We start from the raw sequence: 260,666 nt of genomic DNA on the forward strand, positions 1-260,666 counted from the left end.
GATTGCTAAGCGGTCAAGTCGCATCTCGGCATTACCTTTTCTAACGTATCTCGAGATACGTTAAAGATGTTTACTTATATTTACTTTCATTATTCTAGCAGTTATGGTTATGGTGTGTGATCATATGTACTGAAATTAGAAATTTTGGAAATTTGAACAATGTTAAATAACGGAATGGGCGCCAAACAAACGTAAATTCCAACGCAAGAAAAGAAGTAGCAATAGCAACTGCTGAAATGAGCCTGTTCTTATCTTGATCATAATACACATGTTGTGGTTACGCAGATATTTTACTACCGAGCTGCTCTCGCATTTAACTGCAGGATGCATATACATTAGGGTGGGTCGAAATAAGCCTAAAAAATTTTTTTTTCGAAATCAATTTTTGGATAGCGCGCAAAAGTTGCGTAGTGAGCTAGTTAGCACTCACAGAAAATTTCTTGGATATTAAAAAATATCTAGCCGACGCTATTTGACACTGAAAAACCGAAAAAAAAAGAGAAAAATGAATTTTTGTCGAAATTTTTTTTAAAAAACTAAATTCCTAATATTTTGCTGAAATGCACCGAAAATGTTATATAATGAGCCAGTTCGAGCCCATAAAATGTTTCATTGATTTTAATGAGCATTTAACCGCTCCTTTCCGACACCAAAAATTGGAGAAAAATGAAAAAAATATTGAATTTCTTTAAAAACCAATGTGAAAATTATTTTTCAAAATTAAATCATAGACTAATCAATTAAATAGCGCCATTAATCATAGTAATTATTATCACGCAATAGTATCGTACATTTTCGAGAACTACGTATATAGATAATAAAATTTTAAAAAAGAAATCTTCAAATTTGATTTATAATACCTCATGCATAATTAATATTATTTTTTCGAATAATATTGTCCCTTGTTATCAAAGATGGAAGTTTTTTCCTAGCTTGAAGTTTAGCACGAATGTATGCATCTCGTGCAGTTTCACCACGAACTTTTATTGCAGCTTCGGTTATTAATTTCACACAACATTTCACAGTTTGCGTGTGACAGGGAAATTTCTCGAAAGTAAACTCTGTAGAATGTTCTTTGCACATTTCTTTCCATTGTTGGTCTGTTAGATGCATTGTAAGAGGTGGCTCTGTTACAATACAGTTTGCCCAATCAACTAAATCAACATAATCAACGGCTTCAAAATTGAGTTTAGGACGCTCAAAAAATCGTACACCATCCGAGCTCTTCGTCTTCTTATTTCTAGAGTTCAGAATGCGCCTAACAGCTAATTCCCGAATGTATTTTCTTGAGTCAAACAACATTGTCAACAGTAGCTGTTCAGGATGAGCGAAATATGCATTACTTGAGAGAACTTTGAAAATTATCTCCTTAACGTTGTCTGGAAACTGCCTTGCAAGAGAAATCATTTTCCAAAAATGTTGGGCGCGGTACTGGCAGTTCGGTTTCATTTTTATTTCAAACCACATTGGAGCATAAACTAAAATTACATACTTTACAAGCATTGTAAGGTTTTCTGATGGAGTTGGAGTGTCTATATACAAGCGTAACAAACGGTTTGTAGTTGTCAGTCATCGCGCATGACTGACTGAGTTTACCTGGGCTACTGTCAGCCACGCTTGAAGGGCAACTACCATCTTTTACGCCAAGACAGATTCTATACAAATATTGTTGTTCAGTACTTAAATTTTTTATATCTTCCATGTCCAAAACCAGAAGATTGCAGTCAATTTTATCAAATTTGACCACCGGATTTTTTTCACAATCTCTAAGAAGTTGTTCGATAGCTCCAGAATATGAATGTGGCCAATTTGTGCAACCGTCCAATTCCAGTATAAAATGCCTCAGTGGCAACTCATTGTGGACATTGGGCACAAGAGAGGACCCCTTTAATTGCTTAATTCCCAGCTGTGGAGGTGTAGAATTACAGCATTTCTCGTCGGGAAGTTTTGTCTCTTAAGTGGGTTATAAAGTCGAGAGGAAGAAATGGCTTGAGAAAAAGAAGAATACTTACGTTCAATTCATTAATCAGTTTAAAGGACTTCAGAGGATTCACATTTTTTTAATACTCAAGGGCTCTATTTGTCAAATATATATAAAATAGTTATAAAATAATCTTAGGAATAATAGAAGTAGTTGAACGCCGTTTATTATCCAGGAGAAACAATTGGAACCGAAGATTAAAAAATTAGCATCTTATGTAACTATTTTTTATTTGAGTGTGTGCATTTTTTAAAATTGGCGTACAAATGTCGCATAAAATTGATTGAATTTCCACTGTTTTTTCTAAGTAACGTATTGCGTAACATTTCAGTACTTACTTATTTTGAAACTACTTTTAATTTTTTTTTTCATTTTTCCAATGTTTCAGTCTTAAAGGAGCGTAGCTAAATATTCTACGAAATGTATAAAAGTCTTTGATGATTTCAACTAATTCACTGACAGATACTTCTAATGTTTGCTGAAAATAGCTTCAAACTTTTATTTTCCACCCCCCCCCCTTTTTTTTTTTTTTTTTTTGAAAAAAGTGCATTTTTGCCCTTTTTTTCAGTTTTTCGAGGTCAAATAGCGCCGGCTAAATATTAAACAAATTTAGCGAAATTTCTTCTGGGTAATAACGGGCCTATATAGCAACTTTTCCGCACTATCCAAAAACAGATTTCCAAAAAAAGTTTTTTCGGCCCACCCTAATATACATACAAATGTTGTTTCTGCGACGTTTCTACTCTAGTTATGCAGTTTTTTTGGGGGGGGGGGATCTTATTTTTTGAGATAAAAGGGTATCTTCAGGTTCTTATTCCAAGTATCATGTGTCCAGACAAAACTTAAGATACAAATGACTAACTGAATCAATCCAACTAAAAACTAACTGCAGTCAAGGTGAAAGTTATTCAGGCTTGGAATATTTGAAACACATGTAATTAGAAAATTTCATTTACAAGAGAAATATCGTCGGTTGAGTACCACAACTATCTACAAATTTGGAAAGTATCGAATTTTTCACTTTTGCTGAAAATGATTTTTCGAAAGAAGACATAAATACTTCTAGAGGCATTTCAATCAAGACTTCTTATTTCCCAGAAATCGCTAAAAAACATAAATTTTTAGAGTTTTCTTGGACGCAGTATGAAAAAAATTAAAAAAGAATTTTAGTTAAAGCTTGACCACGGATAGACGGCGGAAGACTTTGAAGCAAAACATCATCTGTATCATTCGTAATAGGTAGAATCTGCCAAAAAATACCGAACAGTAGGAGGTAAGGTCTCGCTAATCCTATCGATTCCAAATTAATTCCAAAAAAGCTATTACAAGTGATACAAACTTTTTTTTGCTTCAAAAGTCATCCGCCTTCTTTTCTTGGTCGAGCTATACCTGTTTGTAGCATTCCCTTTACGATATGTTATTACCAGTGACGCAGCCAGGGGAATATTTTGCGGTCAATCCAAAGAACTTTTGGTTTTAAAACATTTTGCCAATCCTTATATGGTAGTTTTTATACAGTACAATGGCGATATGACCAAAAACCCCAGGTCGGTTTTCGATGCGCTGCTGGTAATTAGAAACCTGTATTACTATTGTATCTATTGTTTCTTGATTATTATTTTTTTCTCTTTATCTTTTAGTATAGCGTCAACGGGAAGAAGTTGGAAGTTGTTGTGAAGAACATAATCAACAACAGAAAGTACAATCCAGAGACTGTTATTAATCCAGAGTGCTTGAAACATTTTTCAAACATTTCGGAATTATCAGGGTACTGATTCAGAAATAAAAATTGTAATTGGATCAACCGAGCTTCATCGTATTCCGAATTGATTAGTTTAACATAAATTTCTTCCGAATTCATCAATTATGTCCCTTTTCTGTCACTGGTTGGTGGTTTTTTCTTAAGTAAATTGTATTACCCACAATATAGCATGAATTACTTAGAGTGTGGAAGTAGTATACTCTCATTTTATAGTGAATTGATTGTATTTAAGCGAGGGTACTGTAAACAAATTTTTCCTAAAAAGTCCAAACATGCTTTATTTTTAGATCCTAGTGAACTGATATGAAATTTTAGCGCAATTATTCCAGCTAAATTACGTTACGTAAACAATAAAGAAAAAGTGTTAGATGTGTTACAAAAACAAGTTGTGGCACTTTATTTGTGGTGTTTCTAGAGCGGGTGTCGCTGGGGGGCGGTAGTTTGAACAGTACCCCCTACCCGCCTCTCAGCCAAAAAAAGTAGAATGCAAAGTTTAATGTTAAAATAAAGTTCCTACCTACAGAAACAACTCATTTTTGTGTTTGTGATTTAACGAAAGTTTAAACTAAAAGACAAGTACAAATTACAAATGCATTAAATGTAAAATTTTCCCTAGACACATATGTATCCGTCTTTTCTCCACAAGGTTTCACTATATTTTCGTCAAAATTGAACAGATTATGTAAAAACTAAGAAATATTGGGGAGTAAATTCAGATTCAAAGTATTTATACATGTTATAAACTCATGTTTCCCTTTTGAGTGTCACATCCCAGATGGGTGTCACCCGGAGGGACCACCTCCTCTACCCGCCTCCCTAGTGACGCTACTGACTTTATCACGTTCGACTGTTTGAGCAACCAGTTCAGCACACATTTGGTGATTTTTAAAACTGGATTACTTCAGTCAAATTAACATTGATTCTCAAAAATTTTAAAAATGAATGAAATTACAAGTAAATTAATTCATGAAACACAAAAAATGTTTTTTTTTTCTTTTCATAACAGATTCTAAAGTGAAGAAACTAATTAACGACTTTCTTTTGGCTTACAAGAGTAATGGGGAAAAAAATGAAAAACGTTTTGTTAACTCAAGTAAAATAAATCGCTTTCGATTCATCACGAAATAGTTTTCTCCCTTTACTTATCAACATTAGACATATTTTATCAATATATATTAACTTTCGTAGCTTGTCTTTCTTTTCATTCACGGCGATTGCTAAAAACCTTCATGCAATTGGAAGGTTAATACTACTGTCAGGCATTTGGAGTTACAATAATCAATTTATATATTGTACGATCGAAGCTTGTTTTTCTTTGAATTAAGTTCAATACCTAAAAACCTTTATTCATTTGGAGTGTCATTTTCTGAGGGTAGTGATTTATCCTCTCATTGGAAGTGAACTGTTTTATTTTGTAGAAAATGTTTTAAAAATAAAGCAACAAAGTTTGTAATAATTGCCAATATATTAAAACGTGAGTTTTGCTTGCTGTAACGTAAGTTTGGCACACTATTGCAAAGTTAGCAACTGATATAGATGAAGTAAAATTCCTATCCGAAGTCAAGTTTGGCGGATTTTTCAGAGAAATATTGATCATCTTGGCTCTAATCGGATAGACCAGAAACACCAACAGCATAATACTCTGCAACGAGAGGCTTTTCGCCTTTTTTTACTATTTTACAATATTAGGGTCAAAAGGTTTTTCTGCAGTGTTTTGCTTAAATTTGTGCTCCATAAATTAATATCATATGTTTGCAACTAAATGTATTTGGTTTGAGAAACATTGAAAAATATGAAAAACTTTCAGTGCAGAAGAATACCAGGAAAGAGCAATATCTTTCAAACTTTACGATTTTTTCTCCTACTTAACGGAATAGATACTTACGTAGAGTTGAACCCGTCACTGAAAAGAGTAAAAATTTTAATGCTGTTTATCTGGGGAGTCATAACAATTTCTACATTATTTATCTGCATGGGTACTGCAACCAACTTGCGGAATGGAATAACTCAGAGTACAGTTGCTCCCGTTTTCTCACTGGGGGTTAGTATTTATTTTAGGTGTACTATGTTTCGGAAGAGAAACGATCTAAGCAGTTTGCTCGATAAATTAAAGTTATTTGATACAACGCCTGAACTTGAACGCAAGTGCTTGGCATTTAAAAAGCGTATGAGTCACTTTTATATATTTTCTGTCGCATTAAACTTAATTGTCCTAAATCTATGTCTGATTTTTTCTACAAAAGAAGTTTTATTGGATCTGGTAAAGAACCCATTTTTGGAAGAAATTCTTAAATCGACGAACAGAAAAATTGATATTATTGTTAGTTTGGGTATAGCCAATACATTACTCTATAATGCAGCAGTGATGTCTTCTTTTGCTATGTTTGCAGCTTTGATTGTGTTTATTGGATGGTATTTAAGAGAATTATTGGAAATCTTCATACAATGTTTATCCTCAAGCCAATCTGCTGGAAAATTCTCAGAAAAACTTGTGTAGTATAGCAAAGTCACGGATATTATTTTTGAAACTGATAAATCTTTGAATATTCCGATTCTGCTTTTCATTGTTTACGTCTCCTCGAGCTTATACTTCACACTATTTTCCGTTCTTAATGGAGAAAATAATTACCTTGGGCTAACTATTACAGTCATATTTTCTGCGGCGTTTATGATGTATATACTCTTCGTACTGACGTCTGTCGCTGCGCAAATACCAGAAATGAACTCTCGGATCTACAACAAAGTTACTGTAATGCCATGCGAATACAGATTCTCAAATGATAAAGTTATTCTCTTGATGAAGATACAGCAAGGTGCTTCGTTAACTGTTGGTGGAATAGTTAATATTAGAAAAGGTTTATTCTTATCGTTAATAGGTACGATTGTTACCTACTGCTTACTTATTAAAACCTTTTCTACAAAGTAATACAGGGTCTTTATTAAATCTTGCACTAATAAAGATAATGTATTTAAAAAAAAGCGTTTAAGTTTTATACTTTTTTTTAATTTGAATTTAAATTGTCAAAATTTAAATTAATGTTGGGGGCTGGATGCTAGATCTTGTGTGCTAGATGCTAGATGTTATGTGCTGGATGCAGGATGTTGTGTGCTGGACGCTTGATGTTGAGTGCTGGATGCTTGATGTTGAGTGCTGGATGTTGTGTGCTGGATACTGGATGTTTTGTGTTGGATGCTGGATGTTGTGTGATGGATGCTGGATGTTTTGTGCAGTATACTGGATGTTTCGTGCTGTATACTGGATGTTTTGTACTGGATACTGGATGTTTTTTGCTGGATGCTCGATGTTCTGTGATTGATGCTGGATATTCTGTGCTGGATGCTGGATGTTGTGTGTTGGAAGCTGGATGTTATGACCTGGATGCTTTTCTACCTTTTTTTTAATAAAAAATCATTATCTCACCAAATCCCCCCCCCCCTTTAGTATTCTATAAGCTTAAGTCAGGTACGTGGCACAACACCGAAAACTGAAAATGATCTCTATGAAGGAAATGAACTCTCAGGGACACCGCCAGTGGGGTTTGGAGGATCAGCCCCGAGAGGGGTTTTGATGTTATCCTGTAATGATCCACCCCCTTCATCCCTCAAAAGGTAAATTTTGGCTCCCTTAGTGCCTAGAGCGAAATTAAAAATTGTCTAAACCTTTTTAGAACTATATGAAAGTAACACACGTAGAAGTTTGTTAATGTTGTGATAAAAACTTTCTGAGATAATGATCAAAATAAAGAAAAATAATTTTGTTTAGATTTAGAGTTTTTCTTTTCAATGAATTTTCCTTGTCGGTGCATGACTTTATAAACTTCCTATAAACACCATTATCTTTGTGCCAGACAAAAAGATTCTTAAGGGTCATTCTTGCGAAAACAATACAAATCATGTCTAAAACTTCGAAATTTATACATCAATTTTGTCGATTAGCAACCATTAATCAGGCTTGTGTTTAGTTGTGTATAATCAAAAAATCAATAATTTGCAAAATTGTAATTTAAAAAGGGATGAAAAATATATTGTTTTGAAACAAGAAGGAAAAGATGTAGAACTTAAAACATGATTGAAAATTACGCTGAAATGCAACAACAATAAAATATCAAATTTACATCGTTCACTTGAAAATAATTTTAGAAATATAGCTTGAAAAGAAAGAAAGAAAAATAATTCCATAGAAAAGTTGTTGTTTTTTCTTACACTGCTCGACATTGAAAATGCAACACCAAGAAGGAGTGTTCAGAAATTTATGGAAATTTTAGAGTAGAAGTACATCACTGAGTTATGTAAAGATGTGAAATGCGCAGCTCTCCGACGCACGTGAAGTAAGATATAAGGGAAGGAACTTGTAGAATGGGCAATATTCGTATCGTTATTTCTGACTGGAGAATTATCGAAGAAATTTTGTTTTTGTCTTGGAGGATACGTGTAACACGAGAGAATGCCAGGCCGACGTCAACGAAGGCACTCCCAGCAGATAGACGATTTTACCAGGGGTATGGTGATCGGACTGAGAAGGGGAGGTTGGTTCGTACGTCAAATCGCAGCTGATACCCACATGGATGCGAGCACGGTGCATCGGCTGTGCCGAAGATGGTTGGAACAACGAAATGTGGAAAGATTGAGGGGTGCATGGGCAGCCAGAGTGACGTCCGAACGCGTGGATTGACACATCCACCGACAAGCTGTAGCAGACCCACAAGTCACTTGTTCCTCGATTCTGCAGCAGGTGCAAGATACCCTGAATGTTCCCGTGTCAACCAGAACCATTTCCCGTCGTATGGTCGCACGTGGTCTGCAATCACGGCGTCCGCTAAGAAGACTGCCATTGACCCCACAACATAGACAGCAACGTTTAGTATGGTGCCGGACTAGAGCGACGTGGATGACAGAATGGCAAAATGTCGTGTTCTCAGATGAATCCCGCTTCTGTTTATCCAATGATAGTCGCCGCATACGTGTGTGGCGTCGACGTGGAGACAGATCTAATCCGGCAGTAACTGTGGAACGTCCCACCGCACGGCAACGGGGCATAATGGTTTGGTGCGCAATTGCGTACAATTCCATATCACCTCTAGTTCGTATTCAGAGCACTATGACGGCCCAACGATACTTGGATAGTGTGCTGCTGCCGGTGGCAATCCCTTACCTTCAAGGGCTTCTTAATGCAATTTTTCAGCAGGATAACGCCCGACCACACAGTGCTCGCATCTGCCAACATGCTCTCCAAGGCCCACAGATGCTTTCCTGGCCACCATACTCTCCTGACCTGTCACCAATCGGACATGTGTGGGATGTGATTGGACGCCGTTTGCAGACTCTGTCCCTGCCTCGTTCAGAATACGAACTGTGGCAAATGGTTGAAAGGGAATGGAGAGCCATCCCTCTGGACACCATCCGCAACCTTATTGACTCTATGCTAAGACGTGTTTCTTCGTGTATCGCTGTCCGCGGTGGTCCTACATCCTACTGAGCCGACGCCGTTCTCGCTCTGTATTCTGCCTATCATTTTGAAATTAAGATTATTTATTATTCCTCGCTGTCTCTGTCTTTTTTCCAAATTTCATCACTTTCTGACCACTCTTTCTTTTGGCATTGCATTTTCAATGTCGAACAGTGTATTTATATTATCCGCTCTGGTTATGTTCGAAAAGGCAGCGGTCTAAACTTCTTAGGCCACGAAACCCATAGTGCTTGCTTTTACTTCAAGGAACCCCATCATTGTTTATGACTCAAAGACAAAATGTCAACGATCTGGGAGTCAATAAAACTGATAAAAAATCATTAGAATGCATTCTTCTACATAAACTTATTAATCACGTGAAAATGCTCGTATTTTGACAAATTAACGCTTTTTAGGGTGTGCTGAACGCTGAACGTATTGTGATTATTTTTGAAAACTATCTAAGTGTTAGTGTTTGCATACATTTGACCGATTTTTTGTAGGTGTTCTAATTTCAAACTTAATACATAGAGTGGGACGAAACTTAGTATACACCTCCATGTGAACTGGTAATGATTAGTTTTGACACTACTTTTCTCAGCCCACCCGATCTAATTCCGTTATTAGCCTAATGGCTGTAATTGTTTTAAAAGTAATACAAGGAGTCGCATAATAATTAGTGCTTATATGCACTTCAATGGAGAGATGCTGTTGATAAAGTTTTGCCACCATTCATTTCAGGGGTGTCACAACAAAACGATTGCTTTATCGCGAAAAATAATGTAAGAGTTCAAACAATAACTAAAGTACAAGGGAACTTCAACTGAAACATTTAAGGTTTAGTCCTTGGGTTTGGCACCATTTACTCAAGAAAGGGAGGGTCATCGAGTGCATTTGTCATCCTGTGTAACTTATATTCTCTTTCATGATCAAGCCCCTGTACATAATCAGATCGAGAACTATGGGCACTTAATCTATCTATTTTGGTTCCGACAATGCATAAATTTGAAATCCCCCCAAGACAAAAACTTTCGCCTACCTCATTGATGTAACACGTAAAGTTAAAATGTCGCCGAAAATACAAATTTTGCTAAATCCGACCAGCTGGTTCCCCCCCTCCCCCTGTGGACGCCCCTGCGGGAAATTAGTGATTTGTGATGATTACCCATGTCTTCGTAAATCTTGCTCAATAGTGTTGACCAGAGGCAACAAAACATGAGTTAATGAACTAACTACTTCTGAAGTTTCATAAAAAACTTTCTTCAAATCAGATATATTTTTAAAAATTTTTGTATTTATGCTGGCGTGGAGATGACGCAATGACACCTAGTACTTACTTCAATTTTGAGCAGTATTTTTTATCCGTGATAGTTTCTTTTTCCTAAAATTACTGTGGAAACTAATAAATTTATGCATCGGCTAACTAGTGGTGGAACCCTTCTCATCCTTCCGTGGAAAGCAAGGGTTTCGCGGGACACACTTTGGGAATCGCTTGAATAGAGCAACTAGTTGGCACCGGTCAGTTGATTTGAAGATGTTAGACCAGACTCTGACCGCCGTCAGGGGTTCGTGAAATGTGTCTCCATAGGACGTTTCCATTAGTTTTCACTAACCGGTAGCTCTATTAGAGCACGCCTGGTTAGTCACCGGTTAACCGGTCGCTCTATTCGAACATAACCTTTGCTATTTGCAACCATTTCTAAAATAAAAATATACAGTTGCATTAAATCTGGCAGTGTTCTAAAAAGGCTAAGTAATACAACTTTTGCACTTGGGGCCGTGGTAGCCCGATCGGTAGAGTGTCGGATTCGGGGCCGGAGGGTCCCGAGTTCGAACCTCGATGGTCGAAGACTCACCGTCGTCATTAAAGGAGACTGGGCGACGTTAAATATGCTCGTGGTCTCAATGTCCTCCAAATGAAACGATACCTCTGGGGGTGCTAGCACCAGGTAGCTATTAGCTCCTGGTCTAGTTCTAAATTCTCATTAACTGTTCCATCCGGTGATGGTGCTGCCATCTATCGGTATAAAAAAAACAATGGAGTTAAGGCACTTAGTATGCAGTCCTCGACATAAATACAGTTGTAGTCAGTTGTGACTCGGAATCGAAGTAAATCGAACTTTTGCACTTAGTCAACACACTTGTATTTTTCAGTGAATCATCAAGGTGAGTCCCTTTCTTTTATAGTTAATTTTCATTATTGAATCTTCATTTTGTTACATTCGTACTATTGAAGAAAACAAGTTTTTTCTTCAAAATGATGACCGAATCCATACCTCACTTTATGTTTGTTTTGTAATTGCAACTTATGTTTACTGTAAGAACGATTTTTTAAAAATTTTAAGTATTTCCTCTATTACTCGGAGTGATCAATTCAAAATATTCTAAAATCATTTATAACTTAACTATGTACAAATTATTGGTACTTTATTACACACAAATAAATGGAGGCTAGATTTTAAAAATAATGATTAGTTCGTATGGCAATTATTAAAATTGATAAACAAAATTCAAACTGACTTGCACTGCTTTCGTGAGAAAATCCCTTAAACTTTATCACATTTTACTGCATCAGATGCAGTGGCGTAGCGAGAAATACGGGGGGGGGGGGGGGGGGGGTAAATGAAATTTTTTGAAAATCAAGGTCGAAAAGCGCAATTTTAGGTCCTATGCATATATGTTCATAGATTTAATTTTGTTGCTTCAGGGCGGGTAGAGTATGATCCTCAAACCTCTTGATCTCTTGGCTACACCACTGATTGATGGTAGTATAATAATCTCATTACAGCTCGTAGCTTAAACTTTCATATAATAATTTAAAGCATGATTTACTAAGCTATAATAGAAATAAACTTGACTGTTTCTCGCTTTTTAAAATTATTGCTCATAGATACTGCAGTAGCTTACAACTTTTCCTTGATTTTATAGAAGAAAATTTTTCTAAAAAATTAGCTCAATTGAATGTTGAAAGAAGCAATTACAGAATGAGGAAATATTTTCTTCAACTATATTCTTTTTCTGTGAATCCAGATAAAAGGAAATTCTTGAATAATGAAAATCTGGGAATAATTTCTATCACACAAAACGTCAGCTCTAATTGGAACAAAGATAGCTTTTTGCTTAATTATTGAACATTTTATCACTCAGTAATGGCATGGCTTTCAATATTCTTAACTCGTGATCCCTTGCAGGTAAAAAATAAACACTGTGAAGTAATTTCAGAAGTTCAAAACACACTATATTCTCTGAAATTTTGCACTTCATTACAGTATACTTGAGGGCAATTCCAAGCTCATGTTATTTTTTTTTCGACTGCACTGAAAAACTCGATATGCCGAAAGCATTCCATGTACCGCTGGTTGAGATTTGCTACTTTACAGTACATAAGCTATGTCCATTTTATTTCACGAAAGTTATTTGAAGTGCAAGAAATGTATGTGGAGTTTCTCTATCTGAACACTCTCTAATGTGAACACCCCGATATTCTGAACACATTTTGATGGTCCCGGCGAATCTCCATAGATTTAACATAGGCTGACCTCTCTGTACTCTGAACACCCCTTTTTTTAATGAAAACCCCAGTATTATGCACACTATTTTAAACCCCGTTCAATTACCTACCTCTCTAAATACTGGACATGTTCACAATCGGTACTCGGGAATTCCTATGGATCAAAAAGGAAAGCCAGAAATACATTCACAATTTTAGTCACAATGGCTGAAGGGCATTAAGAGTTCTATGGAGATAAGAAGAAAAATTTTTTCTGAATAAAATCATTCAGCTAAGCAATATGAGTCTAAAATTTCTGCCATTGAACTGTATTTCAAGAATTCAAAAACAAATTAAAAACTACCTTTTTTTTCTCCATATATTGTACCGATAGCTCTGTTGTAATATTTTATTGTTTAATGTTATTTTAAACTTTTTAAATTAAAAAATAAAGAAGTAAATGCAAGAGTTTAGGTCCTACTAAGTTGAATTGGACATTGTTCTAGCCAGAGCCACAAATACAAAATTCAACACCTCTATCTCAGTAACTGGTATAGCTCACTAGGCAAAGTACTGAACATAGTCCATAAACAGAATACATGCATTCTCCAGTCTCCCTCTATAATGAACACCCCCATAATCTGAACACTTTTGTTCGGTCCCATTAGTGTCCAGAATAGAGAGAGTCCACTGTATTTCAACTGGAAGATGAATTCGTTGTTTGTATATTATGGACCAAATGCTAGTCTATTATGCATGAAAGCAGCTTTTACGTTTATTTACAATTTTTAGCACGGAACAAATTTTGCGAAAGAATGACTTCTACACTCTGTTTGCATTAAATTTATCAACTATCTTGCATATAATAGTCATAAATTTAAATGTATTTAATTGGTTGATTTCAGTGGATTTAGTGTCACAAGAGCCTAAGTAGGTTATACTGTACAAAGCGATAGTTCAAATTCGACAAACGAGACAAAGAAGATAAAACATTTAAGTAGCAAAAGACACAAAACATCTAGAAAAAAGCTCTAGCCGAAAAAAGCACACAGAACGAAGTTTTAAATTTTGAAAAAGTTATTTAAAAACAATGGTAATTTGGGCTAGTCTATTACGTAACCTTTTATTGTTTTCAGTTATTGATGTCAATTATCTGTCAAACATTATTAGCTTTACAGTATTCCAGCCATTATATGTAATGGTTAATTTCTATTTAAATGAATGTTTAGAATATTTTAACCATTTTCACTTCTGTGGTTGTTACTCTGTTATAACGGAATTACCCTTGGGTAAATCTAACGTAAGTGATGTACAAAGGTCAAAACGGCATCATGTGCTTTGGGGCAACGAAACAAGAAAGTATTGCTAAATTTAAAAAAAAAAAAAACTGTAATTTGAATTCCGAAACTTTGAATTCAAATTATGTTTTTCGCAATCACGAGTTGCGACAAGACTCTACTGGTTAGAGTTATTGTTTCTAGAAATGGCTCCCCCGCCCAAGCATGTCCCTCCTCCTGGGTGCTTACGTGTATATAGTTGTGTGCGTGTGTGTGTAGGCTTATGTGTGTGCACGTAGGCGTGTGTATGTGTGTAAAGGCGTGCGCGCGTAGGTACTGTGTATGCGCATGCGTGTGTAGGACATGGACGCCACCGCCCAGCAAAAGTGCATTCCGGGGGACAGTGCTCAGGACCAGCCGCACTGCCGCCGGTGGACGGTGGTACTGCAGGCCTGGTCCAAGCTGAAAAAGGAACCGGAACATCAAGGACTGTCAAGTGAGAACAATAAGCAATCGTGATTGCTCAAAAATAACCCCTTTAGAATGAGTATATCCTGTACATTGATTCTATCTGGGAAAAATCATATTTCGGATGGATTTCATCGATTGAATATTAGTGCCTTTAACTCAATCTGAATTATTGTCAGTTTTCCACGAGATGACACTTCGGCCTGCCTTCTCGAATGCTGAGTTCCATTTTACGCAGCGGGTGACCGGTAAACATGTTCGCGCGCTTCTAAATGAGACAATCAGACAACCTTAACTTGGGCGTGCATTTTAATGTGCAAAAAGTCTTAGTGTTCTTTACATCACTTGCTTCACTTGTCTGTTGACATTTTAGATATTCTTACATTTTAAAATCTGCTGCTTTTACAACAATATGCTATGATCCGAATATACTTTCTGCTGAAAACAGCGAAATAGAATCATCGGATACCACGTGACGAAGGCGGAGTCAAGTGCCATTTCTTGGAAAGCTGACAATAGTTAAAATGCAAAATCAGCGTAAAGCTACACATATAAAACTCAACAAGTTTTACTTTTGTTAGTATCTTCGAAATTTTATTTTATTTGTGTTGTGAAATTCCGATCTCAAAGGATGGCGTCTGATTGTTAATAAACAACTGCATGTGATTGACAAAAGTTTATTTTGCTAAAAACACGTTTATCACATTTATTTTTTAGAAATCACCAAGATCTAAATTTCTGAAGAATTCCACAGATGATGGATTCAAAACAATTTCAGTGTTCGGCACAGCTTTCTTGTTGACAAGTTTCTTAACTAAACTGTTCAATTTCTTTCCATTCATATTGTACTACAAATAAAAAGAAGAAAACATTTAAATCAAAGAAGGTTTTTGAATTTAAAATAAAATGTTCAGTTAAATGTAGAAGAGAATCGGCTGGAATGGGTCAGCTACATTGACCCCGAAATACCGAAATACAGGGTGGGGCGCAGGAACTTTTTTTTTTTTTTTTTGAAAATGAAATGAAAAATTTTACATACACACTATATGACCAAAAGGATTGGGACACTTTCCGAATATTCACGTTTTTACGGATTTCTCGAGAAATAAAAGATCAATTTCTCTGTAATTTTTTTCACATAAAAAGTGTACTTCAGCCGCCATTTTGCAACAAAATTTAAGTCTGCGATTCATTTAAGGGACCAGCAACAAATTGAGGAATCAAAAAAAGGTTTTTGATAATTTTCCATTCTAAATAGCTGGGAACAAGCTATAAATTTCAGAAATAAGGTCAAAACCTATCTAAAACTTATTTTCAAAATTTCGTGAAAGTATCTCTAGTACTCAAGGAGATTTAAGCATTTCTGTCAAAAATGCAAATTTTTTGAAGGTTTTTGGCTCATATCACGCAGAGTTTTCCGTTAAACGTCACTAAACTTTCAGAATATTATTTGACAGCAGATTAGAGAAATATAATAATAAAAATTGAAGTTAAAATATTAAAAATTAAATGAAATATGTACGTTTAAAGCAATTAATTTTTCACTGCGCATGCGCGAAAAGTAGCAATTTATAACCTTTATAATTGGAAGCCCAGATATGTCCTACATCTCATAAAAAAATACCACCTTGATATCTTTAAAATTTAAAAAGTTATCCGCGATTTGATGAGCCGAATTTTAACAACTCTTGGCTAGACGAGGAATCGTGAGGGATCGTTCGCAAATAATCCGTTCATATCATGAATCACTCTGGAACGATAGCAGGAATGTGTTGCCAATTTGCGAACGACCCCTTATCATTCGTCGTCTAGCCAAGAGTTATTAAAATTCTGCTCATTAGATCTCTGATAACTTCTTAGATTTTAAAGATATCAAGATGGAATATTTTAATGAGAAGTGGGACATGTCTGGGCTTCCGATCATGAAGGTTATAAATTGTTATCTTTCGCGCATGCGCAGTGAAAAATTAATTGCTTTAAACGTTCATATTTCATTAAATGTTCAGTATTTTAACTTCAAATTTTATTATTATGTTTCTCTAATGTGCTGTGAAATATTCTGAAAGTTTATTAACGTTTTACGGAAAACTCTGCGTGATATGAGCCGAAAACCTTCAAAAAAAATTTGCACTTTTGAAAGAAATGATTAAATTTCCCTGAGTACAAGATATACTTTCACGAAAATTTGAAAATAAGTTTTAAATAGGTTTTGACCTTATTTCTGAAATTTATAGCTTGTTCCCAGCTATTTAGAATGGAAAATTATCAAAAACCTTTTTTTTTATTCCTCAATTTGTTGCTGGTCCCTTAAATAAATAGCAGACTTAATTTTTGTTGCAAAATGGCGGCTGGAGTACACTTTTATGTGAAAAAAATTACAGAGAAATCGGTATTTTATTTCTCGAGAAATCGTAAAAATGTGAATTTTTGGAAAGTGTCCCAATACTTTTGGTCATATAGTGTACCTAAAAATTCGTTAATGTTATATTTTTTTGTCACACAGAATGGGAGATCATGCTTTACACTGTTTTGAAAACAATATCGTGTAAGAGTTGCTCACCATTGTTCAGACGAAGCCGGAAGTTTTGGTCAGCTCTTTGGAGCATGTCGACCAGTTTCGGCAAGGATGGCGGTTCTTCAAGGGTTCGTGGATGATCGTTATAAACCCGCGACTTCAGATGATCCTACAGGAAATAGTCACAGGGAGCTAACTCAGGCGAGCGTTCAGGCCAGTTTATGTGCCCATTCCGATCGAGAGGCTGTTAGAAAAATACTCCTTCACAGTAAAAGCCCAGGGGGCTCTGTGGAAAAAGCTTAGTCTTCTTAGCCGGAGGTCGTGGGTTTGATTCCCGCCGATGCCCTGGGTGTTATTTCCTTCTCTTGTGTTGTAAATCTTTCTGTATGTGTTCGGCGGCAAGGCGCTTAGCACGCAGTCCTCTATGTATGTGAAGCTGTTTAGCTTATAAATAAATAAAAGCACAATGCTGTATCGACCAAAGCATGATAGCAACTAAAAGCATGATGTAACAATATTTCCCATTCAGATATTTCCATTGATTCTCTCCCCCCACCACTCTGTGACTCTCCACACTTTTTGCACGCCAAATTCAAAAGAAGTTCCCGCGCCCCACCCTGTATAATCTGAAAAAAAAAAAAAAAAAAAAATCAGCTTGTCCATTAGATATAGCAGATTAGAACAAAGCAATAGTCTAAAAAGCTGCTTAATCTACTGGACAAGCCTATGGAAAAATTAAACTTCGTTTTCGGCATGGAAGCTGCCGTTACATTCCTCACACCGTCCTATTTCCTTCCTTCTACTATAATACAGATATTAATCAATGGATAATTTTCAGGAATAACGAACTTTCTTCTATATCATATGAATTTATTGTTTTCATTACTGTGTACTAAGATCCTTCGAATTAAATAATTTATGTGAATTGTTTGATTTATTAGTATACAATGTTACGCTTTGATTTATTTTTTAAATTACTGACATAGCATATTTCGTGATGGTATTCTAATGCCAGTAATGTGCGTCAGCGATACAATTAAGTTAAATATGATCGTTGAATCAATTAGTATACAATTCTACGTTTTGATTATTTTTTAAAAATTATTCACATCTCATGTTTTGTGCATGTATTCCAATGCCAGTAATGTACATTAGCATTCGAATTTTAGAAAATATGTTAATTATTGAATCAATTAGTATACAATGCTACGTTTTGATTATTTTTTAAAAATTATTCACATCTCATGTTTTGTGCATGTATTCCAATGCCAGTAATGTACATTAGCATTCGAATTTTTAGAAAACATGTTAGTTATTGATTCAATTAGCATACAATGTTACTCTTTGATTTATTTTTTTAATTACTGACGTCACATGTTTCGTGCTGGTATTCTATAATGCCAGTAATGCACATTAACAATCGAATTAAGTAAATATGTTGATCAATGGCGCACACAAGGGGGTCCATGGGGTCCGAACCCCTCCCTTGAGCTCTTGCATTTTTTTTCGATTGATTATAATTCTATGTATTTTGTACGTACAATATAATTCCAAACAAAGGCAAGAAAAATTTCAGTACTAATAAATGAAAAAATAATATCCTTATATTTAAAGACTTTTTTAAAAAATTGCACCACGCACTGAGGAAGTTATAAATGAAATCGAAGCAAAAACTAGAAAACTGACTTTTATTCTATGATATTTTGTAAGCCTATAGAACCAGACTGGTGGCTATAAATTAATGCAGTCAACTCTCAATAACTCGAAGGCCCAAGAAATCGGCTAAAACGTTCGAGTTATTAGTAGTTCCATTTATAGGAAGTTTCCACAACTGTCGCCAGAGTTTGGGACCCAATGAAAACTTCGAGAGAAAGGAATATTCGAGTTATAAGCTTCAAGTTATCGAGATCCGTCTGCACACTGTAATAATCATGTTTTTAGTTTTGTATTTGCAGATTAAACTAGATTTTTCTTAATTATTAAGAAAATTATTTATTTAATGACTCTTTTTTACTGTTTTTAGTTCTCGCGAATCGATAAAATCAAGTGAATATGGTTGACGGCGTGTTGGGGTGAAATGTGAGAATGGGACTTTCGATCCTGGATCATCCCCTTGCAAAATTCCTGTGTGCGTCACTGATGTTAATTGTTGAATCAATCTAACGTTTTGATTTATTTTTTAAACTACTGGCGTCGCATGTTTCGTGCTGGTATTCTAATGCCAGTAATGTACATTAACATTCGAATTAAGTAAATATGTTGATTGTTGAATCAATGTTACGCTTTGATTTATTTTTTAAATTACTGACATCGCATGTTTCGTGCTAGTATATTCTAATGCCAGCAATCTGCATTAACATTCGGTACTTACTGGTACTCCTGGTACTTGTATAATGAGATCTGGTACGTGTTCATAAGAGAGGTCATCTTCAATTGTCTTCCGAATTTTATCTTCAACTTCGGGCGTGAGGGAATGTCCAGTTGCCATATTTACAAAGAGAACCACGCGTTCATCTAGCGTGGAGTTAAATTGAGAGACGCATACACTGTCCACGATGCCAGGAAATCCTTCCACTAAAAATAATTTTAAAAGTTGAATGTTCAATTCTCATTAGCTCATTTTGAACGTCCAAAGATACTCATAATGTACTTACAGGCAAAGTAAATTTCTGAGCAGTTGAAACGGGCGCCTTTAGGGTTCATGGTGTCATCGCTGCATAATGAGAAATCAAAGGAGAATATTAATACATCGCTCACACACACACACACACACACACACACACATATTTCTGTTGATACTTTATTCGGTCACTGATTGGTGTTTAAGTATTGATAAAAATAAATAATAAAATACTATGAAAGTTTTCTCGAATAGTTTTAGACAAGAATTTCGAATATTTCCGATTAAAAGTTTTTAATTTTAGAGTTTTTCTTTACTATAAACCACATTCGGTTGGTTAGTTCTATTCAAGGATGATGGATTTTTTGGCACAAGGTGCCTTAATGCTGCGTCAAACGATTGTCAGGGAGTCGAAGAAAGTGCCAAAAGAGTGGAAGTTTGAGGGAGTAAAGCACATAAAACCTCTAGAATTTTGAAAAGCTATGCCGAAATAAACACATCAAGTTTTAAACTTTTAATTGAAAAAAATCAAAAGAATAAACTGAGAAATAATTTTGAGTAATGTAAAAACTTTGATAACAAAATACCCACATTTACATTACAATGCACTATTATATTTACTAGCTAGTTAATAAAATTTTCAACATTATTCATGCAGATATGCCAATCTCTCCTCCCCAGCCAAGAGCAAAGGCTCCTTCTCTCACATATACCACAAAGCACTCCATGAGCGAGACTCACTGGCGAGACCCTCCAAAGAAAGAAATCTCCTAAAGCACTCTTCACTGCGCGTAAGTCCCCCCCCCCCCCAGTTGGGCACCCAAGATTCGTACAGATAAATATACAAAAACGCGTGGTGTACTTGACTATTCGTCAAAATATCTTTTATGTAAAACAGAAAACTTATAAAATAATATTACCTTCTACCATATACAATGAAACCTTTGGTTATTGGATTGATCCAAGTATCATCTCCTAAGTCCCAAGTTCCTAAAATTATCAAAATAATACGTGAGTTTGAAGAATGAAAGACACGAAGCAGTACATTATTTTTTCAAAACAGAATCTTGCTTGAAGAACTCTTATAAATATCGTGTCATTTGAATAGTCTGAGTGCAATTGGATGCAATTTTGTTTTGATGCTATCTGATCTATATCCTTTTACTTGATAGTTTTCTGATAGACCATTACATATTTCCGGCACTCGTTGAGATCAACTTAAATCGTAAATCTGTTACAAAATGCTTGCAAATTACACAGTTTTGTTGACGAAAACCAAATGAGCATATTCCAAAACTATATCAAAGAAGCAATATTTTATTTTCCATGACATGAAAGTAAAGTCTATTGTGAGTCAAATTTCTCGTAAAAAATGTAAGTAAATATACCTTTTTAGTTATACACTATTAGTTATATACTTTTAAGACAAGGCTGATTTACATATCAATTTTAAAAAAAAGGAGGGGGGGGGGGGTCCTGTGTTAAAAGAACAATTTAGACTGGAAAATGATGAGAATATATTCTCAAAAACAAAATATCGTATTTAACATACGTTTTATTCGATATTTTCAGTTATTTGACAAACTCCATTTTTACTTCCTTTTACAAAAAAGGAAGTATTGTATTCGCGAAAACATTTTCACTCAAAAATCGGCATTAATTTCCATTTTTCTCACGCCCGAATGAATGTTGAGTTTTTTTTCGACCCGACCACACGTGGATATATGCCTAGAAACGTACAGACATCAGAAATATCCATTTTGACGACCCTCGAGTTAATTACATACGAATTTTCTCGTGACGTCCGTATGTATGTGCGTATGTGTGTATTTATCTCGCATAACTCAAAAACAGTATGTCCTAGAAAGTTGAAATTTGGTACGTGGACTCCTAGTGAGGTCTAGTTGTGCACCTTTCCTTTTGGTTGCATTCGGATGTTCCTAAGGGGGTCTTTTGCTCATTTCTGGGGGGAAATCATAGTTAATTTCGATGTAAACTCAAGTTGTGTTATAATTTTTCCGACACTTGGCGATATATTGCCAGTCTTTTTGGTCGCCAAGTTTTGGTCGCCAACTTGGCGACAAATTTGGAGATTAAATTTTTTTTTCTGGTTTCAGTTTGGCCACTGTTGGTGATAATTTAGAGAGTAAACAATTGAATCACTTTAAAAATTGCCAATAATGGGGAAATGACATTAAATTTGAGTAAAAGGAAGTCATGTGATGCACGTTTCATCAGCTCGTTTGTTTTATAATCTTGTGATTCTGCTGTACCATTTTTTTTTTCCAAAGCAAAGAAAATATAAAGATTTCTCCTTATTATACTATTACCTGGATATTTTGTTAAATACATTTCTTTCAATTTCCTCTTTGGGTCATCACCGAGAGATGAAACCGGAGCTGTTGGAGCTGGGTTGAGCTGCACCATATCTCCTCTTTGGCCAACTATGTAATTCCCTGTATATGTAAAAAAAAAAGAGCATATTCATTCACACAGATAGCAATAACTTCTGCAAAAGCTGTTACAGACTTCATCTGTTTCAATAAAAAGTAGGTACTTAAGTTAGGGGAAAAAAAGCATCTTAAAATAACCTTTTTTCTATACCTTATTAGTAGAATTTGATGCCCTTTTACTTTTCCCTTTGTGTTGTTTCTCATCACGTCTTTTTTTTTTTTTTTTTTTTTTTTTTTTTTCTATTCAGAAAAGCTTTTTCAATTTGAAATTATTTTTTAAAACATGGAACGTTCTGCATTTGAGGAAATAAATTTATCTGTTTATTGTGCTTTTTTACATTAATTTAGACTTATGGGAAAAAAAAGGAGGAGATTCTCATTTACAACAGTTTCGTTCTTCTAGCCCTAATTTTTGAAAACGTTCAAGGCTTAAAATCTGTGCCTCAAAGCCAGAACGGCGTAAGTCACATTACGATAATTTTACAGTAGAGAGATAAAACTTTTTTCTCTGGCGCATGTAAAGGATGGGACGTGCTCTCTTTAAATCCTGGTAAAAAATTTAAAAGGATTTTTTTTTTTTTTTTGAAAATTACGTTTACATGGCTCGATGCGGAATAGAATTCTGCATACAATGCACTAATAAACAGAAAATCGCAATTTTTGGTGCAGAAATTAGGTTTATGTTTTTCAAGATTGCATAACTTTTGCACATTCGCTTTTTCTATTGAAACTTTGGATTCAAAGCACTTTTTAGTTTTTCCTTGATTTACACACACCTTGTTAGAGATCAGGCAAAAATTCGAAAACGGCTGATTGGCTACCACGATAAAGCGGTATCTACGTTCTTTGTAGCTTGTTTTGCATGCTCTCATTGCTGTTTCACGTCGAAACAAAATCTTATAAATATTATTTGAAGAGGTGGTGGGGGGGGGGGAAGAAAAACGTGAATTTAAAACTTCGAGGGACAAAACTAGTTCTCATGCGTTGAATGGGGAAAAAAACATAACAGACGCATTTGTTTAAGCTAACCAACCGGGAGTCCCAAAACTGTTACAAGGTCCCTAGCTAAGTAAAAGTTGCTTATATGCCACCCGCACTAGCTGTTAACGACCGACCATAGGACTACGGATTTAATGAACACGTACTATACTCGTATTAAGTGGATATTTTCCGGTGACAGAACTTGAAAGTCCACCTATTCCAATTTTAAGACACGAATCAGGCGACACGTGATCTACACCCTTTTTATCAAGAACATTAAGTTTTTTAGAAATACCTTTTCCATCCACCGTCCGCAGGTCATAACCCAGAGAAAAACATTGGATTTCGCCTTTGTAAACTGGAAGATTGGAGTCTAAACCACTTAGCATACCAAAGTATTCAGTTGTGCCTAGAAAGAAAATTTGAATGCACGCAGCAATTAAATAAAAAGCTAAAAGTGAAGGATACTCAAGAGATAACTTCATTCTGCTAACTATTTTTTATGTATCGGAATTATCAGATTAAAAAGTACACTTCGTATGACTTTGGTTAATGTCTCTAGGAGAGAAAAATGTAATTTAAAGAGCTAAGTATGTATAATTTTTAATGTAAGGAAATGTGACTCTGGGTGTTAGCTCAATGTTTTCCAAACTCTAACGAAATTGTTCACGTGAAACGTTTTTGTAGCTTCAATTTCATATGTTGTGCAAATAACTCGCTGTTGGAAGAAAATACTACGGCGTATACATCTATCTGCGTGTATATAAGTAAGGTCCCCCTTTGCCAGCCCAATATTTCTGAACTGCATGAGCTATCATCATAAAAGTATTTTCTAAGTGTCTAGGTATAGTAAAGTTGCCGTGCGCTAAAGAATAAAGCCACAAACATCGCTTCCTCATGGCAAAACGCGGAGTTAGCGTTTTATCTTGGAAACGGTGCAAAATTCGGGATACAAGTAAATGACAACGTTGTTCAGCATCATCAAATCCTCATATAAATAATAGCCGATGATCGAGTAACCCGCGTGTTTCAACAATGAAACTCGCGCCACGGCATGATAATTTTATAATATGTGTTGCTAATGTTTAACATGCAGGGAAAGGCTTCATCGTGACAAGACTGAACTCGATCCGGCAACTTAACCATTTTATTGGTAAGACCATAGACTAATAATAAGAGTAGACCGAGCTTTCCCAGACTTGCTGATGAAAAAATTGGTTCATGGATACATCATGTGACTAGTGGAAGGCTTGGCGAAAAATTTGGCAGCATGGTTGCTAGATGGCAACATTATCTATAGTTTGGCACCCGACATGTATTTTAAGACGTAATGTGTTTTCGTTATAATGCTTTTCCAGGTGCAGAGATTGAACTGTTTTTCTTTTAGTTATGCATTATTTTGACATTAGTAATTAGTTTTTGATCACAGTTTTCAGTAACATTTATTTCATTCGGAACTGCTACGTCAGCGTTGGGCGTGAACGTAATGGCGTTAACGTTTTGCGTTAACGCAAAAATGTACTAATCGGTATCTTAAATTGAAATTGTAGGTAAAAATCTTACCGTTTGTCGATTCTTTTTGGGGCACTTGCATCTTTAATTGCTTAGAGAGTTATTGAAATTGACTAAAGAAAATGCACAGTACTATCTAAACGGAAAACTCACTACATTAACAAAATATTTACAACTTAGAATAACAAATTTACAAATCGGACTCCATAAAAGATCATTCTTCCGTGTTCCATCAATTCTATTTATTTTATTTCCCGCTGGCGTTGATCGTCTGCTACGATCAACGCCCGTTGTTTCTAGGATATCCACCAGTCAAATGGTTTAGTTTATGAGCAGCAAAAGGGTTGCCATAGCTCGGTCTATTCTTATTATTAGTCTATGGGTAAGACTGTCATTTCAGGGGAATGAAGAAACGAAGAAAATAAACGCTATTTACTGGAGGTTAGGGTTAATCCACTTGTGTTAGGGTTAAAATTTCAACTATCAAAATATCACCTAACAGTCAGTTGCTTCGTTCAAATGCAGAAGAGCAAAAGCAATTTTCACCCATCACATACCTTGACGGGCGACTTTCTAGTCAAGAAAGAAAAGGCTTTTTCAGCACAGTATTGTTAAAAATAGTAGGCGTAAAATGCATTCCAGGTACAAGTCATCGGGTATGGTGGTTGCGTAGAATCGCATTCACACTCACCTAAACTAAACCCTTAGACATCTTTTGGTAAGAATACATCACACAATGTATGTATGCAACCTCTCCACCAACATTGTAAGAACTTTGAAACCGTATTACGCATTCTTATGCCAGCATGTCAGCCGCCATGTTATATGACGTGTAGCGGGATGTGCAGTCCCGTGTCCAGATGAGTGTGCTAAAATACACCATTATGTGCATTACAAATAGATGATGCTCATTTCTAGAAAGTGCAGTTTTGTTCAATGCGATCAAACAAAGATGCATTTTGCGCTTACTATTCTTAACATTGCTTTGCGAAAAATGTTTATTCTTACTGAATCGATGATTCTGAACTGTTTTGTAATTAACTTTTTCCCCAGAACCAACTTTTTTTGACGATATCTCTTGCCCTTCGGAAAATATTATTATATACAGGGTGTAACAGTACAGCGTTTACAGACATTCAGGGCAGATAGAGTACACCTAGATGATGGGATATCACGTAGCAATGCATGGTCGGAAACGCTTTCCTGACGCGGTAGTGACGACACAAATCACCAAAAAGGTGACACAAACAAGAGAAGAAATCATGTTTATTATCCTTAGTACAGCAAAAAAACTAAGAAAAAAGAAAATGAAGGAGCCAACGATCGCCATCAAAGTAAGTGTTCGAAATTACGACACCGGGCAGTGATGCCTGTCTCACATCTCCAGCGCATTGAAGATAGAACGTAAAAGCGAGTGCGACAACAAAAACCGTGTGGGCGCATGCACCGTCATCTAACGCTTTGGTTTACGTACCGACGTCTATCGTGTACACCAGAGAAAAGTTTATCAGCATTTTTGCTGCATTAGAAATAACAAACATGTGTTTTCCTCTTATTAGTGTCTTGACTTTCTTGTACTTTGTGTCATCACTATCGCGTCAGGAAAGCGTTTGGACCATGTATTGCTATGTGATTTCATATCATCTAGATGTACTCTATCTGTCCTGAAAGTTTGTAAACGCTGTATTGTTACTCCCTGTACATATTATATAGGGTCCGATGAATTCCAGGCAACTGAAAAAAACCTTGGCGACTAGTTCTTTTAGAGTAGGAAGCCATGTTACACTGAATTTTCCTAAAGAAATATGAAAAACAATCGTTCTAAAGCTCAAAATTGTTTCTTTGCTCCCAGAATTTTTCCATTCCAAAAACAATCTGTGTACAAACATATTCTACTCAAAGCACAAAAGTTATTTTTTGATCTCCACTCTTTTATATAGTCAAAAATATTGTGTTATGAATATTATTTAATTTTTTTAGTTACAAGAATACTGACCATAAGCAGAGCAGCAAAATAACCCAGGTTTGATGTCCTTCGTCAAAAACTCATAAGTCTGAGGCTTGCAGACGCTTCCCATAGGATAAAGTGCTTTTAAACTCTTCAAACTGTGTTTTTTCCGCTGAAAAAAATAAGACTAAATTAAATGGTTATTACTTCCAGAAATGAAATTATATAATTGGATAGTTTTAGTCTAAAAAAGGATATGTTCAGATGGTGAGAAAAATATTTAAGATTATTAACTTAACGAAAAGTGTTTGGTAATCTTTTCTGAAATGTAAAATTTAAATGAGTTTGTGTGTATAAAGCTAATCACATCAAAATAATTGAAAATAGCAACATTTCTTTTACTAACTCACCAGCATTGGCAGCTGCTTTAAACCTTCCACTTTTATACTGCTCTCTTAATTCATGCAGTATTTATTCTTAGAAAAATATCTGCATTCATAATAACTCCGAGAGGATTATTATGGCCATAAGTTTACTCTGTGCAGTTATTTTTCCTATTTTTAACGAAATATTGCTCAATTTTTAAGCTTTTCATTCTTTTCTTGCTTCGAAAACAAGTGTTTCTCAACACAACTGATCGTACGAACCAATAAAAGTTTTAAATGACGAATCAGTACTTCCTTTAGACTACCAGTTGAGAAACACTGTCCTAACTCCGCTACAGACCAGTTTTTGTTAGCCTACTTTCCCAGTAAAAGTCAGAAAAAGAAGAAAAAAGCATGAAAGAAGGCTTAATGCATCTTAAAAATATCGCGAAAAACAAAAAAAAAGTCAAAAATAACTAAAATAATTAAATAAATATTGAAAAATTTAAAATTGGAAAGTCGGGTATTGAGATGGGGGAAAATGTCTGTCGGTCTGTCTGTCTGTCTGTCCCCCCCTAATAACTTTTGAATGAATAGTCCGAGTAGAACAAACTTTTTTTTTGTTCGAAAGATCTCGGCGAGGACACCTCATTCCCATATTTCACTTTTTGATTTGAACTATTTTTTGTTCAATTTTGAACAGTTCAAATCCCTTTAACATTAGCGCCTACGGGGAAACTGAAAGTCAATGTAGATTCCGTACTTGAAGGCGGATTTTTTTCAAACAAATTTTGTTGGAAATAGCTCTTGACGCCAAACTACAGACCTCGACTCCGAGCATTTAGGGGCACTTGACTCCCACTCCGACTCCTATGCCCGACAATTAATCGAACTCCGACTCCCCGACTTCCACTCTGACTTCGTAGCTTTGGCAAAAATTTATACACGGAGGACAAATGACTGACTCCGATTTTTAGATATTCGACTCACACTCCTTTACCCCAAAATGAGATTGACTCCGACTCCACAGCTATGGTTTTGACTCTGAAATAATTATTATTGATCTGACTTGTCTTTATTTTTACGCAAAAGTTTTAATTTAGGTTTCCAGTTTTCGGCGAAAAAACTCGAAGTCATTTATGTTTCTACATAAAGATATGCGCAGACGATTTTTTTTTTTTTTTTTTTTTTTTTTTTGACAATGAAAATTATTTTTTTGAGTTGACATTTTATTGTTTTTATTTATTTTGGTAAGTGCATTAATTCATTTAAAAAATTGTTTTTGGCAACAGGGGAAAAAAGAAACGATTTTTTTTTTTTTTTTGATATGATGTATTTATTTTAACGAGCTTATTAATTTTAATTATTATTTTTTCGTTTTGAAAGCTGTCAAAGACTTTTTTAATGGAAAAAAGTGTATTAGCTGCTTTGTTTAAAAGTTGCTGCTTATCTTTTTTTTTCTTTTATTTTTTTTTACGCATCTAATTTTTTTAGATGACTGAGGAATATTTTATTCCTAGAAAGCAGCTTAAAGTATTTTAAAAATATGTTTGGAAAATTTGCGATTTTAGCTATTTTTGAGAATATTGATCAGGTACTAGAAAGTAGTATGGGTATACGGGAAAGTAGGCTTGTCTAGTTCTAGACAGAACTTCTTGTTTTCAAATAAAACTGGGTAAAAGTTTCATGTTTTAAAGTTTGAACTTAAAAAAGTATAGTATACTACTCAGATGAAAAAATGTTTGCCTTTTGTTATTTTGTCCATTGTTGATCAGCAACCTTTCATAATTAAAAGTTAAACATCCAACGTTATATTGCTCCGACAAAGTCGAATGACTTTATGCTCCTAAGCTCACACCGTTTCGAATTGATAAAAGACTTCATTGAAATACCGAAAAAGGTGTTTGCAATTTGTTTTGCAAATTTTTACAATTGCAATGTTGTTCATTGAAGTTTAGCTTGTTTGCATAAATTTATTTATTTATTTATTCCTTAACTTGAGAGTAATGTTTCAATACTTTTGTGTAGCTAAACATACCATCCTTTTCCTAAAGAAAAGATATTTTTATTTTTTAAAATTTATGTTTTATTATTATTATTAAAACTGAATGTTGTGGTTTCCTTCAGGCAAAAGTACCACTTTTAGTAACTGAAATTTATAGAATGAGTTAAAAAAATAACATGGACCTAGAAAATACTTTCATTTTCCCAACAGTTATTTTTTAATAAATTTTTTTAAATGTCCGATTTTGGAAACAAGGCGTGGTCTTAACGACGTCACAAATGATGCATTTTAGCGCACCTTTCTACCACCTTTCCACGTTATGATAATCAAGAAGCGAATTAAATATTGTGCTCTACGCTTGCTTTCAACCATATCGTTGCCAATACACGTGAGTAAAGATGCAAATTAAATACCTTGCTCCGTGATTGGCAACTCTGAATGGCGTTTCATCATTTGTGATGTCACACGACAAAAGCGTAAGCAATGAAAGCGCACCAATTTAAGTATTTTTTTTAAAAATAATAAACTTAAACAAATTATTTAAAAAATGGTCGGATCATATGTCTTTAAGCATGCTCTTTCAGAAAAAAATACTTTTAAAATTTTGGAAGCGACCCCATTTAAAAACGAGTTTGACCCTTAAAGCCATTAATGTTCTGTAATAAATGAATCATCGTTCGGATTAAAATTCAGGTCATCGTTTGAGCTCTTGTACATGTCATACATATTGTCGAGAAAAAATGACATAATCCTTCATAGAAATTCGCTGAGCCATCAGTAGTAGTAGTAAAATACCTACTAAGAGTTACATTTCAAAAAGTCCTTTAATTTTAAAATTGATGTTTCTGTAACTTTTAATTTTAAAATTACTGTTTCTGTTTCTTTTCACAACTTCTGGTAAAAGAAGCAGATAACTTCATCATTATACTCTCGTTAAAGAGCTGAACTCTCTTAGAATTTTCTTTGACATTACGAACTTCTTTCACACCTTTTTATTGACTTGACACTGGTTGCTGCTTTATGACTAGGAGGGAAAAAAAACTGACGTCTTCTTATGTATTTTTTAACATTGATTTTTATTTTTGTACTTTAAAGCAAAGTAAACGATTTGTATAACTTTCTAAATCGCAGTATGAAAAACGACCAAATAAAAAACGAAAATAATCACTTGGAATGTATTTTTTCTGCTCCATGCTTTCAGCTGCACTGCTCCAGATAAAAGTTGATGTGATTCCAAACCTGTCTACTATGTCCCAAAAGCGAGTTGGCGTCTCTTCAAATGGAAGACCGTCGTACATGACAAGCGTTAACCCAAGATATAACGTGCTTACATGCATATTCCACGACACCCAGCCAACCTTATAAAGAAAGAGAGAGAAAAGGTTAAACTTTCCAAAAAAAAAAAAAACATATGATTGAAAAAAGTAACGAATTATAAGTTTTTCATTTACTTATCTCTTTTAAAACAAGATACTAAATATAGTGTGCCTCCGCATTGTTGGCATTCGGCGAAAAAGTCAAAACGATCAAACTCGCAGGAAATAGGGAGGCAGTAAACGCGATCAACAATTTAAAATCTATAATGTGATCGTTAATACAGATTTTGGCGCGAGTTTTCAGTTAAAATGTATTTGTCATAACGAGACTTTACGAAAGAAACTTACTTCGTCAACGCTTGAGTATTGAAACCCTCACTTCTTCTGTTTCCAATCGATGTTCAAGTGGACGTCTAAGTACGAATGCTAACAATCCTCAGGGGCACTATACTCTTAACCATCCCCGTACTCTTGACCTATTACTTACTGTTAGTTGTATTGCAAAGGGTACCGTAAAGTGTGGCTACTTGGACCCGAAATTTCATACTTTTTGCGAGTTTTATCCTAATTGCTTTGTTAAACCCATAATGTGAACCGATAACCTTGTTTTTACCACCTTTCAAACGTTCTGCTACTACCTAAAGCATTTTTCAAACAACAATTTTAACTCTTTATATTTTTTCTATTTTAAAAAATTGGGTTCAAGTAGCCCCGCGCTGGAGTTAATTGGTCCCACTCAGCGAATCCATTAGAAAAAGCTGTAAAACAGGTGGTGGTATCAAAAAGGACCAATGATTTTGACAAATAAACTCAAAACTTACATTCTAGTGAGCAAACTATTTATAAAAATCGCAAATTATTTCCATAAATGAGTGTAAAATCAACATATACATAAAAACATATTTTTAGGCTAACATAATTTTTCAAATAGAAACATAATCTAACTACAGCTAAAACCAGTTGAAATGCTCGTTATTTAAACATTAAAAAGAATGAAAAACCCTTAATTTAATGTCTTGGGTGGATTTTTTTTCTCTAATATTATTTAATACCTGCTCTTCCTAGCTACTAAATATTACTACAGGATGCCCAGGCTTGTTTTGTGAACGATCTTTTAATTTCCTTTTTAGAGTTGATATACTTTGGTCAAAATGGGCTGATGCCACTCTCTAAGACATTTCTCCGGAATAAGTTGAATCTTTACACAACTGTAATTTTTCCTCTTAATAATCCGCATTATTTCCTACATCAAGGGGTTGTCTTTTACTTTCGGACCCTTTTCGTCCCCAGATTTGTAAAAGACAGGTATAAATAGTAATTAACTTCTTTAATTTAAAAGATTACAAACTTTACTTAACATAATTTAGTGATGAAATATGGTTTGGGGCTGTTTGAACATTGGGTTCAAGTAGCCCCATTTTAAGACAACCAGTGCACTTTTACTAACTTATATTAGTTACTGTGTTAATTATATAGCTGTAAACTTAATAAATAATTAAAACACTGTTATTTTATCAAGAAATAGAATGCAAACATAAAACTGTCTTGACCTTGATGATATCAGATGTTTCCATGAACTTACATGGGAAAGTTTGCAGACACAAAAACCAACTCTTTAGACAACTTGCAATCATAACCTCAATCAGAAAAATGCGGGAATAGCAGAAACTTCGTTTCATGCTCCAGCCTCTACCTAGTACTGTTACCTGTCATGGAGAAAGTCTATACATTGAGTAAGAAAAAAAGGAAAGTTTTTTAATTCCATACATTGAGTTAGATAGGACCTGGACGGATTTTAAACACTTTTTTCTCATGGGTTCAAGTAGCCCCACTTTACGATAGTGGGTGTTCGAAAATTTTAATAGCGATGTGATTAAATACGTAGAAAGAAATAGTTTTAACAGCAAAGCAATTTGAAAAGTAACTAGCGTTCCACGTAGTTTAATTAGATTCAATATTACTTCTTCAAACTTAAAATATTGTAAAAAATGTTCTTTAAAATGTTGTCGTTCTTTCTTCAAGCTAAAAACTGCAGAAGACTTATATTTTAATAATGATAGTTTATAAAACTTCCGAAGCTAAATTAAAAGCACTAGATAGAACGGCCGAAACTAGAAATTAATGTTAAACTAACAATTATCTCCTAAGCTCTTACATAGCAAAAGAAAAAATCCTTTCATGTCATTGTTATGCAATTTTAAGGAATATTTTACGATATTTACGCGCTCCAATAGCATTAAATTCTGTTACATTCTATTTTGTATTGACAACGGTTGCTTAATAAATTTATCAATTGAGTGTTTTCTGTGTAATGTAAATGAGAAAAAGAGAAAAAGTTAAGATAGTAACCGGTAATCTGCGATTACCTCTTATTATTTCAACTTTTCATTAAAAATGTGTTTTTTTTTAGATAGTTAAACATATTTTTTTTTTTTTTTTTGAAATGCAGTTTACTTTGATTCTACTGTGACAAAGTCAAGGTGTCAGTTTCTTTTAAAGAGTTGGGTTCTTAATGACTCGCGAAAAGCCCAGGGGGAGGGGCAGATAAGGAAGTTTCAACTATCCCAAAAATAATTTTATGATTATGTAAAGCAGCATAAGAAACTGTTAGATCACGAAAAAAAGACCTCAGCATTAACAAGCAAGTACATTGATACTTACGGGAGAATAGTTTAATAAAACATCAACATCTGTGCAGTCCCAAAGCAGACCGTAATCTTTTAATGGTGCTAACAGTGACTGAAAAAAAAATCAGTGAACTTTTGTAAATTGCACATTATTTCAAAAAATCAGCAAGTTATTAAATATTTTAATTATTTATACTCGTTCAAAGTGTTGGTTATAATTCAGATAATTATTAATTTCTTGTGGGAATATTTTCGGAAATTACATTTCATAACATTATGGTCAAAGCTTGACCACGAAAAGAAGGCGGATGACCTTGAAGCGAAACATCGTTTGTATCATTTGTAATAGGTAGCAGCTGCCAGAAAGCACCGAATAGTAAGAGGCATGGTTTCGCTAATCCTATCTATTCCAAAATAATTACAAACAACCTATTAAGGTCATCCGCCTTCTTTTCGTGGTCAAGCTATAATATGATCATTCAGATAATTTACAATACACTGAGGCTCGATTAAGCATTGAATGTCGATATACATATTACCGGATACACATGGATTAAAATCATTGTGAACCCACTTATAATCCGAATAAAAAATCCATGAGATTTTACAGAAGAGCTTTATTATTGATAATATTGATTATTAGTAATAAAATTTGATTTTGTTACCTTTTTAGTAAGATTTATAAATTAGAATTTTCCTTGGATATTAAGTTGTTAAATTGAGCAATTTCTAAATTTCTTCAAGTTTATATGACATTTAAGAATAAGAGTTATAAATGTTTTTTAAACACATGTGGTGCATGTACAATATAAAACTATAAGCGTAAAAAAAAATGTCAATAAAAAAACTTACATCTCAATGTATATTTGCAGAGCGATAAAATTGTTAGTTAAATTATAAATGCATCACTTGTCTGTTGCGTGCACCCCTTGTTTTTCCTTTTAAAGCTCACAAGTATTTCGATAGCTATTAAAAACTCATATTCACAACTTTTTCAGACAATCGGGTAAGAAATTCTGAAACTGTAAGGGGATTTAAATTTATATGAAGCCTAGAGAAATTAATTTATACTTTGTAGATCATTTTGAAAACATGGTACTTTAAAACTTTTTTATTTCATTAATTATTTAGCAGGAATGTTGAAAAAGATTGAACACAGAAAGTAAACTATTTTGTGAAATCTTTAGTTGATGTAGAGTTTTAACAGTGATAGATAATCAAAAGAATATTTATCTTCAGTTTGTAATTCGTCTTGAAAATGCATGCGTAGTAGATTTTTTTTTTTTTTTTTTTTTTTTTTTTTTTTTTTTTTGTGGGAAAGTGTGAGCTTTATCCTATTTTTCACATAGGGGAAACTAGGAAGACTGGACCCAATTTTTTTTTTTTTTTTTTTTTTTTGTAGAATAGTTAGAACGAAATAAAAAATATGTGTAAACAGTTCGTCATTTTGCACATTATTATGGCTAAAAATAATAACCTAAGTCTAAATAGAAATGGTACAAAACATTATATTCCTAAAGCCAGCACATGGGTCAAGTGTCCGTGGATCTAGGGAGACTTGACCCATCACTTAAGGAGACATGACCCACCTTCATGAATTTATTAAGACTCATACATACTGAAACCAAAAACGCAGGTTCGACGGTGTTTTTTGCTTAAATAAGTGATACTTGAAGTGACGGAACAAATGTTCACTCTTTAGGTGAAGTGTTACATATTTTTTTAAAAAAATTAAATTTACTGCACATAAGCAGAAAAGCAGAAATCTAATTCAAAATTTTATCAGCTCAGGCCTAAACAATATTTCATTTATTTTAATAAGTAACAAATCATTGGGCTTAAAGATCATTAACATTTTAGTTATTAGACAAATAAAAACAATTTATTAGACCAAAATATTTTAGATATTGTTACAAATCCTGTAAATAGTAATTATTGTAGTAACGTAACCTGTAAATAGTTTCCCGTAATGAATATACAACCCCTTTTCATTCGGCTAAAGTATACGACCCCTATTTTCTTTTCTTTTCATTGATAACGGTCTACGCATTTCAGGAAGCCGAAAGAATGTTGTGGAATATTTGAGAGATTTCTTTCGATGTTTATAAAGGCGTCCCACGTGATAAACAGGGGAGTTTCGATTGAGATTCCGAACTGAGAGCATATTTGCTCTGTTTATAGCGAGGCATTTCACTGTGTTGTTTTCGTATTTCGAAGTAAATACGTGTGTAAACGTTGAGTTTACGGTGTTGTGTGATAATTGCTTAATTGCTGATGAATAATTTAGCAAGTGTTGACGATCTTTCCTGTACATAGTGTAAATAAATTTCCTGTGCTTTTATCAAGAACTGTGTCTTCATTTCAAGAAAGTGGAAGTCGCACCGAATCCGTTACAATTTGGCGCCCAACGTGGGGCTTCTTCTGGACTTTCTTGGAGTAAGTGTGACTTCGGACATTTTTTCATAAAGACTGTTTGAATTTATAGACTTTGTTTTTATGGTGATTACTCGCGCAATGGATGACCAATTAAAACAACTTCTGGAAGCAATTAATGCTGCGAAAAGCGACTTGGCTGAAAGTTGGGCGGCTAATCAAGAAAAATTAAAAAATGATATGGCGGCTAATCAAGAACAATTAAAAAGTGATCTGACTACAAGTATGTTGGCAAATCAAGACCAGTTAAAAAGCGATTTAACGGTGGTGAAAAAGGACTTAGCGTCTAACCAAGAGGAAATTAAAAACGACCTTATTTCGGTAAAGACTGTGATGGAAAATAAATTTAATGACATAGAGCATCGAGTTGATGCTATTGAAGAAAAATTTGATACCGTTGAAAGCCGATTCAATGCTGTAGAAAATAAATTTGAAGAAAAAGATAGAAGATTTAATCTACTTAAAGAAGAGATCTTTAAGGACGTGGAAAGGAGATTGGCGACAGCGGAAAGCAGCTCTGTACAGTTTGGCACTCCCACATCGGTTGCTCGACCGTCCATTAAACTTGCCACATTTGATGGGAAAACTTCGTGGCAGGTTTACAAAACTCAATTCACGATAGTGGCGGAAGCGAACGGATGGGACTCTGCTACCACGGTCTGTCATCTTGCAGCATCCCTGAGAGGTGACGCAGCGGACATTCTCCAGACCCTTCCGGACAGCCAGCGCCTGGATTTCGCCGCCCTCACATCTGCGTTGGAGCTTCGCTTCGGTGAGAAGTGCCAGAAAGATTTCAGTCGACTCCAGTTGAAGTCCCGTTTCCAGAAAACCGGGGAAACCCTGCAAGAGCTAGCGGCGGACATCAAGAGACTGTCTCATCTTGCTTTTTGCGACTGTCCTGCGGATGTTCGAGACAACCTGGCACTCAACTATTACATCGACGGGGTTCGAGATCCGGAAATCCAGAAAGCTCTACGGATGGCGGATGTCAAAGACCTGAATTCTGCTGTTGTGTATGCGATGAAGTTGGAGACCGCCCAGCAAGCAACCCGTGTGGATCGCCATCCCATCCGAACTCTGGAAGCTGATGAGTCTGATTCCAGGTCGTCCCACCTCGCTGAACTCGAGAGACAACTCGGTGACTTGGCAAGACATCTGAGCAGCATAACATCCCAAAAGAAACAAGAGCAGAAGTGCTGGAAATGCGGTAGTGAAGGACACCTGCGAAGGAGTTGTCCGGCTCGCCAAGCTACGCGAGGGAAGGAAATCACCACCACCAGAGCTCTGCAGATTTCCTCTTCTAGTAGTGGCAGTGATGGACTTTTCATTTACGCCCATGTAAATGGGAATCCTTGCAAACTGATTGTCGACACTGGAGCCAATGTGACAATCGTTAGGACAGATGTGGCTCGTGAATTTGGATTGAAACTGCTGTGGACATCGCCACGCGTAAGTCTCCAGACTGTGACAGGTGACAAAATCGAGATTGACGGTAAAGTGGACTTGGAAATAGTGTTTGGGAATGCCACCTACCATCATACGGCATTCGTCGCTAATATCACGGACTCCTTCATTCTCGGATTGGACTTTTTGAAGAAATATAAATTCACTCTCGACTTCAAGACTAATGAGCTGCACTCGATGAGAGAAGACATAGCCGTTTTCCCTGCAGAAAGTGATGTAAAATCCGCTCATCAAATAATAACCCAAACAGATTTATCGATTCCCTCAAGGTCAGAATCATTAATACCTGGCTCCATTGAAGAAACCAATAGTTTTCGATTTGGACGCATTGAATACCCTAACCTAAGCAATAGCCTAGAAGGAGTGCTGGTAGCATCTACGCTTGTGGACCTTTCTAAGGATGTAATTCCCGTGAGAGTCGCCAACGTGAGTGAAAGGCCAAGGAATATCCGGAAAGGTGAAGTGTTAGCAACTTGTACTCCAGTAAACTGCATCATTAGAAGAATCAATTCCCGACTGTGTCTTCTGAGTCCTTGACATCGAAGTTAATTGGGAGTGCACCATGAACGAAAGATCAAAGAACTGCTGCGGAACAATTGGTGGACGACTTCAAGCATCTGTTTTCATCTACATTAGAGGATGTGGGCCGGACGAATTTAACGCAGCATAGGATCTACACTGGAGAACACCCCCCTATTAAACAGCATCCAAGACGACTACCGTTCGCCAAGAAGGAAGAGGTTGAGACCCTCCTGAAAGAGATGAAGAAGAATGATATAATCGAACCGTCATCCAGTCCTTGGGCCTCTCCCATCGTCTTGGTCCGAAAGAAAGATGGCTCCACCAGATTTTGTGTCGATTACCGACGGCTGAATGAAATCACCAAGAAAGACAGTTACCCTCTTCCACGGATAGACGACACCTTGGACACTCTTTCTGGACACAAGTGGTTTTCCACCCTGGACTTGAAGAGCGGCTACTGGCAGGTTGAGATACACCCTGAGGACCGAGAAAAGACAGCGTTTACAACTGGACAAGGCTTATGGCAGTTTAAAGTGATGCCCTTCGGCCTCTGCAATGCACCAGCTACGTTCGAGCGTCTTATGGAGACAGTGTTAAGAGGACTTTCTTACGAATCCTGTCTGGTCTACTTAGACGATATCATCATCGTGGGACGCAGCTTCGAAGAACATCTTGCAAATCTTAGGAAGGTGCTGCAAAAGCTTAAGGAAGCCAATCTGAAGTTAAGCCCGTCCAAATGTAATTTGTTCCGCCGGGAAGTGAACTACCTTGGTCACATCATCTCTTCTGAGGGTGTACAAACCGATCTAGAGAAGGTATCTGCGGTCAGGAGTTGGAGTCGTCCCGAAAACATCCATCAGTTGCAAAGTTTCCTGGGGCTCTACACGTACTACAGGAAGTTTGTGAGGGGGTTTTTCCAGCATTGCACGACCTTTGCATAAGCTGACGGAGAGCAAGCAAAAGTTTGAATGGTCCAAAGAATGCGAAGATGCATTTCTACGACTGAAGGAGGCTTTAACATCAACGCCTATCCTCGCCTATCCTCAGCCTAAAAAATCCTTCATCCTGGACACTGATGCGAGCAACGAGGGCATCGGAGCTGTTTTATCCCAGGAAATTGACGGAAATGAACATGTCATCGCTTACTGGAGCAAATGCTTATCAAAGTCGGAGAGAAATTACTACGTCACCAGAAAGGAGTTACTGGCCATAGTGAAAGCTGTAGAACACTTCCAGCATTACCTCTACGGCAGAAAATTTCTGCTTCGGACAGATCATGCCTCGTTAACTTGGCTTTTGAACTTCAGGAATCCAGAAGGCCAGATAGCCAGGTGGATACAGCGGCTCCAGGAATATGACATGGAGATCAAGCACCGAAAAGGGTTGTCTCAAGGTAATGCAGATGCTTTATCAAGGAGACCCTGTCCTGAGAAATGCAATTATTGTTCCCGAATCAAGAAACAGTATGGAAAGACTATCCCTACTGCCTATCAGGTGACAGTGACTCCAACATCATCAGAACCAGATTCATGGAGTGCCGACCAAGTTCGAAAAGATCAACTTGAAAACCCAGACATAAAACCAATTTTGGAGTTCATGGAGAGTGACAGTCGGCGACCTAGCTGGCAGGACGTTTCCATCTTTAGTCCTGCAACAAAAAGATACTGGGCTTTATGGAATTCACTCCATTTACGGAACGGCGTAGTGTACCGAAAATGGGAATCTGAGGACGGCAAAACGTCTAGGTGGCAGTTACTACTTCCCCGATCAAGGATTTCAGATGTTCTGAAAGAAATACATAGTAGTGCGACTGGAGGACATTTTGGTGTGTTGAAAACCCTCAATAAAGTTCGGGAGCGCTTCTTCTGGAGTAAGGCGAAGGATGACGTGGAGAAGTGGTGCCATTCTTGTGACGCCTGTGCTGCTCGTAAAGGACCGAAGAAAAGAAGCAGAGGGAAGCTACGTCTGTACAACGTTGGAGCTCCTTTCGAACGAATTGGGATCGACATCCTGGGTCCTCTACCAAGAACTGCTGATGGGAACAAATACATTCTTGTTTCCATCGACTATTTCACCAAATGGCCCGAAGCGTATCCCATTCCAGATCAAGAAGCTACCACCGTAGCAGAGCCTCTAGTCCAACATTGGATCTCGAGATATGGAATACCTTTGCAGATTCATTCCGATCAAGTTAGGAATTTCATCTCTAGTGTGTTTAAGGGCCTATGTCAAATTCTCGGAATTAAGAAAACTAGGACAACACCACTACACCCACAATTGGACGGCATGGTGGAGAGATTTAACCGCACAATTATGAATAATCTATCGCTTATGGTATCCAGAAATCAACAGGATTGGGACAAGAAGCTACCTTTGTTCCTGCTGGCCTACCGCAGTGCTGTACACGAGACTACCGGATATGCCCCATCTCAGATGCTCTTCGGACGAGAGCTTCGGCTACCTTGTGATCTCGTCTTCGGTCGTCCTCCGGATGCGTCTGCATCGCCTGAGGAGTACATCCAGGATCTCCAGGCCCGGTTGGAAGACGTTCATAACTTCGCATGAGAGCGAATTAACATCGCGGCGGAGAAGATGAAGACCCGATACGACACAAGGCCTACTGGACATGAATTCAACGAAGGCGACAAGGTTTGGTTATGGAATCCCATCCGACGGAAAGGTCTTTCACCCAAATTGCAGTCGCATTGGGATGGACCCTACAAAGTCCTTAACCGACTGAATGACGTCGTAATGAGGATCCAAAAATCACCTAATGCAAAACCTAGGGTTGTACATTATGATCGGTTAGCCCCATACTATGGCCATAGTTCATGAGTATTACGTAAGCAACCATGGTTGATAACATAAAAGTTGTAGATAATTTTTGCTTTTAATGTTTAGTAATATTTCTTGTTATTATTGTGTTTTCTGTATCTGTTAGTTATTAATTAATGTGTATATTTGTAAACTTGTGATAGAAGTTTCGCACCCTTTCTGGGGATTGTACTGCTCGGGACGTGCAGTCCTTAGGAAGGGGGCAATGTTACAAATCCTGTAAATAGTAATTATTGTAGTAACGTAACCTGTAAATAGTTTCCCGTAATGAATATACAACCCCTTTTCATTCGGCTAAAGTATACGACCCCTATTTTCTTTTCTTTTCATTGATAACGGTCTACTCATTTCGGGAAGCCGAAAGAGTGTTGTGGAATATTTGAGAGATTTTTTTCGATGTTTATAAAGGCGTCCCACGTGATAAACAGGGGAGTTTCGATTGAGATTCCGAACTGAGAGCATATTTGCTCTGTTTATAGCGAGGCATTTCGCTGTGTTGTTTTCGTATTTGGAAGTAAATACGTGTGTAAACGTTGAGTTTACGGTGTTGTGTGATAATTGCTTAATTGCTGATGAATAATTTAGCAAGTGTTGACGATCTTTCCTGTACATAGTGTAAATAAATTTCCTGTGCTTTTATCAAGAACTGTGTCTTCATTTCAAGAAAGTGGAAGTCGCACCGAATCCGTTACAATATTTATTAAGTAAAGAAACAAAACAGGTCTTCTTATTCACAATATTAGAATTATTGCTTGAATAAAATAAAATCTGCCCAAATCACGATAGTTTAGCTATTCACAAACAAAAAAGCATTGAAAAAATATCAAATCCAACATAACCATTCTATGGGTCAAATCTCTCTAGTTAGCTTGGGTCAAAGCTCCCTAGGTAGCTTTCTTTCGTTTACCTTAAACTTTTAGCAATTAGATTAAAGTTATATAAAAGTACTGCACATTAATATATAGCTAGAAAAGTGACTAAAATATACACTGGTGTGCAAAAATTAAGGACGAAGTCGAAAAATTAGCATATCAGCTGAACGATGAGGCAGAGCGGACAGAAAGATCAATCGGGAGATTAAATAAGGTGATGTACGGTAGCACATGCGCAGATATGCAGGCAGACGTAATGGGGGAGTGTCTGAGTAGTATAAAGCATGTTGTCGGTGTAAGATCAGTATTTCTGGCAAAGAGATTGCACGCCGTATAGCAGTTAAAATCACACCGAGTTGCTGCCTCAGCGAGAAATGCGAATAATCAATCTGTTCGACGACATCTGGATGCTTTTACCCGAGGTCGAATCATTGGGAAGTTGGAGGAAGGCCGCAGTGTGACAAGTGTGGCTGCAGAGTTCGGTATTGCTCACAGCATCGTTTCACGACTTTGGAGAAAATTTCAAACTACAGGAACAGCTATCCGGGGGTTCAGTAGTGGTCGTCCACGAGGAACCACACCCGCAGATGACCGGTATATTGTCTTACAGGCCAGAAGAAACAGGCAGCAGACAGCGGGAGAAATCGCTAGACACACGACACAGGCGACTGGACGACCGATATCGCGTTTTACCGTGGCCAGAAGACTGCACGGTGGTGGTCTGTTTGCACGACGCCCTATACGGTGTATACCTCTAACGCCTGCCTATCGGAGATGGCGTTCTCTGTAGTGCCGGGAACACCGGAATTGGAGAGACAATGAATGGGGACGAGTACTCTTTACAGATGAGAGCAGATTCAGTCTGAGTAGCGATTCTCATCGCATATTCATCTGGAGAGAGCGGGGAAGCCGCAATCATCCCTCGAGGCGCTATGGGTCCGCAGTTCCTTTTCATGGACGACAATGCACCATGTCATCGCACAGTAGCTGACACCCTCATTCTCAGCATGGGCAGATGCTGTGAAACCTGCCTAGCAGTCGGGGGAGATCATATCCCCTGCTAAAGACCGGATGTTTCGTGCTGGACACCCATCACAGGGATGTTTCGGCCTTCAGTCGCATTGCGCTCCATGCTACTTTTTCAATAAAGCTTCTTTTTATCCCTCTGATTTCTCTTTTAGTAAGTGTTGCTTACGTTACACATGTCCTTACGTATTGGGAATCTTACGGTATTAAGTGTGTTGATTTGGAAAGCTTTTGTACAAAGTCAATTGAAAAAACCGTCTCGTCCTTAATTTTTGCACACCAGTGAATATACGTTAAAAATTCATTTCTCTCAAAACTGGAGGTTAAAATTTAACAAATTCCAAAATCTTCCAAGTTTTACTTGAAAGGTGCAGCGTCATTTAACACTGAATTTATTGCAAACCACTGATAATTCTGAAAGGGCTTCACCCTGCAAATACTGTCGTGTGATTAGTCAGTAGGGTGGTTCGAAAAAATCGATTTTTTTTTTTTTTTTTGGAATCGCGTTACCTCTCAAAAGTGGCAGTTTAGTTCCTCATTTGTAGTCCAGTCAATAGATACATTTTACCTTGCAAAAAATGGGGTCAAAGATTTTATTTTTTTAATTTGTACATATTGGTGCCGACATGGAAAAACCAAGTTATCCAACACGAAAGACCCCGGGAGAACTTTTGGGGGCCGAAAAACCACAAAAATTTATGACTTTTTTTGTTTTTTCCAAAATATCTCCGAAATGGTTCAACTTAGAAAAAAGTTTTAAAGTAAAGTTTAAAGAACATAAAATTTCCTACAACTTTTGTATTTACAACTTTTTTGTAGCACAAATAACAAGCTTGCTATAGCTCTTTGAAAATAGGCAGTTTTCCTCCACTCCGAAAAAAAAAGCTTTCACGCTGAAAGCAAGGCGTCATAATTATTAGAACTTCAATAGAAACTTTAATTTCAGAGAGTTTATCGACAGTTAGAGTAGTTTGAGTTTCTTGCTCACCTCCCCCCCCCCCCCCCGCTGGACACAGTAGCAATTCTGGCTGACAGATTAGTTCCCACTAGACTCCAAAAACAAACAATGTATTACGAAACTGAAATACATATATACGCATTCATTTAAAGCACATACGACGATGCAATAATAATTTTAAAAAAAAACCTTCCCCACTGCTCACGAACTAACTTTTCTGATCTGACAGAGGTAGTCTTCATCAGACTCCAATAATAGATGATATATTGTTGTTTGTAACTGGATTACACAATATACATTCATTTGAGGGATATAATTCGTACATTCTAGTCTAATTATTGCAATTTAAATATTAATGTGAAGGAATGAATATTAGGCAGCTAATAAGCAAACAATCAAACAGTCATGCATCCTATGCTCTGATACAATAATAATAATAAACCCTCCCCCACCGCTCACGAACTAATATTTCTATTCTGACAGAGGTAGTCCTCAGTCCGACTCCAATAACATATGATTTATATGCAGTTTGTAATTGAATTACAAAATCTTCTCATTCATTTAAAGCACATAATTCGTACCATCTATTCTATTACAAGCGAAAATGCAATATTCGAATATTAATGTGAATGAATAAATATTAGGGTGATAATAAACAAACAATAAACATAAAAATGAATAAATAAAGGTACAATAGTAATACGTAATGAACACTTTGAAAAAATTCTGCAGAAACTGACTTTTTGAGGCATGAAAAACCCAAAAGAATTACCTTACAAAATGAAAATCCAATTGTAGAAGATTAATACATACATCTAAATTACAGAGAGATTCATTCGACCTTAAAGCAAATAGAGAAATAACAACAAAACACGCTGTTTATCTTCTTCGAAGACGTTTTGAAGTTCTCCCAGTTCAGAATCTGTAGGGGGTAGAAAGAAGCTGTAGTCCTTTAATTGTTCATCTCCTTGTTGCGGTAATTCCAAAAGCTCCTGGAACAAATTATCTTCTTCAGCAGTCTCATCCAAAGATGAAATTTCTGCAACATTTTCACAATTTGTACCACTGCAGTGTTTGTACGTGCTGGAGCATTTTAAACCTGCCTTGTGACAAGAACAGGATCCAGTACAATTTTTCATGCAGGTACAAAAGATTCTGAGTAACTGAATCTCTTTTCGTGTCAACATGCATTAGACCTTGCGTCCTGCGTTCCCAACCCCATTTCTCTGGATCAATTATGTTGCCCAACCAACTTTGAATTTTGTGGTAGAACCGATATGAGTGATAACGTCCAGCATGCCCCCTCTCCCCGCACGTTGGAGGTAGCCCAGCAAGATTTATCTTAGCCCTGTATACTAGTTTTATAAAAAGATTAAATTGCAAAGTATCCAAAGATATGTTCAAATACTTTACGTCACCTGTGTATAATATTTGCAAAATGTTTTCTCCAGCTGCAGCTAAGGAAGGCATCATGATGATAGATTGGGTGCATAAATACTTCAATAGCTTCCTTAATTTTTAGGAGTTTTTTTCTTTTTTTGACTATTTTGTACAACTTAATTTTGCCTTGGCCAAAGATTGCCGAAGTCGTATCACACCCACTAGACGCATGGATGAAAAGAATATTGCTGGGGTCAAACTTAAAAGATTTAGTGGGGAAAAAAACAAATCACAAGCATTCTCTCTTCCAGGTTTTAAAAAGAACAAGTTGCTGAAAGGCTGTCCTAAAGCTGTCATCAGTCCTCTCGCTCACTATAACAACCTTTTCAATTTCTTTTGCCTTTGAAAGAGCAGTAAGTGAGTGAGTCGGCATCATCTTGAGTCTGCCTGACTTCAATGTCACACTCTTCGAAATATGTCTCAAGAAGTAGAATAAGACAATTCTTTTTGTTATAATTTGCCAGAAATCTTTCTTAAGGAATTTAGTTAACATGTTAGGTTCAACCATTACTTCAAGGGAAGAGATTGATTGCTCATTGATATAGCATTTGTGACAGGCAGTGTGAATTGTCACTTCTTTTAAGAACTTCAAAAAACGCTGATGTTCTTCATTTTGCCGTTTTGCGCTGTATCTTTGAAGATTTTCTGTTCCCTTCTCCTTCACAATCTTTATTTCGCATTCATGCAAACTGATTTCGCAAATAATAATGATAATAATAATAATAAAAAAAAAAAACACCTTGGTCAGGCGTAATCATTTCTAGGAAAAAATTGTAATTCAGAACACACAAATTGATAAAACATACTCTCGCTCAAACCCTGAAGTGACCAACATGAGTAGCTATTGAGTCGATTCATCTCATTTGGAGAAAAAAAAAGGGGGTGGGATGGAATGGGGGTGTTTTGTTTAAATTAAAGGGAACGGAGGCATTTACCCTCAGCTGTGAAAGACAAATGATTTCCAAGGTCAGACTGCCGGCATTTCTCCTTTTTTCCTCCGTTATCCGATGCGCTTTCACGCACTTCGCTGAAGGGGTTCAGAAAAGTGTGACATTCAAGAAGCTGTAACTCGCTTGCTTTTCATGCTACAAAAATGTTGTAATGACAAAAGTTGAAGGAAATTTAATACTCTTTAACATTTGCATTGGAAGTTTTTTTGTAATTTTAACCATTTTTGAGATATTTTGAAAATACTACAAAAAGTCACAAATTTTTGGGGGTTTTCGGCCCCCAAAAGTTCTCCCGAGGTCTTTCATGTTGGATAACTTGGTTTTTTCATATTGGCACTAGTATACACAAATTTAAAAAATAAAATCTTTGACCCCATTTTTTGTAAGGCAAGCCCGTTTTTTTCTACCTATTGACTGGACTATTGGGGAAAAATCACAAAAAAATTCTAAGTTGACATCTTTAGTTCGCGCATGCGGCTGAAAGATTGAAAAAATATGCTAAAAATTGAATTTTTCAACACATAATAAATTAGTTTTTTCATATTTTTATAACGCAACAGCCATAAATTGTCAGTATATAGCGTAGTTTGAACCTTAAAAAATATTATGTAGCTTTTACATAAGATCTTTCGTTTGCGCATACGCCTTATTGGGCTGTAATCTCCGTGCCCAATCTAAGGCGTATGCGCGAACAAAAGATACGTAAACGTTATAAACTGTTTTTTTAGGCGCAAACTAAGCTATATACTGATAGTTTATGGCTGTTGCACTATAAAAACAATACAAAAAACTATTTTAATTTTTTTTTGAAAAATTCAATTTTTAGCATATTTTTTCAAAATTTCAGCCTCCTGCGCGAATTGAAGATGTCAACCTAGAATTTTTTTTATTATTTTTCTCCAATTGAGGATACTAAACTGCCAATTTTGAGAGGTAACACGATTCCGAAATTAAAAAATCGATTTTTTCGAACCACCCTATTAGTCAGCCAATAATATGTCTAAAAGTTATCCAAAGTATGCTTTCCATGGAACAAGTCCTTATGGGTCAAGTCTCCCTATTGATCAAACCTCCCTACTTTTCCGTACTGTTAAATCACTTATTTTCGTGAGGGTTCAATTTTCGCGAGCCCGATGTAATCACAAAAATTTAAGCCTCGCGAAATATTTAAACTTTATGTAAATAAACAACTTTCGGTTCTGTTCATATAAAATTCGTGAAAATTTCAGCTCGCAAAATCACCAATATCTTCATGTTCCCGAAAATTAAGACTTACGAAAATAAGTGGTTTTTCAGTAGTAAACCAAGTTAAAGAGCATTTCGCCACGTATTTCTCTATAAATATGAAAAAAAATTCTAGTTCCGAAAGTGTCTTCTTACTTTTGACTGCATAGTAAATATTGAAAACAAACAAGAAATGATTTTACTAACCCCGTGTGAATGTATTATAGCTTTGGGTGCGCCTGTAGTGCCAGAAGTGAAATTGATACATAAAGGATTGTTGAACGGAACTTGTTCGAAAACTATATCAGCTCCGCATTTATTTATCTTTTCTCTAGCTGGTTTGAGAAAATCTTCAATGGAAACGCTAGGAAGAAAGTTAAAAACAATCATTAAGTTACCGTTGGCATGACTCGGCTGTCGGTGCATTGCATAAAGCATATTTAGGCTTTTGCATTTTCATTTTCCGTTCAAAACACAAAACTTTGATTAATTATTGGTATTTTGAATTATTATCGATAGCTTTCTTTTAGCAAGATTTCTCGTTTACTGGTATAGATGCTTGTTAACATAGTACAAACGCATTAATTAATTTTCGTAATAATTTGGAAAAATGCAATAAATGTGCATTATTTGACAGGAATAAAACGCGCAGTGTTGGGGTTGGGTATGCATATGCATGCAAAATAATTTTTGTACCTGAAGTAAAATGCCAAGGGAAAGAAATGTATTTAAATAAACTAACGAAATAAAAGCATTTATTAGTATTTTAGATTTACTGTGTCTGCACTTAAAGTCAAAAATTATAGTAAATTTTCAGATGGAATAAGTTATTATTAACTTATTTATTTATCTCTCGAAATTTTTAATTTGGAAGCAAGTTTGTTTTATCTGAATCAAAATTGTTTCGCTTTATGATAGAATGCGCTGCTTGTTCATAAATTAAAATCCATACCAAATATAAAATGCTACTATAATGGGGTTGTTTCCTTCAGAAATAAAGTAATACTTTTTGTCACTGAAATTGATAGAATAAGAAGAAAAAAAAAAAAAAAAACATGGACCCAGAAAGTGCTTTCATTTCCCCAACAGTTATTTTTTAATTATTTTTTTAAATGTCCGATTTTTGAAACGAGGCGTGGTCTTGATGACGTCACAAATGATGCACTTTGCCGCATCTTTCTACCGCGATTCCACGTCATAATAATCAAGAAACGAATTAAAATTGCGCTCTACGCTTGTTATCAACCGTATCATAGCCAATACACGTGAGTAAAGATGCGAATTAAATATTTTGCTCTGTGAATGGCAACACAGAATGGCATTTCATCATTTGTGATGCCATCGGATAGAAGCATAAACATTGAAAGCGCGCCGAGTAAGTAATTTTTTTAAAATATTAAACTTGCACAAATTATTTAAAAAATGGTCAAATCCTATGTTTTTAAGCATGCTCTTTCAGAAAAAAGACTTTTAAAATTTTGGAAACGACTCCATTGCTTATTTTCCTATCGAATCGCGAAGCATAAATTACTACATTTTGCTTTAACGCATAAGATACTGCAAGAAGTGTAGTTAGGTTTCAGTCTGGTATAGATAAAGGAAAATCATTTAATTACGGAAGTAAAAACTAAATTAAGGCCTTTTGCTGAATTCATTTGCAAGGGTGAGACATTTTTACTCATATACTAGCCCTTTATTCTTGAAATTTTAAAATTTTGGCTATTAATTGATATATATATATACAAGTGTCCCTCGTATAACACTGTTAATTTGCACCGTGCTATATCGAAACCGTGTTATACGAAACTTTTGAAATAACTTAAATTTATGCAGTGTGTATCGTGTTATATAGAATCAAGTCGTGTGGTGTAAATTTTATGATAGAGGAAACTTCGTTCCAATTCGCAACTCCAGAGCTCGAATACGCTACCTTGCGGTGATTAACAATACTTTCGAAAAAGGTAAAACATTCCGTTCCACGTGTTTTCTTTGGGATAAATTACAGGCTTCAGACAGTTTGTTGTGTAATGTAATTTCAGAAGAATAGAAGAGAAAGCTTTCCACAAACACGATGAAAAATTATTGTCATTCACAAAGTATCAAAGCAAGTTATAAGTTACGGCATTTGTTTGTTTTACCTTTTTCATCTGCCATTAAACAAGGGCTGCAGCCCCCCTATAGTTTATTGGAATTGCGAATTTCAATAAAGTATACAAAACATGCTATTTGTTTCGATAGAAAAAACTAGAAAAAAAAAATAGATCAAGTTTTTTTTTTCGAACTATTGTTAAAACGAAAATCCGTGGTTTTTTGCAGCAATAAAGTTCACCTGAGAAACAACGGAAAAATGCGTATCTCTAAGAATAATAAAACTGAAAGTTTGTCTGTTTGTCTGACGTGGGTAGGGCCAAGACTTAGGTCGATTTTTATGAAATTTAGCACAAAATTAGCTTGAAGCAGGGTTGTGTGCTCCTCGAAACGTTTTTTCAAAAACTCGATTTTGATCTTTTTCTATTCCAAGTTTAATCTCACTTTCACATAAATGTGATAATAAGAAAAGAAATATTTCATGGACATTTTCATATTTTTGGTCATTCGCAAAGTTTAAATTTTTTCTGCAAAAGATGAAGTTTTTTTGAAGTTTCTACGAACATTAGGAGAGTAGTAGGAATTATTTAAGGGAAAAAAACGGAATCCAAGGGTTACCTTAAGCAAACCGAACAATCCTAAATTATTAAGCGACGTTGACGCAAAAAAAGAAAGAAAGAAGAGAAGGAAAGAAATAAGAAAGAAAAAGGATTTAAGAAAAAAAAAGGAGGACTCCAAATAAGAGAAAACGTAAAGATTTTAGTATTTACTGCTGTGGCCAACTTAAAATAGAGTTAAATGTTTTCTAGTAAGTAGTTTTGTTTGTTTTTTCCTCCTTTTTTTTACTCCCCCCCCCTTTTTTTATTTTCCCTCTTTTCTTTTCTTTTTTTTTGGGGGGGGGGGGGTGGAAGAGACCTAGCGGACATTAATGACAAGGGGCCCACCTTGGCTCTCTGCGGACTTGTTCTTAAGATGAAATTAATAGGAGAGCGAGCAAAGAGTGGCATAGATTTTGTACTTCTGAGAACTTTAGATCCTGCATTATAAAAAGTTATCATTTAGATAGCAAAACTGACTATTAGTTACGAATAATAAAGAACTGGACTTAACTCCTTACCATCCTGGAAGATTTTTTATTTCATTCACTTCTTGTTTTGATGGAACAAATACCACTTTTTTCAGAGATGGTAGACCTAAGCGAATAAATTTCTTATCAGCAACAAAATATACGCGTGCACATACTCACAAAAATTGAGACACATCAAGATACTGATTTTGATGAAAACATTGGGGAATCTAATAAAATATCTTAAAGCATTTTTCAACCTAGTTCATGCACATTTTGTACTAACTTAAGATGTACGGATATTTTTATTTTCGTCTAATCAGGAGGCTTTGAAGTTACTTAAATCAGAGAATTTAGCTTTCCCTCCAGAAACATTTAAAAGTCATATAACGAAAGTACTATAAGTAGTATATTTCAAACTAATAGAGGCTTCCGTTTCCGCCTGCAACCCGATTATTCGCTTTCCATATTATCGGTCTTCAAACTGTATGTATTTTTTAAATTGATTTTAATTTATCTTTTTTCAGATTTTTTAAACATTGCTAACTGTAGAATCATAACTCACTTTTTATGATATTCGGGAGTTTCTGAACCATGTCTATCTCCTTTCCGTCAAAATGAAAATTTCCTGCTGCGAAGAGGATCTTGGGATTCGTTTGCTCGAACCTGGAAACCACAGCCTGCGAACACATTCCAGATGGTTACATAAACCATAAGAAAAGAAATGAATAGATTGTGCTTTTTTTTCCCTTAACTTTTTATGGTATGGATCTGATAAGTTTGGTCATGACCTGGACAATGTTTATTTCTTTTTGGGGAGTTCGACGAAAAAGGAATGGGTTTTTTGGCTTGGATTTCAGTTGGAATACTTCCGCAAAACTGGTACGAAAATAACTTAACTCTGTCAAAATGACTTTCCCCTATTACCCTTTTTAGGGAGCACACATTGTCAAGGTCATGGCTCAACTTATAAGAGCCACACTATGACTCATCCGATAGCTGCATATTATGCCAGAACATTTGCTGGGAAAATTTCATTTTCGTCTCTTAAGGATTCCATTAATCAATTATTTTACGTTAACATGATGAGATTGAGAATTTGTTGCAGTTGACATTGGTTCAGTTTCTTTTCAATAATTCATTCATTCTTTTATTTACTCACTCTTTTGATCAAATATATCTTTAATAATCGAATAGAAAATATCTCATTAGAAAACTACTTTATTCTTCACCTTTCCCTATATAAAAAAAAGTATAAAATTGCTTACATTTTTGGTGGTACAAATTTCCTGCCAAAAAATAAATAAATATTACAATAATGCTTCAATGCATGTTTTTTTATAACATATATTGCTCTTTTTTATGTACCGAAATTTGAGAACAAATTTCTCTCTTGTTAATTTTGAAAAAGGTAAGTTATTTTAACTATTTCATTTTGCCCCGCATTCCCCTATAGTTAAATCGTTTGCTGCGTACACCAAGCACTTAAAAAATAGAATACCTTAACTCCTAGAAGAGGAAGAGCGCCACACCATATTGCACCTATGCTTGCAGTTGCAAAATATGCATAAATAGCTTCAACTTTGTTTGACATGTAACCTAAAAAAATAACAAATAAAAAAAAATGAAGCAAAAGTTTGTTGATACCATGGGCTTTCAACTTAAGATTGTTTCAGCGCATTCACTTGATTACCTACATGTAACGACATCGCCTTTCTTCACTCCCAAGTCTTTGAGTGCTTCTGCGTATACAGCGACTTCAGTATACATCTGCTCGTAAGATATGTGCTCTATATTGTCGTGTTCATCTGCATCAATGAAACAAGTTTATTAAATTCTATCAATAAAAAGGTGGGCGTACATACACATTCATAATGAGCCTAACTTAATAACTTCTCTAGAAAACCAATAAAAAAAACCTCATGCTTTCAAACTTTACAAGTACAAAATCAATAAACTATCGGTTTGTTTTAAAAACGAGTAATTTTTGTTGCACTTAATGTTCAGAAAAATATTGTGCGTGTGAAATAGTTTTAACGCCTTTTACTCCTTCAAAAAATAGAAAAATTAATAACCATGTATTTATATTTCTGCAGTTCCCCCCTCCCATCTTTTTTGCTCTTTGTGTTTTTAAAGGAACATTCAAAATAATTTCAGGTTGTTGGTTAGATTGGGTTTTTTGCCGCTAGAGCCTCAGTAGGGTATACTGCGCCAAACGATTGTTTTAATTCGAAAAAGGTACCAAAGAAGAGAAATTGTTCAAAGAGGAAGACATAAAACCTTCAGAATTTTCAAAACCCTTGCCGAAAAAAGCACAAAAACGAAGTTTTACCGTTTTAGTAACAAGCCAAAGGAGTAGACAGAAAAATAATTTTGAGTAAAATGAAAACATTTATAACAACACAAAGACAAGACGAAAACATGGACAAAAGGACGAATACTAAATTAAAGACAAAAATCCAATCTCCTGAAGGATGCGGGGCAATTTAGGATTAGGCAATCATTTCAGGATTCGAAGTTACGCTAATTATTGAAATCGCTAGTTCGTCTATCTTTATTGGGAATTTCTCAAAGAAAATTTAAATAAATTTTCTTCAGATCGCTCTGTCGTAATGAATTAACTGTTTGAATTGTTTAACCGCATGCAACTTCCCGTAGCTTAGAAAGGGTATTTAAGCAATTGACTGTGTGCATGTGTGTGGCAGATCGAATTGTTGACAATGTCAGTTTAACATGTTGTGTAAATACTTTTGTTTTACGTTTATTCTTGGGTGTAAGAATCAATACATGTTAAGTAATATGAAAGTTATCTCTCAGTCTCTAACTGCACCAGGAAATGGCACTGCGTGCATAAACTCTGCTTTTTATCGGAAAATTGTCCTTTTTTTGTCCATAAGGGAGCCTCAAACTCCACTATAGCGCAAAATCAGAGAATTAAGATTTATTTCATAGAGGGGCAACTGTGTGTGTAGTGGGGCTCTCGTAAGTTGAGCTATGGCCTAGACAATGTTCACCATCTTTTTGGAAAGTTTAGTAAAAAACGAGGGTGGTATTGGGGCGGATTTAAGTTAAAATACTTTAGCAAAACTACTAAGAAATAATCCCGACTCCAACGCAGCACGAATTACCCTTTCCTATACCCCCTAAAAAGAGGTGAACGTCATCAAGGTTATACTTGACTAATAGCTTGACTTGATTAAACAAAGTCGCACTATACGTAACACACTGATAGGGCAAATTTGTTAGTAAAATATTTGAGTGAAACTCATTGGAAATGTCTGAAAGTGCCATGGAGCTCTAATGGTGAGACAAATATGTTTTCTCGCATCTGGGGGGGAGAGGGGGTGTCTTTTTTACTTTCTTCTATATCGAATATTGTATAGTAGAAAGTATTGTTTTTTACTCTCTCTCTCTCTCTCTCTCTTTCTTGCATTGAAGAGTTGGTGTGGTGCTTGCAGCTACGAAGCCCGTGGAAATTAATTTACGAGCAATGGTACGTAATTCGATTTGGTTAAGATTTCTCTAGCAAGACTTTAGAACTAGTTAAAAGGAGTCTATTTTGATTCCATGTCAATGGATTTTATTCACATCACTGAGTAGTTAAACAATTTACTTCAAATTAATCCGCAAATTAATGCAATTTGCCCGTAGATAACTGAATATTGATTGTGCCGACTGAGTGGAGTTGTGATTGGACGTTGGTCTCTGACGCCCAAAGGTGCAGGTTCGAACCTGTCTCCAGTCTGCGTACTTTCAAGAAGCAGAAAATCGACAGTTCCCATGTCGTTTCATCACGTGGCATGCAAAATATCCCTTGAGTACTTGTTTGATTGCAAGGGGTCTTTTCAAAATTCATTTCAATCTGGCATTGAAGAGAGCTCAGGTGTCTTCTTGTGGGAAAACTGGTCTCATGGTAATGGCATCCGCCGGTATTGGTGTTACATGAAGGAATTGTTGCTATTTCGGGGATCTCACTAGGTCTGAAAAAAGTTGTGCCTATAACGCAACCTCATTAGAAAGGGAAACAGAACTGAATATTGAAAATGACTTGGTGTGTTTTAATGATAATATTCTGTATGAAAATTTTGCAACTGTTTATGAACAGTTCAAATTCATCTTTTCCTTCCCCTGTCAATTCAAATTTCCAACTTTTTCTCCAAATGCTGTTGCTTCATTAAGAGTTAAGAAAATTCTTACCTGCTACTATTATGGCAGTTTTAGAACTTCTAACTCGTAAAACATTTTCTGCATAGTTAAGCTTCGCTCCTTTGAACCAGTCTGTGTCTGCTAAACTTCCATTTTTATCAAAAACCTGCAATGAAACTGATTTAATATTTGGGAGATTTTGGTATTTCTATACAAAATATATAAGGTAATCCTATCAGTACACTTCGTATAATATTTGTAAAAATAATATTTAAAAAGTAGTTTTCCTACTTCATTGGCAGCAGTAAGTTTCTTCTATGAAATGCTACCGAGGAAACGTCTAGAAATTTTGCGTTCTTCTACTGGTTAGACGTGTTTACTTACTGAGTTGCCTATCGAAAAACCTGAAGCAGAACTAAAAATTATGTGTCTAGAAAATTGTATCTTCTTACACCGGTTTGACTGGTTAAATTTAATTAGTTGCTGCACCATTCTTCATTTAAAGCCCCAAAATTCTTGAAACAAAACTAAAAATTCTAGACTGGAAAATTTTGCGTTCATCCACAGGTAAGACGTGCTCAAGTTATTGAATTGCTGCACCGTTTTTCATTTAAACCTTCAAAGAACCTGAAGCAAATGCAGAATCGTACAAAAATCTTCCAATGATTTTTTTTTTAAATTATAAACAACATAAAAAAAGTTTTTAATGTCATACACCAAATGGTGTTACGTATAAAGACGTTATGAATTTTTGAAAGCAAATTGCTTTAGCGTTCTTCTCTGGTGTTTTAAATGGTAATATGTTTTGTTAAAAATATGCTCTTTCTCTCTAAGGATGAACGACGCATACTGTGCAGATTGTGCATTTAACCAAACTACTTCAGTTATAAGTAGAAGTGATGAAAGTGCTGTTTGTGAAAAATAGCGAGAGGAAGAATAACTCCTCTTATGCGGACACTAACGGGACAAATTTTTTTTGTCCTCAATAGAGGGGTGTCCGCAGGACAGGGGTTTAATAACGTTATTTGCCTTGGAATTGAGGAATTAAAAATTGTCCGCATAAGAGGGGTGCCTGCAGTTGAGGGGTGTCCGTTAGAAGGGGTTTTACTGTATTTGCTGAATTTTGATTGCTATCACCATAAATATATGGCTAGTTTCGTGAGTGACTCACGCTACAAGTGAAAATAATAAGGAATTTTAAAATAGATCTCAAGCAAGATAGCTGTTTTGAACCCGTAATTAATCGCTTTTGTATTGCATTTTAGTGGTTGAACTAACTAGTTTATACGATGTATAAACAACATTATTTATATCATTTCATGAATTTAGTCACAAATGTGACTCACACTACTTTGAAAACAAAACTTAATTTTATACTATATTCAGATTTGTGAATTTTTTCTTTTAGTTAATGCTTAAGCAATTTTTTAACATGGTTACGGTTCGAGACTCATCGAATTTTGGATAAAACGAAACAAATAATTCTGAGTAATTTTTTAATAAACCGGGGAACAATTATTAAAGTGACTCCCACTACAACCTCAAAATTATTCATACTTTGAGCCAAGATGGCTATTCGATACTGAATTTTCAAAATTGCGACTTTAGACGATCTTCGATGATGCTAGGAGAAGAGCTTCTCCACCAGAAATTTTTGGAAAGTGAAACTCCAAAAACGCAATTGTGGACGATCTTTTTTGACATAATGAAGGAGAGAGTTCCAAGTGCCTTCCAGTGGATTTTTTTGAAAATTGAAGTCTTAAATATGTGACTGCTGTAAACCATCCTTCGTAGCGTTTAGAGAAAGATTGGGGTTTTTGGAATTTTCTATGGTAGGTTTTAGAAACTGAAATTCGGAGAACGCAATTTTAACTGATCTTCAATAATGTTAGGGAGAAAAAGTTACGGGACTCCCCTCGAAAGTTTTTGAAATCGAAGTTCGGAAAAGGTTGTTATCAGCCATCTTTGATGATTTTACGGAATGAGATGGGATTTGAAACTGCCTCCGAAAATTTGTTAAAATTGTTGCTAAAACGTAATTTTATACGGTGTAAGGAGGAGGGGAAGTTCGTATTTCATATATTGTGTATTCGTGCTCGTGTGTACGTGCATTATTCAAAGAAATTTTTCTCCGTTCCTAATCCACAACAACGCAGTAAGGAAAAGCAAAAAAAGGTTCAAAGTGCGAAAGCTTTAAAAAGATTCATATAGTGCTTCGAAGATAACAAGAACTTTTTTATCAATGAAAAAAGAAGTGAGCTTATGGATGAAAAGATATTTGAAGGGTTTCTTCTAGTTTCTCAAAAAATTGTCTATGGTATACTTTTGCGTGGAAATAGAGTTATACAACATGTGTTTCGACAAAAAGTAGAAACACACAAAGTTTTACAGATTGCTCTGCATTATTTGACACCCCCCGCCCCTTATTTCCACTTGATATTGCTTGGCTTTCATATTAAAGATAAGAAATAAACCTTTTCATTACTTCAGTATACGGCTGAGAGCTTTTGATGTCGAAGAAGATCCACAAGCATTCCCAGAACTCTCGATAGTTTTGACGAGACCATTCATGAAGTTCCCAGTAATCATCTAAAAGAAAATTATAGTATATGAACTTAAACCAGTTTAAATATGTTCTACATCAGCTCTTTTATCTAATTGCTCGAATGACCTTCAGGCAGTGGCGGATACAAGGGGGATCATGGGGGTTATGACCCCCCCCCCCCCAAAAAAAAAAACCTCGCTACAATATATGAATGCTTGATTGAAAAAAAATGTTGAATTAAACTTTAGGGGCATTGTACGAATGGGTGGATTCAAGAAAGGGGAAGGGCCCCCCCCCCTTCATGGGGTTGTGACGTCTCCTCCCAATCTGCGACATTGCTTTGCAATATAAGGTTTATTGAATTTGAGTAGGTAAAATGACCGCTTGAAAAAAAAAGGAAAGAAAACCTGACCGAGATAAATACCGAGTAAATAAATTTTGAATTTTTTTTTTGGGGGGGGGGTTTACATGTCACTTTTCTATTTACATATACATAAGTATAAAAGGTGTCGACAGTAAAATAGTATATTTGCTTGAGTCATTCTTTGCTTTGAGCCGTCCTCAGGCGCCAGTCAAATGAAAAAAAGTAACAAAGAAGTGTCTGGCGTCCGCCGATTGCTTTTTATACAACAAATTTAACCGACGACCGCTGTTTGTAAAACTATTTCCTGTGCTGTAGGCATCGATTCAATTGATAAATATTTGAACGTATAAATATTTTATGTAATGTCTATGTAGATAACTACTCCCTTCTTTTGTGATTGTGATTTTTAGGTGTATCGTTTTTGTTCGTGCTGATTTTATTTTTTTAATGTCTTGTAAATAGTTATTTAGTTTTAATCCGTGTTTTGGAATCAGTGTCGTGCAAGTAATGTAAAATTTTAGTTTCGTGTCGCGAAACCTCGTTATACGAGAGTTCTCGTAAATTCAGACGGAAACTGTGCTGAAGAAAGCTGCGTTTGTCAAGAAAGGACCACCCAAAAAGCAATGAAGCGTTCGGGTGATAAAACTTTGCTGTCTTTTTTTGAAAATTTACAAAAAACAGATAAACACGAAACCGATGGATCGGGGTGCTGCGACGTCTTCGTCCACCTCCGATTTTTCTGCTATTGAAAAGAATCGGTCGGTGAGTATTTGTCAATGTTCGAATTATATTCATAAGATATTTAATTTTTAGTTTGATTTTCACCGCATTTTGTGTTATTAATTTGTATTTTTCTGCATACAAAATGGATGTGTCGATTATCTGCAAATTTAAAATCTAATATGGATGTGTGTCGAGTATTACGCAAATATTGAATCTATTTATCATGTTCATGAAACATTTAACTTTTATTAGATTTTCGCTGTGTTTATTTATTGTGTTGGTTGATGGTGCGAATACTGTTGCAATATGATATTTAAGTAAATAGAACGTATGTTTAATATTAACCTTCTTGACCTGCGTTTTAATGAAATGTGTCTTCCCTGGGTGTTTTGAAACCTTGAACTTTTTTACTGTAGTAAAATACAAGTTAATTGTTATAATCAGATATATGAATGAAATGAACCTTTTTTACGGAGGTATCAGTACATAAAATATTAAAAAGAGCTGTGACCAGACCGACGTAAGAAGATATTATCTTGGTTTTATTTATTATAACTAATATGCTTACCAGAAAGTCAAAAAACTAACCGTTTTTGATTAGTGTTTATCAACTCGTATCCGAGATGCCTATCATATTCAAAGTCGCTGTGTAAATTTAAACATGACTAAAACTTTGTTTCAGTAAAAGTTTTAAGTTCTCCGTCAGATCAGGAAATTTCAATTACTTTTCCTTCGCTGCTTTTCAAAGATTAATCCCAGAGGTCAAACCAAGTGATTTATTTCGACTATTTTTCTTGTTATTATTTATATTTTTGGAGATATTAAATCTATTTGTCTATTTCTTGCAGATGATCGACGAATACCGCGAAATTGAAAGTATTTTAAAAGATGCGGAGGGGGGAGGATAGGTAATCTGCTAATCTACAGAAAGCAATAAGCGATTGATTTGATAACCGTCTCCTTTGCCTTACTGGAAAAATTAACATTTATCAAATCTTTGACAATCTTGTGTGCTCTTTTGCAGGCAGATTCAGTTCCGGGGCCCATAACCTCTTCAAGTGAATCTTTGCAGCACTCCGTAACCCAAATTAGTTTGTCAAATGATATAGGAAATTATATTGGGCTGGCAAATATTAGTGATCACACCAAAGCAATGTTACTTGAAAAGCCGTGGTATCCTCCTTCAAATTACCAATTTCCTTGCAATGAGGTAATGAAAAAGGGAAAGCCAACGAAAAAATATGCCCAGAGAAGTCATTTAGAAAAGTTTCACTGGCTTGTACTTTCGGACAAAGAAAAGGGCCTTTATTGTAAATACTGTGTTCTTTTCACTTCTGGATCGGGATGCGGTTTTCAAAAAAACGCCCCTTTGAAGAGACTTGTTAAAGAACCGTTGAAAAAATTTGACAATCTGTTAGGGGAAAAAGGAGACTTGATTTTGCATGAGAAAAACCAATATCATGTTCATGCTATTGATTCTGGAAGGAACTTTCTTGCTACGTATCACAACCCTAGCTTAGAGGTAGCAAATCAAATGAATTTACAGCGAATTGTGCAAATAGAGAAAAATAAGCAGCGTTTGATACCGATTGTAAAAACAATCATATTATGTGGCAGCCAAAGTATTCCGTTGAGAGGTCACGGGGATGATAAAAATGTTGACGGTCTTCTTGCAAATGAAGGTAAACACAGTTTAGTAAATAATGAAGGGAATTTCTGAGAGTTACTTCGTTTTAGGATTGATGCTGAGGATAGTAGTTTACGTAAATACTTAGAAAGTGCTCCGTCCAATGCCACATATATTAGCAAGCATACTCAAAATGAGCTGATTAATTGTTCCAAAGAAGAAATTCAAACTGTTATATTCTCACGAGTTAAAGTAGCACAGTATTTTTCAATAATATTTGATGAGACTACAGATATATCTAGTACATGCCAGTTAAGTCTATCTTTGAGGTACATCTATAAAGATAGCCTGAGGGAAGATTTTATTACTTTTGTCAGTGCCTACGATATGATTCGAGAAGAAGATATTGAGTTATGGGGAGGAGAACGACGTTTAACGGGTGTTGCGTTAGGTCATATTGTAGAAGACACGACGAAAAACTTTGATTTGGACTTGAACTTTTGCGTTGGTTTCGGAGTCGACAGTTGTTCGGTTATGGCTTCAGAAACAAAAGGTGCTGTTCAAGAACTAAAGAAAGTTGCAAAACACGTCCATCGCTGTCCGTGTAGCAACCACATTTTAAATAATGCATTGGCCCGCTCTGCGAAAGTAGTTTCATGCAGAAATGCAACTGGGACTATTAAAAAAATTAGTTTTTGCCAACGCCTCTCCGAAACGGCATGAGGTTTTTAAGAGGAAAATGGGTTCCTCTGAGCAAACCATTTGCGATACCTGGTAGATCGAGTGCCATGAGGGTTATCTTCAGTTCCAAGGAGAATCTATCACCAAGATCCACGACGCTCTAGCGGAAATTTCTACATGGCAGGACCGAAAAATGTCGTCTGATGCATTTTCTCTTATGCAATAAGCTATCCAAAGCGTAGAATTTCTGATCTCAGTTGTGTGTCTTAGTGACATTTTAGGGGTTACTGTGTCCCTTAGCCGTCTCCTTCAAACATCTTCTCTTGATTTGAAAAGGGCTACAGATGCAATGCACGACACCATAAGTGTACTTGAAGAAAAGTGCCATAAAGCTGATTCCGTCTTCGGTGGGCTTTATTATGAAGTTTTTTAAGTAGCCGAAAAGTTAGATGTTGAAATGAAGATACCACGGCTTGTGGCCTCACAAACGAGTCGTGAAAACAATCCTCTTGTGTCTTGTGAAGAACATTTTAGGAGATCTGTATACATACCTCTTCTAGATAATGTGATTCAAGATCTGAAAGAGAGACTTTCTTCTGATGTTAAGAATCTATTTAAGCTTCGAGTTGTGTTGCCCAAACCAGAAGTAACATCAGAGGATGAAGCTACTGTAAAGGAAATCATCAATATGTACCAAGACCTCCTTGGATATTCTGCAGCATCCGCAACGCAAGAGCTAACGTTGTGGTTTCAGAAATGGAAGCGAGCCATTCTTAAGAAAGAAAAAATTCCAGATTCCGTTTCGGAAGTGCTGGAAAATTGTGACAGCGTAATGTACCCCACCATCCACAAAGTTCTAAGGATTCTGGTTACTCTTCCAGTTAGTGCAGCTACCGTGGAGCGTAGTTTTTCCACCCTCCGTCGGCTGAAGACTTGGCTTCGAGCGAATATGGGAGAAGAAAGACTCACTGGGCTTGCCCTTATGTCTGTCCATCGAGATGTTCTGCTGGACCCTGAAAGCATCATTCTAAGATTCGCCAAGACCAAAAGACGACAAGAATTTGTATTATAAACTGTACAATACTTTTGTTTACTTTTGTACCTATATTTTTTTTTGTACGAAGAGTATTGTTAAATTCACTTAGAGCAAAAGATATCAATAATTAGTATTGTAAACTGTAATATTTTCGCTAAATCATTATGATTTTTTTTTTTGTGAAAAAAAAAATCTATAGAGTTCAAAACAGTGCTTGATTTTTTTTAAATATATCTCTCTGTTAAGATTGCTAATATAACATGTTTACATATTTAATTTTAAAAAAAGGATATGGTTTCTGCAATTTCTCAGATTCTATTGTAATTCAATTTAACTAGCAATTTGAAATAACACTTCTTAACTATTTTCCTACGAAATTAATTAAGTTGTCATCCAGCTAATGGCTCATTTAGTGCTTTTTGTTGACACCTAAAGAAAAAATATAAGTTCTAGAAAATTATCGTACGAACATTCCCCCCTTGAGCATGACCCCCCCCCCCCCAAAAAAAAATGAAATCCTGTATCCGTCCTTGCCTTCAGGTTTGTTGTTGCGAAAAAGCTTCAAATGCATACATGTTGAATGACCTTTCCTGAAAACCTCAATTTATACTGAGCGGTTATAAAATAGTGTGCGGTGTTCAGAGTCCTCTAACAAGTGAAGTATTAAACGAGACTTTGCTGCCAGACTTCATGGGCGTACGTGGAAACCAAAAGTATTCCGATTTCTCCCATGAACTTGTACGTAGTGATCATCACGAAACTTCTACACCATATCTATTCTTGCATCTAACGTACTGTTACAAATTTTTCAAATGGTAATTATTTTTATGTTTATACATGCTTAATTTGGTGTAATCCGGCTAAATTTGGCTTTTATTAATTTTTTTCGCTTAAAACTAACGTAGTTCTTATAACTTTACCTGTATATTGACTTTGCCTGCTATGCACCTTAGAACAGGAATTAAAATGGAGGGAGCAAGTCCAATCATTGGCTTAGCAAAAGCTGACCCAAAGACCCCAAGTCACGTGACTCAAAAGCGACGAATGGTTGGCACGTTTTGCGTGAAACAAGCGGAAGAAACCTGATTTCTTCCAATGCTTTGCTTTTAAATATATCACGTGACTTGGGATACTGGTTTCAAGAATGAAAGTCTTCACTCCCTCCATTTTACCTCTTCACAATGCTATGCACCATTTTACATTATGCACATGGGATTAGCTAGAAGTTAAAGTTAGCGATAGAAGTTAAAGTTCTATCGCTAAGTTGGCCTCCTTTTTGGCGGCTAGTCTTCGGCGTCAAATTTGACGAGTAATCGCTAAATTTCCGTGTAAATAGTATTTCAATGCTAATAATGAATATATAAACCATGTAACCTCTAGAAAATACGAGAATCAGGTAAAGGAGATGGCATCCCATGCCCGTTTAAGCAAGGAAGCAATATTCCTAACAATAGGGCACCAAAATAAAGAATTACGCCATGAAAAACTTGACCGTCGTCCTAATTTCCGAATTATTGAAACAACCTAACGAAAGCAAAGAGCGAAAATTGAAAATAATTTTCAAAGTTTTGCATAAATTAGTCATAAACTTTTCATTTGTTAACAAACAGAAGATAGCAACAAATAAAAATTTAAATCATTGAGATTTTTCATGTAGTAGTTCACATTCATTCCAAATTTCATCCAAAACGTAGCAATTCATAAGATATAGCAATCGCATTAAACAAGAAATAATGTTGGACTGCACCATCCTCTTTTGAGCAATCGTTGCCAAAATAGAATCAACTCTTGTACCCTCACAGCGGTCCCAATCGTTGGTTTCAAGGGGTTCGCGAAAAAAAATTGTAATGGCGGAGTTTTAACATCCCTGTTTCTGATAAAGTTTTATGTTCAAGTGGTTTCAGGCAAATTTTGCTCCTTTTTTGTTCATTTGTCTCTCGCACATTCTATGCTCTTAGCATGAAACTTGTTGAAAGCATTACATGAATCATATGCGAACGTATCAAATATTTTAATGTTTAGTTCCTTCACTATTTCCTCACAAGAGAAGAGCTATCGCTCTTCCCTTGTGTTGAGTCCAAAATGCGTAGAAGTAAGATTCAGCTGTTGTTTGTTGCTATAATTTTCACACTGCATAGACTACAATTTACATCGAGCTTTACTGTCGAAAAAGAGAAAAAAATGGCTAGAAACCCAAAAATACCACAGGAAGTATGAAAAATTAATTACTTTTGAATAATTTCGTGGGTGTAGCAGTGTCAGGTTTAAGCAATAAAAAAAAATTAAAATAAAAAAAAACGGAATTTAACCATGCAACTTAGCTTGCGCTATATGTAAAAAAGGAATTTATGAAATTTGTGTAGAAAATTTCCTTTGTGGTAAATGAGCTTAAAAATATTTGTTTCGTTAAAAATTACCTTTTGTGTAAAAATTAGAGTAAATGCGTTTATTGAAAAATAGACTATTCTATTATTTTTTAATGTATGCATTTTACTCCGCACTTACAGCATAGTTACAAGAAAATTCTTCAGCAATCAAACGATTAATGTACGCAGTATATTCTTATCAAACAGCTAGGCTCGTAGTCCTTTCCAAGAAGACTTAAACCTAGAGATCTTTCTCATTTTACTGGAAGAAAAAGTTCATTTAGTTAGTCTGAGACAGTCCCTAAAAGATATTTTAAAGATCATTCGTCAATTGACTTCTGATTTAGTGATAGAGATAAATGTACCCTTGTGTCAAAAAAATTTCAGCCAAATTTTGTGTCTCTTTGTTCTTCAAATATCCCATTTTCAAATTTTTTTCAAAGTTCATTGAAGCTCAACACAGAATAATCAGTCTTTTCTTTCTTTCTTTTTTTTTTTTTTTTTTTGGTAAATTTGTTTTGCATTCATTTTTAGAGATAATTTTAGTTCGTAGCAATATTTATAATTCTACGTTTTGCATTTTCGTTCTTGTTATACACTATGGAGCAGTACCAAAAACAGTTCCCCAAATTTTTTTTCTGTGTGTGCATGTGCGGTTTTTTTTCCCTTGTTACTTATTACCTAGCATTCAAGGGGTTCGGAGTTTGGAAGGGGTTCGCAAGGGGTTAAAGGTTGGGAACCGCAGCTCTAAGAGATATCTGTCGATAAATTTGTGTTTGGTTTCGTTCTTTACTTCTCAAAATATAGCTGTCACAATCAACAAGAAAACACTTACGATTGTGCAACCCCCTTTTGAACTATTGCCACCAAAATTGAATCAGCACCTATACCCTTTAAGGTTAACATATAAATCAAATTTTGTTCGGATCTGCCTGTTATTTCCTGAGGTATAGCAGAAGAAACATTCGATTGCTCCACCCCCTTAGAAAAATCGGCACCAAAAACTATTCGATACCAGTTCACATGAGGGGTACATATGTGCACCAAATTTCGTTCAATTTCATGCAGTAGATTTTGATCTAGGGTGGTCACAAAAGACCACCTGTCACACACAAACAGACACACACTCACACACAGAGAGAGGCATTTTCTAAAAATGGGGGTCGAATTAGACTCAACACACCTCAAAACGTGAAAAATCCTTCAAAATTCAAAAACCAATACTTTTTTTTTAAATATTAGACACAGAAGAGAGTAAAAATGGTTGCTTAGTTTTTAAGGAATGAATTTGATACTATGTTTAACTTTGATGAGTTATATCGAGTATAAATCATCGTTTTTCAATGCACATGTATGTGAAAACTCCAAGATAAATTGACTACCTTTTCAGCTGAACCAATTGGAACTTGATTTTAGAAAAAAGCTATGCATACTGAATCAATGGGAAGCAGTTTTTCTTTTTGGAAATTTTGTTGAAGAAGCAACATTAATCACTAAGTCACTTCAGCAGTATTTCATACTTTCCCAATTTTTGAAAAATTGCTGAAGAAGAAAGCAATCATTTATTGCAATTCAGACCAATACTTTAAATTTGTGAATGTGTATTTTATAACCAATGAACACACACACAGCAAAAATCCTACATTAGTAGTGTAATTATTTAGGAAAGGTAAAATATTAATAATGAAAAAGGTAAACACGATTCAACTCAACTTACTCAGTTTTATTCCATATCTGTTTTCAACAAACTTTCTGAAACGCCATAATTGGTTTTCATTCACTTCGTTTGGCTGATACACAATTTTTGGATGAAGATCACCGCTCTCTTTTTTCGCTTCTTTATCCATTAAAAAATTAGTCTGCAAAAACCTGCAAATTTTTATTTAAAAACTCATTAAGTTGAAGGTACTACATATCTTTAGGCATAAGAACTGGGAGGAATGGGAAAAATGAGTTTACGTACCGATATAAAATGTGAAAATATATTTCTAGCTTCCCCAATATAGGCACTTTCTCTAATACAAAAAAAGCACAAATGTTGGACCTGATTTCATAAAATCATTCAGGCTGTGCTAAAAGTCTTTGATACATTTTAAATATTCATAGGAAAGCTTCAAATTGTCATAAGAATATGCGGTTAGCGCCACTGTACTTCACAGCTTCTGGAATTTTCGTATGATATCGTAAACAATGGGAAAAAAGAAAGAGGAAAAAATAACTACACTGTAAAAAAATTCCGAAACGTTACCGGTAATTTCCATGGGACACTTCGTGATTTCAGAGGTTTTTACCAATTTCCTGTGAAAATTAAGTATCTTAGTCAAAACATTTTCTGAATTACTCCATATTGCAAGAATGCAGGTTGAGAAAAATATTTTAAACTACCAGTTTAAAGATTACCTAAACGTATTTATTAAGTGTATCGGCTTATTAGCGATTACGGTCCACCCAGATAGACTAAGCTCCTAATGAGAGCGAAGATAAGTTTCTGATGAGATAAGTCTCTGAATTCCGCAGCTTTGCAAGAATCGCAAGCAAGTGCCATGCTTGGTACTTGTAATTCTGTCTTAGCGATGGCACTAGTTGCAGCTATGATTTTGGAGCCTTCTTTGGCAAATCAGGAAGGCGCCACGTTACTGCTTAAAACCTACTGACTTTTTTTCTGAAGGTTCCAGAAACTTGCTTGGTTTTAACCGGGGTATTTCTGTATTATTTATAAAGATTTAAGGGTGATTTCAGGAAGGTTACCGACTTTTAGCGGAAAACATTCCTGTTTTTTGCAAGATATGTTACTGGCTGAAATTAGGCATATCAGCTGCCCGTTATTTTCCAGGAACGTTTCTGAATCGTTTTCATAGTGTATAAGTAACTTACTGAGACGGCTGTATCGTAAGAAAAACAAACGTCATTTGATATTTTAATTCAATTTATTAAGCGGAAAGCGATATAACTATTATTTGAGAAGCTTCATAGAAAGCTATCATTTCAAGAGTACATGTGTGCATTGTATCTTGCTCGAAACACACCTAAACGGTAGGGGAAGCTGCTGTACCCACGGACAAAATTTACTTTTCAATTTTTGCTGGTCTCTCGGAATGGATAATCGATCGGAAAACATTTCTGGCAGAATCTACAACTTATCATCTAATTTGGAAATTTTTGTCAGATGAAAATTTAAAGCTTTCAACTTCAAAAAATTTTTTAAAACCATCTTTTTGTCAATTTTTTTGTCCATCTTTTGTGTTTGAGACAAAATTGCTGTCCGTGGGTACACATGGTTGTGTGTCCTTGGATACAAAGGTATGCCATTTTGGTTTTGCAAGGCAGTCACATCAACAGGACCACAATTTTACAACATTAAAAATCAGAAACAAAACCTTCAAAATAATGGGAATCATGATACCTATAACAAGAATGAGTAATACAATACACGGCGAAACGAAAAAAAAAAAGAAATTGCTCATTTTTTTAAACTTAGATCCTACTAAAACCGGAAAAATGTGATAGAATCTTAAATGTTCGTTTGATGGCATTGAAACTTTCTGGGGTAATGGAGACGACTGTGACACACGTTGAACCCTAATTAGGATCTCTCTCGACGATACCCGAAATTTCCCGACCAACGTCCGTAGATACAACCGTCAGTGGGTACATCAGCTTCCCCTACTCTGGTTCATCCTATGTCCGCAAACAATACACACATCGTTAATGAAAGGTATTGATATCTGTTTAATAACATAATTGAATATCTCACATGACGCATGTTTTTATTACTGTAACGATACAGCCAACACAGTAAGTTACTTATAATTACTCTATTTTTCTTTTTTATGATATCGTAAAAAAAATCTGACCCTGTTCTGAACAAAAACGCAAAATATTGCATATATTACAGTAATTGATACGAGAGTTTGAAGAGAAATGTAGCAGTTTTTTTTTTTTTTTTTTTTCTTTTTCAATAAAGTTCAATTACACAGGTGTGCAAGGTGTGAGCATATTGTGCAAAATGTTCAACACCAAATCCTCAATGTTGGAATCTTTTGTTACAGCACATCATCTAATCTGTCAAAATGCTCAGCCCCAGATGCTCAATGTTGGAGCCTTTTGTTGCAGGACATCATCTAGCCCGTAATCCAGTTAGTTTCACATATTTTGGAGTATCACACTGCCGATGGTTCGCAATGCTGCACAAATGCGTTGTTGAAGTTCTTGTGGCGTTTTTAACATCTGTAAGATGATTATCAGTGTCTTTGATGTAACCCAGCAAAAAGAATTGACATTGTGAAACCAACTGGATTACAGACCACACGTTTATAACGTAAAAAATGGCACACACATCGAACATTTATAGCTGAAAATTCCTTGTATAATTTTCATTTTATTCATGTATCACTTATTGAAGTATTTGCAGCAATTTCAAAAATACGGTTTTTAAAAATCTTGTGCTTATCCAGTACAAAGCAATTGATTTCATAGGTTATATTACATTTTGTGAAAAGTAAATTGAAATTCGTTTCACAAAGGCAAGTACGAACACAAATATTGAAACACAAAGAAAAAATCTTTAAAATCGAGTTTTTAAAACTTTTGTTTTTGTAAATAATTTGTTTTAAATGTGGAGGTACCCAACTTCCATGAGGTTTTCAATTGGTTTGACCGATGAAAATCAGCGCAGTAAGTAATAGGAAATTGAGCACCTTTAAGGATAAAAAAAGAAATAAAACATATCGGTGAAAAAAATAAGTCCTCCTGAATGAATTCATAACAGTTTGAAACTTATGCTTTATAATTAAAAACAAATGACTTCATTTGAACGCATATTTTTCTACCGCTTAATGCATTCTGATTTTCTGTTGCAATGAATTTTTAATCAACTTAATACAATTAATTCTTCGAACAAGGCGTAGCAATATTTGTTTCATCTAACCGTACTTAGGAAGTTTATGTGCAAAAGAAAATTCTAACTGAAAAAATCGAGTTTGTGTTTCAGCACTTTTAGTTCACGTTTGAAGTTGCTCAATAAAAATATTCGTAATGTTTTTCTTTCTTTTCCTGGAAGTTTGAGTTAACTAAAACTCCATGCACTTACTTGCAATCTTATTTCATGTAGATTAAATAAAGTTTTCTCACTCATTTAATGAAGATCAATCTTACATTTCTAAAGATAATAAATAAATAAATATTTTGAAACTAGTTAACTTCAACGTTACACATATATATTTTAATTATTAATTTACTTTTAAACTTAGAAATAAAAATTAGAAAATTAAATTTTTTTTAATAAAAATAATAAATCATTTTTGTCTTTAAATGATATATTTTTGGAGTATAAATTTGACCATCATATGATACAATATTAAAGTTCCTAAAACTTTCTACTAATAACTGATGAAATGCTTTTCAATTTAATTTAATTAAATATTCAGCATTTCTAAAATAAGAAAACTTTAGCAGTTGATACTAATATAAAAGTTAATTTCATAAGGGAAATTTAGTTCGTTACACAATGGAAGTGTATGCAAACAATATTAATTATGTTTTTAATACCACCTTGACATTACAATTTGTTAAAGGAAATAAACTTTCGAATTTAATATTTAACTAGTATGAACGTCAAACCACTAATTTATTCGCATAAAAAATAGAAAATGCTTAGCTACTTACTGTAAAGAAAAAAGTTTACTTAAAAGTGATACGTTTACGCTACGAATTTATCGACAAGTGATTTTGTGCTTGCAGTTAAACAAATGTTCTACACTGGATGATAAAGAATCCGCAAAGATAACCTATCTAAAAGTGAAATCTGGAGTTGCAATCGCGGTAAGAAAACTTTCAAGGTAATTTACGAAATATCTGCTTGTATTGCAAATCTTGCACCGACGCATCAATATATCTGAGTTCGAAATTATGAGCGTTTTCAGATTGAATTAATACGAATTACTCTGATTTTAGGAATGCCATTCTCTATATTCTTCTGTGCCATTTTTATAATAAATATATTTTGAGGAGTGAAAATCCTTTCCCAATACGAAATGAAGATTGTGTGCAAAGAACTTTGAAGTTTTAAGAAAAATTGTTTTTTTTTTTTTTTTTTTAATTTAAAGCCCGAAATTTTATTTATTTTTTAACAGTATGAACGTGGTGTACTCTAAAATGAGTACCCGATGTTGCTAGCTTTTCTGGAAAGCTGCAGCAAGCATACCACATCTAAAGAAGTACGTGCAACAGAAGTTGTACTTCTTAATTCATTAATCTGTATTACTTTTAATTATGTTGTACTGTTTCCATACAAGTTTTATTATAAAACTAGTGGTACCCGCACAGCTTTGCCCGTAATAGAAAAATTAAAAGGTCTTTTGGTTCGTCTGTATATTTACAAATAATGTATGGCGAATTTTCTCGCCAATCGGCTTGTACCCATGTTACGGTTCCACGTTCTGATAATTTCGTAATTTACTCGTCCATCTTATGATAGTTTTGTTCTTAAAATTGGAATAGAAAAAGAACCACATCGTATTTTCAAAAAATCGCTTCAAGGTGCACACCCCCATGCTGCAAACTAACTTTGTGCCACATTTCATGAAAATCGGCCGAACGGTCTAGGGAGGCGCTATGAGCGTCACAGAGATCCTGACATCCTCCTGACATCCTGTTGACATCCAGACATCCTACGGACATCCAGACAGAGAGACTTTCAACTTTATTATTGGTAAAGAAGAAACAGTGTCCTTTCTTTATGTAGGGTAGGTGAGGGTAAAGCCCCGCGATTTTCAGTTTTTAAACCACCACGATCAATGACGGGCATATTTTCCCATTTTTTAAAATTAGAGTCATTGCGTGGGTTGTTACCTATAATCCTTCCAAATTTTAGCTAAGTCTGATTAGTAATAATTGAGAAAATTACAATTTAGAGGGAAAACAAAATTGCGGGGTTTTGCCCCACAAAATGGGGTAAAACCCCGTAAAGCGGATCTTTACCCCACTCAAGATGAATGTGAATAAAAAGGGTGACTGCTTGATAAAAACACTTGAAAAACGTCCTTGAATCATTCGTTTATTGTTATTCAGAATTACCGCACTTAAATATCTCACACGTTTAATTTTTTTTTTTAACTTTGTCACGAAAATATTTTCTTCTCCACCAAAGGAGGACCCGGGAAAAAATGACAGCTGCATTATAAAAAATTATTTAAATGTCTGAAGCTATAATTTAATTGAATATCTAGTATCCAGTGCTTTAAGTTAACAATACGCTAGGTTGAGTTTTCTAAAAATGTTATTGCGTCGTGGATGGAATCGTGTCCTGCTGAGGTTACGACAATTTATTTATAACGTCTTCATTTCCAATGACTCTTCCAGTGTCTCAGTACATTTGCAGGCTTCTAGATGTTTTATGTAAAAAAAAAAAAAAAACTTTCTACATGACCTCTTTTTCCTTGTCATATTAAAGTTATCTTGGCCAAATTGTGGAGGGATAAGCTTTGAGTTATTCTCTACAGTTTCACTCAAAAATATAGGGAAATTTGTTTCTTCTTCGAAGTCCCAAGCTTTTGTTCCGTTTTTCAGAGATGTCTTCAATCGATATTTTTGAACCTAACTTTAATGTCTACCATACAGAACGAAGAGATGCCTGCAATTAAGTTACATGTTTCATTAAGCTCGACATTTATCATGGTTCTGAATTGTTTTTCTTCTGAAGGTACTTGAACAAAAAATTAAACGTACGTAAACGTTCAAAAAAAAAAAAAAGAAATTATTACATTAGTGAAAGCACATTTGAATTGAAATGAATGTAAGATTTTACCTAACAAATCTTATCCAAATTAAAACCTCATGAGTAAATGTCCACCAACAATTAATTTTTTAAGATGAATAAGCTGTACGAAATACATGCTAAACAAAAATATTAATAATATTTCAAAAAAGAGACAATTTTAAACCGAGTGGAGAGAATCCTTGACCTTTTGGAGATGCGGGGTTTTACCCCAAAACAACTGCGGGGATTTTCCCCATTTTGTCACTTTCTGAAAAACGCCCCATGTTGCTTTTAAGCAGCCATTAGAATAACTGTTTTCACGCGAAGGTGAAGCTTTAATGTACCAGTAGAAAACATATAATTCATTGATTCTTCTTTTCAAATTCTACATTTTACAATGTTCAAATAATATATTAGAAAAGTTAGATCAAAGTAATAGAAAACATATTTATCCCCCTTTCTTGTCTCTGGAGTGCCTGGTCAGGACAAAATTTCATTGATCAATAGGTTTCCATAGGACAAACCCACCACCTAGAGGTAAATTTCTTACTCCAAGGTGATCAAGTTAAAATGTCGGTGCGGGTTTTTACCCCACGCGGGGCTTTACCCCCACCTACTCTACTGTAATTTTCAAAACAAATTTATAAATTGCTCATTTTGAAAAACCTCATCTTAACTATTCCACTTTGCTCCACATTCCCCAACAAATGTTTCAGTATCAGGCGCTTAACAGATATCTTATAAAAATATTATAGGGGAAAGTGGGGTACAAACGCTCGGCGGGCAATCCTGCTCACCCAAATAACTCTAATCTTAATTGAATAGAAATTAAAACTGGTACTTAGATCTGCATTACGGCTAACATCATTGTAAATTTATAGAAAAGATGTAGTCAGTGTTAGAAGAACAATTGAATATGTTTAGGTTCTCACATAATTAGTTCATAATTGCCTTTTTATAAATCCTGCGACAATTAACTTGCAGGTAAGTGTACGTTCTTATTTTTGCATGTTAGTTCATTCATTACGGCTAATAAATAATATATATCTGACCACATATCCATGCTTATACTTTTAAGTGCTTTTTTTATACCAATTATAGTGCATCCAAGTGGCAATGATGGGTAATTGCGCTCACGTAAGCTAATGAGTATATGTCACTAGCTTAGTGATTAAAACTAGCTTGCATTGATGAATCTAGCTCTGTGGTGATTATGATGATAACACCGATGAGTTGCTTTCAATAGAACAGAATATGTAGGCAGAAATCTGCGGTTTTTACTGAAAATTAGGGATTGATATCGAAACGTGATTTAATTTTACTCTTTGTTATACAGTCGAGCCCGCTTATTGGAATATCGGATAAAAGAATATCCCGCTAAATATAATAAAATTTCAGTTTACTGCAACATTTATGCGTGTTAATTTTTATCCCGGATAGTGGAATAACCCGCTTATTAGAATAATTTTTCGTTGCAATTGCCTATTCCATTAAGCGGGCCCGATTGTATTTTGCAGAAAGTAGTCACATAAAGCTTCATATACCTGTAATACATATTATTGTTGAGGTGTTAGCAGTTCATACAAACACTAGTGTTTGAATTATTCGGGGCAAAGCTATTATTTGTCGGAATGATTACCAGCTAGCTCCATCAAGTACCACTAAGCTGTTCTATCAGCCTTAATGCGATCAAAGCGTCAGTTTTGATTGCTTAAAACTGGTTTGGATGAGAAGTTAAGGATGCTAAACAATTCTTCAGATTGTTTCTGTGAGTCGAGGAAGTTACATTTTGCATTCGTTCATTTCAGTATGCTGAAAAAGGATATAACTCCTAGAAAGTTAGCAAAGATAACAGTACTTAACAGTCACTCATCTATAGCTGTAAAAAATACAACGTCCGTGATAGGTATTAGAAAATCTAGCTTATCCGAGCTTCTGAAGAAATGATCAATGCAACTGAACTATTTTCTCTTCGAAATAAAGGCAAATGTGAAGGAAAAAAAACAAAACAAAATAGGCTCAGTTCCTACTCTGAAATAGCATTATTAGACCGTACAAGAACTAGCCAATACCTTGTTATGATGTATTTATTGTCTATTGATAATGATATTTATCGTTAGAGATTGCAGTAGAGACTTTTACTGTTGGTCAGAAGAGAAGTTGTCAAAAGTTCGATTTTCCAATATCAACCACAAGAAATATTTTTTACCCCTATGGATTTGTGCCAGTTACTTGTGTTAAACCTTGCAATAAGTTAATTTAAAGTTTATTTTAATCTCGTGTGCTGGCATCCCTGTTGTCAAGGCAACAATCGCTTTGGTTAAAAGTTTTTGTTTTGATGATTTGAAAAAGAGAGTTCGCAATGTTTTAAGAGCAAATAAAATAATTATCTTGTTGACATTATAACTATGGAGTGTAGTCTTTTGCGAGTATTTTAAAGATAGCTACAGGTTTTTTAAAGTAAAATTTTAAATAAGGCTTGAGAATGCAACAACTTGTAAGTCTGATTGTTTTTGGCGTGATCCTTCCTTTAACTCTCTAAGCGTTGTATTCCTTTTATGTGCACTATAATGAAAGAATAGAAAATGCTACTTTCTCCTCTAATAGAAACAAATTAAAGCATTTTTCAACGTTCGAAATTCCTCATCTAAACTTTAACTAATTAAGCAGTTAAAACTGACATCCAGAGGACATTAAGGCAGACAGAATTCCTTAGGGGAATGCACTGGAGTTAACTGGCAACCAAGTTGAAAGTCCCCGAAAAAATATCTTTGTCCCAATTAATTCGAACACTGCAGTTATACATTATAAGACTTTTGTCGTACTTAAATGTTAAATTTTGTATGCAAAATTTAAGCACAATTAATCGTGTCGGCATTACCGCTCACTGCACGTAGTCTTTACTAATAATAAAGCAGAAAGTCTCTCTGTCCGGAGGATGTCTGGATGTCTGTAGGATGTCTGTGACGCGCATAGCGCCTAATCCGTTCGACCGATTTTCATGAAATTTGGAACACAGTTAGTATGTAGCATGGGGGTGTGCACCTCGAAGCGATTTTTCGAAAATTCGATGTGGTTCTTTTTTTATTCCAATTTTAAGAAAAAAAACTATCATAAATGACGAAATTATCATAACGTGGAACCGTAACATGGGCACAAGCCAATTGGCGAGATACGAAATTATCATAACGTGGAACTGTAACGTCGGTACAAGCCAATTGGCGAGAAAATTCACCATACATTATTTGTAAATATACAAGCGAACCAAAAGACCTTTAATTTTTTCCATTACGGGCGAAGCCGTGCGGGTGCCACTAGTAGTTAAATAAACCATTAAAAACATTAATGAAAAATTCATGCAAATCTGTTGATTGTAAACTATTTTTTAAGCTCTGGAGTTTTACCTTGTTTAAAAAATATTGATTTTTTTGAGCAATCACGATTGTTTATTGTTCTCACTTGACTATTTTGATGTCCTATGATTTTATTTTCCTCCCGCCTCCCTCTGCAGCACCGCCGTCGACCGACCGCCTCACGATGCTGCTCCTCTAGCAAAAACCGTCTCCAGGTTGCGTCACTTACTTGCCTACACTTACACATACACTTACACATACACCTACACATACACATACACCTACACACACACATACACTTACACATACACCTACACATACACCTACACCTACACATACACCTACACACACATACACTTACACATACACCTACACACACATACACCTACACATACACCTACACATACACCTACACATACACCTACACACATACACCTATACACACATACACCTATACACACATACACATACACCTATACATACATACACCTACACACACACATACACCTACACATACACCTACACACACACCACCACATACACCTACACACATACACATACACACATACACATACACCTACACACATACACACACATGCACATACACCTACACACATACATCTACACACATACACAAACACCTACACACACATATACCTACACACATACACCTAAATACACATACACCTACACACACAAACACATACACACAAACTCATACATACAGACAAATACACATAAACATGTACACACACACAACTACCCACACAAACACACATGCCTACATACACATACCCCACACACACAAACATACTCCACCCCACACACAAACATACACGCCTACATACACACACACTCGTGATTGCGAAAAACATAATTTGAATTCAAGATGTCAAAGTTCAAATTATTATTATTATTTTTTTTTGTGTGTGTATGTAAATTTGACTAGTTATTCATGTTTTTCATTGAGTGAGTGTCATCATTCTACTTCCCCCACCCGTTGAAAAATATTGCAGAACTGTTTATTTTTGCTTGATTATTCTTGCGTGATCAGCAGGAGGATAAAATGAAAGAACACTGTATTTTAAAAGGCTTAGCCCACCATTTGCTTTCGTGTTGATGATGATTATGGCTATTGCAGCATATATCGTTATACTGTTTAGTTGCAAATTCAATTTTTTTCTGAATTTTGTTTTTTCCATTTACAGGCACAGTTGTTTGAAAAGTTCTGATACAATATTTACCTCTATTGTCATCTCTGACTGGATACATCAAGCATGATTTTGAAATGGAACTACTCATTTTAGGAGTTGTAATTAACTAGGAGTGCTTTATAACATATGACGGTTTTGATGTTCTATTTTACGTGTTGTCATGGAATAAAGAAACATCAGTCTCGAACAAGGGTTGAAATTATCAACTTTCAGTCTGCGTGTTCAAGGCTACAACAAAATACCTAACCTTATCTGGAAGTTGATAAAATAATGAACATTTTATCCTCCTTCCCTCGAGTCTTTATTCATGTGTATTTTGATATGTTTAACGCTTCTATATTTAATAAATTATCGGAATACACTTAGTTTCCTGCGTTAATGCAAATACAATAATTATATTTCTGAACCTGCTTGCAATGATTTAATTCACCACAGAAATACCAAAATGGGGCTCAGTTATCTTTTAGTAGAGAGAAACATAATATTTTTTCTACATTTAAGAAAAAAGAGAGAAAAATTTAAAGTCAAGTTTCGTGAAACAGGTTTTGATAAAATAATACAGATGGATAGCTAAAATAAGTGTTAAAGAGTAACACTACGTTTTTTCTTTGAATGTTAATTTTCGTTCAAAGATGCTAAGATTTTTATTTATGACCAATAAATACAATCTCCAATTAGATTTGTAGTAACTGTGACTCCTTTCCCAGAAACTTTGAGAATTACCCAAAGTTACATAAAGAGCTCAACGAAATGATTTTCATGACACTCAATCGTGAAACTTACAAAACTCAATTTTGTTCACGTTCACTAATCCTCCTTACTGAGGTTTATCAAAAAAGGGTGACAATTTTAGTAGATTTCTTTAGAAAACCCCTTCCTCCCCCCACCTTTATTTTTTTTCTAGTTACTAATGCCTCCTTCCCTAAACCGTAGGATTACTGCTTCATGTACTTCATCATCGAATTCTCTACGGACCTTACATAATCAAAAAATTCAACTCCGTTGCTCAATAGGTCACTGTTGGAAAGTCCTTACACTGCACAAAAAACAATTACTTCAGATTCCTTTTTCCTTTTAAGTTTCCATCTTTGAGGCTGTACATATAAAGGAGGTCTCGCTTTTTTCCAACACACTTACACCTCAACTTATCCCTTGTCTCGCTACATTTTTAAACATTGCTGAAAAGACATTTTTAATTCAATCAAAATATGGTCACACTTCTTATCCCCCCCCCCCCCCTCCATGCAATTTGTTACAAACTCAGTTTCTCTAGTTCCTGTTCCCTCTCAAAGTGTGATATCATTTGGGGACCACCCCTTTGTTCGCTGCTTACGTGCATATGTATTTTGTCTTCTTTTGCGTCTCCTTTCAAGTGTCTTCAAAGAAAGACCGCAGTTGCAATACCAACCTTGAATACCCTGTAATTACAGCTTTCCCTCCATCCCTCTTTGTAGAACGCGGCCAAGATTCAATGAAATACTATTGTTAGCAAATAAAAATCTTTTTTTTTTTTTTTTTGCAGTAAATGCATATTCTAGCAAAAGGGAGAGAAAAGTAATTTACGAAGAGTCTCCGAATGTACAGGCTTGAGGGCGCGGGGGATGCGAAGTAAGTTCTTTCATCAAAAATTGCTTGGCGATTTCAGTTAGAAACTGATATGCTCTCACTGACTTCCGTTATGACATCTACTCTATAAAAAGAGATATCGTTCTCCCAAAAAATTTTTTTCCCAGCTACAGCACTGGTTATATTGTATGTATGACTCATTTCATAAAATGTATTTTATCACTACAAAAGAAAAAAAAATAATACCATTGAAAAAAACACATAATTTTATTAGCATTACACATAACACATTTCTTTCTTAGAAATCACCTAGATTCAAATTTTTGTAGAATTCTATTGATGATGGATTTAGAACAACTTCAATGTTCGATACAGCTTTCTTGTTAACAAGTCTCTTTACCAAATTGTTTAATTTCTTCCCATTCAAATTATACTGAAAAGAGAAAAAAAAAACTTTAACATCAGCAGGCAAAGAAAAATAAAAACAAACTATCTATATATATAATTCTCTTACGTGCCGGCAAATGAAGGGGTGAATTTCTAAACCTCTGTTGGCAACACTTCGCCGATAAATCACGTAAACAAACTTCTACGTTGTTTTGAAATCTTGAATCACAGAATACTCAACGAACTTTTTTTTTTTTTGAGATGAGTTTGAGTCGGGCTGTGGCCCATTTCAACCTTAATCAGCAAAGAAAAGCTCAAAGAAGGCAGGAAACCGTTCTTGAATCCAATTTAAGACGAGCCATTTCCAGAGTTGTATTCTCTGATTCGCTGCCGATAATTTTTAGCGGCTGGGGAATTTTCAGTCAGCAGTTCCTTCAACAGATCAGGTGCGTCACACAATGCCGGTAACCGCACCTTTCCGTCATGGCAACATTTAGTATATTTATTTGCAGTATTACGCTCTTTCTGCCAATAAAGAGCACCACAAAATTCGCATTCTTCACACATTGCTCCACAATCATGTTCATCGGCAATGTTGTTTTGAACGCGTAGGCGCTTTGAGCGTCGTCTATTCTCTGCTTCAGTACGACAGTTCAGTTCAAAATGAATAACCGAGAAAGAATTTACTTTATTCCTTTTATTCTCAGCTGAAAGGTTTCGCCAAATTTGTTTAGGGTTATAGTAGTTTTAGTATTGTGCAAGCAAAGTAGCCTTGGCGAGTTTTCGCGTTTTTAGTTAAACCATTTTTTGTTCGTGACGTGGCAAGGATTCAGAATAACAACAAGAAGGACAAACGTTTGAGAAAATATGTTTGGTGCTCTCTGAGCCTGTTTTTAGTCATGGCCAGCTCTATGTGGCATTATCAAGAACAAGATCTTTTGAAGCAGTGTCAGTTGTGGCTCCCAAACGGGACATTTGTAATTGTGTATATGAGGAAGTTTTCTCAGATTAGAATATATAAGAGTGTAAATATGTAAATATATAAGAGTGTAAATAATGTAAATACATCCCTCGGGGGAGCCTGTAACCCCTAGAGGGCGCGTCCCCAGGTGGCGGATAGGGGAATGCCTTCATTGGTTTTCCAATGGGTGGTAGAAGGGAAATAAAATACCTTCCGCGGACCAACAGGTAGAAGTGCAATCTCTCCAAAGCAATGACAGACACTTTTGTATCTATAATGGTAAAGTTGTGCACATTGCCAAGGCAGTCATCTTACATACAGCAAAGTTAAACTGTCGAAAATCTGGCTAAAGCAGACAAATTAACATTATGAACGTAATTTTCATATTGGTTAAATGGATGGTGACCTAAATGCAATTACCAACTTTAATTTTTACGGAAAATTTTAGCTAGGCTAATGTATTGGCATACAGCGAGCGAGCGAAGCGAGCATGGATCGCGAAGCGATCCACAGGGAACTGCGTAAGCAGTTCCGGGGGTTGGCGAGCGATAGCGAGCAGGGGGCGATAGCCCCCTAGTTGAGAATAAAAGGTAAATTTTAATGTGCTTAAATTTGAATGATCAATCACAAATGGCTTCCGTGCAGCAAATTTGTTTTGGAATTCAAAGCTATAGAGGGCGCTACGAGCACAAGGTATAAATATTCACAATCGGATGGGAATAGTTATTATAGTATGGCTCTGATAAAAACAAACTTGACCTTATGCGCGCTCATTCAAGTCATGTTTTAGCATTTGAAATTGTTTAATCTTAACCACAGTGAGAGTCAACTCATCATATATAGATTATAGAAGAATGAAGTTATTTATGTGTATGTTGCTGTAATTGTATACCGAAATATTAACTTCTTTGCAGTTTCCCTTACTATAACTAGAGAATCTTGCAACTAAAGAGCAATGTTACATCGACAGACACATTATGCTTCAGTTAAAATTTTTAAATGTTTGCGTACGCAGCAGAGCTGTCAGAGCTCTTTTGTTTTCCCCCGAAATCTTGGGTTCTTGGGATTGTTAGTCTTTGAAATGCTTTGTTTTTTGTGCTTTATTGGTGAAAAAACACATCTTTGAAGTATTTTCATGCAGAAATATAACATTTTGACTAAAATACGATATACTAAGCGATCTAGAGTAGATATTTCATTCTCGCACTTTCTATAATTGTATCATAGTATTAATAAAATCCTTGTTTTTGAGCAGGTGATTTTTAAACCACTTTTTTTTAGATATTATTGTTGAGAGATTAATTTTAGTACCTAATGTGCTATCCTTTTTACTTTATCGTTTTTAAGATAAGTAACCGACCAGCTACAATAGTAAGTAGTTATCCCAGAAATGTGGATAAATTTTAAGAATAAGGGTTAAACGATCTTGAGCTTTATTACTTAGACTAGAGGGCTCCACCTCTCTGACCAACCCCTGTTCGCCACCCTGCGGCGGAGGACGATTGAAAAGGTTGTTGGAAGTTGCAAATTAAAAATTTTACAGGAAGAACTAAATATCAATGAAGATCAAGTGTAACATATGCCCTTCTTTTAGAGACCTACTGGATTCAATTGAGGATTTTTATGCTTTTTAGTGTGTCAGGACATCCTCAGGACTGGACGTCCGATCCCTTAAGATTTAGAGGTGTGAAACAGGGCGGAATCACTTCCTCTGGATGTCCTGTATCCAAGGGTACCAGTATAGACCTGGCAGATATTGCCAGTCCACAGGAGACAGGAGATACGGCTACAGACACACATACGGACAGATGCACACATGTTTTAATAGTACAGATATTGGGAATTTTTTAAGCCAAATATTGGGGTTTTGAGGAAAATCCCATTAGTTGGGGGGGGGGGGGGGGGGCTCATACGTAGTATGTCCATGCCCATTAAGAAGTGATAAAATGGAGGAAAAGAAGAATTTCATTCATGAACCCAAGTCACGTGATATATTTTATTTTAAAGCAAATCATTGGAAGAAATCAGGTTTCTTTCGCTTGTTTCGCGCAAAACGTGCCAACCACTCGTCGTTGTTGAGTAACGTGACTTGGAACCTTTGGGTCAGCTTTTGCTAAGTCAATGATTGGAGTTGCACCCTCCATTTTAATTCCTGCTCAACGAGTCAGTCTTGATGCGATTTAATATGTACTCTGATTAGAAAACTCTTGTTGCAAAATTTCGATACTTACTGGCACATCCGGCGCCTCGACGATGAGATCTGGCACATGTTCATAAGAGAGGTCCTCTTCGATCGTCTTCCGAATGCTATGTTCAACTTCGGGCGTGAGGGAATGTCCAAGTGCCATTTTTACAAACAGAACAACACGCTCGTCTAGATTGGAGTTAAAATGGGAGACGCATACGCTGTCTATGACGCCGGGAAATCCGTCCACTGAAATTTTTCAAAAAGTGAGAATTCAGTTTTTTAATGAAGCTTCAAATTAACTTATACGCATGCTGTACTTACGCGCAAAATAAATTTCTGAGCAGTTGAATCTGGCACCTTTAGGGTTCATGTTGTCATCGCTGTATAGTGAGAAAATAAATGAATAAATCAATACATTACTGAACGTTATGTTGATTTAGGTTTTTTTTAATTATTTTTTTTTCAGATTATTTTCCTGCAACTTTAATCAAAACTTTCTGTTTTAAAAGAGGTATATAATTTTTGTAAAACCCCTCTCTGTTCGAAGATTGACCAGGACCCCAATGGGAGGTCACTGTGACCTTCCAAAAAAAATTTTATTCGGCAAATTTTGTGTGCTGACTTGGCAAAATTGTCATCATTCGGCAAAATTTAGAGTTCTGTTCGGCAAATTAGGAATTTTCATCCTCTCAAAATGCTTAGTTCCGAGCGCATATGAGGTTAAAGCTATTGTTTTACAGCTTATTAATGATATTTTTACATCCTTTATTCGTTAGACTCAGTATTACTTGAAGTTAAAATTTCTATCGCGCTTTTAGATAATAGAAAACATATTGTAATTAAAAAATGTCATATGATAATACATTATGTACCAGTAGTATGGTATGTCTATTACATGAAAAGTATTAACTAGCTACTTACTATTGTAATAAAATTAAGAACATTTTTATGAATATTGCAAGTATTGAATAACATAAAAGTAAAGTAAAAATTCGTTGTTAACAAGTTAATTACAGTTCTAAGCATCCGCTTTTTCATTTGACAAGTGTGAAAAAAATTCTATTTTTGAACGAATATATTTTGATGATTTCTATATCAACAATGAATTGTATGAAGAACATGTAATATACTCTGAGCAGGGAGAGTAAAGTTATTTCTTTAACATTTTGAGCATAAGTTAAAAATAAAATAATGATAATAAAATGAGAGACAACATTTCCGTTATACCTCCTGACACTTGATTGAATCCCATCTCAATGTTGACGGTTTTTAAACATTTAAATATGGCAAAGTTAGACACGAAAGCTTATGGTTCAGTTAGATGGCAAAACTAAATTTCATACAACAACGGACAAACAAAATCAAGTTACCTTCTGCCGTAAACAATGTAACCCTTAGTCACTGGGTTGATCCAAACATCATCTCCTATGTACCAAGCACCTGAAATCACCATAATAACACTTGACTTTGCAGATCAAAGCACGGTATGATCAAAACGAATTTTGATTAAAAAAAACGTGGCTGTATTCAGACGAACAATATTTACTCGCAGGTCTGTTATTTGAGGGATTATGAGGAGCATGTGCTCCCCACCCCCCAACAGGCAGAAAATTATGTATTTTTCCGCAAATTTTTAAGTAGTAACTCTCGTCTGCCATTGTTTATGAATGTGAGCTTGGGAATCAAAGCTTGATGATTGTGAGCGCTTGTGAGCAAAACTATTACTTCGAAGATATTGATGATACGATACATTGAAATTGGGTTTTCAAAAGTTTTTAAGATACCATATGACACGCGCGTGTGTGTGTGTATATATATATATATATATATATATATATATATATATATATATATATATATATATATTCCACTATGAAAACTTTCCGTTGCATACATCCCCGTCTTCGCAACGAATTCGTTGATATATTACTTATTTTTAATCAAATATTATTTAAAAAAGCGATTAATTTCAAAATATGCTGAACTAAAGCGTACTAGTTTTTAAACGAGGTTTTTGAAACAATTAAAATAAATCATGAAAAAGGTGTCAAATTGCTTTGTGTCCTAACCGACAGACGATTGATTTATTTGTGTCGAATAACTCTAGGCCGGACAAAATAAAAATTTAGTTCCCCTCAAACTCTTCGCGTCGTGTTATTTTTTACCTGGATATTTTGATAAATAAATTTCTCTTAATATCTTCTTTGAATCATCACCAAGGCATGCAACTGGAGATGTTGGAGCTGGGTTGAGTTGTAGCATATCTCCTCTTTGACCAATAACATAATTTCCTGTGTATTGAAAATGAAGACATCAATAAGCACAAGAGTCAGCTTAAAGCAGTTAGTTACAAGAATTTATAGATTAAGACAGAGACTCTCAGTTTGCGAGGTGCACCCGTTCGTGGGACTTGGGAGAATATCGAGGTTGTCGTGAACGTAAAATGAAACATTAAAACTATAATTTGATGACTTTTGTTAACTATAATTTGCGAATGACTGAGAAAATCATAAAAATGCGATAAATAATTAATAGTCATAATAGAGTTGATATAAATATACGTATATTTAAATCAGGCAGCGTGAAGGTTAAGTTCAATTTTATTTCTCAGTTTCCCTATTTTTGGTTGTTGTTTTTTTCAGAAAACCAAACAGATCATAAAAGAACTATTAGTTACTAATAATGTGTACCATATTTATAAATTTTCATATATTTACGAATACCTTTATCATCAACGGTTCGCAAGTCATAGCCCAAAGCAAAGCACTGGATTTCTCCTCTGTAAACTGGAAGATTGAAGTCGTAAGCACCAAGCAATCCATAATATTCTGTAGTCCCTGGGAAAATATTTGGAGGGTAAAATGTACATATAGGTAAATAGCACTTTGAATTGATTTAAAGAAAATTTACTTATTATATTATAAATGTTTCTAAGGTTTAATGTAACGCAATGTCAAGCAAGACCACCAAAAAATTTCATGTATGGTTTTGGCATTTGTATGGTTCGACAGAGCACAGAGTCTACGCGAACATAAATACAATAATTGTGTTTAGAGTCATCGTAACAACCTTATAGTTGTTATGAGGTAAGATCTAATCTAAATTAACGCAAATCATATTTTAAAACAAGATACGCATAAATAGTTAAAAGACCAAGATAAAAATTCAATAAGTGGGTTTTGAACCTCGTTTTCTTTATGACTGTTCAATCAGATTTCGACACAGTAAAATGGCATTAAGTAATATTTCTGCTGAAAGTTTGACGACACTAGTGTTATACGAAATTCCTGTGTCATAAGGAAGTAGCATTTTCTGTTCAGTTCTGATGTCCTTGACGTGTCGTGGTAATTTTATTTAGGTCAAGAGTTCGAATCCGACATTGAGTCTAAAAGTATCGTTTATTTGTCCTATTGTTTTCAACAGAACTTCATCCGAATTTCCATGAATTTCAGTTTTCTTGCGCACGATTTTAGCTCATCGTGAGCAAGATTCTAAACACAGTTCTGTTGTGTAGTTGCATTGAAATAAGAAAAGAAAAAAAAAATATTTTAACATAATAAATCACAGTGTCATACACATTATTTATATTATTTCTTAAAAGTGTTTTTTGTAGGTACGCCATAACTTCCGTAAAACTTCAGCAAACTTCAAACGTAAGACATCCTTTTTAAGACTTTTTCAGCGAAAAATAAACAAAAAATCATATTTTTGTTGTGATTTCCCCATGGCGTGAATGCTCATTGCGCAACCGGCTAGTGTTCGAATACCGATGGGAAAAAATTTCCTGGATTGCTGAGAGAATTCTCTTCAACGTCAGGAAGTTTTAGGCCTCCAGTTCACGGGCTCTTCAAGCCAGGGAGGAACTGCATCCAGTACCTCGAGGAATATCGAAAACTGAAAATTATGAGATGCGATGAGTGCGGTTGATGTTACAGTTAGACCCCGATTTAACGAACCTCTATTTAGGGAATTTCGCGATTTAGCGAATTTTTCTTTTTTCCCCACTAAAATGAACGCAAAAATCCCTATTTAAAGAATAATAAATCCCGAAATAACGAAATATTTTATCAGCCGAAATTTTTTTTTGTTAATTTGGGTTAGGAAATACTGGATTGTTTTCCAAATGTTACATCCACATTATACGAAGAAAAAGTTCTTTCATGGAATCAGCAATTTTTGACGTGCGAGGGACAACCAACGAATAGTGATTCTGATGCAGAAAGCGATAGTGAAACTTCCATTAAAACTATTACTTTTTCAAATGCTTTTCATGGTCTGGAAGCTGTAAAAACATATCATATCTCATGCAACAGGCTGCAAAAGACACAATATTTTCTTCGCTCTATAAAGTTGAAAGACAACTATTTTGATACAAGTATCAAGGAAATTGTCAAACATCTATTACTCAGTAGTTTAAAATTTCAAATTAACTAGCGTGTAATAAGTCGTGGAACATGCTGAAAAAAGTATAAACTTTCTAACTATGGATATTTTTGCGCATTTGTTTATTAGGAGGTTTTAGGTAAGGTAAGTGCTTTTTTTTTTTTAATTTTTCACTCCAAGATGTTACGAATAACCCCAATTTAACGTAAAATGTTTCGGTCCCGGTGAATTCGTTAAATTGGGGTCAGACTGTATTATTATGGTACTGCTGAACGGAAGTTGGTTAAGTGTGTTGCAGACTGTATTAGGTGTTTCCATGGGCACCCCAAACTTATTTTTTTGGGGGGAGGGTGGAAATTATCAATTTGCCGAATGGAAGTCCAAAACTTGCCGAAAGATAATTTTGCTGAATAGAAATTCTAATTTTGCCAAATTGTGCTCCAAATTTTGCCGGATGATGACAATTTTGCCGAATAGAACTCAAAATTTAGCTGAATGATGATAATTTTGGCGAATATTCGAACATAATTTGCCAAATGAAGGACATTTTTGGGAGGTCTTGGTGACCTCCCGTGACCTTCCATCCGGGCGGGGCCACTGGGTGCTTCGTGAAGCTTGTGAAGAAAATGGCAATCAAAATATTATTGCAGGCAAAATTATTTTATTGTGAAAGAATTGGGAAGGAAAGGGGAGAGGCTAATATTGTATTCTTACTGCGTGTATAGTCCAAAATCTGCTAGTGTAGATAATGCTTTCTTTAACTTCACCGAAAAATATAGACATTTTGAAAAAATATTTCAGAAATAATGAAAGAAAATTTAGAGTGGCTATCCAAAAGTTGTCGTATTGAACTGTTTTCGAAGGATTTTAGATCAATGTTGCTTAAAATTAATAAGTAAAATGAAGAATAAACTAATTTCGCCAAAGATTGAAGCTTTAACAATAAAAACATCAATAAATTGTTCACGAAGTATTAGTAAGATCTGATAAATTTTCGTGATTACATTTTCCATTTCTATAATGATGAAAACACTCTTCATGATTGATTCGAACTTTGTTACTCCCCTGTTCAACTCGATGCATTTTTTGAAGTAATGGCAGCTTTAGGGTAGCATTATCTTGCCATTATTCGCTTTCTGCTTGAATCTCTTAATTCAGAAATTAAACAAAATTCTCAAAAAATTCTTCATCCTTCTGCCACTTATTACGTCGCTGTATTGTTAACTTAAAGTTCAATTAAAAATATTTTTTTTTTCATTTAGCATTGCTAAAAGACTATCGATCCAACAATTAATTAAGTGAAAAGATTATTATCAATGGTTCTATGTTTCCGAAGGGGAAAAAAAGCTATTTCTACCCACTTGCGATCACAACGGAAATTTAGTCGTTTTCTTCCCAAGCATTTTTTTTTTTTTTCCAATTCAAAAACTGCTAATGCGGATTTGGAGGATAGCGTTCAAAATAATTCGTACATCACTTTAATCGTTTTGTCTCCGAAGGAAAAACATTATCTGCACATCAAGAAAATGAACGAAAGGAATATCTTTCATTCTGTGAAACTTTTGCTTTTGCTCAACGGGATAGACACCTATCGTAATTTCACTCCGTCAAAACAAAAAGTTCGAAATCTCATGATGTTTATTTGGTGGTTTATTTTAGTTTTATCTTTCGTTACTTGGATATGTTCTACAACTAACTTGCGGAACGAAGCAACCCAGAACCAAGTGGCTTTAGTGTTTTCGATGGCTTTAGGCATCTCCTTTCGGTTGGCTCTGGTCATGAAAAGTAAAGAATTTAAGGTTTTGTTGGAGAATTTACAAACTTTGGATACAACGACAAAACACCAATTAAAGTGCTTAGTTTACAGAAAACGCATAACTTATTTCTACGGATTTTCAATTGCGTTTATCTTGAGTAACACCATCACCAATTTTTTGTTTTCAAAAAGAGACTCTTTAGAGGATATTTCGACGAAGCATTGGCCATTTTGGAAAGAAATTCTTAAATTAAAAGACGAGGAAGCAACAAACATGCTTTATTATTTTGGCGTAGCCAATATGTTACTCTATTATATACCGGTGGTCGCTTCCTTCAACATGTTTATCATATTTTCTGCATTCCTTGCATGGTATTCAAAGGAACTTCTGAAGGAATTTGTTGTTCAACTGCGTTCCTGTCAAACTTTTCTAAATTTTTCGGAATGCCTCAAACGTTATGAAAAGATTGCAAACATTATTTTTGCAATTGATAAATCTTTGAATTCTCTGATTTTGCTCTCTGCGATCTTTGTTTCTACTGCCCTATATTTCGTTGCATTCGATATTTTCAATCTGCACGAGACTGCCTCTGTGCAAAATATTGCTGCGATACTTTCGACAATGTACATGATACTGGTGCTCTTCGTGATGATGTATTTTGCTGCTCAAATACCCGCAGCAAATACTGAAGCCTATAACATTATTACCATGATGCCAGACCAAAACAAACCCTCAAGTGATAAAGTCGTTCTTCTAATGAAGATACAGCAAGGTGCTGCATTGACTGTTGGTGGCATGGTTACAATCAAAAAAGGTTTATTCTTGTCCCTAATGGGAACGATTGTTACTTACTGCTTGCTCATTAGAAACTTCCCCACTCAATAGGCTCACAGTCAAGTGCTGCTTACTAGTCGTTATTTTATTAAAGTTATAGCAAGGTGTTGGATTTACTGTTGCCGGTATAACTGCAATCAAAAGAGGTTTGTTCTTGTCTCTAATACGGACATTCGTTACTTACTGCTTGCTCATTAAGACCTTTCCCACTCAATAAGGCCACAATCAAGTACTGTTTACTGAAGTTCAAACACTGCAAACTTTCTAACTGTAATTCAGGTAATAAAGTCCTTCTAATGCGGGCAAAATTATGATCGCAATACTTAACTTTCATCTAGAAAAGAATCTATAACTCTTTCTGCTTATTTTTCTAAGTTTTTCTCCTCTAGTTTTGTTTAACTATTAATATTTTGTGATATTTTCTAATTCAATAATAGTCATATGGGGCGCAGGACCATGTAAGTACAGTATTTTTGGGTAACCGTAAGTTAAGTAGTTTTTATTATCATGAAACATATTTGACCTAATTTTGACAATAGAATTTGTGGGACCGGAGTCTATTGACTTATTTCAAGCAAACTTTGTTTGAAATTTAGAAGATGTGTACTTTTCTCCTCACACACCCCACCTCTTAGCTATTTGTCTTATGTTTCACCGTCCCGGGTAGAAGATGTGTACTGGTTCTTGGCGTGGTTCATGATTTCAGTTTTGAATGGAGTGTATGTGAACTTCTAAATAGAGAAAAATAAGTTTTTAATAGTTTCCATAATTTTGTCGCAAACTATCGCTCTTTCTTTGTTTCTATTTGACGCAACTTTAGGCTGTCATAGAAATAAAATTTGAGTCTACATTTTTTTTTCTTTTCAGAATATAAATTTTTTCACTCTTTCACTAGAAATTTCCAGTCTCTTATTTTAAATATTTTTGCAATTATTAATGCGTGTCTTTTTTTTTTTTTAATGCTCAAAAAAAAAAAAATTCTTTTCTTGTAAATACATTTTCTTCAACTCAATTTAGGGAATAATTTCGAGAAAGAATTAATTTGTAAATTATCGATAAACTAGAACTGTTTACTTGACCTTCCACAAATCAAGCAATAATCAATGTTAACAATTATTTTAGTATTTGGCTTTCCTTAATTGACGGACTTACATTCAGATCTTGCATTCAGCATCTTGGAAGCGGGAAAATGTTCATAACCTGTTAGAAGAAAGTACTGCAAACTTTTTAAAGTAATATGCAATTCGGGAAAATTTTGATAGTGGGTAATAGGGAGAGCTCGACACGTGGAATTCTCTGCGATTTTTATATTTCAGTCAAGTCTGAACAAAATACGTTATGTATTTACTTTAGTATAGTTATGATACATATTTTTTATCAAAGGTGTTTTTTGTGAGAACGTCATAACATCTTCAATACTTTCGCAAACTTCATAAGTAAAGGCATCATTTCAAAGATATTTTCACTGCTTTCGGTGAAAAATAAAAACACAATTTACATTTTGGTTGATTTGTAAACCCTCCCCCCCCCCTCGATTTCGTCTGTTTCTTCTTATTACGCACTACCTGAATGCATAACATCTGAAAACGCAGACCCATTGGGTCAGTTAATTAGAGTGTCGTGCTAATATATTTTAGGTCGTGGAGTACGAATCGGACTATGGGCATAAAAATATCGTCATAATGACTTATTATTTTCAGCAGAATTCTGATACAAATTTCTTTTAATATATAATCTTAGCTCATCGTGGGCAAGATTCTAAACCACAGTTTTGTTGCGTTGTAGCATTGAAACAAAAAAAAAATCACTGTAAATCGTATTATCTATATATATATAATTGGAGTTTGGTAAATTTGTTCCCTAAGATCTCAGAAACTACCCGGCAGATTTGGCTGAAACTTTCACCGTTTGTTGTTTTGGTACTGGGGAGGTTTGTAGACCAGTTCGAAAAAAATCTGATTGATAGTTCCTTTTTTATTCTAATTTTCCCAAATTTTCGCATAAATGCCCCAGTATGACGGTGAAAAAATACGTGCACATATTAAAATTGTGTGTCCATCGAAAGCGCTTATTTTTCTGCTGAATATGGCATCTGTTAGAAAGTTCTAAGTTGTATGAAAAACGAGTTATGAGCTTTTTATGGTCCATGTTCGAAGGCTTTCCTAAACCCAATTCATTATTTAGTGTATCATCTCAACTCCCAGTTCATAGTTAGAATTGTTGAATGTTTTTGTGTTTCGTCTGACTGTTTGAGGCTTTTCTCAAGTCAAATCTTAAAGTAACGTTTTTCCCCCAAGATTGGCTAATAATACTAGATTTGGTTGATTATTTTCCATTTCAACGGAATTTTAGTGTAATTAATGGGTTTTTTCTTTTATTATTTGTGCTGATTGGATTTTTTAATCATTATCCAATCTAACAGCAGAAACCTCGCCAAAATTAATGCAGAAAGATTTCAGTAGCGGATGCATTTGGCAGTTTTTTCAACTGTCGCGGTTTTTGAAGTCAAAGACTGCGTCATAATGTTTCTCAGCTTTCACCATGTGAACAAATTATCGCCAATCAAAGAATCTTTAAAAAAAAAATTTTTATTGTGTTAAAAAATCCAGCAACTAAATTAGGCAAATCCATAAACAGCACAAAAACTTCCATTAGTTTTCCTTTTTGCACAATTTCAAACAATCGCCAAATTTTACTACTTATTTTGGGAGCATTTCGGATGAAACTCTTTAGCGCCATTTTATGGTGGCCAAAAGTATCTCAGCATCTGGCGACAATTTCTCTGTAACGAAAATTAATATCATATCGTTTTACAAAGTAAGGAAAGGAGGGGGAGCATCATCGAAGGTATCCCAAAACAATTCCCGCAAATTCGGTAAAATCGCACCAAGAGCCCACAATGATTGAAATTTCCCAAAATAACTAAAGCAAGTATAAGAGGAGATTACGAGCACGGCTACAATTTTTTAAACACTTCGTACTTCAATAGCCATACAGAGAAGGTTTTAGACTCCATGTTCATACTGTGGAAATTTGTATATGCTTAAATATCGTGCTTTTGTTTCTAAATCAATACTTATTTCGTTCTTTATACTTATTGCTATTTTAGTTTTATGGATAAGGAAGAAACTCGGTTTTTAATCACGTCAAAAAGATGTGTTTTAAATTCTTTCACTTAAAACAGAAAACAAAAGCAAGTAACGATTTTTTCTCATAATTATTACTGACCCAGGCAACGCCGGGTACTTTTGCTAGTCGTATATATTATTTCTTAAAGTGGTTTTTTTGTAGATTCGCCATAACTTCTTTAATTTTTCATCAAACTTCAAAAGTAAGCCATTATTTTAAAGATTTTTTTCACCGCTATGAGCAAAAAATCGGCAAACAAATCATTTTTGCTATGCCAGAAATTAAATTTTTTGGGAGGGCGGAAATTCCTAATTTTCGGAATGGAACTCCACATTTTACTGAATGGAACTCAAAATTCTGTCTAATGATAATAATTTTGCAGAATCGTCAGACAAAATTAGGCGAATAAGGAAAGTTTTGGGAGGTCACAGTGACCTCCTGTGACCTCCCATCGGATGTTTCATGGAGCTTGTTAAAAAAATAGCAATCCAACACGGTTGAAGTTCAAAATTTATTTTATAGTGAAAGCGGGGGGAAGGAGGATATTATTGTATTGTTACTGTATGTATAGTTCAAAGTCTGATAGTATAGATAATGATTTCTTTTAGTACACTAAAAAACGTTGACATTCGAAAAAAAAATATTTCATAGATAATGAAAGCAAATTCAGAGCGACTATTCAAAAGTTGTCATACTGTACTCTTTTGTAAGGATTTTATATCAGTCTAAATTTACAATGAAAAACGAAGATAAAAGATAAACTGATTTCGCAAATATTTGAATCTTTCATAATAAAAATATCAATAAACTGTTCATAAAGTATTAGTAATATGATACGAATTTTCGAGATTAGGTTTTCCATTTCTATAATGATGAAAACATGATTGATTCGAGGGTCTTATTATTCCCCTATTCATTTACTTAATGTATTTTTTTAAGTAATGGCAACTTTAGGGTGGTATGGTCTTACCATTATTTGCTTCTTGGTTGAATGTTCAAACACTGAAATTCAGCACAATTCCCAAATTATTCTCCATCCTTTTGCCGTGCAGTACTTAAATTTGTTACCGCGCTAACGTTAAATTACAGTTTATTATAAAGCATTTCATTTACCATTGAAAAAGACTATCGATCTAACAAATAATCAAAAATTTTATGTTTCCGAAAGAAAAAAGGCAATTTCTACTGACTTGCGATGAACGGAAATTTAGTCATTTTCTTCACAGGCATTTTTTTGAAAACAATTTTCAAATTTAAAAACTACCACTGCGGATTTAGAATTATAAAAATTTTTATTATCAACCAGACTGAAAAATAAAGCGTTCAACTTAATTCATAGATCAACCATCATTTTGTATCCCAAGTTGAAACATTATCCGCATATCACGAAAATGTACAACAGGAGTATCTTTGATTCTGTGCAATTTTTGCTTTTGCTGAACGGGATAGACACCTATCGCAATTTCACTCCATCAAAACAAAAAGTTAGAAAGCTAATGATGTTTATTTGGTGGTTTATTTTTATTTTATCTTTCATTACCTGGATATTTTCTACTACTAACTTGCGGCATGAAGCTACCCAGAACGAAGTAGCTCTAGTGTTTTCGATGGCTCTAGGTATTTTTTTTCGGTTGGCTCTGGTTATGAAAGGTAAAGAATTTAAGATTTTGTTGGAAAATTTGAAACCTCTGGATACAACGACAAAACACCAACTAAAGTGCTTAGTTTACAGAAAACGTATAACTTATTTCTACGCGTTTTCAACTTCGTTTATCTTGAGTAACACCATCACCATTTTTTTATTTTCTGAAAGGGATTCTTTATTGGATATCTCGACGAAAAAATGGCCCATTTGGAAAGAAATTCTTAAATTAAATGATAAAGAAGCCACTACTGTGCTTTATTATCTTGGCATAGCCAATATGTTACTCTATTATGTACCGGTAGTCGCTTCCTTCAACATGTTCGTCATATTTTCTGCATTCCTTGCATGGTATTCAAAGGAACTTCTGAAGGAATTTGTTGTTCAACTGCGTTCCTGTCAAACTTTTCTAAATTTTTCGGAATGCCTCAAACGTTACGAAAAGATTACAAGCATTGTTTTTGCAATTGATAAATCTTTGAATTCTCTGATTTTGCTCTCTGCGATCTTTGTTTCTACTGCCCTATACTTCGTTGCATTCGATATTTTCAATCTCAACCAGACTGCCTCTGTGCAAAATATTGCAGCAATATTTTCGACAATGTACAGGATATTGGTGCTCTTTGTGATGATGTATTTTGCTGCTCAAATACCCGCTGCAAATACTGAAGTCTACAACACTATTACTATAATGCCAGATCAAAACAATTTCTCAAGTGATAAAGTCGTTCTTCTATTGAAGATACAGCAAGGTGCTGGATTAACTGTTGGTGGTATGGTTACAATCAAAAGCGGTTTATTCTTGTCTCTAATGGGAACGATTGTTACTTACTGCTTGCTTCTAAAAAACTTTCCAACTCAATAAGACCACAATCAAGTGCTGTTATTTGTATTTCAAACACTGAAAATTGTCTTACTGTAATTTAGGTGATCTGTACGGATGAAGTTCTGATCATAATCTTTAACTTTTGTCTATAAAAGGATCAATCAATCTTTCTGCTTAGTTTTCAAATTTTCTTCTCTTCTAGTTTTGTTACACTAGTAATAGTTAATGATGTATTTCCTAATTAAATAATAATTCCCTTGTATAAAAGCGCGAGACAGTATATAATACGCTTTAGAAAAAATATCATATTAACACGTAATATTGTAAATATAACGATATGAAAAAACAATCATTTACATCTTAAAATCATGTATTGTTCGCGAGAGTTTCATCATTTATTTATTCGTGATTTTAAAGGTAAAAAATAGTAAAATATCAATAGTTTGCTATACATTTCCTATTTCAGTAAGAGTTTATGCTTAAAAACGCGAAACGGTTTATAGTAGGATTGAGGAAAACCCTCCCAGAATTTTGTGACTTTTTTATTTTAATTTATACCGACGCTTTGAAAATATTAGCTAGAATTACCAGCAACATTTCAAACGTCACTTCCAATGCAAGAGGGTAAGAATTCAAAACTGGCCAAATTTTCAGGTGAGGTGTTAGGAAAATTTTAACTTTGTACTTCATTTTAATTCTCATTTATCTGAAGACTCAAAGTAATATTTTTGCCTACATTTTTTTAAATAACGTATGTGGTAAATCGATGGGGGTAAACTGCATACTTTTGGGCACTTTTTCGATCCGCTGGGCAATCCTGATTAGTTCACACGCAATAAGTAGGCAATCTTACTTAAGCGTTTTCTTTACAGCTTTTACCTCATTATTTATGATAATTTTTGGAAACTTGATGAGGGTAAACTACTCATTTTTGGGCGTTTTTTAGCATCTCGCAATCTTGATTAGGGACCAAAAAATGTAGACAATCTTACTTTAGCGTTTTATTTAGAGCTTTCACTTTTCATTTATTACAACAATTTCCAGAAACTCAGTGAGGGGTAAATTATCTCCGTCTTCGGACACCTTTTAGCCCCTTACAAACCCTGATTAGGGACCCGGAAACGGTAGGCAACCAAATTTAAACGTTTTATTTCCATCTTTTATTCTTCATTTTTAACAACAATTTTCGGAAACTCGATGAGAGTAAATTATTTTTATCACTTTTATATTAAGGGTTATTATTACGTGCAATAAGTAAATCAAAGAAAATAACAATAGTAAAAATTAAATTCGAATCAACCTCCAGAGTTTTTAAATAAGAAATTATCTTAAGCACAAATATGTTCTACTTCCATAACCGGATGAAAATTTCGTGATTAAATTGAAAACTAACGTAAATGAATTCTCAATAAAATGCAGCATAGTTTTCCAAACTTCAGAAATTACGAACTTCGCAGACCCCCCTCCCTCCCTCCCTCCCTCCCTCCCAGCGCGCAAAATAAAAAAAAAAAAAAAAAAGATTTGACAAAGTGTAATCTATTTGTTTTCTAATATACAAGATAACAAGATATATGTTCCAAGAACTTTTTTTAATCCTCATAAATAATGTGGCTTTCTTTTTGAATTAAAATATCGTTAATCGTCCTTCAATCTTAATTATATTTAAAGTTTTTAAAGTTTTAGCTGGATAGCACCGCGGACTCCCAGGGCCGTAGACCACAGTTTGGGAAATTCTGAAATACAGCATATTTCAAGGCTACAATGAAGCCTCTTCACTAGTACAAACGAGCTGATGTGTGCATCACATGATTTCCTTTTACAGCAATTTAATGTTATTTTCCGAATATTGCAATTTTAATGTGATTCAAGAGTTAACTCTCTAAATATCACCAACAATGGCCACATTGAAACCAGGTTTTAAAAAAAAACGCCAAATTTGTCGCCAAACTGGCGACAAAAATTGGCGAACAAAAGACTGGCGATGTATCGCCAAGTGCCCGCCAAATTATAACACCACTTGAGTTTGCATCGAAATTAACAATGATTTCCACCCAAAAAGGGGGCAAAATACCCCTTTAGAGACTCCCGAATGCAGCCAAAAGGGGAGGTGCACAACTTGATCCCACTAGGAGTCTACGTACCTAATTTCAACTTTCTAGGATATACCGTTCTTGAGTTATGTGACATACATACGTACATACAGACGTCACGAGAAAACTCGTTGTAATTAACTCTGGAAACGTCAAAATGGATATTTCTGGAGTCTATACGTTCTTAGGAACATATGTACGTGTGGTCGGGTTGAGAAAAAAACTCAACATTCATTTGGGGGTGAGCAAAATGGAAATTTAAGCCCGATTTTTGAGTGAAATTTTTTTTGCGAATACAATACTTCCTTTTTTGTAAAAGGAAGTAAAAATTCAGCACGCAGCCAGAATTCCGTGGGAGAACTGTTCTCTCTCACGACCAAAAGATATGTATGCTTTTTTTACGTTTGTTTTTCAATATAATCGTGCTGTAGCACAAAGCTTATTAGATCATTTTACCTTGAAATTTTCATGTTCGGTTACAGCCAAAAAGCTGTATGAGTAGCGTTTAAAACATTTTCAAGTATTACTTACCATAACATGAACTGCAAAATAACCCAGGTTTGATATCCTTCGTTAAAAATTCAAACGTTTGTGGCTTGCAGACACTTCCAATAGGATAAATTGCTTTCAAACTTTTTAAACTGTGTTTCTCAGCTGGAAAAAGGTTGAGTACAATTACCCAAAATATTTTACCAAAAATATTTTTCATAAAATCGGAAATAGTGAAATGAATTTACTCTGAGAAAATCGTTAAAATACGTTGCATAAATATCTAACATTGCTTTATGGTATGTATGTGAGAGTCAATTACAAAATTATATTTGTTACCGTGTCCCATTAGAAGAAAAATGAAATGTTTAGTTTACCACAAAATGGTTGAAAGTATCAATATCTGACGACTTATGAAGGGTACATATTATGTTCCAAAGAAAGCAATTACGTATATATTTGCTTAAAATAGTATAATTTCTCAAAATATATTTTTGTAAAATTTTTATATTTATGGTCCTTTTCTACGATTATATTTAAGGATTTTAAGGATACGTTTTTTAAGGATAATTACATTAAAAAAAAATCACCTGCTGTCAAATTCATCTGGACGTTTTGTTATCGAAAATGGCAACAAAATTGTTATTAAAAAAAAAAATTAAGCTTTCTCGAATAGAATGCGTTTGTTTTTAATCAAAAAAAAAAAAAAAAGCAAAGCATAAACTAGAAGTAAAAAAATAAAAGCTGTTTTAATTAATTAATCAAAATGTATTTGATTAAAATAATTTCCACATTGAAATGTTTATTAAACTCACATTACAAAAATATATGACTCGCAGTTTCTTTTGAAATGGATAAAGCTTCTGTAGCGAACAGTAATAGTATCTATCTCAGAAGATAAATAGTGAATTTTTAACAAATAAAAATTTAAAATGTATGTTCAAAGAATTTATGAAAGTAAAGAATCACTTTGTCGCAAGAGTTCTGACAGAGGCACATAGTGGCTCTAAATATTATATAAGAAAATTAACCAGCACCAATAGAATAATAAAATCTTTTTCCGAAATTATCAAAGGCAACGATATACGTAAGCAATAGGTGTTTCAAAAGAAACTGTTTAGGATCATTCCACCAAAAAGTCAACACTCTGTCCCGCACGTGACGGTTCATATATTTCATTAAAATGTAATATTTTTGAAGGGTAAGGTCAAAATATTTTGCTATAAAGAAACAGCACGTAAGTTTGTAATTCATTAAACAGAAAAAAAAACTGTTCATTAATACGTATCTTAAAATATTATTTTTAATGAAATATATGAGACGGCACGTGCGGGGGGGGGGGGACAAAATGACCGTTTTCCATGGAATGGCCCTTGTTAAGAATACTATATTTTATGTAAAATAGCGGAATTTAGTGAAAATGAAATTAAAATCAATAGTATTATCCTTTAAGAGCAAAGATGACTAGCCTGAATGTGAGCGTTTTCGTAAACAACTAATACGGTTTGGTTGTGATTTAAAAATACAACTGATCTAAATATTATTTTATTCAATTATGTATTTGTTTATTGAATGTACAAAAATAATAAATTAAAAGCATCCCCCCCCCCCCAAAAAAAAAGAGCAAGTGAATAAATAAATAAATCACTTGGGATGTATTTTTTCTGCTGCATTCTATCAACTGCACTGCTTGTTATTGAAGTTGCTGTGATTCCAAACTTATCCACTATGTCCCAAAAGCGAGTTGGAGTCTCTTCAAAAGGAAGGCCGTCATAAATGACAAGCGTTAAGCCAAGATATAGTGTGCTTATATGCATATTCCACGAAATCCAGCCAACCTTAAAAAGATAGAAACAATAGCTGTATTTACTAAAAGCGCAATTTTTTATTTTAGTAATTCAAATTAAAAAAAAAAGTCTAAGAAACTTTGTTAACAAATAATTTTTATGATGAAACATTACAAAAGTATATTTTGTGTTTTAAATGTGACAGTAATAAGCAAAGGGATGTGAGCGGACTTTTTAAAAGTTTTGAGAAAAACGCATTGGAAGTTCAGATTCTAGATTGGCTTTCAATGATTTTTTTTTCCTAAATCGTGCTGCATAAATATCGTATTTTCTGATGAAAAAAAAAAAACTTTTATTTGGACGGACCAGATGATTTTCACCATTACTGGTTATGATTTGAACCTTTTTTTTTTCCCCAAACGACAATTCGGAGGTGGTTTTATGATAGATGTTGGGCGGTTTTGCAGATAAAGGAGCATCACCAATTAATGAGTTTACTTTCAAAACGGATTATATCCACTTAAAAAAAAAACTTTTTTTTTTTTTTTCGTTTTCAGAATCTCTAGTATAAGCCCTATCGACCCATGAATTTCTTCCCTTTCGAAGTGTTTTATACCTGTTGTTAAAAAATACGTAAACAGTGGTTTTACCACCTAAACCGCGTGTATCCATCACCTTATTTCTCCCCATGTCTTTTACAGCAAAGTAGAACTTATCCCTTATTTGCCGGTATCCACTCATTCACTTTCATAAAAGGGCACACATCTAAATTTCAATTTGCCACTTCTAATTCAAAAGTTGTTCACAAATAAAATAGCGGAGCGAGACGCTTGCTGAGCATTTCCAATCAAGCATAATACCCGTGCATATTAAGAAGATCGCAGCGCCTTGTGCAAGTGTGTTATCAATTAGGCAAGCGGCGACTTCAAATTGTGATTAATAAATTAATATTACATAATTGATATCACTATTAAATTGGGATTAGTTAACGATTAAATTGCGATTTATTGAAAAATTGTGATTAATTGTGATAAAAATAGTGATCTATCAATACCTATATATACAAAGTTGTTATTTGAATCGGCTTGGGCGATTTCATTTTGTTCATACTTAATTGGATCAAAGGTCTTTTTTTTGTTGAAATGTTCAATGAAAAGAATAAAGTAAGTAGGAAGGAATATAGAAGAGTAAAAAAATATTATATTAAAAAACGTTGAATATTTTGTTTCAATTTTTAAGTTGAATTCTAAAGAAAATGCGTTTTTTTTTTTTTTTTTTTTTTTTTTTTTTTTGCAAAAAGGAATATATTCAAAATAAAATTGACAATTTAGGTCAGATAAAATAGTGAAAAAATTAAGACTTGTGTCATTAGTCACTTGTTATTATACCGAAACATAGTAGAAAATTCGAAATTCTAAGTGTTTGTGTGTTCTAACAGTGTTTGTGTGTAAGATGTTTTTTTCGTTTTGCCAAAAAAATATAAAACTGAATATAATCCGTTTTGAAAGTAAACTAGAAAATGCGTGTTATTTTGCAAAAGGGATGATATCCACTGTTTTACACCAAAAGGGAATATATCCAATGGCAATTCAAGTCTGATAAAATTGAGGAAAAATTCCTAGACTTAAGCCAATCGTCATTTGTTATTCTACCAAAACATTGTAAAAAATTCGAAATTCTAACAGTTAGTGTTTGTGAGTAAAATATTTTTTTCGTTTTGCCAAAAAAAACATAAAACTGGATAGAATCCGTTTTGAAAGTAAACTCCTCAATAATTGTGTCCAATCGAGATCAATCCTGCTGTATAGCAGCACCTACCAGGGACACTAGTTGTATCTCTTGCTCCGAAACAGAGGGAAGGTTCTCCTACCACTTGTACAGGTTGTCTCGAAATTTTTATTTTTGGCACTTTACATCCCTTTGCTACTCACTTCTTTAAATGATATTGTTTATTAAATGGCTTCAACTAGGAACAATAAATTTCTAAACAATTAATCTTAAAAGTAACTTTCTCGGTGTCCCCGACGTTTTGCCGGCGCAAAATTTTCTTACTCCCGTTTCTCACTTTCAATCTCACTTTATAAGTTTTCATCATTGAATGTTTCAATGAGAGGTGGAACGAAACTTTAGTGTCGGCAAAACGAGGGTAAACCCATTGAGAAGAGATAAAATGGATGGAGTGAAGACTTCCATTCATGAGATCAAGACACCCACGTGTTAGATTTTAAAGCAAAGCATTGGAAGAAATCATGTTTCTTTCGCTTGTTTCACGCAAAATGTGCCAATCATTTATCGTTGTTGAATTACGTGACTTGGGATCTTTGGGTTAGCTTTTGCTAAGCCGATGAATGGACTTGCTCCTTCCATTTTAATTCCTGTTCTTCGGGTAAACCAAATTTCTCATGTTTTACGATGATTAAAAAAATATTTTTAGCAAATTGATAAATGATTATCTATTACTATATAAGGTAAATACGCCGAAAAATAAACAAATGTGCTGCTACTTACTGGGGAATAACATAGCAAAACGTCATCCCTTGTGCAGTCCCAGAACAGCCCAAAATCTCTTAAAGGTGCTAAAATTGACTAAAATCAATCATCAAATTAGTACTTACATTTATTTGATACTACCTTCTAGTAATAAAGTGAAGTCCTTTGTGCAGAGAAGTAAAAGGAAATTCAGGGGTGCCCCCCTAGGCAGGGAGGTCATGGCGCAGACTGCGCCATTGAAATTTTTAGGGGGTGGTGTTTTTAGGGGTAGTTTTCACTTTTGGAGGGAGGGGAATCTTCATGATATTTAGAGAGGTGCGCCCTTGCTCTTAGGGGGGTGGACACCCCTGGAAAATAACCAATGTTTTTAGCATAAAATAACAGATTACTGCAGACACATGTTTCGGGGTTTCAAGGAATCCTCTTTTCAATGTAAAATCGTAAGCTTTTGGATGTAAAGACATCTGGTAAAAGTCTTTACCAGTGCTTTTACCAACGCGGATCGAGTGAACCTTCAAAGTGAGTCAATTGAAGAAAGATTCACTGACCCTATTATTTGGTTGGTTGGTTCTATTGGTTTTAATGGCGCAAGAGCCTTAGGCTATACTGCTCCGAACGAAAGATACATTTGGATTTTAGTGAACCACTCTTTTTATGCACTGGTGAAGAGGATTGTGTTGATAGCCTCGAAACAGCTGTTTGCCGAGTTTTCAACTCTTCAAATAGGTATTTGTACTTTTATTCACGTTGACTTATTTTACTCAGAATCTATATTTCCACAAAAGCATTCATTAAAAACAATAAGGCAACATACTAAACCAAAAAGGGAAATAATCATATCATTTCTCATCTTCAAGCAAAATGGCAAAAAATAATGTTCGGTACAATATTTTTTTTTCCAGAAAAATAAAATTAATACTTTCTAATTTTATTTATTTTAATTGATGAAATTTCAATACATTTCAGTCGAATAATTAAATAGTAGAAAAACTCATGAACTTAAAAACTGCTTTCCAACTATGAAGTTCTAAAAAAAGAGATTAATTTGAAAATTACGTTGCTTAAAAACTTGGAAAAAACGTTAAAAATAATTTCGATCTTAGGATTATTTGTGGATTATGTATAGATTTAATGCTGGGGCCCGGCAAAGTACTTAAAATAAAACTTAAGTTAAAAATATAATAAAAAAATATTAATGATATTTATTTTTATTATTTTATTATTTTATTATTTTAAATAAAAAATATAAAATAATACTAAAAAAAGGGAGAAAAAGTTTTAAATGTCTTACGAGTAACGGTTTTGTTTAAAAATAAAAACATAAATTTCATAAAAACGATATCAGATTTTTGAAAGTAGAAGTAAACAAATATTTTAAGTAGCTTTTTTTTTTTTTTTTTTGGTTGTAGCTAAAGTAATTATCTTTAGACTATTACCAACGCTGCTGCATCTCGTGAGCGCCAACTTTGCTTACACACAAGTAAACTTGGCTCAAGTGTTAGAATTGCTATTCTATGTTTTTATTACAAAAACATTCAAGAAATCTGCAAGTACAAATCGACGATTAAGCAATAGTTTTAGTTATAAGCTATATTTCTGAAGAAATTTACCATTAACCTAATTATGCTTCCATTCATCAAGATCTGAGAAAAAAAATTTCTCTCGACTTGATAAAAACAGAAACCCTGCTAGTATAATACAATAAAATTAACAAATATTTCAAAGGTTTATTTTCACAACTGTTTTACGTTTTTAAATTTATTGATTGTTATGTTTTAATTGTATTGATTTTAAATGAACCAGAAATCGCATGTTTTTGTGCAAATAAAACAATTAGAAAGACGTTTCAGACATAAGGGGAAAAAAACTTTTTTACTCACTCCATGTGAATGAATTATGGCTTTGGGAGCTCCTGTTGTACCAGAGGTAAAATTAATTACCAAAGGAGTGGAAAACGGAACTTGCTCAAAAATTATATTAGCTCCACATTTATTAATCTTTTCTCTGGCTGATCTAAGAAAATCTTCAATGGGTACGCTAAGAAGAAAAAATATTCAAATAATCAAAACAAGCGTGTGGTTGTCAAGCCATCATTTTTAATTCCAAATTAAGAATGCTAATTTTTGTTGATATTTCACATTACTAGTACCATATATTTTCACAATTTTTAGATTTTTTTTGAGCAATCACGATTACTTATTGCTTTCATTTAACTGTTTTGAGGTCCTATCATTTTATTTTCCCGTCAGCACCCTCCGCAGCATCACCGTTGACCGGCTCCTCACGATGCTGCTCCTATAGCGAAACCCGTCTCCAGGTTGCGTCAATATCCTACACTTACACGCATAAATACACGCACGTACACACACACACAAACACATACACACACATACATACGCCTACACACACATACACACACACACGCACAACTACCCACACACTCATGCTTGCACACAGACACAAACACATATGCCTACACACACATACACATTACCCTTCAAGCACTCATACACACAACTACCCACACACTCATACCTACACACAGACATAAACACACATGCCTACACACATACACATACTCCCTACACAAAAACACTCATACCTCCTACACACAAACACACATACCCCCCACACACACAAACACACATACCCCACCACACACATAAACACACACGCCTACACACACACACACACACTCGTGATTGCGAAAAACATAATTTGAATTCAAGAGGTTAAAATTCAAATTAATTTTTCTTTTCTTTTTTTTTTTTTTTCTTTTGAACGGACAGTAAGTTCAGTATTATATAGCTTTGCTTTGCAACTTCTGCTAAATAAGTTTAATAAAAAGCAGTAAAAAATGCTAAAAATTCAATGGATTTATAATTATTCAAACTAAGTTATATGCAGTGAAATATTACGCAGTAAATTAATATATATATTTAGTACTGATTAACCGATTTTGATTTAACAGTCCCCCCCCCCCCCCGATTACAAATGTTCGATTTGTGACTCTCTTGTTACACGGCATACCTCCAACCTGTAACCCAGTTCGTTTCCATTCATTTTGTAGCATCAAGGGTTCGCAATGATGTGTGCATTGTGCAGTGTTGTAGTATCCCACGTTCAAAAGCTCTTAATTCTGCATAAATGTATCCTTGAAGCTTTGTAGTGTTTTCCTCATCGGTAATGGATAAACAATGTCTTAAATGTTACCCCAGAAAATGAATCATACTGCGAGTGGAATGAACGGGATTACAGATTGTTCGTTTGTCGCACAGCAAAAGGCTCACACCCTAGAGCAGGAAGTACTGTTTGACCACGGATTATATGGAAAGACAAACATCCGTTTTACAGCCGGAAATGGACGAATCTATTATTTTTTACGACGTCAGCTTTTGCAGAAGCAGAGTCTTATTCAAATGAGCGGAATACGAGCATCAAATTTTTACTTTTCCCCCTTATTCACATAGATTCGTCTTATCTAGACATTTGAAAATTCCATGCAATCCGTGGTTGAGTAGTAAATGGAGGAAGAAAGCATAATCTCATTGGCATAGCAAAAACTTAGACAAAGACTTCAAACCACGTGACTAAACAACGACCAATGGTTGGCACGTTTTGCGTGGAACAAGCGAAAGAAACTAGATTTCCTCCAATGCTTCGCTTTAAAATCTATCACGTGACTTGGTGTCTTTGTTTCACAAATGAAAGTCTTCGCTCTCTCCATTTTATCTCTTCTCGATGGCTCACACTTTGAACATTTGTAACTGAAAAAAAAACTGAGTGTATTTCTCTTTAAATTTCTGTATCACTTATTACAATATGTGCAGTAGTTTCGAAAAATATGATTTTTTTTTTTAAAGCTGGTTCTGCATTTGTGCTCACCCTATATTTTTAATACAGCATGGAGTACGTTATGCACACTCTTATCTATTGTCATTTTATTCTGCAGTTAAACTGCACCACAACATTAATTAAAACGAAATATTTTAGCTACACAAGGAAATGCTATAAATAATAAATTTTCGTTCTTCGCTTAAGTAGACTGGAAGACATACTGTGTTATTATTATATTTTTTCTGGGGTGTACTGTCAGCTACAAATGCAGGATTTAAGGTTCTATAATACAGCAAGTTAATGAATGATTTAAACAGTACAAAAACTACGGCAAGAAAAGAACTAAACTTAACCTCTTACCATCCTGGCATATTTTTACTTTTATCTAGTTTTGACCTTGAAGGAACGAATACTACTTTCTTCAGACTTGGTATATCTAAATAAATAAATATGCTTGTACAAAATATTTTTACGTACAGGGTGATCCAAAAGTCAGGACCAACTTTATAAATGAATAATTCGAAAACGAATGAAGATAAAAGGGGTTCGGTTTGCACTGAACGAATCGAAAAAAAGGCGGGCGTATTTTGTGTGGCAACGAAACAAAAATAGTTCTGTGTTCGACCGTCAGATGGCACTATAGCTTTTTGTTTCTTCATAATTCTTATAATACAGTTTTACTAAATGGGCTTTTTCAACTATGGACAGCCTTTCGATGCATATTAGCTTCGACTACCATTACCTGCTGCCGTTGCTCCTTTTTATATCGTTGGTCATTTTACATGATCCTAGATCGGAAATCCGATTGCGCCATCTGTTGTTCACCAACAGAACTATTTCGGGTTCGTGGCCAGACAAAACCCTTCTTTTTTTTCTACCTGTTTAGTGCAAACCGCATCTTTTTTTATCTTTATTCGTTTTCGAATTATTCATTCTTAAAGAGGGTCCTCACTTTTGGATCACCCGGTATATAAGGTTTAAGTTACATCACACATTTTTCTAATTCAACTTATTTTTTTTAGAATCGTATGCAGTTTAGCTGATTTGTAAAAGGATACCGTTCTTTCTCTTTTTTTTTTTTTTTTTGAAGTGCCTCAAAATCTCGTCATCCAGCCTCTTATTAGTACTAGCCATATCTTAATTAAGATGAATGAACGTCTGATTGGTGTCCTCTAACTCAATATTGACAGCATTTGGGGAAATTTAGTCAACAACTCTTTCTTATTTATTTTTATATCAGTTAATTTAGGCTTCGATTTCCTGTCATTTAATTGCCACACATATCGCTCCGTTGATAGAACAGTGACTTAATTCAAAAATTGGCATTTTAGAGTTGGGATAATGAAAAGGAACCCTAAAGCCTTTTCATTACAATATTTTTTTAAATAATGCATTATAATTGAAAGCATATCAGGAAAAAAAAATATTTTATTCATATTCGCTGTTATGATTAACACGCTGTTTTATTACAAAACTTTTAAATTGCTCTAACCTTCAAAATGCAATTTTTAATTGTGTCACTTTTCTATCAACGGAGCGATATAATTTCCTGTCGTTTATAGCCATGCGTATATTTCTTTTGGTAGCGATCAGAACAACAATAAAACTGCGCTAAGAAGAGAGATACTCGGTCGTCAAAATTGATGACTTAAGGCATTTATTATACACTCATGTTTGTGAAAATCACAACAACATGAAGGACTCATTGGAAAGGGATAAAATTTATTGCACATATTACTCATAGTGCTACAAATAAATGATCGAAATTACAGATCAATGAAATGAATATAACTGCCGTAGATTAATATCGAATGTAGCTACCCTGCGCAGCTATGCGAGCCTGTACACGTTTTGACATCGAATCTTTGAGGTTCTGAATGTCATAATTGGGAATAGCATCCCATATGGCTTCAATCTGAAGCCAAAGTTCATTCGTACCAACTGCCAGACGAGACACATGGTCGAGTTTCCGGCTAACGCAATTCGAGACATGGTTGACGAGCGTTATATACGGAGAACGGGTGGGCCAAGGAAATAGCGTAACCTATCGTGCACCTAAAGAACACTTGTACGTTGCGTGCGACACGTGGAAGCAAATTTTCCTGATGAAACACTGCACCAGCTACTCTGAAGAAAGGGTGGTTCCTCCCGCGACACAGCGTCCCTGAAGTAGCGCTCGCTATTGAGGTTACCCTTAATTCGGGCCAGATGGGACTGCCCTTGATATAATAGCACTCCAGACCATGGCGCCTGGCGTTATGCCGGTATGGCGTCGGATCTCTGGGAGGTGACCTTCCCATGTGTAACGTTTGACGCGTACACGTCCATCGTTATAGTGCAGATTAAATCTGAACTCATCCGAGAAGACGACCTAATGCTCGTTCGCACACCATAGGTGTGTTGGTGGGCCCATTGAAGCCGGAAGTGACAATGGTTGAGGGTAAAGGGAATCCTGTACAGGGGAATTCTTGCATGCAGGACCTGGCGCAGCATACGTCGACGAACCGTGGATGCAGCAAGTGTGACACCTGTAACCACACTCCAACTTTGTGCTTGCGTACGAGAGGACGCTATATGATCCATCGCAGCTAGACGGGTGAGATGTCGATAATCTCGGCCGTCGTTCGGTTGCGTGCGCTGGCGCGAGTCCTTCGGTTAATTTCATTGTCCTTTGTCTATCTTTTACAAATACGCATCACAGTTGAGGCATTACGCCACGTGAGGGCACTAATCTCTCTATACGTAAGTTTACCCTCACGTAAGCAGATCATGCCGACCCATTCGAACTCCGTTACTCGTTCGTATGACGCTCTGCGTTTTGGACGAGGCATATTGATTACTAGAGAAACATCTACCATCCGCAGATAATCACACAATGATTCCAAGCAACCTTTACAGCCCTTTACATACAGAGTCTACATTCAGAGAGTCTACGCAGTTCAGGGGGCGTACCTCGGTCCACGCATGCGCGACGTCTCTGTAATTCCAATCATTTGCATATCTTATCCTGCTACCCATTTTCTGTGAATTTCAGCTCATTTGTATAATTCCTTCTTGGTGTTGCAATTTTCAAACATGAGTGTACATGCGTGGTGAAAAGGATTGTAGGCCTAGATTAAATGCTACTATAGTGCAGCTCTGGTTAGTTGAGCAGTGACCTTGACAGTGTTTACCTGTTTTAGGGGAGTTTAGTGAAAAATAGGTATGTTATTGGCTCGAATTTTAACTGGAATATTTTTGAAAAACTACTAAGAAAGTTTCTCAACTCAACTTAGCGTCATTTATCCCTCCCTAGTTTCCGAAACAGAGGTAAACATTTTCAGAGTCGGAGCTCAACTTCTCAGAGTCTCACAATACTACATACTTCGACATTACTAAAAGAAACATTCTAGCTTGAAATCCGAAATAGCACTTTATAACCCCCCCCCCCCCTCTAGCGTCTGACATTGCAATTTCTCAGCAATCTTTGAGTATGAAAGAGAACAAGCGCAAAGATGTTACTGATTTTCTTTTTCTTTCTTTTTTTTTAGTGAATTTTATTCAAATTATTGACTCTAGAATTCTTACTTACTTTTTATGATATTTGGTAGCTTCCGGGTCATGTCAGTCTCTTTTCCATCGAAATGAAAATTTCCTGTCGTGAAGAGAACCTTCGGATTCATCTGTTCGAACCGCAAAATCACAGCCTATAGAAACATCCAAGCTATTACTTCCATGGAGCTAGTCATAATAGGTCCATGACAGTGGCGTAGCCAGAAAGGTATTTCGAGGGGGGGCTAAGGAAATTTGATAAATTGATGTGGAGATCATCTTAAAAATAAGCAAAATAGATTTTAGGGATGAAAATTGAATTTAATTGTTATTTATGACACGTAATAATTTTGAATGCATTTGGATTTAAAACAAGCAGCAAAATTTAATGCAAAAAAGATTTCCCACTTCTCCAATGTTTCTTCTCTAGTAACTTAAATGTAACTTCTATAAGGAAACCAATGTTTTGGAGACGGCAGAGAGGAATATTTTCGCACACTAGGGAAAAATTGAGAATCATTGCAAAAAAAGCTCTATGTCTTACAGCGTCCCCTCTATTCCATCCCCCTCCTTTCTCTAGCCATTTTACTTTATAATTTTCCCTTCAAAAAATGTTTTTGTTTTTGGATGTTGTGTATTGTACAGGAGAAATATATATGCATATTTTTCTTGTTCCATATTTTTACTTGAGTAAAATGCTTGTTTTCAACACAAAATGAATTTTTTTTCTTCAATCATATATTTACACTTAATTATTTCAAAGGGGATCCGGTTGTCCGTACCCACTGGACCCCACCCCCTTTGGCTACACCACTGCTCCATGATTTCCATCAATCATATGAACAAAATTAATGTGGAACATGTTCTGATTTATTTATTTATTTATATCTCTTAAACCTCCGTTTTAATCAGTCTGGTAGCTCTACTGCGGCGAAAAAAGTACTGTTGAGAAAATATTTCATAAAAGATACACTCCGTACTGCGTTAAAGCAAACAAGTATTCTAGTTCTTCTAAACCCGGCTATTCGAATAGTTTGTACTCCTTCAACACCATTTAATTTGAATCCGACAACGTAGGAAGTGTTTAAAACGTTTAAGTGCCACGTCAGTCATCGATAACTGATACTGAGCTTTTCGTTCAGGCCGTGTCAATTCTTAGTAACTGAAATTATATAATTCTATATGAAACTAAAATATACATCATTAGTAATTTAGGATCGTATCATTGATGTTCCCAAATATTTTTTATCATAAACTTCAATAGATTTTGATGAAATTTTTTTTAAACCCTTCAATATCTCCACACCACTCACGTCGCCTGATTTGAGACTTATCTTTTCTAATAATAAAGCTGAAAGTCTCTCTGTCCGGATCTCTCTCTGTCTGTCTGGATCTCTCTTTCTGTCCGGATCTCTTTCTGTCCGGATCTCTGTCTGCCAGGATCACTGTCTGCCAGGATCTCTGTGACGCGCATAGCGCCTAGACCGTTCGGCCGATTTTCATGAAATTTGGCACAAAATTAGTTTGTAGCATGGAGGTGTGCACCTCGAAGCGATTTTTCGAAAATTCGATGTGGTTCTTTTTCTATTACAATTTTAAGAACAAAATTATCATAAGATGGACGAGTAAATTACGAAATTATCATAACGTGGAACCGTAACATGGGTACAAGCCATTTGGCGAGAAAATTCACCTTACATTATTTGTAAATATACAAGCGAACCAAAAGACCTTTTAATTTTTCTATTACGGGCAAAGTCGTGTGGGTACCACTAGTAGTGGATAAAACAATAATTGTTGTCCTCTCTTCTAATAATATTGTGATATAAGCAGGGCTGGCAAAAACCCGGGTTTTTTTAAAAAAGCCCATGGACCCAGGGTTTTTTGGGGTTTTTTAAATAAAACCCAAAAAAAAACCAACTAAAGTTGGGTTTTTTAAAAGAAATGTGGGCTTTTTTGTCTTTTTTTAGGGGAAATGTGGGGTACTTGTAGCATATTGTAGCGCAAGTATATGGACAAAGTGCAAAAATTTTCTTCGGGTAAAAAGCTGGAAAACTAGTTAAAATTCAGAGTTTTCTGAAGAAAAGTATAAAAGACGAAACATCCCAAGAATGTTAAAGTTTCAGATTTTTTTAATTTTCATTATTACCAACAGATAAGGCAAAGTTACTTCTCGAGTGATAAAATCTATTGTTCGTTTTTAATTACTACTTTTTTTTTTTTTTTTTTGCATTTTACTTTATAGTATTTCATTTTGTTATGCAAAACTACTGTAGAACCTCAATTGGTTTTTAAATCCCTTTTTACTGAATTCCAGCTTAATCAAGACATTTCTTTGAATTTTATGTTGCCTGTTTTTCTATTTCTGTGTACAGGGTAAGAAATATTAACCTTTTTTGTAAAATAATGAAAATATTGTACCTGTTCTGTTTTCTGTCGACCGTTTGAAAAATCTGTTTATTTCTAAAAAAATTACCTTGTGTTTATTCGAGATTTGTGACATGTTGGTTAGCAGAAAATAATTTACATGAAAGCCTTTTAACTAGATTAGTTTCCTCTGTACAATCTACAAATATTGAGAAAATCAGACGTGACAGGACTTGGTCAAGATAATTCGAGTTATGTATTGACCAATTAAAGAACAAAGTTAAATACATTTATTTAAAATCTTTGAAGTATATTTTTAATGCTATTAAGAGTTAAGAAATACTATTAAAGCTCAAAATTCATTTTTTATGTTCATTGTCTGTGGTGAAGAACAAATAAAAAAGAAGTTTAAATTGTGAAAGTATTTAAATTAATTAATTTTTTTAAAAACTTCTCACAAAATTTTAAAAAATCCAAAAGTGGGCTAAATAATGGGGTTTTTTTAATGGGTTTTTTCAAAGAAACCCATTGGGTCCAACCCAATTGGGTCCAATTCGGCCAACCCTGGATATAAGTGCACGACTGTCCAAAAATTAAAAGTTTCAAAGTACTTACAATGTTTAGATACAGGTTGCCCTAAAATAGACTGATTGTTTTCAAAAATTTATAACAGAAAAACGGTTAATCATAAAAAACGAATTCTTGCAGAAAGTTCAAGTGGTGGGTCGTACATTTTTTCCCCCAGAGTTCCAAAAATTTTATTTTAAACATTTTCAATAGATGGCGCCTTGCATAGTAAGCCTGTAAGTGAAAAAGGAAGAATTAAAATTCACCGATGTTTCCTCTGCTTGCGACATGTGACTACTGCCAACGGTTGTCGTCTTGAAAATATTGTTGCGAATTTTTGTTCATGAAAAACATTTTTTGAAAATTATGATGTAATTTTCGACCTTTTTTTGATTTACGGGATAATTACCTGCAGCGCCATCTATTGAAAAATTTCTGAACTAAAATTTGGAACTCTGGGGGGGGGGGGATTTCCACATGAGTTTTCTGCAATATTTTTTTTTTTTTTTGAGCAATCACGATTGCTTATTGTTCTCACTCGACGGTTTTGATGTCCTATGATTTTATTTTTCCCCCACTTCCCCCTGCAGCACCACCGTCGACCGCCCCCCCCCCCCCCCCGATGCTGCTCCTCTAGCGAAAATCGTTTCCAGGTTGGGTCCATATCCTACACACACACGCATACGTACACACACATACCCACACACTCATGCCTGCACACACAGACACAAACACTCACGCCTACATACACATATACATGCACACACACACATATCCACACACTCATCACTCATGCCTGCACACAGACACAAACTCGTGATTGCGAAAAACATAATTTGAATTCAAGATGTCAAAATTCAAAATAATTTCTTTTTAATCATTTACCGTTTTTCCGTTATAAATTTTTGAAAACAGTCAAACATGTAAATCTTATAATATAGTTAGCATACATAACAACATGATTTTAAAACAGGGAAATCTTTAAATTTATAACAGGAAAACGGTAAATGATAAAAAAAGAAAAAAAATCTTGCAGAAAATTTATGTAGTGTGTCGTAAATTTTCCCCCCTGAGTTCCAATTTTTTGTTGAAATTTTTGTCCAATAGATGCGTTGCAGATAGTAAGCCCGTAAATCAGAAAAAAAAATGTAGAAAATTACATCATAATTTTTCGAAAATAATGAATAAAAGAACAAAATATTTTCAAACAATCGTCGGCTGTAAAATGTCGCAATCGGAGGAAAAATCGGATAATTTCAATTCTTCTTTTTTGACTTGCCGGCTTACTATGTGCAGCGCCATCTATTGAAACATTTTTGAACTTAAATTTGGAACTCTGAGGGGAAAAATTTAGGGCCCACCGCATGAATTTTTTGCAAGAATTTGTTTTTTATCATTAACCGTTCTCCTGTTATGAATTTTTGAAAACAGTCAGTCTTTTTCAGAACACCCTGTAAATACTATTACCTTAACGCCTAAAAGAGGAAGTGCACCACACCATAGTGCACCTATACTTGCAGTAGCAAAGTATGCATAAACAGCTTCCACTTTATTGGGCATATAACCTGCAAAAAGCAATTCACAAAAGCAAAACAATCAATTAACATTGCTTAACTCAAGATAAATTTAATACCATTTATGTGCATGTTTGAATACCTACATGTAACTACGTCTCCTTTAGTCACTCCTAAATCTTTGAGAGCTTTTGCATACACGGCTACTTCAGTGTACAGCTGATCATAAGATACATACTCTACGTTGTCGTTTTCATCTGAATTGGGAGAATGAGTAATATAAAACTCTGATGATAAAAAGTATTTATTTAAATTAGCAAAATATGTGCCTTGATGTGAGCAACTAATATTCACAATTACAGTGTCTATAAGTTATATCTAAAACATTTCATACCCTGTTTGTTACATAGATTTTAGCGTATTTTAGAGGGACATTTTTAACACTCGTTCTTATATGACAAACGATATGGCCTCCTTAGACGAGGCGGTTAGAAGAATCAATTTTTCAAACAAGTTCATGGGCATAGCCAGAGGGGACCGAGAGGGGCAACTGCCCTTCCCTAGAGCAGCACCTCTGACTCCCACGTTCTTTCCAAATGTCACCAAAAATAATTTAAAATTTCAATTTAAGGACTTCAATTTCGAAAACATTCAGGAGTGGACCACATAACGGCATTTTCTTCCCTCTCTGACCAAAAAAGCCTTTTTTTGTCATGGGAATAGAAGGACTATAATTTCAAGCATTTTCTGAGGGTCGTGCTAGTGGGAGAGGGTTACTAAAAACCACTATCTTGTTGCGCCAGTACTTGCCCTTCCCTAACGGGAAAACTGGCTACGTCCATGAACAAGTTGACTGCCGTTTTTTGTTGCGTTCATATGAGGAATCAAATTCTCTTCCCAACGGGATGTGAATGCAATGCTGAAGCCTGAGTATTTTTTGTGCTTCTGCAAGAAAACAAGCAGATAAAGAGGAAACGCAATTGAAAAAAAGCATTGTTTGCTCAATCCATGAGCGACGAATGTGACATTTTTAAACATATATTTACCCTCGATTCCCAGTATTTTAAAATTTGGTTTTTAATTTTCAAATATTCGAATGGAAGAAACCATATGGTGTCACAATATAAAGTACCGACTTTCGAGAGAAAAAAATTTCTTAGTGAAAAATAATGATCGTTATTTTTTTATACGAGAATACCTTTTAAAAAATTGAAACGTTCTTCATATTATGATACATAATGGTTCCTTATATTCGAACACAGTGTAGTTATCGTCTGTGTGCCACAGAAGATGTGGAATCTGTCTAGCGGCCAAGGCAAGACGATTCCGTTTGAATTAATATAGCTGGGGAGATGGAAAAATAGCGATGGGATTTTGATGTCTCATTTGTACAATAGGATTGAGCATAGTTACAAAACAGGGAAAAGGACACGTTTTCACAATTATATTCATAACTTCTTAGCGAGACATGGATAAATTCTTCGCTTGTTCCCGTACGTCGCTATCATCCTTTGAAAATAGCAAAGAATGCATTTTGTTGATATGACTGAACAAATGCTTGATTTTATTTCTTAATGCTCCTCAAAAAATAAAATAAATAAATAAATAAAAGAAAAAAAAATCTGCAGAAGCTAAATATTGTTTTAAATTTGGAGTGTTTAACAACTATATAAAAACAATTAACAAACGTATTTTTAGAGACTAAAGTACAGTTTGTCCCGTAAGTTGTTTGCAATAACTCATTTTTACAATTCATCGTAAATGGATGAAAACGATCTGTATTTGAGCGCAATCTCTTGTGTGAATAATAAATAGCTCAACTTTGAAAATAATGCTTTGAATTTAAAAAAAAAGCCACAGTAATGTATTTTTTAAGAAAATAAATTATGTTTGTGCATAATTTATGTTCTTACATACCATTCTATTCTCTCATGCCTTATTTAGATTCATAAATGCTGTTACTTTTGAGTAGACTTTAAGCAAATTGTTACCTGCTGTTATAATAGCAGTTCGAGATCCTCTAACTCGTAAAACATTTTCTGCGAAGTTAAGTTTTGCACCTTTAAACCATTCGGTGTCTTCCAAACTGCCAAGTTTACTGAAAACCTGCAATGAAAGAGTTAAATATTTTTAAAGTTTCAAAATATTTAAAACGGAAAAAAAAGAAAAAAAACTAACAAAACTGTTTTGTTTCACTCTTTCTCCTCAAAAAGTAATAAGATTTTACTAAGAAATTTTCAAATAAAGTAAACTGTGAGCGAAGCCTCCTGGATGAATAATATTCCAATAAGAAAACATGAGGTTAAAGTAGTCTAGTTGAATAATATTTTAATACGGAAACATAAGGTAAAAATAGTCGAGTTAAATAATATTTTAATTAGAAAACATAAGTTACAAAGGTTAAAATATAGCGTAGCATAATACTCAATAGAAATCTCGCGAACAGGAAAAGAGGAAGGTATTGAAAAAAAAAAATTCATAGTGAGACGTTCTGAAAACGTAAGAAAAATAAAGCATGCAAATTTATTAGTTTTGTTTAAAAAAACTGCTTAAAAATTCTCTTTCAAATGAAAAATGGTTTCTTACTTCAGTATAAGGTTGAGAACTTCTGATGTCGAAGAAGATCCACAAGCACTCCCAAAACTCGCGATAATTTTGTCGGGACCATTCATAGAGACCCCAATAATCATCTAAAAGAAAATTATAGCCTATAAGTTTATACTAATTTAAACATCTTTTGAAGCAGTGGTGTCAAACCTACGGCCAGAGGGCCCTATGTGACCTACGAAACCGATCCATGTGGCTCGTTGTTATGATCGATGTCAGGAATCGAAACTCATGTTATGGAACCCTCCAAAGCAACTAATCATCTTCATTTCGATATTAAGAGTGATTGTTGCAAACCTGCACCTCCGAGCCAGAAAGACGTAAGTCACATTATGATAACCCTCCTTGATACAGGGTGTCCAGAAAAAGACTGACTGTTTTGAAAAAATTTGTAACAGAAAAACGGTTAATGATAAAAAAATAAATTCTTGCAGAAAATTCATGTGGTAGACCGTAAATGTTTTCCCCCACTGAGCTCCAAATTTTAGTCCAAAAATGTTTCAATAGATGACGCTGCAGATAGTAAACCTGTAAGTAAAAACGAAGAATTGAAATTCACCGATTTTTCCTTCGATTGCGACATGTGATTGCAGCCAACAGTTGACATTTTGAAAAATTGTTACATAATATTGATCATAAAAAACATTTTTCGGAAAATTCTGATATAGTGTTCAATCTCTCTTTGATTCACGGGCTTACTATCTGAAACGCCATCTACTGGAAAATTGTTGAACTAAAACTCACTACTTTGGAGGGGAAAAATTTACAGCCCGCCACATGAATTTTCTGCAAGAATTATATTTTTATCATTAACCGTTTTCCTGTAATACATATTTCAAAACAGTCTGTGTTTTCACGACACCCTGTATATACCTTCCTTGAGTTCCTTATACTGTTTAAAGAAATTCGATCAAAAAATTTAGATGGTTCTTAAAAAATCGCCTACGAAAATTTAAAATAAAGTATTTGAAATAGCAGCAGTTGTAGGAAATAAGTTGCTTCTTTGTCTTTAGAGAATCCATTTTGAGTTACGCGTATAGACGTTCTAAATGGAACATGAGGTTTTGTACTGATGAAATTCCGAGTAAATTTGTGTCTGATTTTTCTTTTCATACATATGAAGAACAGAGCTCATAACAATCAAGCTGACAATCTAACTTAAGCATGTTTTATTCACAAAATATTGCTGAGAAACAGCACATTTTTACCTGCCCATTCCACGGAAAAGTTAACATTTTGTCCCGCACCTGACGGTTCAACTTAGATCATATAATAAGCAAAACATTTGTACTAAGAAAGTACACACGTTATCTGTAATTTCTTAGGCAAGAGTTATTCGTTTGTTGCGTATTTTGAACGTTCATTTTGACACGAAATATAGAGCGGTCTCGTATTAGGAAAAATGTTTGATTTTCTGCGGAAAGGCATACTGTTTGTTTCTGTTCGAAACTAACAGTTGAAAAAAAAAATATCAGGAAAGCAGAGTGTGTGTTTAAAAATTTTCCAAGGACAGATTTAGGGGATATATTGTTCGAATAGAGGACCTGAAAGCTGGTAGTCCAAAAGTGTATCTTAGACGAGACAAGGGAACTTCATTTAAAAAATAGCAATTTAAAAAGCCATGTATATTTATTTTGTTGCTTCATAAAGCACACAAAGCACTTTCAACTACACTACCACTAGATAAATCGCAGTATCTGCAGATATAAGTTTTGGAAATATTTAACGAAACCCGTTTTGGATTCCATGCTAACAATAGGGAAATGTTAGAACTTGACGTTTAATTCGTGCGTTATTTTCAGCGGAAACTAAATAAGCAAGATTGTACAACAACGTCAAAGCAAAATAGATGGCAGAAATGCAAAAAAGAAAATAAAATTAAAAAAAAATACACATACTGCGTTTTACCTTCCCACGGCAGTAGTCAAGGCCAAATTTGTCTGCCAACTAGTAACTGGCATTTTTTATTGCGTTCACACAAGGGAGCTTAGTTGAGTCAACATTTCTTCTAATAAGCCGAATTTATTCGAGCAGCTACTACACAACTCAGTTAAAAGTAAACAGAGTTGACTTAACTAGTTTACTCGTGTGTAGAGTGAACGCTTGAAAATGCAAAATGAAAGGTTGATTCAACTCATCGGGGTGAGTTGAATCAATTATCAATTTATAGCTCGTATTTGTACAGATACATAAATGTGAAAGAAAATTTCGTCCAAATCGTCCCACACGTGACGGTGGGATAACTCTACTGAGAAATTAGACCACTATTTTCTAAAAAGGTATGGCAGAATATATTTAATATACTTTAACCAATCCTCAGAGGAATGAAACTTTTAAATACAACTACTGAAAATATAACTGAATAAATCATATTAATCATACTAATGCCGCGGCATTAATATGGACAAACAATCATATTAATGCCGCCAAACTTACTTAGCTTTAATCCATATTTGTTCTCAACAAGTTTTCTGAAACGCCAAATTTGGTTTTCTTTTACTTCTCTTGGTTGATAAACTATCTTTGGATGAAGATCACCACTCTCTTTTTTCACTTCTTTATCCATTGCGAAATTAGTCAATAAAAGCCTAAAAATGTTACCTAATTTCCCTGTAAAATGTTGATGACTACTAGAATTAAAATTCAAATCTACAAAATAAAACAATACGTAACTTGAATGATTATCAAATGCTGTCTTGCATTTTCAAATTATTTGTTCTGATTAAAAGAATAGTGAATAGAACACCCAACTCGGAGTTGGAGGAAAAGACTTGCTTAGAACTAATGCAGTTTGACTGTGAATGTATCATAACCTAATTTTGTACTGAGAACATTGTCGTCTGCTGATAAAAGTTCAGTAAAGATAAGTTATCAGTTAAGAAAAACAGAAACTTCATGTTTACATTCGATGAACTTTCATGATCATTTAAGAAATAATTATTTACAGTAGTGTGCGCGTTTTGGCATGGAATCAACAAATTTCTTACAGTTTTCTGATATTTGCAGCTCTTGAAACCATATCTGGATAACAGCTTCTATCAATTTTGTTTGTGAGGTGCAATCAATTTTGCAAAGCCTAGCTTTCACTATAGTCCACAAATTTTCTATAGGATTAATATCCGGTGAATTTCCTGGCCATTCTAGGCATGAAATTTTTTTCTCCTTGAAAAATTTCCGCATGATTTTGGACACGTGACACGGAGCCAAGTCTTGCTGAAAAATTGCTTCATTGCTTACATCAACGTTTTCGAGTTCCACTTTCATCTCTGATCTAACAAGTCTCTATATTTTTGGGAGTTCATCATACCTTCGATTGGCACAAAGTATCCTGTACCTTTATAAGAAAAACAGCTCCAAAACATCTTCTTTGACGGATATTTAACTGTTTGATCAACATGTGCAGCTGTGAGTTTTTTGTTGACATTTCTTCTGACGTAACGAGATAGTTGCCCTTGTACCAAAAAATGTCTCTAGTCTGAAAATAAAACTTTCCTCCAGTCGTCAACAGTCCAGCTAAAATATTTTTTTGCCCAAACAAATCGCTTTTTCATCATAGCAGCTGCTTCTTTTGAGGTCTAATTGATATTCTTCCACTTTCAATAAGACGTTTTCTTATGGTTGAATCCCGAACAACAACTCCAGCATGTGCTAAATCTTGCTGAAATTCCTGGCTGGTTTTCCTAGGGTGTAATTTATTTTCCCTTATCAAAAAAGATTCATCCCTTGCTGTTGTTTTTCTTTTTCTCCCACATTTTCCTTTTCCGTTCACCTCAATCGTCCCAGTATCTCTTTTTTACTTCCTTTCACAAAAAGGCAGTATTGTATTCGCGAAAAAATTTTCACCCAAAAATCAGCTTTAATTTCCATTTTGCTCACCCCTGAATGAATGTTGAGTTTTTTTTTCAACCCGACCACACATGGATATGTGCCTAGGAACGTACGGACACAAGAAATATCCATTTTGACGATCCCCGAGTTAATTACAACGAGTTTTCTCGTGACGTCTGTATGTACGTATGTATGTGCGTATGTGTGTATGTATGTCGCATAACTCAAGAACGGAATGTCCTAGAAAGTTGAAATTTGGTACATAGACTCCTAGTGGGGTCTAGTTGTGCACCTTTTTTTTTGGTTGCATTCGGATGATCCAAAGGGTGTCTTTTGCCCCTTTTTTGGGGGAAATCATTGTTAATTTAGATATAAACTCAAGTGGTGTTATAATTTAGCGGACACTTGGCGATATATCGCCAGTCTTTTGGTCGCCAAGTTTTGTCGTCAACTTGGCGACAAATATGGCGATTTTTTTTTTTTAATCTGGTTTTAGTTTGGTCACTTTATATTTAGACAGTAAACTATTGAATCAAATTAAAACTGCCAATAATGAGAAAATGACATTAAATTGGAGTAAAAGGAAGTCATGTGATGCACACATCAGTTCGTTGCTTTAAAATTTTATTGACAGCTCCCAAACTCACATTACACTACTTGGCAATGTCTCTTTGAGTCATGGATGTGTGTTCATGCAAAGTAACGATCTTAGTTCGCTTTTTTTGGAGTAATATCCATTTTCAAAAGCAAGTTATAATGCGTCTGTGCAGATTAACGTTACAAAAACCAATATTTTCCAAAAAAATAATAAAATGCACGGGTGTCCGTAGCATGATATGTCGTACCACTAACTCGACTGACACATTGACAAATCAAAATGGCGGTTGTATTGACTTAAAAGTGTTGCCAATTACGAGACAAAAACAAAATTATGTAATTTGTGTCGTGTTCACATTAATTCGCACACTACTGTACGTATCAAGCCTTGCATCAATCTAAAAATACATCTACGCTTAGAGTTATAGAATGTTTGAGATGCTATTCAAAACAGTGTCCCCCCCCCCCTTTCTGAACTGCCCAAAAGCGTAATGGCAACAATCGCAATGGAAAAAACATTGATATAAGGCATTACACATAAATGAGTTAGAATAGCCTCAGTGATCGAGTTGTCTAAGCGATTGCTTCACACAATTGAGGCGGTGGATTTGATTCCCACCCTCGCTCCGGATGTGCTTTCCCCTCTTTGTGATGTGAATTATTTCATGCGTTGTTTATATGTATTATGTAGGGGGAGAGTGTTGTACCTTGGGACTCTTTTCATATTTTAATTTTTAACGTCAATGATTTGAATCAAATTTAAAATCTAAAAGTCACATCAAAATACCCCATAATACTTCTATGAAATATATTTTTTAAAATTCATAAAGTTTGAAAGTTAAATATTGCCTTGGAACAATTTTGCACCAGAAAATATATATATATATATTTTTTTTTCATGGTAGTGAATTAAATTATGAATATTTAATAATGAATCATGAATAATGAATTATGAATTATCTATTATTAAGTGTGTTTAAAAGACTGCATAAGATTAGAACATTTTTCCATTTTCCTAAACATATCTTAATTATTAAGAACCATGCATATGCTGTACCTTGCAACGTGTCCTAAGGTACAAAATGTTTGACTGTATCAAGGTACAATCACCACGTAGTTTAAGAAAAACCAAAATAATGGTCAATCTAGATGCGCTATCATTATTTTCTCATAAGCAAATTATTTAAAGTACTTCTCTTTTATAACAGTTGACTAAATTTACAAGTTTATTAAATTTTCAGTTGATTAAATTTACAAATGCAAAGACAGAAAATGAAATAAAAATTAAGAAAATATTTACTTTGGAGTCATAAAATTTTCTTTCTCTCACAAAATCGTCAGTTTTACTCATTTGATGCTGGTTTTTACTATGGCATCATTTAGTGGTAGATTACTATTAGAGATTACAAAAACATGCCTGCTAATAATAGATTCTTAGAAATTAGCTGTGTCCTAAGGTACAGCACTTTCCCCTACTGTGAGGAAAATATATCATGCATAAGGGAGGCAAGACACTCAGATTGTAGTCCTCATCAAAATAAACCTGTGCAATAAGCATCAAAAGAAAGAAAGAAAAAAGGAGTTATAGAGAAGATGCTTTTGCGCATATCACCTGGCCTTGAGTGTATGGCCGAAACTGCCATTCGAGTTCTCTCAAAAAGCGTTCGGTAATGGCCAGCGGGTAAAGATCTTAGAGCAGGAATTAAAATGGAGGGAGCAAGTGCTCAACCATTGGTTTAGCAAAATCTGACCCACAGACCCCAAGTCACGTGACTCAACAACGACAAATGGTTGGCACGTTTTGCGTGAAACAAATGAAAAAAACCTGATTTCTTCTAATGCTTTGCTTTAAAAGCTATCACGTGACTTGGGGTCTTGGTTTCATGAATGAAAACCTTCACTCCCACCATTTTATCTCTTCTCAATGGTAAAGATGGCCTTTTTGAGAGTAAGTAGCAGATAAGTGGTCAACGCTAAATTGTGGGGTCTCGATATTGCATAAGGGTCATTCTTCAAAAAGTGTAACTTTTCTGTCACACGCCTTTTACAGAAAAAAACTTTAAGGAACAATTCATTTAACAATGCTTTTTAATTTCATCAAAAATATATTTATTTAAACCTGTCAACAATTTTTAAATAATAATTTTTATTTTAGTATATTTTTGGTTCACAACATGTGAATTCTCACCTCCGTGGCATGTCACACACCTTGTGTGACTGTTCATGTTGCTTAATAACTTGGTTAATTAAAAGTATATGTTTATTTATTTACTATTCCTTTCACAAGTGTCTCAAATACTAATTGATTAAGTACATTTAATTTTTTAATATTGTGTTTTAGTTCGTTTTTTTTAAGATAAGTAGTCATGTCACACGAAAAACTCTCACCTCCATTACCTAAACGCAAAATGCCATCCCTCATAAACACGTCGCAGTAGTGACATCAACTTTTATTTTCCATGATACAAGGGAGCCACCTTGATTATTTTCAGCCATAGTTGAAGTTGTGAGATTTTTGTCAAAAAACAAGAAGATAGATTTTGCTTTAAAAGCTTAGTGTGATTCTTCTGACTTCTCACTCCGGTGAACTTGAGTTTCAGCGATGTTAATTAATGTAAAAAAAGAAGTGAACTTGTTTTCATATGCTTAACATGTGTAGATGTAGAATCGAAGAAAAAAAAGGTTTCCATGAAAAACGTATCTTTTAGGCCTATATTAAGGGAAAGATCCACACCTCCGTGACAGGCCTTATCAATGTCATTATTTCTGAGATAAAAATAACTGATGGAGGGGAAATACATCGATTATAGGCATTCTACCAAAATTATAAATTTCCAGTATATCCTCTAATTTACTAAATACTATTTTTAACGTACATTTGAAACTACTAATTAAACCGTACTTTAATTAAGAGGGCTTAATATTATATTCCCACTAATCATTAAAATAGCTGATTGTTTGCACAATTAACAAAATTACTACTTTGATATTGAATTGGCCTCGATTTTTAAATATTAAGTTTTTTTTTTTTCGTGAACAAGGCATTTCTTTTTTTTTTTTTTTTTTTTTATCTATGTGTAAAATAATTGGAACTTAGCTGGGTGGCTATTGTTTAGGGTTACTTCTAGTAGGTACTTTCTAGTAGTAACACTTTCATGTAAGAATTTAAAAAAAAAAGAAAAGAAACGGTTTCGAAATTGAAAAATAATTGCGTTCAAAAGTTACGTTTTCTGGAGAGTGACCAATAAGCTAACAAAGGGCCCAGCGTCTTCAGCAGGAATTTCTTCCATGGCTGTATCGGTAATGGAGGCTTCATGTGCAAGTTAAGTTGGGCCCCGGAGCAAATCAACACAACTGGTGGTTGGAAATTTAAGCTGAGTGATCCGTGAAAATAGTAGTGGGATTTAGAACTTGGAGTTTCTGGCCGCTGGCAGTTTTTCAAAACGTTCCATCCGCGCTAGAGCTTTTGAAGCAAGGTGATACCTCCTCTTGGTTCCTTTTATGGTATTTGGATGCTTTGTGTTTGATGCTTTCTTTCGAAGGATTCACCACCTGTTGCGTGAACTTTTAATGACTTACGTAAGAACTTTTAGTTTGTACAATTGAGGCAGTGAGAAGCAAAGGAATGCAAGTGACAAAGTTAAAAATTTTGAGATACACATGGTTAGGTGAACCTCTCCTTTGTCTTGGGGCAAGAGATGGTACTAGTAGCCCTGGTAGTTGCTGCTATACAGCACGATTTAGAAAAAAATTCAATGAAAGCCTACCTAGGATGTTATCTTTGAACGCGTTTTACTCAAAACTTGAAAATGTTCACTTACGTCCCTTTGCTTCTCACTGCCTCAAATGAGAAAGAGGGAAAGAAACAAACTTAGCTAAAAGATGTAACTATGAAACTCCCTCTCTCAAACATACTGGAAGATAACATTTGATTTTGTAATGTTTCAGTTTCGAAAAATGAGTGTGGCAGCTCTCCCGAACCTCTTTTCCCCCTTAACAGTATCAAAGACTACAGATTTAAACATTTTCTTGGGAAAGGGGAACCTCAAATACAAAGTAGTACATTTTCAGGAAATACCGCCCGTGGGAGGAAAGAGATATTTATTGATGATCAGTGTACTTTGTGAGATTTATTTTCAAGTCCCGAAAATTTCCTTTGTAGTGTTCTTTTAATTTCTGCTGTTTTGCCTCCAGACCCCTTACCCCTTTCCATCAAGAAGTGAATATTATACTCAGGATTAGGGTCATAATATCAATACTTAGACCTTGTAGTGACTCCCTCTTCCAACCAAAAAAACTAAACCCAATTTTCTTTCCCTGTGCTTGAGATACTTTTAAAATAATTAAGGGGACAGCAATCCATACACCTCTTTACTTTTTTGACCCGGCAACGGCCCTTCGCATATGCGTCAAGGTCAAGTTATATAAAAAGCGTTCACAGTGTTTAGTTGTCTTTTGTACATTAGCTAACTTAAAATTTCGCTATAACAAAATGTAGTTGTTTCTGAAAATTGTAAGGATTTTTGGCTTTCATATTTGCTTAGAATATATATATATATATATATATATATATATATATATATATATATATATATATATATATATATATATATATATATATATATATATATATATATATATATATATATATATATATATATATATATATATATATATATGCGTTTGTAAGTAGGGGGGAGTGATTCAAAACTACCGCTCCGAATGTCACACATTCTCTGTACGCCACTGCTATAAGCGATAGTATAGTAAATTGCTGGGAAATTTTGATAGAACAGCACTTTATCGAATAAGATAATCGATTCGTTCATTGTATAAAAAGATAAACATTAAAAGAACAAAATATTCAGCTACAAAAAAGGACTAATTTTCGTTATTAAATTATATGACAAAAGAACCATTTCGTAGAAATCAAGTTTGATTAATGAAAATTGTCTTTAATGTGTATATTTTAAAAACGACTTTGAGAAGTTAAGTGAAATTTGATTGCCATAATCTAGAGACCCTACATATAGTAGGCCGAACTGTCCGCCATTTTGGATCAAAAGTCGGAGAAATATTATCACCCTAGATTTGTTTTCGCTTCCTTTCAGCTTCATTTTATGTTAGCGTTAATGCATTCGTTTTCGTCCCAAATTTGACATTAGAAAACAGAGTGTCATATTTTGAAAAAATAAACAAACCAACAAAAATCAAGAAATCGAAAACATTTCAGTTGGTGAAATATTACATGCATTATTATTATTCGGTTATTTGTATGATTAATTAACTTGCTAATTAATTATGAAACTAGTATTACTTTACATTATTACTGCTCTTAGTAGTATTAGTGTAACTATATATTTTTATGTGCTAATACTATATACTTGAATTTCCAATAAAGTGAATTAGTCCTATTTTTGGCAGCATTGCATTTTTGGATCTCAGCAATTAATTTATCAACTGATTTAAAAATGTAACAGTTGTATTAAAAAAAAGCATATTTCTCCAAACTAAATTACTCCATAGCAATAAAAATAGTACCGAGAATTTACATAACAATGTTTACTGCTTTCGCTCTGTCAAGTTTCAGCTTCGGAATTCCAGTAAATCGTCAATAAAATTGATTTTTTTTATCTTGGGTTATTAATTTTGAAATTTAAAGAAACAAAATCCTTTCTGTGAACTATTAGCATAGTACACTGAGGCACATTCACTTATTTTTTACGATTTTAGCATTCTTTCTTGCGTCTTTTAATAATTCACCCTATGGCAATGGCTCAAGAACAGACGGTCACTTTGATCCAAAATGGCGGATGCGTCGGCTCCCTAGTTATAGGGGCCTTACCATAATCGACAACGAAATCAATTGCAATTCGTGGTTTATTTTGCTGAGTAAACTGATTCTATTATTTTCTGACAAACTCAAAAACACTTTTTACTGTCACATGAGTCCTTTTTGAACTTTTCTTTTTTGACCAAATGCCTAGCAAACATTAATTTAGAGCATTATTCCTAAAATAAATATGCAGCATTCAGAGCGGTATTAGTAACGTATTTGAATTGTTGTCTTCAAGGAAAAATACAAAGCATGCAATGTGAAAGACATAGAGATATTACTTTTTTTTTTTTTTTCGAATAAAGGTATGAAGTAAAAATAAGATTTACGAAGCATAATAGATGACTAGTCTGTGATTTAAGAGGTTATCTAAGATGAAACCATATTCATATTTTAGCAGTATCGTGATTTAGTGCATAGTTAATACCCAAGGCGAAAAAAAAAAAAGTGCAATGCAAATCACCAATAAAATTGACTTGCACATGGAGCTAAAACATTTACATCACGTTCCAGGAACAAACAAACTTATTTTGTAATCACACACTCTTTGAGATGTCTAGTCAAACTGCGGACGTTTATAGATTTTGTGCTACTTTGATCGAGTGAAAATATACCACTTTTTGCATCTAATGCACATCGAGTAACGAACTGCTCTTGAAAAAGACGTTATCACCAGTTAAGTAACGTACATGGTATGTGCTCAACAGAGAGTTAAACCTAATGTAATTGACTTAAATTTGGAATCAAAAGCCTTTTTACAATTAGTTGGATCATGTTACGTGAAAAACTCTTAAGTCCTGCAAAAAAACTTGAACATTTTGAGGCAGCCATGGAAACAGAAGTTTTACCAAATCAAGAAAATGATACGTACCACCGAAGTAAAAATAACCTCAATGTTTTTTTAAACTCCCAAACGCAAGAAACAATTGGAACGATTTCTCGGTACAAACCCATAATATTCTTACTCTTGTGCATCGGCATTGATACTTATGATCAACTGAGCAATTCACTGGAAAAGTTCAAGTGTATCTGCGTATGTGTCTGCAGAGTTTTGAGTATCTTAATGGATCTTTTGGCAATTCTATCGGCAAGTGCACTGCTTAATGGAATCAATCACAGAAACGTTTCCCTAGCTTTTTTGCCCATAAGTGGACTTTGGTTCCGTAGTCTTTTTCTGCGTAAAGAAAAGGACATGAAGAATACCCTTAATTTTATTGGAAAAGTTCCAGTTTCGAAAAGCTGTTGTCAAAAATACATCTTCGCCAGAAAATCCATCAATAATGTACGCATAATCATGCTCGCGTTTTTTTTTTTTTTTTTTTTCCTAATTTTTGATTGCCACCACAACAGTTGAATATGAAATACGGCATGTTGTCAAAACTGTGGATCAAAGTTTCCCTTTATTCTTCTGCGTGGAATTTCCTAATATGGTTTTGAGATGAAAACAGTTTTTGCATTTCTATTCACTGCTGCTGGACTTTTATCTACTTTTTTCCCATTTGCTGTTTTTGGTTTTCTTTTTTGTGTATTTTCGTGGAACTTGAAGGAAATCATTCGAGAATTTGTACAAGAGCTGAAATCACCACCAAATGACTTCAAGTTGCTCCTTCAACGGTACAGCGAAATTCGTTACCTTTTCTTAAAAGTTGATAGGACAGTGAATGTTATTTTAGCTTTATGAATAGTACATGTTTCAACATTCTTCTACTTTAGTATGTCCGACGTTTCCACTAACACTAAGTTATCAGAATACATACAGTTTCTATACGTTAATATTATTTCCATTTTCTTACTTTTAGTGCTTTTTGCAATGATTTCATTCGCTTCTGAAAATCCAAAACGGAATACGATTCTTTATCATACCATTGCTATGATTCCGGTGGAGTCAAATGGATGTAATGACAAGATCATTCTTCTGATGAATTTTCAGGAAAGAATCGCGTTATCCATTGCAGACATGATGCCTATTAAAAAGGGGATGTACTTATCCTTAATGGGAGCAATTACCACTTATAGCCTGCTCATTAATAATTTTCCTTCTTTTGATCCTGTTCATCCGAATAGCACTAGACTCCGTTATACTTAGTTATTTGGATGAGTGCCAATTTGGCCAATCATTTCTTTTAACAAATAATGTAGACTTTGGATAAAGAAAAGAGGTTTGTTTTCTATGAGGGTGCAGGAACTCTTAAACACACTCTTAGCTCCATTGAGGAGAGATAAAATGGAGGGTTTGAAGACTTTCAATCGTGAACCAAAGACACCAAATCACGTGATAGATTGTAAAGCAAAGCATTGGAAGAAATCGGGTTTCTTTCTCTAGTTTCACCAAAACGTGTCAACCGTTCGTCGTTGTTGAGTCATATGACTTGGAGTCCTAGTCTCAGCTTTTGATAAGCAAATGATTGGATTTGCACCCTCCATTTACTAATTCCTGCTCTCTCAGTCTGCGGCGCGGCGGGTTGCAGAATTACAAGCAGGGATTGCCGAACTTGTTTCATTCGCGGAGTGTTTCTGACATAAAAAATCCACCGCCAAACTGTAGATTTTATGTAGGAAAAGTAAATTGTTCTTAATAAATAGGGACTAGGTCCTGGAGATAGGTCCAGAATAGAAAATAATAAACAGGTCCATGACTGGTAAAAGATTATTTGCTATGTGAACAAAAATAATTTTGATCCAGCAAGCAGCTTACTTGCACTTTAATCAGGGGCGGACTGGCTGACTTTGACCCAGTCAGCAAAAGAATGTTTTGGCCCACCTCTGAAAATTAGTTGAGCAAAGACATTAAACTACCACTAGTTCCTATTTTTCTTTACGTTCCTAAATTAAGTTTTAAAGTTCTAAAAAGAAAATTGTGGAACGTAAAATATAGCTAACATTGACACATTTTTTATGTGCCTTGAAAGGATACTTCTGGTTATAAGCCTCAAAAGGCACATCTTTGGGCTTCCATAATGACAACATAGGAAGGACACGAGGAAAGAGATGAGGAATCAGGTAAATCCCCCCGGAAATGTTTCGAAATTGGTTGATCTATATAGGCCTAAGAAAAGAATCGGGACACAGGGTTCTAGTTCCCTTCCAAGCAATATTTTCAAAGTTGATGTAAAAAAACGCAATTTTACAATTTTCGGTAGCATTAAAGGAGAGGGAAAAGAAGAAGTTCCCCCACAGTTTTGTTTTCTTAACTTTTTTTTTTTTTTTTTTTTGAAAATTGAAATCTATTTTAATTTATATTTGTTTTCAATAGAATGTCAGGGGATCTTCCCAGAAATTCTCCGAAATGGAAAGTTTCAGAAATGCAATTTTAGTCTACCCTTAGTAAAATTAATGGAACAGCATAGGAAGCTCGCTATGAAAACATTTAGAGTTTGAACTATTAAAAAACGCAAAACTAACTGGTCACATTTGGGAGAATAAGAGGGTCAGTGATCTCATTTGGAAACATTTAAAAACTAAAGTATACTTGACCCAATTTTAAGCTGCATTTTGTTACTATAGGGAATCTGGCGACTCTTCTTTGAAATTTAAAAAATATAATCTTATAATATGTTTGCAAACATTGAAAGGAAAGGGGAAAGGTTTCCCCCGAGATTTTTTAGAAGGGCACCGTGCCCTTCCGCTTTTAAGCTAACTTTCGACCCCTGTCCTTGAAACGTCATTCTTTCGTTCCAATCATTCATCCACAAGAATCGGATTAGAATGTATCTGAATGTGTTTTGCATTACCTTTAAAACTAAACATCAAAAAGCTTTTTAATATTCTAAAAATAATTACTATCGAAAACACTTGAACTTTGTATGTACCTAGCATACCAAAAAGTAGAAGAAGCACCTTTTTTATTCAACAAAACTTCTCTACCCTTTTATCCCTTTTATATGAAAGCGCACTTCCCCTTTTTTGGTCTGGTGGAAACACTAGTTCTCTCTGGGCATTTTTATAAATTCTTCAAATTTTTATATGCTTAAACGTCGTTCTTTCGTTTCTAACTGAATACTATTTTGTTTTTAATACTTATATTGCCACTTAACTTTTATGTTTAAGGAAGAAGCTCGATTTTTAATCACGTTGAAGAGGTGTGTTTTGAGTTCTTTCAGTGAAAACAGAAAACGAATGAAAGTAGCGATTGTTTCTCACAATTATTACCGACCCAGGCAACGCCGGGTATCTTTGCTAGTTATTAAATGAAGGAATGCAAATGAAATAATTTATAGATGAATACTTTAGTGATTTGATAAAAGATTGAATAAGTAAATGAAATGAACTATTTCACTTTGCCCCGGCATTCACTTGACTAACTGTGTGCAAAGCATTTTAAATAAAAACTAGCAAAAATACCCGGCGTTGCCTGGGTCAGTAATAATTATGAGAAACAATCGTTACTTGCCCTTGTTTTCTGTTTTAAGCGAAATAATTTAAAACAAACCTTTTTGACGTGATTAAAAATCGAGCTTCTTCCTTACTCATTAAACTAAAATAGCAATAAGTATAAAGAACAAAATAGTATTCAATTAAAAACGAAAGCATGACATTTAAGCATATACAAATTTGAAGAATTTCCGAAATATGAAATTAAACTTTACATGTTTAAAAAGATTCATCTCTCTGTTAGTACTTTTTTTTTAAATCTAAAACCTTCTCTGTATGGCTATTGATGTACGAACTGTTTTAAAAAATGTAGCCGTTCGTGTTCCCCTTACACTTGCTTTAGTTATTTTGGGAAATTTCAATTTTTGTGAGCACTTGGTGCGGTTTAAAATCTTATCAAATTTGCGAGAATCATTTTGTGACATTTTCGATAATACTCCAACTCCTTACTAATTTTCATTATAGAAATATTGTTGCCAGATGCTGAGATACTTTTGGTCAAAATAAAATGGCGCTAAACGGTTTCATCCGAAATGTTTCCAAAATAAGTAGTAAAATTTGGCAATTGTTTGAAATCGTGCAAAAAGAAAAATTAATGGAAGTTTTTGTGCGGTTTATGGATTTGCCTAATTTAGTTGTTGAATTATTTTACACAGTATATTTTTTTTTTAAGTATCTTTCATTGGCGATATTTTGTTTATATGGTGAAAGCTGAGAAACATTATTACGTAGTCTTTGGGCTCAAAAACAGCGACAGTGGAAAAAAACTGCCAAATGCATCAGCTACTGAAATCTTTCTGAAAAAATTCTGGCGATATTTCTGCTGGTTGGTTGGATATAGTGAGCAAGTGTCCAATCAGCTTAAATAATAATAATAAACCATTAATTACATAAGTTCCGTTTAAAAGTAAAATGATGAGCCAAATGCATTTATTTTAGCCAATCTTGTGGAAAAACGTTACTTTAAGATTTGACTTGAGAAAAGTCTCAAAAAGTCAGACGAAACGCAAAAATATTCAACAATACAACAATTCTTAGGAGTTGAGATGACACACTAAATAATGACTTGGGTTGATGAAAGCCCTTCGAACAGGGAACAAAAAAGCCCATAACTCGTTTTTTATACAACTCAGAAACTTCGAACAGATGCTATCTTCAGCTTAAAAATTGGCGCTTTCGATGGACATATAATGTTAATATATCACGTTTTTTTCCACCTCCATATTGGGGCATTTATGCGAAAACTGGGACTAAAATTGGAATAAAAACGGAACTATCAGTCGGATTTTTTTCGAACTGGTCTATAAACCTCCCCAGTACCAAACTGAACAAACGGCGAAAGTTTCATCCAAATCTGCTGGGTAGTTTCTGAGATCTTAGGGAACAAATTTACCAAACTCCATTTTTATATATTTAGATGAGCCTAAATACAAATAAATACTGGACTGAATATCTTATACATATAAAATCTGAGTATCTATCTATCTATGTCCAAGCTTCTTCTCCCGAACGACAGTGAACTGACCATCGAACCAGGTATCGATGGATTCGTCATCTTCCCGTCTTCATGTTTGGCTATTTAACATAATCCTCCGATAATAATTAGCGGAGATATCAATTAAAAGCTATTAATTATGATGCTTGGATTTCGACATAAGATCCCTAATTTTTGAAGGCTTTCCTTCATTCAAATTATTATTCAGTGTTTCAACTCAACTTTCCGTAACAATGCTTTTATTAAAATTTGTAGCGTGAAGAAAATCCTTGAAAAGAAACATCTATTGCCATTTTTTTCTCGAACATGAAGAAATAAAATTTGGCTTTTGTTTTAAGGCTTTTCCTGTAATCGGAAGATTTAAAATGTTTAATTTTTGGTTATTTTTCCGCAATTTGCCGCAAAATTTTACTGATATTTTTTTTTTTTTGTTCAAGCCTGATTGTTGAACACGCGTCACTTCACATAACTTTTATTTCCGAGGTAGACCGTGCAAAGCCGGGCGACGCAGCTAGTTAGTAGATAAATAATGAACTATAAATAGATTTTCTTAATACAGAGGTTTGTGATATCTTCAAAATGATGTCTGAAAAGTCCGTGACTTTATGTTGTACGCTTCCCCCTCCTTTAGGGAGAGTGGGAATGTTTTTACCTTATTAGGAGAGGGTGGGCCACAATGAGAGAAAAAAATTTTTCAATGAATAATCACTTTATTTTTACTTAAAATATTGCCATCTCATATGCTAATTCTCTTAAATCTCCCGTACTTTTCCATAACACATTTTTGAACTAAAACCGAAATGAAAGAGTAACAGAAAATAGAGTAATAAAAGTCTACCCTCTGACTCAGGCCCCGGGTTGCAAAGAAACATGTTATTTTTTATTAAAGCATATTTTAAATGCTTAAAACTGTTTTTTTCCCTTACATATGAAATAATTATAATTACTGTAAGCAAAGAAAAAGAATCATTAGGATTTATAAAACACGAAAAGGATAAAATAAAAAATGCCAAATATTAATTGATGAATAACTTAAAAAAATAATTTTATACAAATATTAATTATAAAGTGCTTTAAAATAAGTACCATGTTTGGCAACCTCATTAACACATAACCGGTTTCGAGTTTTGTTTCGTACAAATCTGTGTAGTAAAATAAAAAGTTCACTTGTAATAATTAGTTAAAATATAAATGTTTTTAAATCAAGCCTATTTTTTATTGTTAAATTTCTTTTTTTGTAAACTAGAACAAGAAGTAAAGTATTTCACTCTTGCTTACTGCTGTTTGGGCCACAATGTGGCGTCTCATTGTGGCCCAAAAATTTTGTCTCATTGTGGTCAAACAACAAAAAAGATTTTTGCGTCATATCGTTAAAATAAACCATGAATTAAAAATAATATAGCTGAATTATAAAAGATTAAAGTGTCAGTAATAACATAAACTACAATACTTACTTAATTGTTGAAGTTTTTCAAGATTATGATAGATGCAAAAAAATATCCAAATAACTTTCAGTGCGTCCAAACAGTAACTAATTTTTTTCTACGAAACAAAAGCATAGAACAGCATGGAATTAGGAATTCTTGGGATGCATTTTGGTTATGTTTACTCCTCCTAGGTGGTGGTAGCTGTCAGAATTGTTATTTATTCTTAAATTTACAATGCCTCATTGTGGCCCACCCTCCCCTATCCCGCATTATCCGGCATGCCGCAAAGTCATAGCATTTACCGTAGCTAGTCAATAAATAAAAATTAAACTTACCGCTCTAAAAGGAACTTAGGATAGTTTATTTATAAAAAATTCAAAAAACCCCGACTGAGTCGCAACTGTAGAATAAAGAGGGAAAATTTTAAATCCTTTTAAAAGCTTTATATTTTTAAAAATCAATGTCAAGTATTTTATTTGCTATTATATAGAAACTGGCAACAGATAAAAATTTTAAATGTTTTTTTTTCATCATCTGCTTTTAAAAGCGTTATAATTCGAATTCTATGAAAAATGGAAATTTCAAACACATTCTATCAGAAGTGGAAAAATTTTTTCTTTATTTTAGTATTAAATTTTAAATTTTTAAATATGTTTTTATTGCAAAAAGTACGAAAAACCTTTTAGAGGTTTTTGATTAATATCTTCGTTAATTAATGTCATCTAAAGACGTAACCTAGCTAAAAACACTCTCGATCAACTCTCTTTTCGAACAATTTTTTTTTCATTCAAAATCGGTCCATCTGTTTAGCGCTAGAGTGCTACAGACAGATACACATATACACAGAAACACAGACAAATCAAACTTATAACCCCCTTCCTTTGTGTGTCGGGGGTTAAAAATAAAAAACTTGGCCACTATTTCAAAGAAGCGGCTACTAACGAAATTGTTACGACTGGACAAAAAAAAAAAAAAAAAAAAAAAAAAAAAAATCCCCCAGTTTTTCCCTTTATCACTGGCTAATGAAAATATCGGAAATAAAAACTCATTTGATCACTTCGAAAACGCAATTTTTTTCCACCCTCACGCTTGTTCTACTAAACTAATGCGAAAATAATGGGGTGGTTTCCTTCGGTCAAGAGTACTACTTTTAGTCATTGAGATGGATAGAATGAGCAAAAAAAATAACATGGACCCAGATAATACTTTCATTTTCCCAACAGTTTTTTAAAATTAATTTTTTAAATGTCCGATTTTTCAAACAAGGCGTGGTCTTGATGACGTCACAAATGATGCACTTTGTCGCTTCTTTCTACAACGTTTCCACGTTATGATAATCAAGCAGGGAATTAAAATTGCGCTCTACGCTTGCTATCAACCATATCGTTGCCAATACACGTGAGTAAAGATGCGTTTTAAATATTTTGCACTGTGAATGGCAACACTGAATGGCATTTCATCATTTGTGATGTCATCGGCAGAAGCTGTAAACAATGAAAGCGCTCGGATTTAAGTTTTTTTTTTTTTTTTAAATATTAAACGTAAACAAATTTGTCAAAAAAGGTCAGAGCTTATGTTTTTAAGCATGCTCTTTCAGAAAAAAATATTTTTTAAATTTTGGAAACGACCCCATTGCGACTCTGATTCAGCTGTGCTTTCTGCGTACTTTCTTTTAGAATCCGGCAGAAATCCCGAGCAACAGTGAATTTTCCTGCCCCCTAATCAAGAGGAAGCTCTCAGATCTTTCGCATCCACACCCCGTTCCCCCTCCCCCTCGCCCCACTTCTAAAAATCTTTGGCAGAACTTAATTATAAGCGTTTGAGGGAGCGACACGTGAAAGGAAAGCCTTGGTTCTTCGATTTTATTTTATTTGTGTATTTGATTCGCACGAGAAGCATTCGGACCCATCAGCCTCTCCCAAACGCAATCACCAATCTCAACAGAACATGTTATTAACCCTGCGACGGGTGTGGCCTCGGTACCAACGTCAAAGGGCGCGCGTGCGTATTTCTTCGATACACTATTCCATACATCCGGCATATCTTAAAATGCCAGATACCAGGCATATACAAAAATAGAAAAAAGAAAAAAAAAGGTTGATTAGAATGCGGTAATAAAGATCAAGATTTTGCAGCCGATATCCAGCAGTATATACACTTATCACAAAGATTATTTACAACATAATACGTTATGTATTTTTATTACTTATCAATCTTAAAAGGAGGGAATTAGTAATCTCGATATTTTATATTTCGGTGAAGTTTTGCTGCTTAAATTCATCTATACAGGTGTTTTCCTCTGCAAAAACGTAATTTTACGCAAAAACTCTTTTTTTAACGTAAAGTCTGCTTGAGTTAAGTAATCTGAAACATCAGAGCAACATCAACTTTGACCACAAGAAGCAATCCGCAATTGCGCAAAAAAAAAAGACCTTACTCATTGAAGTTATTGTTTCTAGGAACGGCCTTTTGTTCCCTCAAGCTTGCCTCTCTTCCTGGGTGGTTGTGCATATAGTTGTGCGTGCATGTGTAGGCTAGGCTTGTGTGTGTGCGTAGACCTGCGTGTATACACGTAGACGTGAGTGTATGTGTGTAAAGACGAGTGTGTGTGCCAGCATGAATGTGTGTCAGTGTGTATGTGTGTAAAGGCGTGCGCGCATGTGTGTAGGATATGCACGCCACCAGATTCCGGGAGACAGTGGTCAGGAACCGGAGGTGGCGCGCCGGCAGAAGCCGATATGGGCGGTGGTGCTGCAGAGACCCCTGGTCCAAGCTGAAAAAGGAACCACAACATCAAGGACGGTCAAATGAAAACAATTAGCAATCGTGATTGCTCAAAAAAAAAAACTAAATTTTAATGCAGCAAAGACTTAGTTTACGGCACCTTCTCATATCTTGGTTGCATAGACTTGGGGACCGGTTCCGGTTTGCTTGGTAGCGATCGTCCCGCTCGTCCTCCCCACCGCAAATGGCGAACGGGAATAGACGAACGGAAAACGAGCAGGAGGCGAATCCCCCCCCCCCCACTTTTGAATTATGATTTGAAGTCATTTTTGCGTTTAGCCGAGTTTAGTCTTCGAATTGAAGAAGTGTATCTGAGAGATACATACGAGTGGTTTTCGCAATAGTGCGAAAACCACTGTGCGCTGACGGACCGCACAGTTTCTTCTAGACAATTGGCAGCACAGTGGTCAACAGCTACAGGTGTTTCATTGTGTGCTTCATCAATGCGGAGACGTCTGCTGCAGCGTGGGCTGCGCGCAAGGATTCCTTTATACAGGATTCCTCTCACACAAAACCATCGCCGCCTGCAGCTACAATAGTATCGATTATTTATTTTTTTAATGGAAGTTCCTCGAAGCTTTTTTTTTTTTTTTTTGAAAAGGGCAATGATTAGGCCTAAATCAATAAATAAATAGAAATTTCAATGCAGCGGAAATTTGCTTAAGCAATCGCGCGTATCTCACAGGTATAAAGAGCAGATGCGCAGACTGCTACTAACGCCAAAATAAAATTACTGAGATGACTAAACGTAGATGTAAGGGAAGAGGGAGAATAGCGCACGTCTCTCTATCTCTCTCTCTCTCTCTCAGACGTTCGCAGTGCTGTTTTTCGTAAAGCTATAAAATGAAATTATCTTTAAACGTGCACACTTTGAACGGTTTAACGAAATGAAATCGGAACCACGTGACCCCGTCTGATAACAAAAGAATGATGTTCGGTAAGTTACCACCCTATAACCAGGACTAAGGCAGAAATACATGAAATACACCGCCAGCTCAGTCAATTCTAACCGAGGACTGCAGTTTCGTGCTTATTAGCACTCATCAGCCAGGCATAGGAGTGACTGAGCTGGAGGTGGAAAACCTCTTAAGGAAAGCTAAGATTGCCAAACAACCTGGTAGCTAATACAGAATTAGCACTGACCAGACGAGTGACCGAAGCAGTGGTTCGGTTCAAATCGAAAATTGAAGGCAAGGTTGGTATATTCAGTAAGTTACCCCCCTATTACCAGGGCTAAGGCAGAAGTACATGAAATACACCGCCAGCTCAGTCTTGCGAAGCAGGACCCGACAATTACCTTAGAGGACACGGGACATGAACTTTATGTGACGCCCTAATTGCTTATACATACGTAGTAAATTATACATAGTAAAGTAATCATTCATTTTCATAATACACTCCTGTTTGAAAATTGCAACACCACGAAGAACTTACGCGAGTGAGCTGAAAATTGCAGGAAATGTAAAGTAGGGCATGATATGCAAATGATTAGAATTGCAGGCCGGTAGCGCATGCGTATGCTGAGCAGCGCCCTCTGAACGGCGGATCGAACCGAATATAAATAGACGGCTGTAGCGAGGCGTGTATGATTATCGGCGGTTATATGCTAGAGTAAACGTTAACTGAAACTTTACTATGCCTCTCCGACGAAAGAAAGCGAAATTGAGCAAATTTCGGAGTTTCAACGGGGCAGAATCGACGGCCTTCGTGAAGCTGGAGTGTCTTATCGTGCAGTAGCCGCTCGTGTGCAGCGTAACAGCAGCACAATCATGCGTGTTTGGAAGCAGTAAACGGACAGCTTGGAAATAAGGGAGTGGACCCCGAAATGAAACGTCAGCTCGCGATGACAGACACCTGGTGCGTATGGCGCTGACGGACCGCACAGTTTCTTCTAGACAATTGGCAGCACAGTGGTCAACAGCTACAGGTGTTTCATTGTGTGCTTCATCAATGCGGAGACGTCTGCTGCAGCGTGGGCTGCGCGCAAGGATTCCTTTATACAGGATTCCTCTCACACAAAACCATCGCCGCCTGCAGCTACAATAGGCCAATGTGCATAGGAGCTGGCGTGCTAATTGACAGCAGGTCGTCTTTTCTGACGAATCCTGCTTCAATTTGTGGAACCATGATGGCTGAATTCATTTTAGGCGCTATGCCGGTGAACGGCACATTCCGGAGTGCATTATCGAACGCCACAGTGGACGAACACCTGGAGTTATGGTTTGGGGTGCCATAGCATATCATGGACGATCACAATTGCTACGAATTGTGGGCAATTTGAACAGTACCCGATACATAAACGAAGGTTTACAGCCCCAAGCTATTCCTTTCCTGCAATGATTGCCAGGTGCTGTATCCCAGCAGGATAATGCCCGTCCACATGTCGCCAGGACTGCCAAATCCTACCTTGATTCGCAGCAGGTACAGCTTCTTCCTTGGCCTGCATATTCCCCAGATATGTCACCGATTGAACATGTGTGGGATTTCGTTGGGCGGCGTCTCGCTCGTGATCCTCGTCCTGTTGCTTCAACAGACGAACTTTGGTTGCGCATACAAACAATATGGGATACTCTTCCGCAGGCAGATAGTCAAACTTTGTTTCACTCCATGCCGAGTCGTGTATCAGCTCTTATTGCGGCGCGTGGTGGCCACTCAATGCACTAATTTCTATCTCTATTTATTGTTTGTTTGGCTTGAAAATGAAATCATTCATTTTTACCATTCACTCAACTGTTTTCATTCAACTATGATGCTTCCTTCATGGTGTTGCAATTTTCACAAACAGGAGTGTAACAACGATAAAATTAAAAATTTAAAAACTCCAGACTGAGTCGCAACTGTAGAATCAAGAGGAAAATTGAAAATACTTTTAAAAGCCTAACATTATTTAAAAATCAATGTAAAGTATTTCATTTGCTATTAAATAGAAACTGGCAACAGATAACAATTATAAATCATTGCGTTTTATTTCCTTGTCGGCCAACAATGAATTCGGTGATCAATCGCGTGAATAAAGGCTTAGCCGCTATTAAAATCTGCTTTAAAAAACGTTATTATTCGAATTCTATGAAACATGGTTCCAAACACATTCTATCAGACGCAGAAAAAAATCTCTATTTTGGTATTAAATTTTAATTTTTTTAAATATGTTTCCACTGCAAAAATCACGAAAAACCTTTTAGAGGTTTTTAATTAATATATTCGTTAATTAATGTCATCCAAAGACGCAACCTAACTAAGAACACTCGATCAACACTCTCCTTTCGAAAAAATTTTTTTTTCCAAAACCGGTCCATCCGTTTAGCCTCTAGAGTGCCACAGATACATACACAGAGATGCGTCAAACTTATAACCCTCCTTTTTTTTTGAGTGTCGAGGGTTAAAAATAATTATGAACAAATCGCAATAACGGTGATTGCTTCTGAATTGATTACTTTATTGGCATATAATTAAATCCATTAATAATGAGCATCCATAAATAACAAGCACTTATTATATGCAATACACATTTTTTTTTTTTTTTTTTTTTTTTGAGCAATCACGATTGCTTATTGTTCTCACTTGACCGTCTTTGATGTCCATGCCTTTTTCAGCTTATACCTGGGGCATCTGCAGCACCACCGCCCACCGACCTCTGCAGGCGCGCCTCCTCCTGTTGCCCCCGGTGGTGGCGTCCATGTCCTACACACACGCACGCTCAACACTCACACTCATACACACACGCGTACGTGCATACACACAGGTCTACAAACACACACAAGCCTACACACATACAACTATACGCACGTAACTGCCCAGGCGGAGGGCAGTCTAGGGGGACAGGTGCCTTTTCTAGAAAGAATAACCCCAATGAGTAGGGTCCTGTCACAACTCGTGATTACGAAACTCATAATTTGAATTCAAAACTTCAGAATTCAAATTAATTCCTTTTTTTTTTTTTTTTGAAAGAATGTTACCTTCGGGATTTTTTCCCCCCGAACAGTGGTTTGCTTTGTGATTGGAACTGAATGGGGAAATTTACTTTTGTTTTGTTGTCGAATAAACAAGTTGGTATCTTTACTAATAATAAAGCTGAAAGTCTCTCTGTCCGGAGGATGTCTGGATGTCTGTAGGATGTCTGTGACGCGCATAGCGCCCAGACCGTTCGGCCGATTTTCAGGAAATTTGGCACAAAGTTAGTATGTAGCCTGGGGGTGTGCACCTCGAAGCGATTTTTCGAAAATTCGATTTTGTTCTTTTCCTATTCCAATTTTAAGCCCATTTTTCACAGAAATTTAATAAAGTGGGAAAGAATTTGTTCTGAAAATTACCTTTATTTTCTTTACTTCTTTATCTTTCTTCTTTTCTTTTCTTCTTGTAGTAAATATGCTAAACTGACAGCAATTTTATTCCTCAAATATTTTAAGAATTTCACAGTTCAGAGATTTGTTCTGGCATCACTTGACATTAAAGCAATTTACATCTACTCAAGATTATTTAGGACAAGAAAGCCAGGGCCGCAGAGCCAAGGCGGGACCCTTGTTAGTTATGTCGCCGGACCCTTCCCACGCCCCAAAAAAGAAAGAAAAAAAGAAGAAAATTAAAGAAAATGGGGAAAAAAATAAAAAAAGGGGGTAGAAAAAAAGGAGGAAAAGAGAACAATCAAAAGTGAAATCAAAATTGCTTTCTAGAAAACAATTAACTCTATTTAAAGTGCCACAACGGTAAATACCAAGAGTAAATTTTACTTAATTTTTACGTTTTCTCTGATTCGTAGTCTCCCTCCCCCCTTTCTTTTCTTTCATTCTTTTTTTTCTTTCTTTCTTTTATTGCGCCAGTGTCGCCCCCCCCCCCCCCCCAATGGCCTGGGCACCTAGTTTCCGACTAGGCTGACATGGTCTCTCGTCGGGCCTGAAGAAAGCTACTACTCTAAATAGTACTTGCTTACCGTACCCATCCCTTGAACTCAAATTGGTAGGTTTTCTGTCCTCGGTATATTACGTGTTAAGGGAGAAAAGAAAAAGTGCATGCATTATGCTGGGCATTGTGCATTAGGTCTTGGTTGCTTAGCCTTGACCACTGATCTAATGAGATCAGTGGCCTTGACGCACAGGGGTGTAACCTGACTTTTTTGTTTTTCGTTTTCTTTCTTGCTTTCCCGCGTTCAAACGTCTCATTAGGAACGTCCAGAGGAAGCTTGTGAAAACTATGGATTATTTGAAGGCTCATGAAAGAATGGGCAGCCCGCGAAGCAGGGCCGAAGAAAACATGTAATTTTGACAAAGTTTGGAATTTCTTTCCAGCTTATTTTAAAACGAGGAGGAACTTTGCCATTTCCGCTCTCACCCTATCTTCTAGAATTTACATAGCGAGTTTTCGAACCCTGGGGAATTCTAATTTCCCGTGTCTTCAAAACCCAATTCCGCTTCTTTAGGGGCGGTAAGGGGGGCATATGGCCAACAAGGGACAAAAGATTTGACTTTCTCCCAGATTCTAATGCTTTTTTGACGCATATTTTGGAAATTGAAAAGTTTACATCGTCAATGCGACCTTGATAGTTGAAGGTGTTCTAAATAAACGCCGCCTACAGTCAACGACAATCCTATACAGAGCTGTATCTGCAAGTGCATAGCAAGAAAAAGAGCAAAAATTGACGTTTTTTTTTTTTTTTTTTTTTTTTTTTTTGTGTGTGTGTGTGTGTGTGAATTGCAATGCTCAAAATATACTTTCCTTTTGAAAGATAGCAGAACTTGAATGAAATGTAGGAAATCCTCTTTCCCCAGCAGAGATAAACTGAAATTGCACTTCAGGAGCGGACTGGCCCGACGGCCCATCGGCCCGTGTGCTGATGGGCAATAGCTCAAACAAACCTGGGCCGGTTTTTTTGCTCTAACAAACCTACTTCTCAACCCCATCCGTTATTATAATAAGTGAACTTTGAAGTACTTATAAAAGATACAATCTACATATTAGACTTTCAAATATTAATAAAGCACTAGTCGCATTCTGCGGCTGCCTCGACCTCGCCGCCTGCGACGGATTGGTGTACACCGTCTTCGGCGGTGTACTTGTATCAAATCCTGTCTATAAGCAAATCCTGAAGAACATCTAAACTAGGTTTACCAACAATATCTAAAAAATGAATTTCTAGCGTTTTGTGTAGCTCTTCGTACTTTGCTTGCGTTGATACTTTACGTACAGTCCTGGATCTACGTTCCCGCAGACCCCGCAGTGAGAGGAGAGTGAGCCCCTCGCACTGCACCCCATTCTTAAAGGGCTCAGCTGCTCAAAAAATTGAAAAACAATCGCACTAAGACTTATTAACGTTGCAATAGACACTTCTGGCCTCTGGGGAAAGGCCCTACAGATTTGTTGGAAGTTGCCCAAAATTTATATATCGGGGCTTGTTTACGTAACAAGCGCTGAAGGAAGTTTTTCAAAGCTTAAGCTAGTTGAAAGCTATCTGCACAGTATAATGTGCCAAGGAGATGCTTTTGGGTTCAGCGACAGCTTCCATTGAAAGTGAAATAGCAAGATATACTGAAAAGATCTCATACAAGAATTTGCTAAGCAGAAGAAAGAAAAGTACAATTAGGACTTCAGGAGTAAAAGTACTTTTAATCAGTCTTCCAAATTTAGTTTTGGACAGCAGTTAAAACCAGTGGTTGGAAGTAGCGTGCTACAAGGGGCGACGCTACTGTAGTAGCTACACTTTTTGTAGTTTGAAGTGTAGCGCACTACTTTAAAAAAAAAATAATAGTGTAGCGAGTAGTTCGATACAAAAAAAAGTAGTCTGTAGCGATTTCTGAAAACTAATTTTACATAAAGTTTTAAAAGAAAAAGAAGAAAGAAACGAGGTTTCAAACGAATCTGAAAAAAAAATAAAAAAATTTTCAAGTATGAGCATACCAATAATTTTGAGACATTTGAAAACATCCCTCAAACTGTTTTAACCCATTTCTTAACTTCCTATTACCGAATTCAAACATAGAGAGCTGAAACTTTACTGTATTTTTAAAACGCTGTGTTATTGAATAAAAATACTGTTAGGATTCGCAAAATCAGTAGGAGATAATGGCATAAAATGAAAAAGTACGGTACGTATAGTATGTAGCAATAAGAAAATGCAAACTACAATGGTATTGCACAGTAGGTACTGTAATTATATTCGACACACTTTTTAGTTGTTCAAGTATATCGAAATTTCATTAGTTGTCAGAGACTTTCCATTTTTCCTCCCATTTTCAAACTTTAGATAAACAGCCGCTTATGTGAAATTATGTGTCATCATTTTCATATTTCGAATGAAAAAGATGCGGAGTGGCGATTTGTAAATTAAAAAAGCGATGTTTCGACTAATACGGTTGGGGAACTTCCGCTTTCAGTGATACTAAAGGAAAAGTTCATTCATAACACTGATATTTATAGCCAGTAAAGGAGGTGATACTTAAGCCCCCGCGATTCCCATCCGAAAATTTTTACGTGTTACGGGTAAGGAATTCGCGTTAGCTCCAAAATTCACTCAAGAAAATTTCGTGTAAATTGAATCGCGCAGCCGTGCGAGTCCACTGTAGTTTAAAATTGCACATTAAAGAAAAGTAAGCATTCTTAGTAATGTTTTATATATGAGATATTTATTAGTATTTGTTTGTAAATACTATTATCGCTTGGGATATTTTCCCATTTCTTTATTTTCTTCTTTTTTACTGATTGAGTGTTGATATATTAACATGATAAAAGTCAAAAATGACACACGCCAAATTTAACGACCATCCCAATTCGCAACTCCAGCGCTCGAATACGCTACCTTGCGGTGATTTATAAAATTAAAGAAAAAGGTAAAACATTGCGTTCCACGTGTGTCTGTTGGTAAACATAGCCAGTTTAAAAAAAATCAGTAATCCAACGTTATTCTCGAGCTTCTCAAAGTAATGTTAGTCTTTATTATTTCCCTCTAAATTGTGAGTTGACTGTCGTAAATGGCGTGAAATCCTAAACACAAGAAAACTCTGGATTACCAAACTTCGCATTTGCAAGTCTATTCGAAGCAATTTTATTTTTATTTTATTTATTTATTTATTTATTTATTTTTTATATATTTTTATTTTTATTTTTTATTTATTTTTTTGGTAGAGGATAACTTTATACCAGGTAAAAAATTTTATTGTTTTGTGTGAATTTGTAAGAATATGGTTTTTTTTTTTTTTTTAATCTTTAGCTCGTAAGAAGGATTTGATAACAATAGCAAAAGAATTAGGGCTTTCATCTCCGCCTAGTTTAAAAATAATTAATTTAACTAACCTAATTTTACTGCAGCATTTAGTTGGAATAGACAGTATGCAAAATATTTTCTTGAACAAATTATCGTAGAACGAAATAAAAATGTTTAACGCTGAGAATTTTCATCACCAAAATAGTGGGATTATACTTTAGGGTTATAGTTTTAGTATTGTGCGAGCAAAGAACCCTTGGCGAGATTTCGCATTTCAGTTGTAAACTATTTTTATTTTTTATCATTTGTGGATTAAATTGGTAGAAAGATTACAGAATTTGATAAGTTTAAAGAAATTATGGAAGATCAATTAAAAGAAAACTACCACCATGTATCGGTGAGAATTTTGTTGGGGCCGTGGTAGCCTGATCGGTAGGGCATTGGACTCGGGGCCGGAGGGGCTCGGGTTCGATCCCCGCTGGTCGAAGACCCACCGTCGTCATTAAAGGGGACTGGGCGACGTTAAATATGCTCGTGGTCTCAATGTCCTCCAAGTGAAACGATACCTCTGGGGGTGCTAGTACCAGGTAGCTATTAGCTCTTGGACTAGTTCTAAATTCTCATTAACTGTTCGATCCGGTGATGGTGCTGCCATCTATCGGTATATAAAATAATGGAGGCAAGGCACTAGTATGCAGACCTCGACATAAAATACAGTTGAAGTCAGTTGTGACTCTTGAATAGAAATAGAAATAGAATTTTGTTGATGATGCATGACAGAATTAAATCATAATTTAGAATTTAGAAACGTACGAAACAGAAAAAATTAAAATTAACCGATTCCGCAAATTTGAGAAATAACTCAGCTACAAATGTAAAACAGTTAGCGCTAGCCAACCAAGACAAAGAAGTATCATCTTCCTCTTTTGATAACACTGGTAAACAAAGGTTTTGTTACATGAAATATTTCTAGTGTTCTTATGGCCACAGTGAAAATGTAATTCCATCAAGAATAGATTATATCGAATTCAACATCGTGGAAATTGCTGCCTACAACTACAAACCACGATTTTCCATTAATTTCTAACGTTTAGTAATGCTTCTTGAATTCTCATTTCTTTCTACGAGGAACAAAATATCCACAAGACTTTAAAAATTAATTTGAAAAAGAATAAAACAAAAAAGTCATGCATACAAACAAAAATTACTAGGCTTATTAGCATTTTCTACGCTACGGCGTGTGTTTGTTTTACCTTTTTCATCCGCCATTAGACGGTGGCTGCAGTGCCCCCTGTGGTTTTTTGGAGTTGCGAATGAGTACAGAACATCTAATGAGAAGGAACGTTAGGTATCAATAAAAAAAAATTTTAAAAGAGAAAAGAATATGTTGCAATATAAGGCAGTGAGAAACAAAGGGATGCAAGTGGACATTTTGAAGTTTTAAGTAAAATGCGTTTAAAGAACAAAATCCTAGGTGGCTTTCATTGAATTTTTTTTCTAAATCAGGCTGTATACCGGAACCTAGAAGGGCTACTAGTACTATATCTTGCCTTAAGATAGAGGACGGTTTCACCTACCATTTGTACTGGTTATCTCCAAATTTTTATTTTCCCCACTTGCATCCCTATGCTTCTCACTGCCTCGTATTATCTCCAAATTTTCCGAATTGTTAGCGAAATTTGTCGAATAAGGAATTTTTTGGGAGATCGCTGTGACCTCCCATCGGGGTGGCCCTGAATATGAAATGTCATCATTTCTTCACAAGCTGGACTGTTTAAATTTCTGGAACACTTTTTTGCGGGGCGCGGCACAATTCAAATCTGACCAGGGATGGCATGGAGCTAAATTCGACCCTGTATCCTTCAACTTTTGAATCCTTTCTTGCAGCGAATATTCGTAAAAATCGTTAAAAATATTTGGAATGACAAATAGGCTCAGCAAACGAAGGAAAGAAGAAATAGTTCTTGGTAATTTTCCGTGTTCAAATGATTTAATTTTTAATCTAAATCATTTTTTGAATTCTTTCTTCAATCGTCAAACGGTGTATAACTGTATGCTTTTTATTTATTTATTTTTTTAAAGTAGGTAAAAAGTAGCGAAGTAGCGACAACTTTTCAAATGTAGTTTGTAGTTGAAACATTTTGAAAAAAGTAGTTGTAGTTAACTACATTTCTAAAACAGTAGTTGTAGTTCGCTGCAAAAAAAAAAAAAAAAATGCAGTTTTTCCGACCACTGATTAAAATACATTTAAGTCATATTCTTTTTCCAAAATTTTCAGAAGCCACTACAAATTTTTTTTCAGTTCAAAAAGTTTCAGGAAACTTTTTTCCCGAAAAGTATTTAAGTTACATATCAAATTAAACACGCGATTTTCTTTTAAATTTGCCATTACACATCTCAAAACACTTATGTTATAACATTTTAAAGCAAATTTTAGCTGAATTGTCCTCCTGAATTATTTGTTGTATCTGCTGATTCCAATGATCTCACTCTGAAACAATTTAAATGTTTTAAAATCTATTGAAAATCATGTATTTTTCCAAAAAAAAAATTAATAGACTGTACCATTTACGTTTTTAGGGGAAGAGGGGCTGTATGGTTTATGATCTCATTTTAGGGGTTTCTCTTCAGGGGAAAGGGGGGTCCCCGTCGACGGGGGGATGGGCATCCCTTACGTAAGTTTGATTAGCCCTCGGGTATTAAAAGATGGACCAGGCTGGTTCAGAGAATTATCTTTAATGACAGAAAAAATGAAACAACTGGATCAGAAGCAGAATCAGGGCGCTTTTATGTTTTACAGAGCCAAGCAATGCTGTAGTTGGGAGGAAGGGGAAAGGACGCCGTCCCCCTTTCTTTACTTTTTTTTTTCGTAAAATAATGAAAATGTATATTATTTTGTAAATGTTATTTTCCATTATTATTGGTGATCTCCCCCCCCCCCGTCCCCCAATCCCAGGTGAGTCTGTCCTAAACATTTTTTTTCTAACTACAGCGCGGGAACAAATGTTTATTTTCCTCCAACCTTGTTCAAAAAATTAACTGTAGCACCTCTTCCACACTCAGGCGGTAAAAAATGGTTTCCAGAATACAATTTTATTTCACATTTTCGGTTAAAAAAGAGATTTTATTCTTTGTCCCGCCATCCCTATTATTATATCCCAGAGGTCTTAAGTTTCAAGAAACGCTCTCATTAGACGCAAATGAGCCCGTAATGTACACCTGCTTTTCATAGCATTCTAAACAATAGAAATAGAATGCACCAGCTTACTTCACGCAAGAATAATCTTTCGGATTGCTATCCATCCCTAATAATACACCCCATTAAACCAGTTAGAATCTATACCATCTCGGGTGGGGAAAGATATGAAAAGTTGGCATTATTTTATTATTTTTTTTCCGAAAATAAATCCTCGGAGCTCAAATGCATTGAAAGGATCCTCGACTGAGGTAGGTTAGGCAGGATATTTTTTTGAATCAATTTGATGAGGTTTAAATAAGGTTTACGTAGCAAGATCCCGAAAACTGAGTCGTGAGAAGGTAGAAAAAAAAACATCTCCACCCTCTTTCTCAAAAAGCAGTTTCCATTTTGTATTGTTTGAAGTAAAGCTGACTGTTTCGTTCGAAGAACCAGTATCTGGAGTAAGCTGCTGTGCCGAAAAGAGAAAATATGTTCTGATAGACTTCTCATTATCTTCCCCTCTCCCCCCCCCCTTACCCCCACACACAATCTGGATTTTGCAAGCTCGCGCGATGGCCCAAGAGAGTGCTCAAGCCGATGCGATGTCCCCCAATCGTTTTCATTTTTTTGCTTACACTTAGTAATATTTGTCTGTAGTATTTTGGTTTTCCGAGTAAGGTGTGTTTATTCTAATAACTGTGTCATGTTGAACAGAACTTTTTTTGTGCTTGCATTTTTACCCCCGACACACAAAGGAAGGGGGTTATAAGTTTGACGTGTCTGTGGCACTCTAGCGCCTAAACGGATGGACCGATTTCGAAAAAAAAAAATTGTTCGAAAGGCGAGTTGATCGAGAGTGTTCTTAGCTAGGTTGCATCTTTGGATGATATTAATTAACGTAGATATTAATTAAAAACTAGTAAAAGGTTTTTCGCGATTTTTTGCACTGAAAACATAGTTAAAATTTTTAAAATTCAATACCAAAATAAGAGAATTTTTTCCCGCGTATGATAGAATTTGTTTGGAACTTCCATGTTTCATAGAATTCGAATTATAACGTTTTTTAAAGCAGATTTTAATTAGGGCAAAGCCTTTATTCACGCGATTGATAACCGAATTCATTGTTGGACGACAAGGAAATAAAACGCAATGATTTAAAATTTTTATCTGTTGCTAGTTTCTATTTAATCTTAATACATAAAGGGCTACTTCTGTCCGGATGTCCGGGGTAAACTTCAAAACTACTGGACGGATTTTAACCATTTTTTCACCATAGATAGCTACATTATCAGGGAATAACTTAGGTTATAATTTATTGCTAAAAAACTTAGTTTAAAAACGTCGTGATCGAAAACAGTAAATGTCATGTAATTTCCACATAAAGATTAAACCCATTGTTTCGAAAATTCGTTGTCTTAAAACAGCAATATTAATATATATCCGTATCCCTCGGATATCCGTATCCGCGGATATCCGAGGTAAAATAAAGATCCGTATTCGTATCCATTACTTTTTTGACGGATCTTAAACGGATCATTTCTATTCTAAAAATTTTTAAATATTTGAATAAAAACTCTTAAATTCCGTTTAAATTAGGTTTTGTTCCCTGATTAAATTTTAAGGTATCATTTCAAAAGCCAATTTGTGACCCCCCCCCCCCCACCGCTGCAAAAAAGAAGGGGAAATAAGTTTTAAAAGTGTGTATCAGTGTGTCTTTTTGTGGCATCGTAGCTTTTAAACAGATAAACCGATTTTAATAGTTCATTTTTCGTTCAAAAGGTGACTTGATCGAAAGTGTTATTAGCTTGGCCTCGTTTTTGTAGAACTTTAATTACCGGGGATATTAATTAAAAACCGACTTAACGTTTTTCACAATTAGGGTAGTAAAAATTTAGCTGACGTTAAAAATGTTGACCCTAATTGAAAGAACGAAGTTTTCTGCGTTTGATATTCATTTGAAAATTCCAACTTATACACAGTAGGAGCTATAATCTTGTTAACTAAATTTTAAATGCAATTCTAAGCCTTTATACGCGTGATTGGTAGCGATTTCATAGTCGGAAGATAAGGAGAAAAGGCTCAATGATTTAAAATTTTTACCTGCTGTCAGTTTATATTTGTTAACAAATGTGTGTTCTGACCCGCGAAATTCATCTTAATATGAGGTCGGTTCTCTGGGATATGTTTCGGTTTTTTAATTTTTAATTTAATATTAGTTTTTGTTATTGATTTGGGGTTTCTGCTATTCTTCATTTTTGTTTTTCTCGGCATCCTTCAAAAAAAGTGAGACTAAATTCTCTTATTTACTGTTTGTAAAAGTGTTCCCGGCTCTGTATTTCGTCGGTTGGAGTAAGTTCGGTGGAATAGGTCAGCGCTGCATTTATGCTAAAATCAAATGCGAAAAATTATTTCTAGCCTGTCCAGTAGCAGCTTTACACTCTTGTTCCTGTATCCTACATCTACCGAGCAAGCTAGAAATAATTTTTCACATTCCATCTAAGCATTAATGCAGCGCTGGCCCATTCCTTCCAACTCTCCCTCAATTTTAACAGAGATTTCTTTAAAGAGTAAATCATCATAGTCTTGATTATATTTTTGCCGCAGTTGACGTTTTTTGAAGAAACTGCCATTATGCTGACGGGAAATACCTTCCATAACAAGTTTTACACTTGGATAGTTGAATTGGGCAAAAAAAAATTTTTGAGATCCGTATCCGCGGATCTTGACACTAATGATCCGGATCCGTATCCGTATCCGCGGATCTACTTTTTTAACGATCCGCACATCACTAATTAAAAGTAATCGTAATGTAAATTTTGAAACAAGGCCTCTCTGGAACAAACATGAGATTAAAGTCATTTAAACATTTGGAAACTCTACACCTTTTTGCACCTTTAGGGAAACAGTACAGAGCTTTTTTTTTTTCTTTCTGTCTGTGTGTACTATTTAATTAAATAAAGCGCATGGTTTTTTTTAGTGATCTTTGCTTTTGTTAGTTCATATTTTGGAAATTCTTCAAATTTTTATATGCTTCAAGTCGTGTTTTCGTTTCTAAATGAATATGCGTTGGTTCTTTATACTTATTGCTATTTTACTTTTATGGGTAAGGAAGAAGCCCGATTTTTTATCACGTCAAAGCGGTGTGTTTTGAGTTCTTTCAGTTAAAACAGAAAACGAAAGAAAGTAGCGATTGTTTCTCACAATTATTACTGACCCAGGCAACGCCAGGTATTTTTGCTTGTAGCAAATAAAATACTTGACATTGATATTTAAAATAATATAAGGCTTTTAAAAGGATTTTCAATTTTCCCACGGCGACTCAGTCCATTGCCACACTAGAGTACCGCTCTAGTACAATGATGCTCAGTCTGGGATTTTTAAAAAATTTAATTTTATCGTTGCTTGTATTTATTTAATACGACCAGTTATAATTTGGCTGCCATTTTTCTTTTATAAAGGAAGGGTTCCGCAAAATTAAATTGCCCAGGGTCCCGCAAGAACTAGAGCCGTCACTGACAAAAAACAAAAAATTTATTTACATTTTAAAAAAAAAATCCTTATTCATTTGCAAATGTTGATCTGAAAATGTGTTCACAGTTAATTTTTGAACTTCATATTTTGTTTAAATTAGTATGTAATTTTTAAAATGATTAAAAGAAAAGAATAATTCTTTTGAAGGAGATGATAAACTTTAGGCCAAGTGAGGAATATCTAAATGTTTTTGCTATACTTGTGAGGTATTCGGAACTCCAGCGCTCGAATACGCTACCTTGCGGTGATTTATAAAACTGCGAATGCACCTAAAACTTTGCCACGTTGCGTTCCATGTGTTTCTGTTGACGTAAACACAGGCAGTTTGTTCTGAGTATTTATTAACGCATTCGGTGTGTCTTAGTTTGCTTTCAGCTACAGAAATTAATTCGTCCCTTAGTAGTATTCTCGAGCTCCTCAAAATAATGTTAGTTTTCATTATTTCCTTAATAATAGGTGAAAGCGAAAATTCTGGATTAACAAACTTGGATAACGTTATACCAGGTAATATTTTTTATTGTTTTGTATGAATTTGTAAGAATATGAGTTTTTTTTTTTATCTTAAATTAATTTAACTAATCATATTTTACAGCAGCATTTAGTTGGAATGGACAGTATGCAAAATATTTTCTTGAATATATTATCGTAGAACAAAATGAATAACCGAGAAAGAATTTACTTTATTCCTTTTATTCTCAGCTGAAAGGTTTCGCCAAATTTGTTTAGGGTTATAATTCTATAGTATAGTGCGAGCAGAGTAGCCTTGGCGAGATTTCGCGTTTTTAGTTAAACCATTTTTAATTTTTATCATGAGTGGAATAAAATGGTAGTAAGATTACAGAATTCGATAAGTGAAAAGAAATAATGGTCAATCAACTGAAAAGAAAACTACCACCATATATACGTGAGAATTTTGTTGATGATTTGCATAACATGACAATTAAATCGTAACTCAGAAATTAGAAAATTCGAAACAGAAAATTTTTAAATTAACCGATTCGGGAATTCGAGAGAAATAACTCAGCCAACAAATGCAAAACAATAAGCGCTAGCCAAGCAAGGCAAAGAAGTATCATCTTCTTTCGATAACAATTTGTAATGTCATATTGAATTTTCTAGCATTAATTGTTATTCTTGTCAGGCCACAATTATTATTTAGTTTTATCAAGAATTGATAAATATCGAATTCAACATCGTGGAAATAGCTGCTTAGAACTACGAACTACGTAGTTTGCATTAATCTTTGACGTTTAGTAATGCTTCTTGAATTCTCATTTCTTTCTACGTGGGCCAGAATATCCACAAGACTTTGAAAATTAATTTAAAAAGAATAAAGCGAAAAAATCATACGTACGAACAAAAATCACAAAACTTTTAGCATTTTCTGCGTTACCATGTGCGTTTGTTTTGGTTTTTAAGTCCGCCATTAGACAGTGACTTCAGTGCCCCCTATAGTTCGTTGGAGTTGCGAATAGGGGCAACGTTTTAGCAACAGGAATTTTGGGTTTCTAAAAAAAAAAATTTTTCGACTTGGCCTTGCATACAAGTGCTGGTTTACAGTTTCTGATGCAAGTCGTCATGGTTACCGTTGTTCAAATTAGGGTAGACCATAGACTAATAATAAGAGTAGACCGAGCTTTCTCATTCTTGCTGATGAAGAAAATTGGTTCAGAGATGTATCATGTGACTAGTGGAAGGGCTTGGCGAAGACTTTGGCAGCATGGTTGCTAGATGGCAGCATTATCTATAGTTTGGCACTCGACATGTATTTTAAGACAATGTGTTTTCATTAAAAAAAACTTCCAGGTGTAGAGATTGAACTGTTTTTCTTTTAGTTATGCATTATTTTGACATTAGTAATAGTTTTTGATCAGTTTTCGGTAATTTTTATTTCATTTGGAGCTGTCAGCGTTGGCGTGAACGAAATGGCGTAAACGTTTTGCGTTAACGCAAAAATGTACTAATCGGTATCTTAAATTGAAACTGTAGGTAAAAATCTTACCGTTTGCTGATTCTTCTTGGTCGCTTGCATCTTTTATTGCTTAGAGAGTTATTGAAATTGACTAAAGAAAATGCACAATACTATCTAAACGAAAAACTCACTATATTAACAAAATATTTACAACTTAGAATAACAAATTTACAAATCGGACTCCATAAAAGATCATTCTTCCGTGTTCCATCAATTTAATTTATTTTATTTCGCGCTGGCGTTGATCGTCTGCTACGATTAACGCCCGCTGTTGCTAGGATATCCACCAGTCACATGGTTTGGTTTATGAGCAGCCAAAGGGTTGCCATAGCTCGGTCTACTCTTATTATTAGTCTATGGGGTAGACCGACCAGTGAGTGAACACCACCAAGTGAATGAACAGCGCGTCATTTAAAAAAAAAAAAAAAAAAATAAGCTTCCAAAAATTTTTTTCTAAATAAATTCACTGCAAAAGCGTTCTTTATTGATATTCTAAGCTATCTGACACCTGATTGGTTACTTTGGATACGTATTTTTTTCCTGAAAAAAATTTGAAAGTTTTACTGCCGTGAATCGTTCTTTTTCTCTTTCAAAATAATAAGGCTGGTTTTGTGTTAGCAATTATTTTGATAAATATTATTTTTATTGCTAAATTTTATTTTTAACTTTACGAAAGAAAAATTAAGTATACATATTTAGGCTATAAATTTAAATTGTTTCAGTCAATGCAGAATGCGTAGATTTTCAGGTAGAGCGGTGTTCAGTCACTGGGTACGAAAAATTGCGAAAACCCCGTGAATGAACAATGGCAAAATTTCTTTTGATTTAAAAAGAAGTTTGAAGTTTCATTGAGATATTTTAATTTTCGTACTTTTTTGTAATGCAGATAGTTTTATATGCTTATTTATTTATGTACTAGTGGTACCCGCACGGCTTTGCCCGTAATAGAAAAAATAAAAGGTCTTTTGGTTCGCCTGCATATTTACAAATAATGTATGGCAAATTTTTCCGCCAATTGGCTTGAACTCATGTTACGGTTCCACGTTATGATAATTTCGTATCTCGCCAATTGGCTTGTGCCCATGTTACGGTTCCACGTTATGAAAATTTCGTAATTTACTCGTCCATCTTATGATATTTTTGTTCTTAAAATTGGAATAGAAAAAGAACCACATCGAATTTTCGAAAAATCGCTTCGAGGTGCACACCCCCATGCTACAAACTAACTTTGTGCCAAATTTCATGAAACTCGGCCGAACGGTCTAGGCGCTATGCGCGTCACTGAGATCCTGACAGACAGAGATACTTTCAGCATTATTATTAGTAAAGATTTCATTATATATTTTATAATTTCTTTATTTTTGTCTTTGTAAACAATGCACTTTTTACTGAGTTTTATCTTTTATCTATCTATATCTCTATCTGTATATTAACCTACCTACCTACCTACATATATCTTTCTATATCTTTATCTCTGTTGATAGATAGACAGATAGATAGAGAGATAGAGAAATAGAAATATATATACAAAGAGAGAGAATAGATAGGTAGATATGTATGTATGTTTGTATATAGATAGATAAATAGATAGAGGAAGATATAGAGATAGATATATAAAAAATAAGAGGTAAATAGATATATAGGTAGATAAATATAGAGATAGAATAGGTAGGTAGATAGATCGATAGATTTATTGATAGATAAATAGATAGGTAGTGGTTAATAGATAGGTAGATAGAGAGACTAATATAGAGATAGATAGCTAGGTAGAGAGACTGATATAGAGATAGATAGTAGGTAGATATATAGACAGGTAGACAGACCGATAGATATAGATTGATTTATAGATATAGATAGGTAGATATTCTGATAAGAAGATAGATAGATAGGTAGACAGACAGGTAAAAAAGCAGGTAGATAGATAGATAAATAGATTGATTAGGATAATAGATTGGTAGATATTTAGATGTACAGACAGATAAATAGGTAGATAGTTAGGTAGATAGACAGATAGATTAGTAGATAGATTTATAGATAAGTATATAGATAAGTAGATAAATAGATAAGTAGAGAGATAAGTAGATAGATAGATAAATAGATAAGTAGATAGATAAGTAGATAAGTGGACAGATAAGTAGATAAATAAGTAGATAGATAGATAGATAAATCGATATATAAGTATATAGATAGATAGATAAATCGATATATAAGTATATAGATAGATAGATAAATATATATAGATAGCTAGATACGATATATAAATAGATAGATAGATAAATAGATATAGTAGTTATATAGATAGATAGATAGATAAATATGTATAGATCTCAAAGAAACTTAGTTTCTTTTTGAATCAAAATTTATCATGTTCAATATTCACTGGACCAATTTGTGTTCATTTACTGATTCGAAGTGTTCATTCACTGGGTCTTTGTGCCATTTTTTCTTTAAACACCTAAAAAAGTCGGAAGAGGAACCATTTAAGTTTCCGTGATTTTTTTAGAGATATTTACATAGATCAATTAAAAAGTTTTAGCTATCACAATCTGTATAGTATAGAATTTAAAAATACTAGGATTTTTAAAAAATGAAAAAGTTCTTAACTGTTCATTCACTGGTCGGTCTACCCTACATGATTTTTTTTCTTTAGAATTGTTTTGACATAAAAGAAAAATATAAGAGAGTATGCGGCTTGAAAAATCGATTTTCATTTTTTGCGAGATACACCACTGCGTGCTTTTCATTAATTTATTTTTTGAAAAGTAGCGAAGCAGCGACTGTATTTCAAAAGAAGTTTGTAGATACTACATTTTTAAAAAAAGTAGTTGTAGTTAACTACATTTGTAACAAAGTAGTTGTAGTCGTAGTTCGCTACAAAAAAAAAAATGTAGTTTTTTTCCAACCACTGGTTAAAACACCTATCCAATATCAAAAGAATATCAAGTGCTTTTTTTTAAACTTTCTAAAAGTGTTATAAACGCAGATAAACTCTCTGTAATTTAACTTTGAGTTTCTGTTTGTTATTTAGAGAACTATGCATAAGGATGTTATAAAACCTATAAACCCATACACCTAATGTAAAAAGTGTGTTACGTATTTACTTTTATTACGCATTGTTTCAATGCATAGCGCTTCAAAAATAGACACCTATTGACTCAGATGGTTAGAGCAGCGTTTCTTAAATTGTGTTCCGCGGAAACCCAGGGTTCCGCTGAGATCACTCAAGGGTTCCACGAAACTTGCCCCCCCCCCTTTTTTTTTTCCAAAACGTTCAAACTAGTCACTGGAACAAGTAACTGAAATTAAAAGTTTTAAAAACCCCCGACTGGGTCGCAAACGTAGAATCAAAATTGAAATTCCTTCCAAAAGCCTTATACTATTAAAAATCAGTTACAAGTATTTTATTTGTTAACAAATAGAAATTGGCAACATATAAAAATTTTAAATCGTTGCTTTTAATTTCCTTGTCGGCCAACAACATAGAGTAAAGAAATTACATAGTATATTTCTTTACTCTATGGCCAACAATGAATTCGGTTACTAACCTCTGAATTAAGGCTTAGCCGCATTCGCAACTCCAGAGCTCGAATATGCTACCTTGAGGCGATTAATAATACTACCGAAAAAGGTAAAACATTCTAAGTTACGGCATTTGTTTGTTTTACCTTTTTCATCCGCCATTAGACAGTGACTGCAGCGAACCCTATAGTTTATTGGAGTTGCGAATACTAATTGCAGTATACTGCATAGTAAACAGACTTGATTAAAAAAGAAACAAACAAAGTTTTATTTAGCTATTGGCGCAGACAGAATCATTCTTCTGGCGGGAGAACAGTTTAACTCTCCCCCCTTGAGAATGGATGTAGAAACGTTAAAACCCCTCCCTTTATGAAAACCAGGACACGGGCCTGGTAGTTACGTCACTGCGTAACTGCGACCGATTTTCTTCGATTACAGGGATCGTCATATAACGAACGTCTTCTGTAACTAGAAGATGCAAAAACCGTTTCCTAAGCTACGACGGGTTTAAACCGAGGAATAGACACGTTTAGTGTGACGTCAGGGGTTGCCAGAAACACGGGGAAGTTTCCAATCATGCCGTTGCTATGCGCGTTGCTAAGGGAGAATCAGCATAGGATCTTCGTAGGAATAGGGTTAGAGCGATGTTTAATTGATAGTTTTTTGGCAATTAAATGGTCTAAATAATTTTTTTAGTGGTTTCAAGTTACATATAAGCCACCTGTAGACATCATTTGACGAGTATCGATAATTTTTACATGTGAATCGGGTTAAAATTCGGCAAAACATAGAATTATGTGGAATACAAGTGTGTTTTCTAGAGTTATACACTCTTCTTATTGTTATTTCTTTTTCGCTGGGGGAGAGGGGGACAGGTCCGACATTTGAGAGGGTCAGGAGAGGTATTGCCCCTCTCATGTCTTTTGGAAAATAACTGTATTTCTATAAATTTGGCGTAATTTTTGCTGTTTTTCGACGCAACATACTCGTACATTGACTTTTTCCTTTTTGCACGTACCCTTCTAGGAAATTTGAAACATCATGACTTGGGGGGGGGGGGAGATTTTTCTTTTAAAGTTTAGAGCGAAATTTAATTATTATTATTTTTTTAGGAAGAGGAGTAGTTTTAATTGAATTGTATGCATTATTTTCTTTAGAAGACGAGAGACCATGTCAGCCTAGTCAGCGATACCTGGAGGGGGGGAGAATTTTTCTGCATTTGTTCCAGTAATAATGCATATTTTAATGAAACTCCATTCCTTCGGGCTCTTTGGGGGAAAGGGAGAATTGCGTGTTTTCTTCAAATTGTCACGAGTATTTTAATCTTTTTTTTTTTTTTTTGTATTCCGAGGCGGGGGATTTTTACTTTACTCTACTTGTTATACATATTTTTTGTATCAATATACATAAATATACATTGAAAATTTCAGTTTGTTCTACTATTTTCAATGCATAGTTCAATTAAATTCTTTTTTTCTTCGGGGAGAGGGGATATTTCTTCTTGCTGGGCGTAATTTTAAGTAATTGCTCTTTGGGGGGGGGGGGGGGACAAGGATATACATATTAGTTTTTTTTCTAGGTTCAATGGGAATTTTATCAATGTCTTCAAGCTAGTTTTTGTTCCTATTTGGAATAGAGCTCAATTGGAGTTTAACTTAAATTACGTGTGTGTTCTCGCAGAAGAAAAACTTTTAAACTAAAATATCCCAATCAAACTCGCATTAGAATAAGGACAATGTAACCTAACATCCCCCCTTCCATTCGAAAAAAAAAATAATTTCAATGCAAACAAGCATCACAATCGAGAAAAGTGAAAAATTCTCCTTCCCCAAACAAAAAATTACTTATACCATTAAAAAAAAATCCCGCCCGAAGAAAATAATTATAATCAAATTCTTAGAAAACTTTAAACAGAATTCAAAAAAAAAAAAAAATCGTCATTTCAAATTTTTCTGCAAAGGGGGGAGGGGGATAAATCATATACAGTAAATGCATTATGCATCGAAAGACAAAAAATTGCGCAAAATTTATAGAAATACAGCAATTTTCCGAAAGCGGGGGAGGGGGGCAATGTCTTTCCAGACCCTCTCAAATGGCGGAGCTGTTCCCCTCCACCTAAAGAAAAAGAAATAACAATAAGAAGAGTGTGGGGAATAAACCACAAAACACGGAACTTGGGGGAACATTAGGAGTTTTGGAAGCTAACAAACATCCCGTTTTTTCCCGTTTATTCTGGGAACACGATCTTTAAGCACGATTGTATAAAAATTTTTCGAAAGGTATCATTGCTGAAAAATTTTCCTTGTTCTCAGTATAGAACAAGTTATTTGAAATTAAAATCAAATTAAAACTAAAAATATGCTTGTTGAACGTGTTATTATTTTTTATTTATTTATTTATTTTTTTGAAAGAAATTCAAATGTTGACCGACGGTCAAAAATAACTAGGTATGCAACCCTTGCAGACGGGAAAAGAATGGGGTTGTTTCCTTCTCAAAAGTGCTACTTTTAGCCACTGAAACTAACAGAATATGCAGGAAAAAAAATGGAGCGAGAAAAAACTTTTATTTTTCCTACGATTAATTTGTAATAAATTTTTTTAAATGTCTGATTTTGAACATAAGGCGTGGTCTTTATGACGTCACAAATGATATGCTTTGGCGCATCTCCACAGGCGCGCTGAATGCTTACGCTTGCTATCTACCGCGTTTCCACGTTAGGAAAATCAAGAAGTGAATTAAATATTGCGCTCTACGCTTGTTATCAATCATATCGTTGCTAATACACGTGAGTAAAGATGCGATTTTATTATTGCGCTCTGCTAATGGCATTAGTGAATGGAATTTCATCATTTGTGATGCCATGTGCAGAAGCGTAAACAATGAAATTGCAGCTTATTTTTAAAATTGTTACAAAATATTAAACTTGGACAAATTATTTTTTAAAAAATACTTTTAAAATTTCTGAAGCAAAAAATAATTGAAATCCTTAAAGATTGGAAGTTTTCATAAAAGCTAGCATTTTGACTTTGTAATCGTGTAGGAAATATTTGTTATGTCAACAAAGTTTTCTTTTCTTGGCCTTCGCCGAACGCTTGAAAACGTGATTAGTTGCCAAGCTCGGCAACCAAACTTCACAGCCACATGAATGGCTTTGAATAGTCACGTGATATTTAGCCAATGGCCAATAGGAATAGGGATCCGGTTCGCCCTGTAGGAACATGCAGAACATGAAATTTTTTTGAAACTGAACTGACAGAAAAAAGGACAAAGAAACGAGTAAGCGGTAAGCTGTTAAACGTGTTGATGAAGTATCCTACAAAGAAAGAATAAGAAGCAGACGAGAATCGTGAGTTATTTATATCGAATTCAATTTGAATTTGTTTTTGAACTATAAACCTATCCAGAGTTCTCTGTTTGATTTCAAAGTTTGTTGTTTCCGTTTTAATTGCAATACAGTAGACCCTCGTTTTACGCGGGGGTTACGTTCCACGGAAATGCCGTGTAAAACGAAACCGCGTAAATTGAGACTTAATAATAGTGTTAACATAGGGCTTGGGTTTCGTAGATAAAAAAAAATCATTCTAGTGATAGATAAATATAAATACTAAGTTTAATGTGTACTTCTTCCAATTCATACGCACAACTTGCATAAAGAAAACATGAATTAACTTAGTGCTTATTAAAAAGAACTGTTTATGTTATTCTTTTGACATACAATAAAAAAAAAATTCTCTGTTGTTCGATGTGGGGCATTAACGCTGCCGTTAACATTCGCTTAATCTCCATAATGGGGTCTTCCTTCACTAATAAATCAGATAATTTGTTATTGTTCAAGAATGGCCCAAAATTTTCAGTACGAAAGCTTTTGGTTGTGTGTCATTGATGTTCTCATTGATATGTTCTCCCTTTGTCACTTCTAAAAGTTCTTCCTATGAATTCTAAATTGTGCAACTTTAATAACTTTACTTCTGGAAAGTTCTCTGGAACCAATAGTAAAAAATGTCCCCAGTTGCCAAAGCCTGCTAGTTAGCACGTCAAAATGCAGTCGATTACTTGTCATCTACTATTTCAGCAGTTGGGATTTTGAAAGACAGGGAAAGTTTATCTGTTTGCAGTGCAACATCCGCGTAAAATCGAAACTCATCCGTGTAAAATAAAATAAAGGTGTCAAATCGTAAACCACATATTATAATTAAAACCGCGTAAAACGAGGGTCTAACTGTATTTCTTGTGGTTTTCACTAGAACTACCACAAAACTTCTGCCAACGAATGGATCTGTACATATTGAGCTATTTAGCATTGCAAATTTCATACTATGTTTATGTCTTCTTTCAATTTGTTTCACTAATTATAGTACAGTAGACCCTCATTTTACACGGACACCAAGATTTGACACCATTATTTTATTTTACGAGGATGAGTTTCGATTTTACATGGATGCGGCATTGAAAAGACAACATTTTCAATTTATTCAAAATCTCAACTCCTAAGATTGCAGATAACATGAATTAAACTGCCTTTTGGCATGCTTATAAACAAGCTTTTGTTTATTAAACTCACAAAGAAGAGCTTTTAGAGTGACAAAGGAGAAGGAAATCAATGAGGATAGTAACATGGATGACACATTACTAAGAGTTGACTCACTGAAACTTTGGAGACTGCAGTTTCAGTGAAGAGACTTTGTTGAAGAGAGACTAGTTCTTTTGAACTAGTCCTTGACAATGGCAAATGATCTTTCTGGATTGTGCATATGTATCTAAATAAGTACACATTAATCTTATTATATATTTATCTATCACTAGAATGAAATACTTCTTTTAATCTATGGAACATATCCCTTATTTTAAAGCTAATATTAAGTCTTAATTTGTGTGATTTTGATTTACGCAGAATTTTCCTGGAACGTAACAGTCGCGTAAAACGTGAGTCTGCTGTACTCTTATTTTTTATTTGCACTGATGGTCAGATATTTCTAGTTTGTTATTTTAAATAAATAATATGAAGCATTAGGATTTGGAATATTAAAAGTATGTTCTGCTGTATGGTTGATGTTAAATTAACCAACTAATATGATCAAATATTGAACCACAGGATAAGTTGAACTATAAATTGTAAAGTTTTAGTTGATCTTTTAAAGTGTTAATAGAAAAATATTGGATAAGTGGATACTCGGTGCCCTCTCCCAGAGAAATGATCAAAATTGATGTAAAATATGGGCAGTTCTCAAAAGGTGGGAGCAAACACAGACCTCAACTTTGAAGCTTCAACACCAAATAACTTTCATTTTAATTAACTCAAAAATTTTTGAGTTAAATTATAATACTGTATAGAGACAAGAATTGACATAAATTATGGAAAAATTGCTCATCAAATGCCCTTAAAAAAATATTTTCTTTGCTAAAAGGCACAATTTTGGACATACCAAAACGTTAACTGAGCAAATGTACCATTAAAAAAAATTTTTTTTTAATTATTTCCATACGTTTCAAAAAAAATTAAAGGTATGAATCTTACACTGAATAATTTTTTTGTTAATATTTCACACAAATAACAAAAGTAAAAACAGATTATTTACTTTGTAAACGATTTTAGAAAAAAGTAAGTTTGAAATTTGATGTATGTCCAAAAGTTAAGATCTTTACAATGCTATTATTTGAGAACTAAGTATATGATGTTTTTGTTTTAAAGGCGACAACACAGTGTACGATAAGCTAAAGGTTACCAGAGGGGAAATCTAGTTTGACAAATGTAGTTTTTCGTCAGCTGCACCAGTTTTGGCGACTTTATCACCTGCGCTAGCAATTTTTTTCCCCCGCTTTTATTATTTTAGAATTTTTTTTTCTCTTTCTTTTCGAAACATAATTTAACGATCTCCAAATAGAAATACGAATTTCTTTTTTCAATAATTATTTTTAGACATCATTTTGATTTTTATGACATTAACAAAAATATTCATTTATAAAACTGATGTCACTTTTTACATTTGTATTATTTTTAATTTGAAGCTTTTTTTTTTTTTACCTTTAATCAACTTTTTCAAAATCATTCCAAAACTTTATTATATGTAAAGAGCAGTATGTATAGCCATTCAAGTACTTGATTAATATCCTCTTTATTATTAAATTGCAAAATTCAAAAAGTAGTAAAGAAAATTTTAATTTTGGAAAAGTTAAAAATCAGATTAACAATTGTCAAAAATGGTGAAACTTACATTAAGATGATGATCAAAATCTGTTCCCTACTGGACAACAATGTCCAAAATCTGTTACCTACAGACTGCTGATTTAATTTGCTAATTAACAATTTTTACAAACACCTGCTGTCTTTTCATGTTCATATATTGTGTTCTAGGTATGCATACTATAGAATAAAAGCAAAATTGATGTCAAATTTGAAAATTTTTGAAATTGCTCAAAGTTAACTTTTTTGTTCCCACCTTTTGAGAACTGCCCATATAGCAATTTTAGACAATTTTACAAGTTGTTAGAAAAAAGTGTTTTTTTTTCTCCCAGTCTTTAAGACACAGTTTACAGTGGCTCATCAAAGGGGGAGGGGGACCAGGGGGTCTGGATAACTAAGTGTAATTATATGATAGCAGAGACAACAAGAAAAATGCATGTACGTTTATCTTTTACAATGTATAACATACAAAAAAAAAAAACCCTAAAGGAAAAATTGATAAAGTAAAATGGATGGGGGAAGGGGGGACAAAATGAGGGAGCGCTGTAAGGTGTTCAGCTTTTTTGTGACGATTCTCAATTTTTCGCTGGTGCGAAAATATTCCTCTCTGCAGTCTCCAAAACATTGGTGTTTCTCTTATATCATTGAAGTAGATGCAAATTCTGAGAATATGCCTGTTTAGAATTTAACTAAAGGTGTTCCTCCTTTGTTTAATTCCCTCCAAATTTCTTAGAATTTCGTTTCTGAATCGGTTTCCTGGGGAAGTGGTGAATCTATTTTGCATTAAATTTTGTTGCCTGTTTTAAATTCAAATGCATTCAAAATTATTACTTGTCAGAAGAAAACAAATTAAATTTTCATCTGTAAAATCTATTTTACTTATTTTGAAGATCTCCATATCAATTTTGTCAAACCCGAAATAACTTCCTGTAAATTATGATCTAAAATTAGCTGCACCAATGTGTAATTTAAAATTTTTTTAGATTTATGAAATTCTAAAACTAATGACTCTATTTTATTTCAATGATTAATTCATAATAGAAAATGTATTAGAATAATATACTAATATTATTACACCATAACAATAAATTTATGTATGTATAATCAGTTTAGTTTTCATTTTGTCCAGTTTCTTCCCGCGTCTCTCGGACTTAAAAAAAGGGGGGGGGGGGGATGAAATAGCAACCCTGTCTAGTGGCCACAAGTTAAATAACTCATCAGTTATGATTCCTAAGTTTCTTTTCCAATTTTTCAAGCATTCTATATTCCAACTAATGGTAGCTCTAGTTAACCACATGTGTTCATTTATACACTGGTTATAGCTGGTACTGCCATCTATGAAGCAATATTCCAAAATATAGCTAAAAATTATATTTTATCCAAATGTGAAATTAAAATTCTGCTTTTTGTCCCGTAGGTAACACACTTTTAATAATTATCTCCTGGTTCTAAATTAACAGTTAAAACATTTTAATTGAATAAATTAAGAAGTTGGTTCAATAGTTGAAGAGAAAACAAAAAACTGTTTTGTTGTCATCAGTATTATTTGTAATAAGATTAAAAATAAGCTTAAAATTATTACGTACGGGACAAAAAGAAAAAAAATATTGAAAATTTATAACTAAACATTTTTTTAATATGTTTCTTATTACTTCATTTAATGCTACTATTGTAGAGGTTTAATAAATTATAGGAACTTTGAATTAAAGTAAAATATTTTTTGAGTTATGGTTAAAAATGAAATGTCCCGTATGTAACAGACTTTTCAACAAGTCCATAATAAAAGCTCAGTAAGTTTTTTGGGGGTAAAAATAATGATATTATTTTGATAAAATTTAAACGTAGAGATTTTAAGCTTTAAAATGATGTATAACACTTCAGTAAAAGTAAAAAAAAAAGTTTTTTGAAGCTCTGAACCCAAATATTGCAGAATGACCCAGTTACAGTACAGAATACACTCAGTAAAGTTTTGTAGTATAATATACACACACACAGGGATGTGCCAATTGAGCCAAACTGAGCCAAAAGGCCGCTAAATGTGCTTTTCTGCCCCAAAGCAAGACAAACTTGCGCCAAAAGTATGATTTTGCATGTAATGTTGCAGTTCTTTCAGTATGTTTGGCACTTTTTGAAAAATATAAAGTTTATGCATTGAAGCTTGTTTTTACGATTTTTTTTTGACTTGGTCCCCATTTTTGCGCATTTCAAAGTCCAATTGCATCCGCTTTTGAAAAACTCGATCGTTTTAATTTATTATGACATGAAAAATTTTGTATTGACCATTATTTTCAACCTTATCTTTTGTTTTTAAAAGAAGAGGACTTGTAAGTTCGTCTTCTTGCCACATCCACTCGAAAATGTCAATGCGGTTGCATTCAAATTGATTCAAGTGTATGCCATCTGTAAAATATACAGTGAAGCACTGTTTATAATACGTTTTTGAAGGGACTTAGTAAAAAAAGCGTACAAATGAAAAAACGTATAATAAGTATATGTTAATGTGTATTAACTTCGCAGGGATCAATTCAAAAAACGTTGAATTGATAAAAACGTATAAAAGAGAAACGTATAAACAGTGCTTCACTGTAATACTGTTCACCTGTTTTTAATATTTGGTTTCATAAGATTTTAGAACTAAAAATTGATCTCTAATTTTGGTTGGAGATACTTAAGATAGCAAAAATCGGGGAATTCTTATGCTCTGGTAATGAATATTGAATATGCAGATATTTCAAGTTTCTCAGATTCAGGCATTTTTTCCATATTTTTAGCCTGTCTTAAAATTTTTATTTATTTTCTTCATTTTTCATATTTTTTTCACACATATTTTAAAATTCCTTTTCTTATAACATCATTTCTGAAAATCATTTTTTTTCATCGTAATTTCAATTTTAATTTTGTGATTAAATATTAAACAGTTAAAAATAAAAGGTTTCAGTGCTGCCTTTACTTGATCTTCAGATTTGTTAAGGGTCATTCCATGTTAGTTCAACCACATCCCAACACCCGCCATCTCAGATTTCAATGAAACTTTGTATATTTCTACTTTTCATAGTCCTAAGTAACCTCCTACAGTATTTCTTCTCTATTAAATATAGTTTTTATTTTTTGGCCCTTCAAAGTTTTGCGATTTTGTGTTAGTTGCCATTTACAGTTCTCTGAGAATTAACAGCAGCTGTTTGCAAAAAAAATTATTTCTCAATAACTAAAGATAAAAAATTTTTGAAAATTTTTATATTATATCTTAAGATTTCAAGTATTTCAGAAAAAATATGTCAAAATTTTAAATTTATATTCAGCAACTAAAAAAATTAATGAACTGAAAAATTAAAAAATTTTTCAATAAAAAAATTGTTGTCAAAATTTAAAAATTTTGGCAAGAGAGTCTAAATTAAAATACTTTATATATTTTTTTTAATGATCATCAACATGTGTACTAACATATAAAATGAGAATCTTTAGGGGACTTTGAGGGATTCTCCCCCCCCCCTGCCCCCTGTTTTGATAAATGAAAAGAAAGTTGATCGCAATATTACAAACTAAGTTGATAATCGTATTAAAGAAAATTTAAATATTGAAAGACATTGGTGTTTGAACTTAATACTCAAGGTTTCTTTGAATTGAAAATAATTTAATTGATAATAAATAATAGAAATAAGATATCTCGAAATTCGAAATTTTCCTACAACAGTTTATGCATACTAAAAATTATTGTTAAACTTAGGGCAATATAGAAATTAAAACTTTTCATCTAGTTTTGATTTATAATTAAGCAATTTATGCAAAGTATTAAAAATCCTCTAAATACCAGCTCAGAGCTTTTAACTTGTTTCTTTAATCTAATGCAATATCAAACTGAAACTTGGATTTGTTTAATCTCTGATCTAATGGAATAACCCAGAAAAGTTTTGGTTTAACATAGCAATTTATTGGGTATGAGTTTAAAATGGTTACCATTGAACAAAATATTTACAATTAGGGCTTTGCAACAATCTCATTTGACCCTAAAGTGTGTTTTGTTATCTTAAGTGTATCTATGATCGTAAATGGATCCTAATAACCTGGCATTTGTACAAATGACAGGTATTTTTATTTTAACTTCACTAGTAATTTTTTTAGATGTTTTGTTTTCTTTTTAATATATTTGCCTGTCACCTCCCTAACTTTACGGTTGCTTTATTAGCTCCCATAAAGGAACAGCTGGTATTAGATGACAGCTGATCAGCAAGCTGTATGGTTTGCATTAAGTTAGTTGCTTATATTATGACTGTGAGGTTGTTGACTACTTTTTATTTAAAAGACCCTTTCTTTTTCTTGATTCCTCTTTCAACTGCTGCATCAGTTTTATCAAAGGCAGTATGTTCTTTTAAACCACTTTTTATTTTGTACAAATGATTTCTAAACCTTATATATATTCCGGTTTAAATACAGTGAAACTTCAGTAACTGTACACACTGATAATCCAGTTTGACTCAACATTTATTTTTCTTAGGGTTGGCCTAATGCTAACTTCATTAAAATTTTAGAACCCCAGTGAGTTGAGGAAAAGTTGCGAGTTATGTCATTTAAGTCGGGGGGGGGGGGGGAGAGAGAATCTGGACCAAAAAAAATTTCCATGCAAATAATGTTTTCCAATTGTCATTAAAAAAATACCTAAATCCATTGAATACAAGAGGTGCATATATGAGGGGAGGGGGAAAAGTAATTTACTTTAATTTATAACATTTTATTAGTAAACAATCAAGGCATTGATTTTTAAAGGGTGTTAAATGTAATTTCAAGAAGTTAAAAGGATGAATTTGTTGTTGTGCAGCGGTAAAAACTATAATGGAAAAGCAGTTCCAAGATAGCAATTTTTCTCAAACATAGGGGGAAGGGGGGTGGATCCTGAAAGTACTAGAAACTGCATGATTATGAATTGGTGTTAAAACTTTACTTTTGTTTTAAGTTGTATGAACTAAAATGCAGTAATCCGTATGCAGATATTGTTGTCTGCAACTTTTGAATTTCATGATATTTTATTTTCAGAATGTCTATATTTTAAACAATTTTTAACTATTTCAAATAAAAAAAAAGTTTGAATATTAAATTAATATGTTTGAGTTCAATATTTAACACACTTTATATTTAAAGTTTTTAAATAATTGCTGGGAAATCTAGTTTCAAATACATGGAAAAACTTTTCTCTAAGATGCTTTGTTTTTTCTAGGGGGGAGGGGAGAGAATCCCTAAAAGACCCATAACTTTTTTCATAGGAAAAGTTAGGGCACATACTCATGATCATTTTTTCTTTAAATCATGATTTTTAAAACTGACCCTGATGTTAAAAATTAAAAATTTCAACAATGTTTTTTTTTTTTTTTTTTTTTTGACCAAAAAAAAAAAAAAAATCAAAAATTTTTAGTATAAATTAAGATTATTATAATATTTTTATAAAAATATTCAAAGTCTTAATATTTTTTATGAAAATTTTCAAAAAGGTAATATTATTAGTTGCTGAGAAACATTTTTTCCCATTAACAACAGCTCAGTTAGTGTCTTTGAAAATGACAAAAAAAAAAATGCAAAATCGAAAAATTTCAGAAGTTTATAAAATCAAAATACATTGAGATTGAAACAAAAGAAACTGAGAGGTTGCTTTTAACCACAAAATAAGGAAGTATACCAAGTTTCATCAAAATCCAAGATGGTAGGTGTTAAAATCCCATTTTTGTGGTTGATTAGACATATTTTAAACTATTTCAAATAAAATAGAAGCTTCAATATTAATTTTTTTTATATTTGAGTTCCATATTCAACACACTATATTTGAATTTTTGTCATAACTGTTGACAATTCCGTTTTAAGAATATGGAAGAGATTGTATGATGTTTTACGTTTTTTTTTTCCAGAATGCAGAAGGGGGGGGGGGGGGCAGAATCCCTTGAAGTCCCCTAATGTTTTTCATTGGATAAAGTACATATTCATGATCATTTTTTTTAAAAATCATGATTTTTAAAGCTGACCCTCTTGTTGAAGTTCAGGTTTTTGCCAACACCTTTTTTTGAAAAAAAAAAAATCAATATTTTCAATATTCTAATTTTTTAAAAAAATTTTATGCAAACTAAGATTTTTAAGATATTTTTTATCAACTTGATCAAAGTCTTTCTATTTTGTGTAAAAATTTTCAAAAGGATTATAGCATTAGTTACCAAGAAATATTTTTTTTTTTCATGAACAACAACATCTCGGTTTGAGTGTCTCGAAAATGACAAAAAATGTAAAATCGCCAAATTTCAAAAGGCTATAAAATCAAAACGCATTGATACTGAAAGAAAAAAAATTAGAGAGTTGTTTGTAACCATAAAGGGATGAAGTATACCAAGTTTGATCAAATTTCGAGATGGTGGGTGTTAAAATCCCATTTTTGTGGTTGATTTGATGTGGAATGACCCTATATTCTGTTTTGGTTTTCCTGAAAAGTACCAATTTTCACACTCGTTAGTTTAGCATGGTGCTGTAGATACCCCCCCCCCCCCTCCTCTTTTTTGGTTGGATTTTTCAAGATCAAGAGGTTGTTAAACTTCTTGTTTTCAGTTAAATCATGAGTAATTTTGTTTCTTTTTATTGACAATGCTCTTACTTTTCTATGTTTAGGTGTATGAATCGAAAGGTGAATAAGAAAAATTTTCTGACGTAACTTCTGCTCCTTGGCAGTGTGATTTTACAGTACAATGCTTAGCAATACCAATTTGGGAAACGAAAGTCAACGTCAAGATATGAATTCCAACGATCAAGTTTCCAGTTCACAATTAAAAGAGAGTAAAGTGGATGATGAGTCACGTATCGAAGAGGTAACTAAACTGCCTTTAAACATGAGCGAAAAATTTTATTTGCAATATTATGTCTTGTTTGAAAATAAATCAAACAACTGCTGGTTAAATTCTGCATTAGCCTTGTTGCTGAACAATCGAACTTTATACTGTAATTTAAAATCTAAAAATGATACTCTCCTGGTGAAAATTCTGCAACATTATCGTGATATAATGATGTATGTACTTTCGCCTACGAAAACTTTGAGTGTGGCTAGGCTATCTGTTGCTTCAAACAGAGTAAAATTTGTGCAAGAACTTGCTCTTGCATATTTGCAGCCATTGCTGAAGTGTAAGGATGGCAAGCCAGACTCTGCTTTCAATGCTGTAATGAACTTGATTGGTAGTGATGCAAAAGCACACAGTCTTTTTGTCGCATCACTCAATTGTAGTATGGAATGTGAGAATTGTAAAGCTGCGAGAATAAAGAGCCATAAAAAGTCGGTGATAACTTTAACAAAGGTGGAAAGTTTCAATGGCTCCAATCTTGTATCTTTATGTGCTTGTCCAGCATGTAAAGTTCCAGATCAAAAAATGTTCCTTCACTATCAATCACTGCCTCCCTGTTTGTTATTTCATTTCGAGAATGGTGCTGGAGAAGGTGTTCTTGAACAGGTGGATTTCCAAGTAGGTGCGCGCACTTATCACCTTACCGGTGTTATCACTTTACAAGATAAAAATGGTCCTGTTCCTCATTTTGTAACATGGGTTAGAAATCCTGATTCAGATCAATGGTTACTAAACAACGATTTGGGACCCAGGCTCACATCTTTCAAAAGTTCCAACCCAAGAATCAATCGATGCATAATTCATATGCTTTGTTTCGAGGCTTTGGATCAAATGGGGGTTATAACCAACTTTAGTGGACTTGTTTCAACTAATAAAATGCCTTGCAATTATGCTGAAATTCCAGAAATAACACTTTCTGATGACAATGAGGAAAAGATTGCTGATCAAAACCAGCTGAATTGTAGTTCTACTGCAAATAGCAAGAACTTTTTTGAAGGGGCTCATAATCATTTTGAAACAAATCCTCCGTCAAGCACAAACAGAGCTGTTAGTATTTCGAGTCCATCTGTATCTAAGAAGTCTATCAATGCAGTTTCTGTCGCTGAAACTTTTGTAGAGAAGGAAAAATGTGTATCAAATGGAGCATCTTCATCAGGTGCCACTGCCTCCTTTTCTAGTGGTCCCCAAATTGAATCAAATGACGAAAATGCAATTAATGAAAGCAGCAGTAAATCGCCTAAGAAAAAAGGGAGTAACCCCAAACCAAAAGCATTGACAGAATATGAGGAACGTCTCTTAAACATGACAGTTGAGGATGTACTGCTCAATACTGTATTCCCTTATTTTCGCCTTGGAGGAATGAATGACTGATGTTGAACCACAATGGAAAAGATATTTCCATTATCAAAAAGAGATTGTAATAAGTAAATATTTTCATATTTAGATTTTCTACTTAAATGAGATTTTTACTGTTCATCATTTTTTAGTATCAATGTATAATTTAGTATGTTATCATGTTGGCATTCCTTCATATGAAACTAATTTTCAATGACTCAATGTAAAAAATTCATCCTATTATTAAAAACCAAAAAGTTAAACTGTTGTCTTCATTGTTGTGTGTGTTTTTTTATGCATTTTATAAAAATTTGAATCTGTTAAAAATTAACTCTAGACTTCTCTTGGTGCTAAATATTGTTTTTTATTTCATTTGTTTTCAATTCATTTATTCAATCTCCATTTTTTGGGATAGTACAACGAAATTTGCTTGATCGTGACTTGTCAACAAAAAGCCTAACAGGTGATAAAGCAAAATCAGCAAGCAGTTTGTTATCCCCCGGGCAGCAGTGTTATTGCAGAGAGTGATGCCAAGTTTTGTTAAGGGTAAATCGTCCCTTAAATACGGCGCTGTGTTAAAGGGATGCAAAATAAATACAGTAGAACCTCATTTTACACAATTTGATAATATGTGGTTTAGGATTCTCCACCTTTACTTTATTTTATGCGGATGAGTTTTTATTTTACACGGATGCGGCATTGCAAACAAATTTTTTTCCGCTCTTTCAAAATCTAAACTCCTGCAGTTACAGATAACATGCAATTAACTGCATTTTGGTGTGCTAATAAGTAGGCCTGCCAGAGGTCCCTATTTGACTGGCCAAGTTGCAAGATTTTTGATGAAAAACTGACAATTACTTTATCATCACGATCTGTTGTGACCCTAGGTTGACCGCCACCATCCTAACGCCATCCTATCCATTTTCCACCCATCCTTGCCAGCATCTTCGAATTGCTGCGTCGCTTCAACTCAAATGACGAGTTATTCCCCGATTTGACCAACCGATCTCTTTCAATCCAATGATACGACGTCTTTTAAACTCTGACAGTCGCCCAATGAGTACCCATGCGGCGAGGCATTTTTAAGTTGAAAAGTAATCTGAATCGCAATCAAACCGAAAGTTTTAACAACTGTTGAAGAACTGTTCTGTATATACATCTGCTAGATGCACAGTTTTCGATGCGCTGGAGATCAAACTATTCATTCATTGGACACCAAATTTAATCATTTGCATATCTGGTCAAAACATTCTTGCATACAAAATTTCAAGGCAGTCGGTTGATTGCTTCTTGGTGCGTCGTTTTTTTTGTTATAGAGTGTATTTATTGTATGTTATGAGTACATGTAATGCATATAATTAATCTAAATTAGCTATAATGGGAGACAGCCCGGGCGGGCCCGAAGTTCAGCTAGTTTATAGCCGAACGCTCTACCAAAAAAACTTATGAACTTAACCGAACAACTTAGTCCAGTGCTTTTAAGCTTTATTTTAAAAAGAAAAAAACAGGTTAATTGTTATTTTTATTTCCCCAAAAGCAATGCAAAAATTAGAAAATTATATTAGTATTTTACTTTTAAAAAAAATCTGCATAAGAACTACAGGCTGCATCAAAAGTTTTGCAACAACAAGGGGCGTTTCCGAAAACTTGATTTTAGAAGATAAGTAATTTTCGACATTAGCCGGCCAAATAAGCTTTAAAATGAGGGGGGGGGGATTTCTTCAAGAAATTAGAAAGATCTCGCATACCAACAGAAAACTAATACACAGAAATAATATACAGGGTGTTCCGTTTTAACCTGCAAAACCTCTATTTTCTCAACCATTAATCCTATATGCATATCACTTCCAATTGCAAAAGTGTCCAAAATCAGATTTGGAGTAAAGATATGAAAGTTTGAAACAAAATAAAAAATTAGTCAAAAAATACAAAATTTAGCTTTTTATACGGGCCCTAGGTCTCCTAACTTATATTTAAAGAATTAATCTTCATTGATTATATTACTAACACGAAAAACTTGACATTTGTGTGATCAAAACTCAAGGAGATATTCCAGTTCCAAGTTTTAAAGGACCATACGGAAGATGAGATTCTAACTTATCGCCCTTTCAGAAGAATGACAAGTCGTCAAAGTAAGAAAAACAAGGTATTTATATTTTTCATTGCTATTCAGAAATAAATGCAAGTGTTGTGCCGTGATATGCAAAAAACACTACAACAGGAAATACACCGCCAGCTCAGTCATTTCCAGCCGAGGACTGCAGTTTCGTGCTTATTAGCACTCATCAGCCCGGCATAGGAAAGGGACTGAGCTGGAGATGGAAAACCTCTTAAGGAAGCCAAGAGTGCAAAACAAACTAGTAGCTAATATAGAATTAGCAGTCCAGACGAGTGACCGAAGCAATGGTTCGGTTCAACTCGAAGATTGAACGCGTTGAACGTTCAAGCCAAGTTGTATTCTTCTTTTATATATTTTGAAATTAACCAATTACTTTTTTTTTCTCTCTTTTTTTTTTTTTTTTTTGTCTTGCATTTCAAAGTTGTTTGTTACAAAAGCAATCTAAGATTTTTTTTTCGTTACATACTGAAATCATTTGAAATAGAGTTAACTTGTGTACTTAAGTAAATATCTTTATTTTTTTATTGTTAAAATGCTGTATTCACCTATGATCTTGCTTTTTAGTTCTATCATAAATACGCATATGTTTTTAAGAGAAATTTTAATAGTTTCTTAAAATTCTTATGCTAAGTGGTTTCTGGAAGTAAAGTATTTTTTTCTATAATCTTTGCATTGTAGAAAAATTTAATGTACTGTTTTGTAGGTTTCCCCCCCCCCCCCCCCCAAAAATTGACTTAATATGTTTTTTTAAACCATTCTTCTTTTAAAATATATTTTTAGTTCAACAACTTTACACAAATTAAAACATTTAAAATACTGCATTTTTTCAAACTTACAATGGATTTCAAGTACAACAAAGGAAGAAAACCATTATCATTGGTGACGTAAATCAGGGAAATTAGGTACTCTTAATCAGGGAAAAGTCAGGGAACTTTTTTTCACAGTTTCTGTCGCCACCCCGAACTCCTTCATTTTGGTTTTAATTCCTTCAAAACTCCTTCTTTTTTAGTTCAAGACTATGTAATTTTTCTCTATGACAGTGACTTAAAATACTTCAATCGACAACTTAACATTGTCACTAGGGCAAAGGTATATTTATGATTTTGGTGTAGTAATTTCGTATGTAGATTTTTATCATAAAGATGTGATTTACAAATTGAGCATTGGAGTCATAAAATTTCAAGTCGAAAATACTAGATGACTAAGACATTTCATAAGTGAAGTAAAACATGCTAAAATGGTGCTTAGCTATTTTTTCAAGTTTTATAACTATTGCTTTTCCCTCCACCACACTCTCAGCAGCAAAAGTCAGTTTGTCAAATTGTTGTTCTTTACAAATCATCTTATGTTGACAAAACTAATAATTTGATTTCTTCTGGTCCATACTTAGAGATTTCTAAAGATCCTAGTGAAAATGAGTTAAAGACTTTCTTCGGCTGTCAAGTCTGTTCAGTCTATTCCATTAAATGTTAAATGCTCTGTTATTCCTTCTATTGCTAATTGCGTTAGATTTAATGCTGTATCCAAGGTACATAAAGCTGGCATTCCTTTCAGGCCGATTGTTTCCAATATTGGTACGGCTTCTTATAAACTTGCAAAATATTTAGTCTCTGTGTTTTCTCCTCTTATGAGTAATAATGTATTCACTGTAAAAATCTCGATCGATTTTGTCAAAAAAATTCAGAATTGCGTTCCAAATAATTCTTTTATAAACTTCTTTTGATGTGAACTCATTATTTACGAATGTTCCGGTCGAGTGTTCATTGTTATGCCTTCAGAGTAGACTGCTTGAATTTCATTTTATTTCTAAGGAAATTGAGGATTTAGTTTTCCTTACTCATACTTGTCTAAAGCAATGTTCCTTTGTTTTTAATGGTAAATTTTATACTATGTCGGATGGTTTAGCAATGGGAAACCCACTTAGCCCCATCCTTAGTGATATTTACATGCATTACTTTGAGGTCAAGTTGTTTCAGAAACTGCAGTTTCAATTCTATGTTCGCTATGTTGATGACTGTTTTGTTCTTATGAATCACGATCAACTAAGCATTGATGGTGCTTTATCTATTTTAAATTCCAGTGATCCTCATATTCAATTCCCTTGTGAAAAAGAACAGAATAATTGCCTTCCATTTCTGGATGTTCTCGTTTCTCGAACTGAGTCCGGTTTTGAAACTACGGTTTATCGCAAACTTTTTGCTGTTTCCTTACCCCCACATAGATTATCGTCTCACCTTCCTAATCAAAAATATTCAGCTTTCAACACATTTGTTTATTGTGCAATGAATATTTGTTCTTCATCTGAGCTTCTTAATGCGAAACTTAACTATTTAAGAGCTGTGGCTGTTGATAGAGACTATCCGCCCACCTTAGTTGATTCCATTTATAAAAAACTTCGCAAAAAATCTCAAAATATTGTTCTTAATAGAACTTTTAACACTAAGAATTTAGTTGTTCTGCCTTTCTTCCCTGGTATTAGTTTTCAGGTTGCTACGATTCTGAAGCGATTCCAATTCCAAGTGGTATTTTCTCCTGTTAATAAACTTTCTTTCTCTTCTCTTAAAGATTCTACTCACCCTCTTAATTGCTGTGGGATATATAAAATTGTTTGCAATTGCGGACTCGGATACATCGGACAGACCCGTCGTTCTTTGAAATTTCGGTTAAAAGAACATCAAAGCTATATGCGAGAAAACAACAGCTGAATAAATCCAGTATTGCTCAACATGTTGGGAATCGAATCACTCTTTTGATTTTAACTCTTATCAAATTATCCAAAAACGCCCCAATTCGTTGGATCTTAATTTTTGGGAATCTTTCCACACCCTGAGGAACCGTTCTAATTTAGTTAACGATCTTACTGCAATTCCCTATTTTTCTTCTGTGTGGAATCCTTTGTTAAAATTGGTTTAGTTTTTCTATTATTTTTATGTAAACGTCGTACATTTCTTACTTTTATTTTATTTTCATTTTTTGCTTTCTTATTTCGTTTTGTGATTAACTAATTCCAATATGTTTATCCTTCACTCTGTTTTTTCCTGCATTTCTCCATTTGATACATTGTTTCCATACATAGTTTTTCCCGCTGATAAATTTATTGCTGATTTATTCAGAGTGGTTTCATTTTTGGACTTTTTGCATTGTTTATGGGTTTTCTTTTAAAATTTATTACTTAACGGTTTTTTTCCTTATGGAATTATATAATAAATTTTGCCTCCAGGTGTCATTTTATCTTTTTTGTTTTGTTTAATTTCTATTTTTTGATATTTATACTATCTCCTGTTCCACCGTGTTGCATTTCTCGGATGACTTTTCATCCAGAAGCTCACATTTCTTTGCATTGAAAAAGGTGTTCCTTGTAACACCGAAACACGTGTCTGCAATCATTTGCAATTTTTGTGATTCATAACGTTGGATTACTGACTTTTTAATGACTGTGGAGTTGGAGAGAATGCCCGACTACGAAGATTTTAGAACCTTCGACTCCAACCCCTTACCCCAAAATCAGTCCGAATCTGACTCTACATGCACAACAGAGATGCCGGCTTGGAGGGAAAATGGCAGACTCTTGGAGTTTTAAGCCTTCGACTGTGAATCCGCAGCCCTGGAAAAAAACTCTTACTCTACGGTGTATCGGCTGGATGCGTTTCAAATGTAGCTGTAGCTTTGTAGCTTGATATTATTTGCCAATAAGTATAAAATTACGAAATAAAATGAGTTAAATAAAGTAACTTCTGAAAGTTCATGGATTGAGCTGCGAAACATTTTGATTGGCCATTGCATCCAAGTTGAAAGAAAATGTCTCCATTTTTTCTCATTCTGTCTGATTTTATTGCAATAACACACAATGAAATAGATTTGAATAAAGAACAGTAAGTAAACTTCTTATGTTTATTCGAGTTTTTGAGGTACGGAGTGTGGTATCCATAAAAGAACCTCTGGGTTTTAAAAAATCATATCGCGTCATGGCATGAGTTAAGCATTGTCAATTAATTTTGAAAACATCAGTTGCTCATCAAATTTTATGCGCGCCAGTTTCGGACTGTTTTTTATACAAATACAAAAGTGACGACCAGCAACAGGCTCTGGGCCCAGCTAGACTGGTCCTAGTCAATTTACAATCCCCAGTGAAGATCAATGGCCCTCTTAAAACTATCTACTCCCTTGCTCATTACCACCTCTTCCGGTAAACTGTTCCAAGGTTCCACTACCCTGCTAAAATAATAATTTTTCCTAACATCCATGTTAGCCTGAGATTTAAATAGCTTAAAACAATGACCCCTTGTCCTGTTTTCAGTGCTAAATTTTAGCCCCATAACATCTGTCATTTTAATAAATTTAAACAGCTGAATCATGTCCCCTCGGTCTCTTCTTTACTCAAGACTACATTTTTAGCATTCTAAACCTGGAATCGTAGTCTAAATGAGAAAGTCCATTTATTAGCCTTGTAGCCCGCCTTTGAACCCTTTCCAATACATTAATATCTTTCTTAAGATAAGGAGACCAAAACTGAACAGCATACTCCAAATGAGGTCTTACCAAACTTTTATATAAGGGCAGAAGAACTTCTTTAGATTTGTTTGAAATAGATCCATTGATAAACCCAAGCATCTTATTGGCCTTGTTACTAGCAATGCTGCACTGTTGGCTAAACTTTAAATCTTGACCTATTAAGATGCCCAGATCAGTAACTTTTTCTGCCTGACTAATGACTGAACCTTGCAAATATTTCCATGCCCTAAATATAGCATTTGACATTTCCCAACATTAACAACAGCCATACCCCATTTATCAGCCCACTCCGTAATATGATCTAGATCCTCTTGCAGCTGTTTTGCTTGTTCTTCATTTTCTATAGTCCCCATAACTTTGACATCATCAGCAAAACAATTCATGTACCCAGAAATATTTTTGTGAATATCGTTCATAAAAACAATGAACAAAACAGGCCCTAACACTGATCCTTGAGGAACCCCGCTTAACACCTCACTCCAATTAGAATAATTTCCCCTTACAACTACTCTTTGTTTCCTTCCGGTCAGCCAGTTTTTTACCCAAATGAAAGTTTTCCCTCCTATTCCTATATCAGCTAATTTGCTAAGTAGAGCAACATGCGGTACCTTATCGAAAGCTTTCTGAAAATCAATGTAAACAACATCTACAGGCTTCTTATTGTCCAAAGCCATGGTAACTTTGTCACAGAAATGTAATAAATTAGTTGCACAAGATTTATCTTTCCTGAAACCGTACTGAAAACTAATCAATAGATTATTAGTCTCTAGAAAATTAACTATCTTAATTTTCATCAATGTTTCAAAAATTTTGCAAACCACCGAAGTTAGACTCACAGGTCTATAATTTCCTGCACTCCCTTTAGACCCTTTCTTGAAGAGCGGTGTAATGTTAGCCAGCTTCCAGCCCTCTGGCACTGTCCCCGAGTTATAAGAAGCATTGAAAATATTTACGATTACATCTGCTAATTCCTCCGCACATTCAACTAAAATTTTTGAATAAATATTATCAGGTCCCGGAGCCTTAGTTTCTTTAATTTTTTGCAAATGAAGAAAAACGTCATCCCTGGAAAATACGAAGTCCTCAAGCTGTACTATAGCTTGTGTCTTGTTGGTGTCAACTGTTGGGATACAGTTATCGTTAAAAACACTCGAAAAAAAGTTATTAAGAACATTAGCAATATCACTATCGTCCTGAATTAAAATTCCGCGCTCATCAACCAGTGGCCCAATATGACTATTTCGAACTTTCCCCGAATTAGCGTATGCAAAAAACCTCTTAGGATTCTTGTTTATGTTATCTGCCAGTCTTTGCTCTAACTCTCTTTTCTGAATCCGTACCAAATGCTTAAATTTACGCCTTGCCTTACAATATTGGAGCCTATCTGCACTGTGACCAGTTTCTCTAAACCTATGAAAAGCAGCTTGCTTGTAATTTAGAGCGTCTTTAGTTTCCCTGGAGAACCACATTGGCCAAATTTTAGTGTTTACACCCTTTCTCCTAAAAGAAACATGATCCCCAACCGTTTTCGCTAGCTTTTCCTTAAACTCTGCCCACTGATGAAGATTCACATCGCTATTGTCCAATCCAGAAGAAAAAACTGCTTTCAAACTCTGCCTAAGTGCCACAAAATCAGTATTTCTGAAATTGGGCACAAACCTAAAATTCTCTACTTTGTGCGTATCAAATTTAATCCCAAACTTAATACTGTTGTGGTCACTGTCTCCAATGTGTTCCCTTACACATAACCCCTGAACAGAACCTTCCATATCACAGAAAACTAGATCCAAAATCACGTCCTGTCGAGTACCCTGAGTTACAATTTGATCTAAAGAACGTCACCAATTACTTTCAAAAATTCCTCTTCTCTGCTATTTTCATGGTAAAAATTATTCCAATCAATTCCTGGAAAATTAAAATCTCCCATTATAATGACTGACCCCTTGCTTGAAATGTCACTAATAATAGGGTCTGGTGGGGGAAAGTGGTCAATGGGATAAAGTGGTCATAATTCAAATAAATGGCTATAGCTTGGAAATTAATGTACGAATAAATGTGAAAATTTTAGTTTAGGGTAGTGCATTTATAAACTATATTTTGAATACAAAATTTTACAACTGGCAAAATTTTATTTGGTAAAAAAAAATATTTTGTGTAAATATGAAAATTCTTAAAATCTAAACACCTTTTTTAACTTCCTTGGGAAATTTTGTTTGTTATAATTATGAACAGATTGATTGCACAGGAAGCTTCCTACATGTCTCAAGAACTCTTACTCATTAGCAGTTAGCTGAATCTATTTTGAATAATTTGTTAGAACAATTTAAGTAAGATGGGGTAAAGTGGTCATAATATTAGGCTTAACGAATATTGTTCTTCTAAAGTCACTAAATCATTAAGTGTAAGGCAGATATAAATTAAATATTAATTTCACTTAACATGTATTGTTTTTACAATAAACAGGGTTAAATATACGAGTATATGTGTATGTATACGCATATACTCGTGTAGGCATGTATATATACGTATTCACATAAATGCACCAATAAACACGTATTTGGGTACCTGCAAGTATTTTTTATCTATACAGATATACAATCGACTATACACGTATATTCCCGCTTATATGCTGTATATATACGAACAATTATATACTCAAGGAGACACGTATATACGTGTACATACTCGAGTAAACACTTGCATACAAGCGTATGATATACATGTATACAGGGTGAGTCTAAACTCTTGGTCAAATTATTAAAAGGTTTTAGACGGGAGGATAAGAAGCAAGAATCATAAGAAACATCCAGAATCAAACTCAAGGCTGACGCGCTACATGCACGCAAAGCCAGAAACTGATGGATGCAAAACGTGTCACAAATTTATTACACAAAGACAATTTTACACAACATTTTAGGTTTTACGAAATTTTTAAAGTTATTGATGAAATTTGCGACCGGCAGCTGTAATACATGCATCGCAATCACTTTGTTGCAATTACGAGACTTTTGAAAAACTTTCATCAGTCGCTGCACTTTCGTTGCGATGCGTGTATTAGAACTACTACAGGCCGTAATTTTTAACAACTGCTCTAAATATGTCTTAAAAAATAAAATGTCGGGTAAAATCATCTTTGTGTAACAAATTTGTGACCTGTTTTGCTAACGTCAGTTTCTGACCTTTTGTGCATGTAGCGCGTCAGCGACCATAAGTTCCTTATGATTCTTTGCTTCTTATCCTCCCCTTTCACACCACTTAGATTTTTCAAAAAATCTTGGATTCATTCTGTAAGCATACATGTATATTAGCGGATATACTCGTGGATATACGTGGGTACATGCACTGGTGTATGCACGTAAATACACGTATATACGTCTAACAGGTATATAATCGTGTTTACACGTAAACATACGAATATACTCGTGCTTTCATATATATTTACGTGAGTAGACATGCACAAACACGCACTGGATATATCCACGAATTAACTCGTGTATACTCGTATAAGTATGTATGTACACTTATATATGCGTATATACGTCGACTGTACACGTATATACTCAGGTATGCACGCATATACTCGAGATACAAGCGCAAAACACGCATATGATGTTCTTTTCTACGTTTTACTCGCATATATACTTGATACGTATATACTCGTGTAGACACGTATACACTCCTATAGGTAATCACGTATACATGCATGAGTATATACTTGTATACACGTATATACTTGAGTAGGCATGTGCATGCATCTGATGTATACATGTATCTATTCATATATGAACATGTTTACTCATGTCTACACGACACGTATAGTAGACTCGTGTATACCCGTATATACTCGTACATATACTTGTAACTATAAAAATAACCGAAATATACAAAAATTAAGGTTATTTGTAACGGTTTTGCAGTTTTTTTAAACTATGACCACTTTACCCCATGCTATGACCACTTTACCCCATGGGATGGGGGAAAGTGGTCATAAATACAAAGGGAAATGAAAGTGTTATAAAACTACTTAAATTCAATATTTTTTTCCTGAAATGCAATGTACCGTGTTCTTTAATAATGCAATGTAAAATAACAACAAAAAAAGTTGAAGTGTTTAAAGAATTTATTGTTTTTATTATCCACCTAAGTTGAAAACCTACGATTTTATGACCACTTTACCCCACCAGACCCTACTAAACATCTGTTCATCTTGACCCTGGCTTAAGTTGGGTGGCCTATAAATGTTCCCTAAACGTAGTTTATTGCCCTTATTGCTCATCAACTCCAGCCAAATCATATCAATCTCATTAGGTTTATCATTAATTACCAATTCGTTGCAAGTTAAAGTGTCTCTGACATAAAATAAAACCCCACCACATCTTTTACCTACTCTATCTTGTCTAAACAAATTATACCCAGCAATCTATACATATCTATCTATCTTCTATACATATAATAAAATAAGATGTTTGTGTGTGTGTGGCGCGCATCCCGGGAAAACGGTAAGGCCTAGAAAGATGAAATTTGGTATACAGGTGTAGTTTTTGCTGAAGTTGTGCACCTCGGGCTTCGATTTTTGATATTTTAATTAGAAAAAAAGTTATTTAATGTTTTATGTGATTTTTAGCACTTTTTAGTACTTTGAACCTCACAGACCCCGAACCAATCGCGCCAGACAAATATTTTTGGTACTATAGTGTCGGAAATTTAATTTTAATATGATGAACAAAAAAATTTTGAAGATAGAGGAATTTTTGTATTTTTTATGAATTTTTGAAAAAACCTTTAATTTGCATGTTTTTCTGGGTTTTATTTTTTTCTAATATCATCCTGCGAGAAGTATCAAAGCCTCATTTCTGAAATTTAAGTTGGTAATAGTAAAAACATTTCGCCCTCTTCAGAAGAAAAAAGTTCTTAAAAATACGCAATAGTTTTTTTTTTTTACAATTTTTTTAATGCTGAACACATCATGTTCTTTCACGCATCAGTCGAAAAAAGCGTTCTTCAATCTTTTATGCCTGTGACGTCACTACTTGGGTTTCGATTCGATATTCACGATGGAATTTTAATCGCAAGCAATATTAATCTTTTTTTTTACTGTGTAGCTTACTTCTACATTTTCTGACGTGATGACCACGTGTTTTTTCGGCAGCGCTTGCTTTTTTTCTTTCTTTTTTTTTATTCAGGGATTGCATTTATTTCTTTTTCCATCCCCCCCCCCAAGCTGGACCTTTCGCTGTATCTATATTACGTTACATTTCATAGTTGTGCGCATTAATTCAACAAAAACAACGAGATTTTTTTTATCTTTGTCAAACGCTACTTTTTTGCACACTACGGGGAATTTGAGCTTTTTTTTTTTCTCCCTACTTAAGTAAAAAAATGCGGTTTTTTGAGTGTTCTTTGTTTTTATTAGGAAATGGGTGAGGAGGTCAAAATAAATAGAGATGGATAAGAAAATGTAGAGATAGATTGTAAAGGTAGATAGCCGCCGAAGGCGGCAATCTTGGCGTAAAAATGTGAATGGCACAAAAAAAAGATAGAGATGGATTGATTAATACTGCTGCCAAATTTATTTAATCCGCCGAAGGCGGCAAACTTGAAGTAAAAAGGTAAATGACAAGTTAGCCAAACAGCCGTCGTAGATGGCTGCTTGCACATTGGATGTCAATGCCCCCCTCCCTCCCCCACATACACCATGACTTTGAAAAACAATGCTTTCACATAAAAGTGGAAGTGCTTTTTGTTATTTTTCGACAAAATTTGCATGAAGAGTACGTCGTTTGTGTCTCCCCTCCCCCTCCTTTAAAAATATTCCAAACGACGAAACTGGAGACAGATCTAGAAAATATTTTATTCAAATTATTAATGATAGATAGATATAGATTGATTGACACCGCCACGAAATTTATTTAAGCAGCCGCCGAGGGCGGCAACATTGGCGTAAAAAAAACGAATGATAATACTGATTTATAGAGAAAAACATTGATTAATGTCGTCGCTAAACTGTTTAAGCAGCCGCCGAAGGCGGCACCCCTGGCGTAAAAAGGCGGACCAGCTGGTCGCCGCAGGCGGCTAGTACATATAATAAAATAAGATGTTTGTGTGTGTGTGGCGCGCATCCCGGGAAAACGGTAAGGCCTAGAAAGATGAAATTTGGTATACAGGTGTAGTTTTTGCTGAAGTTGTGCACCTCGGGCTTCGATTTTTGATATTTTAATTAGAAAAAAAGTTATTTAATGTTTTATGTGTTTTTTTGCATTTTTTAGTACGTTTTACCTCACAGTCCACGAACCAATCGCACCACACAAATATTTTTTGCACTATAGTGTAGGAAATTTAATTTTAAATATGATGAATGAAAAAAATTTGAAGATAGAGCAATCTTTGTATTTTTTACGAATTTTTGAAAAAACCTTTAATTTGGATTTTTTCCCAGGTTTAACTTTTTTCTAATATCATCCTGCGAGAAGTATCAAAGCCCCATTTCTAAAATTTAAGTTGGTAATAGTAAAAACATTTCGCCCTCTTCAAAAGAAAAAAGTTCTTAAAAATACGCAATATTTTTTTTTTCCCATTTTTTTTAATGCTGAACACATGTCTTTCCACGCATCGGGCGAAGAAAAGCGTTCTTCATTCTTTTTCTCTGACGTCACTATTTGGATTTCGATTCGATATTTAGGATGGAATCTTAATCGCAAACAAATGTTAATCTTTTTTTTTTATCTATATAGCTTACTTCTACGTTTTATGAAGTGATGACCACGTGTTTTTCCCGCAGCGCTTGCTTTTTTTCTTTCCCCCTTTTTTTGTTTTATTTAGGGATTGCATTTATTTCTTTTCCATTCCCCCTCCCCCCCCCCCGCCCAAGCTGGACATTTTGCTGTTACTCTATATTAGATTACATTTCATAGTTGTGCGCATTTATTTGCATAAAAACAGCGAGATTTTTTTTTCTTTGTCGAACGCTACTTTTTGCACACGACGGGGAATTTTGGAGATTACTTTTTTTTTTTTTTGCTCTACTTAAATTTAAAAAAAAGCGATTTTTTGAGTGATCTTTGTTTTTTTAGGAAATGGGCGGGAGATTAAAATAAATAGAGATGGAAAATTAAGAGGTAGATCATAAGAGTGGATAGCCGCCGAAAGCGGCAATCTTGGCTCAAAAATGTGAATGGCACAAAAAAAGATAGTGATGGATTGATTAATACTGCTGTCAAATTTATTTAAACAGCCGCCGAAGGCGGAAAACTTGAAGTAAAAAGGTAAATGACAAGTTAGCCAAACAGCCACCGTAGGTGTCTGCTTGCATAGAAAGGCGAATGGCGTAAGAAGACGAACCAGCTGGTCGCCGAAGGCGGCTAGTACATATAATAAAGCAAGATGTTTGTGTGTGTGTGTTTGTGGCGCGCATCCTGGGAAAACGGTAAGGCCTAGAAGGATGAAATTTGGTACACAGGTACAGTTTTTGCTGAAAATGTGCACCTCGGGCTTCGATTTTTGATATTTTAATTAGAAAAAAAGTTATTTAATGTTTTATGTTATTTTTAGCACTTTTTAGTACTTTTGACCTCACAGATCCCGAACCAATCGCGCCAGACGGATATTTTTTGTACTATTGTGTAGGAAATTTAATTTTAAATATGATGAATGAAAAAATTTTGAAGATAGAGCAATTTTTGTATTTTTTATAGATTTTTGAAAAAAACCTTTTTTTTTACATCTTTTTCTGGGTTTAGTTTTTTTCGAAACCCATCCTGCGACAAGTATTGAACCCTCAATTCAAAAATTTTAGTTGGTAATAGTAAAAACATTCCGCCCCCTTCAGAAGAAAAAAGTTTTGAAAAATACGCAATTCTTTTTTTTTTACAATTTTTTTTTAATGGCAGAACACAACGCGCGCTGTTCGCTTGCCGGCTGAGTTCCGAGTTTACCTCATCATGTGATCCAACTGAAATCGTTTGCCTTCTCTTCACCTTTTTTTTTTTTGCAAGCGCTACTTTTTGAACACTACGGGGAACATAGAGCTTTTATTTTTGAGGGCTATTTTGATTAAATAAATAAAGTCCGCGATTTTTTGCATGATCTTCGTTTCTGTTACGAATTGGCGGTTAGGTTAGGTAGATACAGAGATAGATAGAGGTTGAGTGGACAAAAAATGTTTTTGTTTTCGAATTAATACTTATATAAATAAAAAAAGATTGTACTGTCAGGAGGTAGATATGCGCAGATCGTATAGATTGATAGATAGACAGACAAATATAGAGTTCGATATAGCAGATGAACAGCAAGAAAGAGGCATGCCCGTCATTTAAGGAATTTCAACGGGGTGTCAGTGCCCCCCTCCCCACACACACCATGACTTTGAAAAAACAATGCTTTCACATAGAAGTGGAAGTGCTTTTTGTTATTTTTCGACAAAATTTGCATGAAGAGTACGTCGTACCCCCTCCTTTAAAAATATTCCAAACGACGAAACTGGAGATAGATCTAGAAAATAATTTATTCAAACTACTAATGATATACATAGATATAGATTGATTGATACAGCCACGAAATTTGTTTAAGCAGCCGCCGAAGGCGGCAACATCGGTGTAAAAAGGCGAATGATAATATTGAGAAAAAAGAAAAAAGCATTGATTAATACCGTCGCTAAATTGTCTAAGCAGCCACCGAAGGCGGCAACTCTGGCGCAAAAAGGCTAATGGCGTAAAAAGGCGGACCAGCTGGTCGCCGCAGGCGGCTAGTAATAAAATAAAATGTTTGTGTGTGTGTGTGTGTGGCGCGTATCTCGGGAAAACGGAAAGGCCTAGAAAGATGAAATTTGGTATACAGGTGTAGTTTTTGCTGAAGTTGTGCACCTCGGACTTCGATTTTTGATATTTTAATTAGAAAAAAAGTTATTTAATGTTTTATGTGATTTTTAGCACTTTTTAGTACTTTGAACCTCACAGACCCCGAACCAATCGCGCCAGACAAATATTTTTGGTACTATAGTGTCGGAAATTTAATTTTAAATATGATGAACAAAAAAATTTTGAAGATAGAGCAATTTTTGTATTTTTTATGAATTTTCGAAAAAACCTTTAATTTGCAAGTTTTCCTGGGTTTTATTTTTTTCTAATATCATCCTGCGAGAAGTATCAAAGCCTCATTTCTGAAATTTAAGTTGGTAATAGTAAAAACATTTCGCCCTCTTCAGAAGAAAAAAGTTCTTAAAAATACGCAATAGTTTTTTTTTTACAATTTTTTTAATGCTGAACACATCATGTCCTTTCACGCATCAGTCGAAAAAAGCGTTCTTCAATCTTTTATGCCTGTGACGTCACTACTTGGGTTTCGATTCGATATTTACGATGGAATCTTAATCGCAAGCAATGTTAATCTTTTTTTTTTACTATATAGCTTACTTCTACATTTTCTGACGTGATGACCACGTGTTTTTTCGGCAGCGCTTGCTTTTTTTCTTTCCTTTTTTTTGTTTTATTTAGGGATTGCATTTATTCCTTTTTCCATCCCCCCCCCCCCCCCCAAGCTGGACCTTTCGCTGTATCTATATTACGTTACATTTCATAGTTGTGCGCATTAATTCAATAAAAACAGCGAGATTTTTTTTTATCTTTGTCAAACGCTACTTTTTGCACACTACGGGGAGTTTGAGCTTTTCTTTTTTGCTCTACTTAAATAAAAAAAAAAAGCGGTTTTTTGAGTGTTCTTTGTTTTTATTAGGAAATGGGCGAGGAGGTCAAAATAAATAGAGATGGATAAGAAAATGTAGAGATAGATTGTAAAGGTAGATAGCCGCCGAAGGCGGCAATCTTGGCATAAAAATGTGAATGGCACAAAAAAAAAGATAGAGATGGATTGATTAATACTGCTGCCAAATTTATTTAAACAACCGCCGAAGGCGGCAAACTTGAAGTAAAAATGTAAATGACAAGTTAGCCAAACAGCCGCCGCGCCGTAGGTGGGTGCTTGTACATTGGGTGTCAATGCCCCCCTCCCTCCCCCACATACACCATGACTTTGAAAAAACAATGCTTTCACATAAAAGTGGAAGTGCTTTTTGTTTATTTTTCGACAAAATTTGCATGAAGAGTACGTCGTTTGTGCCTCCCCTCCCCCTCCTTTAAAACTATTCCAAACGACGAAACTGGAGACAGATCTAGAAAATATTTTATTCAAATTATTAATGATGTAGATAGATATAGATTCATTGACACCGCCACGAAATTTATTTAAGCAGCCGCCGAAGGCGGCAACATTGGCATAAAAAAACGAATGATAATACTGATTTATAGAGAAAAACAATGATTAATGTCGTCGCTAAGTTGTTTAAGCAGCCGCCGAAGGCGGCATCCCTGGCGTAAAAAGGCGAATGGCGTAAAAAGGCGAACCAGCTGGTCGCCGCAGGCGTCTAGTAGATAATAAATCATCATTATTTTCGGTAGCCCATGTCTCAGTAACTCCAATAATATCCAACCTCTCGTCTATTGTTATGCTTTTCAATTCTTCCATCTTGTTCCTAATACTACGAGCATTTGTATAAAAAACCTTAAGTAAGCCCATCTTACCTTTATTTAATGCTGCGTGATTATTTGAATCCCAACTGTTAAAATCTTTTCTCTTATTAGCCACCCTATTTCCTTTTCTACTAAAATCCCAATAGTTAGTACCCATTCGAATTCTGCTCCTTAAAGCATGCCCCCCATTCCAACTTAGTTTTTTGATTCTGAATCCTCTAAAACCAAACCACTAACCATTTTGTCCCCCGTAGAGCTCAGATGCAGGCCATCCCTAGCAATCCAAATCGTTTACATTTACTCCACACATCAATAAACCTGATATTACGCTTAACGCAAATTTCCTTGAGTACCAGGTTCATACACCTAGCCCGTTGGTTTAACCAACTCCTATGCACTCCATGTCTGGGAAGCAAACCAACCACTGTGACATTTGCCGAACAGTTGGTTGCTTTGTCCAACAGGGAATCCCATTTCTTAGTAAACTCATTGTTATTACTATGGCCTACATCGTTAGTTCCCACCCACAAAGTAACTACATCCTCTTTATTAAATATCCCCTTCTTTTCAGCAACCTTATTTACATCTCTCACCCGAGCCCCTGACTAACAACATCTAGCCACCTTACGTCTAACTCTGCCTATTGAGTTTCCCACCTCACGCACCATTGAATCTCCCAAAATTAGACCCTTTGTTTCCCAGTCTGTCGCCTCAGCAATAACTTTCCCCTTCACCTCTAGAATATTCCCACTATCTAACACACAGCTAATGCCCACCTCCTTTTTACTAACTTCCCCCTTTCCCTCTGGAGTGTTTACCCCATCTACACTCCTACAGCCTAATGCTAACTCACCCTCCAAAGTAAGCATCCTAACTCTGATTTCTGAGAGTTCAACACAGTTAGTGCAAATGAAATCCTTCTCAGACTCGTCCTTCCCCTTAAACAAGCAGAACATCTGACATAGGTCACAAGAAATCCACTTGTCCCCTTTACCACTTTTAACCTCCTTCATTATGCATATAACCCCCATTCTAGCTCAAAATGATACACTTAAAAGTCAATACAAAAATGCAAAATTGAAGAAATAAAACTAATTATTAGAGTTAGAAAGCATTGGAAGTAAACTATTGATTTTTCAACTATGATTGGCGCAAACCTAGCCTGGCAGCATTGTAAAACGCTACACAGTTAATCATAGCATTATGACGCTGCCAGGTAAGGTTTTCCACAACTATAGGATCATCGTTTGTGTGGCAAACCTGACTGCAGTCACGTTTGCTGACCAGGACGTGAGAAGAGTTTGAATACCGTTTGAATGTGCCGTGCTAAGGGATGCAAATGACCCCTAGTTTTTGAGCTATGGAAATTTTGAGGGAAAAACCCGGAACTTAGGGGGTTTTGGAAGTAAACAAACTCTTTGTTTTCCCACATTGATTATGGGCTTAAAAGGGACATCTTTTTCAGATGATATCATTACTAAAAAATCTTTCTCAGTGTAGAACAAGCTATTTAAAATTGAATGCGAATCGAAACTAAAACTATGATTGTTCAACACTTTTTTTTTTTTTTGAAAGAAATTCAAATTATTGGTTGATTTACAAAAAAAAAACTATGTAAGCAACCCTTGCTGATGTGATAAGTATGAATGATATGACTCATATCAATGCTAGTATTAAAGAATGCTAAGTATATAAGTAAATCATTTGAATGATTAATTACAAATTAGTAGTGCTCACAAAAGTATCACACATTCAAATCAATCAAGTAGGGGAATGTGGGGCAAATTGAAATGCTTAACATGACTGAGCTTTTACAAAATGACCAAATTGAAACTTTGTTTTGAAAACTACAGTACATAAAGAAAAAATTTATAATAAAACGTGCATGGAAATAGTATTTTTTTTTTCTTTTTTTGGCAGTCAATTTTCGCTTTCAAAAAAAAAAAAAAAAATCACGTTTTCCATGGGCAAAGGGAAAAATTACATATTTTTGTTAAGAAATATTTGCTATTCTCTAATCCAGTTAATAAGCATATAAAAGGTTGAATGACTGGATGGAAAGATACTGAAAAAATGAACGAATAGTTAAATTAATTAATGCATGAGGACAAATAAATGAGTCGGTGAAAGAGTGAATGAATAAATAAATAAGTGAATTATTAAATTAAGGTATGTTAATAAAGAATACGTAAGAGATTTCATAAATGATTAAATAATTAAAAAAAATTATTTCACTTTGCCCCACATGTTTTTGTCTAATTGTACAAAATATTTAAAGTACAAAAAAGCTTAATATTAACTAAATAGTTATCGCACCGAATAAAAGAATGTCTCAAATAATATTTCAAATGTTAATTACAAAAACTTTATCATCATATAATTCCAAAATAATTTTCGACTTACAACAAAATATTACAATATGAATATCAATTTTTGAAAATTGCTTGTATTATCATATTCTATGATTTTCAAATGTAATTTTTTCATGAATGTAATAGACTACTTGTGTTACTACACATAGTTAAAATATCACTGGATAAGTGCCGCTAAGACCAGAGTAAATATTTCATCTTGCTCCACATCCCCCTGTTTCAGAGATTCAACCAAGGAAGTTAGTTCAACCTTCACACCTCCGCGGACCTCCTCTCCCCCCCTCCCGGTGCACGCAAAAAAAAAAAAAAAAAAAAAGATTTGACACGGTTAAATCTTTTTTTTTTTCCTAATATATTCTTACACTTTTTTTTTCCATTGATCTTTTTTTTTTTTTTTTTTTTCATTGTTCTGTATATTTTTATAAATGTGTAGTATGTTTGCTAGGGGCCGTCCATTAATCACGTGAGGCTCGAAAGGGGGTGGGGGAGGGGTCCAGAAAAAAATCACGAAACATCACATAGGTGGAGGGAGGGTTGTAGTAATATATCACGTGTATTTATATTTTCGACAACCGCGAGAGATTCTGCGCGTAGTGCGCGAAATGTACGACGCCGAGTGGTTCGATGAAACCGATGTGGATCTCGAAGAATTAAGTACTGTGCCTACAAACTACAACTGAAGATGTTTATCCAGTTGTTGGCATGGAAGCAAGTCTTGGTAATCTGTGGTCCGAGGATACTCTAATTAATATTTTTTTCGCATACCTTTCATTATTATAGTTTTTGTTGTTATTATTGTAGTCTTTCATTATTAGATGATACTTACGCCTGTACTTTATAAATATTTAAGAAGAATAATAAGATTTTTTCTCGGGTACTAAAAATACACGTTATATAGTGGGGGGGGGGGGGGGGGTAGTCTTCAACCTCACCATGTATCACCAAAGTGGAGGGAGGGTTAAAAAATGCCAAAAAGAACATCACATGATTAATGGATGGCTCCTTTCCAAGAGTTCTGGGGGGGGGGCGATCCAGGTCCAGCATGCACTTAAGCAAGAACTTTTTTATTCCTCATTTATGTTCTTTCTCTTTGAATGAAAATATCGTTACTCGTCCTTCAGTCTCAATTATATTTAACGTTTTAGCTGGATAGCACCGCGGGGCCCCTGGCAAGGACTCGCGGACCACAATTTGGGAAACTCTGGCCTATTTAATTGCGAACCAATAAAAAAAATCGTCAGTTAAATGTAGCTAAACAGTCTATTTGGCTTATTTTTTTAGAAGAAAGTTACGTAATTTTCCATTTACAACAGCAAAAAGCATTAAAATTTTGAATTCGTGTAGGAAAACGGTTAAAATATTAGCAAAGGTTTCATTTCTTTAATTTACTTGAAAATTCCCGGAAATGTTCAAAATTTCCTTTTCAAAAATCTGTTTATTCCCGGGAATAAACAAGATTTTTTTCCTTGCTTTCCATCATTAGCCGTGCTACAAGAAACAATTTGAAATCTATGTTAAGTGTAATTTGAAATCTATATTAAGTGTTTACTATGTTAAGTATATAATATAAACCTAAAATTATGATTGAATTAAAAACTTTTGAATCAAAACCCTGGAGTTCTTTTATGGATACCCTGTGTAATAATACTAATGTTTTGTTGAATAAAGCAAATGCAAAGTTACAGAACACGGTAGCGTCATAATGCTATATAAGAATCCTAAAACCTTCACAATGCTGCTAGGTTAGATTTGCCCCAACTATAGTTGTTATATGGAATTAGAAAGTCGCCCGTCAAGGTATGACGGGTGAAAATTGCTTCTACATTTTAACGAAGCCATTGCCTGTTTGGTGATATTTCCATGATTGAAACTGTAACCCTAACTTCAGTAGATTAACCCTAAACTCTCCAGAAGGTAGCATTCATTGTTGACCATTTTTTCGTTTCTTTATTCCCCTGAAATGACACTATAACAGTGAAGTTGCCAGATCGAGTTCAGCCTTGTCACAATAAAGCCTTTCCCTGCATGTTGAGCATAACCAAAACATATTGTCAAATTATCATGCCGTGGCGCGAGTTTTATTGTTGAAACATGCGGGTTACTCTTTCATCGGCTATCATTTATATGAGGATTTCACTAAAAGAATGTCACAAAATTTGAAGAAAATCAAATAATGTTGAAATCCATAATATTGTAGTAAAACTTTTTTGCCATTTATTCCTTAATATAAGGAATGATTTGAAACAGCTGACAATTTTAAGTGGTTCGAGAAGCTTCTTCATAACATGCCTGACCAAGGAAGTGTCATTTTCATGTCAACTCTTTCAACTGAATAAACATCGTCCCTTTCACTGTATCATTGTAAAATATCTTTTCCAGGAAAAATTGTGAACCCTATTTTCCAATTGAAAGAAAAAAATGACATTAGTTAATTCTTTTGCACATCATTTGTTTGAATAATGACGAAGTCTAGAATCGCCTGTGGTCTATATTCGACCAAATGTGTTGAGTGTCTCTCAATATCTCTTTGTCTTTCAATCAGACCTCGTAGCCCTGTTATTGGAGGAGGCATAGCATAAGTATATTTTCTAATCAATGTTAGACAAAACTGTAGGTTTTTGCTTTAAAAATAATAACACATCTCAGGCTGTGAAGATGACATACCTTTTCCAAAATGTACAAACTAGAAATTTTTTCTGAAAATTACAGTACATATGAATGAGCAATGTATTTTATAATAAAACTTGCATTGAAACATTATTTTTCATTTTTGGTTGTTAATTTGTAATTTCAAAAAAAAGTAGAAATTTTTCACTTTTTTTTAATGAGGCAAAGTGAAAAATAACAAATCTTTATAGTGAAGTATTTTCTATTTGATTGTTACAAATATTTTTCATCAAATGAATGTATAAATGAACGAATGTATGAATAAATGACTAAATAATGAAACAATAAATAAGAAAATTATTACATGAGAGAAACGAATGAATAAATAAGAAATGAATTTAATTAAAGAGTAAATAAATGAATTATCAAAGAAGGAATGTGACTTGCTTAATCGATAAATGAACACGTAAGTTATTTTATAAAATATTGAATAAGTAAATGATATTTTTATCATTTACTATCTATTTCGCTTTGCTCCATCCACTCTGCCACGCATGCGCTTGATCAATTGTACACAACTTTTAGTGTGAAAGTACGCGTAATATTAAATAAATAAATATTGCAACAAATATTAGTCGATCTCAATCAATACTTAAAACGTTAATAGTATGAACTTTATCATTTTAATATAACTAAAAAAAATTTTGACTTGCGACAAAAAATTGTAATATGAGTATCAATTTTTGAAAATTCCTTGTATTATCATGTGATTTGATCTTCAGAGGTAACTTTTTGATAACTGGAATAGACTACATGTGTATATAGGTAAAATATTACCAGATAGTTAACGCTAAAAGTAGAATTAATATTTCACTTTTCCTCACTAGTAGACCTCGCAGACAGCGGCATAGATAAGGTGTGACCCCCCCCCCCCCCGCCCAAACGTTGGTCCAAAAAGAATGATGAGTAAAAGGAGAAAAACGTTAAAACTTCTTTTTCCTGAAGAGGAAAAAAAGTAAAATTTTTCTCTGAATTTTAGTGTGTTTACAAAATTACTACCCGCCCCCCCCCCCCCATCCCATTTTCCAGAACCATCAAAGATTGTCTAAAACCTATTTTCAGATCATCAGTGTCAAAAAAAAAAGAAAAGGTCCAGGGGTTGTCCCCCGAGCCACTTATCATCATCAAAGTTTGTCTGAAATTGTGTATTTGGTACTTCAATTTCGAAAAATTTCTGGGATGAATTCCTGGACACTATTCCCTTTCCCTAACATCATTGAAAATGGCTTACAATCATGTTTTACAGACTTCAAATTTTGGAAAATTTCTGAGGGGAGAGCACCGAACTTCCCCTTCTCCAACGACCAGAATAGTCTAGAATAGAGTTTTTAGAGCTACAATTACGGAACATTTCTGCAAAAAAAAAATTCTTATTTCTGCGTTCTTATTGCTCATTTCTATCCCTTGCACTGGAAATAAACTTAGTGCGCGAAAAGTAATACAAGCATAAGTTAAACTTAGCAATCGCGAAAATGACCGTTTGTAATATCGTGGTCGCAAAAACGAACCATTTTCTCGTGCACTGTCACGAAAATAATATTCCTGATCCTAACTTGATTTTATTTTTACGCTTTTCAAAAGTTTATTTGCAATTTTCTTGACATTTGAATTAAAAAGAAACCCTTAAAAACATGTGTTTAAAGTTTTTCGTATTTCTGAAGTTCGGATTTTTGAGTTCGTTATAATATCTAAGAGGGTGCCAATTTCCCCCCATCCCGCTTTTTTTTATATCGAGAAAACTCGGGTTTGTGTCCCCTCCCCCCTTCCCCCCGAAACCATCAGCTAGCTACGTAGGTGCTGTGCTGCTATACAGCATGATTTAGAAAAACTTTTCCATGAAAGCCTACCTAGGACCGCTAATTTCAAATGTGTTTTACTCAAAATGTGAAAATGTCCACTTACATCCCTTTGCTATGCCTCATGTGTAATAGCTTAGCTGATTGGCAACATTTCACAGATGAACTTTTGCAACTAATGACAATCTAAAGTAGCTGAATATAAATAACTATTTCGTAACTAAATATTGTAGCTGTGAACGTAATCGCACAGAAAAAAAAAAAGGAAATGTTTTCTTAAAATTACATAACAATGACATGAAACGATTAATTCTGGCTATTTCCATGCGTGACTTACACTATATTTGAAAAATTTTCAAACACTATGTTTGATTTTAAAAAAAATTCAACGATTTTTAAAATATTATCTATGCCTTTGGTATACTAGACACATGTACTATTTTTAACAGTGCATAAAGTTTGTTCATATATTTTACTTTAACGTTTACAAATGAAATTGTCATGATGTGACTTACACTACCGGAAAGAAAGTCGTTATTTGGCTATCATTTCAACTTACGTTTTCTTTTTCATGCATTGTCTAAAAAAATTTTATTAATGCAGTTTTATGACTAAGGTTTTGAATATCTACAGGTGAAAACAAAAAGATTCTAGATTGTATACTTTTTTTAAATGAATATTATTCTGCGTGACTTACACTACCACTGTAATGTGACTACATAAACATAAAATGTACAGTTAAAATGTGAAACTAACCCATCACACATTTTAAAAAATCAAAATAATGAAAAGTATAGTGAAATCGACAATTAAAGTTGGGTATAAGTAAATTTATTAGGTCTTAACTCAATATCTGAAATGTCTTCCTTCTCAGGCCAAGTGAAGAAAAATAATCCTTTCTATTGCAGACATTATCTTTCCTAACAATTTGTGCAGTGAAATGCTTAACAACCCTTTTTCCCGCGAATGAGACTAATGGTATAGATTTGCATGTTTCTGCACCAAGAAAGTAAGCCATTGTAGTATAAGATTTTGAAACCCAACGGGCTGATTAAATTTCATCTTGAAAACAAAAGTTATAATTTTTACTAAAATCGAAATGTAATAATAAAGTGTTTGGGGGTAATGTCTTCCCTTTGCTTGCAAAAAAAAAAAAAAAAGGTTTTTGTTGGCGTTTAATATAAACATGTTGCAGGAACTGTGATATTGATATATATATATATATATATATATATATATTTTTTTTTTTTTTTTCAACTTTTCAATAGCTTCTTCCAATGTTGAAGAAATGCTTGGCCTTGAAAGTTTCCACAGTGAACACAATTTTGGTATAGAAACAGTCTTCACAACTTTCTTCACAGATGATCAATTTTATGAATTCTGAAGTGTAATTTGGAAAAAAACTTATTGCCTCCAAAATTAATTTCATGTTTTCATGGTAAATACATAAGCATAAGTTAGGCGGTGTTTCATTACATAAGCAAACATGAATTGGTCATAATTCACAAAATTTTAGACGGACCAATGTTGACATAAGTATTTGCATTTTTGAAACTTGCATATTTTTCTCCTAGAGTCATGAATAGAGAGAGATCTTTTCTGTACTTTTGCTTTCTTGCCAACTTGATGTCTGATGGTTACTAAATCTTTTACTCCAGGTTCCTGATAGGATATGCTTTCTTGTTTGGAAAAATACATTTACTTACACTTTTATTTCCTCACTTATTTTTGTGACTCTTAATTGTTAAGGGGTGGTGGTAACATGTCCGGAACTAACTGGTGAGCCATTCTTTTTTAAATAAGAGCTTTGCTTTCATTTGTTCTTCAGTTCTCTGAACTTTAGCAATGGCTTTTTTTAAATCAACTTGGACTTTCAAAACCCTTTCTCCTCAATTAGTCGCTGTTTTCTTCTTTTCTTTATGTCGATTCTTTTGAGTTTTTGATTCATTATCCTTAAAAGCTTGAAAATTTAAACTTGCTTTTAATCTTTTTTCGTTCTTTTTTTTCTTTAGCTGCTATTTTTGCCATCTACAGAAAAAAAAATGAGCAAACATCACAATTTCGGGGAGGAAAAATTACTTCAGACAACAAAGGAGTGGCAGTGACTTACACTACAAAACTAAAGTGATTAAAATTCAAGGGAAATATTTATTATATTAAACTTAAATTTGTGGTTATAAGGAGGGTAAGATAGAGAAAGAGATATATATTTAAAAATTTTGAAAACCTAACTTAATTTACAAAATTTAGGCAAACTTCAGTATTTTTTCGTGACTTACACTATAAGCTAAAACGTGTAATTTTATAAGCATGCTAAACCATAATTGCATTAAAATAATCTTTCTAAAAGTTCATATAGATAGTTTATATTAAGAATTCATGTTCGTTCAAAAATCTCAAAAAAATTACCTCTCCTTTTGTATCAGCTATTCAAAATGGATCAAAAATGAGCAACCACTTTTCCAAAGCACAGCAGCCATTTTGAAACAGTAGTGTTTTCCCCTTAAATAACTTCAAAATTGTTGTTAAATGCAAAATTTAATAACTCCAGATATCCTTAAAGCATATATCATAACATGAACTCTGTAAAAAATTCATTTTTGGTATATAGTTACATGGAATCAGTCTTCTATAATTGATCTAATGATGGAAAAAGAAATGACCGAAAACGTAAAACACTAAATAAAATTGGAAACAGTATAAGGCTGTTCATTAAAAAGTTTTTTTTTTTTTTACATTTTTGGCACCCATCTCCTTTTTTAAAGTGCCACACTCCTACATACCCTCCCCTTGTCACATGTTACACTATTTTCATTAACATACTTTCAGTAAAAAAAAATACGTGATGTCACACTTCTAGTGACCCCCTTGTCACAAACTGCCACATTTTTACGTACCCCTCCCCCTTCAAAACGTGAAACCATTTGTGGACAGAGCCCTATTCCAAAATTGTTAGGTATTCGAGAGCATTCCCCGAAAAATTTTGTGAAATTGTAGATCTGGGAACGAAATTTAAGATGCTCTATAATGCGTTCGATCCGGGGGGGGGGGGGCGTCAAAGGAATAACACGGCAGAAAGACATTTGCTTTGTCAACGCAAATTTGAAGTATTTTACCTCTTTCGCTAATTTCTTAAATCCCGCAAGGTGGCATATACAAGCGCTCTAGAACTGCAAATTGAATGATCTATTTACGCCAACCCTACGTTTGTTGTCAACCTTCAGACATGATAAGTTTTTTTTTTTTTTAATCATTCGAAAGATGGGCGAATTCAACCGGGATATGGCAAAGTCACCCACTTTGACGGAAAGCTTAATATCTCTGCATTACAATTGCCTACGCAGCTACAAGGAGTAACTTTTTTTTTTATCAACATCAACTCTAAAGAGAAATTAAAGGCTTTTGCCCTTAAAATCGTATTAAAAATCCGAACTGCAGCCTTCAACTTTTATTGCTTCAATCCAAAACAACAATCGTTTCGATTGCTCATTTCGATCCTTCTCTCACTCCAGACCCTGCAATTACTTTACTTGAAAAACGAGAAATTCGCTGTGAGCAGCAATCGCTTTCCGCCCGGTGAGCACCACCAAAACAACTTAATTTTATATCAGGTGTTTAAGATACTTTTTCGCCTGACACCAATTTGAATCAATGCCTTGATAAGAATGTTAATTGCGCAATTTATTTTATAGTTTTTCTTGGAGAGAGAGTCAACGAAAAACGAAAGCGACAAAGACGAGGAAAAATGCTGAGCGAGTTTGCACATTTCTGATGACCTTCAAATATTTTTATTCGAAGGAAAAACAATTAATTTACGCTTGACAGCATCTGAGCTCTATCTGTCACAAACAACTGCAGAGAAAAATACGAAATTATTTCGGAGTGATTAAAGGAGGAACGCTTCCTATACATGCAAGGACGTTTTAAGGCATGGACCTGGACCGTTTAAAGCTGTGTTATTAATCATCATATAAATAATAGCCGATGATCGAGTAACCCGCGTGTTTCAACAATGAAACTCGAGCCACAGCATGATCATTTGATAATATGTTTCGGTAATGTTTAATATGCAGGGAAACGCTTTATTGTGACAAGGTTGAACTCGGGCCGGTAACTTAACAGTTTTACTCATTGAGAAGGAATAGATGGAGAGAGTGCAACCCTACTATCTCGATACGGCAACAGTACCATGTGACCTGGGGAGCAAGTTCGAGTTAACCGTAACCGCTGAAGAAGTTTCCATTAGCTGAAGCCATGCATGATAACAACCTTTAACTGTAGAAGGGAAAAATTATATTTATAGTAATAGTGCAGTATTCTAGCATTGTAAACTGTGAGGAAAAAGCCACACCAGGAGGTCCAGCAACTTTTCCCTAGCATGTACGAATGTTTTTTACTTCCAAATAAAGAAAAAATAACATTTACATGCAATCAGCGAGTACATATTACACAGTTGCCTATATTTTTTTAATTTTTGTACTTATTTTACATGTAAAAGTTATAAAACATTGTATATCTTGAGTGCAAATTACATTTTAGTCCCATAAAAACACTTTTTACTTAACTAGTAATTATTTTAACGTCTCATAAACATTTTGTGTACATTTGCTTTGTTGGCGCTCATCTTCTCGCCAAGTTCCTGTGAACAGCAGATGCGCAAGAATAAAGATTTGCTATTTTTACGCTTCAATTTAAATACTGGTATGTCTGCGTATGAAATCATTTCAAAACATTGATTACAATACATATGAATCCATAAATTTTCAGTCAATAATAGAACACTTTAAACTATTTGTACATGCCCATCATTTCAGGGAATAAACATCAAAATACATGAAAAATGCAATTACGTTATATTTTAAAATTCGGAAAGAAGTGAGGAGAGGGAGTTTGAATGATAGGCCTGTATTTGTATCCGTTATTCATTATTATGCGGTAAAGGAGTTGGAGCCAGAGTTGCTCTGATTTGTAGCCCCGATTTCATAATAAGCGCCGTCGCGTCTGTCGTCTGAAAAATATTTAATGCCAAAAGAGCGATTGCGTGCCAAAACGCGACAACTTCCCAGCCAAACAAGTCACCTGACCTGGGAAACATTGGGTCCCAAGCTTATTTCACTGAGACATTTACTATGGCTCCCTCCATTAGTATTCCTTCTCAATGGTTTTACTGGTAAGACTGTGTCATTTCAGGGGAATGAAAGCAATTAACGCTATCTACTGGAGTTTAGGGTTAATCCTCTGGAGTTAGGGTTAAAATTTCAACTATCAAAATATCATCAAACAGGCAATGACTTAGTTCAAATGTAGAAGAGTAGAAGCAATTTTCACCCGTCATACCTTGACGGGCGACTTTCTATTTAAAAAGTACTTATCTTTATTTCTAGTGCTCAAAATTATTATCAAAGCTCAAAAAAGATTTTTAAAAAATTGTGGTTTTAGGTTTTTTTTTTTGTTTTTTTTTTTCCATTTTTTATACAAAATGCCGAACTGCTCCGCAAAATTTCAAAATGCTCCTCAAAATTACTACAAATGCTCCTCAAATTGTTTCTCCAAGGTTGGCAACCCTGCAATAGTCCCTCAAAATTCCCATAAATATGAGGAAAATGGTTTCTGGAAACCCTTGTTAAAATAAAGCTTATCTTTTTTAAATGACTTCAACAATCCCCTCAAGTCCTCATCAGAATGAAGACAACCGTTCTTTAAAAAGGACAAGTCTTTTTTAATAAGACCACAACAATCCATAAAATAATCGTTAAAATGCGGCATTTTTACATGAATATAGGTTGTAACCCAAACGAGCTATCATTTCAACATTTGCACTAATTGAGACAGAGAAGCAAAGGGATATTAGTGGCGAAATAAAAATTTCTAGTAAAGCCCCTACAAAGTTCAAACCATTGGTAGACTTTCAGGTGAAAAGATATTCTGAACATGATGTGCAGCAGCATCTGGGAATTATTCATTTATTTTTATTTAAACCCCACCAATTACCACCGTACCTACCCTAAGAGTTAATATTACCAACGATATTCTGAAAACTTCCTTGATATTACCCTCTCTAACCAAAAAATGAGAGTGGATGTAGGGGATGTGTGTATAGAGTTTAATTATGTGTGGTTTTTCGATTTTCCGTATACACTTGAGCTCTTGAACCGTGGCGGATTACAGAGCCCGTGCTATGGATTTCAAACTGCTAGCCAACATGTTAGCCAAATTTTAAAAGTATTAGCCAAATTCAAAAAATCTTAGCTAAAGACTTAAAGTTATTAAGTTTTTAATTTTTTTTTAGAAATAAACTTTAGTCAGAAAACAAAGAATTAATAGTGCTTATATTTTAAACATGCAGCATACATTTTAGTTTAATAAACATTTAATAAGAATGAATAAGACATTGAGTTCCTTTTTTTTTTTTTTTTTTTTGCAGAATTTGTTATAACAATTTTTTGAAGACCGAAGGGGAAACCTTTTTTTCTATTTTTTTTTGTGGAAATTTCTGTGACTTTCTGTTTGCCAATACTTTTGCCGAATCAGAGTTTCCTTTCGCCGAATTTATGATATTATCGCATTTGATTCGGTGGCGAATGTTTAGCGCGGACCCTGCATAATATTTTTGAAGCCCCTTTGTCTATCAAAGAACTACGTAAAAGATTTATCATGTGCATTTCTAAATCCCCTTCTTGGTCGCTATGGCCGTAAGGGTCCTTTTATTTGCGGCAAGGTAAGTCTGCTTCTGAATCTGAAATTGAATTGAATTGGTGATGGAGTTTGGATTTCAGTTTATCAGTTTTTTTTTTTTAAATATTTCTGTGTAACTACTAAGAAAGATATGGCTAAGAACTTTGTACTGAGAAAGGAAGCATGAGATCCGAAAAGCAACATGGAAAACAAATAATTTCTTTTCTTCTTCCTTTATGCGGGTCCGATCCGTTGCTTTCTTTCTTGAGAGAAATCGATCCTTGGATCAAGCGGCCTTCGAGGTTTAAGATCCTTGGCGTTTTGAAAGGAATACTCTTGCTCCTGCGGATGTAGGGCGATCACCGCTATTCACTTTCTCCAATGCCAGCAAGTGAATGAACTGGCACGTGTTCGGCAATGACCCGAGACCTGAACTTCGGAAATAGGACCAAACTTACTTAGGGACGAGTCTGAGGCTACCACTGTTAGTGCCTCGGGGAAGAAGTCCCAAAGCTTGCGGAACCTGAGAAGACGAATAAACTGAACTAGCAATTATTTTATTAAAACACTAGCGGTAGCTGTACCTGCACGGCTTTGCCCGTAGTAGAAAATTAAAAGGTCATTTGGTTCGTTTGTATATTTACAAATAATGGATGATGAATTTCTCCCCAAGTTGCTGTGTTAACTTGCTCGTCCATGTTATGGTAATTTGTTCGTCCATGTTATGGTAATTTACTCGTCTATGTAGTGATAATTTGCTCGGTAAAGTTTTCTTAAAATTGGAATAGAGAAAGAACAAAATCGAATTTTCGAAAAATCGCTTCGAGATGCACACCCCTATGCTACAAACTAATTTTGTGCAAAATTTCATAAAAATCGGCCGAACGGTCTAGGCGTTACGTGCGTCACAGAGATCCAGAATTTCAGCTTTATTATTAGTAGAAAGATAAAGACAAAACGTGGTTTTATTTGTCTTTTTGTGTTTAGGAAAGTTCTTTCCTTAAACCGCCATCCAGTAACTCAGCTTCTATTTGAGGTTATTTGAGGCGGAAGCACAGCTTTACTTATAATAATAATTAAATTAAATGATTTTTTGAGTACTGTATTAACTGGAAAAGTCAAACAGCAAAACCTTTCAATGTTTTTTTTAATTAGTAAAAATACCAATTATGAACTTGATTACAAAATACGTGCAAAAGTTATTTACGTTCCTGAACTAAAATTAAAATCTGACTTAAAAAAAAACGCATTCTGTTATTTAAAATGAGTAAACTCTGTGAATCAAATGTGATGATTACTAATACTATGTTTTAGCAAACATTTAAAAGAGATAATATAGGGGAAAAAAGTTTTTTTTTTTTTTTTTGAATATCTAATTGGTAACATTTAATCAGATTTCTCGTCTGCCCTTTGAAATAAGGATTCGTTAAAAAGCTTTTTTTTTTGTTTGTTTGTTTTGCTTTTGTAAAACCATATGCTCTAACAGTCAAGAATGTAGAACGATACGTCTAGCGATAGTAACATAGTTTTCTTATGTGAACCGATTACACCGCTTTGTTCCGGTCTAATTCAGTTCCAGTGTTTAAATTTCATTTTTTTAATGGAACCTATTTTATGATATCAACCCAAAAGATATGTGAATGCATAGTATTATGCGCCTTTAAAAAAAGAAATCGCTTTCAGTATTTTTAACTGAAACGATTTGTACCAATCAATGAAAAAGTTGTTAGCTTATATCATGTAAGGGAAAACCTGTTTTCTTTTAAATCTTTCGACTTCCTGCCTGAAATTATTTAATTGCGGCAATCGAATAAACATGAAAAAAAAAAAAAAAAAAAAAACACTTCTTCCCGATGGGAGAACAGTGATACTAGTCCAGGATCTGAAGGGGGTTGAGCATGCATGGAAAGGCTGACGCAATATTATTTCTGATTATTGTTACAGGCACGATGGTGATTATGAAACCACATGTCGTCGCCCCCCTGGGTGGTCGACAACCCCGGGGGAGGGGGGAAAGCAGTGGGGGAACCATTTTCTAAAACACTCATAACTCGCGAACTATTTGAGATAAAACACTGAAAAAAGTGGCAATCGACGCAACAAAACAAGTGCTTCACAAAAGCTAAATATAATTATGGACCTATCTTTGTTGGTTTCTGAGTAAAATTCCATTTTTCGCAAACAAGCAAAATTTTTGAATAAAATGCGCAAAACAAACTTTTTTGACCAAAATAAATTTTAAATCAAAATTGTTTGATTTTTTTTTCAAATAATGTCCAAAATATCATTATTCAGTTTGTTAAAATCATTTAAGTATTCTTAACGCGTTGAAAACAAAATGACAGTAGCAAGCTCGAACACGATTTGCATTATAGTTCAGGATCTGAAGGGGTATTTTGAGCATGCATGGAAGACTTGACGCAAAATTATTTCTGATAAATGTCACAGGCACTATAGTGAATATGAAACCACATGTCTCCCCCCCCCCTGGATGATCGACAACCCCGGGGAGGGGGGAAAGCAGTGGGGGGAGCCGTTTGCTAAAACATTCATAACTCGCGAACTATTTGAAATAAAACACTGAAAAAAGTGGCAAAAGATGCAACAGAACAAGGGCTTGAAAAACCTGAATATGTTTATGGTCTTATCTTTGTTGGTTTTTAATTAAAATTCCTTTTTTAGCAGCCATGCAAAAATTTTGAATAAAATACAAAAAGCTTTTTTTTCAAAGATAAGTTCTTTTTTAAAATTATTTAACCGTTTAGGGAATCAATAAAACCTGAAATTTCGTAATTCAGTTTGTTTAAAACTACTTAATTATTACCAACGTGAGCGTTAAAAAGCGAAATAGAAAATGCAAGCACTTGCCTAAGTTAGCGCATTGAATAAAACGGCAGTATGCTAAGGAGAAAAAAATAGCCTTATTATCCTTATGACGAACTATTCATTCTTCAGTTTACAAACTTATTCTAATTGCAAAGTACTTAACTATGGCTTTAATTTTGTTATATACTGCTTTAAATTTGAGAGGAACTAGGGAACCAGGCCCAGAGTAGTTTCAATTCAAATATAATTTTAATTTATTTCTATTAATTTGTGTTTTCAATTTGCACAAAAGAATATTGCGGGTATTGTTTTGCGGATATTGCTTTTTATATTTTACTCAACAAAGAACAATGATACAAGAAATAATATGTACTAAATAAATATAAAAAATGAGAAGCTTGAGCATTTATGAAAACGAATATAAATATAAAATTATACACTAGAGTTCTAAAAAAACTAATTAAATAAAATTAGTAAAATAATGCGTATGGAGCATGGTAAAGAGCTGATAATATATTTATTTCCGATGGAAATGACAAGAAATTATTGTAATGTACTTTCCGGAACTTCTGGTTTTCAAGTTATGAAAACGACAGTGAGATGTACCGATCGTGTTTAAGGTCCACTCGTGTAGTTTGACAATTGGAGAGAAAATTTTATTATTTTTTATTTGGAGACCTGCAAAATCTTTGCTACATTTGAAAGTAGTGTTTGGGACATTATGGACCAGAGTCATTCATTCCATTGATAACTTGAACTTTGTTCTGAAAATAGGGTGCTTCTTCCAGAGTTTTGCTGCAAGAAGTATCATTTTCAATTACATTCACGAAATCGGACCTCGCGCTTTGCTTCAGTGAACCATTCTGATGAACCTAACCTAGCATTGGGCTTATTGTATGGGAATGATTTTTAGATGTACTAACATCACTTTTGAGCTAACGTTTCCCAGGTTAAATGTTTTATTTATTTATTTATTTATTTATTTATTTATTTTTTTTTTTTTGGTTTTCTTTTGCTGTTTTGCAGTCGCTATTGAAGACATTGCCATTGTAGGACTTCTCTGGATAAGAGACTATTCACATTTTCTTTAACGTTCCACTGAAATTTTGATGCTGCTTATGTGGCAATAGCCTCGCTCACTATGTTTCATAACTCAGGTGTAAAATCTGCAAAAGGGTTATCCTGATCATTTACCCTTTCCGTAATTACTTCGTACTTGCAAACTTGCATGTTTTAATTTTTAAAAAAGTCCCATTGTGACCCATACTAAGCAGTTATAATGCGTTAAAGGTTAAGTAATTAAGTAATTACTTAACTGGGGCATTGTTTTGATAATATTACGAAATAAACCGCCAAAATAGGAGAGCAACAAAATTTACTTTGGTTTATGTCGAGTCTTCAAGGTACATTCCGCAAACTTGTTTTTTCTTTTTTTTTTTTTTCCTTTTGTGAATTACCTCAAATGCTTTTTGAGCTTGCTTTTATTTCACTTTTCAACACTTTGATAATATTTAAGTAATTTTAAACAAACTGGATAATGATATTTCAGATTTTATTGGTTCCTTAAACAGTTAAATAATTTTGACAATTTGAAAAAAAAATGCGTATTTTATTCAAATTTTTTGCTTGTTTGTGAAAAATAGAACTTTACTCGGAAATTAACAGAGATATGATCATAGTCATATTTAGCTTTTATGAAGCCCTTGTTTTGTTGCGTCGATTGCCACTTTTTTCAGTGTTTTGTTTCAAATAGTTCGCGAGTTATGAGTGTTTTAGCAAACGGCTCTCCCCACTGCCTCCCCCCTCCCCCGGGATTGTCGACCATCCAGGGGGGCGAAGACATGTGGTTTCATAATCACTATAGTGCCTGTGACATTAATCAGAAATAATTTTGCGTCAGGTCTTCCATGCATGCTCAAAATACCCCTTCAGATCCTGAACTATAATGCAAATCGTGTTCGAGCTTGCTACAGTCATTTTGTTTTCAACGCGTTAACAGTACTTAAATGATTTTAACAAACTGAATAATGATATTTTGGACTTCATTTGAAAAAATAATCAAACAATTTTGATTTGGAATTTATTTTGGTCAAAAAAAGTTTGTTTTGCTTATTTTATTCAAAAATTTTGCTTGTTTGCGAAAAATGGAATTTTACTCAGAAACCAACAAAGATAGGTACATAATCATATTTAGCTTTTATGAAGCCCTTGCTTTGTTGCGTCGATTGCCACTTTTTTCAGTGTTTTATCTCAAATAGTTCGCGAGTTATGAGTGTTTTAGCAAACGACTCCCCCCACTGCTTTCCCCCTCCCCCGGGGTTGTCGACCACCCAGGGGGGGCGACGACATGTGGTTTCATAATCACCATCGTGCCTGTAACAATAATCAGAAATAATATTGCGTCAGCCTTTCCATGCATGCTCAACCCCCTTCAGATCCCGGTCTATACATACACAAATAACTTTTCATATAATAATGACTGATACTCGAATATTCTTTCTTTTCCTATGAATTACCAAACGTTCGTGTAATAAGTCGAAATTTCCCAACCTTTTAACTCTTACTTACCCAATGTCCAAATTAAAGAGTTTTAACGTCCATGTACTAATATTTTTGCAAACTAATTTTTTTAGAGACAATATTTATTTTATACGTCCCCTTTGGAGAATGTCGAAGTTCCAGAGTCCTTTAACGTCCGTGTGTGTGTGTACTAATTCTTAAAACTCACTTACCATTTTATTTAGATTCTATATTAATTTTCAGTTTCTCAACCTTTTTATTCTATATTTACCCTTTTAGACCAAGATCCCACTAGGCTTGACCCACCCTCATTGAGTTTCCAAAAATTGCTTCCATAGATGATGAGTAAAAGTTGTCAATAAAAAAAGCGAAAGTAAGAATTTCTTCCTCTTTCGCGTGTACTAATCAGGGTTTCCAGGAGTTGAAAGGTGCCTAAAGATGAATAATTTACCCTCATCGAGTTTCCGAAAATTGTTATCCTAAATGAAGAGTAAAAGATAGAAATAAAACGCTTAAGTAAGATTATCTACCTTTTTCTGGGTCCTAATCAGGGTTGTCAAGGGCTAAAAGGTGCCCAAAGAGGGAGATAATTTACCTCTCTTCGAGTTTCCGGAAATTGTTGTCATAAATGAAGAGTAAAAGCTGTAAATAAAACACTAAAGTAATGTTAACCTCCTCGGTCCCCTTGTATCACATGTGATACATAAGTTTCATAATTTTTTGTGAAGCCTGAAACGCAAAAGAAAATTTGGGACAGGTTGTATCACATGTGATACAAATTGAAATACCGCATATAATTTTCTCGTTTAGTCAGCAGATGGTAGTACCTTTCCATGATAGGGATTTCAAGTAGAGTCTCAGAATCAAAACAAGATGGCTGCGCGTCCTCGAAGTAAATATTTTTTTCTTATTTATATACAAATATTAAACTCTTTTTAAGCTATGCATTTTCTTTGCATGTGTACTTTTTACTAGTTAACACCAAAAAAATAAAATTTTATTGAAATATTTAAGCATAATGACTTGTTAAATTTGTTTGTATCACATGTGATACAAGGGGTCCTAATCACTTTAAGAACACACTTTTTTAATCTATTTTGTTTTAATTTTTTGAAATATTTTGGAAGAATTTGCAGAGTGATATAATTACTTTTCAAGGTAAAATCTTTAGTTGAGGTGTTCATCTATTTTTCATGATATTTTTTTTAATAAGTTTTTTTTTTTCAGTGAAATATTTGACACCAGATGCAGTTTTGGAGCTGATGAATCGTGATGATTCTGATGTAAGTTCACTGTCAGACGAAGATGATTATCGAAGTGATCATGGAAGTGAGATGGAAGAAGATGATCCGGATGTATCATCTGACTTTTTTGCTCAACGCTTTTCACGAAAATAAAAAATAATGTTACTGTACTACTATGATACTACTAATATGTACCTAAAACGTCAATAAAGCTTGATTTTCATGTTGGATTTATTAAATGTATGTATTGTGTGATTAAAGACTAAGATTTAATTAATTATTTTAATCTTGCTTGATACTTAAAAAAATTCTGATTGTAGTGTCTTGGTCCTGATGTATCACATGTGATACATCCCCCCTAGCTGCTCTAAATTAAAAATATTTTTTTTATTGCACTTTTCTACATCATAGTGACCAGAACAACTGTTTAAGTACCTCTTACCAAATATCAAACTTTTATTTTTCTCTCCGGTCTAAGGAGGTTATCTTCTTTTTTCCGGTCACTAAACAGGGTTGCCAGAGTCTAAAAAGTGCACAAAAATGAGTAATTTACCCTCATTTGGGCTTCCAAAAATTATCATAAATAAAGAGTAAAAGTTGTAAACAAAACGCTTAAGTAAGGTTGCCTACTTGTTGCGTGTGAACTAAATTATGTTGCCAGGGGCTGAAAGGTGCCCAAAAATGAGTAATTTACCTTCACCAAGTTTTCACATAAGTTGTATAAAAAAATGTAGGTAAAAATATTACAAAACCGATGGTATAAGGTTGCCCAAGCTTGGTCGGGGGCTAAAAAATTGGGCCCCTTTTTGCACAGACGGCCGTTATTAGGGTCTGGAAAAAGGTAGGCAACCTTACTTTTGCGATTTATTTACAGCTTTTCCCCTTTATTTATGAAAACCATATTTTTGAAAACTCGATGAGGGTAAATTTTTCTTTTTTTTTTTTTTTTTTGGTTACCTTTTTTAGCTTGTGGCAACCCTGATTAGTTCACATGCAATAGGTAGGCAACCTTACATAAACGTTTCGTTTCGTTTACAACTTTTACTCTTTATGATAACAATTTTTGGAAACTCAAATGAGGGTAAATTACTAATTTTGGGGGACTATGATAAGGGAGGTGGGTAGTACAGTTGGGAGAGTAAAATGTAAGGTGGCTAGGTGTTGTTTACCAGTGGCTCTGGTGAAAGACGTTAATAAGGTTGCTGAAAAAAAAGGGGGTATTAAATAAGGAGGATATGGTTACTTTGTGGGTGGGAACAAATGATGTTTGCCACAGTAATAATGAGGAGTTTTCAAAGGAATGGGAGTCCCTGTTGGCCAAAGCAACCAACTGTTCGACCAATGTCCAAGTGGTTAGTTTGCTTCTCAGGTATGGTGTGCATAGAAGCTGGCTAAATCAACATGGTAGATGTATGAACGTGCTATTTAAGTCAATTTGCGAAAAGCGTAGTATCAGGTTCATTGATGTATGGAGTCATTATAAACGGGATTGGATTCTTAGAGATGGCCGGCATCTGAGCTCTGTAGAGGTCAAAATGGTTAGTGGTTTGATTTTAGGGGCTTCGGAGTCAAAAAACTAAGTTTGAATGGGTGCCATGGTTCAAGTATCAGGTATCGAGAAGATGATAACTTTTTGGGTACTGCTAGAAATAGAAATAAAGTGTTCAACAAGAGTAGTAGTTTTTAACAATCGTGATTTAGAAAATTTCAGGGTGTTGAATAAAAGCAATTTAGGCATGCTTTACTATACCAATGCTCGTAGTACTAGAAACAAGATGGAAGAATTGAAAAGCATAATTATAGATGAGAAGTTGAATGTTATTGGAATTACAGAGACATGGGCTACCGAATTTGATGTAGATTTATTACATATTGCTGGGTATAATTTGTTTAGACAAGATAGAGTAGACAAAAGAGGTGGTGGGGTTTTATTTTATGTTACAGACAATTTCATTTGCAATGAATTGATCATAAATGATAAACCTACTGAGATTGATATGGTTTGGCTTTAGTTGATGAGCAATAAGGGCAAAAAGTTGCGATTGGGAAACATTTATAGGCCACCTAATTCAAACCAGGGACAAGATGAAGAGATGTATCGTATTATTAGTGACACATCCAGTAAGGGATCCGTCACCACAATAAGGGGTTTCAATTTTCCGGGTATTGATTGGAATAATTTTTATCCTGGTAATGGCAGAGAAGAGGAATTTGTAAAAGTAATTGGTGACTTTTTCTTAGTTCAAGTTGTAACTCAGGAGACTCCAGAGGAGGCGGTTTTGGATGTAGTTTTTTGTGACGTAGAAAGTTCTGTTCAGGGGTTGTGTGTAGGGGATCATATTGGAGATAGTGATCATAACAGCATTAGGTTCTGGATTAAATTTGAAGTGTACAAAGATGAAAATTTTTGGCTTGTGCCCTAAAAACAATGATTTTGTTACACTTAGGCAGAGCTTGAAAGAGGTTTTTTCTTCAGGATTGGAAAATAGCGACGTAGATCAGCAGTGGACAGAATTTAAGGAAAAGCTAGCAAAAACGGTTGGGGATTATGTTCCATTTAGGAGAAAAGGTGTTAGTACTAAAATTTGGCCCATGTGGTTCTTCAGAGAGATTAAAAAAGCTCTAAATTATAAGCAAGCCGCTTTTCGTCAGTTTAAGAAAACTGGTCAGAGTGCGGATAGGCTACAGTATTGTAAGGCAAGGCGAAATGTTAAGTATTTGGTACGGATTTCCGAAAAGGGAATTGGAGCAAACTCTAGCAGATAACATTGATGGTAATCCTAAAAGGTTTTTTGCTTACGCTAATTCTGGAAAAGCTCGAAATAATCAAAGTGAGCCATTGGTTGATGAGCATGGAAATTTAGTCCAAAACGATAGGGACAGGGGCGGCATTTCAGCATTTCATTTCGGGGGTCGAGTTTCTTAAATACGAATTACCTCAGTATGGAAAAAACACATATTGGCTAACAGCAAGTAATCATGATATGGGAGGTGATTGTATAGTTAAGGAGTCCCCAGAAAAGATATTTGTCGATGTGAGATATTTTTTTCAAAAATAGTATGTATTTTTAAAGAGTTTCTATGAAACCATACTATGCATTGAGTAGCTGAAATGTGTTTCTAGCTTAAGAAAGTGATGAACACTCATCAAATAGACACACTTAAAGTATGAACGTAGCAATGAATGTAAAATACCACGGCATTTTCTTGAGCAACCACACCATTGCACGGGCCTCTCATAACTATCGTTACGCAGAGCTCACAAGAACGAGATATTTGCCCATATGCGGAAATTACGTCTTTTGTTAAAATTAACCATGATTATTCATCAGTTTTTTTTTTCTGTTCTGAAAAGGCCAGTAAAGGCTTCATGAACTTCTAATAATTTAAAAATGGGGAAATACTTGCTCTTGTCTGGAAATGTGTCAAGTTTCGTCAACCAGCAAGATTGTTTTTCTTCAACTTTGATTGGCGATTTACGTAAATTGAATTAGCTCACTTTTTATCATTCCTCTTTAAGAATTTGGGGGTGCGACCGCCCCCTCTTGACCCCCCTATTTGCCGCCCCTGGACAGGGATATTGCAAATGTTCTTAATGACTTTTTTTCCAGTGTGTTTAACGATAACTGTATCTCAACAGTTGACACTAGCAAGACACAAGCTATTATGCAGCTTGAGGATTTTGTGTTTTCCAGGGAGAAGGTTCTATTTCATTTGAAAAAAATTAAAGTAACTAAAGATATATTGATTTTCAAAAAGCTTTTGACAAGGTACCGCATGTTGCTCTTCTCAGCAAGTTAGCTGACATTGGAATAGGAGGAAAAACTTTACTTTGGGTAAGAAATTGGCTTACTGGTAGGAAGCAAAGAGTAGTTGTGAGAGGAAATCACTCTAATTGGAGTGATGTTTTAAGTGGGGTTCCTCAGGGATCAGTTTTAGGGCCTCTTTTGTTTATTATATTTATGAATGACATCAATGAAAATATTTCTGGAAGCATGAATTGTTTTGCTGACGATGTAAAAGTTATGAGGATTGTCGAAAATGAAGAACAAGTAAAACAGCTGCAAGAGGATTTAGATCATATTACTAAGTGGGCAGATAAATGGGGTATGGCAGTTAATGTAGGGAAATGTCAAGTGCTACACTTAGGTCATGGAAATAAGCGTATGAGATATCGTTTACAGGGTTCAGTCATAAATCAGGCAGAAAATGTTATGGATCTGGGTGTCTTTATAAATCAGGACTTCAAGTTTAGTCAACAGTGCAGTATTGCTAGTAACAAAGCCAACAAAATGCTTGGGTTCATCAATAGATCTATTTCAAACAAATCTAAGAAAGTTCTTCTGCCTTTATATAGGAGTTTAGTAAGACCTCATTTGGAGTATGCTGTGCAATTCTGGTCGCCTTATCTGAAGAAAGATATTTTTGTATTGGAAAGGGTTCAAAGAAGGGTAACTAAATTAGTAAGGGGACTCTCAGATTTAGATTATGATACCAGACTTAATAGGCTTAACATGTATAGCCTAGAGCAAAGGAGAGTCAGAGGGGACATGATTCAGTTATTTAAATTTATCAAAATGAAAGATGTAAATGGATTAAATTTTTGCGGGGAAAGCAGGACAAGGGGTCATTGTTTTAAGCTATTTAAATCTCAGGCTAACTTGGAAATCAGGAAAAACTACTACTTTAGCAGGGTCGTGGGCACTTGGAATAGCTTACCAGAAGAGGCGGTAATGAGCAAGGGAGTGGATAGCTTTAAGAGGGCCATTGATCTTCATTGGGGACTAATTAATTGACCAGGACCAGCCTAGCTGGGCCCAGAGCCTGTTGCTGGTCGTCACATTTGTATTTGTATTTGTATTTGTAAAGCTCTGGGAACAGATAATATTTATCCAAAAATGTTTGTTGAATGTGTAGAGTTATAAGTGGATTTTATTTTTAATATTTTCAATGCTTCTTATAACTCAGGGACAGTGCCAGAGGACTGGAAGCTGGCTAACGTAACGCCACTCTTCAAGAAAGGGTCAAAAGGTAATGCTGGGAATTATGGACCTGTAAGTCTGACTTCATTGGTTTGTAAGATTTTCGAAACTTTGATCAAAATTAAGATTATGAATTTCTTAGAGACTAATAGTATGTTGACTAGTTGCGGTATGGGTTCAGGAAAGGTATAACGTGTGTGTTACTAATTTATTGCATTTCTACGACAAGGTTACCTTGGCTTTAGATAACAAAAAGTGTGTGGATGTTGATTACATTGATTTTCAAAAAGCTTTTGATAAGGTACCGCATGTTGCTCTTCTCAGCAAACTAGCTGATATAGGAATAGGAGGAAAAGCTTTACTTTGGGTTAGAAATTGGCTGACTGGAAAGAAAAGAGTAGCTGTGAGGGGAAATCATTCTAAATAGAGTGATGTTTTAAGCGGGGTTCCTCAGGGTTCAGTTTTATTGTCTGTTTTGTTTTTATTATTTTTATGAATGACATCAATGAAAATATTTCTGGAAACATGAATTGTTTTGCTGACGATGGAAAAGTTATGGGGATTGTAGAAAATGAAGAACAAGTAAAACAGCGTCAAGAGGATTTAGATCATATTACTAAGTGGGTGGATAAGTGGGGTATGGCAGTTAATTTAGGGAAATGTCAAGTGCTACACTTAAGTCATGGAAATAAACGTACGAGTTATCATGTACAGGGTTCAATCGTGTGTCAGGTAGAAAGTGTTATTTATCAGGGTATCTCAATAAATCAGGACTTCAAGTTTAGTCAACAGTGCAGCACTGGAAGTAACAAAGCCAACAGAATGTTTGGTTTTATCAATAAATCTATTGCAAACAAATCTAAGAAGGTTCTTCTGCCTTTATATAGGAGTTTCGTAAAACCTCATTTGGAGTATGCTGTTCAGTTTTGGTCGCCATATCTGTAGAAAGATGTTTCTGTATTGGAAAGGGTTCAAAGAAGGGTAACTAGACTAGTAAGGGGACTTTCAGATTTAGATTACGATACCAGACTTAATTGGCTTAATATATATAGCCTGGAGTAAAATAGAGTCAGAGGAGGGGGGACATGATTCAGTTGTTTAAATTTATCAAAAGGAAAGATGTTAATGTATTAACTTTTTGCACGGAAAGCAGGACGAGGGGTCATTGTTTTAAGCTATTTAAATCGCAAGTTAACCTGGAAATTAAGAAAAACTAGTACTTTAGTAGGGTTGTGGGCACTTTGAACAGCTTACCGGAAGAGTTGGTAATGAGCAAGGGGTGGATAGCTTTAAGAGAGCTATTGATCTTCATTGAGGACTAATAAATTGACTAGGACCAGCCTAGCTGGGCCAGAGCCTGTTGCTGGACGTCACATTTGTATTTGTAAAAAAGAAAATATATTCTCAAATGTGGTTACTGTTAAGGGAAAAAAAAGTTAAGTGTTGTAAATTACTTTTGTGAATAGTTTTGTACTCAAAGTTCACAAATTAATATTTCTCTTTGAGTTTAATTTTTTTTTAAATTTTGTACACATTGAAGTAACTTTATTATGTCACAACACACATAAGATATATCAGCTAAATGTGTTTGCAAATTAGCAATTAAATCGCGCCTGATTAATAATCACAGAAAGGAAAATCACCTTACTGCTTTAAAAAAGGTTTCCATTTAAATTCTGGTTATACGCTGCATGATAACAGGATTGAGTTAAAGGTAGTTATTTTCAGTAAAATATTTAATATCATTTGTTATAAACAACAAAGGGCCGTCGCTAGAGACTAACGCAAACTACCATTGTTTCTACATACCTTTATATTCATGCTTATTAGCTTATTACGTACGAAATAGCTGATGTATATGAGGCAGTGAGAATCAACAGCATGTGAGTGCCAAAACTAAAAATTTCGAGATTACGTAATAACTATAGCAAATGTAAGGATGAATTCTTTCTGTTATTGGTACTAGTAGCTCTAGTAGATGTTATTATACAGCAAGATTTAGGAAAAAAGTTCTGCGAAAGCCCATCTTAGGATTTAAACTTTAAACTCATTTTACTCAAAGCTTGAAAAAATCCACTTACATTCCTTTTCTTTTCACTACTTCACATGTAATAGTGGGTTAGATGCAATTCTCCAACAAAATTTGTTTTGTGCCATATAGTTGTTGCATATGGAATACGCATTAAAAGGTGCCATGCTTTAAGGATAGTCCGCTTCTTTCTTCATCATGAAGTAATATTTAGTAGGCCATAATTGAGTTAATCAAAAAAGCGAGATGGGCTTCAGGTTGCTCTGAAAATAAGTTTCTCCAAGAAATTATGTTTACCGAGCTAGGACCGAGTCACTAAGAAGTAATATTTGCAAATTTTATTATAAAGTAAAACTACAGCATGTACGAAAGGAAAATTTTATTGGCACTAAAGGACTAAAACAATATTGGGGCTTGCCAAATTAAAATTTTTGCTCCTTGTATGTTTAATACAAAAATAAAACAAAACGTTCTTCTAACTGATGTCAAATTTCACGGTCAGGAAAATACCAAATCCCAACGTATCTAACGTTTTATCTCAGAAGAGCCTGTTAAAAAACAAAAAACTATCACAAAACAGAATTGCTCCTGAAAATCATCAAAAGGGTGATTTTCGAATAAATGCCCGTACGTAACGCTCAGTTTTTCATTTTTTCCTACAAACCAAAGTCTTCAAAAAAAAAAAAAAAATGCTGTTGTCGAATAATACATGCTTTAATATACGATCAAAGCACAACAGTTAGTCCCATATTTAATTAATAGTTACTTGAATAAAATAAAAAACTTAGCGTTCCGCACAAGACATTTTTCCAGAATCGCCCAAGGCATATACTATTTTCCCCCCACCCCCATCTTACTGACTTGAGAAACACTTAAAAAAAAAAAATTCCACGTTTTCTGAAGAATATGAAGACTTGATTTAAATGTTATGTAACTACTATTTCCAAGTTTTATCTTTTTAAAGTATTCAAGTCTCTTTTCGAAGTAATTTTTTCAACAAAAGTGAAATATTCTATTGTGACAAATTTGCAGTTAGTACATATTTATGCTACTCATTCAACGATTTATTTTTATATAAATGAAAAGAACTGCAAATGTACAAATACGGACGTGAGTTGTGATGGTGATGCAACGTAATTACAGTTGCTCTTGCTGCATTTCTCTTTTTTTTTGTACCTAGAAATGGAATATTGGAATAGATAATGCTGCATTTTATGCGCATCATGTTCCTATTGTTTTGTGGGGAATCTCCATTTCATTGCCACTATGAAAAGTTTATTTCATTTTTTATCATCAGTTGCTGCTACTTCTTTTATTCTTAAGCAAAATCACTTTGAAATACACTTTCGTGGTAAGAAACTTCCCGCTTTTATGGTGTTTGGAATTTTATGTAAGCATAAGTTCTTACATTAAAATGTAAAATCCCCATAAGCATCGATTGAATTTGTCAACAATGCAAAGAAACAAAAACGTAGTCATGAATTCTCATGATAAATTTAATTTTTTAATTAAAAATTCTATACAATGAAAGAATGTTTTCAAAAGGAGAAATCATTATGTGATATGAAAAATTAATATGCTCTTACAATTGCATTTTTCACTGATCAATGTTGGAAAATTTCTGGAGAGAATCTCCGAATCATTTCGTTAACGTTATCAATGGTAGCCTAAAATTACGTTTTCAAAACTTCAATTTCCGAAAATTTCTTTAAGCCTCCAACCTTCTAAAGTCACCAGAGATGACCTAAAATTTACTTCAATTTTGAGAAGCATTCAGAAACTCTCTTTTTCCACAGGCATTAACAAAAATTGACTCTAGCAGTGAATTTTGGCGTCAATTAAAAAATAATTGTTGGGGAATCTTGATCCCGATCCACTTCCTCAAACATCATTAAAGGTTGACTAAAACTGCGTTTTTAATACTACGATTTGGGAAAAATTCTGCAAAGGGAGGAGGAGTCTCAGGTCCCCTAAAAAAATGTTTTAGACCCCTTTAGAAAAAGGCGCCCATGTCACTCAGTTTATCTATAGGGTTTTTTTTTTTTTTTTTAACGTTTTGGTTAATTAAATCTGGACATAAAAACTAAATGGAAGCTTTTTAAGAACGGCAGTTCAAGTTTTTGCAAATCCGGCACTGAAAATATGTATGTGTTTATGTGTCAGAAAGTGCCCTCCACCCCCTCCTGAAAAAATTCGTGCTACACGCTACTGACTTTGTGGACAGATTTCTGTCATGAATAGGTTTCAGCAAAATTTTGTTTGGTTTGAAAATTTTTAATTTCATTCAATAAAGCAACGCAATGAAATGATGAACTTAATTGTTATTAAAGAAGCCATGAAGCTCAAAATCTTCATTAGTCAAAACAAAAGTAAATTGACGTTATTTATCTTTGGAAAACGAGGTAATTTTCCATTTCATCTATTGCATCTGCTGATGTTATTGCTTCTTCCGTACATCGCCATCCAAGAATCATAGCCATCATTCCGAAAAGCACTTAATTTAAACCCAGCGTTCATTAAAGCAAGCCAGAAACTAGAGAAAGCGGGGAAACTTTCACGCACGTCAGAGAACACGTGACGCAAGCGGTCAAGCGACAAATGTTTCGCGGTTCATTGTTTTTCAACAGCAGAACGCAGACAACTTCTGCAGCAGCAAATTGATCATCCGTCAAAATAGCTTTTCCCGCCGTGCGTTCGGAATGACATTTTAAAAGTTTGATTGGAAGTGCATTAAATTCGAAAGATTTCTCGTCATCGAAATGTTACCGTAGAATGTTAGATGTTCCATTTTATATTCTTTGATTTTTTGGAATTATGAAAGGTAACAATGCGATGCATGGAAGTTTGCCATCAACAGTTTGTAAAAAGCTCACCTGTTTGAACACAGCTGAGTCAATCAAAACGGAATATTTCCACCTTCTTTCGCAATAAACTGCTCTTTGATAGTCCTATTCGGATATGTTTGAAAGATGCGAAGGTGAGTTTTTTGCTTGGAATTTTGTGTAATGTTTGTTTTTAAATCAATGTTGTACTTGAACTTAGTGTCTGACCACGGATTGTATGGAAAGACAAACATTCGTTTACAGCCGGAAATGGACAAAATTTATTATTTTTAGCGATTTTAGCTTTTGCAGAAGCAGAGTCTCATTCAAATGAGCGGAATACACGCATCAAATTTTTACTTTCCCCCCACATTCAGATAGACTTGTCTCATCTGGACGTTAGAAAATTCCATACAATCCGTGGTTGGAGAGTACAAAATAATCCTCATATATGAATGCCTCAGTAGCCAAATCGATTAACTCCACTTTAAAAAAAAATCATCATTGCTACTTTAATAGAGCTTAATCAATGCTTAGCATGTGAATTTATAAACTTTTGGTTCAGTTCATTTCTGACCATGTGATGGCAGAAAATGTAACAGATCTTCATAACTTTTCTCGACCGAGACGGCATTATTTCATTGTTGCATCACTTAACATTCAATAATTTTATTTATAGTTGTATAATATTTTTTGGCAGCGTTTGAGAAGCAAAGAAGTGATTGTTTTAACAAGGCAAAACTAGATCCAGTAAGCAACTGCTTTGCTGGTCAGACATTGAGTAAAAATAACTTGGCGGTCCGTTTTAAGTTCAGGCAATTATGGCAATGATGAATTTAACTTATTCCCAATCAATCAGGGTTGGCCGGATTGGACCCAACTGGGTTGGACCCAATGGGTTTTTTTTTCGAAAAAACCCATTTAAAAAAACCCATTATTCAGCCCACTTTTGGGTTTTTAAAAATGTTTGAGGTTTTTAAAAAAATTAATTAATTTAAATACTTTTACAATTTAAACTTCTATTTTATTTGTTCTTATCACCACAGACAATGGACATAAAAAATGAATTTTGAACTTTAATACTATTTTTCTTAACTCTTAACGACATTAAAAAATACTTCAAAGATTTAAAAAATATATATTTAACTTTTATCTTTAACTGGTCAATAAATAACTCAAATTATCTTGACTAAGTCCTGTCACGTCTGGTTTTCTCAATATTTGTAGATTGTACAGAGGAAACTACTCTAGCTAAAAGGCTTTCATGTGAATTATTTTCTGCAACCCGACACGTCAGAAATTTCGAATTAACAAGTTATATTTTTTTTAGAAATTAACAGGTTTTACAAATGGTCGGACAGAAAACAGAATAGGATGTACAGTATTTTCATTATCTTACAAAAAAGTTTAATATTTCTTAATCTGTACACAGAAATAGAAAAACAGGCAACATAAAATTCAAAGAAATGTCTTGATTAAGCTGGAATTCAGTAAATAGGGATTTAAACTACTTGAGGTTCTACAGTAGTTTTGCATAACAAAATGAATTACAATAAAGTAAAATGCAAAAAAAAAGTAGTAATTAAAAACGAACAATAGATTTTATCACTCAAGACGTAATTTTGCCTTAACTGTTGGTAATCATGGAAACTAAAAAATCTGAAACTTCACCATTCTTGAGTTTCGTCGTCTTTCATACTTTTCTTCAGAAAACGCTGAATTTTAACTAGTTTTCCAGTTTTTTTTACCCCAAGACAATTCTTGTTCTTTGTCCATATACTTACGCTACAATATGCTACAAGTACCCTACATTTTCCCTAAAAAGAGACAAAAAAACCCACATTTCTTTTAAAAAACCCAGCTTTAGTTGGGTTTTTTTTGGGTTTTATTTAAAAAACCCAAAAAACCCTGGGGTCCATGGGCTTTTTTAAAAATACCCGGGTTTTTGCCAACCCTGCAATCAATGTTAAAAATTAAATGCTCTCTCTTATATATCTATTTGAACGAGTCAAATTTTACGGTAAATCTCTAATAAAGAAGCAATTTTCACCCGTCATACAAGGACGGGCGATTTTCTAGTAATTGTAATAATCCTTAATTTAGTACACGATTAATTTAATTCATGTACTGCATTAGATAGTCAATGAAAGTTCATGATATTGGCCGAAGTTATAGTGTAATAAATAAATGCTTCGTTACTTAATCCAAAAGATGACAAATTCACGACAGTCAGATTTTAAAAAATAGATTCAAAGAAGCAGTATAAAAATAATGTCATTTCTTTTTCAAAACTGACTTCAAACATCTTATGGCCATTCCATGTGACAGAACAGGACATTTGGATTAGTTTTGTCTGTAGATTTTGCTGATACAAATAAATATCTAGACATTTTATTTTTGATAGCACCCATAAAAATTTTGCTTAAGAGTTACGTAGAACAAAAAAAAATTATTGTTCTTAAATGAAATAATTGAAGAACATGCAATAAAATGCTCGTGTCGGACCGGGAGTCGTATGATTCCCGTTCCGTCACAGGCATTTTATTGTGTATCGTTCAATTATTCTCTCCAAAGTGATTAACTTTTAATGTTTTACATAGTTCCTATGACAAGTCTTTATCGTTGCTATCAAAAATATAATTTCTAGCTTGTTTTATTTGCATTTATGAAACAAAAACTACGTACAAACTTACTTCAAATGTCCTATCCCGTCGCATGGAATGGCCCCTTGACACTCGGCAAATTATATTATGCACGGTTTCTAAATAAACAAGTCAATTAGGTTTGCTGCCTCAACGTTTGCACATTAGATAAATATTTACACTGTAGTCATGTATTACATATCTTTGTTATTTCCTAATAGAGAACGAAGTTTAGTAATTTCAGTACTACACTTCAAACCTTGCGAGCATTTAAATCTAGCTCATAAGATGACCCAATTGGAACGCAATTTTCGAGTATATCTGTATTTCTATTACGAAACACGCAACGCTGCTTAGGACGAAACACGATTTAAAAAGATGAGAAGTAAATTCATTTACTGCTGAATTCCGAACAAGATGAAAAAAAAATCAAAACTGGTTTGAAAATATGCCATATATATAAAGTCCGAAATGTGGTAAATGTCGACATTTGACCGGCAAATTTCAACATTCACATCCAAAGACATAAGCGAAATATTTTCGGTGAACTCAAATTTTGGTCTTTCAGGATGACATGATATGCATATGTACACAGAATTGTACTGACGTATCGTGAGGGGGGCAAGGAGGAAAAACCGTCTTTCTCTAGAAGAGTGCCTCTGGTCCCCACGCTCCTCCTTAATCTCCCAAATATAATTTGACTGTATTTTTAGCACTCCAATTTTAAAATATTTCTTAAAGGGGAGCCGTTTACCTGGCCCTTTTCCCCTCACTTAACCAGTAAAAAAGTCTATAGTGGTGATTTTTACGACTTCAATTTTAAACAATTTCCAGGGTAGGGAGCCGCCAAAGATGACTTTTAAAATAAGCGTTTTAACGTTAGAACTCCGAATGTCTGTCCGTAGCCTCTAACGTCACCAAAGGTAGATAAAACTTGTGTCTTAAAAGCCTTACTCTCGACCAATTTCCGGGTAGATCCCTCAAGCCCTCATCGATTCCTTGATGCCGTCTAACAGGGACTAAACGTGTATTTTTAGGTCTTCAGTTTAAAACAATTTCTGACCCTGAGCCCCTATCCCGTCTCTGAACGTCTCAACATATCGTAACCCGTAACCCGGCAAGGAAAGTGACAACTCAACATTTGAGAAAAACGTACTAGCTTTTGATTTTAAAAAAAAAAAAACCCTAATTTAATGCTCTTTCTTGCTACAAAACTCGCAGGAATTTAGCCTACATACTTGGTGCGTGGTGACGTAAAAAATCATATTACCAATACTGAAACATCATTAAATTTCCATAATTTAGAAGGAAAATTTTCGAACTTTAAGTATGCATTATTAATTTAGACAAGAAAACTAATCATTAAACATCACATAATGTTTTTACTCGTTTTGCAGTATCTAAAACGAAATTACTAAAATCTACTATTTCGTAAAACCTTGATTTTTTCGAAGTCTGTGTTTTTTTTTTTTTTTTTCCCAGTCGTGTCACTTTCCTTGTTGAAGTGTAATATGATGGTTTAAATTTGCGTTTTTAAAATTTCAGTTTCAAAAAATTTCACGGAATATTACCTGAATTCCGACCATTCTTCTAACGTCAGCAATGATGACCTAAAATACTCATTTAGGACTTAATACCTTTGATGTTTCACTTTCCTGCAAAGCATTAAGTTGAACATACAGAATTTGCCATCATTAATCTTATCCTTAATGTTAAAACTTAACTCATTCTTTAAAAAAAAATAAAATCTAGTATTGGAACTTGAAAGAAGGTGGATAAGAACGAGCAGTTTAAAGTTTTTGCTTCGCTTTCGAAAAGTCGAAGGTCCGGCACTGGGGGCGGGGGAGAGAAGTAAAAATCCCCATCTTGTTGCGCCTTTGCTTGCCCCTCCCTTTCGTGACTTCTGACTACGCCCATGCATAACTGATCGGTTACGTTAGATTGCAGTTATTTTGTAGAAAATTACAAAAATGCTTGGTGATTTAACTTGAAACTTCGCAGATGGTGAAGCCACTCTTAAAACTTCATAAATTTCAACCAGGGTTTTATTCCGGACGCGAATATTGGACAAACTGACACTGGGGGGGGGGGGGGGGCATAGTTGAGAATATTTTGAATTACATTACAACAGTATAGCATAATGTGATAATGATACTTAGTTTAATTACATGCATGTGTAAACTTGGGTGAGTGCACATTTTGTATGTACATTCATATTGTCATAAAGGTTTCCTTAAGAAAAACAAAAGTGTTTCTTGTGTTCAGTAAGTTACTGTCCTATAGCCAGGGCTAAGGTAGAAATACATGAAATACAGCGCCAACTCAGTCATTCCATCCGAGGACTGCAGTTTCATGCTTGCACTCCTCGGATGACCTGGCGATGTGTTTCGTGTTTTTTTTTTTTTTTTCTATTATGCAAGATTTTCTGATAAGTTAAGGCTGTTTTCTGGATTGTTAGTTGCGACGGAAACAAATTTCTGGAATTCACTTGTAAAGCATTGATTTATTTGATGAAAGATGAACACTTTTATTTATTTAGTATTTTTTTGTGCACTCGTTTCATTGATATTTAGTAAATGCTACATTTTGTAGAGTTTTGCACACGTTGAATTTCAATGATATAGCATCAACGAATTTTTTTTTTCCATATTTTACTGGCCTATGTAGCTTTTCCCATAAAATGCCAATATCGTTGAACTCGGAAAGATATCGTCGATTGAATGAGTCAAGTGTCGATTTTTGTCAAACAAAAAAACATGGGGGGGGGGGGGGGATTTGTATTGATATTAATTTGAATTACTTACTCTGTACTGATGCTTTTAGTCACAGGCAGGGCTCATTTTGATTTCGGAGACCGCTGGGCAAAAATATATTAGTGTCTCCTGTGATATCTTGCATTGTAATATTGTCTCGCTCTCCGCACCGCAACATTTTGCACTGCTTTAAAAGGAGGTCTATTTTCAAGTTTTTAAATGAAAATAAGTTTCATTGTTTTGAAACAACGTGCACACATTCGAAATACGAACTTGAACACTCAGATCCTTCTAAAATTTATTTAGTTACCAGTTTGTACCTTTTCATGCATTTTTTTTTAAATCAAAAAGGCTGCACAATGCTCCTAAACCTTTATGGTTTGTCTAAAATATGCTTTTTAAGACGAAGTTTAGGATGTATGATTGATTGAAAACTTGATAGTTTGGTATAAGTTTAATTAAACTAGACATAAAATACACAAATGTATGAAAATAAGGGAAAAAATGACTTCATCAATAAATAACTTGAGCTATGGCAGAAATATTTATACTTCCATACAAATTCACACCAGATTGTAAAATAGCACATAAATAGTAGCACAAAAATTGCTTTTAAAAGCATGATTTGAGGAGCATCCAAACAGCTGGAGTCTACAAACAGATAGGGTAGGTGGGGGTAAAGCCCCGCGTGGGGTAAAAACCTGCACCGAGTTTTTTGACTGACCTCAATCGAGTAAAAAGTTGACCATCGGGTGATAGTTTTGTCTCATTGAAACTAATTGTTCCATGAAAGTTTGACCCAATGAATCACTCTCGAGGTGAGAAAATGAGGAAAGTCAGTTTTCTACTACTTACATGTAACTTTTCTGAAACATTATTTAAGCAGCACAAACTGCTGGATTTGAGGAAAAGAATCAGCGAATTTCTTGATGGTACTGCTGAATTTAAGCTTTATTTTCGGGTTAAAATAATTTCTTCGGCGGGCTTTTTAAAACAACATGGCGCGTTTTTCCAGAAAGTGGTTAAATGGGGGTAAATCACCGCAGGAGTTTTGGGGTAAATCCCCGCAGCTCCAAAAGTGCGAGGATTTGCCCTACTTGACCCCAAATTGACAGTTTCCACTATTTCATTATTATTATTAGTATTTTAGAATGTGTTTGAGCAATTGTTTTTATTTAAAAAATATATTCGGTTGTTCGCATTTGCTCACAAATTTGAATTCGAGTAAGATTATATGGGTATTTTTTTATTTTAATAAAATTTCACGCTCATTTCAGTTAAAACATATTTTTAATTTTTGCAATTTACTCCAGGACGTACAAAATAAAAAGAAGATTTAAGAGCAATGACGGAGGTTTATCTCAATGAAGCGCTTAGATTAATAGAAGAATGCTCATCAATTTGCATGGCAGCTGTTAAAATTGGTGTTAAAATCTGGGGATCGACAAAAGAAACGGGGAGGTGAGAAACTTTGAAGATTTAGATCAACCTTTACTTTACCTTTTAGAACAAGAAAAAAAGATTTGTTTTTTTTTTTTTGTATTCCTCTCCATCGGAGATTTTTTGGTCTTTCTCTAAAATCTCTAAGGTTTCTTCTTTATAAATATGCATAGGAAAACAACATAAAATCATCAATTTTGTGTTCAATCCCAACTTGCTGGTAGGGATTTTGCGAGTGAGTTCATGAAGAGAAATAGGCTGTCTCTGAGAGTTCTAAGCAAAACCAGCGTAGTTAGAGCAGCCATGGGTTTCAAATAGAGCTTAGCTCTCACAATACTTTGACAACTTGGAATCCGCGTTAAAAAAGTATAAGTTCAGCTCCAACCAAATGATTAACATGGACGAAATTGGTGTTCAGACGGACACCAAACAAACTTTCTCTACACGTTGCTCCTAAAGGAAAAGAGAAATATTTCCGAAAGTGTTGCAACTGAGTACTGCTGCGTATGCCATGAATCCACTTGAGCACTACATCCCACCGTAATTTATTTATGCAAGAAAAAGAAAGAATCGTCAAATTCTTCGTGGCGGTCCAGTAGGTTGAATAGAAAAGATATGGAAAAAGAACAGCTTGCTATGGGAAAGGAGAGGAAAGCAGTGCGAAAAATAGAAAAGAGCATGATATGGAGTCAAACGACATAAGTTAACTTTTTCACAATACCAATGTCAAAAAAAAAAAAAAAAAAAAAAAAAAAAAAAAAAAAAAACTGGCCAAAAAGCCAATAAATTCAAAAATAGAAAAAAAGAAAAGAAAAAAAGAATGAGACTTTTCCTTTTATTCGATAACTTAAATACAGGTATGGAATTACAACTAAAAATATCTAAACCAATAAATAATGTTATACAGAGTTATTATCAGGTGTTTTTTTATGCAGTCATCCTCTTTTATCCAGTATTATCTTGACTGGGATAAGGATCCGCATTGCGGTTCTTTACCCCTACAATGCGGGACTTTACCCCATTTTGTGGGGTAAAACCCCGAAATTATTTTTTTCGGTTCATTTGTAAATTTCTCCGTAATTAATGATCAGACTGAGCTTTAATTAGGAGAGGCAATAGCTAATAAACCATTCTACGGTTTTAATTTGAAATAGTGAGAAATACTTCTCTTTATCGACCACAATGTTACATAAACTAAAAATTGCGGGGCTTTACCCTCACCTACCCTATTCAACTAAACATCTGAAATAAAAACTAATCGCTTATTTATTTAAAAAATATATTTTTAAATAAATAAGCGATTATATATATATAGCAGTATAGTTATAATCGGTCACTGGAGCTACGATAGGGTAAAAAGTATCCCGTGCCTTGAAAATTACTGGCAAAGGTGAACCGCATTAGAAACTATTTGTATGTAATCGAACTTAGTGTCAACATTCATCCGCTTTTAACCTGATATTTTCACTCTCAATCCGAGGCTAGGCTGACTCGAAAATGATCGGATGCGTGACGAATCTGAAATATTTCATGGATAAAGAATTTTCGGTGTCGCTGAAGTTTTAAACTTTGCCTACAGGGACAGCTCACACTAATTTCCGCACTGTTTTCAATGGTAAAGAGCAGGATAATTTTTCCTTCACCAGACATTATCTTGTACCCGAGAACAGTTCTCTTTGTAAAGGTCAGTTGGAATGAAAGGAGAAATCAAGTAAATGGGGGAAACAAACTCGATTGCTACACTTTTTATCAGTCAAACCCCGCTCGAACCCGGGATGTAACGATTCCCCGGCAGTAGCGAACTGTTTAAATGGTTCTATTTGAAGCCCTATGTCGCTAATGTATTTTCAAATGCTTGTAACAAAATGCTGGAGAATCGGCTACAGCGGTCTAGAAATTTCTAAAAATTTCAGCTTTTCATAGCACGTCCCAGCTGCGTTCTTTACCGATTTTTCCATAAGCAACCCCTTTTTCATCACCAGAACCACATTCCTCGTCTATTGTTTCTCTAAAAATAAAGTGAACAAGACACTGACCATGGCTACATTAGGCAAGCATAAAAAATTTCTGTAGAAGATTAAGTTGAATTTACTTTGAAATTGGAAAGCAGCAAAAGCCTATTCTCAATTTCAAAGGAATTTTTCTTTTCTAAATTTACTGCAGTCACTAATTATGTGGCAGAATTGTAATTCTAAGGTAGCTGTCAGCCTTTCGAGCAATTTTTTTTATGACAGAAACTAGATAAACAAGTTGTAGATTTGTTTACAATAGTTGACAGAAAAAAGAACGAAATGTACATAAAATGCAAAAGCGTGCAACTAAAAATAGTATCTTTCTTCCCTCCCACCTATTATTAAATAAAAAGAAATATTTCTACAGTTAGTTAATTTTAATTGCTGTGCACAATACTTAATACTAAAACAGTGAAGCACCATTTATACGTTTTTGAAGGGGACTGTATGAAAAAAGCGTACAAACGAAAAAACGTATAATAGGTAAAGGTTAATGTGTATTAGACTTTGCCGGGACCAATTTTAAAAACGTATAATTGATAAAAACGTATAAAAGAGAAACGTATAAACGGTGCTTCACTAAGTTTTATCCAAAAGCGCTGACATAAATATCGTGTAATAAAGGCATTCATTATTGAAATATCTTAGCAAGTATGGACTTTTTTTTTTTTGAAAAATCCGATGTAGAGAACCTTTTATCATAGCGATTTCTTAAGTCGGCCGCTGAGGGTTCGTTATAGCGGGATTTGACAGTAATAATATTTGAAACTAAACTGTTAGTGGATGAAGACTGTAGGAAACATTTAGAATACAATGTGAGAGTTTCATGTTTCCTAACAAGTAGTAATGTGGATCGAAAAAAACTTTTTTCCTGATTTTGTTGATGGGTAGTGCGGGAAAAATACCATTAGTGGTGAAAAGTGAACATAAAATTTTTGAAATTTTTTGAACAATTTCTTGATTTGCCACAATTGCGTTGAAGTTCCGACCAAATACTGTTTTTTGCTATTTTTAGCAAAATTAGTAAAATGAAGTTTCACTGTTTTCGATGATGAGTAGTACGAAAAATTAATTCCCATAAAAAAATTGAGGTATCTGGTATAATTGCTTCCTTATCACAAATGCGTAGTAATTTTGTCAATTTCCTTTTTTTTCTTGCTTGACGATTTTAATAATTTTTGTCAACACGTTAAAATGCTGTTTTCGCCTTATTTACCTGAAACAATTTTTTATTTGTCAAATATGATGAATTTTTAGATGTTTGGTACATTATAAATTAACTACTCATTGCTTATACACTTTAAAATTTTCAAATATGTTATTAGGAAACTTTGTGCAACTCTGTTTGCTTTGCATTCAGAACCTGGGTAAAACAGTCCAGAACTCGCCTAAGAAGAGGCAGGTGTACAGAAAATTTCTGCCCGCCCTTTTAACAGAATGTTTGATCTGTTTTACGTAACAAAAACATTTTTCGAGTTGAATTTCGGTGTTGTAGAGCTTTTACTTGTATTTCAGCTTTGCTATTAATGACAACATTTCTTCCATCGTGGCCATTTACAGTTGCCGTCACTATTTTGTTAGTAGGTATTTCTATTCTCAGCTGTGTAGAGATTCTAAAACAGAATGGTGATTTTAAAACCGTTTCACATGCTACGTTTATTTCAGTTTTTTTTGACAAAAGAATGCGTCGTGATAAGAGGTTTGCTGATACTGATTGAGAACCCAATGAAACAGATCATAGTACTCCATAAACCTAAATTTTATATAATTTTGGATCCTTAAACTTTCAAGCTTGCTTGTTGATCCTCATTTCCTCTTTGAATTGCGGAATATTTTTTCAACTAATTGTCACGCATTTGTGGAAAAAGAAGGAGTTATAGCCCATACCTCAAATTTTCTGAGGGAATTTACTGTTACCAATGGCACTTTTTTCGCACTATGCATCATCAAAAACAGAAAAATACTTTTATTTGCAAATTTTGCCAAAAATATCAAAAAACAGCATCTGGTTGAAACTTAAAGCAATTGCAGCAGATCAAAAGATCATCCAAAAAAAAATTTTCCGATAACTTTAATGTATTCAAACTTGGGAGTTTTTTTTACAAGAAAATGTCATTTGTTCGTTGGACAAATACTGGGGATATTTTTCCGAATGGGGGATCCACCGAAATTAGTTACTTATGTTTTTAAAAAGATAAAAGCTGACAAACGATCAACTGAAGATGAACCCGGCCATTCCTTGAAGCACATTTCAAAGGATTGTAACCATGAAGAAAAGAAAACTTTTATATATATATATATATATATATATATATATATATATATATATATATATATATATATATATATATATAAAATCAGTGTCACCGACTAGAACTGAGGAAAACTACTTTGTGACCTCACCCCGGTTTTGGGGTCAGCACAAATTGCTAAGAATGTTGCTTTCTTGTAGAGTCACTGCATTTTGCTAACACGTTTCATCATATCTCTCTATTATTTTTTGATATTATTATTATTTTGGGAATGTCGAGCTGTTCTGTTATGACCTATATTCACAGAAAACTGGAGGTAAACCGATAATCCATCATGATTTCGGGAAAAATCCCTGAGCGTTTCAATTTGCAAAAACTTCAATTACACTTCAAAAGCACTAGATAACAAGAATATAGTTCATTATATTTAACAGCAAATATCTTTGGAAATGCATTTGCAGACATAGACAAGGAGTAGGCATAGTAACAGTAGAAAAATGGAAGAGGATGGTCAAAATATGTGAAAAAAAAGAAGAAAAAGCAGCTGGTGGCCTTTCATTGCCTTGGCATGCGTAGTTCAAGGCAGAACTTCAATCTGTTTACTGTCGCTTCCAGATAAACAGATTATATATAAGACTACTATATAAACTATAGAAGAGACTACACTATAGAAAATCACCCGTCAAGTTATGACGGGTGAAAATTGCTTCTACATTGGAACGAAGCCTTTGCCTGTTGGGTGATATTTTCATAGTTGAAATTGTGACCCTAACTCCAGTGGATTGACTCTGAACTCCAGTAGATAGCGTTCATTGTTGACCACTCTTTTTTGTTTCTTCATTCTCCTAAAATGTCAGTCTTACCAGAAAAATAGTTAGATTATTGGATCCAGTTCAGGCTTGTCAAAATAAAGCATTTCCCTGCATGTCAAACATTACCAGAAAATATTATCAAATTATCATGTCGTGGAGCGAGTTTCATTGTTAGTGACGTCAGGAGCGCTACTCGATCAGTGAATACGCTATTATATATATATATATGTATATATATATATATATATATATATATATATATATATATATATATATATATATATATATATATATATATATATTAGGGTGGTCCTTTATTATATTTGGGAAAAAAAATTTCGGAATTCAGCAAGTGACGCCCCCTAGTTTTGTGACATTACAATTAAAAGTAACGTGTGCGAAATTTGAACTCGATCGGTCAATGATAACACGTGCCCCTAGGCCGTTGAACTTTAACACTATTGATAATTTTCCCACAAATCTTCGAGTTTTTAGTTCAGACCCAGTACATCGTTTCTCCTAGGTTTGCAAAATATTTTTACAGTGAGGTAGCACTAAAATTAATCTTTTAAATTACTTATATCATCTAAAGATTTTACGTTGAATAAGAATGAAATAATGCTTTAGAAACGTTCCTTAATCGTACGCTTTTCTCAATGTATCTCGATCGCGTGTATTTTTTTTCCGATAGTCTTGGACGGTCTATAAAATCAATTATTTTTGTGACTCATATTTGGTAAATTAGTTGTGAAATTTTTCGATGAATTGTGCTCCTCTTTCAATTGTATCATTCAAAATTTTCAGTATTTTAACAATCTCTCTTCCCTTTAAATAGCTTCCTTCATTTTGCCGTGAATCAGGATCAAATCGGAAAAAATCTTTTAGTATTTGTAACTTATCAAACAGTTTTATTGACTCGTTGATTCTATAAAAAGGAAAATCTTTACTAAAAAAGTATTCTAAATCATCTACTGTTATCTGAAATTTTTTATGCAGTCATTAGGCACGTCTTCTTATTCAACAAGCATTTTTTTGAAGTAGTCTTTTCCTATCTTCAAAGTTAATTCCTTCATCCAATACGGACAAAGCTACTAGTTCATCCCCTAAGTACCATAAGTGATTTATGAATTTTTCACATGAATTTACGGGCATTCTCTTCATGTAAGGTCAATTTAAATTGTTTCCTAAATATATAAATATTCAAACAATAAATTCCTTTTGCCACCCATCTGGCTCACAGATAAGCTCCAGGTTGCCGAAAACATACCCCTGTAGGAGGTCATCAGACACGTCCTCCTTATCACAAGCATTTTTTAGACTAGTCATTTCCTACCTTCAAAGTTAATTCCTTCATCTATTACCGACAAAGCTATTTGTTTATCCCCTAAATACCATAAGTGATTTAAGAATTTTCCAATCACTGCTTCTGCTGCATGTTTGTCATCATTTTGTACGCTGCTAGTTTTTCAGACATATTATATTATTCAAAGGAGCCTCGATTGGGTTGATGCGAAAAAACAATTCTTCATACAGCATTTAATTGTAAAACAGCCTTTTAAAACAGCATTGAAGGTCTTTCTTTTCATGTAAGTTTAATTTAAATTGTTTCCTAAATATAAAAATTTTCAAACAAAAATTCCTTTTGCCACCCATGTGGCTCAGGGATAAGCTCCTAGTTGCCGAAAACATATACCTGTAAGAGGAAATTCACCAGGAAATATTATTACAAGTTACGAGAATTCTCTGTAATCTTTCTCAATTCCACTTTTTACGAACAATAATACGTCATCAACTTCGTCTTTTAGAATTTAAGTGGTATGTGTACTTGATTGAAATGTTATAAGTTCTGAATGATGGAGATCTTTCCACAAAGTTTTGAAGCGCTTAAATGATTGAATATCCGATCTAGAACTAAGAAAGGCAAGAACTTCTTTAAGGACACTCTCTGCAGTACGATTTCAAGTACATGATGATGCAATCCAAATGTAATATATCACCGTTCAGTTTTTGCTCTAAAAAACTGCATGCACAATTTATATATTTATACGGTTGGTATTGCAAGTCGTTGTATCAAACACTACTGCTAGAGCAGTTAGCAATAAAGAGCTATCATCTAAGATATCATATACAACTGAAGAAATATCTAAGGAATTCCGAGTAGCTGTTCAATATTAGGACCTGAAGCTATCACGATAATCCTGTCGGTGTTCTTTTTCCAGTTACATCTGGATGTAGCTTTGTATCCCAGTAAATAACTACAAAATCTAAATTAAAATTCATGAAATTTAATTTTACCTCTCGAAGATTTTCTCTTGCTCTCTTAAGGAATGTACGATTGATCACTAGGTTATTTGGATTTAAATTTACTGCACCTACATAGGCTGTAAATAAATGAACAACATCTTTATCCAAAATATGGCATTTGTCTAACAGTGATGAAAGGCGAGATGATATCAATAGTTGGCAAGATTTTTTGCATTGTGGTAGACCAGCTGTAGAAAACATAAGTTCAACAGTTTAGATGGATACCCATTTCGGTTTCTAAATCTTGTGAATCGCAAGAATTTGATGATAATAAAGGACTATGTACTGAAATAAAAGAAACTTAATTTATAGATTTCTACATTGTTCCAATCTGAATATATTTTTTAAAATTTATATTTTAGCTATGTAAAGTACAGTATATTTTTATGTTAGGAGTAATCGAGGATTTTTCGAAATTTATATTTTAAAAATTAAAAATTGCATAAGCATTTAAGTATGTTTATAACTAAAGAACAGCGAATAAAAATATAATTGCAGCTACTTATATTTATAGCATTGAAACCTTGCGACTCTATTTGCCACACCTATTACATACACAGGAAATTTTGTAAATCAATACCTCCAAAGCCTGGAGGAGGCAATTTGTTGTTGCCAAAGGTCATTCATTAATGGCCTATAGAATCCCCTGCGTCTATCTTGGAGGGAGGAAACGTTCCCCTGCCGCTTGGTTTCAACAAGCGCAGAAAAAGCGGTACGCTTGACTCAAGGCCATTGGTGTACATGTACCCTCTGTAACATGTTAAATTCTACGGAATGAAAGTGAGAGAACGGTCAGTCTGGAAGTAGCAGCACCTATTGTGGTTCAAAATTACTTTAAATATAAAACGTTAGAATATTTTTACATAAAAATGAGAAAATCCCCATTTTTTTCGAAACTCAAAGAAGGGGGTCCTAGGGGCACGTGTTAATATTCATGGATTGACTTAAAATTTTGCAAGGATCATTTATTTGTATAATGGAACAAATTGAGGGGGCGTCGCGTAAAATATCTGCAGCTTCAAAAATAAGGACCAACCTAATATATATATATATATATATATATATATATATATATATATATATATATATATATATATATATATATATATATATATAATATATATATATATATATGAGGATAATTTATCTTAATTTCTGACAGATGTACTCTGAAATTAAAACACGATTACTCAGAAAGTAATACATTGTTGACTTGCTTGACTTTTTTACGTTTATGTTTTCAACACATTCAAAGTTTCTGTTTATACTTCTGTTTTTCAATGAAAATGTGGGGTTTTTTTTTCCATTTTTATGCTCTTAAACGAATGTCAGCATGATCATCTATTTTGCATCAATTCATTAGAATAATTGAATGAAAAAAAATGAATCAATTTTTTCTAACCGGTCTAAATGCGTTTCATTGTTCATTCTCAACTCATCCTAACAAAAGAAATGAATTGTTTTATTAACATCTCATCTTCTAAATGATATTCATGAATGCACCAACCTTGTTTTTTGTTTGAAATACAATAGCCATAAGCAGATTAGTGAAACATTTCACGTTCCCAACTTTGTTTGTTTGTTTTTTTCCTTAATAGGATGATTGAATCAGACAATTCCGTTGAGAAAAAATGTTGAGTATCATTATATTTTGACATTTGAATACTATGTTTTAGTTTATTGCACAGAATTCTTTTCCTTCAATATCTAAAACAGCGGCCGCCAACCAGTGGTCTACGGGTCACTGGCAGTCCATGAAAAATTTTTGATGGTCGTAAATAAATAAAAAACAATGATAAACTAAAGCAAAATGCGTAGGCCGCTGTTGTATAGATTCTATACAGTGCTGCCCAAATTATTAGACTAAAGAGTTTTTTTTTGTTTTTTGTACACTATTTGTACTAAGATACTATTTATTTTACTGTTAAAGTACAGGACATACTGTACACCGATTATTACGTTATTTTAGCATAATTTAATGTTTACAGGTGGCAGCACTGTCTGCTTTGTTTATGTTCTTTGTTTATCTACCTGCCAGGAACAAAACCTCAATCAGCTTAAACAGTTCACTAGTTCTTGTTGTTAGTGTGTTCTGTTATATTTAAAGTTAGTTTTAGGTAATTAGTGAGTATGTGTATGTGAGTATGTATAATAGTGAGTATAAACAATTTTTTACCTCCTTGTTTAAAAAGTTAAGAAATGGTTAAACCTTGTGAAAAGTATGCCAAAAAGACTTAAAATTCTCATCAAGAACAAGGGAATGCATACTAAATATTAGATAGTTATTTCACTGTTCATTAATGTGTCTATAGTTATGTAATCAATAAAGAATTTGCTTTTAAAACAGTCTTTAGTCTAATGATTTGGCCAGTACTGTAATATTTACCGCAAGCACATTATGAACTCTACACTAGCAGACTTAATTCTGGACACTTTTCATATTTTTAAAGATTTCATTGCTTAACATTATATAATGAATTATTAGATTAATGTTTTTCACTTAAATCATTTATTTATAACTTCTCAATATGTATGTGTTTATTTCATGTGAATATTATATATATATTTTATTTTTAATTATTATTAAACAATAGCAAATGTTACAGTAATAATAGTATAATATAATTTCACAATATCAAATTAATATTTAATAATCAATTATTATTAATATCAATAATCATAAATAATACTATTATAATATTATTACTAGAATGTTGATCGTTGCCAAAACTAATTATCTAAATAAATCAAAATTCATTTGAAAACGGTTTTTGTTTATAGTTTGCATTAAAAAAGTAAAACAAAATAAAGGTAATACTCACATGAAATAAATACATACTTATTAGAGAAGTTATAAATAAATGATTTAAGGGAAATAAAGTAAGTTAATAATTCTTTATACACAATGTAAATAATGAAATCTTTAAAAAATTGAATAGTGTCCAGAATAAAGTTCACTAGCGTAGATTCTATAGAAACAGAGTTCTAAAATTTCATGATGAGCGTACAAACAATTGTGGGCATTTTCCACGTATTCTTCATTCTTTGAGACAGTGAAACCAAAGCAAATTGCATTGAAAAACAAGCATCGAATAACGAGACATACAGTTATATTATTACATCTATATGTACAGTAACTTTGCTTTTCGTGCTAATACTTTTCCGTATATCTGTACTTATCAAGGAATATGTGAGCTCTTATCTTTCTCCATATACAAGTTTATATACGTCTATATATTTAAATCTACCACCATGTTTGCAGTTTTGACCCTATATAGCAACTATAACTCTACCATCTTATGTGAGAGATTTTAAGTTCAAGAGGAAGTAGAGCACATCAAAATGATTCAAAATTACATGGGAACTTATGTTTGGGTTTGTGAGGCATGGGTAATGGAATAATGGACTACAAAGCAGTGATTATTGGGGGAAAATACTATTGGCATAAATTGCGCAAATGTAATACCAGAGAACACTTTGTGTAATGCAAATGCAATACAGAGGATCACTTTGTACTATAGAGTAGACCGGGGCACGTTTACGCAGTGCCTTTTTTCCAAAGCGAGCTATAACTGGAGAGCCAACAGTCATAACAGATTGATGCTGCTCCCTAGCAAATATTCTCACAAGTTTTTGAGAATCAGTTAGCTTCGGGTCTAGCGTGCAGAAAAAATAATCTGTTTTTTACCAAGTTGAGTAAATTTTGTGTAGAACGTTTGGAAACTTATTGTGAATAAAGAATACTTAGTTAAAAAATAACAAATATATAAAAATCAGCAGAATTTCATCCTTTTTTGAGATTTGTAGTTGTATGAACAGAAATGTTATTAAATATTCTTGAACATTAAAAATAAATCCAAACTCGGGGCACATTTACGCTCGTTCTTTACTGCCCGTTTTCGGAGCAAGTTTACGCAACCGACATGGACTCAAAAAAAATTTTTACGGTTAAAAACACAAGCTGAGCAACATCTGAAAATACAAATTTTGACTTCATTAACTGCTTCATCACAATGTCTAATTTTTCCAAGGTTAAAACATAAAAATTAGAAAAATCAATGAAAAAAATCCTCGTAAACGTGCTCCAGTCTGCCCTACTGCAATGGATACTCGGAATATCCCTAATTAGACGCCATGAAAATCGTTAATTACCATTCTAGTGCGCATTGATAAAGAGTGTCCCTGATAAGTTAAACGTTTATCCACGAGGTGGAAATGTCTTTTTTTCTAATGTTGTTGCCTTCCTCTATAAGTCTATATGAGACGCCGAGCATGTCTAGGTACAGTGGCGGACAAAAAAAAAAAAAAAAAAACTGCGTCACTTCCAAAAAAGTGAAAAAGAGTGCAAATGTTTTTCATGTGAATGTTTTATGATATGAAGATATTCTAGCAACAAGATATAGTTGTAGGATGAATTTCAATTACATTTTTTTTTTTTTTTGGATGAATAAATTATTTACTCTTAATTATTGCGATGAAGCGAAAAGAGGTGAAAAATGCAATATTTAAGAAAACGTGGAACAAAGCAAGCAATAGATGCACAGATTATGTAGTTAATGTGAATTCTTCACAACTGAAATCATACGGCATGCAAGTGTATATACCCGTGAGAAGTATTTCAGATTCTCCACAAACTGCGAGGAGAGCTTTGTAGATGCTCCGCATAGAAGATATCAACGTCTGAATGTACTGAATAATTTCATAAAACCAGAGCCTAATAACGCTGTCGTGTAATTTTATCTTAGCATCAGATTTCTGATGCAACAATTTTATATCTGGGACCTCCGTTGCTCTGAGATAGAAGTTTCGCTTCAAATCCCAGAGGTAGTGGGTTCGATTCCCAATTCCCACTGATGCCCGGGTTGTTATTTCCTCTTGAAATAAAATGGGTGCACGATAAAAAGTTTATTAATACCAATTTTGAATCATTTCAAGCCTAGAACAATTGTTTCGGGTAGCTTCAGTAGGTTTTGTATGTATCAAAGATAGACAACTTCTGTCTGTGCAAAAAATGAAGGCCGCTAACATTAAGATCTGGGATATGAATGAAATTGATGCTACTGCCCTCCAATATCAGGTAAGTGAAGGAAGTATATCATGTGTTCAGAATGGGGTCGTTTCCAATATTTTAAAAGTATTTTTTTCTGAAAGAACATACTTAAAAACATAGGATTTAACCGTTTTTTAAATAATTTGTTTGATATTTTTAAAAAATTACTTAAATCGGTGATCTTTCATTGTTTATATTACTTGCGGATGACATCACAAATGATGAAATGCTATTCTCAGAGCAAAATATTTATTTCGCATCTTTCTACGTGTATTTTGGCAACGATATGGTTGATAGCAAGCGTAGAGCGCAATTTTAATTCGCTTTTGATTACAATAACGTGGAAAGGCGGTACAAAGATGCGCCAAAAAGCATCATTTGTGACGTCATTTAGACAACGCCTTGTTTGAAAAATCGGTCATTTTAAAAAATTAATTAAAAAATAACTGTTGGGAAAATGAAAGATTTTTCTGGGTCCATTTTTTTTTTTTTTTTTTTTTGCTTATTCTATCAATTTTAGTGCCTAAAAGTACTACTTTTGACTGAAGGAAACAATCCCATTGTATAAGCGCATAACGGATATATTGGCCGTAAACAGCGGTCTCTTTGTTTTGGTGAGACACATTTTTCGTCTTCTCTTTTCATGACCAGGTGAGACAGGGACCCTTATAAATACATATTTTTGTGTAGGTTTCCGTTAAGGGTGTATGCTGCTTCTGGTTTCGGTGGGGTGTCGTTTTTAAAATACTCGTATCAGCACACAAATCGGAAAGTGTAGGGTTCGTAAATCAGGCAGTGAGAAGCAAAGGGATGTAAATGGACGTTTTCAAGTTTTGAGAAAAACGCATTTAAATTTAAGGTCCTGGGTTAGGCTTTCCTTGAAACGTTTTTTTAAATCATGCTGTATAGCAACACCTACCAGGGCCACTAATACTATCTTGGTTCAAGACAGAGGAGAGGTTCACCTACCATCTGTAATGGCTATCTCCAAATTCTTAATTTTTCCTCTTGCATCCTTTTTCTTCTCACTGCCTCAAATGTAATTTTAGAGTAGAGTTTCTTAAGCTCTCCCCTGGTAGTTTTTCGAAGTTAAAGTTCACAAAACGTATAGTTTTAAGCTACCTTTAGCTGATTTAAGGGAGAGAGGGGTCATGATCCCCCCCCCCCATCCGCGATTGACTTTCTTTGCATATTTATTTTGTTTCATATTCATTTAGGTAGAACACACCTTATTTATAGTTTTAAAAACAAGTTTCACTTCGCTTTTTGAAGAATATACCGATGCCTCAGTCGAAGTCATATTCATTACTCTGTAAAAACGAGCTGATGTGTGCATCACATGACGTCCTTTTACTCCAATTTAATGCCATTTTCTCATTATTGGCAGTTTAAATATGATACAATAGTTTACTCTCTAAATATCACCAACAGTGGCCAAACTAAAACCAGATTTTAAAAAAATAAAATCCGCCAAATTTGTCGCCAAGTTGGTGACAAATCTTGGCGACCGAAAGACTGGCGATATATCGCCAAGTGTCCGTCAAATTATAACACCACGTGAGTTTACATCGAAATTAACAATGATTTCACCCCAAAAAGAGGCAAAAGACCCCCTTTGAAGCATACGAATGCAACCAAAAAGGAAGGTGCGCAACTAGACCCCACTAGGAGTCTATGTACCAAATTTCAACTTTCTAGGACATTCCGTTCTTGAGTTATGCGACATACATACACACATACACACGTACATACGGACGTCACGAGACAACTCGTTGTAATTAACTCGGGGATCATCAAAATGGATATTTCGGGTATCTGTACGTTCCTTGGCACATATCCACGTTTGGTCAGGTTGAAAGAAAAACTCAACATTCATTTGGGGGTGAGCAAAATGGAAATTAAGGCCGATTTTTGGGTGAACATTTTTTCGCGAATACAATACTTCCTTTTTTGTAAAAGGAAGTAAAAAACTAATCGCCATGTATTTGTCACATTTTGTACAATTGTTATAACGAGTAAACTTCCGTTCTATTTACAAGTTGATTTGTTTACCCAACAAAACAATACATCCAAGAGCACTTCTGACGTATCCGGAAAGTCATAAAAAAATACTCTCCGAGAATAGATTAATTCAGAGCGTCATTACAGATTTTTTTTTTCTCAATCTTCTAAACCTGAAACGTCGAGTAGAAAACGAATGCCTTTGAAACCAGTTTTCCAGTTTGACCATGAATTGAGCCGCGGCATCAAGGTGATTCACATTTCGCTGCCTTGATGAAGAGGGAAATTGCTCGAGATGGAAGCATGCTGTTTCTTGCGCCCGGTGACATCCAGGAAACTTCGTGAAGTAGATCTTTCTAACTTCTGTTTTCATTCTCGGGGAGACAAGTATGTACAACCATGTTTATAAATTTGCATTCAATGTTTCAGGTTGTTATTTATCTAGATTATTCTGCTAAAGATGAAACTCCGATTATGAGTTTATAGCAGTCTTTTACTGTTTAATGCGTTTGCAACAATATGAAATTTGTACCTTCCTTTCGAAGGACGTGAAATTATATTTTTATCATATTGTTTCTTCGCGTTCTTTAAATTTCATATATTTTATTGTTCGATGTATTTTTAGTATTTATATTTAGTACAATATTTAGTTTCTTATTTCTCTTTTTCTATTATTCGTAGAGTTCAATGTTTCAGGTTTTTATTTATTTATATTATTCTGCTGAATATAAAACTCAGATTATGAGTTGATGGCAGTCTTTTATTGTTTAATACGTTCGCAACAACATGAAATCTGTTGTTTCCTTTTGAAAGACGTGAAACTATTTTTTTTTATCATGTTGTTTCTTCGCCTTCTTTAAACTTCAGTTTGTAGTTTTCGTTTTTAGGTTGTAGTATGGAGGTGTGCACCTTGAAGCGATTTTTCGAAAATTCGATTTTGTTTTTTTTTTTCTATTCCAATTTTAAGAACATTTTACCGAGCAATTATCTTAACTTGGACGAGCAAATTACCATAGCATGGGTAAGCAAATGAACATAGCAAATTGGTGGGAAATTTATCATCTATTATTTGTAATTATACAGGCTAACCAAATGACCTTTTAATTTTCTTCTACGGGCAAAGTCGTGCAGGTACCGCTAGTAATCATGCAATCAGATCAAAAAAAAAAAAAAAACAAGTACCACGATTCATAATTATGTTGCCGTAGTTGCGATGTAAAGTGTCTCCAGTACACAAACAGCCTTTCAGCAGCAATGCAACGCTCCGCAGTAGGTTGACCCATCGGTGGATATTCACGTATATTAAAAAGTTCCCGTGGGACCCATCGGTGGTTCACAATGTCGCGAACATGTTAGAAGATGGTGTTCGATTTTCAGTTCTGAGATCTTTAATTTGATTCCGAAAAAAAAAAAAAAAAAAAAAAAAACTTCTGTTTTGATAAACTATAGAATGAGGGTTTTGATTGCAGAATAACAGCAATGAAAAGCAAAATTACTGGCATAACATTGCTAGATTAATTGCTATATAAGTTTTACAAGAGTGCAGTGCAGATGTATTACCGAGTATCATCACCTTTAAAATTATCTAGTCACTCTGCCTTTTTCTTTTACGATATGTATCCTGCTAAACGCTCATTTTTCAACCTATGAAATAAAAACTAAACAATTTAAGAAAACTTACAAATGAAATATATTTAAATATTGTATCTTTTAAAAACGTTAATGCGCGGCGTTTTTTCCCCTATTTTATTATACTTATGACTATAACTATTTTCTGAAGTATTTTCAATCAGTGAATGATTTCAATTTTTAAAATTCTACGGACTTTGGTGTTCGCATTATTGTTCGCATGGTATCTTTATTGTTTTCGTTAATTGAATGTTTTTTTCTAATGTTCATAATTTTATTGCAATAAATGGAGAATTATCTTAATTAGTGAACTTAAAATTTTTGAACTCTTTCAAGTAGGAGAATTGAACAGAACAAAGCGTATTTTTTAGTTTTCAGCAAGTAGTAATTTTAAACCTAAAAAAAAAAAAATTGCTTGCACCGAAGAATGAATCCGCCCAAATTAATTTCTGTGTAATAAACTGCAGTTAGGGGTTTGAATTCATGTGCTTGCATGACTAAAAAATGGGTGACTTACAAAGTACGTGCGTTAGAAGCTGTTTTTTTCTAATTCATAATATTTTATGAATTTATTTGATTGAACTACTAGCTAACATTTTGACCTGAAGCCGATGTTAGGTACGCGTTGTACGATTCTCTGAAGTTAGTTTTTAAAAAGCAATGAAGAAAAGAAAACCTTAAACTATTACTTTTCGTCGAGTCATTCGTTTAAACTTTCTTTTAAAAAATACAGTACATCCACGATTAACCGCAGTGATTGAGACGGAACCTACTTCGGTAAATCAAAAATTCTGTATAAAAGAAGACTGAAAAATGTCAGGGGACAGCAAAAACTTAACTCTGGCTTTAAATCTGTTCACATTAACATCAAAATGACTTAAAACCAGTGATGTCTTTATGATGTTAAAGGCAGTGGTGACACATGATATTTTTAACTACATTACTATAGTTATAAACAAATTTGTTCAATAAATGTCACCACAAGTCAGAAAATGCAATGTAACATTCATCAGACATATTAAATAAATTTTAAATTTGTATTTCATTTTTAATGATACGTCAAATGTATCTTTTGCTGTTTGAATTTTCATATAATGCAGAGATAAAAATAATTACGCAAACAGTTTTCATAGTTTTTTTTTTTTTTTTTTTTTGCAATTTCGTGTTGATTTTAGAGAAATAAGATTAACATATTTTACAACACTGCTGGGACTATAGTTGAGGAAAACTTAACCAGACAGAGTCGAAATTCTGTGGTTAGGACCTGCGTAGCCTTCACAATGCTGCCAAGTTAGGATTGTCCCAACTATAGCTATTCAAAGTCAATTCTGAATTTCAAACAATATAAAACAGCATTTAAAATTTTGTATATATTTTGCAGGATTCATTCAAGGAAAGGTTTGATGGTTTTCAAGATAGTAAAAAATTACTGAAAACCTTCGTCAATTTCACTGTAAGGCGCATTTGTTATCCACCTGAAATCAAAATTATTGACCAAAAGTCCCGTACAACGTTGAAGAGAAAGCATAAGAACTTGTTTAAACTTAAAATAATTGAAATTATACTTCTGTTTTGAAGTTTGCACCAACCGCAATTTTCAAAACTTACACGTTTTGCCTGTCCTACGTTGTTATAAGTTTGGTTCCAAGCGCGGATCCTTTCCTTTTATTTTCCCCTGCAATTCCAATTGCTGAATCCGCCGTTGTTTGAATCAACATATGTTTATGAACGGAAGTTTTTTATTATGAACAGATTAAGTTTTTAAAACGCAGTTCAAGATTAATTGATAAGCACTTAAAATACCTAATTTCTTTTGCGTATCTTCAAGAACTAATCCTAAATTAAATGACTTGGCCAAAAAGAAAAGAAAAAGAGACAAATTATGAGCCACATTGGGGACAGATTGTTTAATAATTATTTAGATTTAACTGTTTCAAGCAATTTGCTTTCATTTTATACCTATCTTGACTAAACCTTAAAATAAAAAAATAATTGTAACTCTAAAACACGGCATTTGAACTTTGTTTCATTTGTTTTATTATTCTTTAAAATCTCCACTAATTAGAATTTCATGAAAAAAAAAGTCCGGAACTTAAATGAAAATTGCATAATTAGTTTATGAATACTTGTTTTTTAATTTTTATATTTTCAGTTCTTTTCAAAAAATTGAAAGTCGCACGCATAGTTTTCTTCTTCTTTAGATAGTGCCATTCATCCCAAATAGGCTGGTCACCTTTTTGTTAACTCAATATTCAGTCTTAGTGTAATGGGCGGCCTACCACTCTAGTGATCTAGTTAGTCAATAGATGGCGTCACTGAAATCAGTCTTTCCTTCTATACTGTTTTTGTAGCACCATGTATTTAGTAACTAAATGACAAGGGGGTCTATACTTACCATTCTACTTCTTAAAACTCTCTAGTTAAACCTCATTCAGCCAAAAAAAAAAAAAAAAAAAAAAAAAAACAGAAAACGTTCTCAAAAGTCAACCAACGAGAACCTTATTCAGTCAATTCACATTGTTAATTGAGAAGAGCAACAAATGTTTTTGGTAAAGAACTTCTTTAATTGGCGATTTACTGGTTGCGAATATATATTTCCGAATGAGTGTAAACTGTACCTTAATTAGATAAATTTTTCTTCCTTTTGACTATCTTACTGCAGTTAAATTAATTGCACTATTCGCAATAAAAAATAAAGTTGTGAAAACAACAACAGTTGGAAAAAAACTGAAAGATTTCAAACTGTTATGTTTCAAACGTATTATTAAAGTAATCTTAACGTGTTTGTCCTTTTTTTAATACTTAAATACTACACCTGTTTTGTATTTTTAAACAATTTGTATTTTTGTATTTTTATTTTGTATTTATTTACCTCGGGGAAAAAAACAAAAAACAACCACCCATGTTCTATGATTCAGCAGCATCGAATTAGGTCTAAACAGCTGAATCCGTTCATCTCCGTGTACATATTTGTTTAACTCCCAATTGTAAAATTGCCAGTTCAATCTTGCGCCATTTCGTCAGCAAATTTTTCATCAATTTCAGCAATCATAGTATTGGTGCTCTGAATTCTTCTCGATCGAAATCGTTGCGCATTCACAATTTGTCATTGAACTAAACAAAGAGAGTCTGCATTGCGAAGTTACTCTGCCTATTACACAAGTCAAAACTAAATTACATCACTTGTCTGTCGCAATCTACTTTGATACGAACCTTCAATTTGCTTTTGAATAATTTTAACTTTTATACAAGTAAATTGTGCTTGGATTTTATTTATTTATTTATTTTTTAAATTATATTCTACTTTTATATATGAGTTTTTCACCTCTTCTCTCTCTCTCTGTCCCCATCCCCCTTTTAGTGTATTTTCTCTATTATATTAGTTTGTCCGTAAATTAAGTCTTGGTTAGCTAATGTTCAAAAAGACTGATTAGAAAAGCCATTCAATTACCAAGCAATGTTTCAATTACAAAACATTTTTTACTTTCAATTTTTAATAATGCAGTACTTATAAACTCCTTCCATGCATTTGGAGAACTAAACTACGTACCTAATCCCAAAGATAAACTGTTTTCAGTTTTTTACATACTTTTTTTCTATTTCACAGCACACACACACACACAAAAAAAAAAAAAAAAAAGAATTTGTATTCAGAGTTAACTTTTCTTTTCCCCCCCACATTTTTGGATCAAAAATTTTATTTCTAGCCTTTCTTCCATTCTTCAGACAAAAAGTTAGTTTTGCTCGCATGTAGATCCTAAGGCTTTATTTTCGAGTTGAGCAAAAATTATTCAAATAAAAAAGATCTTTGTGTTATCGGGGGGGGGACTTTGAAATGAATCGCATAAGGGTTCCTTTTTTGAACTTTTTCAGGGAAAATGAGGGCCCTGCTCAAGTGCAGTCTTCCCCGTTGTCAGGAACTATGCACCGGAAATTTTGAAAAAATGAGGTGACAAAATTGTTCTATTCAGCCACTCCAGTGACACGTAGAGCCATCAGAGTGACTAGCGATGGCATCTGTAGTCTGCACGTTCTATCATGTATATGTAATGATTCTATCAACTGTACCATTCAGTTAGTTTTTCAAATGAACGATGAACACCGGGCACCCCGATGAGAGGTCACAGGAGATCACTGTGACCTTCCAAAAATGTCCTTATCCGTCAAATTTCGTCTGACGATTCGACAAAATTATCCCCATTCGGCAAAATTATCACTTTGCGGCAATCACGATTGCAGAAACGAATCCTTGTCATCACGAGCATGAAAGTTGTATAAGTCCACTCTTTTTTGAAACGTGATTTCATTTTTCTTCTTTTTCAAACTTTTATTCCCCAAAAGTAGCAGTAAAACAGTTCTGATTTTTTTTTTTTGAACTTCCTAAACTTTTTTATCATTCAAAAGATAAGTGAAACTTACGCTCTTTCAAACCGTTTTTATTCTTCCGAACTTAAAAGCTTTTATTTTTTCACTTGAGAAGAGTTAACGTCAGTTTCCAAATTTCGGGCTCTACACAGGCTTAATTTTAAAAATTCGTACTGATATTTTAAAAATTCCTTTTAACCTAAAACTTTTTTGTGACTAAATTTGTTTATCGAAAGTCTTCAACATTTTATGCAGAAGTCTCTAATTTTCACCTGCAATGCTGGCAGCTATGCTGTAGTCTGAACAATGTGTAATATTTTTAAATGAACAAAGCTATATTTGGGTTGTGGCTAATCTAGATGTTTTTCATTGCAGGTTTTTGCAAACATGAAATATTTTGTCGTGCATAGTTGGTGTTCTCTGACAGAAAGCATATCCTAACAATGAAATACATGGGAATGTCAATCCAGTGGTGTTTTCTGCTCATCTCACTATGTTCCTCAGAAATTTATGTTGGTGCTTTGTCGAGGGTGAGAGGTAAGCATAACCTGTCTCATTACCATTTTCTCTTAAAAGTTTTCTAAATCCCTATTTTTTGCTCAATGTTACTAAAAGGAAAAACACGATTATTCAAAATATTGCAAATTTGGAGCCGAATGCTCACAAATTCGTCTCTAGAAAACATATGCATACTTTGCATTAAGAACATAAGCAAAAGTAATGATAACAACAGTTTTTAATTTGTAGTTTTCATCCCTTTTCCATCTTTTCCTTTGCTATCTAGAAAAAATTTAAATACTTAAAAAAAAAAAAGCTATATGTGTTCTGGCCCAGAGGAGAATAATCTTAATATGAGGTTCAGCCCTCGTTAAAAAAAAAAGTTGAACATGGACACCACTGACCTAGTGCAAATAATTAGATACTGTCAGGCATCCTTTTTTGTAATCATGAAAAATGCTACAATTACAAGTAAAATTTTATCTTTATGCGATAAATTAAGAGCATGACAACATGTTTTAACTTGCATAAATAAAAACAGAGTTGCAGACATGTGTTTTGGGGGTATTAAATCCCCTTTTCATTGCAAAAAGAAAAAAAAAGAGGTTTTTGAATTAAAAGGCAGAACAAAATGGTTTCCTTTCCCTGAAACAAGTGTCTGCAATTTTAATGTGCAGTTTGAACATTGGTTTTGTTTGTTTATTGTCCCTATTTGTTTGTGGTATGTAAGCACAATTTATTAATTTAAACAAATTACTCCGCACAATGAAATGAACAAACAAAAAATAAATGAATACCTCTGAGCAACAAAGTAACCATAAAACAACAACTTCACCAAAGCACAAATATTGCAACTTTTTGAAATATTTGTGTTTTGAATATGTTGTTGTTTTGTGAAAACTACTCATGGTTAGTTTCTTAATTGAACATCTAGAGCTTTCTGTGAAGATTGTAGGACTTTGGAACAATTCCTGAATCCAGGCAATCCCATAAAATTTTGCATTCGCACATTTTAATTATTTGTGTAAGTACAAAACTCAAGAAGGATCATAATGAATTATAGAGATTTCTTTTCTTTTTTTTTTTAATTTAAACATGCTTTCAAATATTTTCCTTAGATGAATTGAAAGTAGTAACTTGGTTAATAATACAATTCCAACAAGAAGTTCCGTCTAAAACTAAACGAGATTACTTTCCCGTATACCCATATCTACTTTCTAGTATCTGATAAATGTTCTCAAAAATAGCTAAAATCGCAAATTGTTTCAAGCATAATTTTTTAGTATTTTAAGCCAATTTCTAGGAATAAAAAATGCCTCACTCATCAAAAGAATTAGATGCGTAAAAAATAAATAAATAAACAAACAAAAAAATAAAGTAGCAGCACCTTTTTAAAAAAAGCGGGCAATACACTTTTATCCTTTAAAAAAAAAATCTTTAACCGCTTTCAAAAAGAAAAAAAAATAAAATTAATAAGCTCATTAAACTAAATACATCATATCAACAAAAAAAAAACTGTTTGTTTTCCCCCAGTTGCCAAAAAAATTTTTTTTTTTTATAATGAACTAATGTACTTTCCAAAATAAATAAAAACAATAAAATGTCAACTTAAAAAAATAATTTTCACTCAAAAAAAAAAAAAAAAAAAAAAAAAAAAAACGTCAGCGCATATTTTGATGTATGTAGAGACATAAAAGACTTCGAGTTTATTCGCCGAAAACTGAATACCTAAATTAAAACTTTAAGAGTGAAAATAAAAACAAGTCATATTAACAATAATTATTTCACAGTTAAAACTATGGCTGCGGAATCGGAGTCAGAGTCAATCTATTTTGGGATGAAAGAATCAGATTCAGGAGCCGAAGGTATTTAATTCAATGACTCGGAGTTGGAATCGGTCATTTCCCTTAGAGTCCGAACTCTGTCAATGTTTGCGGAGTCGGACTTATTTTGAGATAAAGGAGTCGGAGTCGAATATCCAAGAATTGGAGTCAATCATTTTTCCTCCGTGTATAAATTTTTGCCAAAATTACCAAGTCAGTGTCGAAGTCGGGTAGTCGGGAGTCCGACTAATTGTCGGGCTCAGGAGTCGAAGTCGGCTTCAGGTGAGCCAAAATTCTCCGAGTCGGAGACGGGAGTTTGTCGTCAAGAGCTATTTCCAACAAAATTTGTTTGAAGTAAATGCGCCTTCAAGTGCGGAATCTACATTGACTTTCAGTTTCCCCGTAGGCGCTAATGTTGAGGGATTTGAACTGTTCAAAATTGAACGGAAAATTGTTCAAATCAAAAAGATATTTCATATACATGGTTTTTCCTCAAAATCTTTTTCCTACAAGTTTGTTTGAAGCAAATTCGTCTCTAAGTTCGGAATTGCCTTGAATTTCCCCGTAGGCGCTAATGTTTTTCTGATCTGCTCAAAATTGAACGAAAAATAGTTCAAATCAAAAAGTGAAATATTGGAATGAGGTCGCTTCCTCGCCGAGATCTTTCGAATAAAAAAAAAATGTTCGAATCGGACTATTCACTCAAAAGTTATTGGGGGGGGGACAGACATTTCCCCCCATCTCAACACCCTACTTTCCACTTTTTAATTTTTCGATATTTATTTATTTTTATTTTTGACTTTTTTTTGTTTTTGTTTTTTGTTTTTCGCGATATTTTCAAGATGCATTAACCTTCTTTCATGCTTTTTTCTTCTTCCTCTGACTTTCACAGGGAAAGTAGGCTAAAAAAGAGAGCGACTTTTAGAAGAAGTCGACTAAAAAATGTTGTGTTTATCCACTGGTGAAACGTGTTCGTTAACAGTATTTCTGCGTCCCTTTTTATCCCCACCTTCCCAAAAAAATAAATAAATAAATAAACTAACGAAAGCAGAACGACAGACGTTCTGCCAGTTTATTTGTGATAATTACACTTAGCAACAAAAATATTTTCCATGTCATCTACCAAAAGTTGCAGTTTTCAACGTAATTATGAGTTTTTGAAAATAAAATTGCTTTTAAGGTTCCATTTTCTGGTCAAACTACCCCACCATCTTTTTTTCTACCTCATAATCTGCTAGGCCTACACGCATCTTTTAAAGGACATTGTTTGCCACGTGAAATGCTAGCAGCACGTGCTCAGAAATCGTGCAGAAAAAAAAAACAATAAACATGACGTGATTCTAAACGAAGGGATTCTAGAAAACAACACCATTTTTCTTCCTTTAATATGCAGCAATACTACTATGAAACTGGAATTTCTAATTTCAAGACAATTTTCATGAGTTTCTGTGACTGAAGTATTTTTAACTAAATTAATGAAAGTTCAAAATGCTCAGCCATGAATCCCCTTTTGAAAGATGATAGGTATGAATTAACTGTTGTGTAAAATTATCTGTAAGAATTTCATAAAATCACTAAAGGGACAGTTTTTCCTGCCCCATTTCTTTTGAATAGTAACCACCATGTATGCAGGGGTGGATACAGGGGGAAGGTCAGAGGGTCATGACCCCCTCCTCCAACCCGTCGATGCTATCGTACATCGAGTTCAAACAATTTATGAGTAAAATCTAAACGATTGCAAAATCTTTTAAATTCATTAAAAAAATTTTAAAGTAAACATTATAAATACTTTTTATTTTCTTTGCTTATGAAATTAATAATGTTTTTGTCCTCTTAGGGGTATTATTCCTCGCAGATTTGATGCTTTTTATTGATGCCCAAGCAGTTTCAGAAATTTTACGCACCCAAAATCACAGGATCGTTCGTAGGAGTGGGGAAAGTAATCTATATCCGCTATTGCATATATATGTACCTCTGATCAAGGGACACGTTGTTTAAAAAACACACAGTCACCAAGAAAATTACAAAAAACAATACACAAATGAATTTAAAATATTGAATTCATTGGAATAATCAAATTTCCCTTTTTGTTTAAAAATTGACGAGTGAAAAGGAGATTATTATGTAAAAAAAAAGTCTTCTAAAATTTTAGCTGAAACCTACATGCATGCTTCTCCCACCTAGCAATTTGAGAGTTGAAATTGCGATGAATATTAGTGCACGGATAAAGACAAGCTTCGTAGGAAAACTTGAATTTTTTATTGAATAACTGATTGTACGAGAAGTACATTTTGTTGCACTGTAAATTAAATGACATCAAACAAACTTATGCAACGAATTACATTAAAATAGTTTTTGTGAGTTGCAAAACTTTGATATTACTAAATTTTTGATTATTGACTTTAGGAAATCTATTCAATGGATAGTTATTATCGAGCAGTTGATAAAAGCTTCGTAGAAGCACGATCAGATTTTTGACCTTTCAGATTTTTGACGTTCTCCAATGTTGCGAATTATAATTCAGACGCGAGTATTTCGTAGTTCAAATTACGTTTAACCCCATTAACTATCTATTAAACTGCGTAGAAATAACTTTTGTAAATGCTGAAATATCTCTGTTCTGCAGTGCTGCGAAGGCGAACCGATACAGAAAAAGTTTTACAGAGCTTATCGGTGGAAATATCGGCATTGACATGTTCGTAGAATACCTACATATGGGAATATCTGCCAAATAATCACCAACGTCACCAATCTGACACTAGATCTGGCTTTTCATTTTGTGTGCCAAATTTGGTGAGAGGTTTGAAATATATCACCAGGGGGGTGGGGTGTTGCCAATGTATGACGCCATTTCCGTTTGCATTCCGTATCATTACTTCCGTTTTATGTTGACATTTCCCCATCGTGCCATGAGCAGTCAAAAAAGTCAAAGAAGTTTATAACCTCTAATGAAATAAGTGCATTTATGCCAATTGGACTTTTTATGCACTCTTAGTACGCTTCACCGATAATAATTTCTTTTCTTTTTTTATTTCATAGTGTTGAGGTAGTATTTTGAGTAGCTCAAAATTATTATTTAACATTAGCTCTCTGATGAGAAATTAAAACTTTTTGAATCTAATAAATAATAGCGCTAAAAACAGTTTTTCACCCAAAATTCGGTACATATTGTCCATTCTGAATGCACACTTGCCTCACTCTTTCTTCCAATAATTCACTTAAAATTTATGAAAATCATTTCAATCATTATAGTATTTATTTTTATCCAATCACAGGGTGTCTATAAAGTCTAGCATCGACAAAGAAAATATGTTAAAAAAAACTATTTAAGGTTTATGCATAATTATTTTTTTATTTTGATCGTCATCGCATCAAGTTTTTTTTCCCCCCTATTGGTACAATATTAACTAAAGTCATGAAGGTGCTGCAAACATCGAAAACTTGAAATGGTTTCTATGAAAGAGAAAATTTCCAAAGGTGACGTGACGGGGATGTTGACATATTTCCAATTCTTTTACGACGGATTTTATCTGTATGAGTACTTATGACTACACTCTCATCCCGCAGAAGAAAAATTCTGGCTTCGCTAGTAACTAGCGTGAAGAGGAAAATCGTCTAAATTCTAAATCAGTAGTACCCAACCTTTTTTCACTTGAGGACCTCACCTCATACTAAGATGAATCTCGCGCGCCAGAACTCATACAAAATTTAAATAATATTTTATTTTGTTGATTTGTTTAATTTATTGTTTATTTATTTCACTATTTAATTTATTTTGTTAATTTACTAATTTATTTGTTAATTTTTTTTGGATAACATGTGAAAAAACGGAAAAATTACAAACCACGAATTGTTTTTATCATTATTACTACATGGGTCATTCTTCAGAAAACGTAACTTTTGAACGCAAATATTTTTCAATTTCGAAACCTTTTGTTTTCTTTTTTTTCATTCTTACATGGAAGTGTTACCTACTAGAAGTAACCATAAACAATGGCCCAGCTAAGTTCCAATTATTTTACTCATAAATAAAAAAGATTAAAAAATGCCTTGTTCACGGAAATTATAAAAAAGAACGAAAAAAACTTTTAACATTTAAAAATCGAGTCCAATTTAATATCAAAGTTATAATTTTGTTAATTTTACAAACAATCGGCTATTTTAATGATTAGTTGGAATATAATATTAAGTTTTCTTAATTAAAGAACGACTTAATTAGTAGTTTCAATGAGGAATGATATTTTGTGTTTAGGTAACGGAGGTGAGAATTTATTGTGTGACATGACTCCTTGTCCTACTAAAACGAACTAAAACACATTAAAAATTAAATATACTTAAACAATTAGTATTTGAGACACTTGTGAAAGGAATAATAAATAAATAAGTATATACTTTTAATTAAACAAGTTATTAAGCAACATAACACAGTCACACAAGGTGTGTGACATGCCGCGGAGGTGAGAAATCACGTGTTGTGAACCAGAATGATTCTAAAATAAAAATTATTATTAAAAAATTGGCAGGTTTAAATAGATATATTTTTGATGAAATTAAAAATCATTGCTAAATGAATAGCTACTTATAGTTTTTACTGTAAAAAGCATGTGACAGAAAAGTTACACTTTTTGAAGAATGACCCACATGCTTATTTTTTACAATGCGAAGATTCTGTGTTTTAGAAAATAATTTCTGACTACTGGGCTCCATATTTGCAATACATCATTTTTAAGTACCTTATGAAGATGATCGGTTGTTTTGGGAAGATCAAAGAGAATTTTTTCTATTTGTAATATTGAACGTAGCAACGGGTCACATGGATCACATTACGCGCCACATATGGCCCATGGGCCATAGATTGGCCACCAGTGGCCTAAATCTTCTCAGAACTATGAAATTGCACACGTAGAAATGTATTAAAGTTGCAAAGAAAAAAATGAGATAAGATTCAAAATATTGAAAAAAAAAGGGGGGGGGAATCTTTAAATCTGAAGTAGGGTAACGGCACTAGTATCAGACAGTCATAAGTTTGGGTGGAAGGATATGAACTGCAACTACAAGGTCAGATGGCGTTTCATGCTCATTTGAATTTAATAAGGCTTTACTTCTCAAAATCAAGAACTTTTGCACGTTTTGAAGACAAAAAGGGAATTTTGTCCATTACTCGTTCCTTTTCCTCGTCTTATGTGTTACTGAGTATCATAAGATTTTTCGGTATCTGTTGATTCGGTCGGACCTTTTTTTTCAAAATTGAGCAAATAAAAATATAATTAACTAATTCAGAGGATTCAGAAGCAGCCAAACGTTGGATGAGATGTAGTTGCGTGAGAGAAAAATAGTTTAAAAAGTCTAAATACATTAAAAGGATCAGAAAATTGAGTTAATCTGAGAGCGATGTCTTAAGCATGTCTGTTACTGGTGCCGTTACCCTAGTAGTATTTTATTATTTTTATTTATTTATGCATTTCTTTTTTTAGCAATCACGAATTGCTCATTGTTTTCACTTGACCGTTGAATGACGTCCACGTTCTTTGATTTTTGTTTTTCTACGCTTATTCTGAAGGTGTCCATGTGCTTCGAAAACGAATTATTTCTCTGGGTCAGAACTCGAAAAAATAACTTTTGAACAAATACTTTTCAATTTCGATTTTTTTTTTTTTTTTTATTCTTACATGAAAGATAAACCTACTAGAAAAAATCACAAACTATGGCGCAGCTAAATTCAAATAATTTTACTCATAAATAAAAAAATAATTTAAAAAAAATATAAATTTGAATTTTTGGCATCTTGAATTCAAATTATGTTTTTCGCAATCACGAGCGTGTGTATGCACGTGTGTGTTTGTGTAGGCGCATGGGTGTGGGTGCGTGTGTGTGAGTGTATGTATGCATGTGTGTGAGTGTTGTGTACGCGCGTGTGCGTGCAGGCGTTCGTGTGTGTGTGTGTGTAGGTGTTCATGTGTGTGTATGAAGGCATGTGTGTTTGTGTCTGTGTGCAGGCATGTGTGTGTGTAGGAGTGTGTGTATGTGTAGTTGTGTGTGCGTAGGTGTGTGTATGTATGCGTGTGTGTGTAGGATATGGACGCAACCTGGACACTGTTTTCGCAAGAGGAGCAGCATCGTGAGGCGGCCGGTCGACGATGATGCTGCAGAGGGTGCTGGCAGGAAAATAAAATCAGCGTAACATCAAAAACAGTCAAATGAGAACAATAAGCAATCGTGATTGCTCAAAAATGCCTTGTTCACGGAAATAAAGAAAAAAAAAAGAAAAAAATTTTAATGTTGGAAAATCGAGGTCAATTTAATATCAAAGTAGTCATTTTGTTAATTGTGCAAATAATGAGCTACTTTGATGATTAGTGTGAATCTAATATCAAGTTCTCTCAATTAAAGTACGGCTTAATTTTTCGTGTTTTTTTTAGTTCAAATGTGTGTTAAAAGTAGTATAATATTAATATATTTCCAAATTAGTAAACTGGATAATATATCGGCAATTTATAATTTTGGTAGAATGCTAAAATTCATGTATTTCCCCTCCATCATTCATTTTCACCCCAGAAATAATGATAAGGTCTGTCACGGAGGTGAGGAATTTTTCATTAAAATAGGCTTAATAGATACATATTTCAGGGAATTTTTCTTTCTTTGTTGCTACAATTTAAAACAAAATATATCTTCTTGTTTTTCAACAAAAATCTCACAACTTCTTTATTTCTGAAAATAATCAAGGGGGCTCTCCCTTGTATCGTGGAAAATAAAATGTGATGTCATTACTGCCACATGTCATTGAGAAATGGCATTTTGTGTTTAGGTAACGGAGGTGAGAATTTATTGTGTGACATGACTCCTTGTCCTTCTAAAACGAACTAAAACACAGTATTAAAAAAATTTAATGTACAGTACCGACAAAAAAAAAAAAAAAAAAAAAAAGCTTTACATTTCGATGGCAATTAAAAACTTTACAAGAAAACTTCTTTTTATGATTTTACTTGCCATGCTCCCTAGTTAGTGATTTGGCCAAATACCGAGTAATCGGCCAGATTGTAGCCGAAAATTCGGTATTCGGCCAATTCACAAGGGAGCATGCCAAGAAAAAGTTATGTAAAGTTTTTAATTGCCAACCAAATGTGAAGTTTTTTTTTTACCGGCATTATACAAACTATGCCGAATTTACTTTTATATTTTCGGGAAAGTATCTCTTATACCCACGGAAAAAAAAGCATTTTTTTCAAAAATACGTTTTTTTTTAAAGGTTTTTGGCCCATAACACGCTGAGTTTTCCGTCAAACCGCACTAAACTTTCAAAATATTTGACAGCATGCAAGAGAAACATAATAATAAAATTTGAAGTTAAAATATTGAAAATTTGATGAAATATGAACGTTTAAAGCAATTTAGTTTTCACTGCAATTTAGTTTGCGTGAAAGATAGCAATTTATAACCTTTATAATCCAAAGCCCAGATAGATCCTACACCTCGTGCTAAAATTCCAGCTCGATATCTTAAAAATTCAAAAAGTTATCAGCGATCTAATGAGCCGAATTTCAATAATTCTTTGATAGGCGACGACTCGTGAGGGAGTGTTGGCAAAAAAAAAAAAAAAAAAAAATCGGCCACAATCAGGCCGAATATTCGGTATTTGGCCAAATAACTAGGGAGCATGCCAAATAAAATCATGACAAGAAGTTTGCATGTAAAGTTTTCAATTGCCAACTAAATGTGAAGATTTTTTTTTTTTTTTTGCCGGCACTGTACTTAAACAATTAGTATATGAGACACTTGTGAAAGGAGTAATAAATAAATAAATATGTACTTTCAATTAAACAAATTATTAAGCAACATAAACAGTCACACTAGGTGTGTGACATGCCACGGAGGTGAGAATTCACATGTTGCGAACCAAAATTATATTGAAAAAAAAAAAAACAAACTATTATTAAAAAATTGTTGGCAAGTTTAAATAGATACTGTTTGACCGCGGATTGTATGTAATTTGGCAATCTGCCTAGTAAAGACTATTCGGAACTCCAGCGCTCGAATACGCTACCTTGCGGTGATTTACAAAACTGCCGATGAAACTAAAACATTGCCACGTTGCGTTCCACGTATGTCTGCTGACGTAAACACAGGCAGTTTGTTCTGAGTATTTATTAACGCAATCGATGGGTCTTAGTTTGCTTTCAGCTACAGAAATTAATTCGTTCCTTAGTAGTATTCTCGAGCTTCTCAAAATAATGTTAGTTTTCCTTATTTCCTTCTAAAATATGAGTTGATTGAAAATCGTGAAAGCGAAAACTGGATTAACAAACTTGGATAACGTTATACAAGGTAAAAAAATTTATTTTGTATGAATTTGTAAGAATATGAGTTTTTTTTTGATCTTAAATTAATTTAACTAACCATCTTTTACAGCAGCATTTAGTTGGAATGGACGGTATGCAAAATATTTTCTTGAATATATTATCGTAAAACAAAATGAAAAATGTTTCACCGAGAAAGAATTTACTTTATTCCTTTTATTCTCTGCTGAAAGGTTTCGCCAAATTTGTTTAGGGTTATAGTTTTAGTATTGTGCGAGCAAAGTAGCCTTGGCGAGATTTCGCGTTTTTAGTTAAACCATTTTTAATTTTTATCATGAGTGGAATAAAATGGTAGTAAGATTACAGAATTCGATAAGTAAAAAGAAATAATGGTCAATCAACTGAAAAGAAAACTACCACCATATATCCGTAAGAATTCTGTAGATGATTTGCATAACTTGACATAATTAAATCGTAACTCAGAAATTAGAAAAATGGAAGCAGAAAAATTTTAAATTAACCGATTCGAGAATTCGAGAGAAATAACTCAGCAACAAATGCAAAACAATAAGCGCTAGCCAAGCAAGGCAAAGAAGTATCATCTTCTTTCGATAATAATTTGTAATGTCATATTGAATTTTCTAGCATTAATTGTTGTTCTTGTCAGGCCACAATTATTATTTAGTTCTATCAAGAATTGATAAATATCGAATTCAACATCGTGGAAATAGCTGCTTAGAACTACGAACTACGTAGTTTGCATTAATCTTTGACGTTTAGTAATGCTTCTTGAATTCTCATTTCCTTCTACGTGGGCCAGAATATCCACAAGACTTTGAAAATTAATTTAAAAAGAATAAAGCGAAAAATATCATTCATACGAACAAAAATCACAACACTTTTAGCATTTTCTTCGTTTCCACATGCGTTTGTTTTAGTTTTTAAATCAGCCATTAGACAGTGACTGCAGTGCCGCCTATAGTTCGTTGGAGTTGCGAATTCCATCTGAATGAATCTAGCAGAGGAGAAGGGAAAATAACGATGGGATTTTTTGATGGACGCGTTTTATAATGTCACTAGTGCTTTATTCATTTATTTCATTCTCTAAAATAAAATAAAGGAAAATAAAAATAGCTATCATGGAAACAACAAAAAGAAAATATTTTCATTTCGTTCAGGAACGTAAAAAGCAAAATGGTAAGCTTAAAACTTTGTTGTGAATAAATAAATCAATTAATTTTTGCCGTGAGAATATAGATCGAATATACTTTAGATTTAAAAAATGTTGCTGAGAGCAAATTTTCATTTTTACAAAAATAAGGCTAAATAATAGAGAGGCAAAAGTGCATATCTGTAACAAACCAACTCCCCTATAAACTAATAGATACGTCCATTTCCGCCGATAAAACGGAGATGAGCCTTTCCATATAATCGATGGTCAGACAGTATATTTTTGATGAAATTAAAAAGCATTTTTAAATGAATTGTTCGTTAAAGTTTTTACTGTAAAAGGCTTGCAACAGAAAAGTTACACTTTCTGAAGAATGACCCATAAACGAACTTCTTGACTTTACACAATCCGTTTTACGCGAAAACAGTATCCAGCCCCTGGCATTCCTTTGAATTTTGACATCTTGAATTCAAATGATAGTTGCGATAAAACCATTATTAGAAACGAGAATTCCAACGAGTAGGGTCCTATCGCAATTCGTGATTTCGAAAAACAGTTTGAATTCAAGATATCATAATTCAAACTTTTTTTAAAGATAAAATCTAAATTTTATTATTTATACTATAGAAATTACTATATTTATGCATCGAAAAAGTACATTGTCATACATTATATTTTTACACTACATTTAAAAAAAAATTCTTCGCTCGTGCGTGTAAATCTTGCATAATTTACGAGAAATGGAGTTATTTATTACTCACGATAAATCAAGCAACATGCATTGCATGTGGCAAAACAGACACCAACCCTTATCCTGTTCTTAACTCCTAGAATGGTTTTTATAGAGTCGATCGTTAGCGAAGCAGAAACGAGTTGGAAAAGAACAATCAGTACTCTATCGTAAAAATCATGGAATGTCTGCGTATTTATGTTTAAATACGCAGAAATATGAACAATTCAAAAGAAGTTTCATAAATTTCGATTGGAAAACAAAACATTTATTTGATCTGTTTATGACTTTTTTTTTCGTTCTGGGATGGAAATAGTCTCTCAGAAAAACACTTATGCTAATTAATAGTGGTTCATTATTGCGTTCCTGGCAGTTTTCTAATAACCTGTGTTTCTAAGATTGTGTAATGCAGTTTCTTTTCAAAACGAAGGGAATTCTTTAATGTGCAGGCGACTTCGGGCAAATTTAAGCTTTAAACACTAAACAAAAATTCAAGCTTACTGCTCACAGCGAAATTTCTTTGTTCTCATAAATTGCATAAGTCAAGATAAAGGCTATGGACTGATTTTGTACATTTGATTGCATAATAAGGGTTTGATAGTGAAAAGCGACTTTAGTTTTTTATTCTTTCCTTTTGAGTGATGCCAGTCCTGTACGGTTAATATGCACTCCACATATCATATAACTAATTTTATTCAGAAAGAACTACACAAAGGCTTTAAACATGATTTTATCTTTTTCAAGACTTGGGTGGGATGAGCTGGGTTGTAGTTGTTTCACGAAGGTATCAAATCCGTGCCAATAACACTTCTCTTTTCACTGATCTCCATAAAAAAGAAACAAGCATTGACAAAGCCGCGGACTAAATTATAAGAGCCCGACTAAACAAGTACTCATAGCATGGGCGTAGCCAGAGGGGACGGAGGGGGGGGGGGGCAACTGCCCTCCCTTCTTACCTAGAAGAGAACATTGATTTCCAAGATCTTTCCAAATGTCACCACAGATACTTTAAAATTCCTATTTCAGGACTTCAGTTTTGCAAAATTGCCGTGAGAGAGCAACATAACTGCTTTTTCTGCTCTCATCTGACCAAAAATGGCATAAAATGCGTTTTTAAGGGGAGAGGAATACTATAATTTCAAGGCATTTTCGAGGTCCGCACTAGGGGGGAGGTGACACCTAAAAACCACTATCTTGTTGCACCTATGTTTGCCCCTCTCTAACGGAAATCCTGACTACATAGATGACCCATAGCATTTTTGGAAATTTTATTTACTAATTGTTAACGCCATCGAGGTAGCAAAATGTGAAACAAGCTTAAATAGCGGGGGTTTTTTTTTGATTGAGTCTTTCCCTAAACATTTCCTTTGTTAATTGGAGAGTTTTGAGGGATTCGTTCCAGATTGTAGCGTGATAGTATTGTATCGACTAAAAAGTATCGAATTGCGAAAATAGATTGAGCTGGTTTTAATAGTAAACGCTTCAATTAAAGAACGGTTACCTATGATTTTGTACGAAAGGAAGTCTTCATCAAGCCATTTACTTTTTTGATTTTAGTGTGCTATGCTATCAATATTCTACATTTATCGCCAAGTATACCTTCCTTCCCTTCTTAAATCAGCATCAAATTAGTTTCAAAGATCCAGAGTTCACACAGCCTTTAGCCACGTCCCATTTTGTAAAGACTCGATTACCAGTATATCGGAAAGATGGTGGAAAGGTTTCATGCAAAAAGGTAGCTCTTAGGGGAGATATGTATACCAGAAAGATCTGCTTGCTTTTTAATGAATTCACGATTCATTAGTTAGGAGATAGTTTTATGCGATTATTGGTGGAAGAGTCCTTGCAAAATGAACCGTGTACTAGAAAGATGGTGAAACCTAAGGCTTCGTGCCAAAAGTTGGCGCTTAGTGGAGACAAAAATATGCCTGAAAGATCAGATTGTTTTCTAATTAATTCTAGATTCATTAGCTAGAAGATAGCTTTGTCTACTGGTACTATATTGGTGTAAATGTCCTTACAAAATAAAGCTTGGATAAATGAGCGAACCCTGAATTTTCGAAAGTAATTTCGTACTAGTGAATTTATTTAAAAGCAAGCTTATCTTTCTTGTATACTTGTCTCCACAAAGTGCTACCTTTCATCAGGAAGCCATCTTTCTGGTATCATGCTAGTGGTCGAGTCTTCACAAAATTTGGGTGGCTTAAGGGTGTGCGAATTCTGGATCTTTGAAACTAATTTGATACTAATTTAAGGAGGGAAGGAAGGGAGAATACTTAGTAAATAATCGTTGTTGACTGATATCATAGCACCCTGAAGTCTCTGAAAAAAGTTTTAAAAAATGATAAAATCAATAATTTCATAATTTACATCGAAAGAATTCAAATGTAGCAACTAATTTTAGACAAAATTTTCAGCCTAAATGTAGCGACTAATTTGAGACGGAATTTACTATTTTGTTTATTAATTTATTTATTTATTTCAGTGAGGAAGCAACAAGGTGACCTGAGTATGGAACCCTCACAGGCCATCGTCCTAGCCGGAGCCAATGTTACCTTTACATGTTCCAACCCTTCGAATGTGACCTTCCTCTGGGACTTCCCCGTCCAGGGTGCAGGAATACGACGTCGCCCATGGCATGTCCATTTCCAATGTCAGCATGAAGCCGTACTACTTTAGCAAGATAACCTTGTTCAGCACGACCACGCTCATGTCAGGCGAGATTGCGTGTTCCACAGAGGAGGGGAAAGGAAAAGCGATTGGATTCCTGATAGTCAACGGTAATATTGCGTCCGAAGCTACGTTTTTGCTTGGCAGGGGTATAATTATCGTATTTACTCGGAGTTGTTCTTTTGAAATTGCACCCATTATCAAGTAAAAATAAGGCATGTGATTCTTGGAAATAGGTAAATCATGAGATTTTCGCTTCACTGCTTCCTGCTGTTGTTGGGACTAAAGCCCTGAATCGTAGAATATAGTAGCGACACGTCCACCATCTTCGGGCTAAATGCCGCTTTCGTCCTATATCTGCTCTAATGAAGTAGCGTGTTTTGTTTCTTGGTTATGGGTTAACTTGGAGCATGGCCCCAGTAAATTTCGCTTACGCTTACAGACCGTGACAATCGCTGAAACTCACGGCAACAAAGAGGGCGCTACAGGGAACCCCTGTTACGTTGATATTGATTGGTGGATGCAGGGGTTCCGTTCAGCGTCTCTTACGTTCAAAATGGGCGACGTCCAACCAAAAATAAACAAACTTTGAAACGTTGACATTGATTGGTTGATGCATGAGCAGATCATAGTTGCATCAGCTTAGCACAAAAAAGTCGAATTCTCAAGGCCCGTAAAGCGTCAGCGCCATCTAGTGGCGCCATGCTTGGAGTTCATAAAAAACCACAATCAAAAAGCAAAACACGCTATTTCACCGCATAGCAGACATAGGAAGAAAGCATCGTTTAGCTCCAAGATAGCTGACGTGTCGCTACTCTACGATTCAGTACTTTAGTTGGGACTACATTCTGACGGTCATGAACTATTTTCATATTCTGTGGAATCTATTTCAAACACTGAGGTATATATTGAACTGGAATGCAATTTACACCACAGGATTAGCACTAGAATTTACATGAAGCTTTGAAGAATATCTCATACAATGTAGTAATATCATACTCATGGACATTGAGAGTCATTTGTGAATTCACATTTACTGTTTTTTCTGATAATGAAATGAAAATACTTTAAAAGCTATGGTTCATTTATGAAAGTAATGCGCATTTTATGGGAAAAATAGATTTATTGATCGTACTTGTACAAATGTTCAAGGTTCTTCAAAATACTGACCTCCTGCATCAATACACTTGCGGAGACGTGTTTGCCACGCCTCAAAGGCACCCTAAAACTCTTCGACGGGATCATCTCTCAGGAACGTTGAGATGATAATGGTTTTGGATGTTTTCCACAGTATTCCAATGTTTTCTTTTCAACACTGCCTTGAGTCTGCGAAACAAAAAAAAAAAGTCACATGAAGCCAAGTTGGGACTTTAAAAGGGTTGGAGAACCACCGGGGTGTTGATCTGGGCCAGGAATTGGGTTTTTCGTTCATACTTTCGGCACAAGCTTCGCGCAGACCTTGCGCATTTGCAGATCCTTGGTCACTATTCCATGTACAACGAATGGGGACATGTGTCGAATGTCAGCAGGGGGGTGCTGGATGCTAGATCGACGTCGGAATGCAAAACTTCGTGCACACGATCTACGTTCTCGTCTGTTCTGGCCGTTGTTGGGTGTCCA

General features: G+C 34.3%; 4 protein-coding genes across 5 annotated transcripts in view; 2 read left to right on the forward strand and 2 right to left on the reverse strand.

The window, feature by feature from the left end:
• Positions 1-15,100: 15,100 nt before the first annotated feature.
• On the reverse strand, positions 15,101-68,855 carry LOC129216597 (acetoacetyl-CoA synthetase-like). The gene is made up of 19 exons (XM_054850813.1): positions 68,797-68,855; positions 64,850-65,001; positions 56,276-56,379; positions 53,842-53,956; positions 51,342-51,452; positions 51,146-51,243; positions 50,210-50,324; positions 49,696-49,771; positions 46,698-46,854; positions 32,801-32,878; positions 29,992-30,181; positions 26,864-26,907; positions 26,502-26,625; positions 23,289-23,402; positions 21,890-22,015; positions 20,480-20,549; positions 19,594-19,652; positions 19,311-19,513; positions 15,101-15,272 (listed from the first exon to the last, which is right to left on the reverse strand). The coding sequence occupies exons 2-19, from the start codon at positions 64,977-64,979 to the stop codon at positions 15,138-15,140; spliced, it is 2,049 nt and encodes a 682-aa protein (XP_054706788.1). The 5' UTR covers positions 64,980-65,001; positions 68,797-68,855; the 3' UTR covers positions 15,101-15,137.
• Positions 68,856-77,319: 8,464 nt separating this feature from the next.
• Positions 77,320-116,973, reverse strand: LOC129216599 (acetoacetyl-CoA synthetase-like). Its single transcript, XM_054850814.1, has 16 exons — positions 116,844-116,973; positions 114,387-114,490; positions 113,792-113,906; positions 111,947-112,057; positions 111,754-111,851; positions 107,393-107,507; positions 104,182-104,257; positions 101,925-102,021; positions 97,356-97,545; positions 95,750-95,872; positions 83,281-83,394; positions 82,723-82,848; positions 81,928-81,997; positions 80,879-80,937; positions 80,601-80,803; positions 77,320-77,454 (listed from the first exon to the last, which is right to left on the reverse strand). The coding sequence occupies exons 1-16, from the start codon at positions 116,971-116,973 to the stop codon at positions 77,320-77,322; spliced, it is 1,866 nt and encodes a 621-aa protein (XP_054706789.1).
• Positions 116,974-158,350: 41,377 nt separating this feature from the next.
• Positions 158,351-169,756, forward strand: LOC129217410 (uncharacterized). The gene is made up of 2 exons (XM_054851706.1): positions 158,351-158,483; positions 167,955-169,756. Exon 2 carries the CDS (start codon positions 168,032-168,034, stop codon positions 169,547-169,549), a length of 1,518 nt encoding a protein of 505 aa, XP_054707681.1. The 5' UTR covers positions 158,351-158,483; positions 167,955-168,031; the 3' UTR covers positions 169,550-169,756.
• A 46,653-nt stretch (positions 169,757-216,409) lies between these two features.
• LOC129217411 (uncharacterized) overlaps positions 216,410-260,666 on the forward strand; it is a 59,565-nt gene continuing 15,308 nt past the window's right edge. The window contains exons 1-3 of one of the 2 annotated variants that reach the window (XM_054851709.1): positions 216,410-216,752; positions 244,233-244,394; positions 258,862-259,156. In XM_054851709.1, coding sequence (XP_054707684.1) covers positions 259,015-259,156 — 142 coding nt within the window. In that variant the 5' untranslated portion in view covers positions 216,410-216,752; positions 244,233-244,394; positions 258,862-259,014. Of the gene's footprint in view, positions 216,753-238,137; positions 238,251-244,232; positions 244,395-258,861; positions 259,157-260,666 lie in introns of those variants that run through there. The other variant, XM_054851708.1, reaches the window with a different exon arrangement.

This window comes from Uloborus diversus, chromosome 2, assembly GCF_026930045.1.
Source record: "Uloborus diversus isolate 005 chromosome 2, Udiv.v.3.1, whole genome shotgun sequence".
NCBI lineage: Eukaryota > Metazoa > Arthropoda > Arachnida > Araneae > Uloboridae > Uloborus > Uloborus diversus.

What these genes read in the sequence shown, in the direction of transcription:
- LOC129216597 (XM_054850813.1), bottom strand. Translation starts at nt 64,979, where the DNA reads ATGGATAAAGAAGCGAAAAAAGAGAGCGGTGATCTTCATCCAAAAATT. An exon ending in AACTGCCATAATAGTAGCAG is followed by an intron (nt 51,453 to 53,841) that starts GTAAGAATTTTC and finishes TCATTGATGCAG; the next exon opens with ATGAACACGACAATATAGAG. An exon ending in GCAGAAAAAATACATTCCAA is followed by an intron (nt 26,908 to 29,991) that starts GTGATTATTTTC and finishes GCATGAATTAAG; the next exon opens with AGAGCAGTATAAAAGTGGAA.
- LOC129216599 (XM_054850814.1), bottom strand. Translation starts at nt 116,973, where the DNA reads ATGGATAAAGAAGTGAAAAAAGAGAGTGGTGATCTTCATCCAAAGATA. An exon ending in AACTGCTATTATAACAGCAG is followed by an intron (nt 112,058 to 113,791) that starts GTAACAATTTGC and finishes CTCCCAATTCAG; the next exon opens with ATGAAAACGACAACGTAGAG. An exon ending in ATTTTGCAGTTCATGTTATG is followed by an intron (nt 83,395 to 95,749) that starts GTAAGTAATACT and finishes ATATTTTCCCAG; the next exon opens with GGACTACAGAATATTATGGA.
- LOC129217410 (XM_054851706.1), top strand. Translation starts at nt 168,032, where the DNA reads ATGCTTAGCAATACCAATTTGGGAAACGAAAGTCAACGTCAAGATATG.